The following is a 283,640-nucleotide window of genomic DNA, read 5'->3' on the forward strand; positions in this document are numbered from 1 at the left end:
GGTAAACACTAGCACTACAAAAATTTAAATATTTTTGTAGTGCCGGAAATGGCGTGCGCTGAGGGTGGCAACTACCGCTGGGCTGTGGCACTACTTCTGGTTTAGCAAGCAGTAAGCCCATGTTGGGCTTACCACCACTTAAGTAAAAGAACCCCTGGCTTCTGAATTTCCAATAATTTGGAAAGTTTGAGTGATATACATACATTCTATAAGACTGAAAATGCTATAAATGATAGAATTTAAATTGAAAAATTCTATTAGTAAAGGGACCCCTTAAATCCTGAATAGTTGCTGACTTGCTTTTTTCTGGATTTGTGGATTGTTGCAATTCTATACTACCCATTTTTTTGCTACTATAGAATGTAACATTTCCAGAGAGGGACAAAACAGTGCAGCACGACCTCTGAATCTGTCTACTTCACAGAAGACACCAGGCACCCAAAACATCCACTAACAAAATTTTATTGAATTTTTTTAACCATTTGTTTTAAAACTTATTACATGGGAATCGGATTTACGTTCAAGATAAACAAGCAAGACAACATTTAATGGAGTGATCCCTTTGCATTTTTATCCACCTGCAGTTTGATGAAGCCAATGGGGGTAGGAGGGTATGCAGTGTAAGAGCCAAAATAGGCAACGCATGAAGTCCCCCTCCTGCTGTCTGAACCTTAGCTGGTAGAGGGAGGAAGTGGTAAGGTGGTTTGGCACAGCACAGCCCCACAGATGATACCATGCAAGGACACAAGCTGATTATATTTACCACAGTAATCAAGTCAGGTAATTGTTACTTTATTATTCATGCCACTAGGTCACCAGCAACCTGATGAATTCCAGCTCCCTGACAGCTTCTTCTGTCACTCAATTTTCACTTTCTACAGAATTGCCAAGAATGCTCCTTCCTTCCTCCCTGTACCATCTCATGTGTCGAGTGGCCTATATTCCCCCAAAGGCTTCTAGCACACAGAACACCTGGACATTAAGTTTAATTTATCCTACTGCTTTAGGATTTGACACATATTAATCAGAAAGTTATTTTGTTCTCTTTTTAAAATGCCTTTTTCTTAAAAAAGAAAAAAGGCAGTTAGAGAAGTTAAACAAACAGCTCAGCATGCTGCACTGTAGAAAGGACTCAAAGCATTCCTGTGTAAGCCACGCAGCTCTGGTTGACCATCCACAGCAGCCTGAAAGGAAAAGGCCAAACTGCTTCATTGCCATTATCTGTTTTAAAGAGGTTTCTTAGGATGAAGAGGAGGTCAGGCTATCCTCCCACTGACAATGGTGCCATGGGTTTGTCTATGGGTACAAATGGGCAAGGAATCCTAGGGTTTCCTGGTCTGAGCAGCACCGAAACATAGGGGCTGGAAAGGGGCCTATCATTTACTGAAGAGATGGCCATGCTTACAACGAAAGTGCTTGGAACTCTGCACTTCCTGTGGGCATCGATACATATCCTCACAATGAACAACCCCCTCCCCCCATTTTGCAATTGATAGCAGCACAGCATTTCAGCTCCCCCTCATTTATTATGACAAGACCCCTTACCCAGTCCCAGACTGAAGTGTATCCCATTCTTGAGCCTTGTATTACCTGTTCCCCTCATCTGTCTCTCTGTAGTTACCACCATTGCATGTGATCACAATCCTGTTGATCTCCCATATTTCTATTAATACAGTCCCAGACATAACACTAGCATAACCAGTCCATCACTGTCCTACCCCTCATGCCTCCAGCATATGCCTCAAAGGCTTACTTAATTAGGTTTTCCCTTATGTGTTCCTGCCTTTTGAATCAACAGGCTGCAGAAAAGCAAACAGAGCTGGGGCTGTTAACACCATATTCAAGACAATACTGAACACTATCAAATGTATAGGAAAAGAAAATTCAGCTGAAGAGATTAATGTGACTATTTATACACGTGTGTGTATCGATGGCTGGTAATGGGGGTGGGTTGGGAGGTTACACATCTACTACATGTGCAGTCAGTGCACTCATTACCAGGTAAGACACTATCAAGTTCCACGGATGTGTATCCTAGATTATGCAGGGTCTGCATCCAACTGATGTGTTTCTGGCACGCTCAACACAGCAGATACTTAAAAGTGGGTTGATGGTCGGGGGAAAAGCCCTATTTAAGAGTACAAATCCCCTAGAATATTTTTTTATCACAAGCCTTTGTCTTTATACTCTTCATTGGGGGAAAAAAAAAACCCAAAAACCTCTTTTACAAAATTAAGATCTGCCTCTCCACAACCCTGATTACTAGGGGCACTTAAAACATTTTTTCTCTGTGATACTTCATTTGGGGTGCATCAGTGTTTCCAGCAGTTTGGAGTCTTGGTCTCCTTCCACATCATGACGTCAGGTTTTCCTCTTAGCCAGTTACTACCAGTGCAACTACTATATCTTCAAAATGATATTAAAAAAAAACAAACAAACCCAAACATCTTCTTAATATTCATTGACATGCCCTAAATAAACTATTAGGTAAAGGGGTAGAGAGGAGATTCCAACCATCAGAGCTAGGGTCATGTACAAGGGAGCAGGAGGGAGCCTAATTGGGGATACTGCCAGCCACGGAGACAGCAAGATGACTCAAATTTGTTCAGACCCTTTGAACTTATTTGTCAGAAAACAGCAGCCATGTTATTAATGCAGCACACTGGGTTTTCAGGGATTCTGCACATCTGCCTCTTCCAAACCAATAAGGGGAACAGAAAAAGCAGCTGGGAACAATGGGTCTCTTATGAAGAGCTGCTACAAGCAGTTCATGTGTGTGTTTCTACACAAGCATGTGATTAAAAACAACCTTCTGCAACAATACTGCCATATTTTAAGAGCATGCCCCGTGTTAGTACCTGTGGCACTCTACAAGTGCTTGATCGCACAGAACAGTTGTCTGCCCACTCCACAGTGGGCCACTTTCCAAGTAGGCTCCACTTTTCATAAAGAAGAACCTTATGAGAAGAGTTTTACTCATGTGTGTCCAAAATACCAGTCTGACAGCAGATATCTGGTGTGGAGTAAAAGGCATACCATCCCATTGCATTTATAAATTTAGAATTAATTTTATAGTTGCGGAACAGGTTGTTAAAATATCCTGAAACAAGACAAAAATTCCTTGTAGCAGTTCACCACCCTGGTGCATTTTCCATACAGGGAAGGTAACAGGATGTTATGACATGTTCATTATAGCATCGTGTTGCTGTGTCCTTTTAACATGGTTACTGTCCTACTGAATGCCCTTCAGCACCAGAGGTGCCCAGCTTCCACACCTTTCCCTAGAGTACAGTGGCTCGCTCTGCTACTTCCATTTTTATCCCATATGATGATGTTCCCTAAGATGGCACAGTCACCTCTTTATGTTCTCCTTGCTTACAAGATGTCAGAGAATGGCCAGACCCTCTGCATAAGCAAGGAGAAAACAGCCGAAGCTTCAGTCGTGCTGTTGAGCAGCATGAGATCAAGCAAAGAAGCAATGCTGAGTGGGCGATTCAGATAGAACCTAACCAGTGTAAATTTGGGGTGCACACAGAAGTCAAAGTCCCCACTTTCATACAGTGACTTTGATATAAAGAAACACATGTAAACAAAAAAACCCCATCTCTCCCCTCCCCCTAGTGAGACCAGCACTACACTACAGCCAGGACTCTCTCCATCCTTTGTACATCAGCAGTGACCCTAAAACATCCCATGACACACTGATGTGTAACTAAATTCCCGAACTGTGATACAGGAAAACCTTTATTTATTGTTTATATAAAAAAAATAGTTCAAGGTAAAAATGATAAGTATGTATGATAATAACTGAAAATATTTATATACATAATCTGTTTAATTCCTCCTGGTCACTGGTTTGGTGGCACTTCAGAAGAGGTACTTAGGGTCCCCTGGCTCTTCAGTACACAGAGCTGTTCCTGATGCCACAGCACAGCACCATGCTCAAAATCATCTCAAAGATCTGCAACAAGAGGAAGTCCAGGTCACAATACTATTCGTTCTAGAGCACTATCCAGACGCAGAATTGTGCAAGCCCATTCATATTGTCACAATACTATTAGTTCTAGAGCACTATCCAGTCAGAGCACTGTGTAAGCCCATTCATGTGGTTACAAACTCTATAGCACTATACAGATAAAAGCCCATTTATGTGGTTACAATAACTATTATTTTAAAACACTTTGCTATGAGCAGCTGAGTGAACAAATTAGAGGAAAGTACATCCTTACTGGAAGATAACCTGACAAGTTTGGGGATTCTAGACTGATTGGGCAAAAATCATCCAATGAAATTGATAGAGACATTTCCACCAAAGCTACTTGTAATTTAGTTTCTGAAGGAAAGTGATACTGGAAGTATAGCATCCTTCTCACAATTCTAGCAATATAAACTACCCATGACCAATGACGATTCATATCTTGAGATGCCCTTAAATTACTGGTTCCCCCCCCCCCCCAAAAAAAAAAAAAAGAAAATGTAAACAGTACAGGGAAACATACTGAGGAAGGAATATTTAGAACTGCGATAACAGAAAATAAGTCATAACAAGAAATGAAAAAAAAAGTACTGGTAATGTGAGAGCAACTAAATCTGATGGGCGAAAGTCACTGTGAACAATAAGATGAAAACATTTTAGAATGTTGAACAACTAGATCATACAGATTATGTCTGAGAAAACAAAATAAGAGCAATTCATACATTCATGTGGAAATCTTATATCCCCCAAACTCCAGTGTGCCTTAAGATTGGGAAAAGCACCTACAATGGGGATTGGGGGGGGGGGGGGGGGGGGGGGGTTCACTGAACATATGTGGACAGTGCCATCTGGTGCCACAGATGTAGATAGCAATATCAGAGCTCAGAAAGATCTATACAAGGTTTGTTGAGCAAGCATATATCTCACACAACCTCTTTGTGTTTTATCCTCACTCTATTACTTTAGCTTGAACAGGCGCTATTGGTTGTTCATATTACTACTTGTTATAAAGATATATTAAAAAGAAAAATGAAGGACGATAAAGACCATATTGCCTCTTGCTCACACCTTTTTCAGTAGTAGCTTAAGGTGAGTTACACTCAGGTAACACTGGAATTTCCCTGTTCCTGGAGGGCTCACAATCTAAGTACGTACCAGAGGCAATGGAGGTTAGGTGACTTGCCCCAGATCACAAGAGGCAGCAGTGGCATTTGAACCAGGATGTTAAGACCAGTGCTCTAACCACTAGGCCACTCCTGCTGGCTTACTCATTTTAGCTGGTCTGGCATTCCTGCGCAGATCCCTCTGTTTCTCTCTTCACTGCAGCTGTGGTAGGCAACTGCAAACAAAAGGCAGACGCAGAGATTTTCCCTTCTGCATGCTGCTGCTGGCTCTGCAGGATCCAGAAACAGGAAGTTATATCATGCGTAACTTCCTGTTTCTGGGTCTGGCAGAGCCAATGGCAGCACGCAGAGGGTAATGCCCTTGCGCCTACCTTTTGCTTGCTGCCACTACAGCCATGGTGAAGAAGAGAAGCAGGGGGATCGGCGCAGGAACACAGACCATCTAAAATGAGTAAGCCAGCGAGAGGGGGAGAGGACAGGGAGACAAGACGAGGTAACGCGAGACAGGGCAGTGCAGACTATTGGGGGGGTGAAGAGAGAAAGGACAGTGCTCACTATAAGGGGGTGAGGAGATGCAGAGCAGTACAGACTATGGAGGGAGGGTGGGTGAGGAGAGAGAGCAGTGCAGACTATGGGGAAGGGAAAAGATGGGACAATACAAGATATATGGGGAGAGAAAGCAAACGCATGGAAGGCGCAGTGACAAAACAACTCACTAACCACCTAAACAAACACTCAATTCTGTATGAATCTCAATCAGGATTTAGAACAAACCACAGTACCGAAACAGTACTAGTAACACTAATGAATAAATTTAAACAAACAATTGCAACTGGCAGCAACATACTCCTCTTGCAATTTGACGTGTCCAGTGCCTTCGACATGGTTAACCATGGAATACTGCTACACATCTTGGAATATTTTGGAGTCGGAGGAAACGTGCTTAACTGGTTTAAAGGATTCCTGACCACAAGATCGTACCAAGTAACAACTAATGCAACGACATCAGCCCCATGGACACCTGAATGTGGAGTTCCCCAAGGATCCCTCCTATCGCCAACCCTCTTTAACCTAATGATACCTCTAGCCAAGCTCCTTGACAATCAAAACCTTAATCCATACATATATGCAGACGACGTCACGATCTACATCCCGTTCAAATGCGATCTCAAGGAAATCACCAACAAAATTAACCAAAGCTTCCAAACCATGCACTCCTGGGCGGATGCATTTCAGCTGAAACTCAATGCAGAAAAAACACAATGTCTTATACTTACTTCACAACACAATACAAAGAAATTCCCCACCTTCCCCACCATCACCACCACAAACTTTTCCCTCCCCGTCTCTGACTCCCTGAAAATTCTCGGAGTCACCATAGATCGAAACCTCACACTTGAGAACCACATGAAGAATACAACTAAGAAAATGTTCCACTCCATGTGGAACCTTCAACGAGTAAAACTTTGCTTCCCAAGGGCCATCTTTCGACATCTGGTACAATCAATGGTTCTAAGTCATCTGGACTACTGTAATGCACTCTACGCTGGCTGCAAAGAGCAGATTATCAAGAAACTTCAAACTGTCCACATTTCTGCACAGAGCGCGGCAGGTAGTGGCAGCTATTTGTTTAGTCCATCAGCCGCTGAGCCCAGAGCCTGTCCTCTGCTGTGACCCACTCCTCTTATGTCACTTTCCAGTGTTGCTAGTTCATTCTATTTGTCAGTAGAGAATATGCATGACAGTTAGTTTTGCATATACTGCTTCCATTGTCTGCAAATCTTCTCATATATAGTCACTCTGGATATCCTGAAAATCCAACTGGCTGGGTGTGTCCCAAGAACTCAGCTGAGTACAACTGTGAGAAACTGTGTTGTAAAGTTTGTGAATGTCCTCCTAGAGGAGTTAAGATTATATTTAGTAACAGAAATTTATAGTAGAAAAAACAATTCTTGCGTTCAATAAGAATATATGAATACCAAGTATAATGTTAATGTTTAGGAATCATAAAGCTGTTGTTGGCACAGAAAGACAATACACAGGCATCATAAAGCTGTAAAAGCCACGGCGCTTAAGAGGGGCACTGGCCACAGAACTGAAGAAGACTTTGCAAGGGGGATTCTTTTGTATATAGACATCCAAGGGTGAAACTCCGAAAGGGCCTGAATGTGGATCTTCTGACACTAGCTCGGAGGTGAAGAGGAGACAGTTCTCAACCTTCCTGGGAACTTTGGCCCAACTTACCCAAAAAGGAAGAAAGCAGGAACCAGAGCCAGGCACCAAAGTGGGTATGACTACCATATTTAGCCCCATCCAGGAAGAAATAAGGCCCCACTTACCATAATAACAGCTACAATAATGGCTGCAATGCCAATCAGGTATAGTTTCCCAGAGAACAGCTCCTCAATCTTCTTGTAACAGTCCTGAGAAGAGAGAAAACATGATGAACCCTCATGCGTTATGAGCAGGTGTTTTCTCAGCCAAAACTTCTTTGGCATGTATGGTTTTATTGCGTTAATAACCACCTCAGAGCTGTCACTATCCCACTAAAGTATACAACAGTGGTTCCCAAACCTGGTCTTGGAGGCATCCCAGCCAGTCAGGTTTTCACAATATCCACAATGAATATTCATTAGAGAAATTTGTATGCGGTGGAGGCGGTGCATGTAAATCTCTCATAAATATTGTGAATACTATGAAAATCTGACTGGCTGGGGTGCTTCCAGGACCAGGTCCAGGTTTGGGAACATCATGAACTTATGGGCGAATGCATTTCAACTAAAACTCAACGCAGAAAAAACACTGTCTCATTCTCTCATCCCAATACAACACGAACAAACCCACTAACATAAGCACCCCAGACTACACCCTTCCTGTTTCAGACAGCCTGAAAATTCTCAGAGTCACAATAGACTGAAAACTCACGCTAGAAAGCCAAGTGAAAATCTGTAACAAAGAAAATGTTCTACTCGAAGTGGAAACTCAAACGTATAAAATCTTTCTTCCCAAGGGAAATATTTCGCAACTTGGTACAATCAATGGTACTGAGCCACCTAGACTACTGTAATGGAATCTATGCGGGATGCAAAGAAATAATCATTAAGAAACTCCAAACTGCTCAAAACACCGCAGCCAGGCTTATATTTGGTAAAACGAGATTCAAAAGCGCCAAACCCCTACGAGAAAAAAATGCATTGGCTCCCAATCAAAGAACGTATTGCATTCAAAATCTGCACTCTGGTTCATAAAATCATCTACGGCGAAGCCCCGGGATACATGTTTTATTTATTTGTTGCATTTGTATCCCACATTTTCCCACCTATTTGCAGACTCAATGTGGCTTACATAGTACCGTACAGGCGATCGCCAATACCGGTATGAGCAAATACAGAGTGATGTTGTAGCACAGTACAGTTCATGTGTTATAGACACGTTTGGGAATCGTAAGGGGAAGAGTTAAGTTATGTCCAGTACAAGATTTGGTTTCGTTGTGTTGCAGGGTTAAGGCATTTAAATGAACAGGTTGGTCTATGTAAAACCTCATAGACCAACTGGAAACACAACAAGATCAACACGCTCATACCTAAACCTTCATCACCCAAGCTGCAAAGGACTCAAATACAAATCAACCTATGCATCTAGCTTCTCCTATATAAGCAGGCAACTTTGGAATCCACTACCAAATGCCGCAAAAACAACGTATGACCTATGAAACTTCTGGAAGTCACTAAAGACTATCTTGTTCAAAAAGGCATACCCTAATGATCCAACTTAAATGCCTGAATCCTGCAACACAATGATACTAATACTTGAACTGGACATAACGCTTCCTCCTTTCTATTCCCTTATGTGTCTGTCACACATGCACCTTATTATACCATAATATCACTCTGTATTTGTCATACTGGAAAGGCGATCACCTCACGGTACTATGTAAGCCACACTGAGCCTGCAAATAGGTGGGAAAATGTGGGATACAAATGCAACAAATAAATAAATAAACCACTGGTGTACAATCTGGAATCAATGTTTGCAACATGGCAGACCTGAGCTCCATTTGTGAGGCACTGCTTGGAAGGTCTTAGTTTAAAGAACTATAGTGAGAACACACACCTTCTCCGACTCTAGTGAGGACATGCACCTTCTCCCAACTAAGAAAACTACAGAAATTACAGTAGCATTAAAATAAACCCTGCTACTCATGCAGGGCCAGCCCAATGGTGTCCGACATTAAGTGAACTTTTAGCCATGAGCCCTTCCTGCAGTATCTCCCCTAACCTCCTCCCATCAGTGACCAGTATTTCCTCTTCCCTTTTCGACCCCAACTGCCCCCCCACTTGTAGCCAATATCTCCCTTCTCCATCTCAACTGGTGGTCAGCATTGCATTTCCCCTTCCCTATCCCCAACCCATGTCTAAACCAACACCCCCTCCTACCTCCTCCTGGGCCACCCTGAAGCATTAAAAAAAAAAAAAAAAAAAAAAAGAATAAATGCTGCGCAGGCCCTGTAAAAATACAGGCCCAAGCTCACACACTGACACAGGAAGCCTGCCTCTGAGGGGGGGGGGGGGGGGGGGGGGAAGACAAGTCAGCTCTTGAGTGCAGGGCTCATGCAGCGCTCAGTCTTCTTTAAGCTTTGAACCAACCAAGGAGCTAGAGGATGGGGCACAGTGACAGGGGACGGGAAATTATTTGGAGTGGTTAATACTTTAGATCTGTTGGTAGAACAGAATGCATCTCCACCTGAAGATGAGTTGGCAGAACTTTTATTTTTATATTTTTAAAGAGAAAACGTAAAAAATATTTGTGTACAAATACTGAACAGTTCAAAGGTGAGATTACATGAGGTACTGGATGTAGCAGATCAAGATATTCAAGTGAACACATTATGGGATAACTTTCTAATAGTACAACATTCTGCTATCTCCCTTTCGATGAGTAAGTTTCTCATCTCATTGCCTTTTCGATGTTTGTCTCACTCATCTGTCACATTCTGTATCTTCTAAATTAGAGCACAGCTCAGATCTTTTCTGAGCTGCAGGGAGAACACACTGGGGCTCATTTTCAAAGCACTTAGACTTTGTAGTCTAAATGCTTTGAAAATACCTCTCATCTCATTGCACTGCTGTGCTTTTTACACCTGTTAACAACTGGAGAATTTGCACTGATGGTAAGTATATTAAGTATATTTATGTCTAGGATGGCTGTTTTAGTGATTTGATGTTTTATATGTTACTATGTACAATTGTTCCACACTAAGAATGTTAAATTACGCTGGTTATACATTTTTAAATAAAGATATTTGGTTAAGAGACACAGGCTTCTGGAATTTCCCCTAGATTTATTTATTTAACACATTTATATCCCACATTTTCCCACTTAGTTGCAGGCTCAATGTGGCTTACACAATACCATAAAGATTACTTGGTAACATCATTTTGACACCTATCTCAAAGAATGTAACCTTATTTATAAGTTCATTACCAAACTGTAGACCTGTTGCCTCTATTCTTTTTTTTTTGTGAAGGTTATGGAGGTTTGGGTAGCAATGTTACTGTCTGAATTATTTGGACAAGCACAACTGCAGTCAGGATTTAGAAGAGACTACAGCTATGTAGACAGTCCTGGGTACATTGGTGTCAGATATTAGGTCCTTTATGAGAAGTACTCAAATGGTTTTCATGCAGTTGAACTTGTTGGCTGTATTTGACTTAGTTCACCATCCTTTGTACCTTGAATTAAGTGACATTGGGTTAACAGGCAGAGTATTATCTTGGTCTGAAGGTTTCTTGAAGACGAGAACTTACAATGTCAAAATGAAAGGAATTTTTCCTCTGGTAAGTGGACAATGCAGTGTAGTGTTCCTCAATGCTCCCTGTCACCAATTTTATTTAATACTTTCAGAAGTTTCTTAGGTAAAGAGCTTACCCAACAGGGAATTACAGCTTTTATGTACTCAAATGATATTACATTGCTAGTGCCTCTTCTTTAGTCCCTACCCGATAATGAAAGAAAACTTTCTGATTATTTGTCAATAGAAGAACACTGGCTGACCGATATTTAGCCAAGGGCAAACACTGACCGTCATCGGCTACATTAACCCCCGATATTCAGTGCCGGGCCACGTCAGGGCATCAGCAGTGAAATATCCAGGGCTAACTGAAAGGGCCTTTGCCACCAGAGCTTATGCGGGTCCCGGCCAATATTGAGCCAGGTACACCAAAGGACAACTATGCAGGTCCCAGCTGAATATTAGCCAGAACCCGCATAATTCTTTTGTCTTTTAAGCCCCTCATATCCCCCAATACAGCTCCCCCCCCCATCCCTCACAGCCTATGAGTCACAACCCCCCTTACCTGACATCCCTGGTAGTCCAAGTGGGGGCAATGGACAGAAGCAAAGCAAACTCACTCCTGCCCCTTGTGACTATCTTCAGACAATGACTGCCACAGCCTCTCGCAGCAGACTGTGGTACTTGTTTAGCATCGTAAGGCTGCTGCGAGGGGTCGCAACAGCAAGTGGGTTTGCTCTTGCCCCCATCGCTCGCACTTAGACCACCAGGGATATCAGAGAAGCCCGGGGGGGGGGGGGGGGGGGAGCATTCCTGGGGGATCAGGGAAGGGCTTAAAAATGTGGGTCCCAGCAGATATTCAGTGCCAGGATTTGCATAACTACCCTGGCCAGGTTAGGACAGCTTTTGAGCTGTCCTAACTTGGTCAGGTTAGCTTATGCAGTCCTGGCACTAAATATTGCCAGCACCTGTATAACCGCTAGCTCCTCCCCAGTGCTGACCCTTGTAGTGCCCCCGACCTATGGTCAGTCAGACAATATTCAGCGGCACTGCCCAGTTTAGTACTACTGAATATTGGTGGTTGGGCAGCTTAAAGCGATTTAAGCGAGCCGGAGGTTCTCATGCCCATTTAAATCGCTCTATTTGGATTATACGGAATAAAAGTTTATAAATAATGTATTTGTTTCATAGGCTTTAATTAAGCAATGATAAGTTGGTTTAATTTCATTTAACATTTTATATGTATTTTATTGTTACGGTCAATGTAATTTCTAGTATGTCTAGTTCCTCTTTTTGTGATCCGCATTGAACTACAAATGTATCTGCAGAATATAAGAGACATAGTTGTATTGTATTGTAAAGAAAGAAATGAACTCATGTGCTAGAGCTGCACTGCTACCTCCCACCCACAAATTTGCTACCCTAGGCAGACACCTAGTCTGCCTAGTGGCAAGGCCAACCCTGTACCATGTTGGACATAAAGATCATTTGGTCGACCTACCTGGCCTGCAACTGCCGCACTATCCTTTGGACAGATGTCATCAAGAAATACATCCCTAAGATTGGCGAAAACACCAGTGCCACAACAATGCAACTGTGAGGGGGGGGGGGGGGGGGGAGGAGAGAGAGAAAAAAAAGATCATGAGAACAGATTCTTGCAAGGCAGAACATACAGAAAAAGAATGCACACCTTTTCCCAAATGCTTTATGTAAGCAGACATAACACTGGCTTGTTCAAACCCATATTAACTCTATAGGAGAAAGATTCCACGAAGTAGGTTTTAGGCTGTCACTAACGCATGTGTGCTACCCCTACCACCCACCTGGGGTTAACCCTGTGCCCACCTGGCAGGTCCTACCCAGCACTGCCTGCACCTGAACATGTAAGCTTATACTGGCATACCCTCCACCTGCCTGCTGGGTCCCGTTTGCCTCTGGGCGAGTCTCCCATCTGCAAATTATTTCCCTGGTGGTTTCTAGGAAGACTGGGGCCACAATCCCAGGAGTCCCACTACAGCTCCCACAAAACCACTCACAGATTGTCAGTATTCTTAGTCAGTCCACGACAGAGCTAAGAAACTAATAGGTTTAATATCAAAAAAATTGTACAACAGTGAATGGTAGAAGTGGTAAACAGCAAACAGGTAAAATAACAAGGATTTAATGTTAAACCTAACTGAACTCTTTTCACTACCTAAGTAGTACCTGGCCAGGGTTACCATATGGCTCCAGAAAAAGGAGGACAGATTAAGCCAGTCCGGGTTTTTACTTCCATTGCTTTCAATGAAAGTAAAATCCAGACTGGCTCAATCTGTCCTCTTTTTTTCTGGAGCCATATGGTAAGCCAGGGAGGTCAGGAAAAGAAACTGCTCACAGGAACTGAACAGGGTCTCTGTGCAGGGGGGTCTGCTCTGCTCCCTTCACAGTCCCAACTGAGACTGAGTTCTAGCAGGGTTGCCAGGTAGAATTTTTTTTTCCAGCCCAATCCGGGCCAGAAACCAGCCCAAAACCCGCCCAAACACAAACCCCGCCCCTGACACCCCCATCCCCGCGTCACCGGCCCCACCCCCGCCATCACCGGCCCCGCCTCCCACGTCATCGGGCCCGCCTCCCCGTCATCAGCCCCGCCTCCCACGTCATCGGGCCCGCCTCCCCGTCATCGGCCCCGCCTCCCACGTCATCGGCCCCGCCTCCCACGTCATCGGCCCCGCCTCCCACGTCATCGGCCCCGCCCAAAACGTCACTAACCCCGCCCAAAAACGTCACTAACCCCGCCCCCCGCGGCCGAAAAAAATCAAAAAGCCGCCCAAAAAGCCGCCCGGAAGCTTAAAAAACCGCCCAAAAAACCGCAACCCGCCGCGGGCAAAAATTTCCCGCGGCGGGTCGCGGAAAACCGCCCAATTGGGCGGTAAAACCGCCCACCTGGCAACACTGAGTTCTAGCACATTCGGCTAGGTGGGCTTCAGGGCCAATCAGAGCACAGAGCATTAGCACTAAGGGTGTTTGGCCAATGGCTCTGCAGGTTACGTTTTCCCTCAGGGGTTTTCCCAAGGAGGCTGTCTGAGAACAGGAGAAGGCATAACGTCAAAAAGTTGAAGCCACTTAGGTCAGTCTATGTTTCCCCTTCCCCGCACAGCCATCATTCTGCGTACACTCAAAAGAAAGCAAACAAACCTATGAGCTGCTGCATGCACGCTATTCTTTATTGTTGGTAGCATTTTTATTTCATCTCACTTATATTTTCAAACATGCCAGCTTGTGCAGCATAGGATATACACAGAGAAGTTTAACAGAATAACTTTTCATAGGTAGAGTAGTAATTTGTTGTAAATTGTAATCAGTGTGTCATTTGGAGGGGACACCATAGCATGTGTTATATTCGTGCAGAGATGTTTTTTTCTCTTGGTAAAGGGCCACTAAAATAGATATCATGTTATGAGAATCAGGTGCTCAACATTCAAAGTTTCTATTTATTTATATACTTATTTATGGCAGTTATATCCCACATTAAACATGAATTAGGTTGAAACCTGGGAGCATTTAAAATCTTTTTTTTTCCTGTGCCTAGATCAAAAGAGAAAGATGGTTTGTGGGTACTTTCTCCTTTTGTTTTGTGGAATGCAGTGGTATATTATAAAAATTCACTCTTAATATTGTTTATTACTACTATTTAAAAGAAGTATATTAAACAATGAGGGCAGAGCTACCTTCATACAACAGGGGCATAGCCAGACCTTACGATGGGAGGGGGCCAGAGCCCAAGGTTGGGGGCATATTTTGAGTGCCGCCCCACCGTCCCCCTCCCACACCTCGTTTCACCTCCTCCCCCCACCAACAAATACCTTTGCTGGCGGGGGTCCCCAAACCCCCGCCAGACGACTGTCAGGTTCTCAGGTTCAGAGCCCGCGGGTAGCTGTGATGAAATCTCCCAATGGGTTTCACAACATAAATCTGGGCGGCTGGGCAGGACGTGACAAGTACATCTGGAACTAGGAAACCAGAATGGCTTTGGCCGCCACGAGGCTCTTTAGAACGGCTGCTAGGCAGGATCAGAGTCTTGGATGCAACAAGTGGAGTTCTATTCAACAGGAACCATCTCCTGAAGGAGTCCACAACTTCCTTGACTTCCTGGCACTCCACTGTAGCAGCCAGAACTGGGCTAAAGCCCACACCCATCCTGGAATCTGAAGCCAGACAGGAACTTGAACTGGACTTCAGACTAGACCTTGCCCCTTGGCTGGAGCTGGAACTCAGAAGGAGTTCAACATCTTGGCTGAAATGGGAACTCGGAGTAGACTCAGCATCTTGCCTGAGACTGCAACCTGGTCCGGCCTCAGCATCTTGGCCGGAACTGCCACTCAACTCGGACTCAGCATCTTGGCTGGACTTGGTACTCAGCATAGACTCAGCATCTCGGCTGGCACTGGAACTCGCTCCGGACTCAGCATCTTGGCCGGAACTGCAACTTGACCAGGACTCAGCCTCTTGACCGGGACTGCAACTTGACCCAGACTCAGCATCTTGCCTGGGACTGGAACTCCAACTTGACCCGGACTCAGCATCTTGCCTGGGACTGGAACTCCAACTTGACCCAGACTCAGCATCTTGCCTGGGACTGGAAATCCAACTTGACCCGGACTCAGCATCTTGGCTGGGACTGCAACTCTCACCGGACTCAGCATCTTGGCCGGGACGGTAACTTGACCTGGACTCTGCATCTTGCCTGGAACTGGAACTCCAACTCTCACCGGACTCAACATCTTGGCCGGGACTGCAACTTGACCCAGACTCAGCATCTTGCCTGGGACTGGAACTCCAGCTTGACCCGGACTCAGCATCTTGCCTGGGACTGTAACTCAATTCTGATCCGGCATCTCGGCTGAACTCTGCACTCGGTGCAGACTCAGCACTCATCGTGGACTCGTCATCTTGGCTGGGCTCTGCACTCGATGTAGACTCAGCACTCATCGTGGACTCAGTATCTCGGCTGGCCTCTGCACTCAGTGCAGACTCAGCACTCATCATGGACTCATCACTCGGTGTAGACTCAGCATCCCGGCTGGGACTGCAACTCGATCCAGACTCAGCATCTTGACTGGAACTACAACTCGATCCAGCCTCAGCATCTTGACTGGAACTACAACTCGATCCAGCCTCAGCATCTTGACTGGAACTACAACTCGATCCAGACTCAGCATCTTGACTGCCAATGCTGCAACTCACTCCAGACTCAGCATCTTGACTGGAACTCCAACTCGATCCAGACTCAGCATCTTGACTGCCAATGCTGCAACTCACTCCAGACTCAGCATCTTGACTGGAACTACAACTCGATCCAGACTCAGCATTCATCATGGACTCATCACTCAGTGTAGACTCAGCATCCTGGCTGGGACTGCAACTCGATCCATACTCAGCTTCTTGACTGGAACTACAACTCGATCCAGACTCAGCATCTTGACTGGAACTGCAACTCGATCCAGACTCAGCATCTTGACTGGAACCGCAACTCAATCCAGACTCAGCATCTTGACTGCCAATGCTGCAACTCGATCCAGACTCAGCATCTTGGCTGCCACTGCTGCAACTTGCTCCGGACTCAGCATCTTGGCTGCTACTGCTGCAACTCGCTCTGGACTCAGCATCTTGGCTGTCACTGCTGCAACTCGCTCCGGACTCAGCATCTGGGCTGGAACTCAAAACAGACTCAGGCACTGGGCTGGAACTCAGTGTGGACTCAGAAGCTTGGCAGACAAAGCCCTTCAGGCTGGACTCAGAAGTTTGTCGGGAAAAATCAGGAAGCCACCTTCTTTCAGCTTGGGCTTCAGGAGTATCCCGTAGGGTTGGCTCCGAGAGGAGTTGGAAGCGGTAAAAGAACAGCTTGGTAGAGGGATCAATAGCAGAAACTGGGTTTTCTTTGAACCCAAGCCAGGAGACACGCCTTCTTTCCACTGCAGCTTCAGGAGTATTCTTCAGGGCTGGATCAGACAAAAGTGCAACCCGGTAATCCTGGAGTGTCAGAAACGGATCCAGATCAAAAATGGGGTTGGAACTGGGATCCAAACTGGTACTAGGAGGCTTGGTTTGAAGCGCCACTTGAACTGGGATCGGCGACTCGGTAAGGAGCATCCCTTGGACTGGCCTCTGAAGCTTGGCTGGACGTGCTGCTCGGACTGGATTCAGAGGCTTGTCTGGGCGCGCTGCTTGAACGGGACTGGACCCCTGCTGGGCCCAGAGCGTGGAATTCCCAAGACGTCTCCTCTCAGCGACAGCTTCAGGAGTATCCCACAAAGCTGGATTCAAGACCAGGCTGCGGCGATATTCAGCGAGCGTGATAAAAGGGTCCATATCTGAAACTGGGTTTTCAGCGATTCCAAGCCACCGGACACGTTTTCTCTCAGCTGCCGCTTCAGGGGTCTTCTTCAAAACAGGATTAGACAAAAGTTTCCCACGATACTGACGAAGAGTCATAGAAGGATCAAGAACAACGATGGAGCTGGACCCCAGCTGGGTCAGCTGGGCGGGGGTTCTTGCCGGGCTCATGGCCTTTGCAATCTGTCAGGTTCAGAGCCCGCGGGGCCGGGCTCTGGAGCAAACGTGAGCCCTTGGGCTGCTGACGAGGAGCGACCGCAGCAGGCAAAACCCACCAACCAACACTGGGTAAACACACCGGCAGGGACTGCAGGCACTGCCCAGCGAACCGGAACACATGGACTGGAATCCCCCGGACTGGAGGACACAGGACTGGAACACACACCGGACCGGAACACACTGGACTGGAGCACACCAGACTGGAACACCCTGGACTGGTCCCCCGGACTGGAGGACACAGGACCGGAACACGGGACTGGAGCACACTGGACTGGTCCAACAGCTTCACCTGTACTTAGCTACTAAGCCCCCCAAGAGTTGAGCTCCTGGGTTCGAGTAGCCGACAGGACTTACTGGATACCGGATGACATAGGGACCAGGACTGGAAACAGAAGTGCTCCTAACCCTAAACTGATCTACGTGCTCCCAAGCCCTAAACCAGCAGGAGTGTTCCTAACCGTAAACTGACAAAAGGACTTCCTAAGCCCTATACTAAACAGGAGCTCCTAATCCCTGCTCAAGAAAGGGACTTCCTCAGCCCTAGACTAACAGAGCAGGGAACTAAACACAAAGCTAACACAGGTGCTACTAAGCACCAAGCTACAAGCAGAGCTTTACACTAATAAGCTAAACACCGAACTAACCAGCTACCTAAGCACTGCTCTAGCAAGCTAGATACAACTAACAAGGTGCATCCTAAGCACTACTCTGGCAAGCAACCAGAAGAGCTCCTAGCACTAAAAGGGAAGACAGGGGAGCCACAAGGAAAAAGCAGTGAAGCTAACACATAAGCCAAAAGTGATTCTAAGTCACCAAACACCAACAGCAAAGACTGCAATGCTCCCAATAGCACAAACACCAGAAGTACTTCTAACAGCAAACTCTGCAGTGTTCCTAACAACACCAAACCCAGGAGTACTTCTAATAGCAACAGAGCTTCCAATGCCCTACACATAGCAATGCTTCCAAAACCAAGAGGGAAAAGCAGGGGAACCAAAGGGAAAAGCAGGAAAGCTAAACACATAGACACCAGTGCACACTGCACTAACACTAACCTGGACCTTAGCAAAAGCAAGCAGGGACCCTAGACACAATGTCATAAGTGCACACTGCACCACCCTACCTAAAGCAAACACAACTGTTGCAAAGGCCCTGAAGGAAACAAGACCACTTCCTTATCAAGGCCCTCCCTGATGATGTCACACTCCCTAGACCTAGGCAAAAGCACACTGACCCAGAGAGGCCCAACCCACACCAATGCAAAACCGTGAAACACTTGAAGCCAGTACACCCAAAGAGAGGTAGAGCAACTCAGGCAACACACAGCTGTAGTAAAGTAAAACAATTAACCCCATGCTGCTGGAAGCTGCCAGCACAGAGAGACAGAGCCAGCTCAGAAAGGAAAGAGAAAAGAAACAGAAGCCAGCTAAGAAGCTGACCCCCAGGAAAGAGGTAAGTTTGAGAGGGGTTCAGACCCCAATCATAACAACGACGCCTTCTTCAGCGCCGGTCTCTGGCTCAGCCGCGTTCCTGCCCTGTTCTTTCTTCCTGCTTCTCCTGTCCTGTGCACGCTGACGCTCCTTCTCAGTTTCGTGTAAAGGAGCGTCAGCGTGCACAGGACAGGAGGAGCAAGAAGAAGAGCAGGGCAGGAGACCGGCGCTGAAGGCCACCAGCCAAACCAGGGGTCCGGACGAAATCTGCGGGGGCCCATGCCCGCAGAGCTATGCCCTTTTCATACAGAAGTCCAGAGTCAGTCTAAATTAAAAACCCAATCAAGGAAACTGGAACGCGCATGGAAAAAAATAAAAGACGAACACACACTTAACGCATGGAAACAAATACAAAGGAAATACAAATATGCAATAAGAGAGACCAAAAGGTCACACTACAAAACTAAAATTGGGCCGGACTACAATAACACGAAGAAATTATACCATCTCGTGAACAAATTACTAGACACAACGCCGGTCATCACAAACAACACTGACATCCCATCTGCAGATAACCTGGCTAAATATTTCAACGACAAAATTATAAACCTACGCAAACTATACCTCTGGATAACACAGACATAGAAAACTTCATTAATGGGCTAGACCCAACCTCTGGTGAATACCCGGCAGACCGATTATGGTCAAACTTCGCTCTCCTCAGCGCCGACACAGTTACCCAGGCGATTAAAAGATACTCCAGCAGCCACTGTCAACTGACATCTGCCCCAGCTACTTAATACAATCTGCCCCTCAACATAGTAACATAGTAGATGACGGCAGAAAAAGACCTGCACGGTCCATCCAGTCTGCCCAACAAGACAAACTCATATGTATATACCTTACCTTGATTTGTACCTGCCTTATTCAGGGCACAGACCGTACAAGTCTGCCCAGCAGTACTTCCCACCTCCCAACCACCAGTCCCGCCTCCCATCACTGGCTCTGGACAGACCGTATAAGTCTGCCCTCCGCCATCCTCGCCTCCCAATCACCAACCCCTCTTTCACCCACCTGCTAGGCCACCCAATTTCGGCTAAGCTTCGGAGGATCCATTCCTTCTGCACAGGATTCCTTTATGCATATCCCACGCATGTTTGAATTTCGTTACCGTTTTCATCTCCACCACCTCCTGCGGGAGGGCATTCCAAGTATCCACCACCCTCTCTGTGAAAAAATACTTCCTGACATCTTTCCCGAGTCTGACCCCCTTCAACCTCATTTCATGTCCTCTGGTTCTACCGCCTTCCCATCTCCGGAAAAGATTTGTTTGTGGATTAATACCTTTCAAATATTTGAACGTCTGTATCATATCACCCCTATTCCTCCTTTCCTCCAGGGTATACATGTTCAGGTCAGCAAGTCTCTCTTCATACGTCTTGGAACGCAAATCCCATACCATTCTCGTAGCTTTTCTTTGCACCGCTTCCATTTTTTTAACATCCTTCGCAAGATACGGCCTCCAAAACTGAACACAATACTCCAGGTGGGGCCTCACCAATGACTTATACAGGGGCATCAACACTTCCTTTCTTCTGCTGGTCACACCTCTCTCTATACAGCCTAGCAACCTTCTCGCTACGGCCACCACCTTGTCACACTGTTTCGTCGCCTTCAGATCCTAAGATACTATCACCCCAAGATCCCTCTCCCCCTCAGTACCTATCAGACTCTCCCCGCCTAACACATAAGTCTGTCTTGGGTTTCTACTCCCTAAGTGCATCACTTTGCATTTCTTCACATTGAATTTTAATTGCCAAACCTTAGACCATTCTTCTAGCTTCCTCAGATCCTTTTTCATGCTTTCCACTCCCTCCCGGGTGTCCACTCTGTTGCAAATCTTAGTATCATCCGCAAATAAGCAAACTTTACCTTCTAACCCTTCGGCAATGTCACTCACAAATATATTGAACAGAATCGGCCCCAGCACCGATCCCTGAGGCACTTCACTACTCACCTTTCCCTCCTCCGAGCAAACTCCATTTACCACCACACTCTGTCGTCTGTCCGTCAACCAGTTCCTAATCCAGTTCACCACTTCGGGACCTATCTTCAGTCCATCGAGTTTATTTAAGAGCCTCCTGTGGGGAACCGTGTCAAAAGCTTTGCTGAAATCTAAGTAGATTACGTCTATAGCACGTCGATGATTCAGTTCTCCAGTTACCCAATCAAAGAATTCAATGAGATTCGTTTGGCACGATTTCCCTCTGGTAAAACCGTGTTGTCTCGGATCTTGCAACTTATTGGCTTCCAGGAAATTCACTATCCTTTCCTTCAGCATCGCTTCCATTACTTTTCCAATAACCAAAGTGAGGCTTACCGGCCTGTAGTTTCCAGCTTCTTCCCTATCACCACTTTTGTGAAGAGGGACCACATCCGCCGTTCTCCAATCCCTCGGAACGTCTCCAGTCTCCAAGGATTTATTAAACAAATCTTTAAGAGGACCCGCCAGAACCTCTCTGAGCTCCCTCAATATTCTGGGGTGGATCCTGTCCGGTCCCATGGCTTTGTCCACTTTTAGCTTTCCAAGTTGTTGATACACACTCTCTTCCGTGAACGGTGCTTTATCCACTCCATTCTCAGGTGTACTTTTGCCAGTCCCTCGCGGTCCTTCTTCAGTGAAAACAGAACAAAAATATCTATTTAGCAAATTGGCTTTTTCTTTGACTACATAAACAAATTTACTGTACTACATGAGTCATAATCAGGATTTTGAACTCAATACAGCACCGAAACAGTACTAATCACTCTCCTAACTAAATTCAAGCGGGAGATAGCAATAGGCAAAAGCATTCTCCTCCTCCAATTTGACATGTCCAGTGCGTTCGACATGGTTAACCATAACATATTGCTAAGACTCCTAGATTACTTCGGAATCGGTGGAAACACTCTTAATTGAATCAAGGGTTTTCTAACCACCAGAACATACCAATTGAAATCAAGCAGAAACATATTGCCACCCTGGAAACCAGATTGCGGAGTACCGCAAGGATCAACACTATCACCGATCCTTTTCAACCTCATGATGGTCCCACTAGCCAAGGCCTTATCCACCCAAGGCCTTAACCCATTTATCTACGCTGATGACGTTACATTATACATCCCCTACAAACATGATCTGGCAGAAATCACCAACAAAATCAAGCTCAGCTTAAGCATCATGAACTCATGGGCAAATGCATTCCAACTAAAACTCAATACAGAAAAAACACACTGCCTTATCACATCCCAATACAATACATACAAACCCACAAATATTAAAACCCCAGGATATACCCTCCCTATCTCAGACAACCTGAAAATTCTCGAGTAACAATCAACCGAAACCTCTCACTAGAGACCCAAGCGAAACCATCATAAAGAAAATGTTTCTCTCAATGTGGAAACTCAAACACATGAAACCATTCTTTCAGAGAGAAATATTTCGTAACCTGGTACAGTCAATGGTACTAAGCCACGCAGATTACTGTAATGGCATCTATGCAGGATGCAGAGAACAAATTATAAAGGAACTTCAGACTGCCCAAAACACAGCAGCAAGACTTATATATGGAAAAACATGCTTTGACAGCGCCAAACCACTCCGAGAAAAACTGCACTGGCTTCCAATTAAGGAACGTATCACTTTCAAAATCTGCATGACAGTTCACAAAATTATTTACGGCGAGGCACCGGGATATATGATAGACCTCATCGACCTGCCAATCAGAAATACTATAAAATCAGCACCATCATACCTAAACCTCCACTACCCAAGTAACAGGGAACTATATAAATCCACATATGCATCCAGCTTCTCCTACTTGAGCGCACAACTGTGGAACTCACTACCAAAAGTAGTAAAAACTACGCTCGACTACCTGAATTTTCGGAAAGCACTAAAAACATATCTGTTCAGAAGGGCATACCCCACTGACCCAACATAAAAAATCTGGCACCTGCGATACAACGTAACAAGACTAATGGACATATCCTAACTCTCCCTCTCCCTCATTAAGTCCCCCAAATTGTATTTACCATACATGTACTTCATTCTACCATAATATTACCTGTAACTGTTCATACCTTGTATCTGTTCATATCGGAATCGGCTAACGCCGTTTACGATACTATGTAAGCTACATTGAGCCTGCAAAGAGGTGGGAAAATGTGGGATACAAATGCAACAAATAATAATAATAAAAATATGCCAACATTTTCCAGTTCTGTGATATACATTTCTTCTTCAAGTCAGTTTTCAACAGTATTTTCTCAGTTATTACCCAAATGCAAACACAATTATAATGTTAATTAATAAGTTTTGAATGTTACTGAATTCTATTATTCTGTCTCACATTTCCAGTTTTAGCACAGTATAAGTCATCACAAGGACAAAATATAAGAAAACCAATGGACTGCATTAGGGGCTTATAGCCCATTTAGTTAAACAAATGAGAGATCTGCATGAAAGAAAATATTTATTTTTATTAGTTTTGACTTATGAAAACCACTTGTCCCTGAAACAAGCTCAAAAGAGAATAATCTATTTGTACAAAAGAGATGAGTTGAAGATGTGATTCCATGTGCCCCAAAGAAAGGAGAGTTTAATTTTACTGCCAATCTTTATAACACCAGGCTTCCCAAGGCAGATTACAACAACAGCTAAAATGAAACCATCAGTAAACAGGATATCCTTACCGAAATTTGGCCATATTACTGTATTGTATAGAACTGTGTAAAAAAATGAGCACAAAATACAGCCTTTATTTGTGCTATTTCCACCAGCTACAATAAATTTTGAAGCTGGTTTAGTGCTATTCAGTTTTGATGTCATGATATTTATATCTACACTAGTGGAACCAAGCCAGTTTCGTCAAAAATGAAACGGGCCCTAGGAAGGCTCTCGTCTAAGCGATTTTTCCTCACTCCCCTGCCCTCCTCTCCATGTTAAGCGATTCTTCCCTCCCCTCCCCTCCCCTCCGTGTCCCGCGATTCTGACCTCCCCTCCATGTGCAGCGATTCTCCTCTGCACTGCCCTCCCCTTGGTGTCCCCTCCATGTCCAGCGATTCTCCTCTGCACTGTCCTCCCCTCCGTGTCCCATGATTCTGGCCTCCCCTCCATGTCCAGTGATTCTCCTCTGCACTGCCCTCCCCTTGGTGTCCCACGATTCTGGCCTCCCCGCCATGTCCAGCTATTCTCTTCTGCACTGCCCTCCCCCTTTGGTGATCCGCGATTCTGGCGTTCCCTCCATGTCCAGCGATTCTCCTCTGCCCTGCCCTCCGTGTCCCGCGATTCTCTCCTTTCCTCCATGTCTTCTCTTCTGCCCTGTCCTCTCCTCCCCTCAATGTCCCTCGATTCTGTCCTCCCCTCCATGTCCATCCAGCGATTCTCCTCTGCCCTGCCCTCCCATCCGTGTCCCGCGATTCTCTCCTCTCCTCCCATGTCGATTCTCCTCTGCCCTGTCCTCTCATCACCTCGATTCTGTCCTCCCCTCCATGTCCAGCCTTCCGTTGCTGCCTTCAGTTGGGTTCGTCAAATCCTGACGTCAGCTCGCCTCCAGCGTTCCCTTCCCTCTCATTATTCCGCCCTCTGATGTCATTTCGTCTTTACGTGAGGGCGAGACTGTGAGAGGGAAGGGAATGCTGGAGGCTTGCTGACGTCAGGATGTTACGAACCTAGCCAGTCAGAGAACGTTAGAGGTACAAATTATTATATTAGATATGGGACACTTTCAAATCAATTAAAAAGCTGTCAAATAAGTAAAATTAAAAAAAAATCTTTTGTCCTCCACCTTTTAAGGCACTGCCTATCCAACTGGAAGAGGATTTTGACTTTTTACAAATGGGCCACGCATAGGAAGTCCATTATTTCTAATAATCTTTTACTATTGCTTTCAATAGCGTTTGCTATAATTTTAGGTGTACTTGTAACTCCGCCTACTGGCTTCAATGGGCTAGATAGCCTCGTACCATACTGTCTTCTGTTTTCAATCTAACCTCCTTGGGTTTTCCTCTTTTCTTTGGGGAAGGTAAGCTACAAAGACAGACCTCTACTACAGCTATAATGTAGAGGTCAGACACCACCTGCTGACTAATCAAAGGAAATGCACTGAAGTGAAGAAAGGTGTCTCAGGCCAACATTACAAATCACAAGCATGGAAATTTCCTGTTTCGCCACACAGGCTTTATACAGCTGCCATTATTTTAATCCCAGGAATCCTTCCAGGAAAGGACAGTTAGACCATGTGGAGTAGTGAAAGTCTGAAAAGTACAGTGTTTGGTTATGCAAATTCCAGAGTGTTTTTAAGTATTCAAAGCCCACTTACCACTCAAATGCAATTCATTTTATTACTTAATGAGTTCATAGGCTCTGCCTTTATTGGAATAACTTGGACCAGATATTTTTTAAGGAAGAGAGACACTGTAGTTGGCTAGGTTAATTCAGAGGGGTATTCCACATGCAGAGCCCAGGCTCAGTTTTCTAGTCTGGATTGGTTATTTTTGGATTCTGGTGGTTCATAAACTTTACCGTTTCATGGAACACCTTTAGTACCGCTTTGGCCTTATCCCGTCTCTTTTCTGGATCTGAACGGTATCGTTGGTATGCCTCATAGTAGAAATCCTTCACATCCTTTGCAATCTATAGAAACAGTAGAAAGTCTTGAAAAACTGAAAAAGTAGAAAGTCTTGAAAACAGCTCAACTTCAACTTTTAGGAGTGTGTGTTCAAACAGGTGGGTAAGGGATAAGGAAAAACACTGCACAATGAAAAGTGGAAAACAGCTGGCTGAAAACAATGTTATCCAGCTCCCTTTGTCCATAAATTAGAGCAGCAGCCACTCCTTACTGCCAGTAATCAAAACTCTCACCTGTAACATGATAGGAAGATGCTCATCTAATGAAACCAGGGCAGGAAACGTGGGGGGGGGGGGGGGGGGGGGAGGCCTGGTGAAACGATAACCTCCATTCCTCTCCTTAGAGTACATACAGAGATCAGGTACAAAGTATAGGAAAATGAGGGAAGGATGTGCAGGAGCTAGTGCTGCTTTATGTATTCAGATTTACATACTCATTTTCAACTGAGTGAATTGGCTGGGCTAGTTGGTCTTTCTTTATTGTCATCTACTGTGTTAATTATATACTCAGGCACACCTGGTCCTCACCCATTCCTTCTATGAGGTCAAATAATCCACTGCTTGTGATGTCACAGGCAGCTGTCACAAATAGAGGACTGGATGACATCGTTAAGAAATGTAACAGAAGAAAATGAGACCAATTACAGGCAGATAAGGGTTTGGCTATGAAGAAAATATCTTCTAATTTTGCATGATAAAAATATTGCAGACAAATATCAAAGGCTACCAGGAAGGGTTTGTGAGAACACATCAAAATATATGACAGGTAGTGAAGCTCAAGACCTAGACATATCTATGCACTTGTAAAAGGATGTAAATAAACACACACACACACACATTAGACAAATGCACCACACAAAAGGAAAGGGAATTTGAAATACTGCCTTTCTGTGGTCAATGGAGGGATAAGTGACTTGCCCAGGGTCACAAGGAGCTGCAGTGGGAATCGATCCTGGTTCTCCAAGTTCTCAGGCCACTGCACTAACCACTAGGTGGCTACTCCACATACACTTAAGTCTGCTAGATGCTCCAGCTGCCAGAGGAGGCTGTCTACATTTCTATAAGTGACACCTCTGTTATGTTCAGCAGCTGCTGTCGACTGGGCTCTATCCTTAGGTCACAAGCTTCTCTTGCACACCTATATTCAATTGAGCCACAGGCAAGGGAAACATTGCCACTGACCAGATCTAGTGGACAACTTGATACATATTCATATTTTCTGGCCATATTTTATATATATTTTTTACCTTGTCTTTATTAACGAACCCCCAGATTCCAGCAGCGACTTCACAGGCAAAGAGAATGACCAAACACGTGAAGAACTGTGAAGGGAAAAAGCTGGTTACAGGGGGACAGCACAAAAGTCATCACAGCCCAGCAGAAGTTCTGCAGGTATCTAAGGCAATACAGTTACAGGTCAGGACCAATTCCATGATAATCTAGAATTAGGGAAACTCACAATATATCAGGAATACAGTAACACAAATTCTCAGGCTTCAAACAGCTGTCGAGTTTCAGGCATTCTGCAGCACTATTAATAATGGTCAACAGTATCCCCAGGACACCCTTCTCATCAGGACATGTGTATGCTGCATATGATAAAATGTACATAAAGCAGCTGCCTTCTCTTGCCATTCCTGACACAATAAGTAGGCATTTTATCATAGCACAAAGGGAATTGATGCAAACTGTCAATGTAGCTCTCTGGCATGGCAACCGCAGCTCTCGGACACCAGCTGCTGAGAAGTAGAGCAACTTCAGGGTAATCTATACAGGGCTCCCCGTCTGTTCACAACCTGCAAAACCACTGCAGTGTTTTGCATAAAGATGAAGCCATAGGGCCTTCTTCCACTAAGCTAGTTCTCCATAATGCATAACCCCATAAGTCACAATGAAAATCTTTACATTTGTTTGCGCTTTGGAATGACGCAAAGGATGTCTACCAAGAATATTATCCACCAGGATACTTGGAACACCCAGTCATTTCACAGGCCACTCCAGAGAAGGCTACTCCTTTATTTAATCTTAAACTAGAACCATACCTTAGCTCTTTTTGCTTCATCTGTTTCTTTCTTTTTTTATTTTATTCTCTTTTATTTTTAAGAACTTATGTATGGCTTCCTAGATTAACTGAAATATGGATGGAATATTTACTGTAAACACTTTTGAAAAGTTTACAGTAAATATTTCATCTATATAAAAAAATCTAAATTAAAAAGAACCAAAACGCATTTAAAAACACAAAAAATAAGAATTTTTTTTAAAATTAGGAATACTCAATATACTACCTGCAAACAGGTCACAGTGGGTTACAATCAATAAAATTTGTTAATGAAAGGAATGCCAGAGTCAGGACAGTATCAAGCATTCATACAAAACCTAATCGAGTCATATAGAAAACTAGTAAAAAAGGCCCATTTCTGACACAAATGAAACGGGCGCTAGCAAGGTTTTCCTCGGAGTGTGTATGTTTGAGAGAGTGTATGTGAGAGTGACTGTGTGTGAGAGAGAGAGTGAATGTGCGAGTGTGTGCGAGTGTGTGTGAGAGAGAGAGAGAGCGAGTGAGTCTGGGTGTGCGTGTGTGTGAGAATGAGAGTGTGTGCAAGTGCGTATGTGAGACACAGTGTGAGCGAGAGAGAGAGAGAGAGTGTGTGTGAGACACAGACTCTGTGAGGCTGAGTGTATGAGACCAAGAGAGTGTGTGAGTGACTGTGTGACACATAGAGAGTGAATGTGATACACTGTGAGACATAGTGTGTGTGAGAGACAGTGTGTGAGAGTGAGAAAGACTGACTGTGAGAGAGAGAGTGTGTGTGTGACAGAGATACCTCCCCCACCCTCAATGGTGTCAGGCCCCCCTCCCTCCCTCTCTCTGGTGTCAGGCCCTCCCTCTCTCTCTCTGGTGTCTGAGCGTTACTGTGCAGGACGCTGAGCTCTGGCTGTGCTTCAAGGAACTAACCAATCCTATTTAATAGAATGCACCTCCAACATTCTGAAGCCGAGAAACCTCGTGTGGTTGGTCACTTCTGCTTGTGACGAACCCGGAAGTACGTGATGTCAATTCAGGAGATGGATACAGAGAGCAGGAATGCCTCAGCCATGCAGTCAGCTTCAGAATGCTGGAGGTGTGTTTTATTATATGCTCACTAGTAACAAGTGTTTTCCGTAGACAGCAGAATTAATAAGGCACCCAAGTGGAAGAAGTAATCCAACAGCACCAAAATGGTACGAACTCAGGATTTAGTGTAAAGTTCTGAGCATAAGGCCCTTCCCACATACAGCGGTCTCTTCAGCTCCTTAGTTTCAAAGCTCAAAAGAGTCAGACAACCTTTGGGGAGGTAAGAGAGGCTGTGTGTGTCTCATTAATCCTGCTGTCTACAGAAAACATCTGTTAGAAGTGAGCAACATTGCTTTTTTCCTTCAACAAGCAGGACTGAGTCAGGAACACACAAGCGGGTGACACCCAAACTTAGGGCTGCCCAGTCTTAAACACTTAGACGTATATGTTTTTTTTATCTATTTATTTATTGTTTGCATTTGTATCCCACATTTTCCCACCTCTTTGCGGGCTCAGTGTGGCTTACAATAAGATATGAATAATGAGAATACAGTTGTTACAAATTGGTTATGGGTTACATTGTACAAGTTATGCGAGATAATCGAATTATCATTAAAAAAAGGAGCATAACTTCTAGGAGCTCAGATAAGATATCCTCCTAAATATGTGCCCTATTCTAAGACATACTTAGAAGCGTAAGTTTTCAGCTAAAAACTCATCTCTCTATATAAAACGCACCTCCAACATTCTAACGAAGCCTCCACAAGTCCCAACGTTCTAAATCCGTGGTGGTGTAGATCAAATTTTGCCCATGAGTGTTTGCCCCGCCCTCACGTCCAACATGATGACGTCGAGGGCGGAGCACTGACAATCAACGAATCACATCACTGGCAGCCATGTGGGGAGTTGCTGCGCAAGTGGGAGAGGGGAGGAGAGACAGGCACTGGAGGGCTGCAGGGCCGTCGGCGAAGAGGGCGTCAGCTGTTCGGCGGAAAGGGGGTTGGCGACTCTGTTGAGGGGCCCAGCGAGACCGGAGCAGTGATTTCAGCAGCCACGTTGGGGGGGACGGTTCGGAGGAGAGGGCTGCAGGGCTGTCGGGGAAGAGGGCGTCAGCTGTTCGGCGGAAAGGGGGTTGGCGACGCTGTTGCGGGGCCCAGCGAGACTGGAGCGGCGATTTCAGCAGCCGTGTTGGGGAGGCGGTTTGGAAGGAGAGGGATGCAGGGCTGGTGAGGAAGAGGGAGTCAGCTGTTAGGAGGGGGTTGGCTATGCTGTTGCGGGGCCCAGCGAGACCAGAGTGGCGATTTCAGCAGCCGCATTGGGGAGTCAGTTTGGAGGAAAGGGCTGCAGGGTCGTCGGGGAAGAAGGAGTCAGCTGTTCGGCGGAAAGGAGGAAAGCAACCTGAAAGAGGGAGGGACGGAGTGAGCAAGCCAGAACGTGGGCGGCAGGCACGCAGGCAGCCTGAACGTCGGAGGGAGGGAGCCAGCCTGCCAGCCTGAACGTGGGAGGGAGGGAGCCAGCTGGAACGTGGCAGTGGGAGGGGGGGCCACGACCCTGAAAGGCGGAGGGAGGGGGGGCCACGACCCTGAAGCTGGGAGGGTAAGGGGGGAGGGGGAAGGAGGGGGCGCCCCTGCCGCACACTCTCATTCTCTCTCACACACACACACTCGCACATTCACTTGCTCAAACATATGATGAAAACCTTGCTAGCGCCCGTTTCATTGGTCTCAGAAACGGGCCTTTTTTACTAGTCTTTATATAAGTACATAAGCATTGCCATACTGGGATAGACTGAAGGTTCATCTAGCCCAGCATCCTGTCTCCAACAGTGGCCAATCCAGGTCACAAGTACCTGGCAAGATCCCAGAACAGTAAAACAGATTTTATGCTGCTTATCCTAGAAATAAGCAGTGGATTTTCCCAAGTCCATCTTAATAATGGTTTACATATGTTAGTGATAGGAGGAAGTGCAAAAGCGACATAGTGAGACTCAAAGGTGAAGGGGAGGAATATGTAGAAGCTGATAAAGATAAGGCGGAATTGCTTAACAATATTTCTGTTCACAGCTGAAGGGCCAGGATGTGGCTAAAAGTGACCTCCTCATGAGAAGTTATAAGTTATCCTAAGAATGGCAATTCATCTGGGCAAACAGATTATTTTTAAAGTGTCCTCTTTACATTTCTGCCTAAGTGGCTGGATACAAGATTTTGCTGCTAGAACTTTTTTTTTTTTTTTAATCTAAAATTTTTCTTTTTGCATAAAGTTCTATTTTCAGAACATTTTATTTTCTTATCAACTATGGATGTAAACTCACATTGAGCTTCTACTGGAAAGCCATGATCTAAATCCTTTTTTAATCTAAAATTTTTCTTTTTGCATAAAGTTCTATTTTCAGAACATTTTATTTTCTTATCAACTATGGATGTAAACTCACATTGAGCTTCTACTGGAAAGCCATGATCTAAATCCAAATAAAATTAAAAATTTAACAGGAGTGTGTCTGTGTGTACCTTGCTCAAAGACTACAGACAGAGAGAAGGAAGATGAAGGAGAGTAAGAGACCGAAAAAGGGAGGAGCATGAAAGTGGAAAGAGGGAGAAGGAGGGGTAAAAAGCGAAATGAGAAACAAGGAGAAAAGTATGTTGGGGGCTGAGTGAAAGACAGGATACCACATGCATCCATGTGCCTTCCCCATTCCCCCAGGGGGCAGATGCTTGTGGGGGGGGGGGGGGGGGGGGACTGGGGATAAAGCTTTTGTGCCTCTACCTTGGGAACTCTGCCCCATTCCTCCCTCTTTCCCCAGCACTGAAATCATTGCAATGCTGAACATGGTTTCTTCCTCTACCACTCAGCAAACTCTTCTCTCAGAGACTTCCAACCTGTCCAGCTCTCTTCTTGATTTAAAATATCCTTTCTGGGGGGGGGGGGGGGGGGGGGGAGGGATTTTTTTTTTTTTTTTTGGGGGGGGGGGGGAAAGGATGAGGGTAATTTTCTTATTTTGTTGATGATACCTATATAGTCATTTAGAGGCAGATGCACTAAAGCTAAATGAGCCTTTAATGACCCTCCAACGAGGAAAATTTGATCTGTTGCATGCATCAAAGGGCTTTTACCGAGGAAGCCAGCAGCTAACGAAAACGGAATGGAGATGAGCAATTAGTGTGAAAACCCCATTGAAACGACATGCACTAACCTTTTCCGATTGCCTTTACGCAGGAAAAAGGCAGGAAATCTAACGAGAGGTCTGGACCTCTCGTTAGGACAGCTCTGTGCCAGGAAAAATCATTAAGTGAAAAAATAAACAAACTTTGAGCCAATCCCAGCGCATTAGCAGAGCTAAAAGCGCTGTGATTGGTCCAAAGAACGTCAGAAAACACATCAAATAAAAAAAATAAAAAAAGGATCGGGAGGGGGCAAGGGCGCTCATCAGGAGCGTCCTGTATGGATGGCCTTGCCCCCCCCCCCGCTGCTCCCCACTTTCCGCCGCTCCCCCCCCCCCCCCCGAAAAAGCAAAATGCTAGCTGGCTGCCCCGGTCCCCCTCCCTTCCTGTTCCTGTGTTCTGCAGAGCTAACTCCGCCTCCCGTCATTCTTTCGCCCCGTGCCCCGCCCCCGCTGCCCCCCCTGAGGTCGACTACGCCGCTCCCCCCTCCACCGAGACCCCCCTCCCTATTAACGACCCGAGCAGCGCCTCTCACCTCTTTCAGAAGCGCTGCACGGGCAGGAAGATCTATTGTGTTGGTTGTAGAGTCTCCATGACGTCTCTTCTTCCCTGGCCCAGGCCTCGCCTCCTTCTGACGTAGGTTACTTACGTCAGAAGGAGGCGGGGCCTAGGCCAGGGAAGAAGAGACGTCATGGAGACTCTACAACCAACACAATAGATCTTCCTGCCCGTGCAGCGCTTCTGAAAGAGGTGAGAGGCGCTGCTCGGGTCGTTAATAGGGAGGGGGGTCTCGGTGGAGGGGGGGAGCGGCATAGTCGACCTCAGGGGGGGCAGCGGGGGCGGGGCACGGGGCGAAAGAATGACGGGAGGCGGAGTTAGCTCTGCAGAACACAGGAACAGGAAGGGAGGGGGACCGGGGCAGCCAGCTAGCATTTTGCTTTTTTGGGGGGGGGGGGGGGGGGGAGCAGCGGAAAGTGGGGAGCAGCGGGGGGGGGGGGGGGGGGGGCAAGGCCGTCCATACAGGACGCTCCTGATGAGCGCCTTTGCCCCCTCCCGATCCTTTGTTTTTGGATTTTGCTGACCGGGTAGCCACGTGTATGTGTTGTGGCTTTTTTTTTTTGTTTGTTTTTACGTTTGCAGCATGCGCAGAGCAGCCAGCAAAACGCTTGGCTGCTCTGCGCATGATTTAGGGGCCGATTACCGATGTGTATTGTGATTCTTTGATACATTGTACGTTTGAATACCGATCTGAGCATGTGTGACTTTTTTTTTGGGTGCATTCTTCGTTTTTTAAAAATCGTTAGGGACTTTAACGATTTTGATTTTTTTACGTTTGGTTGCTGCATCTGCCCCTTAGTGTCTAGGGTTGTTATCACCAACAGAGATGCTTTTAAACTGGAATAGTGGGTAGGGAGGGGGGATAAAACTAAAATGCGTAATGACGGTTGGTAAGATATTCTTCTTTTTCTTTATGTATGTTCCGTGATTGGATTCTTTGTAGACTCATTGTTGGACTTGTCATTAATAAAAAAATTGTTAAATATAAAATATTCTCAGACCCTTCATGCGAAATGTTTGGGGAACCATGCTCTAAATAAATGAACATGTCCTCACAATCACTCTGAGCTTTCCTTCAACTTATGCATTTAACTTGGAACATGTCCCCATCATCTTGTACTCTGACTAGTTATCTGAATGCTTCTACATATCACTTTTTCCCCTTCTTTCCTACATTCTGAGTTTTCTGAGCTCCTCTATGTAATTATTTCCTAACTGCTTCCATCCTCTTGAAATCCTTAATATGATATGGCCTCTAGAAAGAACATATCAGCAAGGGACCAAAGGCAATGTTACCTGCTCCCTCTTTTTATACATCTAGGCATTCTGCTCCCTTTCACAGCTTTAAGTTAGCAGACGCCAAGATTCTTCTCCAGTTTGGTAATTTCTCCCAGTACTTTTCTCCTAAACTAACAGCAAGCTGGCATTCAAGTTTGCTTATCTTCTCCAAAGAGTCACCTATATTCTGAGCTAAGGTTAGGAGCTTATATTCCTAAAAGGAGGAACATGGGAAAATTAGAGCCAGGAAAGTGTTCTAACCTTAACTTTAGATGCCCGAAGTTAGGCATCCATATATTCCCCTGCCCTGGCAGCGCCTTTGGCTACTCCCCTTAAGGCACCTTGATTTAAGCATCAATGTGCTTAAATTCAAGAGTTTAAAGTGCCTTACTCTGAAAGTTAGGTGCCTAGAGCTTTTGAAAATCAGCCTCTAGACAGTAATTACTAGTTTATAGTGAATCTAATGCTGATGAAAGGTGATTTTTAATGAGTTAGAGCTTTGTTTCTGTGTTTGAACACTTTTGGAGGGGACATCGCTTCTAGAATGAAAGGGAAAATATACTATTTCAATACATGAAAACTATTGAGACTGCAAATTTTGGGAACAAATTCCTACTTTTGTACTGTATAATATCCAAACATGGAACTCTATGTGCATGACTGTCTTTGGGTAACCCAAGGAAATGCACCAGAACATGCAGAAATCCAGCTTTCTCCAGGACCAGTACAGCTACTAAAACAATGCACTTTTTACGAACAGAAAAGAACATCAGATTTGCCCTACTGGGTCAGACCAAGGGTCCATCTAGCCCAGCATCCTGTTTCCAAGTGGCCAGTCCGGGTAGCATCTCAAAAAGTAGCAAGATTCCATGCTACTTAACCTTGGAAATATAAGCTGGCTTTCCCTGGATCTACCTTACCAGTTTATGGGCTCTTCTTCCAGGAATACGTCCAAACCTTTTTATAAATCCAGCTACATTAATTGCTTTTACCACTTGTTCCAGTAATGAGTTCCAGAGCTTAACTAGCATAGCAACATAGTAGATGACAGCAAATAAGACCTGTACGGTCCATCCAGTCTGCCCAACAAGATGCTGCAACTACCGAAACATTTTTTTCTCTTCTTTCTTTTAAATATTCTATTATATAACTTCATGGAATGTCCCTTAGCCTTTGTACATTCTGAAATTGTAAACAAATCAATCTGCATTTACTGATTTAGAAAAGGGAAAGTACCAACGTGACAAGTACTTCAAAAACTGGAAGACATATGTTATATGGAATGAATTGCTGCCCACCAGACTATCACACTCCAAGCTTTTCAGACCTTCTGGGATCCATTCCTTAAATGGTGACAAGCACATCCAGGGTACAGATGAGTAAGGACAGAGATTTCATGTTTTGGACAATATATTATATAATGGCTAGAGTGCTGACTAATGGAAAATGGGGGGAGGCTTTGTGGGATGGGATGAAGAGGAATGTATGGGGGAGGGGGAGTTGGATTTGCTATGGTTTGTTGTGATACTTGTTCTCTTGTAGCTCTTTAAAAAGCAATAAAAATATAAAACAAAACTCAAGGTGCAGTCTCAACAAGGAGCAATACCGAGGCATTATGACAGAGTTATTAGGAAAAGATTACAGCATAAAACAAAGACCAACATTCTGTTTGCTTTCTTGGCCTTTGCTCCTCAAGTCAAAAGTCAATCTACTCATCTGGCAACAGTCTCCAGCAGAAGACTCTCTAACCTTCAAAAAAAAAAAGAGAGCTCAAACACCAACTCTTTATGCTCACCTACTGCAGGATATGTATTTGGGTACCCCTTTTCAATTATGGTGAGAGTCCAGGATCCCCCAGCAATCAAGTGCCTTCTGGTCCTTTACAGTACTGGGATAAACAGATATCCCCCCCCCCCCCGCCCCTTTCAGGGCCTAGCACTAATCCTGCATTAATCTGTTAGCGTATAGTAATGTAGATGCACCAACATTAGCCCCCCCCCCCCCCCCCGATAAAAATTAAAACGTTTTAGCACATGGTTTGTGCACGCAGATCCAAAACTTACCGCAGAACACCTGAGCACATCCCGCAGTAAGCCATTTTAAGCTGTGGTAAGTGCACACTATCATTTAATGCAGCTTACTAAAAGGTCCCCTTAATAACAATCTCAGTTTTGGATTATGGAATGTTAAGCTAAGTAACAGTTTCCACGGCATCAACAGCCTTTTCGTATCATACTCTGGGACGAATTATAAAAAAAAAAAAAAAAAAGAGAGAGAGAGAGAGAGAAAAAAGTTCTTTGGCTTGTCTTCTCTTGGCTAGAGACCACCGGTGAGTCATTCTCAAAATAAAACTGCTCCTTTCAAGATAGAATATGCTTTAAAAATAGAATGCTGCTGCAGTTCCCAAACACAACACAAGGGAGCAGAAGACACTTTCATGGCATATTCCTAGGATGTGGTTCCTTTCCTTAGGCTCACAATTTTCGCAGGTTTAGAATTCCATTCCAGCCTCTCTAGTCTCCTCAAAGTTTATCACCTCTCCCCTCTTTCTTTCACTTCCATTTACAGCATCTCACCTACAAAAACACGACAGGCTATGACAAGAAAAAAAAAGCAAGCAAGCAGCTAAGTAGCAATGGATGTGGATGCCAAGAAAATCCTAAAATTGTAGCCAGGAAAAAAAGATGGCTAGAATCAAAATTATTTAGCACAGACCATCATCCCTACAGGCAGTCATTCTGAGTCAAAAATAAACTATTTTACATGTGTTAGGATTACTCTTTCGACTAACATTTTTAACCTGAAGCCCTGCATATACACATATCTGCCTATATGTGTACTTTGAACCTGGCCAGCAAGTGTCACACCACTGTGGAAGAGCCAAGACTCCTTGTCAGGCTTGTGTTGCCATACTGGGACAGACCGAAGGTCCATCAATCCCAGCATCCTGTTTCCAACAGTGGCCAATCCAGGTTACATATACCTGGCAAGATCCCAAAATAGTGATTACATTTTATCCTGCTTATCCTAGAAATAAGTAGTGGCTTTTCCCCAAGTCCATCTTAATAATGGCTTATGGACTTTTTTTTAGGAAGCTATTCAAACCTTTTAAAACCCTGCTATACTAACTGCTTTTACCACATTCTCTGACAACAAATTCCAGAGTTTAATTACATGTTGAGTGAAGAAATAATTTCTCTGATTTGTTTTAAATTTACTACTTTGTAGCTTCATTATGTGCCCCCTAGTCCTAGTATTTTTGGAAAGAGTAAACAATCCACTCATTATTCTGTGATCTTGGAGGTAGGTGGAGGGAGATCCTTCCTGTTCCTCAAGTACTGTGGCCCATTTCCTTTAAGAACCTTGAAGATCATGCATAGAGTTTTACATTTAATGAAGGTTTCACAGAAATAGTGTGGTGTGATTAGGGTTACCATATTTGCGGAGACAAAAAAGAAAAAAAAAAAAAAGAGGACAAAACATAAAATGCCCCAGCAACCCTTGGCCCCACTCCATTTGAATAGTTGTGATTCCAACATACATTTCACAGTTCAGGGAGGGGAGATTCTGTACACCATTTTGCATTTTAAGAGTCATCATCCGCATAAACTAAAAACGTATACCAGTGGGTCATTTTTGTCGTATTAAGAAATTGTGCACCTCAGAGAGTGAATATAGAGTACAAGCAAGAGAAATGTATGAGAGATTTAGTCAGCGTGGTTACCCTAGCAAAGTTCTTAGGAAAGCTTATAAAAGGGTGGGTAACGTTCATAGAAACTGGCTTTTGCAAAAATCATGCAGGGATCAGGATTCTCAGTTGACTCGTGTGCTACCTTACTATGCACAATCACCACAGATTCAGAGGATCAACCAGAAACATTGGTCTATATTGTCTTTACATCCAGGATTAGATAAAAGACCCAGATTCTCTGGTAGGAACCTGGGGGGAATGTCTATTGAACAAGAGAGGAAATGTGAGCAGTAGTAACAAACATAGCTTAGGGCATTTTCCATGTACTCAATGTGTTTATTGTAAGTTTGCTATTTGAGTAGAAAAATTGTGGCTAGCCAATATACAGAAGCAATTTGTACTACGCTTCTAAACTGATTGCGAGTCTTGCCCGGTGATTTATGGTATAAAATGTCCATGCCAATTGTGGTACATAGGAGAAACTAAGAGAAAAATAAAACACAATCGCTCAGCATTTGAGCAACCTTAGATTGCGGTGGAGGGATACACCCCTTGTGGAACACTGGATGAGACAACAACATAGTCTACAGGAGTTGCAATTTATTGTATTCATACAGGTTTTAATGCCACGGGGGTGGGGGGGGGGGGGGGATGTTAGTAAGATACTGCTGTCTAAGACTAATTTTCATGTGGAATACATTGGAACCACATGGTTTAAACAAAGAGGTAGATTGGGCTTTGTTAATGATTTTAATGGTAGAGGCGGCAGTCTTACATATAAACTGCGCATATGTGAGTGTTTCAGTAGTGGAAATGCCCAGCATGAGCAGTATGAGGTGTTTCAACAGATTCTTGAAGCATTTCATGAAGTATTATAAGGTATTGTTTTCTGTGTTTTGGTATATAATAGTTTCTTCCGTATCACAGAATATGATGTATATATTTCTATTTGTAAAGGTCTCCTGAGGAAGATATCGAAACAAAGCTCACATTCAGCAACAACCAGATAACGGTCTAACACTGACCCCCAATTATATTAGGAACAAATAGCAAACCAAGAATATGACCGATTTGGTGGGTGGCAGAGAAACATTTTGTAGATATGGGACATGGTGGACATGAACCCAAACAACAGGACTACTATGGTAGCCTGACAGTTATGAGTAAAGCTAGGCCTCACAGCCAGGCCTCACAGTACAGGTCAAGAGGGCAAGTCACTGAGAAGCTAGTTAACAAGCGTGACACAGAAGAATCTCATGTCCTTTTCTGCTTATGAAAGAGCAAAATTAGCTGACATAGAGAAATAATAGAAATATGCTTTGCAAGAGAAAGCGAAAGATACATACCTGTAGCAGGTGTTCTCCGAAGACAGCAGGCTGATTGTTCTCACGACTGGGTTGACGTCCACGGCAGCCCCCACCAACCGGAAAAAAACTTTGCGGGCGGTCCCGCACGCAGGGCACGCCCACCGCGCATGCGCGGCCGTCTTCCCGCCCGTGCGCGACCGTTCCTGCTCAGTTGAATGACAAGCAAAAATGATGAAAACGCAACTCCAAAGGGGAGGAGGGAGGGTAGGTGAGAACAATCAGCCTGCTGTCCTCGGAGAACACCTGCTACAGGTATGTATCATTCGCTTTCTCCGAGGACAAACAGGCTGCTTGTTCTCACGACTGGGGTATCTCTAGCTCTCAGGCTCACTCAAAACAAGAACCCGGGTCAATTGAACCTCGCAACGGCGAGGGCATAACAGAAATTGACCTACGAAGAACAACTAACTGAGAGTGCAGCCTGACCAGAATAAATTCGGGTCCTGGAGGGTGGAGTTGGATTTACACCCCAAACAGATTCTGCAGCACCGACTGCCCGAACCGACTGTCGCGTCGGGTATCCTGCTGGAGGCAGTAATGTGATGTGAATGTATGGACAGATGACCACGTCGCAGCCTTGCAAATCTCTTCAATAGTGGCTGACTTCAGGTGAGCCACCGACGCTGCCATGGCTCTGACACTATGAGCCGTGACATGACCCTCAAGAGTCAGCCCAGCCTGGGCGTAAGTGAAGGAAATGCAATCTGCTAGCCAATTGGAGATGGTGCGTTTCCCGACAGCGACCCCTTTCCTATTGGGGTCGAAAGAAACAAACAATTGGGCGGACTGTCTGTGGGGCTGTGTCCGCTCCAAATAGAAGGCCAACGCTCGCTTGCAGTCCATTGTGTGCAACTGACGTTCAGCAGGGCTACCAGGTACTTCTTAGCCAGGATCAGGTGACCCTCAGGGGGAGGAATGCTGGCTTCGGCCTAACCCCTGGTAAGCCTTTTCTTGGTTGAGAGGTGCCCAGCTCTCCCACCGGTTGCCTTCTCAGGTGCCGTGGAGGACTTGCAGCTCATCTGCATATCCTCGGAGCCTTCGCCAGAGTGACTCCCAGGTCCGTTCCGATCCACTCGGGGCCTCTGCTCAAGGTGCCGCTTTCCTTCTAATAAGTTCTGGGAGAAGAGGATATTTCTCTGGTAAGTGAACAAATTTTGCTTGTGCTTTCGGAACTTGAAGATTGGGGTTTAAAGGAGGAACTGTAAGTTAGTGATAGGCTGATATCCTTAATACTTTAGCAAGTTTTAAATTACGGAAAAACTCAAAAAAACACTAAGATGGAGTCAGCAGTCCAGCAGCGAGAGGGGTGCTATCCAGTCTTTTGCATTGAGTGTCACATGTATGATTATCTCCCAATTGGTGAGGTGTCATATGTGTGTGCCCGATGCAAAGAGCTCCTAGCTCTCAGAGAACGTGTCCGTTCCCTTGAGGCTAGAGTAGCAGACTTGGTGGAGCTGAGGGAGACAGAGAGGTACATAGAGGAGACCTACAGGGATGTTGTAGAGAAGTCCCACCTCCAGTCAGGTAGCCCCTGTGCTACCTTGGAGGAGGGAGGTCTCCTAGAAGGAGAGCATCACCCTGGTGAAGTAGGAAGTACTCCTGTAGCCAGGACCTGCCCACCAGGGGATGTATTATCCTTTCGCACCGAGGATATATCTCCAAATGTTGCCCGGGAGGGAAAGGTTAGGACAGCTGTTGTACTTGGTGATTCGATCATTAGGCATATAGATAGCTGGGTGGCTGGTGGACGTGAGGATCGCCTGGTGACTTGCCTGCCTGGTGCGAAGGTGGCGGACCTCACGTGTCACCTAGATAGGATTCTAGATAGTGCTGGGGAGGAGTCCGCTGTCTTGGTACATGTGGGTACCAATGACATAGGAAAATGTGGGAGAGAGGTTCTGGAAGCAAAATTTAGGCTCTTAGGTAGAAAGCTGAAATCCAGATCCTCCAGGGTAGCATTTTCTGAAATGCTACCTGTGCCACGCGCAGGGCCCAAGAGACAGGCAGAGCTCCAGAGTCTCAATGCGTGGATGAGACGATGGTGCAGGGAGGAGGGCTTTAGATTTGTTAGGAACTGGGCAACATTCTGGGGAAGGGGGAGCCTATTCCGAAAGGATGGGCTCCATCTTAACCAGAGTGGGACCAGGCTGCTGGCATCGGCGTTTAAGAAGGAGATAGAGCAGCTTTTAAACTAGAAATGGGGGGAAGGCCGACAGTCGCTCAAAAGAGCATGGTTCGGGATAAGGTATCTTTCAAAGATATCACCATAACAGGGAAGATAGAGTATCCTGATAGTGAGGTTGCAAAAGAGATTGTAGTAGATCGGGTATCTTTAAATAACAATAAAAATCAGACAAAAGATTGCCAATTAATACTGTCAAGTACTAAGCATGATGTACTTAGGAACAACAAACATAGTTTGAAATGTCTATATGCGAATGCCAGGAGCCTAAGAAATAAGATGGGGGAGTTAGAATATATTGCACTAAATGAAAAATTAGATATAATAGGCATCTCTGAGACCTGGTGGAAGGAGGATAACCAGTGGGACACTGTCATACCGGGGTACAAATTATATCGTAGTGATAGGGTGAATCGGATTGGTGGAGGGGTAGCATTGTATATTAACGAGAGCCTTGAATCAAATAGATTGAAAATTCTGCAGGAAGCAAAACACTCCTTGGAATCACTGTGGATTGAAATTCCATGTGCAAAGGGGAAAAGGATAGTGATAGGAGTGTACTACCGTCCGCCTGGCCAGGACGAACAGACGGATGCGGAAATGTTAAAGGAAATCAGGGACGCAAACAAACTGGGCAACACAATAATAATGGGGGATTTCAATTACCCGCATATAGACTGGGGTAATGTAACATCTGTACACGCAAGGGACATAAGATTTCTTGATGAAATCAAGGACAGCTTCATGGAACAGCTAGTTCAGGAGCCGACAAGAGAAGGAAAAATACTAGACTTAGTCCTTAGTGGTGCTCATGATCTAGTGCAGGGGGTAACGATACGAGGGCCGCTTGATAACAGTGATCATAATATGATCGGTTTTGATATTGGCATTGAAGGAAGTGAAACTAGGAAATCAAGTACGCTAGCGTTTAACTATAGAAAAGGTGATTACGACAAAATGAGAAAAATGGTGAAAAAAAGACTGAAAGGAGCAGCTCGCAGAGTAAAAAACTTGCATTAGGCGTGGATGCTGTTTAAAAACACCATCCTGGAGGTTCAGGACAAATATATTCCACGTATTAGAAAAAAGGGAAAAAAGACTAAACGTCAGCCGGCGTGGCTAAACAGTAAGATAAAGGAAATCATTAGAGCCAAAAAACAATCCTTCAGAAAGTGGAGAAGAGAACCAACTGAAAGTAACAGGATAGATCATAAGGAATGCCAAGCCAAATGCAAAGCGGAGATAAGGAGGGCAAAAAAGGACTTTGAGAAGAAATTAGCGTTGGAAGCAAAAATACATAGTAAAAACTTTTTTAGATACATTAAAAGCAGGAAACCGGCCAAAGAGTCGGTTGGGCCGCTGGACGAAAATGGTGTTAAAGGGGCGATCAAGGAGGACAAAGCCGTAGCGGAGAAATTAAATGAATTCTTTGCTTCGGTCTTCACCGAGGAGGATTTGGGGGGGACACCGGTGCCGGAAAGAATATTTGAAGCGGGGGAGTCGGAGAAACTAAACAAATTCTCTGTAACCTTGGAGGATGTAATGGGTCAGTTCAGCAAGCTGAAGAGTAGTAAATCACCGGGACCTGATGGTATTCATCCCAGAGTATTAATAGAACTAAAAAATGAACTTGCGGAGCTACTGTTAGAAATATGCAATCTGTCCCTAAAATCGAGTGTAGTACCGGAAGACTGGAGGGTAGCCAATGTTACTCCGATTTTTAAGAAAGGTTCCAGAGGAGATCCGGGAAATTATAGACCGGTGAGTCTGACGTCGGTGCCGGGCAAGATGGTGGAGGCTATTATTAAGAATAAAATTGCAGAGCATATACAAAAACATGGACTGATGAGACAAAGTCAGCACGGATTTAGTGAAGGGAAGTCTTGCCTCACCAATCTAATGCATTTTTTTGAGGGGGTAAGCAAACATGTGGACAATGGGGAGCCGGTTGATATTGTATATCTGGATTTTCAGAAGGCGTTTGACAAAGTGCCGCACGAAAGACTCCTGAAGAAATTGCAGAGTCATGGAATCGGAGGTAGGGTATTATTATGGATTAAGAACTGGTTGAAAGATAGGAAGCAGAGAGTAGGATTGCGTGGCCAGTATTCTCAGTGGAGGAGGGTAGTTAGTGGGGTCCCGCAGGGGTCTGTGCTGGGTCCGTTGCTTTTTAATGTATTTATAAATGACCTAGAGATGGGAATAACTAGTGAGGTAATTAAATTCGCCGATGACACAAAATTATTCAGGGTCGTCAAGTCGCAGGAGGAATGTGAACGATTACAGGAGGACCTTGCGAGACTGGGAGAATGGGCGTGCAAGTGGCAGATGAAGTTCAATGTTGACAAGTGCAAAGTGATGCATGTGGGTAAGAGGAACCCGAATTATAGCTACGTCTTGCAAGGTTCCGCGTTAGGAGTTACGGATCAAGAAAGGGATCTGGGTGTCGTCGTCGATGATATGCTGAAACCTTCTGCTCAGTGTGCTGCTGCGGCTAGGAAAGCGAATAGAATGTTGGGTGTTATTAAGAAGGGTATGGAGTCCAGGTGTGCGGATGTTATAATGCCGTTGTATCGCTCCATGGTGCGACCGCACCTGGAGTATTGTGTTCAGTACTGGTCTCCGTATCTCAAAAAAGATATAGTAGAATTGGAAAAGGTACAGCGAAGGGCGACGAAAATGATAGTGGGGATGGGACGACTTTCCTATGAAGAGAGGCTGAGAAGGCTAGGGCTTTTCAGCTTGGAGAAGAGACGGCTGAGGGGAGATATGATAGAAGTGTATAAAATAATGAGTGGAATGGATCGGGTGGATGTGAAGCGACTGTTCACGCTATCCAAAAATACTAGGACTAGAGGGCATGAGTTGAAGCTACAGTGTGGTAAATTTAAAACGAATCGGAGAAAATTTTTCTTCACCCAACGTGTAATTAGACTCTGGAATTCATTGCCGGAGAACGTGGTACGGGCGGTTAGCTTGACGGAGTTTAAAAAGGGGTTAGATAGATTCCTAAAGGACAAGTCCATAGACCGCTATTAAATGGACTGGAAAAATTCCTCATTTTTAGGTATAACTTGTCTGGAATGTTTTTACGTTTGAGGAGCGTGCCAGGTGCCCTTGACCTGGATTGGCCACTGTCGGTGACAGGATGCTGGGCTAGATGGACCTTTGGTCTTTCCCAGTATGGCACTACTTATGTACTTATGTACTTATGTGGTCTGGGAAAGAATGTTGCCAAGACAATTGATTGGTTCAGATGGAACTCCGACACCACCTTTGGCAGGAACTTAGGGTGAGTGCGGAGCACTACTCTGTTATGATGAAATTTAGTATACGGAGCATGAGCTACCAGGGCTTGAAGCTCACTGACCCTACGAGCTGAAGTAACTGCCACCAAGAAAATGACCTTCCAGGTCAAGTACTTCAGATGGCATGAATTCAGTGGCTCAAAAGGAGGTTTCATCAGCTGGGTGAGGACGACGTTGAGATCCCATGACACTGCAGGAGGCTTGACAGGGGGCTTTGTCAAAAGCAAACCTCTCATGAATCGAACGACTAAAGGCTCTCCAGAGATGGCTTTACCCTCTATACGAAGATGGTAAGCACTAATCGCACTAAGGTGATTCCTTACTGAGTTGGTCTTGAAGCCAGACTCTGATAAGTGCAGAAGGTATTAAGCAGGTTCTGTGCAGGACAAGAACGAGGTTCTAGGGCCTTGCTCTCACACCAAACGACAAACCTCCTCCACTTGAAAAAGTAACTCTTTTTAGTGGAATCCTTCCTAGAGGCAAGCAAGACACGGGAGACACCCTCAGACAGACCCAACGAAGCGAAGTCTATGCCCTCAACATCCAGGCCGTGAGAGCCAGAGACTGAAGGTTGGGATGCAGAAGCGCTCCGTCGTTCTGCGAAATGAGGGTCGGAAAACACTCCATTCTCCACGGTTCTTCGGAGGACAACTCCAGAAGTAGAGGGAACCAGATCTGACGGGGCCAAAAAGGCGCTATCAGAATCATAGTGCCTTGGTCTTGCTTGAGCTTCAGCAAGGTCTTCCCCACCAAAGGTATGGGAGGATAAGCATACAGGAGGCCGGTCCCCCAATGGAGGAGAAAGGCATCCGACGCTAGTCTGCCGTGTGCCTGGAGTCTGGAACAGAACAGAGGCAGCTTGTGGTTGGTCTGAGAGGCGAAAAGGTCCACCGAGGGAGTGCCCCACTCTCGGAAGATCTTGCGTACCACTCTGGAATGGAGCGACCACTCGTGCGGTTGCATGACTCTGCTCAGTCTGTCGGCCAGACTGTTGTTTACACCTGCCAGGTATGTGGCTTGGAGAAGCATGCCGAACTGGCAAGCCCAACGCCATATCCCAACGGCTTCCTGACACAGGGGGCGAGATCCGGTGCCCCCCTGCTTGTTGATGTAATACATTGCAACCTGATTGTCTGTCCGAATTTGGATAATTTGACAGGATAGCCGATCTCTGAAAGCCTTCAGTGCGTTCCAGACCGCTCAGAGCTCCAGGAGGTTGATCTGAAGATCTTTTTCCTGGAGGGACCACAGTCCCTGGGTGTGAAGCCCATCGACATGAGCTCCCCACCCCAGGCGAGATGCATCCGTCGTTAGCACTTTCGTGGGCTGTGGAATTTGGAATGGGCGTCCCAGGGTCAAATTGGTCCGAATGGTCCACCAGTGCAGTGAAGTGCGGCAACTGGTGGAGAGGCGGATGACATCTTCTAGATTCCCGGTGGCCTGGCACCACTGGGAAGCTAGGGTCCATTGAGCAGATCTCATGTGAAGACGAGCCATGGGAGTCACATGAACTGTGGAGGCCATATGACCTAGGAGTCTCAACATCTGCCGAGCTGTGACCTGCTGAGACGCTCTGGTCTGGGAAGCGAGGGACAGGAGGTTGTGGGCCCTCGCTTCGGGAAGAAAGGCCTGAGCCGTCTGAGAATTCAGCAGAGCTCCTATGAAGAATTCCAGAGATTGGACTGGCTGGAGATGGGACTTTGGGTAATTTATCACAAACCCCAGCAGCTCCAGGAGGTGAATAGTGCACTGCATGGACCGGAAAGCTCCCGCCTTCGAGGTGTTCTTGACCAGCCAATCGTCGAGATATGGGAACACGTGCACTCCCAGCTTGCGTAGATACGCCACGACCACCACGAGGCACTTCGTGAACACCCGTGGGTCAGAGGCGAGCCCAAAGGGTAGCACACAATACTGAAAGTGCCGTGTGCCCAGGCGGAATCTGAGATACTGTCTGTGAGCTGCCAGTATCGGGATGTGAGTGTATGCGTCCTTTAAATCCAGGGAACATAGCCAATCGTTTTTCTGAATCATTGGTAGAAGGGTGCCCAAGGAAAGCATCCTGAACTTCTCTTTGACCAGGTATTTGTTCAGGCCTCTCAGGTCTAGGATGGGGCGCATCCCCCCTGTTTTCTTTTCCACAAGGAAGTACCTGGAATAGAATCCCTGCCCTTCCTGCCCGGGTGGCACGGGCTCGACTGCATTGGCGCTGAGAAGGGCGGAGAGTTCCTCTGCAAGTACCTGCTTGTGATGGGAGCTGAAGGATTGGGCTCCCGGAGGACAATTTGGTGGAGGAGAGGCCAAATTCAGGGCGTATCCGCACCGCACTATTTGGAGAACCCACTGGTCGGAGGTTATTAGAGGCCACCTTTGGTGAAAAAGTTTTAACCTCCCCCCGACTGGCAGATCGTCCGGCACGGACACTTTGATGGCGGCTATGTTCCCATGGATCCAGTCAAAAACCCGTCCCCGGTTTTTGCTAGAGTAGGAGGCGCCAGGGGCTGCTTAGGCGCACGCTGTTGACGGGAACGAGCGCGCTGGGACTGTCCCTGTGCCTGAGGAGGCCTTCGGGCCGGCTGGGTGTACCTACGCTTGTTGTAGGCGTAGGGCGCAGCCTGCCTGGCCCGGGAAAAACTTCCACCTGCTGAGGTGGATGCTGAAGGCGCACGGTGGGAGAGTTTGTCGAGGGCGGTTTCCCGCTGATGTAGTTGGTCCACCAACTGCTCGACCTTCTCACCAAAAATATTATCCCCCCAGCAAGGGACATCAGCCAGCCGCTGCTGGGTGCGGTTGTCCAGGTCAGAGGCACGCAGCCATGAGAGCCTGCGCATCACTATACCTTAGGCCGCAGCACGAGATGCCACATCACAGGTGTCATATATACCCCTGGACAGGAACTTTCTGCACGCCTTCAGTTGCCTGACCACCTCCTGAAAAGGCCTGGACTGCTCCGGGGGGAGCTTGTCAACCAGGTCCGCCAGTTGCTTCACATTATTTGCATGTGTATGCTCGTGTAGAGCTGGTAGGACTGGATGCGGGTCACGAGCATTGAAGATTGGTAGGCCTTCCTCCCAAACGAGTCCAGAGTGCGAGACTCCCGCCCCGGGGGCGCCGAGGCGGTATCCCTCGAACTCCGTGCCCTCTTGAGAGCAGAGTCCACGACCGCCGAGTCATGAGGCAATTGAGGCCGCATTAACTCTGGGTCTGAGTGGATCCTGTATTGGGACTCCGCTTTCTTGGGGATGGTGGGATTAGATAAAGGTCTCAACCAGTTCCGAAGCAGTGTCTCTTTGAGGACATTGTGCAACGGTACCGTGGAGGACTCTCTAGGTGGTGATGGATAGTCGAGGACCTCGAGCATCTCAGCCCTCGGCTCATCTACATAGACCACGGGGAAGGGAATGCAGATCGACATATCCCTGACGAAGGAGGCAAAGGAGAGGCTCTCAGGTGGCGAGAGCTTTCTCTCTGGTGAAGGAGTGGGGTCGGAGGGAAGGCCCACAGACTCCTCTGAGGAGAAATATCTGGGGTCCTCCTCCTCCCCCCACGAGGCCTCTTCCTCGGTGTCGGACATGAGCTCCTGTAGCTCAGACCTCAACCGGGCCCGGCTCGACTTTGAGGCACCGAGTCCTCGGTGGCGTCGTCGAGCGGTGGACTCCCACGCCGGCGGGGATGAAGCTCCCTCCATCGACGGGGACTCCACCTGCGTGGTGATCGAGACCGGCGCCGCATGCGGCGTCGGCGTCGAAGGCCTCGGCACCGGGCTACAGCACGCCGGCGCCTCCATCAACGGCGCCGAGGGCGCAAGCACCCCCGGCGCCGGCACAGTCTGGCGCATTAGCCCTTCCAGGATCCCCGGAAGGATGGCTCGGAGGCACTCGTCCAGGCCCGCTGTCGGGAAAGGCGAGGGGGCCGGTAGAGGTGTCGGTGCCGGAAGCTGTTCGGGTCCAGGAGACGGCACCGAAGTGCTGGCACCCTGACGTGACGATACCTCTACTACAGAGGGGGACCGCTCCTCTCGGCGCTGCCGCTTCCTCGGCGTCGAGTCGTCTCTGGAGCCGGGAGCCATAAGCGCCGTGGGCGACCGATGATGGTGCTTTTTTGTCTTTTTCTGGTGCCCGTCATCGGCGCTCAGCGGTACCGAAGAGGAGGAGGTAGATCCCCCTCGGCCTCGAGTCCGACAGGGTTCGGTCCCGAGGGCCCTGGGTAGAGGGGTGACCGGGGCCGATTGCCCACGTGGCCGCTCACCCCTGCCTTCTCCGGAAGACCGGCGGGCCGACGGGACCTGTACTCCTGGGGTCGTTGCCGTCGGTGCCAATTTCGTGGACATCGGTACCGGTACCAAAGATCCGGCCGTCGACGTCGAGGGGCCGGCGCAAGTTCCAAATAGACGGTCCAGTAGAACTTGCCTCGCCACCTGTGTCCGTTTCCGTAAACCGAGACACAAGGTGCACGTCTTGGTATCGTGCTCCGGCCCGAGGCACCGGAGGCACCAAGCGTGAGTGTCGGTCTGCGAGATATGCCGGCCGCACCGACCACACTTCTTAAATCCACTCGGGACCTTCGAGGACATCGACGGAAAAATCGCGTCGGCGAAGTCAAAGTCGTCGATGGTGGCGGTAAATTTCACACCTCGAAAAATAAATCGACCGCGCGGCCACAAGGCCGCAACGATACGCCCCTGCTAAAAGACGAGGGAAAAAGCGAATGCTACATACCTGTAGAAGGTATTCTCCGAGGACAGCAGGCTGATTGTTCTCACTGATGGGTAATGTCCACGGCAGCCCCTCCAATCGGAATCTTCACTAGCAAAGTCCTTTGCTAGTCCTCGCGCACCGCGCATGCGTCTTCCCGTCCGAAACCGGCTCGAGCCGGCCAGTCCAGTATGTAGCAAGACAATACAAGGGAAGACTCAACTCCAAAGGGGAGGCGGGCGGGTTTGTGAGAACAATCAGCCTGCTGTCCTCGGAGAATACCTTCTACAGGTATGTAGCATTCGCTTTCTCCGAGGACAAGCAGGCTGCTTGTTCTCACTGATGGGGTATCCCTAGCCCCCAGGCTCACTCAAAACAACAACCATGGTCAATTGGGCCTCGCAATGGCGAGGACATAACTGAGATTGACCTAAAAAATTTACCAACTAACTGAGAGTGCAGCCTGGAACAGAACAAACAGGGCCCTCGGGGGGTGGAGTTGGATCCTAAAGCCCAAACAGGTTCTGAAGAACTGACTGCCCGAACCGACTGTCGCGTCGGGTATCCTGCTGCAGGCAGTAATGAGATGTGAATGTGTGGACAGATGACCACGTCGCAGCTTTGCAAATCTCTTCAATAGTGGCTGACTTCAAATGGGCTACCGACGCTGCCATGGCTCTAACATTATGAGCCGTGACATGACCCTCAAGAGCCAGCCCAGCCTGGGCGTAAGTGAAGGAGATGCAATCTGCTAGCCAATTGGATATGGTGCGTTTCCCCACAGCCACTCCCCTCCTATTGGGATCAAAAGAAACAAACAATTGGGCGGACTGTCTGTTGGGCTGTGTCCGCTCCAGATAGAAGGCCAATGCTCTCTTGCAGTCCAATGTGTGCAGCTGACGTTCAGCAGGGCAGGAATGAGGACGGGGAAAAAACGTTGGCAAGACAATTGACTGGTTCAGATGGAACTCCGACACAACCTTCGGCAGAAACTTAGGGTGAGTGCGGAGGACTACTCTGTTATGATGAAATTTGGTGTAAGGAGCCTGGGCTACCAGGGCCTGAAGCTCACTGACTCTACGAGCTGAAGTAACTGCCACCAAGAAAATGACCTTCCAGGTCAAGTACTTCAGATGGCAGGAGTTCAGTGGCTCAAAAGGAGGTTTCATCAGCTGGGTGAGAACGACATTGAGATCCCATGACACTGTAGGAGGCTTGACAGGGGGCTTTGACAAAAGCAAACCTCTCATGAAGCGAACCACTAAAGGCTGTCCCGAGATCGGCTTACCCTCCACACGGTAATGGTATGCACTGATTGCACTAAGGTGAACCCTTACAGAGTTGGTCTTGAGACCAGACTCAGACAAGTGCAGAAGGTATTCAAGCAGGGTCTGTGTAGGACAAGAGCGAGGATCTAGGGCCTTGCTGTCACACCAGACGGCAAACCTCCTCCATAGAAAGAAGTAACTCCTCTTAGTGGAATCTTTCCTGGAAGCAAGCAAGACGCGGGAGACACCCTCTGACAGACCCAAAGAGGCAAAGTCTACGCTCTCAACATCCAGGCCGTGAGAGCCAGGGACCGGAGGTTGGGATGCAGAAGCGCCCCTTCGTCCTGTGTGATGAGGGTCGGAAAACACTCCAATCTCCACGGTTCTTCGGAGGACAACTCCAGAAGAAGAGGGAACCAGATCTGACGCGGCCAAAAAGGAGCAATCAGAATCATGGTGCCTTGGTCTTGCTTGAGTTTCAACAAAGTCTTCCCCACCAGAGGTATGGGAGGATAAGCATACAGCAGGCCCTCCCCCCAATCCAAGAGGAAGGCATCCGATGCCAGTCTGCCGTGGGCCTGAAGCCTGGAACAGAACTGAGGGACTTTGTGGTTGGCTCGAGATGCGAAGAGATCCACCAAGGGGGTGCCCCACACCTGGAAGATCTGCCGCACTACACGAGAATTGAGCGACCACTCGTGAGGTTGCATAATCCTGCTCAGCCTGTTGGCCAGACTGTTGTTTACGCCTGCCAGATATGTGGCTTGGAGCACCATGCCGTGATGGCGAGCCCAGAGCCACATGCTGACGGCTTCCTGACACAGGGGGCGAGATCCGGTGCCCCCCTGCTTGTTGACATAGTACATGGCAACCTGGTTGTCTGTCTGAATTTGGATAATTTTGTGGGACAGCCGATCTCTGAAAGCCTTCAGAGCGTTCCAGATCGCTCGCAACTCCAGAAGATTGATCTGCAGATCGCGTTCCTGGAGGGACCAGCTTCCTTGGGTGTGAAGCCCATCGACATGAGCTCCCCATCCCAGGAGAGACGCATCCGTGGTCAGCACTTTTTGTGGCTGAGGAATTTGGAAAGGACGTCCCAGAGTCAAATTGGACCACATTGTCCACCAATGCAGGGATTTGAGAAAACTCGTGGACAGGTGGATCACGTCTTCTAGACCCCCAGCAGCCTGATACCACTGAGAGGCCAGGGTCCATTGAGCGGATCTCATGTGCAGACGGGCCATGGGAGTCACATGAACTGTGGAGGCCATGTGGCCTAGCAATCTCAACATCTGCCGAGCTGTGATCTGCTGGGACGCTCGCACCCGCGAGACGAGGGACAACAAGTTGTTGGCTCTCGTCTCTGGGAGATAGGCGCGAGCCGTCCGAGAATCCAGCAGAGCTCCTATGAATTCGAGTTTCTGCACTGGGAGAAGGTGGGACTTTGGATAATTTATCACAAACCCTAGTAGCTCCAGGAGGCGAATAGTCATCTGCATGGACTGCAGGGCTCCTGCCTCGGATGTGTTCTTCACCAGCCAATCGTCGAGGTATGGGAACACGTGCACCCCCAGCCTGCGAAGTGCCGCTGCTACCACAGCCAAGCACTTTGTGAACACCCTGGGCGCAGAGGCGAGCCCAAAGGGTAGCACACAGTACTGGAAGTGACGTGTGCCCAGCTGAAATCTCAGATACTGTCTGTGAGCTGGCAGTATCGGGATGTGCGTATAGGCATCCTTCAAGTCCAGAGAGCATAGCCAATCTTTTTCCTGAATCATGGGAAGAAGGGTGCCCAGGGAAAGCATCCTGAACTTTTCTTTTACGAGATATTTGTTCAGGGCCCTTAGGTCTAGGATGGGACGCATCCCCCCTGTTTTCTTTTCCACAAGGAAGTACCTGGAATAGAATCCCAGCCCTTCTTGCCCGGATGGCACGGGCTCAACCGCATTGGCGCTGAGAAGGGCGGAGAGTTCCTCTGCAAGTACCTGCTTGTGCTGGAAGCTGTAAGACTGAGCTCCCGGTGGACAATTTGGAGGTTTTGAGGCCAAATTGAGGGTGTATCCTTGCCGGACTATTTGGAGAACCCACTGATCGGAGGTTATGAGAGGCCACCTTTGGTGAAAAGCTTTCAACCTCCCTCCGACTGGCAGGTCGCCCGGCACTGACACTTGGACTTCGGCTATGCTCTGCTGGAGCCAGTCAAAAGCTCGCCCCTTGCTTTTGCTGGGGAGCCGAGGGTCCTTGCTGAGGCGCACGCTGCTGACGAGAGCGAGCGCGCTGGGGCTTAGCCTGGGCCGCAGGCTGTCGAGAAGGAGGATTGTACCTACGCTTGCCAGAAGAGTAGGGAACAGTCTTCCTTCCCCCGAAAAATCTTCTACCTGTAGAGGTAGATGCTGAAGGCTGCCGGCGGGAGAACTTGTCGAATGCGGTGTCCCGCTGGTGGAGATGCTCTACCACCTGTTCGACTTTCTCTCCAAAAATGTTGTCCGCACGGCAAGGCGAGTCCGCAATCCACTGCTGGAGTCTATTCTCCAGGTCGGCGGCACGCAGCCATGAGAGCCTGCGCATCACCACACCTTGAGCAGCGGCCCTGGACGCAACATCAAAGGTGTCATACACCCCTCTGGCCAGGAATTTTCTGCACGCCTTCAGCTGCCTGACCACCTCCTGAAAAGGCTTAGCTTGCTCAGGGGGAAGAGCATCAACCAAGCCCGCCAACTGCCGCACATTGTTCCGCATGTGTATGCTCGTGTAGAGCTGGTAAGACTGGATTTTGGCCACGAGCATAGAAGAATGGTAGGCCTTCCTCCCAAAGGAGTCTAAGGTCCTAGGGTCTTTGCCCGGGGGCGCCGAAGCATGCTCCCTAGAACTCTTAGCCTTCTTTAGGGCCAAATCCACAACTCCAGAGTCGTGAGGCAACTGAGTGCGCATCAGCTCTGGGTCCCCATGGATTCGGTACTGGGACTCAATTTTCTTGGGGATGTGGGGATTAGTTAAGGGTTTTGTCCAGTTCGCAAGCAATGTCTTTTTTAGGACATGGTGCAAGGGAACAGTGGACTATCCTTCCTTAGGTGGAGAAGGATAGTCCAGGAGCTCAAACATTTCAGCCCTGGGCTCGTCCTCCACTACCACCGGGAAGGGGATGGCCGTAGACATCTCCCGGACAAAGGAAGCGAAAGACAGACTCTCAGGAGGAGAAAGCTGTCTTTCAGGAGAGGGAGTGGGATCAGAAGGAAGACCCTCAGACTCCTCGTCAGAGAAATATCTGGGGTCTTCCTCTTCCTCCCACGAGGCCTCACCCTCGGTGTCAGACACAAGTTCACGAACCTGTGTCTGCAACCTCGCCCGGCTCGACTCCGTGGAGCCACGTCCACGATGGGGGCGCCGAGAGGTAGACTCCCTCGCCCGCATCGGCGAAGCTCCCTCCGCCGACGTAGTCGGGGAGCCCTCCTGGGAGGTGGCCGCAGTCGGCACCGCACGCGGTACCGACGTCGGGGACCTCACCCCGGGCGATGGGCCAGCCGGCGCCTCGCTCGACGGTACCGGAGGCGCAAGCACCGCCGGTACCGGAGGGGTAGGGCGCAACAGCTCTCCCAGAATCTCTGGGAGAACGGCCCGGAGGCTCTCGTTCAGAGCGGCTGCAGAGAAAGGCAGAGAGGTCGATGCAGGCGTCGACGTCAGAACCTGTTCCGGGCGAGGAGGCTGTTCCGGGCTGTCCAGAGTGGAGCGCATCGACACCTCCTGAACAGAGGGTGAGCGGTCCTCTCGGTGCCGATGCCTGCTGGGTGCCGACTCCCTCGGCGACCCAGAGCTCTCGGTGCCGACACGGGGAGGAGACCGGTGTCGATGCTTCTTCGACTTCTTCCGAAGCATGTCACCGGAGCTCCCCGGCACCGACGAGGAGGACATAGAATCCAGCCGTCGCTTCCTCGGGGCCGAGGCCGAAGGAGGTCGGTCTCGGGGGGGGCTGTACCGCAGGAGCCCTCAGGGTAGGAGGAGACCCACCCGAAGGCTCACCGCCACCAGCAGGGGAATGGACAGCCCTCACCTGCACTCCCGACGATGCACCACCGTCCGACGACATCAGCAGACGGGGTCCCGGTACCACCGACGTCGATGCAGCTATCCGATGTCCCGGCGCCGATGCAGAGGGCCGATGCCTCGATGCACTCGATGCACTGGCGGCCGAGGATGAAGCTCTGGACGCTGACGACGTCGATGCACTCGATACCCTCGGTGCCGATGCCGACGAAGAGCCCGAGAACAAAACGTTCCACTGGGCCAATCTCGCTACCTGAGTCCGCTTTTGCAAAAAGGAACACAGACTACAGGCCTGAGGGCGGTGCTCGGCCCCCAGACACCGAAGACACGACGCGTGTCTGTCAGTGAGCGAGATGATCCGGGCGCACTGGGTGCACTTCTTGAAGCCGCTGGAAGGCTTCGATGTCATGGGCGGAAAAATCACGCCGGCGAAATCAAAATCCGAAATGACGAATTTGAGCACCAAAAGTTTTAGGGAGAAAATCTCGACCGAGGCCGAAAAGAGGCCTACCCCGACGACGAAAGAAAATTTACCGGGGCAAAGACTGAAAAATACGGGAAGGGGCAAACGAAGCCTGGGGGGCTTCCGGAGTACTTCCCGATAGTTTTTAAGGATTTTCCGAAGAAAAAAATAACACGCCAAAGAAAAGGACGCACGAGGTCGACTTTCCGGGGCTCGACACGGCGAAAACACGACCGTACCGAGTGCGGACAAAAGAAGACTGGCCGGCTCGAGCTGGTTTCGGGCGGGAAGACGGCCGCGCATGCGCGGTGCGCGCGAGGACTAGCAAAGGACTTTGCTAGTGAAGATTCCGATTGGAGGGGCTGCCGTGGACGTCACCCATCAGTGAGAACAAGCAGCCTGCTTGTCCTCGGAGAACGAGTACTTCTCTTTTTTTTTGTTTGTTTTTTTTTAAATAAAACAAAGAAACGAAGAAAAAAAGCACAACGAAGAAATCTCGCGGCGAAAGCGCGATCCGGTTTCTGGGGCTGACAGAGAGAGAGACGAACGCGGCTCTCTCCAGCAAGGAAAAGAAAAGACTGAGCGGGGAACGGTCGCGCACGAGCGGGAAGACGGCTGCGCATGCGCAGTGGGCGTGCCCTGTGTGCGGGACCGCCCGTAAAGTTTTGTTCCGGTTGGTGGGGGCTGCCGTGGACGTCAACCTAGTCGTGAGAACAAGCAGCCTGCTTGTCCTCGGAGAACTGACGGGGCCAAAAAGGCGCTATCAGAATCATGGTGCCATGGTCTTGCTTGAGCTTCAGCAAGGTCTTCCCCACCAAAGGTATGGGAGGATAAGCATACAGGAGGCCGGTCCCCCAATGGAGGAGAAAGGCATCCGACGCCAGTCTGCCGTGTGCCTGTAGTCTGGAACAGAACAGAGGCAGCTTGTGGCTGGTCTGAGAGGCAAAAAGGTCCACCGAGGGGGTGCCCCACTCTCGGAAGATCTTGCGTACCACTCTGGAATGGAGCGACCACTCGTGCGGTTGCATGACTCTGCTCAGCCTGTTGGCCAAACTGTTGTTTACGCCTGCCAGGTATGTGGCTTGGAGAAGCATGCCGAACTGGCAAGCCCAATGCCACATCCCGACGGCTTCCTGACACAGGGGGCGAGATCCGGTGCCCCCCCCCTGCCTGTTGATATAATACATTCCAACCTGATTGTCTGTCCGAATTTGGATAATTTGGTAGGACAGCCGATCTCTGAAGGCCTTCAGTGCGTTCCAGACCGCTCGGAGCTCCAGGAGGTTGATCTGAAGATCTTGTTCCTGGAGGGACCACAGTCCCTGGGTGTGAAGCCCATCGACATGAGCTCCCCACCCCAGGCGAGATACAACCGTCGTTAGCACTTTCGTGGGCTGTGGAATTTGGAATGGGCGTCCCAGGGTCAAATTGGTCCGAATGGTCCACCAGTGCTGTGAAGTGCGGCAACTGGTGGAGAGGCGGATGACATCTTCTAGATTCCCGGTAGCTTGGCACCACTGGGAAACTAGGGTCCATTGAGCAGATCTCATGTGAAGGCGAGCCATGGGAGTCACATGAACCGTGGAGGCCATATGACCTAGGAGTCTCAACATCTGCCGAGCTGTGACCTGCTGAGACGCTCTGGTCTGGGAAGCGAGGGACAGGAGGTTCTGCGCCCTTGCTTCGGGAAGGAAGGCCTGAGCCGTCTGAGAATTCAGCAGAGCTCCTATGAATTCCAGAGATTGGACTGGCTGGAGATGGGACTTCGGGTAATTTATCACAAACCCCAGCAGCTCCAGAAGGTGAATAGTGCACTGCATGGACCGAAGAGCTCCTGCCTCTGAGGTGCTCTTGACCAGCCAATCGTCGAGATACAGGAACACGTGCACCCCCAGCTTGCGTAGATACGCCGCAACCACCACGAGACACTTCGTGAACACCCGTGGTGCAGAGGCGAGCCCAAAGGGCAGCACACAATACTGAAAGTGCTGTGTCCCCAGACGGAATCTGAGATACTGTCTGTGAGCTGGCAGTATCGGGATGTGAGTGTAAGCATCCTTTAAATCCAGGGAACATAGCCAATCGTCTTTCTGAATCAGTGGTAGAAGGGTGCCCAAGGAAAGCATCCTGAACTTCTCTTTGACCAGATATTTGTTCAGGCCTCTCAGGTCTAGGATGGGGCGCATCCCCCCTGTTTTCTTTTCCACAAGGAAGTACCTGGAATAGAATCCCTGCCCTTCCCACCCGGGTTGCACGGGCTCGACCGCATTGGCGCTAAGAAGGGCGGAGAGTTCCTCTGCAAGTAACCTGCTTGTGATGGGAGCTGAAGGATTGGGCTCCCGGTGGGCAATTTGATGGAGTAGAGACCAAATTCAGGGTGTATCCGCACGGCACTATTTGGAGAACCCACTGGTCGGAGGTTATAAGAGGCCACCTTTGGTGAAAAGCTTTCAACCTCCCCCCGACCGGCAGGTCGTCCGGCATTGACACTTTGATGGCGGCTATGTTCCCATGGATCCAGTCAAAAGCCCGTCCCCTGCTTTTGCTGTGGAGGCGCAGGGGGCTGCTTAGGCACACGCTGTTGACGGGAACGAGTGCGCTGGGACTGTCCCTGTGCCTGAGGAGGCCTTCGGACCGGCTGGGTGTACCTACGCTTACTGTAGGCATAGGGTGCAGCCTGCCAAGCCTGGGAAAAACGTCCACCTGCAGAGGTGGATGCCGAAGGCGCCCGGTGGGAGAGCTTGTCGAGAGCGGTTTCCCGCTGGTGTAGTTGGTCCACCAACTGCTCAACCTTCTCGCCGAAAATGTTATCCCCCCGGCAAGGGACATCCGCCAGTCGCTGCTGAGTGCGGTTGTCCAAGTCAGAGGCACGCAGCCATGAGAGTCTGCGCATCACTATACCTTGGGCCACAGCTCGAGATGCCACATCACAGGTGTCATAGATACCCCTGGACAGGAACTTTCTGCACGACTTCAGCTGCCTGACCACCTCCTGAAAAGGCCTGGACTGCTCCGGGGGGGGGGGGGGGGGGGGGGGGGGGGAAGCTTGTCGACCAGGTCCGCCAGTTGCCTCACATTGTTCCACATGTGAATGCTCGTGTAGAGCTGGTATGACTGGATGCGGGTCACGAGCATGGACGATTGGTAGGCCTTCCTCCCAAACGAGTCCAGAGTGCGAGACTCCCGCCCCAGGGGCTCCGAGGCGGTATCCCTCGAACTCCGTGCTCTCTTGAGAGCAGAGTCCACGACCGCCAAGTCATGAGGCAATTGAGGCCGCATCAACTCTGGGTCAGAGTGGATCCTGTATTGGGACTCCGCTTTCTTGGGGATGGTGGGATTAGATAGTGGCTTCAGCCAGTTCCGAAGCAGTGTCTCCTTAAGGACATTGTGCAACAGCACCGTGGAAGACTCTCTAGGTGGTGATGGATAGTCGAGGACTTCGAGCATCTCCGCCCTCGGCTCATCCACAGTGACCACGGGAAAGGAAATGCAAATAGACATATCCCTGACAAAGGAGGCAAAGGAGAGGCTCTCAGGGGGCGAGAGCTTCCTCTCCGGTGAAGGAGTGGGGTCGGAGGGAAGGCCCACAGACTCCTCTGAGGAGAAATATCTGGGGTCCTCCTCCTCCCCCCACGAGGCCTCCTCTTCCTCAGTGTCGGACATGAGCTCTTTCAGCTCAGACCTCAACCGGGCCCGTCTAGACTGCGAGGAACCACGTCCTCGAAGATGGCGTCAAGCGGTGGACTCCCGCGCCGGCGGGGACGAAGCTCCCTCCATCGACGTCAACGGGGACTCCACCTGCGTGGCGGTTGACACCGGTGCCGCAAGCGGCGTCGGAGGCCTCGGCATCGGGCTAGAGCACACCAGCGCCTCCATCAACGGCGCCGGGGGCGCAAGCACCCCCTTGTGCCGGCAGAGTCTGGCGCATCAGCCCTTCCAGAATCCCCGGAAGGATGGCTCGGAGGCACTCGTCAAGGCCCGCTGGCGGGAAAGGCAGGGGGGCCGGTGTGGGTGTCGGAAGCTGCTCGGGTCCAGGAGACGGTACCGAAGTACCCACGGACTGACGCAGCGACACCTCTTCAACCGAGGGGGAACGCTCCTCTCGGCACTGCCGCTTCCTGGGCGTCAAGTCCTCCCTCGAGGTACCGGAGCTGGCAGTCCCGTGCGCCGTGGGCGACCGATGACGGTGTTTCTTTGCTTTCTTTCGATGCCCGTCATCGGTGCCCGAGGCACCAAGAGTGAGTATCGGTCTGCGAGATCTGCCGGCCGCACAGACCACACTTTTTTAATCCGCTCGGGACCTTCGAGGACATCGACAGAAAAATCGCGTCGGCGAAGTCAAAGTCGTCGACGGTGGCAGTGAAAAGCACACCCGAAAAAGAAAACGACCGCACAGCCACAAGGCCGCAACGAAGAACCCTCGCAGCTAAGAACGACGAGGACACACTTTTCTTTTTTTTTTTAATTCGATAGAAAAAATACGCAAACGCGTACGTGAAACAGAAAAAAGCCGCGGCTAGGCCGCAATCCGGTTTCCGGGGCTGACAAAGAGAGAGAGACAATAACACGTCTCTCTCCAGCGCGGAATAGAAAAAAACTGAGCGGGAACAGTCGCGCACGGGCGGGAAGACGGCCGCGCATGCGCGGTGGGTGTGCCCTGCGTGCGGGACCGCCCGCGAAGTTTTTTTCCGGTTGGTGGGGGCTGCTGTGATCGTCAACCCAGTCGTGAGAACAAGCAGCCTGCTTGTCCTTGGAGAATATGGTTTATAACTTTGCTAATCTAAGGGGAATTTTTTCTGTTAACCTGTTAACCACAGAAGCAGGTGGGTGGAGAAACAGAAATATGGTTACTGGGAAGATGATTTCGCAAACCAGAATGACTTTGCTGATGTTAAGTAAAAATGCTATAATAATTTAAAAACTGAAATCCTCTAGAACACAGGGGACATCAACTTGGGGAAATGGACTCTATAATAAAACCCATTAACACTTGAAAGGCGAAGAGCAAAAAGAAGCCCTATAAATTAGAGAAAAGCCCTCAATCCTCTTAATTCCTCCACCCCTCAAAACTGCTCTACTACCCCCAAATCGAACCCCTGCAACTGCGCTATCACCCCACAAACTTCCACCACCTACAAAAACTACATGCTGCAACTGCCCATCACACACTCAATGCATAAACAGAGGGGTTGGAAATCATTCCATGAACCATACTCTGCATGTTGTCACCACTTACATAGTTCTAAACTTCCATTGGGTTGAAAAGAATAAGAAGGGTAGACAGGATCTTTTGCTTGGACATGGTGTCCATTTACACATGTTGTAATTAGGCAAAACTCGTATTTGACTAATCACAGGACAGAAACACAGTAAAAGGCTGAGCATCTAAGAAAGCCCTTTTATGCATGTGGAATCTGGAACACTTCCCTCTGCCTCTCAGTTAGTATCTCACCGTTCCCAGCAGGCACTGCGATTCCTGAATTGCTCCATAGCAGCCCAGAAAGCCCACAAACATCATCACTGCGCCAACAGCAATCAAGATGTAGATCCCTGAAAGAGGAGAAAGGAAAGGCAAATCAACATCCCAACACAGCATGCGTGCAATCTTCATTCATGTACTAGAGGGTGGGGCCTTGGCAGGGTTTTGTGATCCTCTGGAATAGGAAAACTTCTAGGCCCAATTTTTTTTTTTGAGTCTCACCTGTTCTCTACACAGGGAAAATCACCTGTTCTCTACACAGGGAAAATAATCCTTTAAGTCCAGCTCTGAATCTGGAGGGGGGGGGGGGGGGATTTTCCTTATTGAAACACTGGCTGAATGTTTGGAGAGGACTGATTAAGAGCGATGACCCACTCATTTTAAAAATGAAAGGAAGGAAAAAGGGAAGTTCACATTAAAACACAAGCCTGGCCCAGCTTACAAGCTATGAAGTCCAAGGCATAACCCATCACTGTTTATCCACAGACCAGTAAAGTCTAATCCTGCTAAAGCTCCACCACAGCCCTCCATAGTAGCCAGAAGAAAGCGAGGGTTTTGGTACGCTAGATTTACTGGGCAAATCAACCTGAGCTGTATGCCCAAAAACACAAAATTCTGCTACTGCAGTTTTGTGGCCTTCAGCTAACATTTAGGGCTAGATGCTATATATGGGGCAGAAAAAGGCATTATTCTATAAGCCGCGCTTAGAGTTGTGTGTGGTTTATAGAATTGTGCTTATGCCCAAGCGCTAATGGCCAAGGATTGCATCTAAATTTAAGTGCGGCCATTTGCACTAACTGAAACGTGGTGCAAACGTATGCGCCTACATTAGAAGTAAAAAGACAGTAGAAAGTGGGCTGATGACTCAAGAGACCAGGACAACAGTCTGTGATCTTTAATAGTTTTATTATTAAGGACTCAACATATTTTGCGCTATGTCACATGATCTGAGATACACTATTTCAGCGTTTATGCTGAAACTTGACAAGGATCTTTTTAAAGACCAACCCTTTGCTCCAGTACCCAAAGAATACCTTTCATTGAATAATTACTTATTTGTTCAAGCTAAGAAGACTCCTGAGGCAGGCCTGTGGCTGAAACACAGATCTGTGTTGAGTCCTTAGTAATAAATCTATTAAAGATCACAGACTGCTGTACTGGTCTCGAGTCATCAGCCCACTTGCCACTGTCTTTTTACTGCTGTTCTCTCCGTGGGATTTTGGCATTCTTCCACCCCTGGTGGATTTTCACTGGATCTGCAACTATGTTAGAAGTGTAGCCCCATTATTCTACAACGCATGTTAATTTTAAGAATGCCCCCGTTCCACCCATGCCCATCCCCATTTCTGCACTCCCTTTTTCAAATCGTGTGTAAAATTAAGGGGCGGATCCGGCACCTAAATTTATACACAAACTTCAATTTAATTAGTGCCAATAATTGTTCGTTACAAAGCCAATCATTGGCGCTAATTTATTATTTATTTATTCATGGCTTGATATATTGCTTTAACTGACAGATCAAAGCGGTTTACAAATAAGATCAATAGCATAGAAAAGAACTACAATAATTAGACAGGAAAGTAAAACATACATACAAGAGAACTACACTATTAACAAATAGTGTCCAACAAAACTGGTAGTCATACACATTCCTTTCCAGATACCGACACCCAAGAGAGCTCACTCACTGGAATATGCCTGCCGGGATAACCATGCCTTCAAAAGTACCTTAAATTTCTTGAGATTGGTTTCACTGCATATGAGTAATAGCATGGAGTTCCACAGATACAGGGCCGCACTTCCTTTCCATTTGTGCTAAATGGGGTCTTGGTAAAACGATGCAATAGTCATTAATGGAACGCAATACACATATGAAATGGTCAGCGATGAGAGGTATAAAGGTGTGCCCTAGTGAAAGGATTTGAAGGCCAAAAGCAAGGTTTTGAAATGAATCCATTATAAGACTGGTAGCCAATGATGATCTTTCAAGAAAGGAGTAACATGATCATATTTCTGTAAATGACAGAGTAAGCGGATGGCTGTGTTTTATAATGTCTAATCTTTTGAGTACTGAGTTAGAAATAGTTAAGTAAATAATATTGCAATAGTCCAAGTGTGTCATGAAAACTGAAAGAAGTAGAGAATGAAAAGTATCAAGATCAAAGAAAGGCCGCACTGATTTTAACTGACATAGAAGAAAGAACTGAGATTTACGTAAGGCAGAAACTTGAGGCTCAAAAAGCAGAATCGAGAATTACTCCTAAAATAGCGAAAGCTAATTACAGGAGAGATCCAGGTATCGAATAGAAAAAATGGAACAGTAGGGATTGAAAGATGACCAGTCAGCCAACAGGCCATCGTCTTGTCAGGATTCAGCACAAGGCGGTAGTCAGCGAGCCACCGGGCAACTGCACGTAGGCAGAGTAAAAGGGGTTGTAAATCAAGATTGGAGGCACTAACCTTGTAAAGCAGTAAAATATTGTCCACATAAATGTGAAAAGAAATACAAAACTAGAGTGGCCAAAGGACTTAAGTAAATATTAAACAAAAGGGGGGAAGAATAGAACCCTGTGGAACCCCACATACCAGTGATTTATCAGAGGGAGTGGTGGAACGTTAACATGAAATGAATGATCCATAAGAAATAAACTGAACCAAAGCAAAACACAGCCAGAAATCCCCAGAGATTCTAACTGTGAAAGTAACAAACAGTGATCTACTAAGTGGAATGCTGCTGAAAGATCTAATGAGATAGCTAAAGTAAGATCGTGACCGTCTAGGTTAACCTAAGAAAAGAAGCCAAAATAGTTTCAGTACTACAGGCTGCCCTGAAACCAGATTGTCTGGCATATAACTACCGTATTTTTCGGACTATAAGACGCACTTTTTTTCCCCCAAAATTTGGGAGGAAAATGGGGGGTGCGTCTTATAGTCCGAAGGTAGATTTGGCTGGCTGGCTGGCCGCCCACCCTCCGAGTTCGGGATCGCCCTCCCCCCGGCCCTGTCACCACTTCTCCCTACTCACGTCACGCGATCTTCCCTGGTGGTCTAGTGACGTTGGGGCAGGAAAGAGCTCCCTCTTTCCTGCCCAGCGCGCTGCTCTCCATCCTCCTGTATGCAGCCTGACGGTCTCGGCGAGATTCAAAATGGCCGCCGAGACTTCAATTCTCGGCGGCCATTTTGAATCTCGCCGAGACAGTCAGGCTGCTTACAGGAGGATGGAGAGCAGCGCGCTGGGCAGGAAAGAGGGGGCTCTTTCCTGCCTCAACGTCACTAGACCACCAGGGAAGATCGCGTGACGTGAGTAGGGAGAAGTGGTGACAGGGCCGGGGGGAGGGCGATCCCAAACTCTGAGGGAGGGATTCGGACAAGACGCACTGGAGCACCTAGGTTTTAGAGGAGGGAAAAAGGAAAAAAATGGTCCGGTGCGTCATAGTCCGAAAAATACGGTACTTTTGTTCTACAAATTTACTAAGCTGTAGAAAAACCACTTTTTCAACTATCTTTGATATAAAACAGATTAGAAACAGGCCTGTAGTGCACAGGAATAGATGGATGGCTTAACGGAGGCCACCTTCCACTCTAAGGGAACACAACCAAGTGTCAAACTAGAATTCACTAATGTCATTAAATAAGGAGATAAACGCGAGTTGGGTAATTTGATCCAGGATGATAGTAGTGGGTCTACTGAACAAAAAGTGACTCTCGTAGAACTGTAAAACTTACCCAAAGAAACCAGAGTCTTTGGATTGAACGAATCTCACTTCAAAGACGGAAAAATGGATAAATTCAACTGGAAAGAACAATCCATCCCATTTAAGCAAGGCGATGATGTTATAGGAAAGAAAATGGGCAGAGAACAATGTAACTTTTGTACTTTCACAAAGAAATCAGCTAGTGAAGTTGAAGGATTTCTAAATTCAAACCGGCAGAGTCATTGCAAATAAGGGAACTGAATATAGAATGAAGTTCTCTTGCTTGGTTGCTAGATTTAATAACTAGTCGTAAAATAAGTTTGCTTTGCTTTCTGGAGATTGTAAAACTCAAGACACCTAGCACGACAAAGATCAAGATCAGATGGTGATTAGATTTCCTCCACCAACGTTTAGCCTGCCAAAACGGACACTTAAGTAGTCCAAGGTCACTGTGATACCAAGGTTGCCTACAAAATTTCACCTTGGCTATAGTAGCCCGATGGGCAAATTCATCACAAGCTGTAGATAGAATCAAATGCCACAGTGAAACCTGATCAGAAAATGGTAAACTCTGACGGAAAATGAGAATCCAAAGGGGGAAGGATCGACAGGTCTTTTGGAACAGAACATTTAGTTAAATGTAAAGGTACTGAAAGGACATGATGAAGAATGGGCACATGTACAGTGAAGCTCATCATAAAATGATCAAACCATGAAACTAAATTGTAGGGAAAGTATTGGGTTAATCATTTTTTACATATACAGTTTCTGGACAGGAAGCACTGTAGTTTGTTCTTGGACATGCTTTTGGCTAGCTTACAACACATGTTTATCCAAGCTTAGAAGGTATGATACAGCTGCATGTAAATAAAAGTACAAGAATGTACTAATTGTATGGGTCATGAAGTTCATCTAAAAGGAGGTTACTGGGAAAATGAAAAGTAATGATGCAAGTGCAGGATGAGGTAAAACATGGAGAAATGTAGATGGGGAAACTGGGCAGAAAGACCATATAAGGGAATAGATAATTGGACAAACAGGATAGGAACTGATCTAATGGTGAAAGAAGGTGTGTGTGTGTGTGTGTGTGTGTATGTATATATATATATATATATATATATATATATATATATATATATATATATAAAATCAGGGGAATTCGTATAGAATTAGACAACAACCTCCTGCTTGTGTGTTGGATTTATCTCTTGTGTGCTGGATTAATCTCCCGGATGTTGTCTCCTTGCAAGTAATAAAGCTGCCTTAACTGCTTTAAGCCTGACTTAGCCTTGTGGTGTTCGTGAGTATTGGTCAAATTCTTTTAACATAAATGACTAGCAAGAGCATGAAGGTCAAAAGTGGAAGATTGAGAAGTTAATTAAGTCACTTAACCCTCCATTGCCTCATGTAAGCCGCATTGAGCCTGCCATGAGTGGGATAGCGCGGGGTACAAATGTAAAAAAAAAAAAAAAAAAGTGTGCCCTGCACTGACATAAGCCTAAATCTGTAAGGAGAGACTGAAGTGATGCACACAGTAATTATATCATCTACATGGATATTGAAATCACCAACTATAAGCAAGTCTGTATAACTAGTTGCCAAATCCACCATCGTTTGGAGACAATGATCCCCAGTTGGAAGCTGATTAAAGATGGAGGACAATAGAACAGGGAAAGATAAAATGGAGTGTGAGCTTTAATTTTAATAGTCAAACTTCAGGGTAAGGTAGTGTTTGATAGTTCTGTAATTTGCATAGTATCATCATAGAGGAGCGCCAGACCGCCCCCTCTCCTTGATGACCGGGACACCGCTAAGGCTCATGGTCTTAAGTAGTGGGTCATCTCGAGTCCTGAGAAACGGAGACAGGCAGCTGAGCGGACCGGGAATAGTGAGTGATAGCAGAATCAATTAGGTACCAGCACCAATCACACAATATTTCTTATATCTATTGGCTACTTCTAACTTTCTGTTGTATTTTAATACAATTTTGGAGACAGATTTCACAGCCAACACATTCTACAGATATTTGGTTGTCTAATGTTTAGAGTCTGGAGTGGTACAGGACACAGCTGTGTACAGCTAAAGAAACAGAATGAGGGTGGGTGCCATATCCAACACAGAATGTCCCCCCTCAGCACTACCAATTTCCCAGGCTTCCTTGCGGCTTATTTAGTATACACTTATAACCCACCAATCTGAAGAACCCCCATCCTCGGTGGCAAACACCACAAATGATCATAAAAAGACACACACAAAAAATGAAATACACATTATAACACACTCAGCAAGCATCACCCACTCCCCAAATACCTCCAGAAACAAGCCTTAGAACAAATCAGAGGATAATCTGACATAGCAAGTTCTATAATAAATATACATAACTGAAGTGTGCAAATTATACCTGGCGTGAGCCAGAGATGCAACCTCATTTAGCCAAGTTACAGTGGGATCATTTTCACTGCAGTGTGTGGCAGCTCAAGTAACCTAATGGTTAAAGCAGTGGACAAGCCTGGCTCAAATCCCACTGCAGCCCTTTGTTATCTTTGGCAGTCTCTTAACCAGCCATTGCCTCGGGTGCAAAATTAGATTTTACATCCTGCAGAGGCCAGAAAATATCTACTATTGCCGGAATGTAACTGAACTTGAGCTACTATTGAAAAGGTGAGCTAAATGCAAAATCCCTTTCCTTTCCATGTAGCTATCTGTCCCTGCTGCTGTGGTGCCCCTGCCATGGTGAACCGATTTGCCAGCAAATCCAGGTCTGTGAATTGGTACACCAAACCTTCAACTCCGACTCATTTGTTTACTGTCCGACTGATATTAGGCTTTAAATATTTTGTTCTAGATCTAAAGTGCTGGTAAATATAACTTTAGATCCAGGCCAAAGATATGTATATGTAAGTATAAAATGATAAATTTACCATATTACAATGTTTTCTATTTTGAAGCAGAGTCGGAGTTAGTATGTTTTTACCGACTCCACCCAAAAGTTCTTAACTACATAAGTATATTAAATAATGCCATACTGGGACAGACCGAAGGTCCATCAAGCCCAGCATCCTGTTTCCAACAGTGGCCAATCCAGTTACAAGTACCTGGCAAGATCCCAAAACAGTACAATACATTTTATGCTGCTTATCCTAGAAATATGCAGTGGATTTTCCCCCAAGTCCGTTTTAATAATGGCTTATAGACTTTTCTTTTAGGAAGCTATCCAAACCTTTTTTAAACCCTAAGCTAACTGCTTTTACTACATTCTCTGGCAACGAATTCCAGAGTTTAATTACAAGTTCAGTGAAGAAATATTTTCTCTGATTCATTTTAAATTTACTACTTTGTAGCTTCATTGTGTGCATAAGTACATAAGTAATACCATACTGGGAAAAGACCAAGGGTCCATCGAGCCCAGCATCTTGCCCACGACAGCGGCCAATCCAGGCCAAGGGCACCTGGCAAGCTTCCCAAATGTACAAACATTCTATACATGTTATTCCTGGAATTTTGGATTTTTCCAAGTCCGTTTAGTAGCGGTTTATGGACTTGTCCTTTAGGAAACCGTCCAACCCCTTTTTAAACTCTGCTAAGCTAACCGCCTTCACCACATTCTCCGGCAATGAATTCCAGAGTTTAATTACACGTTGGGTGAAGAAAAATTTTCTCCGATTTGTTTTAAATTTACTACACTGTAGTTTCATCGCATGCCCCCTAGTCCTAGTATTTTTGGAAAGCGTAAACAGACACTTCACATCCACCTGTTCCACTCCACTCATTATTTTATATACCTCTATCATGTCTCCCCTCAGCCGTCTCTTCTCCAAGCTGAATAGCCCTAGCCTCCTTAGTCTTTCTTCATAGGGAAGTCGTCCATCCCCGCTATCATTTTAGTCGCCCTTCGCTGCACCTTTTCCAATTCTACTATATCTTTCTTGAGATGTGGCGACCACAATTGAACACAATACTCAAGGTGCGGTCGCACCATGGAGCGATACAACGGCATTATAACATCCTCACACCTGTTTTCCATACCTTTCCTAATAATATCCAACATTCTATTCGCTTTCCTAGCCGCAGCAGCACACTGAGCAGAAGGTTTCAGTGTGTTATCGACGACGACACCCAGATCCCTTTCTTGGTCCGTAACTCCTAACGTGGAACCTTGCATGACATAGCTATAATTCGGGTTCTTTTTTCCCACATGCATCACCTTGCACTTGCTCACATTAAACGTCATCTGCCAATTAGCCGCCCAGTCTCCCAGTCTCGTAAGGTCCTCTTGTAATTTTTCAGAATCCTGTCGCGAGTTAACGACTTTGAATAACTTTGTGTCATCAGCAAATTTAATTACCTCGCTAGTTACTCCCATCTCTAGTCCTAGTATTTTTGGAAAGCTTAAACAAGTGATTCACGTCTATTCGTTCTATTCCACTCATTTTATAGACCTCTATCACATTTCTCCTCAGCTGTCTCTTCTCCAAGCTGAAGAGCCCTAGCCACTTTAGCCTTTCCTCATAGGGAAGTCATCCCATCCCCTATATCATTATCATCATCCTTCTCTGTACCTTTTCTAATTCCACCATATCTTTTTTGAGATGCGGTGAGCAGAACTGCTCAGAATATTCGAGGTGTGGTCGCACCATGGACCGATACAAAGGCATTATAACAGCCTCATTTTTGTTTTCCATTCCTTTCCTAATAATACCTAATATGCTACTTGCTTTCTTAGCCACCGCCGCACGATGACCAGAGGGTTTCAACATATCAACGATGGCATCTAGATCCCTTTCCTGGTCGGTGACTCCTAATGTGGAACCTTGCATTACGTAGCTATAGTTTGGGTTCCTCTTTCCCACATGCATCACTTTGCACTTGCTCACATTAAATGTTATCTGCCATTCACAGCCCTGGCTAACCTCACAGGGGTACATGCCCCTAAAACCATTCATTTACCGTTGGACTTGATGAAAAAACACCTATATGAGGAGTCGAAGAAGCCTATTTAAAAAGGCAACATAAGCGCCTATGTGCCTTTATAAAATAGACCCTCCACACACACGAATGCTGATGTACACATGCACATCTAATTTGAAAAAGATGTGAAATTTGTACATCTACTCTGTACTAAAGGATGAACATCCACTGTAACTCAACCTGTTGTACCCAAACCACATCCCTAGAAATGTCTACACAAGAGAGTGCATAAAAAGTACACAAATACACCCCTACCTTTTATGTGTGTATGTGGTTGCATAATTTTATAAAAGCATTATACAAATTACCCCTTAAAAGCCGAGAGACAGCAAATGTGTTTATTATAAATACAATATGACAGAGCCCATACTCTGGACAAGCAGTACTTAGTAAGACTAGCCTTCCATTTGCTAAAACTGATTTCTTCGGGGAGGAAGTGACGTCACGAGATTAGATGGCTGCCTAAAACTCTTGCTCCTGCACTTCCCCGCTGAATAGAGCTGTTTTCTGTGGTGCCCCATCACAAATCAAGTGCCAAATCGGGTGGACAAGGTTGGAATAACCCGCTCCACATAATGAGCAAAATCGCGACTTCGCAGACGCGGGAGGGAGAGCGCCACTCGACAAGACAGACGGCGAAAGGCCTGTCGCGCCATGCTTCTCCGGAGCAGCGGCAATCATCAGACTCTGACACTGCGTCTTCCCACGTGGACCGGCGAAGTTCGGCGCTTAAAAAGAAAAGTTACCCTAAAGATCTAGCGAAATGCCTTGAAGCAATACGCGAAGAAATTAAGGCATCCAGGGTGGAAATTCTGGAACACGTGGACTCCATTAGCATGGATCTACGGGAGCTGGGAGGCCGAGTGGTGACACTAGAAGAGAGAGCCGACGAGCAAGCAGAGGCTAACGCGGCCATGGACGCACGCATCGGTCAACTGGCTGACCAGGCTGAGGAGCTACAATATAAGCTGGATGATTTAGAAAATAGAGGGCGCAGACACAATTTGAGATTTCGGGGAGTACCTGAAAATGGCGGCGGCGAAGATATCCCAACTGTCGTGCGAACTCTCTGCGAGCACATCATGGGAGAGAGCTACACTCCTGGAGAGTTGGAGATAGATCGTGCACACAGGGCACTGGGTAAAACAATGGCAAACAGGCCTAGAGATATAATTGTGCGCTTTACATCATTCACATTTAAGGAACGGGTCTGGCAGCGGGCTCGCCAACTGACCACGCTAGAATATAAAGAAGCGCGGATTACAGTGTTTCAAGACCTTTCATTATACACGCTGGCTCAAAGGAGGGCAATGAAACCAGTCCTGGAGATCCTAAATAAAGAAAAAATTGCATATCGCTGGAGCTTTCCCTTTGCTGTATGTTTTGAATTAAAAGGCAAACAGCTCCGGCTTCGCCGGGTCTCTGAAGCATGGCAGATCTTACACGAAGCAGGCCTGACCCCGACACCTGCGCTGCCAACAGAGATAGCGCCTTCCACGAAAGCTCGCTTGCAGAAATGGAAGCGTGTGGGTCAGAAGAATCAGAAATAAAGGAACTGAATTGGTTTGTACACTGGTAAACTCTGTTATAAGTACTGATGTCTGCATAATGGGACTTATCAAAATACCTGGAAGTGGGAAAGTTTTCAAGTGATATATGCTCCTATAAGGGGTGGGTGTGCCACGGATGAATAGCATCATGAGTAATAAATCTAAAGAGAGGGGGAGCTGTGTTTTGTAGGGGAGGGGGAAGGGTAGCCAATCTGATCGGAGAGGTTTCTTTCTCTGATAACCCATTCGGTGCCTAAGGCACTGTCTGGTGGGGGGATGGAATCAGGTAGACCTGGTGGGAATGGGGGAACGAGGAGGGAATTTAAAGGTTGGGAACAAAAAGGGAGGGTAGGGAAGGGGGGAGAACAGTGGGAGGAGGGAGGGAAGCGATTACGAAAGGGATCTTGGGGCAAGGTTAAAGAAGGGGGGGATGGGGTGACTGAAAGGAACTTATGTATAGACTGTACTATCTGCTGGGAGACTGAAATGTTCTTACGCTTATATTGTGGTACAAACTGGACTGTAAAGCTGCTGTTAATATCAAAGTTGCATACTATCTACACCTTGAACAATGAGTACTGAATTAAAAATAGTATCCTATAATGTCAAAGGTTTGAATATGCCCCAAAAGAGGCAGAAGCTCTATAAAGAGCTACAACAATTGAAACCACATGTGGCTCTCCTGCAGGAGACGCACCTCCGAAGCAAGCATGAAAAACTTCTCTCCTGCTCGGGATACCCTGGGGTCTATTGTGCTTCATCTGAGGCCTCCAAAAAAAGAGGGGTGGCTGTAATGTTCCACTCAGCAGTAGCGGTAAAGGTGCTACGAATAAAAAAAGACCCGGGAGGGCGGTTTATATTCCTACATGTCCAAATAGACCAGGTTGACTTAACAATAGCATCTGTATATGCCCCCAACAGTGGGCAGGCAGAGTTCTTTACTAGAGTGAAGAATTTGCTAGCCTTATTTGTGCAGGGCCCTTTAATAATGGGGGGAGACTTTAACGCAGTCCTTAACCCAGAATTGGATAGAACGGGACCTACCAATACGGAGGGGAGAAGAGAGGCTTTAGCACTGGCGTCACTGGCACACTCCCTGGGTACACTAGATCTATGGAGACTGACACATGTGGCGGACAAAGACTATACATATCACTCCCCAGTGCACAATTCTTATTCTCGTATTGACCATATTTTTGTTGATGTTTCGCTGGTAGAGCAAGGTCCAACGGCTGGAATAGGTAACATAACGATCTCCGACCATGCACCTGTATGGGTCACCTTGCCGAATATAAAATTGGAAATAAAGGATAGGAGATGGACACTGAACACGAGCTTGTTGCTAGAACAGGAGGTGGAAGACGGCTATAGAAAGCTGTTGAAGGAATACTTAGAGTTCAACCTTAATTCAGGCCCATCCTTAGCTACTGTGTGGGATGCAATGAAGGCAGTCTCAAGGGGTTATTTTTTAAAACTAGCAAGCACGCGCTCGCGGGCACGTAAACTCCAAATAGCGGGATGTATGGACCGGATACAGGTGCTGGAGGACCAACACAAAGCTAATAAATCACCTCACATATTGACCCAACTGCGTGGAGAACGGATGAAGCTGGACTCCATTTACACGGAGCAGCTTAACATGGGCCGAGAGAGGTTAAGGGCTGGAGTATACGAATTTGCCAATAAGGCCGGCCGGCTCCTGGCTATTAAATTAAAGAGACAAAAAGTTGATCGTACAGTAAAGCAGGTACGTGATGGCACAGGATCCATAATATATAAATCAGACCTTATTCGTAAACGCTTTAGGGAATTCTATCAAACATTGTATACACAGGAGATCACACCCACCTCGGAATCCATCGATACCTACCTGGCTGAAAGTGAGATTTCAAGCCTAACACTTCAACACCGAGAGTTGTTAGATAAACCCGTTACTCCACTTGAGGTACAGAAGGCAATGCGCGGCATGCCCTCCTGTAAGTCGCCTGGATTGGATGGCCTTCCGAATGAATTTTATAAGAAATTTGCAAAAGAACTGGCCCCACTTCTCGCGGACCTGTACAATCAGGTGGGAAGGGGGGGGAAGTTGCCTACCTCAATGCTGGAGGCATGGATTGCAGTATTACCTAAGCCAGATAAAGATCCGGTTGAATGTGGTTCTTATAGACCTATCTCAATCTTGAACTCAGATGTTAAAATACTGGCTAAAGTACTGACAAACAGACTGGCACCATTGATGCCGACACTCATACATCCCGACCAGGTTGGGTTTGTGTCGCATCGTAAAGCTACAGATAACATTAGGCGTACCCTGGACCTTATATACCTAGCAAAAAATACTAAACGGCCTCTGTGTCTACTTAGCTTGGACGCAGAAAAAGCTTTCGATAGGGTCCATTGGCCCTTCATGTATAAAGTTCTGGAGGCCATGGGATTTGGAGCCCAATTCAGGAAATGGATACAGGCACTATATGATTCTCCCCAAGCGTGTGTTCGGGTCAATGGGAGTAATTCAGATCTGTTTGGACTTCAAAGGGGAACTAGGCAGGGATGCCCTTTGTCCCCCCTTTTATTTGCAATGGTTATGGAGCCATTTGCTTCAAAACTAAGGTCAGATCCGGGAGTGTATGGGGCCCGTGTAGCGGACAGAGTACATAAGGCAGCTCTTTTCGCGGATGATATTTTATTATATATTACTCGTCCTGAGCCCACCTTCTCTAACCTTCTGTGTCTTATAGAGGAATATTCAGCAGTTTCTGGCTTCAAGGTCAATATGACAAAGTCGGAGGCTTTGAATGTTTCACTTCCAGAGGAAATAGTAGAGACACTGAAGGCACAACACCAGTTCCGGTGGGCTACAAAACACATCAAATATCTGGGGGTTAATATCACTTCCAATCTATCTGAACTAACCGAGGCCAATTATAAGGGGCTGACCCGCACCATCAAGCTAGACCTAGAGCGTTGGGGAGATCAGGAGGTTTCGTGGTTCGGAAGGATAGCCATTGTTAAGATGAACGTGCTACCCCGTCTGTTATATCTATTTCAAGCGCTACCTGTAATGCTGCCCAGGCGAGTCCTTGCATCCATGCAAGATTCTATTATGCGATTCGTCTGGGCGGGTAAACGTCCGCGTTTAGCGCGCCAGTTGCTCTACCAAGTTAGGAGAAAGGGAGGATTGGGTGTCCCAAATCTTCTATGGTACTACAGGGCCGCTCAGGGGAAAGCTGCGATTGAATGGCATCAGAATTACCCTGATAGACAATGGGTGCATATTGAACAACATTCCTTGGGGACGAGGCCTTTGGGATCGCTTGTGTGGCTTCCTAAGCCTTTCAGAGTGCTGAGGGAGGGTATGTGTCCGTCCATATGTGTCACTCTCCACTATTGGGATAGCATGTTTCCAAAAGGGCGTTGTATACTAACACGTATGGCCCCTATAGCATTTAATCCCATGTTTTTACCCGGGAACGAAACGGGGGTTTTTCAGCGGTGGCATATGGAGGGCCTGAGCAATTGGGGTCGGATGTTTGAGGAGGATTCTCTGATCCCGTTTGAAACCCTGAAGATCAAATACTCCATAGAGGATGGGGATGAATTTGCCTATTGTCAATTAGCACATTTCCTTAAAACTGAGGCTGTACGTAAGGTCATAAAAAGGGAACGGTTATGCCTAGAAGACATATGTGAGAAATTTGCCTTCTCACGGGGATTGATCAGTCGATTATATCACAGTATCGCTGCACAAGTACCTAGCTATACTCTACATAGGAAGAGTTGGGAAAAAGAGACTGGAATGGCCCTGGGGGAGACTGAGTGGGAGAGAATAGAGCGACATGTGGCCGGAGTGTATAGCCATGTCCCATTTAAAGAAAATGCAATGAAAGTATTATACAGATGGTACCTCACTCCGGACCGCCTTCAGCGCATATTTCCGGATTCTTCCGGGCTGTGCTGGAGGGGATGCGGACAAAGAGGGAATATGGGTCATGTGTGGTGGAGATGTGTAAAAGTTCGGGCATTTTGGAAGTCAGTACATGCTCGGTTACAGCAGTGGGTGGGATGTTCAATTCCGTGGACTCCTGAGCTCTTTCTCTTTTCAGTAAAGCCACCAGGACTAAAGAAGCCCCAACAAATCTTGGTGCAACAGGCACTGGGGGCTGCCAGAGTCACCATAGCTTCCCATTGGAAACAGACAGGGGTCCCGCCAATCAAAAAATGGCATAACAAATTGAGCTATGTGTGTGAGATGGAGAGGTTGATAGCAGTTAGAAAACGCCAGATGAATAAATGGCAATCGATATGGAAACATTTCTCTGATCGCTATGCAAACTCTGTAGTGTGATGTTATCATGACAGCAGCCTGTACGGTTACATCGCTAAGTTAAATGGGAGGGAGGGAAGGGGGGGAAAATGGGAAGGGGGGGGGGGGCGGGTAGGACACAGGGGGGATAATTAGCGAATATTGAAAAGTTTAAGAAAAATAACTTGAAGTCTACTAAGGTTTGTATTTGAATGTTACAGTTATATACGAAAAGTGTATTGGTTTTACCTATGTTTATGTAAGATTTGTGGACAGGTGCATCACTTTTATTGTATCGCAGCAAATCTGTATTTTTGAATTGCACAATAAAGACTTCTTATAAATAAAAAAAAAAAAAAAAAAAAAAAAACTGATTTCTTCGATGGGGAAACCTGTGGTTGATAAGGACCATCACTTAAAAAGCAACTGGAACCACCAAGATGTTCCCAAGGAGCCACTTAACCATTACCACACAGCCATTATTACATTTCAAGATTGTACAAGCACAGATCAGCACCTCTGCCAGAATTATGATTAATATTCAGCTGCTTGATACTTAAAAATAGAAGATCCAGGGTGCCATAAAGAAAGACAGGAAATATCAGGTCAAACAGATAATAGCAACACAAAATCATTGCTACTTAGCTATCACACAAAAACAATACTAAAACCATCATCCCTATAGACACTTCTTGGAGGGATGGAGTTCTCTGCTGAAAGACGTGGACTACCATTTTCTTTAGAATCTGGGTACACTGAGCAGGCTCCCACAAAGAGGAGGAACAGGGACCAGGAGAGCTGGCTCTTAGAGGGCACTACACTTATGAAAAATCCCTTCCATAAATCAGGATCTTCAAATGTTCCCTCAGGGGTTGTCGTGGAGGGACAAATCACCACCGCTCTTTTCCTCATTTGCATTTTGTAGACTTCATATGGTTGGAGACAGCAACTTCTTACACTCACTCTAGGCAGCATCGAACCAGACAAAATGGGGACTCCCTCCCCCTTATCTCCCAATGAATGCAACTAAACCACAACTAAACCTGATATAGATGGAGACAAAGGAGTGCCTGTAGTGAGCCAGCAGCATTTTGAAAGATGGCACCAGCATGGCAGGATCATGTGGAGATCACTCCAGCCACCATGGCAAGAGTCACTGTTTTCTAAGGGGTTGAACAAAGAGCAAGATTTTAGCACTACTAAATTTCCATTTAAGTTTATAAGTTGAACATTCACCCTTAGACCACTAGAGGTTTTACTCAAGAGGGAGTGAAGGCCCTAACAAGGCCTTGCAGCCCCTTTTAAAAGATAGCAGCCCAAGGATGGGGTTCATGCTGTTCTTGTCCATGATGGCATGAGTAAAGTTCCAGTGGTACTTAGGTACTGCAATTAATAACAAAAAGCAGAAGACCCCCCCCCCCCCCCCCCCCCCCAATGCAGCAACAAGGACAAAAACGGAACACAAAATAAGGGGGTAGACCAATGAGGTTCCAAGACAAGGATATTTATTAGAATAAAATCAACTGAAAACAAGAACATGAAAGTGACTCGACGCAGTCCTCTGTTTGGGCTCTACACGCGCCTGCCTCGGGAGTCTAGACACTTTAATCTGAGTTGATACCAAAGAATGGCCAGCATACAATCCAAGGTCATTTACAAATAGGACACAATCGATAACTGAGATGCAGATGAATAATATTGCTAACAAATCTTGCAATTTAATCAATCCCACAGAAATTTACTTGTGAAGTAGCATAATGGTAAAGAGCAGTGAGCAAAGAACCAGAGGAACTGGGTTTGATTCCCACTGCAACTCCTTGGGCAAATCTGACCTTTCACTGACCCAGGTACAAAAACAGATTTGTGAGCCCAGTAGGGACAGCGAAAGTACCTGCATAGAATATGTAAACTGCTTTGGTTGTAGCACAGAAAGGCGGTATATCAAGTCCATGACCCATGGTAGAACAGTGTGGTAATGCAGTACTTCTCAACGTCCTGGGGTACATCCAAACAGTTGGGTTTTCAGGATATCCACAATGAATATGCATGAGTTAGATCTGCAAACCAAGGAGGCAGTGTGTGCAAATCTCTCACACGCATATTCATTTTAAACATCCTGAAAACCAGATTGGCTGTGTGCTCTCAGTGGACTGGGTTGAAAGCTAATGAGCCATTACACCACAGCCTAGTAAATACATCCTTAAGCAAGAACTGGTGATCTGAGGTAAACACTGTTGGCAGCACGAAGTGAAAAACAGGAACAGAAGAATATCTGGATGCATTCCATATATGTGTGTTCCACTATGGTTTCCTCTCTTCTGTATGAGCTTAAAATATAAATAAAATAAAGTGGCATTTTACAAAGAATATATAAATTGGAATTAAAGATGTCCCGGGGTCAGGACGTGTCAAGTTCCACTAGTATTGTAGAACAGGATCTACCAACAAAGCCTGTCCTGATATAACATCCAGAAAAGGATGTGTAAATGACAGATGAGTGGAACATCATTCCACATACGTCAACATCCAAAATTTCGGAGTGCAAACGTTAAAGTACATACGTCAGCACCTCATCCTGCATCTGTATTGGATTTGATAGGTACAAAAAGCATTTTAAAAGGGTGTCTAACCCAATCACTTCAGTAGAGCACTGCACAAAAATAACTTCCCTAACTTAGGCATCCTTGAGTGCAGGTGGAAATCCTGTCTGATGTATTCCCCTTTTGAAATGGGGAATGCATGTGTACCTCTTCACCCTGCTCTAGTCCCACCCAAACATGCCCAGGCCACACCTTCTTGTCACATGCACCTCAAATACTGTGTGCAATTCTACTCACCGTGTCTCAAAAAAGATATAGCAGAATTGGAAAAAGTAGAGAAAAAGGAGACAAAAATGATAAAGGGGATGGGCTGACTTTCCAATATGGAAAGGTTAAAGCTGCTAGGGCTCTTCAGCTGGGAGAAAAGACAGCTGAGGGGAGATATGATATACGCAGGAACTGAAAGAAATCTTGGCAAACCTGGAAGACGTACTGAGCCCAAATTGACAAATTAAAGCCCACCTTTTTGATGCTGCTTTTAACTCCTAACTCTTGTTCACTTGTTCAGAACCCTTATTTTATCATCCTGACTTTTAATATTCCCTTATCTCTTGTTTGTCCTGTTTGTCTGTCCTAATTATATTGTAAGCTCTGTCGAGCAGGGACTGTCTCTTCATGTTCAAGTGTACAGCGCTGTGTACGTCTAGTAGCGCTATAGAAATGATAAGTAGTAGTAGTAGTAGTAAATCACCTGGACCAGATGACATGCATCCAAGGGTACTGAAAGAACTCAAAACGTGAAATTGCTGATCTTCTATTAGTAATCTGTAACCTGGCCATTAAAATTGTCTGTAGTACCTGAAGACTAAAGGGTGGCCAATGCAATGTCAATTAAAAAAAAAAAAAAGAGCTCTAGGGGTGATCTGAGAAATTACAGATGGGTAAACCTAACTTCAGTACTGGCAAAATAGTGGAAACTATTATAAAGAATAACATTACAGAACATATAAAGAAACATGGTTTAATGGGACAGAGTCAGCACAGATTCAGCCAAGGGAAGTCTTGCCTCATCAATTTGATTCATTTCTTTGAAGGTGTGAATAAGCATATCGATAAAGGTGAGCCAGCTGATGTAGTGTACCTAGATTTTTCAGAAAGCCTTTGACAAAGTTCCTCATGAGAGACTCCTGAGAAAATTAAAGTGTCATGGGATAGGAGGCAATGTTCTAGTGTGGATTACTGGACAGAAAAGAGGGTAGGGTTAATTGGTCATTTCTCCCAATGGAGGGTGAATAGTGGAGTGCCGCAGGGATCTGTACTAGGACTGGTGCTATTTAACATATTTATAAATCACCTGGAAATCAGATTGACAAGTGAGGCCATTACATTTGCATATGACACAAAACCATTCAACATTGATAAAACACATGCAGACTGTGAAAAATTGTAGAAAGACCATAGGAAATTAGAAGACTGGGAATCTAAATGGCAGATGAAATTTAATATAAACAAATGCAAAGTGATACACATTGGGAAGAATAATCTGAATCATAGTTACCTGATGCTAGGATCCACCTTGGGGGTCAGCACCCAAGAAAAAGATCTAGGTGTCATAGACAAGACACTGAAATCTTTTGTTTTGTGTGCGGCGGCAGTCAAAAAAGAAAACAGGATTCTAGGAATCGTTAGGAAAGGGATGGTAAATACGACCAAATACACTGTAAGGTCTCTATCACTCCATGGTGCAACCTCACCTGAGTATTGTGTTCAGTTCTGATCGCTATATCTCAAAAGAGATATAGTGGAATTAGAAAAAGTTCAAAGAAGAGCGACCAAAATGATAAAGAGGACGTGACTCCTCTCATATGAGCAAAGGCTAAAGAGGTTAGGTTTCTTCAGCTTGGAAAAAAGATGGATGAGGGGAGACATGATTATGGTCTGTAAAATCTGGAGTGGTGTAGAACGAGTAGAAGTGAATCAATTTTTTTACTCTTTCAAAAAGTACAAAAGAGTAGGGGACATTCAATGATGTTACATGGAAATACTTTTAAAACAAATAAGAGGAAATATTTTTTCACTCAACTTACAGTTAAGCTCTAAAACTCACTGCTAGAGGATGTGGTAGCAGTTAGCGTATCTGAGTTTTAAAAAGTTTAGATAATATCCTGGAGGAAAAGTCCATAGTCTGCTATTGAGAAAGACATGGGGAAGCCACTGCTTGCCCACGGACCGGTAGCATGGAATGTTGTTACTATTTGGGTTTCTGTCAGGTACTTGTGAGCTGGCTTGAGCACTGTTGGAAGCAGGATACTGGGCTAGATGGTTTTATGGCATACAGTTCATTCCAGATGCAAAGGACCTGGCCAGCAGGTAGAAGCAGGCAAACAAAGTGACTATATTCCCACAGCCAAGGCTAACTTTGCCTCATTGGAAGAGTCACTGCATCTTCAGGTGATATCAACAGGTGCCAATGAGTATACTCACAGCACTGGTACCAGAGCCCTGAGGGAGGTACAGCAGCCAATATGACTTACCAAGTGGCTCTAGTAAGTGCTGCTTCAATACAATGGTGGGAAGAAATCCAAGCTCACTGTAAAATCTATCCAAAGCAATAACACAAACAATACAGCAAAAAATGAAGTGAAAACACAAAATCACACGTTATTCTACAGTTAGCTTTTGAAAATACTACACACACTTCACAATTTTTAGAGAGGAAGTTTACATATTGCCCACCTAAAGTAAGAGTACTTTTTGCACTGCAAAACATTAACTACACAAAGACTCCAGTATTTTTTCTCTATCACAAAAACATTTTATTGCAATGCCCGCTAACCTCACTAGCACTGCTACCTACTATTAAAACCTCACACATTCACTCCTCCGCTCACCTTGCACACCTGTATTTAATTTAAATACAAAACTGTTGATTTTACATCTTAAACTACATACTTATACTGTTTCGTATTGTGCATATGTTTTGCCATGCTTATACATTATATCATACTCAAATAATCAAAACTCAGTCCTGCCAGCAAAATAGTCCTTTTCCTACAAACGCACGCCTTCCGCATGGACGCAGTAAAAATGTTTCCACATAAATGCTGGATGACTGTTCTTCATGGACAAACTCTGTATGTCCGTTAAACCTCCATTGGCTGTTCAAATACCCCACCTCCAGTCATTAGTATGCATCACAATACATGTGCTGTGTGCTCGGTGACTAACTCAACAGTCCACCATGTCTGTTTCATGTTATGCCGGCTCCTCAATGCAGGACCGCATTTCACAAATCTTCCTCAGGAGGAACCACCATCAAATTTGTTCTACACCTCCAGTGGCTGCATGCTGGATTGAAACTCCCTTAGGGCTGAGCCACAGACGACGCACTGCAATATAATAAAATGTTTTTGTGATAAAGAAAAAATACTGGAGTCTTTATGTAGTTGATATTAAAAGTGACTCTGGAATTAAAAGAGTTATCCCCTGATTAGTAATTTTGGTATCAACTGCAAAACATTGACAGAAAGTATGTACATACTTTCACTTTGAAAGCTGCTAAAGGAAAAGTTAGCTGCAGACCCCCTGCCCCTTCATTTTCCATGGGTATTTTCACCACTGACTAAAACATGCGGTCCTAGGGCCGGCTCTTTTTAACGTCCTTGTGAGCAATATTGCGGAAGGGCTGTCTGGTAAGGTTTGTCTCTTTGCAGATGATACTAAACTCTGCAACAGGGTGGACACCCTGGAGGGTGTGAATGACATGAGGAATGGACTGATATTTGGCAACTAAGATTTAACCCCAAAAAATGCAGGGTCATGCACTTGGGTCGCAAAAATCCGAGGGAACGGTACAGTATAGGGGATGTAGTGCTTTAGTGTGCGAAGGAAGAGCAGGACTTGGGGGTGATTGTGTCCGACGACCTTAAAGCTTTCAAAAAGGTAGAAAAAGCGATGGCCAAAGCCAGAAGGATGCTTGGGTGCATAAAGTGAGGCATGACCAGCAGGAAAAAGGAGGTGATAGTGCCGTTGTATAAGTCTCTGGTGAGGCCTCATTTGGAGTACTGCTTGCAGTTCTGGAGACCGCACCTAAGAAAAGATATAAACAGGATGGAGTCGGTCCAGAGGGTGACTACAAAATTAGTAAGCGGTCTTGAATGCAAAAATTATAGGGACAGGCTTATGAACCTCAACATGTTTATGCTGGAAGAGAGGAGGGAGAGAGGAGACATGATAGAAACGTTTAAATCTCTCAAGGGCATTTATGTACAGGAAGAGAGCCTTTTTCAAATGAAGGAGAGCTCTGGAATGAGGGGGCATACGACAAAGTTAAGAGGGAATAGGCTTAGGAGTAACCTAAGGAAGTATTATTTTACAGAAAGGGTGGTGGAGGCATGGAATAGCCTCCCGGTGGAGGTGGTGGAGTCGAGGACTGTTCCTGAATTTAAAAAGGCGGGGTTACAGAGGATGGGCAGACTGGATGGGTCATATGGCCTTTATCTGCCATCATGTTTCTATGCTACTTTTCAAAACAAAGTACAATCTCCACCCTAATCCCGCTCCCAGGAATGTCTCCCATAAATAGGGGCAGACAAGAAACATGTTGTGAAATATATATATCTCTCTATATAAAACGCACCTCCAACGTTCTAATGAAGCCTCCAAAAGTCCCAACGTTCTAAATCCATGGTGATGTAGATCGAAGTTTGCCCATGAGTGTTTGCCCCACCCTCACGTCAAACGTGATGACGTCGAGGGCGGAGCAATAACACTCAACGAATCGCATCGCTACCAGCAGATGACAATTAAGGGATCGCCGAACCGCTGCTACACAACGAAACCTGACGTCAAACGCTTCGCGAAACAGAACAAGCACGAACAACTGCATGGGGGCAAGGGAGGAAAATGAGCAGCACAAGCCGTCACTTTCTGAACAGCACGAAGACGACGAACATCGCTGGAAGGAGATTACAATTGTCAGGACCATGCTTCAGCTCCCGGTATCAGCAGCATCCTTACAAAACGCCCTACAAGAAAAAACTACCCACAATCCCGACGTCTCCGGCACCTCAAACAAGTCACTTACCACTTCAACCCCCCCCTAACAAAACCAAAATGCAGCCTTCCACACAAACGGGGGGAGAGGTGGACTGGCAAGGCAAGAGGACGGATGGGAAGAAGTGGCAGGGAGAGCCAGGAACTCAGATGGGAAGAAGTGGGAGGGGTTTCTGGAACTCAGACAGAGGTGGAAAGGGGAAGGGAAGAGTAGGAGGGGGGGAAGGGAGAAGGGGGGAAACCACACTCTCTCTCTGTCCAACACACTGTATCTGTGTGAATACTCTCTCTCACTGTGTCCAACATACGCACTCGCATACAGTCATTCTGAAACACACACACTCACTCACAGATACACAAGCACCCAGTCTCAATCTCTCTCTGACACACAATCGCACAGTCACTCTCTCTCTCTCTCACACAGTCACTCTCACACACACACACTCTCTCTCTCTCTCTCTCTCAAACATACACACTACGAGGAAAACCTGGCTAGCGCCCGTTTCATTTATTTCAGAAACGGACCTTTTATACTAGTATATATAAAATATTTATTTTTTTATTTTCATAGGATGGGCAATTTTCAGACAGTTATGTCTGCACATAATACACTGCTTTACTAATGGGAACTGTTTTGACAATTATTCTCCGTACGACATGCAAATCTTTCCCCAAGTAAATGAAAAACAACACAACCCACATGAGTTTTGCTCTCACCCACATGATCATAACAGGTAAGTGACAAGGAAGTGTGGCCTCGGCCTGTTTTGGATGGGGAACAGGGCAAAGAGGAACACATGAATTTGCAATTTCAAAAAAGGAATACATCAAAGACGAGATTTCCACTTGCACTCAAGGATGCCTAGGTTAGGGGAAACTTATTTTTGTGCAGCGCTCTACTGAAGTGATTGGGGTAGGCACCTTTTTAATCTCCCAATGTTTTTTGTACCTACCAAAACCAATACAGGCACAGGATGAGGCACCGACATGTGTACATTTGTGAAATGACGGTCCCACTGCATGTAACTGTCAATATAACACATCCTTTGCTGGATGTTATTTCAGAACAGACTTTATATCGGCAGATCCTGTTCTAAAATACTAGTGGAACTTGACACGTCCTGACCTGGACATCTTTAATTCAAGTTTATACATTATCTCTCAAATGCTGCTTTATTTATTTTATTTATATTGTAAACTGTGTCCCAAGTTCATACCGAAAAGAGGAAACCGCATAGAACGCACACTTGAAATGCATCCAAATATTATTCTGTTTCAGTTTTTCACTTAAGTCTTTTTGCTGTACACTGACAGTGCTCTATTTTTGTCTTCCGATTTCTCCACTGTAAACATAACTTTAACACATGTCTGGTAGTGGAAGAACAGGCATCCTAAATCTAAAACAGTAATTACTGCCAAATTGCCAACCTGACTAGCAAGGGGTACTTCAGGACTGGACTTTGGGCAACACTACCGTAGGGCAGCCTTGGAAGGTTCGTGGTGTGGAGAGCATGGCATGGCACTAACTCTTTTCTGTTTTTCATAGGAGAGAAGTGGTAGAATTCACCTATTTGGTAGAACTCTATGGAGCTTCTGTGGATGGAGTTGGCATCAATTAGCTTGCATCAGCCATAGGACTAAGACAGATATTTGTGGAGAAATCCATAATTGAAAATGTTTGATCTATGCATTTCCCACTGGTGCAGCCAGCACAGGTATGCATTAGCAGGCAATAACACGAGTAAATGAACAACAATGAGCATGGGTTGTCTATGAGTTTACAACAAACAATTACTGAACTAATTCTTATGGCAGTCTGTGAGGGGGTTTATAGAACACTGCCCCTCAAGAAAAGTCCCTCTGATAGCTTGGGCCACCTTAAGAGCACTGATCCAACCTCAGGAGGAAGTGAACCAGGAGGGGCGGAGTCAATACCTGAGAGATTAAAAGACAAGGCCAGGCTGAGGTTAAGGAAACCCAGGGAAGGAAGAACTGAAGCCCAAGTCTATGCCTTCACTAAATACATTTAACTGCTGTGTGCTGGCTGAGGTAAGCTAACTTTGTTTCTTGTTAAGGCTTGCAAGACTTGCTGAGATCTAACTGGGGCCAGACCGGGGTGTCAGAAGACCTGAGAACTTACAGGCTGTGTTTGGGGCAGAGCAGCCCCACCAGCCACAGACTGCCTGGCCTCCTTGCCAGAGGCCTACTCAACACTGTTACTAAATATGAGAAACTGTTGCATCTAATGTTCCTGCCCTGTGAGGCAACAGGTCCCAGGGATCAGGTGAATAAAAACATTTACTTTCACATTTATATACCTTATCTGGCTGAGTTATTCCAGGGCCACCCCATAACCCTCGCTCGTGGTCTCACACAATCCAATTAAAAAAAAAAAAAAAAAAAAACACCATACCACTCCCAATCCTCATGGATCACCTGGCAAGTTGGGTCTTCAGGATATCCACAGTGAATATGCATGAGAGATTTGCATACTAAAGCAGCAGTGTATGCAAATTTATCTCATGCATATTCATTGTAGATGGCCCAAAAACCCGACTGGCTAGGTGGTCCCTGAGGACTGGGTTGAAAACTATTATAAAGAATATAGTTTACCAAGAAAACAGTCAGTCTCAACGTTTAACTTCCAACTTCAAAGCATTCTGATACAATGGAGACCCCATATAACATGGCTTAATATAATGAAGGACTGTTCACAACACTATCAAATATTTGGGACCCCAATATTCATAGAACTGAACTGAATTATATGTTTATAATCTTCTCTATTTTCTTACGAAACCCAAGTACTCTCAACCTAGATGGCAGAAAATTAAATCTAGACTGCCGTAAGACAAATTGCTGTTGCACGGGGAACAGCAATTTCGCCCATCCCTAACGGAATTTTGTTTTTTTTAACAAACTTTTATTGCAAACACAACATAACTATAACTCACAATAAACCCAAGATACACATGGTTTCCGCAGTGCATCTAGCTAATACACACATAAAACCTGACTAGCCATCCCAAACCCCCCTCCTTGCCACCCCACCTTTTCTAAGAACAATAATCCCTTAAGTAAGAAGACTATCCAGCTTACTAAGACCACCAGTTTCTTGCCAAGCTCTATACAACCTCCATCGCCGGTCAAAAGAATCCTGAAGCAGTGGAGAACTGTCAATCAATGCATAACATACGAACCACTCACTCAAAACTGGGAGCCTGAGGCATCTTCCATGTACCTGCTATCACCACCCTCGTCTAAGTCTAGTCTCTGTTGGAATGTAATTGTATTTTACATGCATTGCCTGTCACCTATTATTTCTCTGTGATTACTCTGTGACCTCTGATGTGAATTACTTAGAGAGGTCACACAGCTATGCAACTTCCTGTGGGGGATAGATGCAGCAGATGCAGCACATGGAGCACATGGAGCTCATGATCTCTCCTAACCTGAGAGGATCTATGGTGGTGTGAGCATCCATTACCATCTAAGCACATGGAAGGAGCTGATAATACAAATGTATAGTAATATGTATATATAAGCCTGTCTGATTATAATCAAACTGCAAACTGTGAGTAAACAGATGTTTTGTTACTTCAACTTTAAAGTGACTCAGCAGTGAATTATTCAGGGGTGAATGAGAGAGAGATGAAGAAAGAAATTAACATTTCTAAAGCTGAAGCTGTGTGTACTAAAATCTGCTAATTATTTACTACAAATAATCCAACAAAAGGGTTATGGGCCCAGGGCCAGGAATTGAAAAAGAAGAGAAATATTACCAGGCAGAAAAAAAGGCCACATTTTTCTCTTAAGTTTTAAAGGAAAGATTCAGTCTGTCTCTCTCTCCCCCCACACAGCAGACAGAAGGCTAAGAAAATGGCTGAGGGAAGAAATTCACCATTGTTCTATTCTCTCAAGGTGCCTAGATTAACTGAGTTTAATTATCAGCAGTGGGAACTAAGATTTATATGTCTCCTTCGAGCAAAAGGATTAAATATATGCTTAGACCAAGACAGAACAGCTGAAAATATGGCTGAATGGGACAATGCAAACTATTATGTGAAGTGCATGCTTTTGGAAGCTCTCTCAGAGAAACAAGCCATATTAGTGGAGGGAAAAGATACACCAAAGGACATTTTATATAAACTGAGAACTATGTATGCAACTACATATGCAAAGCAGCAACCAATTTGGCTGGCAGAGTTGAATGAAACCAAATTAAGGGATAAAAGTAAATGTAATGATCACATTATGTATCTTATGTCTTCATTTCAAAAGTTAGAACTTTCTGGAATTCCCATGTGTGATGCATTGAAAAGAGCATTTCTTTTTACCTCACTATCAAAGAAGTTTGATGTTTTTAGGTCTGTAAATGAGGCCATTGAAGGGCAATCTTTTGAACAGGCAACATCAAAACTAAGGCAGGAATGCATAATAAATGATTCTGAGGAGATGTGTTCTCAAAGCAAGTCAGAGAGAAATGAAACAAATTTCTTGGCAAAGAACAGAGGAAGGCGGAGCTATGGGAAAACTCCACCCAAGGGCAAGCTGATTTGCTACTCATGTGGAAAGGAGGGACATGTATCTAAATGGTGTAAGGAAACACAAAACACTCCCTCTAGCTCACCTAAGCCAATGGAACTAAAGAATTTTCAAACCAGGAAATGTGTGAAGGACAAAGATAAACACAAGGGCTTTCTAATGGCAGAAAAATCTTTGACTATGGTAAATAATAATTCAAATGAAAGTACTTGGATTTTGGATTCAGGGAGCACATGCCATTTAACCAATTCTAAGGATTTCTTTCAGGAAATGTGTCCAGAGGAAGGTATTCTTAAAACTGCAAACGCAGGGACTGCTAAGATCCAAGCAAAAGGTATTGGATTCTTAAAATGCAAAGTGTCTAATGAAGTTAAAGAAATTCCTGTAAGTGATGTCTTGTATATTCCCCAAGCAGTTTGCAATATGCTTAGTGTATCTACATTAGATAAGAAGGGATTTGTGATTCATTTTGAAAACAGTAAGTGCACAATCTCTAAAAATGATGAAGTGTATGCTGAAGCTTTTATGCATAATGATGTTTATAAGCTGAACATTTCAGGTGAAGCCTCACATATGGCGCAAGTAAGGAAGAATGATGGTAAATATAGTCCGGAAATCTGGCACCGCCGCCTGGGACATCGTGATTCTAAGGTGATCCAGGATCTTCGCAGTGGGCAACTAGCCACTGGCATTCAGATAAGTGCAGATGCTGGTAAAATGGAGAAATGCATAGACTGTGTTACTCAAAAGGGTGTGAGACCCTCATTTCCTGCATACACAGGAAATAGGAGTAATAAAGTGCTGGACTTAATACACAGTGACTTATGTGGACCGTTTAATATCCCATCATTGGGAAATAACAGATTTGTGCTGATATTCTTGGATGATTTCTCTAGATATTGTGTGGCCTATTTGCTGAAAGAAAAAAGTCAAGTCACAGACATGCTGAAGAAATACGTAGCCATGGTGAGCAATAAATTTGAAAGAAAACCAAAGGTTCTTCAGACCGACAATGGTGGTGAGTTCACTTCACAAAGCATGCGCACATGTCTAGAACAAGAAGGCATTCAGCATATCACAACAGTAGCTTATACACCAGAGCAAAATTCTGTTGCAGAGAGAAAATTTAGGTCACTTGTGGAAATGACCAGATGTATGCTGTCAGATAGCAATCTCCCTAAAAGACTATGGGGGGAAGCCATTCTCACAGCAGTGTACCTACAAAACAGAATGCCAACTAAAGGCGCTGAGCGCACACCACATGAGACATGGCATGGTAGGAAGCCAAACCTGTCACACATAAGAACATTTGGAAGTACAGCATATGCTCATGTACCAAAGCAAAGAAGGCATAAGCTGGATTCCACAACAGAAAGGGGCATTTTAGTTGGCTATGCTCCAGGACACAAAGGATATAGAATTTTGAATCTGAAAACTGGCATTGTTGGCATAAGACATGTTACATATTTTGATGAAAACAAAAGGGTTGATAAAGGCTGGATTATCCCAGATGAGCCTTATCATCCAGAATATGAAACTAGAACCATAATAGACATGCCAGTGTATATAAATGCCATACCAAGGCAGATGTCTGAAAGCAACTCATCTGTATCTAACGAGGAACAGGCAGAGGAAACAGACACAGAAAGGATCATTGAAGAAGACAGTACAGTTGGAGAAGGGGAATCAATTGGAGAAGAACTCTCAGATTTAGAGGATGCGGAAAGGTCAGACCAACCTGTTGTCAGACGCTCATCCAGGGAAAACAAAGGTGTTCCACCCCCAAGACTGTCTTACCTAACAAAGTCAGCAGAAGCTCAAGAGCCCTTAACATGGGATGAGATTGAGAAAATGCCAGCAGAAGAAGCTGCTGAATGGCATAAAGCTGCACAAGAAGAAATTGATGCATTGGATAAAAATAATACTTGGATTCTTACAAAATTACCTCCTGGCAAGAAAGCTATAGGATGCAAATGGGTATTCAAGTTAAAAAGGAATGCACAAGGAAAAGTGGAAAGGTATAAAGCCAGATTAGTGGCAAAGGGATATCTTCAAAAATATGGAGAAGATTTTGATGAAGTGTTTGCACCTGTAGTGAAACACACGACAATTAGAACACTTCTGAGCATTGCAGTCTCAAAAGGCATGCAAGTCAAACACATTGATGTGAAAACAGCGTTTCTTCACGGAGATATAACTGAAGACTTGTATATGGAACAGCCAACAGGTTTCATAAATACAAAACAAAGACAGCTAGTGTGTAAATTAAACAAAGGTCTTTATGGATTAAAGCAAAGTGAAAAATGTTGGAATGACAAATTGCATGAAATATTGACAAATTTAGGATTTAAGCAAGGTGAAGCAGATAAATGCTTGTACACTAGGTGCACAAATGGACAATATGCATACATTTTAGCTTTTGTTGATGATCTGCTCATTGCAAGCAAAAGTGAGCAAGAGTACAAGGACATTGTAAAATGTTTAAACCTCAATGTTGAGATAAAAGAACTTGGTAATGTGTCATACTATCTTGGTATAGAAATTAAGAAACAAAATGATGGTTCTTATCTTCTAAGCCAGAAGCAGAAAATAAATGAGCTTATTGAAAGTTTAGGTATGCAAGATGCCCAAGTTGTAAGCACTCCCATGATCACTGATTTTCTGAAGGATGAAACAGTAAGAGAACCTTTACCAGATAACATCCAATATAGATCAGCCATAGGTAAGCTTTTATATCTAGCTACCACATACAGGGCTGATATAGCAAATGCAGTAGGAATTTTGAGCAGAAGGGTCAGCTCACCTACCAAATCAGATTGGACTGCAGTTAAAAGAATGGTAAGGTATTTAAAGGGTACCATTGATTGTAAATTAAAGATTTCAGCCAATAGTAATCCAAAACTAATATGTTACTGTGATTCAGATTGGGCAGGGGATCATTCTAATTATAAATCCACAAGTGGATATGTGTTTATGTATGGAAATGTACAAATTTCATGGGCCAGTCATAAACAAAGTATTGTGAGTTTGTCTTCTACAGAAGCTGAATACGTGGCCGTATCGGAAGCGTGCAGAGAACTGATGTGGATTGAAAAACTTTTGCTGGATTTCGGAATAGCTGAAAAGAGACCAATCCAGATAATGGAAGATAATCAGAGCTGCATCCGACTGTCACAGAATGACAAGGTTCAGTCACGCACCAAGCACATCGCAACGAAATACCACAACGTGCGAGAGTTGGCGAAAGAAGGGGTCATCAGTCTACACTATTGTCACACCAGTGAGATGACAGCTGACATCATGACCAAACCATTACCCAGAGAACATTTTGTGAATCTGCGTATAAAGCTTGGACTTTGTATGAATAAATAATTGCATGACAGTTATGCATGAGAAGGGGTTTGTTGGAATGTAATTGTATTTTACATGCATTGCCTGTCACCTATTATTTCTCTGTGATTACTCTGTGACCTCTGATGTGAATTACTTAGAGAGGTCACACAGCTATGCAACTTCCTGTGGGGGATAGATGCAGCAGATGCAGCACATGGAGCACATGGAGCTCATGATCTCTCCTAACCTGAGAGGATCTATGGTGGTGTGAGCATCCATTACCATCTAAGCACATGGAAGGAGCTGATAATACAAATGTATAGTAATATGTATATATAAGCCTGTCTGATTATAATCAAACTGCAAACTGTGAGTAAACAGATGTTTTGTTACTTCAACTTTAAAGTGACTCAGCAGTGAATTATTCAGGGGTGAATGAGAGAGAGATGAAGAAAGAAATTAACATTTCTAAAGCTGAAGCTGTGTGTACTAAAATCTGCTAATTATTTACTACAAATAATCCAACAGTCTCAACAGCACATCCTCACTCAGACAGTTGAGGAAGCAGCATATTTAAGGGCAAGTTCCATGCTAGGGTCCAAATGCACACAGAGAATCTGAGAGAACATGCAAAACACGTACTACCAAAAAGGCTGCACTAGGGGACAGCTCCACCACATATGGCCAAACATCCCCTGACTCCTACAGCCCCTCCAGTAGTCAACACTCAGGCTCACCCCCATCGCCACCAACCGCACCCCCGTCGCCACCAACCGCACCCCCGTCGCCACCAACCGCACTGGGGTATAGTACCAGCGCAGCAAAACCTTGTAGCCATTTTCCACAATTATAGTGGAAATCCCCAACTTGGACATATGCTCCCATAAAGCCTCCCACCCTTCCTCTCCCAGTTCCCGCCCTAAATCAAGCTCCCATTGCCCCATGCACTTATGTTTAACTACTCCTCTACGATTCAAACAACGACAGATCTGGGAAAGGGCCCCTTTCTGTACCACTGGTCCCAACAACCCCTCAAAGGAGGCCTTGCTCTGCCACAAATCCACTAGCACTTGGGGTCAAGAAAGGTAATGCTTAACTTGTAGATAGGGGAATAAATCTCTAGGTAGCAACCCATTTTGTAATTTTAATTCGACAAATGGTCATGTCCCCTGTAGCCAAATCAAAATACTGCCTCATACATACTAAGCCCTTCTTTTCCCATCTCCTAAATAAGGCTTGACCTCTCCCTGGGGAGAATTCCTCATTATATAACAGTGGTATGTACCAGGAATAACACTTACCCTCCATAAGACTCCCCCGAACACCACACCAAATTTTCATGGTAAAGGCACGATAAGGGCACCCATTACCCACTCCCAGACTACTAGAAGGCAGCCAGGGTAGATGCGATAACTGTACAACATCCTCTCCCTCCTGCTCCAACTTCACCCATTGCTTAGCGTCCATCACTTGCCATACTAAGAGAGCTTGCAACTGCGCTGCATAGTACTACCTACATACGTTTGGAACTGCTAACCACCCATCTTGCCTCCCCACCTATAAAACCTGTCTAGCAACCCTAGGGTGCTGACTTGCTCAAATAAATTTGAGAGAAGTGGTGCTGAATACCGTCTAGCTTATGGGGAAGAATCCTGACTGGCAGAATCCTAAATAGGTAAAGGAGTCTGGGCAACATCATCATCTTTAACACTTCAATCCTACCTATCCAAGACACTTAGACCATCTATTCAGATCCCATCCAATATGGCTCAACAAAGGCTTATAATTTAATTCATACAAGTTCTCACCCGTGCGCCCCACCCACGACCACCCCCAGGTAGTGTATGGAAGTATGCACCCAGCGGAAGGGAAATTGGGACCACAGGGCCGTCTCTTGCTCCTTCCAGATACTAAGATTAAGAATCTCAGATTTCCCCATATTAACCGAAAACCCGAAACTAACCCATATGTCTCCAACTCAATCATAACCGTCCACAGGGAGACCCCAGGACTCATCAGGGTCAGCAAGACATCTGCAAAAAGATTTATTTTGTGTTGTATCCCATTTGCACAGACCCACGATATCAAGCTTGAATTCTCTATGCCAAGGGCTCAACAACCAAGGCAAATAACAGTGGGGATAGGGAATACCCCTGATGTGTGCCCCTCCCCAGACCAAAGGTCTCCGAATACCCACCATTAACTTTCACACAGGCCACTGGGTTATTGTATACCATTTCCGAGCAGCCACAATACTCGAAACATGAAGGCCCTCGAAACCCGATTGAAAGTCTTCTCCACACCGAGTGATAATCCACCTCACCCTATCCATCACACTGAGCATCCTGCGTATGTTATCTCTCATCTGTCTATTACATACAGACCCCGCCTGATCCTGATGGATAACTCCAGGGGCCCACCGGGCCAAACTATCTGCTAGCACCCAAGTCAAAATCTTAGTATCTACACCCAATAAAGAGATGGGGTGATATGAACTACATTGTGTCAGGTCTTTACCCTCTTTCGGAATCACCATAATACCTGCCAGGCACATAAAATACGGAAGCTGTGTACCATCACCTAAGGAGTTAAAAAACCAAACCAAAGGCTCCACTAAAAAAATGATGGAAATGCTTATAGAAAGCTACTGTGAAAACATCCAACCCCGGAGATTTACCCAGTTTCATAGACCGGATCACACCCTGTACCTCAATATCAGTAATCAGACGCTCCAGCAACCCAATCTCCTCTCCGGCAGACTCTGCAGGCCATGATTCTCAAAATGAGCATCTAATTCTGCTTCTGACTGTTCACATTCGGGTGTATATAGTTCCCTGAAGAATTCTACAACAAGCTACCGAATGAGGCCATCCCTCCGCACAGGTTCCCTAAGCTTACTTTTAACAGAAAGATTTATTATTCCTAGCATGCTGCCGTTTCAAACGATGAGCTTGCAACTTACTGGCTTTGTTATTGTCAAGCCTCTTAAGACTTGTTAACTGTAAAGTCTCAATACTTTGGGCACACCAGAACACACTTGAAGTCTCTTTCTTTTCTGAAGTTTCCTTTATTGAATAAATACAGTTAATTTACTCACAGTCAGATGTTCAGAAGTGTTGGCCCAGGGCACAGAGACTCCATAATTCTGAGAGCTGTATCAGTGGTTGGAGGTAGAAATCTGAGGAGAGGCAGCTTTATTGCAGAGGTGAGAGAATAGTTGAACAGGCAGAAGTAGCTCAGAGCTGGGTGACTGGAGAGTGCAATATCTCATTAGGAAGATATATTCAAGGTAAAAAACCAAGTTCGTTCTAAAGAATGAAGCAGGACAAGTGCTGTCTGAAGCAAGATGGAGAATGCCTCATGGCGAGGGGGAGGGACAGGCTAAGAAGGGCTCACACAGGCCCAGGGAGGAGAGGGTAAATAGACCATTGGGGACAGAGCCTGCCATCGGGTAGCAAGGGGTGGTCCTAGAGGACAGCCCTCAATTGGAGGCAAAGGTCATACCTGGCTGATCTCTCAGGACAGAGATAGTAAGAATGACCAGGAAATGATAGCAGATAGACAATGGAGCCAAGCTTGGCTGAGAAAGAGAGGAGGTCTGGGCAGCAGCACAAACCAATGATAACAGTTCTTATACTGACAAGCAAGTGTGGCTGCATTGCCTGTGAACTACATTACATACAATGCATTGCTCACGTATCTTTGCAGTGAGAACTGCAGCAATGAAAGTCCTTAGAAGTGAGAATAACAGTAAAAGCATTAAACACATTTTAAGATCACATAAACTAGTGTGAGGCTGTCAGAGGTCAGAACAGTTATTAAATTCAAAATATCTCTATTTTGCAGGTGGTATTTAAGATCTTCCATCTCCCAATCCCTCAATCTCTGTTACACGTCTCCCAACTGGCACAGTACGTCCCTATCTGTGGGATGTGCCCGATGGCAATGAGCCAAAGCAGATAAGCGTTGTCTCAATTCCATCAATTCTTCCATCCTCTTTCTCCTCTATACAGCAAGAGCAACCAGATGTCCCCTCAAAGTGGCTTTCAACCCCTCCCAGAGGGCCTCTGAAGACACCCCCTCCTGATCATTCGGTTGTAAATAGTCATCCAACCATGACTCCACTCGCTGTGCCAGTAAAGGCTCGTCAACGATACTGTCAAAGTCTCCAATACTACAAACTAGTCAAATCTAAACCAAAACCAGATCCAGCCACTCGGGGGCATGGTCCGACCATACAATCTGCCCAATACCAGCATGTCTCTGGGTGGAAAACAACACCTTAGTCACAAATATGTAACCAACCCCAGAATAGCTCTGGACAGAGGAGAAGAAAGTGTAGTTCCTGTCTAGACTATGCGTCTCCCTCCATCCATCTATGAGGTCTAGTGTGGCCAAAAAAAGGTTAAAGGTAAGGTTAAAATCCCCTCCGCCTCTTGGAATCCTAGAATCTCTGAAAGACGGTGATCAAAAAATTGTCCCTGACCCACATTCGGGGCATAAATATTTGCAAACGTGTACATCCGCCCCTCTACTGCATACACAACCAGCAAAAAAATGACCCCAGGCATTCCATTTAATCTCCACTTGTAAGTCTTTAGAAAACAGAATCCCCACTCCCCCCCTTCCTAGATTCCTTCACATTAGCAGCCCAGAACCTAAGTGGGTAGTGACGCGAGACCACCAACTTCTCATGTACCTATAGGAGATGAGTCTCCTGTAGAAAACAAACATCCCCTTTAGCCTATCCAACTCTTGAAACAGTAGACTCCGCTTTCCAGGCGTTAAGACCTTTCACATTATACAAAATTCCCAACTCAGATTTCCTCGGCATCCTATACCCTCCCCACCCACCCACCCACCCCACACCTCCCCACCTCCTGATCCTTGTCAGGATTACATCCATTTACAACTACACCATCCAAGAAAGTGAATTCCCCAGGTCAGTGTTTCATCACGCTATTACCTCCAGAAAAATCATCAGTTCTCTCCCCAACACACACAACTCTCCACAAACATACTACACTCTCCCAGCACTCTCACCACATACATCCCTATGTCTCCCTCCCCCGAGCTTACAATTAACTCTCCAATCAACACCCACTACTCACCCCCTTAGCCCCACCCCAGTCCATAGTTCTATCAGTCGCTTCCAGAACAATCCCCACCCCACTTGTCAGAAAGGGACATACAGTACACCAGCCAGCATCTCTGCTCAGAGTCTCAAGATTGCCCCTCCGCAGCCCCTGGTTGTTGTTGATTGCCATTTTGATGGGGCCTATGCTGGTGTCCGCCCACTCCTTGCCAGCGGAACCCTGCCAAGCATTTCCGAAACTCCTCCTGGTGGCGATCTATAGCAGATTTCTAGAAACCAACCACTGTAGTGCTTCCCAGGCCGCAGCCAACAAAGTAAATTTTGTAGAAACACCATTGATAGCCACCATCAGACCAAATGGGAAAGTCCATCAACGGCGTATCTGGGCCTTTGTCAAAGCCTAGGTCGCTTCCCAAAAGGACTGACATTTGGCCAACGTAGCTGTGGCTAAATACTGAAACTCCACCTCCAGTCCATTTCTTTGTAATCTTTCCCATTACCGTGCTTTGCAGAGCATGGCATCTTTATCTGGAAGTAACAGGAAGCAGACCACAATGTCCCAGGGTTTACCATCCACTCGAGGGCCCAATGCCCTATGCCCTCTCTCGATCAGGGGTGCCTCCACCATGCTGTCAAGATTCCAGTGCCATCAACCACACATATAACTACTGCACAATACTACTGAGGTCCTTATATTCTGTAGTTTCCGGTATGCCCCACACTCTCACATTTTGTTATGCCTTGTGCGGTTCTCAAGATCTTCTATTTTATATAACAAGTCCCGCTGTTCCTCCTGAAGCTTCAACACTGACTTCTGCATCTCCTGTGCACCTAATTCGCAGTGGTCAAGACATTCTTCCACCTGATTCAGGCGGGTACCAATGGTCACTAAGTCGGATTTAATCTGTTGTATTGCCTCCTTAATCTGGGTTTTAAGTGAGGCAATGTCTTGCTTTCAGATTTCCGAACCATGCCTGGAAATCTGTTGCTATGACTCCTGAGGCAGCCTCCATCCCAGTGTCTATAATTTTTAGCTATAATGTTCTACTTCAGGTATGCTGCACTATTTCCCATCCCCCATCTCTCTTTTCCTATCAGTCAAATGAAGGAATTTCTGGCTGATCACAAATTCTGATGGGGCCTCCCACTGCTAGGGCAACTCAGCTACCTGGTATAGCTTGTTATAAATGTAACTTATTGAGAAAAGGTGTGGCAAGGACACCAATTGCAAGCCTCCAGCACATATGAAAGACCCAATTACAAGTCTCTAGCACATATGCAGCACCTATGACTGGTCCAGGGTAGAGGAGAAGTGAATTCTCACCACAGTCTATAAAACCACGCTGCAGACAAAAACTCTGAAAAACTAGCCATGCTGGAAAGAGTTTTCCACGAAGGGGGTACTCTTCCCCCCACCTTCGTAAAAACTAATTCTTTATAGCTAAGAATCTTTCATTCATTCTTTCTTCCTTTCTTTCTCTCTGTTCTATGACCTTTCTAAGTTTGTATGACAGTGAGGAATAAACTTTCCTTCCTATTGTTAGACTCTGTTCTGTAATACTACTAATGCCAAGAGCCAATATTTGTGCTGTTGCTAGTGAGAAACAAAGATTCCTTTTCTTCTTCTAACGTAATATGAGTTTTTTTTATAATAGCAGCAACCAAACGCGCAGCCTAGTACACCAGCAATCTGCATTGCCTAGCTGCCAGCATTATCTCCATCGGCGAGGTGGGAGTGGGTTCACGCTGGTCTGCGAGACCACGTGGCAATCACGCACCACTCCTCCGCCAGTGTGCGGCCCTCTCCGCCTCAATTCTTCAGTGCCATATTAAAGATAAGCATCAAAATTGGCTGGAAAAGTCAAATGAGGGCTATTTAGCTGAAAATGGGGGAGGGGGGGACAGCTTTGACCCGATCAGCACTCCAAATTCAGGCTGCCATCGCTCCCGATGACATCACTTCCTCTCCCCCAGTGGAATCTTTAACTCATTCCCACCCGTACCCACTAAGATCCATTCCATCACCACAATTAATCTCCATCCTCACCTCACCCGTACCCACAGGAGTCAATTCTATTTACTTGTTCGCAGCCCTGTTTTCTTCAGAACACCAACAACCTTGCTGTGGTTTTTTAAAGATGGTATTCACTATTTAACCAGTGAGTGTTCCAAGCCTTAGACTGGTGTTCTGGCTGCCTCCATGGACATTCCAAGCCTCATTCTGGCACTCCAACTGCCTCTCAGAGTGCATTCCAAGCCTCATTCTGGAGTCACCAGAGATTTGGACTACACCCCCACAGGAATCTCATGGCAACTTCCTCCATTCCTGTAGGAATCCCACAATCCCCATTCCCATGCAGCTTTCGCTGTGGCTACACCTACACTGGCCTTCACCCCACAGTGAATCCACACAATATTAACACTGGCTATTCAGAGGCCAATATTCAAAAGATTTATCTAGTAACTTCCACACAAGCCTTTGGCTTTTACTAAAGTCTCTACCCCTCCCCCCCACCCCAGCAGATAAATTTTGCCTGTCCATCAAGTAGGCTAATCAAAGTTGATCTGGTTGAAGAGTTGCCATTTTGGGTGTTCCAGGGGCATAGCTTCAGTTTAGCCAAACAGTGCCAATTAGAATAATGCAGCCAAACTTATCTAGTTAAGTTAGGTTGCTGCAAATAAAGCAGAGGACTTCTTTATTCAGTTAATTTTAATCAAGCGCGTTCGACAGCACTTTAACCACATAAATTACGTACTGTACCCAAATGTACATCACTTCTATTGCTTTCAGGCTTGTAGGTGATATATAGTAAGTGCTACTGAATATACAGGGTAAAATTAAAATCAGATAAAGATATCCTGTTAGCTATATACAGCTAACGTGCTACTCAGTATCAGCTCCTTTGTATTTCAAGCATCTCTCACAAAACAATGAAGTTTAGGTGTAGCAAATATAGGAGAGATGGCCATAATCTGAGGGTGAAAACAGGAGCAACCTTAGGATGTATTTCTTCAAAGAAAGGGTGGTGGGCGCTTTCCAGGAGCAGTGAGAAAAACAAACAGTAAGAGAAATAGAAAACAGTGCTGGAAATAAGCAGAGATAATCCTTAGAAGTGTGAGCTACAGACCAGTCACACTAGCCAGCAGTAATCTGGCCATTGCATTATGTGCTTCTGTGTTAAGGTAGGCAGCTTCATTCAGCAATTTAAAACACTATCTTTGGCTATGTAACGTCTGAAGAAAATTCCTGTGGTAACTGGAAACCAGTGTCTATACTGGGATTGTCTTTAGTTGCTTGCTATTATAGCACTTGGATTCTGTGGATTGAATTTAATGTTTTTTGCACGTCAATCCTCCAAGGACTCTTCTTCTTGGGACTGCTAATTGTAAATTTTACTTTGCACAAGTGTCAATAGAGCTTTAGTGTTTTATGTATCCAGCCTTGTCTGTTCCAGGACATTTCCTCAGGGCTTCCCATTGCATACGGGACAGAAATTTCACCCATCCCCAATAGAATCTAACCCATACCCACCTGTAACGCTATTTACTTGCTCACAGCTCTCTGTTTCCTCCCAATCCCAACAGCCTCCTGTGCCTTTCTGAATGATATTTACTATTGAACCAATGAAAGTTCCAAGCCTCGTTCTGGTGCTCCAATTACTGTCCCCCTCAGTGCATTCCACTTCATTCTGGAGTAAGAGATTTTGACTACACTCCTGCAGGTATCCTGTGGCAGCTTCTTCCATTCCTGCAGGAAACCCACTGTCCCCATTCTTGTGCAGCTCTCTATTCCCCATAATTAGCCTGTTTTTTTTAGGATAGACACAACAAATATGCTTGAGGTAAATCTGCATACACTAGAATAGCATGTGCAAATTTTAGTCCTGCATGTCAGCATTGTGAATATCCTGAAATCTTGACTGGCTGTAGAGGTGTTTAGAAAGAAATTGTTCTCCACACTTAATGACAGCAAAAATTGTTTTCTGTTCTGTGCTATTTGCAAATGTGATGGGGGTAATTCTATAAACTGGTGCTAAATATTACACTGTGAAGCAACAGGTTTTGGTATAGTCGAATACAGCAAAATAATATGTTTACTTTTTTACCTTGTCTGGCTGTTTCTGTGAGGCCCTGCAGGTGGCCTTCACGGTCACCCACACTACCACACTCCTAGTATCAGTCCCATCTGAAAGGGTAAATACCCATTCCCTATTTAGAAGTACCACCCCACGCGTGATTTTATAGATCTCTATCAGCATCTCCCTCTTAGCTGTCTCTTTGCTAAGTCTTGCCCTCATTAGAGAGAAAAGATTTTGAATGTTTCCAATGCAGAGAACAAGACAAGACCATTATATAAACATGCTGTGGTCACACCGTTCCTGAAGAAGCCTTCGCTTGACCCTACCTGTCCTTGCAACTATCGACCCATCTCCCTCCTCCCCTTCCAAGTTACTTGAACGCGCCGCCATTCACCGCCGCTGTCTTGACTTTCTCTCATCTCATGCTGTTCTTGACCCACTCCAATCTGGCTTTCGCCCTCTTCATTCAACTGAAACTGCACTTGCAAAAGTTTCCAACGACCTGTTCCTAGCCAAATCCAAAGGTCTCTATTCTATCCTCATCCTTCTCGATCTGTCCACCGCTTTTGACACTGTTGATCACTGCCTACTTCTTGATACGCTGTCTTCATTTGGATTCCAGGGCTCTGTTCTTTCCTGGTTCTCCTCCTACCTCTCACTTCGCACCTTTAATGTACACTCTGGCGGATCCTCTTCCACTTCTATCCCTCTACCAATCGGTGTACATAGTAACATAGTAGATGACGGCAGAAAAAGACCTGCACGGTTCATCCAGTCTGCCCATCAAGATAACTCATATTTGCTGCTTTTTGTGTATACCCTGCTTTGATTTGTACCTGTACTCTTCAGGGCACAGACCGTATAAGTCTGCCCCTCACTATCCCCGCCTCCCAACCACCGGCTCTGGCACAGGCACAGACCGTATAAGTCTGCCCAGCACTATCCTCACCTCCCCACCACCAGCCCTGCCTCCCAACCACCGGCTCTGGCACAGACCGTACAAGTCTGTCCAGCACTATCCCCGCCTCCCAACCACCAGTCCCGCTTCCCACCACCGGCTCTGGCACAAACCGTATAAGTCTGCCCAGCCCTATCCCCGCCTCCCAACCACCAGCCCCGCCTCCCGATCTTGACTAAGCTCCTGAGGATCCATTCCTTCGGCACAGGATTCCTTTATGCTTATCCCACGCATGTTTGAATTCTGTTACCGTTTTCATTTCCACCACCTCCCACGGGAGGGCATTCCAAGCATCCACTACTCTCTCCGTGAAAAAATACTTCCTGACATTTTTCTTGAGTCTGCCCCCCTTCAATCTCATTTCATGTCCTCTCGTTCTGAAGGGGTGGAACGCCGGATACTACTCGAATACTATGAATACTACTGACCACTAGAACAACCTCATGTTTTGTGCCTACTGATGGACTTATACTTATGGACTCTAACTCTGCTTTTGGCCTCTTAGCCATACTTTATTAATGCACTGGACCTTTTGTGCCTTACATATAATGAGCCTAGACTAAGACCAAAACCTGTGCAGTTTAGACTTTTACTAGTAGTATGTATTTGTTAACCAGCAGCTAGATAACAAATTGTAGTAGTCAGCAATTTAGGGCAGCTGGCTCTGCCAGCCCAGTCTCGTGATCCATGCATAGAGGCTGTATTGTGTAAATGTGCTGGAACACTGAAATAAGTTACTGTTTTGCTGCAGTTTATACTATTTTGCTGTAAAGGACAATTTATTGTGCTTAGCTAAAAGAAGCTGTAACCAGATAGCAGAACCAGCTGGAACTTGTGCTGCTTATCAGTATATTGCCTTATATGGTATATGCAATGCCAAATAACTGTGAATAGACTAGAGACCAGTGTTGGAAATAGAGGGTTGTGTGCAAAGCCAAAGATAAGTTTCGTTTCCTGGGTTTTGTGTAAGATCCTCTGTCTGTAACTGCGCATGACTACTGATAAGAGTGTATAAGAACGAGTGTCAGGTGACGCTCAGTGAGCAGTATCCTGAGATTACTCAGTACTGTTCAATTGCTAGCAATAAAAGCTGTCCTGCCTTTGGAACCAAAATTGTCTTTTGTTTTCTGATTTTCGGACCCGTTTCATTGGCAACCCAGATGGGACAACAAAAGGGAAATGGATTATATTCTTTCCCCTCCCCACTGCAGCCGGGTCGGCTCATCGACCCCCTCCCGAGAAGGTGATAAGTGGCCACCGCTGATTTCAGCGTTCACCTCCCGGCGGAGGGCCAATTGATTCCGGCTGACTGGAAGTGGGGCTGTGAGGTTCCGGCAAGACACCTTTTTCTATTTCAGAGAGAAGCGTACGACGGCGCGGCCTGCGACCCCGGCGGACAGGCGAGTATACTCTACGTAGTGACCGGCCCAGTAAGGACCGAAGAAGAGGCGTGATCACCCTCTTTTAGCCAGTGACTAATACGGACTATTGGTATAAGACTAGGTCCCGAAACTCACTAGGCTCCGACGACGAAACCGAGCAGCGAACGGGAGGGTTTCTTGTGGCGTATGAAAATGTAGACTCAGGCTTCTCTGAACTGCAGATTCCATGACCTTGTGTACACGAGCTGCATGAGCTGTAGAATGGAATGTGTTTAGATAACGTGCTTGAGAACCAGATGAACTGTTCAGCAGCTGAGGAGTGCAGGTTTTTTGTTGTCTTAGGCTGCTATAGAGTAAAAGCAGTCCGGGGTTTGGGACCCACTCATAAGACCACAGCCGGTGGTGGGAGTGGGCTCGAGGAAATAATTACTCCGGGTGCATGTTAACAGAGTGATATGAGCCTTTGAACTTAACTGTTGCATCATGTTAGAAGTTATTATAAGATACTAGGAAAAAAAAAAAATGCCCGTTTCTGAGTGCAATGAAACGGACGCTAGCAAGGGGCCCCCTCCCTCCGTCCCTCGGAGCTACTTGCGTTACTTGTTCGGGGTTCGCGTTTGCCTCGCATTTCGGCCCTCGAGTGTTATAGCTCCGCCCTCGACGTCATGACGTTTTGACGTGTTGTTTTTTCATAGAGAGATAAGATTTTGTTTCTCTGAAACAGGAGAACTATGTATTCTATAGCAGACGGTGCAAGCTTTGTATATGCAGCACCAGGATTTCGTTGCTGGGGATAATGTTGTTTATCTTTCTTGAATCTGGTTGTTAAAAAGGGTATGACAATTCATGCTTTTCTTTAAGTCTTATGGGTATAGTATTACGGAGGTTAAATATAAAGCCTCCCTTCAGGAATGCAGCCTTGATGTTCCTCCAGCTGTTTTTGTCACGCTATGTTAACTTTCAACTTTGTGATTTACTGAAAGGTGCATGATGGCATTTTCAGCTCCATGCTGCACTTGGGTTCAAAGCACGGTGCATCTGTTGTAATTTACTGTGAGATTTATGGTATCGTGTTCATTTACTGACCATAGTCCCTAAAGAATGTAAAGAAAACCACAGAAGGTATCCCACACCCCAAAAGCTAAAACATTGGATTTTAAAACTCAGATTTGTAGCTTATGTCAAAGTTACCGAGAGAGCTTGTTGCAGCTTGTTTCCTCCCCACTTGTGCACAGATACATTCAGTTTAAACAAACCCTGCATTCGGGAAAAAAAAAAAAAAAAAAAAGGGTCCAGTTTGTGCTTTTCTTCAGGGACATATCAGCTGCCTGTAGCCATGAGCAGTTGCCTTTTATGCAAACCTTATGAGTCTCGTAGGCAGTGCAAATCACAGCTGCTTAATTGTATTGCACTAAATTTGTTTTCCTCCACTGCAGAGGAGGGATGCAAATCCCTAAGTTATTCATGAGACTTGCAGACTATTTCTTGCCTATTCTCTGTACCTACATCAGTAGGATTTGTACAATAAATGTTTGTCTGGTGAAATATCCCACGTGTATGTTCTGTACCCCAGGTAATTGAGATTTCAGAGAGATAAGTTTTAGGTTTCATGTGGATTTCCAGTGTTCGTTGTTCGTTGTTTCAGTGTTCAGTTGTTTGCTTATGACGTCACTCTTCTTTCTTTTATTGATGACTTGCTCCCTCTGCTGATCTTTGTGTGTATTACATGCCCAAGTTGCTTTGGGAAAGAAAGAAAAAAAGAAAAAAAAAAAAAAAAAAAAAAGGAAGACAGTCCCTGCCCAGAGGAGCTTGCGGTCTAGACTAGGGCAGACAGATAAGACTCACAATTACAGACTTTTGTTTTAATAATGTGATTTAGGCAAGGAACCGTTTGTCTACTAACCTACTTAATGTGTTTAATTCATCATGCTTGTGATAAATATATCTGTGTTACTTTACCTTGGGCAATTGTGACTCCAGAGATCTTGCCCCCTCCAGGGTAAAGGAATTTAGCTGAATGTTCAGATTAAGAAGTTGTTAATGTACCTTGAATGAGAATGCTTTGTGCTGCTATAGAACATTTCTAGGCACCTGCCTATGTGCTGACATCATCCTTGTTCTAACTTTTCTCCATAAATCATATGTCTCATGATTTTAGCTGGACGCTTAAACCAGGTTGTCCAGAGAGGTGAGGTGTACCATGAATCACATTGTGAAGAAGATGGAAGCAAGTTCCCAGTCATTGAAAGGTTACTGAGATGTTTGAAGCTTGTAAAAGATATACTGCCAATGTGCAAGTTGTGTGAATAACCACATGGCAGGAGTACATGATTATGTGCTATGAAAGTACACTTGTAAGTTCGATAGAAGGGTTGTGGAAGTGGATATATGTGGAAGTGTTTCAACAGGACTATACTGTTTGGGGATAGGCCACAGAATAGCAATTCATTTTATTCTGTATTACCTATCAAAAGAAGCATGAAATTTGAGTATAGAAGTAAGCTAATGGCATTTTGTTAAGGGTTTGACCAGATATTGAGTGAATTATTATCATTTATGCCCTGAGGCCTACATAGAGGCCCTGTATCGTTTGGAGTCCTCTTTCTTGTTTTTCAGGTTCATCAAATTGTCCTCTCACCTTAGTTGGCAGGCAGGACGTGACATCATTTGACTGTGATCACTGATGGCACCAGTCTGTGTTAAGGCCTGCTGTCCACCATTCCTGAAACAGACTTGGCCACCGCATTCTCCTCTGTTCTCAGGGTTGTTGCCTATTACTGCAATGAACTTTCTAGAATTGTAACCTTTATATCCCAAAACAACTCTGTTAATGTTGCACCAATGCTGGAAGGGGATTTTGGTTGAACTCATTTTGTTAGATAGACTGCTAAACTCTAGGCCAGCATTTAAACTGGTGGTCCATATAGGAATATTGCTATACATTCTCAATTGTAATGATTTCTTTTTGCTTACTTGGTATAGGCATCATCAGTAACGCCTCTGAAGCCACTGATTGTTTCCTGTATGATATTGTTTCAAGATCGCATGTATTGTCTCATGTTGCAAACACAAGATCCTAAAGTTCATCCAGTCCCGTTTCAGTTCTACCACCTTCCCATCTCCGGAAAAGGTTCGTTTGCGGATTAATACCTTTCAAAAATTTGAACGTCTGTATCATATCACCCCTGTTTCTCCTTTCCTCCAGAGTATACATGTTTAGTTCAGCAAGTCTCTCCTCATACGTCTTGTAACGCAAATCCCATACCATTCTCATAGCTTTTCTTTGCACCGCTTCAATTCTTTTTACATCCTTAACAAGATACGGCCTCCAAAACTGAACACAATACTCCAAGTGGGGCCTCACCAACGACTTATACAGGGGCATCAACACCCCCTTTCTTCTGCTGGTCACACCTCTCTCTATACAGCCTAACAACCTTCTAGCTACGGCCACCGCCTTGTCACACTGTTTCGTCACCTTCAAATCCTCAGATACTATCACCCCAAGATCCCTCTCTCCGCCCGTACCTATCAGACTCTACGGGCGGAGAGAGGGAACCTCAGGGTTCTGTTCTCACTCCTCTCCTGTTCTCCATCTACACTTCTTCCCTTGGCTCTCTGATATTATCTCATGGCTTTCAATACCATCTCTATGCTGATGACTCCCAAATTTACCTCTCTACCCCTGAAATCTCAACCAGCATCCAGACCAAGGTTTCAGCCTGCCTATCTGATATCGCTGCCTGGATGTCCCAACATCATCTAAAACTTAACATGGCCAAAACCTAATACTACTACTATTTAGCATTTTTATAGCACTACAAGGCGTATGCAGCGCTGCACAAACATAGAAGAAAGACAGTCCCTGCTCAAAGAGCTTACAATCTAATAGACAAAAAATAAAGTAAGCAAATTAAATCAATTAATGTGTACAGGAAGGAGGAGAGGAGGGTAGGTGGAGGCAAGTGGTTACGAGTCAAAAGCAATGTTAAAGAGGTGGGCTTTCAGTCTAGATTTAAAGGTGGCCAAAGATGGGGCAAGACATAGGGGCTCAGGAAGCTTATTCCAGGCGTAGGGTGCAGCGAGACAGAAGGCGCGAAGTCTGGAGTTGGCAGTAGTGGAGAAGGGAACAGATAAGAAGGATTTATCCATGGAGCGGAGTGCACGGGAAGGGGTGTAGGGAAGGACGAGTGTGGAGAGATACTGGGGAGCAGCAGAGTGAGTACATTTATAGGTTAGTAGAAGAAGTTTGAACAGGATGCGAAAACGGATAGGGAGCCAGGGAAGCGACTTGAGGAGAGGGATAGTATGAGTAAAGCGACCCTGGCGGAAGACGAGCCGGGCAGCAGAGTTTTGAACCGATTGGAGAGGGGAGAGGTGACTAAGTGGGAGGCCAGCAAGAAGCAGATTGCAGTAGTCTAAACGAGAAGTGACAAGGGTGTGGATGAGGGTTTTGGTAGAGTGCTCGGAAAGAAAGGGGCAGATTTTACGGATGTTGTAAAGAAAGAAACGACAGGTCTTGGCGATCTGCTGGATATGAGCAGAGAAGGAAAGAGAAGAGTCAAAGATGACCCCAAGGTTTCGAGCTGAGGAGACAGGGAGAATGAGAGAGCCATCAACAGAAATAGAAAACGGGGGGAGCGGGGAGGTGGGTTTGGGGGGGAAAATGAGAAGCTCGGTTTTGGTCATATTTAATTTCAGGTGGCGTTGAGACATCCAGACAGCCATGTCAGACAAGCACGCTGAAACTTTAGTTTGGATGCAAGGTGAGATATCAGGGGTCGAAAGGTAGATTTGGGAGTCATCAGCATAGAGATGGTAGGAAAAGCCATGGGATGAGATTAATGAACCAAGGGAAGAAGTGTAGATAGAGAAGAGGAGGGGACCAAGAACAGAACCCTGAGGTACGCCGACAGGCAGAGGGATAGAAGTAGAAGAGGATCCACCAGAGTGAACACTAAAGGTGCAGAGGGAGAGGTAGGAAGAGAACCAGGAAAGGACAGAGCCCTGGAATCCAAGTGAGGACAGGGTATCGAGAAGCATGCTATGATCGACAGTGTCAAAAGCAGCGGAAAGATCAAGAAGAATGAGGATGGAATATTGACCTCTGGATTTAGCAAGTAATAGGTCATTGGAGACTTTAGTAAGCGCAGTTTCGGTTGAGTGGAGAGGGCGAAAACCAGATTGTAGTGGGTCAAGAATAGCATGTGAGGAGAGAAAATCAAGGCAGCGGTGGTGAACAGCACGCTCAAGTAATTTGGAGAGAAAAGGGAGGAGGGAGATGGGTCGGTAATTAGAGGGACAAGAAGGGTCAAGTGAAGGCTTTTTAAGGAGTGGTGTGACCACAGCATGTTTAAAGGCAGTAGGGACAGTTGCAGTGGAAAGTGAGAGGTTGAGAATGTGACAGATAAAAGGAATAAGAGCAGGTGAGATGGCATTAAGAAGGTGGGTGGGAATGGGATCAGAGGAACAAGTGGTACATTTTGAGGAAGAAAGGAGAAGTGTAGTTTCCTCTATAGTAACTTCAGGAAAGGAGGAAAAGAGTAACCGAGCTTCTCATCTTCCCCCTAAACCTACCTCTCCTCTCCCCCCTTTCTCTATTTCTGTGGATGGCACTCTCATTCTCCCTGTCTCATCGGCTCATAACCTTGGGGTCATCTTTGACTCCTCTCTCTCCTTCTCTGCTCATATTCAACAGATTGCCAAAACCTGTTGTTTCTTTCTCTATAACGTTAGCAAAATCCGTCCCTTCATCTCTGAGCACTCTACCAGAACCCTTATCCACACTCTTATCTCTCGTCTTGATTATTGTAACCTGCTTCTCACCGGCCTCCCTCTTAGCCATCTCTCTCCTCTTCAATCAGTCCAAAACTCTGCTGCACGACTCATTTTCCACCAAAGTCGCTGTGCTCACATTAGCCCCCTCCTTAAATCACTTCATTGGCTCTCTATCTGTTTCCGTATTCAGTTCAAGCTTCTCTTATTGACCTATAAGTGTATTCACTCCGCCACTTCCCAGTACCTCTCCACTCTTGTCTCTCCCTACGCCCCCCCCCTTGGGTACTCCGCTCTGTAGATAAATCTCTCTTATCCGTCCCCGTCCCCTTCTCCTCTACTGCTAATTCTAGACTCCGTTCCTTTTGTCTTGCAGCACCTCACGCCTGGAATAGACTTCCCGAGCCTGTGCATCTAGCCCCACCTTTGGCTGTTTTCAAGTCCAAACTTAAAGCCCACCTCTTTACCACTGCTTTTGACTCCTAACCACTCCTCACTTGCCCTGTCCTTTAACCTCACCTTTTATTCCCTTACCCTTAATTGTTCTGTTTACCTGTCTTATCTAGATTGTAAGCTCTTTGAGCAGGGACTGTCTTTTTGTGTATGGTGTACAGCGCTGTGTATGCCTTGTAGCGCTATAGAAATGATAAATACTAGTAGTAGTATATCACTTCTTCCTTGAAGCATTACATTCTGAGGCTGAACAGGTGGTGATTAGATGACTTGCTCAAGGTTGTACAGTGGAGAGGTCAATAGAATAAGGTCGCTGGGCTCACAATGTTACACAGGAAGCCTTAATACAGAAGGCTCATTTCACCAGATCCTGGTCCTGGTTTCTACTGATCTGGATGTATGAGAGCAGGTGATGGTCAGAAAGATTGGCAAAAAAAAAGTTTCTATGGACTCAGATGTATCTAAAAGCACAGCTGCCAGTTGCAAAGCTGGGGTTGCCTAGTAACTAGCAGGAGAAACCATAGAGGCCTAGCAGTGTACAGAGAGCAGTATGTTCCTGGCACCCAAAGGAGGACAATTGAGGAAAAAAGACTGGGAGAGGGGAAAAGCGGAAGATGGGGCACCAACACAAGAAGCAATGGGGATTTCCAGCAGTTGGCATAAGCAAAGAAAAAAATGTGCTTCTTGAGGGATTCTAACAGCAAATCCCTTGACACAGAAAAGAATGGATGAGTCAGCAGCTGCTGGCAAAAACAACTCCAAGACTCACAGCAACAGGTGTGAGACCTGGCTTGGCGCCAGCACAGTCTAGCAGCTTCAGGACAAACTAAATTTCCCTTACCCTCCTCCCTTAGACAACAATGGTCCATCGAGCCCAGTGTAACCTCTCAGTGTGGCTCGATTGCTTAAACTGAGGAGGATGGAGCAACCCAAGGTCAGACTGGTGTAGGTTGCCAATTCTCCCTCTCCCCTACCCAGATTGGAATTTAATAGAGTGGGAGAGACACTGGAGACACTTTCACTCCTCACCCACTCACACTCTCTCACAAACACACACGTTCATGTGTTATAGTCCCTCTGGGGTGGGTGTCTCTTGCAGTTACCGCTGGGGGCAGGAGGAATGCTAGGGTGGGCTAGATATGTTGGGGGAAGAGTACGTTACAAACATGTGCAGGAATGGTGCGAAGATGTGGGTATGTGTATCCCACTCCTCATTCCGTTCACTTATGTTCTGGCCCTCCTATCCCCTTCCCTACCACCACTTAGCCTTTTCACCCCTCTGTTCCCATATTCCCTCCCCACTTACCATTCCCTACTTACCCTCTTAGTCCCAACTTCAGCAGCCAGCTCTGCCCCTTTCCCATATGCTGAACATCTTCCAAAAACCAAAAATACTAATAAATTTATTCATATGATGAGATGGTCCTGCTGGTTAAGAGGCTGTTGAGTAGCATTAGTGAGATTTAATTACCCTTCTAATCAGCTGTTTGCGGGGGCATGGTGAGCAAACAACAAATATTGCACCAATCAACTTGTTTAGTGAGGGATGCTGGGCTATGGCCATGGCAACAGAACCACTGATCATGAATCTGGTGGGCAGCCTTGCCAGATTGAAAAATAATTTCCCACACAAAACCCCGCCCCCGCTGTCATCACCCCGCCCCCGCTGTCACCAACCCCGCCCCCGCCATCACCAACCCCGCCCATGTAACTAACCCCGCCCCCGATGTCACTAACCACGCCCACCACAACCAGCAAAAATTTCCCGCAGCGGGTCGCGGAAAGCCGCAACCTTGGCAACATTGCTGGTGGGCAGTGTTTGATTACTTTATCAGCTCTATTCCTCTAGCTCTGTTTTATTGATTCCTTCCTAGATCTGCAGATAGAGCAAGCAAATTTTTAAATAAAAAATAAAATATACCCAGCAGAGTGTTCAATATTTCCACAATGAATATACAAGCAATCTACTTGAATATAATGGAGGGAAATAGTACATGCAAATCAAATCTCATGCATATTCATTGTGGAAATCTTGAACACCCAACTGGGTTGTGGCCCTCAAGGATCATGGTTCCCCACCCCTGTGGTGGCTTAAGCTCCTCTGCCAGTTCTTGCCTCTTGGAGGAGCACTGCCTCCACAACACACAGGCTGTGTCATTAATGAAGATTGGAAACATTTGCAGTAACTTGGACCCGCTGATGCTGTTAACTCCATGCATTACCTGGCATCATCATCAATGAAGGCTCAAAATGTCCATCACAAATAAGGTACTGACTCGCATGTCAAAGGTAGGCATTTTGGGTCTTTGATGATACCATCTCCAAGTCTCCACAGATCTAAGGCTGGGGTTTCTCAATCCCGTTTTCAAAACAAATATGGCCAGTCTGGTTTTCAGGATATCCACAATGAATACGCTTGTGCTATTTGCATATTTGTTCCTTTGTCTGGACCACTAGAGGACTTACTTCTTTCCTTCTGGAGGGAATCTTCCCCCTCCCCTCAACTACTCAACTGAAGAGCTTGGCCAGTGGTTCACAAACCTGGTCCTGGAGGCACCCCAGCCAGGTTTTCAGGATATCTACAATGAATATTCATGAGAGAGACTCGCATGCAGTGGAGGGCCGGCCTAGCATCATTGTGAATGCCTGGAGGTCGCCAAAGAGTGCCTTTTTTGGCAGCCTGATTTCTTGTCGCCACGAAAGGCTGATGAGATGAGAAGTTTGCTCTCTGCCTGAACTGCAACCTTCCAGGCCTTACTTCTGACCCTCCTGGAACTTTGGACGTGCCAACCTCAGAGCACGGGTCCCTGGTCAAGGCTTGTCTTCCAGCAACCTCTGTGGTTTCACTTCTTCGAGCTCCTTAACCAAATTGCTGAGGTACTCACCAAACAAGCCATTTGCCTCAAAAAGGCAACAACCAGGCACACCTTCGAGGTCACATCTGCCGCCCAGTTCCACAGCAACAGCTGATGGGCAGCCACCAACAACATGCCCTTAGCAAACACCCTCGCCATGTCATAGACTCCATCTGCCAAATAAGCCAACCCTGCTTCCAGGTGGGTGTACAGTACCAACCTATCTGCACCTGTCTGGTGGGTGTCAAAATATTTGATCATTCTGACTTCAAAGGTCTTACATTCCTATACTGTTTTAAAGTTCCCTTTTAGGATTCTTACCATGAAATCACTGGTACAGTGTGGTTTTGTAAAGTGCTGCCCCACAGGCATGACATCTTTATTGGTACTAGCATTTCTCTTCTTTAGCATATGACTTGTTTCTCCAATGTAGCAGCCTTCGTTGCATTTTTTACACTGAATGATACTTTTCCTTTGTGAATGACCGTGGACAGGACTTAAAGATCTGGGTTTTCTAGCCCATTATAAAGCATAAAATTGTACTGACATCACCAGCCAGACCAAATGAGGATGACGCACAACTCTGTGCAACAAGCGACCAATGAGAGGCCATGGAGGAAGAGTTTGGGGGGAGGGGGTGTCTACTACCAGTCAAGGCTGTACCAGGGAATCTATCTTGTGACAGGTTGGGTCCCTTCCGGCAACTGAAAAGCGCTCCACCTTCACGCTGGCTCTGGACGCCCATCAAGTCGAACTGAGGAGGCCACCAGTGGTTCACAAGGAGCTTGAAGGCCTGAAGCCCTAGCTCCCAGTCTCCCAGATCCAGAGAGCGACTGAGAAAGTCCACCTGCACACGGACTTTGCCTGCAAAATGGACTGCTGAGAGAGCCTGCGGATGCATGTCTGCCCACCCACAGACACCCCACCTCTATAGCCAGTGCCAGACTCCTGGTTCTGCCCTGCTTGTTGATATACTTCACTGCCACAACATTATCCAACAGCACTCTTGACTGCTTTCCCTTCCAAAAGCAGCTGAAACTTCTACAGAGCTAGGCTTCATGGATCAGGATGCTTTCTGGCTTGACCAAATGCCCTGTGCCACACACTCAAGACTGTAAGCTCCACAGTCGAAAAGTCTCACATCCATGGTGACCAGCTGAGGAGGATCCAGGGTGACCCCTCTCGAAAGGTTCACAGGACTGTCCCACCAGGCTTGAAGACCTCTCCCAGGAGATCATGCAACTGGTGGAACTGAGCCCAAAGCATCTTTGCCCGCTCCTCCGGAAGAAAAACCATCCTTCCTTCTGGCCGTGTTGAAGCAAACCCTGAGATACAAGGGCTGAGAGAGGGCCAGATGGCTCTTGGGCCAGTTGACCTATGAAGCTGCCAATCTGGCCTCCGAAGCCAAGTCAGCCCAAACAGCCAGTCGTCCAGTCAGGGATGAAGTCAAATATCAAGAATTACCTTGGAAGGGTGCCTTAGCCCAGCAAAACATCAAGGCCCAAAACTAAAAGTGCCGCCCCAACACAGCAGTAAAGATATCTCTTGGGATGATCCACAATGTGGAATTGGAGGTAGGTCTCCAGGAGAAGGGAAGTCAAGAACACCCCTGGCCACACCGAGGCAACGACAAAGATGCATTTCCATCCATAAGCTCTAGAGTTGCAGACAAGCATCCACCCCCTTGAGGTCCAAGACAGGGGGAAAGGAACCATCCCTTATTCAGGACCACGAAATAGATGGGAGTACCTGTCCCAGGCCACATGCCGCCAGTGGAACTAGTTCCACTGCTCCATTATCACAGAGCTGCTGAAGGGTAACAGCATGGCACTTTAGAGCCAAGCAGCAGGGAGATAGATGGTCATGAAGGGATCCGGAACCAGATGGTTGAATTCCATGGAGTACCCCCTCTCAACTACATCAAGAACACCCTGATCCAAGGCGATGCGGACCCACTCTCTGTAGAAGAGACAGCCTGCACCAGAAACAAGGGGCACACTCAATGGGTAGGCTGAGCAGCTGCAGTCCCACCTCAAGGCCCGGCTAGCTTGGAGCCTCAAAAGGACACCCTGCAGGATAGACCTACTCTGTCCTCCACCTGGGCTGAAGGGCACCAAGTGGACCCGAAACAGCCTGCCTCCCTTGAGGCCAAGGATCACTGCACACCTTTGTCAGCTCCGTAACCAGGGTGTCTACTCTTAGAAACAACCAAACTTCTCAAACTCCTGAGTGAAGGCATAGAGATGAGTAAGAGCCCAGCGGTATCGAAGGGACCACACCCAGGAACTCCCATTCCACCTTCATCAAGCGGATGAGGGCCTCAGAGTAGAAAACGCTTTGAGGCCCCTTGGGGCCCGCTGGGAGATGTTTATGCATAGCCAAGGCCCCAGTGACCTCATCTAATAGATGAGACAGCAATTCATGACAAAGGAGCTGGAACCCATGGGAGTGCTCCTGCTAGACCTCCCAACAGGGAAAGTCTTCAGAACTGGAGTCCATGGGGGACTGGGAGCTCAGGGGGAACCTGCGAGTCCTCTTCCACTTCCTTCAAAAGAGCACAGACCCTCTGGAATGACCAGACCCATTCCACAGTGCTGAGACTTCAAAACAGAGGCTCCTGCCGATTCCCTTGGGGCCTTCCACCAAGAGGATGAGGATTAGGGCTAGGATTAGGTCTTAAGAGAGGACCTGTGCAGGGCCTGCTTAACCAACTGGGTCAAGCTCTGGAGTCAAAAACCACTGGGACACCCTCCTGTCAAGGGATTTGGGGTGGACAGGAATGAAAAAGCCGATCACATGACCATGGAACTTTTCTCTCCGATGCTCCCCATGCTGTTCCAAACAGCGCTCTAAAAATAGTGCTGGAACAGCACGAGGCTTTACCGCCCCCAAGATTAGAGAAATTTATACGGGCTATTATCTGATCATGGGGTAAAGTGTGGGAGGATTGTGCCCGAGCATGCGCTTAGGCACAATCCTCCCGCACTTGTTTGAGATGTCTGGGCTGTCAAAAGCTCAGACCTGTCAAACACAGGGACTGGAGGTCCGTGGGACCACCAGACCCCAAACAGCATGACCCTGGAGGCCTAGTGCCCCCACCGAACCCCCACCCGAAGCCGACAACACAGGGGCTGGAGGTCCAGCAGAACTCCAGTCCCTTTGACAAGTTCAGGGAGGGGCTGGAGATCCGGTGGGTCTCCAGTTCCCCCCCCAACCATCCCCACCAAAAAAGCCCTGGTGGTCCAGTGGACCGCGAATCAAACCCTCCCCCGACCTGGTGGTCTAGCGACCCTCTTCCCTGCTCCCCCGTACCTTTGATGGAGGAGGGAGGTACACTCCCTCCTCTTCCAGTAGTGCCACCTTGAAAATGGCAACGCCCTGCCCAGCGCATCCTGGGATGTGCAGGGTAGGGCTTCACACCATGTAAGTTTATATGGTGTGAAAGAAACCCCGCCCAGCGCATACCAGGATGCACTGGGCAGGGCGTTGCCATTTTTGAAGCATCACTGCTGGAAGAGGATGGGGTCTATTTCCTTCCTTCAACGAACGTATGGGGGTAGGGGCGGGGAAGAAGGCCGCTATACCACCAGGTTGGAGGGGGCTTGATTCGTGGCCCACTGGGCCACCAGAGCTTTTCTTGGGGGGGGGGGGGGGGGGGGATCTCCAGCTCCTCCCCTCTGAACGTGTCTTGGGGGGACCTCCGGCCCCCGTATCGCTGGTTTGGGGTGGGGGGGTCAGAGTTCCTGCTCCTGCGGGGGGAGGGGGCTGCATTGGGGGGAATGGGGGGCTTGCTAGCATGCAAATGCATGCTGGACAGGGCTCACCAATCTTCCCCAATGGTCTGCAAACCACAATGCCAGTTCCAAGCTGGCATAGGGTTTGCTGTGGGAGCGCCTATGTTTGGTGCGCTTCTCGCTGATCATTGGAAAGGAATATGTTTAGCATGCATTTGCATGCTATTTGCGGTAAGAGCCTTGTTTTGCACGCATTTGCATGCTAGTTGCATTCAGAGCCCGTGGGTGCATTGTTTCACGTGCTCGGATGCTCTATCATGGGGCGGGGTAAACACAGGTGCTAGTATGGCGCTAATAGCTTGTAGTGCCTGTGTTTGCTTCTGATCATCGGCCCACAAGTGAATTGAGAGTGAAAAGAAGATTCTAATTGCCAAGTTGCCTTGGCAGGAACAGTGTGGGAGAGCAATGTATCCATTTTAGCTGAAGGTGGGGGGAATGGAACACCACATGAAAAATACTCACTGAAAAAGGCAGAGACTGAATGAGCCACGTTCACACATTATAAAAATAATCCATTACCCCTGCACAGCTACATGCCTAACCCCATGAAAGACATGCTAGCTTGCCTGACTGCCCCAGCATCTCTCGGCCCGGTGCTCTAGAACCTCTGCTGACTCCAGCTCTCTGGGTGCACCCTGAGAGAAATTACCTACTTAGAACTTTACAATAGAATTAGCCCCTGACAAAGGGCATGAAGCTAGCTGAAGTGAGCACTTTTGGAAAGCCTGGGAGCCGCAGAGGAAGCCTGTGGGGAATACACCCAAACAGGTGAACAGGCAAGAGGTCTGGGGGGGGATGGGGAGCAACACCCCTCAGGACCAAGCCAAAGCCTCACACAGTGGCATTGAGTGCCACTGGGGGCTGTGGAGTCACGCTCTGAACTCAACAGGTGCGGTCCTGGGACTGTGACCTGGAAGCTGCTGGTAGGCTTCACCATGCTGTGCGGCCATGGCCAGTAGACCAGGGAGCTTGGCCAGAACAGGAACGCCATCAGCACAACCTACCATATGCTGAAGGTACAGAAAAATACTGGATTGTTCTAGAAAGCTGGTGGTGTCACCGGCAAAATTCAGTTCTCTCTACCTCCACCTGCGGGTAAGGAAGGGATAACACCCACTGGCTCAGAACAGTGCAGCTGACGCTAAGTCAGTCCCCAGAAAGTGAATGATACATACCTGTAGCAGGTGTTCTCAGAGGACAGCAGGCTGATTGTTCTCACGACTGGGTGACGTCCGCGGCAGCCCCCACCAACCGGAAGAAGCTTCGCGGGTGGTCCGCACGCGGGGCACGCCCACCGCGCATGCGCGGCCATCTTCCCGCTCGTGCGTGACCGTTCCCGCCAGTTGAATGACAAGCAAGAAACAACATGAAAACGCAACTCCAAAGGGGAGGAGGGAGGGTAGGTGAGAACAATCAGCCTGCTGTCCTCGGAGAACACCTGCTACAGGTATGTATCATTCACTTTCTCCGAGGACAAGCAGGCTGCTTGTTCTCACGACTGGGGTATCCCTAGCTCTCAGGCTCACTCAAAACAAGAACCCAGGTCAATTGAACCTCGCAACGGCGAGGGCATAACAGAAATTGACCTACGAAGAACAACTAACTGAGAGTGCAGCCTGACCAGAATAAATTCGGGTCCTGGAGGGTGGAGTTGGATTTACACCCCAAACAGATTCTGCAGCACCGACTGCCCGAACCGACTGTCGCGTCGGGTATCCTGCTGGAGGCAGTAATGTGATGTGAATGTGTGGACAGATGACCACGTCGCAGCTTTGCAAATTTCTTCAATAGTGGCTGACTTCAAGTGGGCCACTGACGCTGCCATGGCTCTAACACTATGAGCCGTGACATGACCCTCAAGAGCCAGCCCAGCCTGGGCGTAAGTGAAGGAAATGCAATCTGCTAGCCAATTGGAGATGGTGCGTTTCCCGACAGCGACCCCTAGCCTGTTAGGGTCGAAAGAAACAAACAATTGGGCGGACTGTCTGTGGGGCTGTGTCCGCTCCAAGTAGAAGGCCAATGCTCTCTTGCAGTCCAATGTGTGCAACTGACGTTCAGCAGGGCGGGTATGCGGCCTGGGGAAGAATGTTGGCAAGACAATTGACTGGTTAAGATGGAACTCCGACACCACCTTCGGCAGGAACTTTGGGTGGGTGCGGAGCACTACTCTGTTGTGATGAAATTTGGTATATGGAGCATGAGCTACTAGGGCTTGAAGCTCACTGACCCTACGAGCTGAAGTAACTGCCACCAAGAAAATGACCTTCCAGGTCAAGTACTTCAGATGGCAGGTATTCAGTGGCTCAAAAGGAGGTTTCATCAGCTGGGTGAGGACGACGTTGAGATCCCATGACACTGCAGGAGGCTTGATAGGGGGCTTTGACAAAAGCAAGCCTCTCATGAATCGAACGACTAAAGGCTCTCCAGAGATGGCTTTACTTTCCACACGATAATGGTAAGCACTAATCGCACTAAGGTGATTCCTTACTGAGTTGGTCTTGAGGCCAGACTCCGATAAGTGCAGAAGGTATTCAAGCAGGTTCTGTGCAGGGCAAGAACGAGGTTCTAGGGCCTTGCTCTCACACCAAACGTCAAACCTCCTCCACTTGAAAAAGTAACTCTTTTTAGTGGAATCAGACAGACCCAACGCAGTGAAGTCTACGCCCTCAACATCCAGGCCGTGAGAGCCAGGGACTGAAGGTTGGGGTGCAGCAACGCTCCGTCGTTCTGCGAGATGAGAGTCGGAAAACACTCCAATCTCCACGGTTCTTCTGAGGACAACTCCAGAAGAAGAGGGAACCAGATCCGACGGGGCCAAAAGGGCGCTATCAGAATCATGGTGCCGTGGTCTTGCTTGAGCTTCAGTAAGGTCTTCCCCACCAAAGGTATGGGAGGATAAGCATACAGGAGGCCGGTCCCCCAATGGAGGAGAAAGGCATCCAACGCCAGTCTGCCGTGGGCCTGTAGTCTGGAACAGAACAGAGGCAGCTTGTGGTTCGTCTGAGAGGCGAAAAGGTCCACCGAGGGGGTGCCCCACTCTCGGAAGATCTTGCGTACCACTCTGGAATGAAGCGACCACTCGTGCGGTTGCATGACTCTGCTCAGTCTGTCGGCCAGACTGTTGTTTACACCTGCCAGGTATGTGGCTTGGAGGAGCATGCCGGACTGGCAAGCCCACCGCCACATGCCGACGGCTTCCTGACACAAGGGGCGAGATCCGGTGCCCCCCTGCTTGTTGGTGTAATACATTGCAACCTGATTGTCTGTCCGAATTTGAATAATTTGGTAGGACAGCCGGTCTCTGAAAGCCTTCAGTGCGTTCCAGATCGCTCGGAGCTCCAGGAGGTTGATCTGCAGATCCTTTTCCTGGAGGGACCACAGACCCTGGGTGTGAAGCCCATCGACATGAGCTCCCCACCCCAGGCGAGATGCATCCGTCGTCAGCACTTTCGTGGGCTGCGGAATTTGGAATGGACGTCCCAGGGTCAAATTGGTCCGGATGGTCCACCAGAGCAGTGAAGTGCGGCAACTGGTGGAGAGGCGGATGACATCTTCTAGACTCCCGGTGGCTTGAACCCACTGGGAAGCTAGGGTCCATTGAGCAGATCTCATGTGAAGACGAGCCATGGGAGTCACATGGACTGTGGAGGCCATATGACCCAGAAGTCTCAACATCTGCCGACCTGTGACCTGCTGAGACGCTCTGGTCTGCGAAGCCAGGGACAAGAAGTTGTTGGCCCTCGCTTCGGGAAGGAAGGCCTGAGCCGTCTGGGTATTCAGCAGAGCTCCTATGAATTCCAGAGACTGGGTTGGCTGGAGATGGGACTTTGGGTAATTTATCACAAACCCCAGCAGCTCCAGGAGTTGAGTAGTGCACTGCATGGACCGGAGGGCTCCTGCCTCCGAGGTGTTCTTGACCAGCCAATCGTCGAGATATGGGAACACGTGCACTCCCAGTTTGCGTAGATACGCCGCCAACACCACGAGGCACTTTGTAAACACTCGTGGGGCAGAGGCAAGCCCAAAGGGCAGCACACAATACTGAAAGTGCCGTGCGCCCAGGCGGAATCTGAGATACTGTCTGTGAGCTGGCAGTATCGGGATGTGAGTGTATGCGTCCTTTAAATCCAGGGAACATAGCCAATCGTTTTTCTGAATCATTGGCAGAAGGGTGCCCAAGGAAAGCATCCTGAACTTTTCTTTGACCAGGAATTTGTTCAGGCCTCTCAGGTCTAGGATGGGACGCATCCCCCCTGTTTTCTTTTCCACAAGGAAGTACCTGGAATAGAATCCCTGCCCTACCTGCCCGGGTGGTACGGGCTCGACCGCATTGGCGCTGAGAAGGGCGGAGAGTTCCTCTGCAAGTACCTGCTTGTGATGGGAGCTGAAGGATTGAGCTCCCGGAGGACAATTTGGTGGAGGAGAGGCCAAATTCAGGGCGTATCCGCACCGCACTATTTGGAGAACCCACTGGTCGGAGGTTATGAGAGGCCACCTTTGGTGAAAAAATTTTAACCTCCCTCCGACCGGCAGATCGTCCGGTACGGACACTTTGAGGGCGGCTATGTTCCCGTGGATCCAGTCAAAAGCCCGTCCCCGGCTTTTGCTGTGGAGGCGCAGGGGGCTGCTTAGGCGCACGCTGTTGACGAGAACGAGCGCGCTGGGGCTGTCCCTGTGCCTGGCGAGGCCTTCGGGCCGGCTGGGTGTACCTACGCCTTGCAAAGGAATAGGGCGCAGCCTGCCGGGCCCGGGAAAAACGTCCACCTGCTGAGGCGGATGCTGAAGGCGCACGGTGGGAGAGCTTGTCGAGGGCGGTTTCCCGCTGATGCAGTTGGTCCACCAGCTGCTCGACCTTCTCACCAAAAATGTTATCCCCCCGGCAAGGGACGTCGGCCAGTCTCTGCTGGGTGCGGTTGTCCAGGTCAGAGGCACGCAGCCATGAGAGCCTGCGCATCACTATACCTTGGGCCGCAGCACGAGATGCCACGTCACAGGTGTCATAGATACCCCTGGACAGGAACTTTCTGCACGCCTTCAGCTGCCTGACCACCTCCTGATAAGGCCTGGACTGCTCCGGCGGGAGCTTGTCGACCAGGTCCGCCAGTTGCTTCACATTGTTCCACATGTGGATGCTCGTATAGAGCTGGTATGACTGGATGCGGGTCACGAGCATGGAGGATTGGTAGGCCTTCCTCCCAAACGAGTCCAGAGTGCGAGACTCCCGCCCCGGGGGCGCCGAGGCGGTATCCCTCGAACTCCGTGCCCTCTTGAGAGCAGAATCCACGACCGCCGAGTCATGGGGCAATTGTGGCCGCATTAACTCTGGGTCCGAGTGGATCCTGTACTGGGACTCTGCTTTCTTGGGGATGGTGGGATTAGTTAATGGTCGCATCCAGTTCCGAAGCAGTGTCTCCTTCAGGACATTGTGCAGCGGTACCGTGGTGGACTCTCTAGTTGGTGATGGATAGTCGAGGACCTCGAGCATCTCAGCCCTCGGCTCATCCACAGAGACCACGGGAAAGGGAATGCAAATAGACATATCCCGCACAAAGGAGGCAAAAGAGAGACTCTCAGGGGGCGAGAGCTTTCTCTCTGGTGAAGGCGTGGGGTCCGAGGGGAGACCCGCAGACTCCTCTGAGGAGAAATATCTGGGGTCCTCCTCTTCCCCCCACGAGGCCTCTTCCTCGGTATCGGACATGAGCTCATGTAGCTGAGTCCGGAACCGGGCCCGGCTCGACGTCGAGGCACCAGGGCCTCGGTGTCGTCGAGCGGTGGACTCCCCCGCTGGCGGGGACGAAGCTCCCTCCATCGACGTCGACGGGGATTCCACCTGCGTGGCGGTCGAGACCGGCGCCGCAAGCGGCGGCGGCGTCGACGGCCTCGGCACCGGGCTAGAGCTTTCCGGCGCCACAGTCATCGGCGCCAAGAGCGCAAGCACCCCCGGCGCCGGCACAGCCTGGCGCATCAGCCCTTCCAGGATCCCCGGAAGGATGGCTCGGAGGCACTCGTCCAGGCCCGCTGTCGGGAAAGACGTGGGGGCCGGTAGAGGCATCGGTGCCGGAAGCTGCTCGGTTTCAGGAGACTGCACCGAAGTGCTAGGACCCTGACGTGGCGGTACCTCCACCACCGAGGGGGACCTCTCCTCTCGACACGGACGCTTCGAGGGCGACCGGTGACGGTGCTTCTTTGCCTTTTTACGGTGCCCGTCACCGGTGCCGGGTGGTATGGAGGAGGAGGAGGTCGATCCCCCTCGGTCCCGAGGAACCGGGTCAGACAGGGTTCGGTCCCGAGGGCCACGGGCTGAAGGAGTGACCGGGGCCGACTGCCCACGCGGTCTCTCACCTCTACCCTCACCGGAGGACCGGCGGGCCGACGGGACCTTTTCTCCTGGGGTCGATGCCATCGATGCCGATTTTTCGGGCATCGATACCGGTACTGAAGGACCGGGCGTCGATACCGATGCCGTCGAAGTCGACGTCGAGGGGCCGGCGCAAGTTCCAAAAAGACGGTCCCGCAGAACTTGCCTCGCAACCTGAGTCCATTTCCGGAGACCGAGACACAGGGAACACGACTTGATATTGTGCTCCGGCCTGAGGCACTGGAGGCACCAAGCGTGGGTGTCGGTCTGCGAGATCGGCCGGCCGCACCGACCACACTTCTTAAATCCACTCGGGACCTTCGAGGACATCGACGGAAAAATCGCGTCGGCGAAGTTAAAGTCGTCGATGGTGGCGGAAATCACACCTCGAAAAAATAAATCGATCGCGCGGCCACAAGGCCGCAACGCGACGCCCTCGCTAGAAACGAGGGAAAAATGAGCGCGTGCTCTCTTTTTTTTTTTTTAAGAAAAGAAACTGGGGCACGCGGTAACCAAAAAACTAAACAAAACTAAACAAAATCGCGTAAACGCGACGGTCTTTCCGGGGCTGCGAAGGAAGAGCGGCGACGGCACGACTCTCCTCAGGCGCGGAAAAGAAAAGACTGGCGGGAACGGTCACGCACGAGCGGGAAGACGGCCGCGCATGCGCGGTGGGCGTGCCCCGCGTGCGGACCGCCCGCGAAGCTTCTTCCGGTTGGTGGGGGCTGCCGCGGACGTCACCCAGTCGTGAGAACAAGCAGCCTGCTTGTCCTTGGAGAAATAATGTCACAAGGCTGTTTGGAGCCAGGAGTCAAAAGACATTGCGGTTTTGCAAGCCATAACATAAAAGGAGACAACAAATTACCTCCTGTGAAGTTTTCAGATCCTCGGAGCCATCAGATGGACCTTTCACATTAGCCTCTCTAGACTCTCTACAGCTTTTCATCTCACCTGTTTATCTATGTTGGAACATACCGAGTTTGTTCCAACTAATCTCCGAGTTTCCTTTTCCAAAGAACTTTAATTCTACCCTATTTCTTTTCTGTCAGTATTTCATTCTTGTAAATAGTTATTTGCTATTAGTACAATCATGTAAATAAAGAACACAGAAATATAATGAAATAATTTATCTTTTAATTCAGTGGTTCCCAAACCTGGTCCTGGAGGCACCCCAGCCAGTCAGATTTTCAGAATATCCAAAATTAATATTCATGAATAGATGTGGAGGCAGTGCATGCAAATCTCTTTCATGAATATTCATTGTGGGTATCCTGAAAACCTGACTGGCTGGGGTGCCTCCAGAACCAGGTTTGGGAACCACTGTTCTAATCAGTACATATACCGAGGGTGAGAAACTCAAAGCCATGTGGACATAGTGTTTATTATTTGCAGAGTACATAAAACACTGCATTCATTTCATTCACATCCTATCCTACTACACCTGTGGTGAATATTTTGTCACCTCCACATTGGTCCCCAGCGGTTTCTTTAAGCCTTGTGGCTATATGAGGCTCAAAGGCACCATCAGGCCTGGGACAGCAGAGAAGCAGGAAGCAGCATGATGTGCAGCTCCTTCTCTTGCTGCACTGGTGTGGCGAGAGTGAAGGGAAGGAGGAAAGAAGGGAGTAGAGGGAGGGTGTCTGGAAAACTTGTAGATAGAGTGGAGGGGGGGGGGGGGGAGGCTGGAAAAAAGATGGATAGTCTGTGCACAGGGAAGGGTGCACCGGAAAATAACATGGGTGGGGGGGGGGGGGGGCTAGAAAAAGGTAGATGAGATGTGTGCGTATGCCATGGGAATAGGGTGTAGGTCTGCAAGAAGGTGCTTGGGAAACTGCTGTGGTGGGTATTTCATGTATGGGGTGGGGGGAGATGCTAGCCCTTATAATGAGAGAATTTTGCATTAAAAAAAAAAAAAAAAGATTACAAATTTCCCCAGGAGTAAAACTAAAAAATTATCATACACCACTTAGAGAACCAATATGTAAAAACTTCAAATACACTTCATTGATGAATTACTCAAAAATTAGATCTTTGCTCAGGAATCTCTCTTTATAACAAAAGCTGCCCAGGTAAATGTGCTGATTTCCCAGCAACAGCGGGTTCTGCTGTATATGAGAACATCAAGCACCTTTTTATTAATTCAGACAGAAAGGTCATAGAAGCCTCAGTTATCAGAAACTGGGATTCACAGAAGCCTTTACGATGCTTGCATATCCCAGGAGGGCTTGGCACAGAGAAAATAAATCCGGAAATAGCATGAGATGTACAGAAAGCTGTGCAAGTTGAGAAAAGTAGCCCTGACAGACCACAGCGAGACATCTGTGACTGGTGCTACTTACCAATAAAAAAGGTGCTGGGAGCTGCTTTATCCTCCATCTCCAGGTACAGAATGCCAGTGGTCTGAGGATCGTGTCGAAGCCATAGGGCCACGCCAAGAATCACTCCTCCAGCCAGCTAGGGAGATAAAGAAGAGTTACAAATGTTGCTCACCTTCAGGCACATGGGCTGGATAATTTAGCTTAAGGATCATTCAAAAATCTGTATATCTCACTCAAGACCGCCCAACAGAAAAAAAGCATAAGCATATACCATGGTTAACTTACACTGAGGGTTTGTGAAACTTCCAAACGATCACATCTACACATCACAAATTTAAAGAGGCCTCAGGTCTTAAGACATGTTATGGTCAAGGCACCAGAAAAACCCTATAATTATATATATATATATTTTTTTTTTTTTTACATAAATGAATACACACTGTAATCACATGACTCAGGCCTAGATGCATCAAACATACGTTAAAAAAATCAAAAACGTAAAAGTCCTTACCGAAGTTGAAAAAACAAAGAATGCACTAAAAACAGAAGTCCCACATGTTCGGTTCGGTATTTGAAAGTCGAATGCATTACAGAAGTGTAATCCTCGTCGTTAATCTGCCCATAAAGCATGCGCAGAGCAGCCAAGCGTTATGCTGGCTGCTCTGCGCATGCCACAAACGTCAACCCCCCCCCCCCCCCAAAAAAACACGTTGAAAATAAAAGGGGCAAAGGTGCTCATCAGGAGCGTCCTGTATGGACACCCTTGCCCCCCGCTTCCGTATGTATTAAATAAAAAATAAAAACAAAAAAAACAAAGTTTAGCAGCCCCGGTCCCCCTCCCTTCCTCTCTGTTTTTCTCCTTCTCCCACAGCTGCGCCTCCCGCCATGCTCCGCCCCCGTGCCCCGCCCCCTGAGCTTGTCGCCACCGCTCCCCCCCTCTTCCGGACCCCCCCTCTGCTTTACCAGCCCGCACAGCGCCTCTCACCTCTGTGTGAAGGCGCTGCATGGGCAAGAACAGCTGATCGGCGATCGGTGCTGCCTTCTCCGACGTCCCTCTGTTCTTCCTGGGCCCGCCCTCCTCTGACCAGAGACCTTAGGCACGGCCCTGTTCATTGTTATTTAATCTGTTCATGCTTCCTTTCTGTAAGGTGTTGGCTGATATGAGGGTCAGTTATCAGCTTTATGCCGATTTGCAATTTTATTTTTCTGTACCTTCTGTTACGGAAGATGGTGTAAAATTGGTGGAGACTTTATTTTAAGACAATACAGGCATGGCTGGGAGCTAATGGGTTGGCTTTAAATGAGGTAAAAAAATGCAGGTTTTGTGGTTGACTCGGTTTGGAGAGCAGTGCCCTTATGCTGGGTTTTAGCTTGATTGTTTTTGTTTCTGTTCTACCCTCTATTCATAGTTTGGGGGCCAGTCTGGATACTACGGGAAAATTAGGTTCTTACCGTGATAATTTTCTTTCCTTTAGTCATAGCAGATGCAGCCATTACAGATGGATTGTGTCCATCAACCAGCAGAGGGAGATAGAGAGCACACTTTTTTCAGTGCCTCATACCAGCTTGCTCCACTGCCTCTCTTCAGTATTTGAAGCTTCCAAAGCAGTATGGCAAACCGCAATGGGAATAACATAAGCTTTCCTCACAGCGAACGATGGCCCTACAACAAAGGGCATTAACTCAGAATGGAGGGAATGAAACATCCTCCCGGAGGGCATAAACTCATCCTCCACTGAGACATAACTGGAGGGAATAAACTCATCCTCCCGGAGGGAATAAACTCATCCTCCAAAACATGAAACTAGAGGGAATTAAGTCATCCTCCTTTAATTGAACAAGAATCCTGAAGACTGTTTTCCGACTTTCTCCCAAGGACGGAATCTCCAGGAAACACGAACAGAACCTGAAATAGATTTACAGCAGATGGCATCAGACAGGGAGGGATCATGGCTGCATCTGCTATGACTAAAGGAAAGAAAATTATCACGGTAAGAACCTAATTTTCCCTTCCTTGTCATCAAGCAGATGCAGCCATTACAGATGGGATGTATCAAAGCAATCCCTAGATAGGGTGGGAACAAGCACACCACTCGTCAGCACTTGCGCTCCAAAGTGTGCGTCCCTCCTGGCAGCCACATCCAGCCTGTAATGTCGGGCAAAAGAGAGCTTAGAAGCCCATGTTGCTGCACTACAAATCTCTTGAAGAGAGAGTGCTTCAGTTTCAGCCCAAGAAGAGAAAATTCCTCTAGTGGAATGCGCCTTAAAGGCATCAGGCAGAGGCCGGCCGGCAAGCAAATAAGCTGAAAAGATAGATTCTTTAAGCCAGCGGGCAATAGTGGCTTTAGACGCTGGAGACCCTCTGCGAGGACCTGATAGCAAAACAAACAGATGATCAGAGGTCCTGAAAGAGTTAGTAACTTGCAAAGACTGCAGCAGAGTCCTGCGCACATCCAACAGGTGAAATTGCCCAAAAGATTCTGGAAACTCCTCCTCGACAAAGGAGGGCAAGAAAATAGGTTGGTTTAGGTGAAACACTGAAACCACCTTAGGCAAGAAGGAAGGCACGGTCCGAATCGTGACCCCGGACTCTGAAAACTGCAGAAAAGGGTCTCTACAGGACAGCGCCTGGAGCTCTGACACCCGTCTCGCCGAAGTAATGGCCACTAACAAGACGGCCTTCAGTGTCAAATCTTTCTCTGAAGCACGCCGAAGCGGTTCAAAGGGAGCACCCTGAAGGGCCTTCAGCACTAGCCCCAGGTTCCAAGCTGGACAAGGTGCCCGCACGGGAGAATGGAGCCGAAGCACCCCTCTAAGAAACCGTGCCACATCCGGATGAGCAGCTAAAGACACGCCTTCAACCTTGCCACGCAGGGAGGCCAATGCTGCCACTTGCACCTACAGGGAATTATAGGCCAAGCCTTTTTGTACACCATCCTGCAAAAAGTCCAGAATCGGCGAGACAGGAGCCCGCAGGGGTGTGATCTCTCTGGAAGCACACCAGACTTCAAACTGACACCAAATCCTGGCATTAGCCACAGAAGTGGAACGCATGCGGGCTTGCAGGAGAGTGGTAATTACTTTATTGGAATAGCCTCTGCCTCTCAATTGCGCCCTCTCAATCGCCAGGCCATAAGACCAAATCGGCCGGCGTCCTCCATGGTCACCGGACCCTGTGACAACAGGTTGGGAACCAAAGGTAACTGTGTTGGATTATTTGTAGTAAATAATTAGCAGATTTTAGTACACACAGCTTCAGCTTTAGAAATGTTAATTTCTTTCTTCATCTCTCTCTCATTCACCCCTGAATAATTCACTGCTGAGTCACTTTAAAGTTGAAGTAACAAAACATCTGTTTACTCACAGTTTGTAGTTAGATTATAATCAGACAGGCTTATATATACATATTACTATACATTTGTATTATCAGCTCCTTCCATGTGCTTAGATGGTAATGGATGCTCACACCACCATAGATTCTCTCAGGTTAGGAGAGATCATGAGCTCCATGTGCTCCATGTGCTGCATCTAACCCCCACAGGAAGTTGCATAGCAGTGTGACCTCTCTAAGTAATTCACATCAGAGGTCACAGAGTAATCACAGAGAAATAATAGGTGACAGGCAATGCATGTAAAATACAATTACATTCCAACAAACCCCTTCTCATGCATAACTGTCATGCAATTATTTATTCATACAAAGTCCAAGCTTTATACGAAGATTCACAAAATGTTCTCTGGGTAACGGTTTGGTCATGATGTCAGCTGTCATCTCACTGGTGTGACAATAGTGTAGACTGATGACCCCTTCTTTTGCCAACTCTCGCACGTTGTGGTATTTCGTTGCGATGTGCTTGGTGCGTGACTGAACCTTGTCATTCTGTGACAGTCGGATGCAGCTCTGATTATCTTCCATTATCTGGATTGGTCTCTTTTCAGCTATTCCGAAATCCAGCAAAAGTTTTTCAATCCACATCAGTTCTCTGCACGCTTCCGATACGGCCACGTATTCAGCTTCTGTAGAAGACAAACTCACAATACTTTGTTTATGACTGGCCCATGAAATTTGTACATTTCCATACATAAACACATATCCACTTGTGGATTTATAATTAGAATGATCCCCTGCCCAATCTGAATCACAGTAACATATTAGTTTTGGATTACTATTGGCTGAAATCTTTAATTTACAATCAATGGTACCCTTTAAATACCTTACCATCCTTTTAACTGCAGTCCAATCTGATTTGGTAGGTGAGCTGACCCTTCTGCTCAAAATTCCTACTGCATTTGCTATATCAGCCCTGTATGTGGTAGCTAGATATAAAAGCTTACCTATGGCTGATCTATATTGGATGTTATCTGGTAAAGGTTCTCTTACTGTTTCATCCTTCAGAAAATCAGTGATCATGGGAGTGCTTACAACTTGGGCATCTTGCATACCTAAACCTTCAATAAGCTCATTTATTTTCTGCTTCTGGCTTAGAAGATAAGAACCATCATTTTGTTTCTCAATTTCTATACCAAGATAGTATGACACATTACCAAGTTCTTTTATCTCAACATTGTGGTTTAAACATTTTACAATGTCCTTGTACTCTTGCTCACTTTTGCTTGCAATGAGCAGATCATCAACAAAAGCTAAAATGTATGCATATTGTCCATTTGTGCACCTAGTGTACAAGCATTTATCTGCTTCACCTTGCTTAAATCCTAAATTTGTCAATATTTCATGCAATTTATCATCCCAACATTCTGCACTTTGCTTTAATCCACAAAGACCTTTGTTTAATTTACACACTAGCTGTCTTTGTTTTGTATTTATGAAACCTGTTGGTTGTTCCATGTACAAGTCTTCAGTTATTTCTCCGTGAAGAAACGCTGTTTTCACATCAATGTGGTTGACTTGCATGCCTTTTGAGACTGCAATGCTCAGAAGTGTTCTGATTGTCGTGTGTTTCACTACAGGTGCAAACACTTCATCAAAATCTTCTCCATATTTTTGAAGATATCCCTTTGCGACTAATCTGGCTTTATACCTTTCCACTTTTCCTTGTGCATTCCTTTTTAACTTGAATACCCATTTGCATCCTATAGCTTTCTTGCCAGGAGGTAATTTTGTAAGAATCCAAGTATTATTTTTATCCAATGCATCAATTTCTTCTTGTGCAGCTTTATGCCATTCAGCAGCTTCTTCTGCTGGCATTTTCTCAATCTCATCCCATGTTAAGGGCTCTTGAGCTTCTGCTGACTTTGTTAGGTAAGACAGTCTTGGGGGTGGAACACCTTTGTTTCCCTGGATGAGCGTCTGACAACAGGTTGGTCCGACCTTTCCGCATCCTCTAAATCTGAGAGTCCTTCTCCAATTGATTCCCCTTCTCCAACTGTACTGTCTTCTTCAATGATCCTTTTTGTGTCTGCTTCCTCTGCCTGTTCCTCGTTAGATACAGATGAGTTGCTTTCAGACATCTGCCTTGGTATGGCATTTATATACACTGGCATGTCTATTATGGTTCTAGTTTCATATTCTGGATGATAAGGCTCATCTGGGATAATCCAGCCTTTATCAACCCTTTTGTTTTCATCAAAATATGTAACATGTCTTATGCCAACAATGCCAGTTTTCAGATTCAAAATTCTATATCCTTTGTGTCCTGGAGCATAGCCAACTAAAATGCCCCTTTCTGTTGTGGAATCCAGCTTATGCCTTCTTTGCTTTGGTATATGAGCATATGCTGTACTTCCAAATGTTCTTATGTGTGACAGGTTTGGCTTCCTACCATGCCATGTCTCATGTGGTGTGCGCTCAGCGCCTTTAGTTGGCATTCTGTTTTGTAGGTACACTGCTGTGAGAATGGCTTCCCCCCATAGTCTTTTAGGGAGATTGCTATCTGACAGCATACATCTGGTCATTTCCACAAGTGACCTAAATTTTCTCTCTGCAACAGAATTTTGCTCTGGTGTATAAGCTACTGTTGTGATATGCTGAATGCCTCCTTGTTCTAGAAATGTGCACATGCTTTGTGAAGTGAACTCACCACCATTGTCGGTCTGAAGAACCTTTGGTTTTCTTTCAAATTTATTGCTCACCATGGCTACGTATTTCTTCAGCATGTCTGTGACTTGACTTTTCTCTTTCAGCAAATAGGCCACACAATATCTAGAGAAATCATCCAAGAATATTAGCACAAATCTGTTATTTCCCAATGATGGGATATTAAACGGTCCACATAAGTCACTGTGTATTAAGTCCAGCACTTTATTACTCCTATTTCCTGTGTATGCAGGAAATGAGGGTCTCACACCTTTTTGAGTAACACAGTCTATGCATTTCTCAATTTTACCAGCATCTGCACTTATCTGAATGCCAGTGGCTAGTTGCTTACTGTAAAGATCCTGGATCACCTTAGAATCACGATGTCCCAGGCGGCGGTGCCAGATTTCCAGACTACATTTACCATCATTCTTCCTTACTTGCGCCATATGTGAGGCTTCACCTGAAATGTTCAGCTTATAAACATCATTATGCATAAAAGCTTCAGCATACACTTCATCATTTTTAGAGATTGTGCACTTACTGTTTTCAAAATGAATCACAAATCCCTTCTTATCTAATGTAGATACACTAAGCATATTGCAAACTGCTTGGGGAATATACAAGACATCACTTACAGGAATTTCTTTAACTTCATTAGACACTTTGCATTTTAAGAATCCAATACCTTTTGCTTGGATCTTAGCAGTCCCTGCGTTTGCAGTTTTAAGAATACCTTCCTCTGGACACATTTCCTGAAAGAAATTCTTACAATTGGTTAAATGGCATGTGCTCCCTGAATCCAAAATCCAAGTACTTTCATTTGAATTATTATTTACCATAGTCAAAGATTTTTCTGCCATTAGAAAGCCCTTGTGTTTATCTTTGTCCTTCATACATTTCCTGGTTTGAAAATTCTTTAGTTCCATTGGCTTAGGTGAGCTAGAGGGAGTGTTTTGTGTTTCCTTACACCATTTAGATACATGTCCCTCCTTTCCACATGAGTAGCAAATCAGCTTGCCCTTGGGTGGAGTTTTCCCATAGCTCCGCCTTCCTCTGTTCTTTGCCAAGAAATTTGTTTCATTTCTCTCTGACTGACTTTGAGAACACATCTCCTCAGAATCATTTATTATGCATTCCTGCCTTAGTTTTGATGTTGTCTGTTCAAAAGATTGCCCTTCAATGGCCTCATTTACAGACCTAAAAACATCAAACTTCTTTGATAGTGAGGTAAAAAGAAATGCTTTTTTCAATGCATCACACATGGGAATTCCAGAAAGTTCTAACTTTTGAAATGAAGACATAAGATACATAATGTGATCATTACATTTACTTTTATCCCTTAATTTGGTTTCATTCAACTCTGCTAACCAAATTGGTTGCTGCTTTGCATATGTAGTTGCATACATAGTTCTCAGTTTATATAAAATGTCCTTTGGTGTATCTTTTCCCTCCACTAATATGGCTTGTTTCTCTGAGAGAGCTTCCAAAAGCATGCACTTCACATAATAGTTTGCATTGTCCCATTCAGCCATATTTTCAGCTGTTCTGTCTTGGTCTAAGCATATATTTAATCCTTTTGCTCGAAGGAGACATATGAATCTTAGTTCCCACTGCCGATAATTAAACTCAGTTAATTTAGGCACCTTGAGAGAATAGAAAAATGGTGAATTTCTTCCCTCAGCCATTTTCTTAGCCTTCTGTCTGCTGTGTGGGGGGAGAGAGAGACAGACTGAATCTTTCCTTTAAAACTTAAGAGAAAAATGTGGCCTTTTTTTTTTTCTGCCTGGTAATATTTCTCTTCTTTTTCAATTCTTGGCCCTGGGCCCATAACCCTTTTGTTGGATTATTTGTAGTAAATAATTAGCAGATTTTAGTACACACAGCTTCAGCTTTAGAAATGTTAATTTCTTTCTTCATCTCTCTCTCATTCACCCCTGAATAATTCACTGCTGAGTCACTTTAAAGTTGAAGTAACAAAACATCTGTTTACTCACAGTTTGTAGTTAGATTATAATCAGACAGGCTTATATATACATATTACTATACATTTGTATTATCAGCTCCTTCCATGTGCTTAGATGGTAATGGATGCTCACACCACCATAGATTCTCTCAGGTTAGGAGAGATCATGAGCTCCATGTGCTCCATGTGCTGCATCTAACCCCCACAGGAAGTTGCATAGCAGTGTGACCTCTCTAAGTAATTCACATCAGAGGTCACAGAGTAATCACAGAGAAATAATAGGTGACAGGCAATGCATGTAAAATACAATTACATTCCAACAAACTGAAGGGGATCCTCCACGAGCATCTGTCGGAGGTCCACATACCAAGGCCTCCTGGGCCGATCCGGGGCGACAAGAACCACTTCTCCTGGATGCAGCCGAATTCGCAGGAGCACTCACCCTATCAAGGGCCACGGAGGGAACACATACAGTAGGCCCGGAAGCCAGGGTTGAGCCAAGGCATCCAACCCCGCCGCGTGAGGATCTCTCCATCTGCTGAAGAAGCACGGGACTTTGGCATTGGAGCTTGTCGCCATTAGATCCATCACAGGCTTGCCCCACTTGGCACATATCTGCAGGAACACTTCGTCTGCAAGTTCCCACTCCGCTGGATTGATCTGATGCCTGCTTAGATAATCGGCTTGCACGTTGCTCTGACCTGCAATGTGAGCTGCCGACAGAAACTGTACATGCAGCTCGGCCCAGTGGCAAATTTGTTCGGCCTGCGCGGCTAGAACTCTGCACTGAGTGCCACCTTGTCGATTTATGTAGGCCACTGCTGTCGTGTTGTCCGACATCACTCTGACAGCCAATCCTTCCAGGGTCACTTGAAAGGCCAGAAGCGCCTGAAACACCGCTTTCAACTCTAGGCGGTTGATGGACCACTCCAACTCCTCGGGTGTCCATAGACCCTGGGCATGCTTCCCCTTGCAATGTGCGCCCCAGCCTTTCAGACTGGCATCTGTCAGCACTAGGCACCAATCGGGGAGCGCCAGCGGCATTCCTCGCTGCAGCATGCTGTCTGAGAGCCACCACTCCATGCTGAGTCGGGCCGCAGGGAGCCAACAGAGTCTGCATTGGTAATCCTGAGATACTGGAGACCATCTTTGGAGTATAGCATACTGTAGAGGTCTCAGGTGCGCTCTCGCCCAAGGCACCAGTTCCATGGTGGCCGTCATCGATCCAAGCAGCTGGACAATGTCCCAAGCTCGCGGGCGGGGCATCCTCAGGAGCAGACAGACCTGATTCTGAAGCTTGCACCGCCTTTGCTCGGGTAGGTACACATACCCCGAGGCTGTGTCGAACCTGGCCCCCAAATATTCTAGAGACTGCGAGGGGGTCAGGTGACTTTTGGCCAAATTGATGACCCAGCCCAGAGATTGAAGAACTGAGACCACTCTGGCTGTTACATGCTGACTCTCTGCAGCAGAGTTTGCTCGAATGAGCCAGTCGTCCAGGTACGGGTGAACCCGAATACCCTCTCGTCTTAGAAAGGCAGCTACTACCACCATAACCTTCGAAAAGGTGCGGGGAGTTGGAGTTGGGGCGAGGCCAAAAAGCAAGGCCCGGAACTGGAAATGCTTTCCCATCACCGCAAACCTCAGAAACTTCTGGTGCAGGGGCCAAATTAGAATGTGCAAGTAAGCTTCTTTCAGGTCCAGAGACGCGAGAAACTCTTCCTTGCTGTACCGCCGCAATGACGGAGCGCAGGGTTTCCATGTGAAAACGCCGCACTCTCAGGGACTTGTTTAATTCTTTTAAGTCCAGAATAGGGTGAAAAGACCCTCCTTTTCGCGGCACCACAAAGAAGATGGAGTAGCGGCCGCAGCCATGTTCGGTGGGAGGTACCGGCGACACGGCCCCTATCTGAATCAGACCTTGTAGTCTCCTCTACCGCCGCCCGTTTGGCGGCAGAACCGCATCGGGACTCCACAAACACGTCTCTTACAGGGGCATCGAATTCTATTCTGTAACCATCTCTGATCAGGTCCAAGACCCACTGATCTGAGGAAATGTTGGCCCACTCCTCGGCAAAGAGGGAAAGACGTCCTCCGATGACAGGACTCGAGGAGAGGGCCGGCGCACCATCATTGAGAGGGTCGCCCCTGAACTCCAGGCCTTGAGCCAGTGGCTGTGGAACGTTTGTCCGAGCGAAAGGAGTTCCTCTGCTGAAAACGGGCACGAGAAGTGAACCCAGCAGAACGCCCCGGGCGGTACCTTCGAGCTTCACGGAAGCGAGGTCTGTAAGAGGAGTGGACCGCCGCACCCTTAGAGGAAGGCCGAGGCCTATCTTCAGGCAAGCGCTGGGGTTTAGCCTCACCCAGGCCCTTCACAATTTTCTCCAACTCCTCAAAAAACAGGAGAAGGCCTTGAAAGGGCAATTTCACCAACCTTTGCTTAGAGGCCATGTCCGCCGCCCAATGCTGTAGCCAAAGAAGACGGTGAGCCGCCACTGCTACTGCCATGTGTTTAGCTGAAGCTCTGACAATATCATAAAGGGCGTCAGCAAGAAAGGACATGGCTGACTCCATCCGCGGAGCCACATCTGAAAAGGGCTCCGCTCCATCACCGGGCTGTTCCACTGCCTGTTGCAACCAAGCCAGGCAGGCTCTAGCAGCATAACAACTGCATGCAGACGCCCGAATAGTGAGACCTGCAATTTCAAATGACCGTTTAAGGATAAATTAGGCCTTACCTGCTCATTTGCTTTCCTTTACTCCCTCCGGACCGGCTCAGAATGTGACTGATGGGTTGTGCACGCCTTCTAGCAGGTGGAGACTGAGAAAAAAGTGTGACTCCAGACAGAGAAAGATCCAGTAATAGAGTACCAAAGCAGAAGAAAGAAAAACCTAAAATCTGTGCATCCAAAAACCTGAGCAGCCGCCGGCACCTTGCCAACCAAGGGTGAGTGCCTGAAACAAACAGCCAAAGTTTGGACAGTATTGTTTCTACAACTTTATGTGCCTTCTTATTTAGCATTCATTTATTCATATTAGAGAGCTACAACTAGCAACACAGCTCCAAACAACCAAACATCGAACCAACAAACCCTTGAACAAAACAAATCCGATATCTGAAGGGAGGGATCTGAGCCGGTCCGGAGGGAGTAAAGGAAAGCAAATTAGCAGGTAAGGCCTAATTTATCCTTTCTTAGTCTCCCTCCGGACCGGCCCAGAATGTGACTGTTGGGAAGTAACAAAGCAGTACACTTATGGGAGGGACCCCAGCAGCCCCGCCGACAACACGCGCTCTCCAAAAGCCACCCGTCGACAACTGAGATCGTCCAAACGGTAGTGCTTAGAAAAGGAATGCAAGGACGATCAGGTCGCCGCTCTACAAATGTCCTCCGGAGGCACCAGATAGCGCTCCGCCCACGAAGCTGCCTGACCTCTCGTCGACTGAGCCTTGACGTGCTCTGGAACGGATTTCCCAGAAAGCAGATAGGCTGAAGCAATCATTTCCTTGAGCCAGCGAGAAATAGTAGGCTTAGATGCCATCAGCCCCTTACGCGCACCTCCAATCAGAAGAAACAAATGAGCCAATCTGCGAAATTCCTCTGTAGATGTAATATAGTGCTTCAAGACTCGCATGACATCCAAACACTTCAATCTCCGCTGTTCCTCCGCACCGGAGAAGGAACCCAAGACAGGCAAGACAACCGGCTGAGAAACATGAAACCGAGATACCACCTTGGGAAGAAAAGATGGAACCGGTCTCAAAACTACGCGATCGGGACAGAACTCCAAAAATGGAGACCTAAACGACAATGCCTGCAGCTCAGAAACTCGCCTAGCTGAAGCATCGGCCACCAAAAACACGGTCTTCAGAGTCAAATCTTTTAAGGTACAGGATGCCAAAGGCTCAAAAGGGGGCTTGGTAAGAACCGAAAGCACCACATTCAGATCCCACTGAGGAAACGAACACCGAGTGGGAGGACGAAGAAGATTAACTCCCTTGAGAAAACGCACGACATCCGGATGACTGGCCAACGACTTCCCTTTGATACGACCACGAAAACATGTCAAAGCCGCAATCTGTACCTTAAGAGAAGCCAAGGCCAACCCCTTGTCAAATCCTTGCTGCAAAAAATCCAACATCTGCGGCACCGAAGCCCGAAAAGGCGACAGACTATGCTTCGTACACCAGCTCTCAAAAATCCTCCAAGTACGCACATAACTCAGAGAAGTGGAACGCCGCCAAGACCGCAGCATTGTAGCAATGACCAGAGCAGAGAGACCTCTTTTAGTCAACCTAGCCCTCTCAAGAGCCATGCCGTAAGACAGAATCGACCCGGATCCGGATGAACGACCGGACCCTGCGACAAGAGGTCTTGCGTGACCGGAAGCTTGAAGGGAAGATCGACCAGAAGACGTTGAAGGTCGGCATACAACGGCCTACGGGGCCAATCCAGCGCCACCAGAATTAGGCGACCCTTGTGACTCTCTACCTTCTGAAGCAGACACCCGATCAAAGGCCAAGGCGGAAACGCATACATCAGGCCGTCCGGCCAGACTTGAAGAAGAGCGTCCACTGCAAGCGCTTTGGGATCTCTGCGAAGACTGTAGAACAGCGGCAACTTTGCATTGGTCGCGGACGCCAACAGATCCATTTTGGGGACTCCACAGCGATCTACCAACAGCCGAAACGCCACGTCGCTGAGCGCCCACTCTCCGGGATCGAGCAAATGACGACTGAGAAAGTCCGCCTGAACGTTTAGCACCCCTACTACATGAGCCGCGGAGAGAGCCACCAGATTGACCTCTACCCAATGAAAGAGCAGTGACACCTCCCGCTCCAACGGGAGACTCCGCGTCCCTCCTTGGCAATTGATGTACGACACCGCTGTGGCATTGTCCGTCATGACTCTCACCGCCCGTCCGGTGAGTAGTGGAAGAAAACTCCGAAGTGCCAGACGGATAGCCCGGGCCTCCAACAAGGTGATCGAACACTTGGACTCCGGAAGGGACCAAAGACCTTGAGCCACTTGTCCCTGACAATGAGCCCCCCAGCCGTGAAGGCTGGCATCCGTCGTTACCACTACCCAGTCGGGCTGATCCAAAGGCATGTCTTTGGACAAGTTGGCCTCCCGAAGCCACCAACGTAAACTGGCTCTCACCGACAACGACAGTGGCAACCTGTGAAGAAGCGACCCGGTCTGGGAAGACCACCTGGATAGGAGGGACCTCTGCAGGGGCCTCATGTGAGCCCTGGCCCAGGGCACCGTCTCTATCGTCGCCGCCATCAGACCCAGCACCTGAAGGTAATCCCTTGCCACCAGGCTGGACCTCTGCAAGAAAAGCCGAACCTGAGACTGCAATTTCAGTACACGGGCCGACGGAAGAAACACACGGCCCCGCTGCGTATCGAAGAGGACTCCCAGATACTCTAAGGACTGAGAAGGCTGAAGACGACACTTTTGCGTATTGACTACCCAACCTAGATGCTGCAACAATTCGACTACCCGAACCATCGCCTGAACGCTCTCTTGGGCCGATTTTGCCCGAATCAACCAGTCGTCTAAATAAGGATGGACCAAGATACCTTCTGCTCGGAGAGCTGCCGCCACAACAACCATGACCTTGGTAAACATGCAGGCAGCGGTCGCTAGCCCGAAGGGAAGAGCCCGAAATTGAAAATGATGCCCCAGAATAGCAAACCTTAGGAACTGCTGATGAGCCAGGCGAATGGGAATATGAAAATAGGCTTCTGTAAGATCTAGGGAAGTCAGAAACTCCACGGCCCGCACCGCAACAATGACAGACCGAAGAGTCTCCATCCGAAACGAGGGCACTCTGAGAGCTCGATTGACCGCCTTGAGATCTAAAATCGGACGAAAGGAGTCGTCCTTTTTGGGCACCAGAAAATAAATGGAATACAGGCCCTGGCCCCTCTCCACCGCCGGTACCACAGAAATCGCTCGAAGATCCAGCAGCCTGCGAAGAGTAAGCCGGACCGCGGCGGCCTTGACGCGAGACCGACAAGGGGATTGCAGAAAAGCATCTGACAAGGGACGAGCAAACTCTAATGCGTACCCGTCGCGAATAACCTCTTAAGACCCACTGGTCCGAAGTAATTTGGACCCACCTCTCTTGAAATTGCGCTAACCGAGCGCCGATCTGAAGGAGAGGCTGGGCCTGCACACCTTCATTGCTGAGGCTTGGAGGCGGAGGAGAAAGAACCCCCAGCCTCCCAACCTCCTCGACGACCTCCCCGAAAGGACTGAGTTCTTTGTAAGAATCTAGACCGAGGAGCTTGAAAACCTCTGACAGAATGAAAACGACGAAAATCACAACCTCTGCTACGAGCTGAGAACTGCCCGCGCCCCGAACCTCTGGGGCGATCCTCCAGCAACCGCGGAACTTTAGCTTCTCCCAGACTACTTACCAATTTATCCAACTCCGGACCAAACAAAAAGGAACCCTTAAAGGGAAACTAGTAGTTTAGACTTTGAGGCCGCATCCGCTGACCAACCATGTAGCCACAGAACACGGCGAGCAGCCACCGAGAAAGCCATAGACTTTGAAGAGGCCCTCAGCAAATCATACATAGCATCCGCCAAGAAAGCTGAAGCCATCTCCAGCTTAGCCACGTTATGATCAATAGCAGCAAGATAATCCGAAGAACGGTCTAAAATCCTCTCGGACCACCGAAAACTCGCCCTTGCGACCAGAGAACCACAAATAGCGGCCTGAACCGCCAGAGCTGAAACATCAAAAGCATTCTTCAGGAAGGTCTCAATCTGGCGCTCCTGAGGGTCCCGCAGAGCTGTGCCACCATCTACTGGCACCGTGTTCCGCTTAGTCACCGCGGAGACAACTGTGTCCACTACAGGGGAACCCAAAAGCTCTTTATCGGAATCCGGAACCGGGTAAAGCCTGCTCATGGCCCTTTCAAGCCGAAAACCAGAGTCCGGACGCTCCCACTGAGCCTGGACAACATCCCTAATGTCTTGATGCATGGGAAACGATCTACCAGACCTGCGGACTCCTTTGATCAACAAGTCCACCTTCCTAGGCTCCGCCACCGCACTATCATCATCCTCAAAACGGAGAGTAGAAGAAACCTGGGAAATAAGCTCCTGAAGGTCATCCCTATGAAAGATTCTAACCACCGAGGGATCCTCCCCCACAGGAAGGGATTCCTCTATTATCACCTGTATTAGAAAACTCCTCAGACCAATCCTCCTCAGGTAACCAAGAATCCTCTGCCAGGGCAGGGAACTCCTGCTCAGGCTCAAAGAAATCATCCTGCTCTGCCTGCCCAGAAGGCTTGAAGCGTTTTACAGGTACAGAAGGAGCCTCCACAGAACTCCTTACTGTAGGTGCAGCAGGAGCAGACTGCTGCAGTAAAAAAGCCTGATACATTTGAACTACAAACGCAGGAGGGAAACCAGCTGTCCCCTGAGACAGTACTGCAGCTGGAGCAGCTGGCAGCGAGACCAGGGGATCTCGAGACAGATCAGAGCGGGCTACATCCAAAATGGCGGACGTTCCCGCCAAAACCGGCAACGAGGGAGCAGGGGAGGCAACCGCCTTACCGCTACTCGAATCGGACCCCCCCCCCTCCTGGACAGCGGAGCTACTGGCGCCGACGAAACAGACGGTCCTGCACCCTAATCCTGCAAAATGTCCACCGCCGTGCAAAATTTACAGACACCACTGGATGCGAGGCCCCGGCGCTGACAAACTGAACACCGCCGCAACTTTTCCAACATCGCGAACAGCTGATCAGGTAAATAAAACTCCGGCGCGAAAACGAAAGTAAAACCGCTACTTCGCTAAAACAAACACCGGAGCTGCTCTGCTTGCTTAAGCTCAAGGAGAAAAACAGCAGGCTGTCAGAAATCACAGGATCAAAGCCTAGGTTGCTGAAGCTCCGTTTTATATTGTTCTTTTACAAGCGGCTGCCTCTCCCTGCCTCCACAGTTCTTAACATTAAGAGCTGGAGGGAATTCACCTCAGTCAGACTGCTCCTGTCAACAGTCTGCTATATAACAGCAGCAGAAATAGGCACCAACTGCTGATTCTTCAGGGAGGATTTGGGGGGAGGGACTCGGATACTCGAGTGTGGCACCCCCGGGGTAAGCAGAGGCCCCCACGGACCTCAGCCCCTAACAAGCAGGTTTGTTTTTTTTTGTAATTAAAATGCACAGTAATAATCTGAACCTTTCAGCAGAAATTAGAAAATACTACGACTCACTAAGAACAAATAGACCAGAAAAAAGGAATGACACTGAAGGACTCACCACCTTCCACCTGCTGGAGACTACTGGATCTTTCCCTGTCTGGCAAGGGCTCTTATTGGCTCTCTGGAGTCACACTTTTTTCTCAGTCTCCACCTGCTGGAAGGCGTGCACAACCCCTCAGTCACATTCTGGGCCGGTCAGGAGGGAGGCTAAGGAAGTGCTGATTCCAGTCTACGGTCTTGAATATCCTTCAGGGCAACACCTCCTTCAACCGGGAGGGTAGTTCTCTTCGTCACAGCTGTGACTAGGGCATCCACTTTAGGCATAGCAAAGCGAGCCATATGCTCCTCACTCAGAGGGTATAATTGCCCCATAGCCCTGGAAACTTTCAAAGGTCCCTCGGGGTCAGCCCACTGAGCCGAAATAAGCTCTTGGATGGAGTCATGCAAAGGAAAGGCTCGAGCAGGCTTTTTGGTACTAGCCTAACCCTTACCCGTTCAGTGAATCCAGACTGCCCCAATTTGACTGCCCCTATCGGACCGACCGTTCACTTGTCTATTAGATTGTAAGCTCTTTGAGCAGGGACTGTCTCTCTTTGTTAAATTGTACAGCGCTGCGTAACCCTAGTAGCGCTCTAGAAATGTTAAGTAGTAGTAGTAGTAGCCATCCTAGGATTCACAGAGGAGGCTGTGCCACTGGCAGGGTCCTCAATAGAGAGAGCCTGCAGGGCATCAGAAATAAGCACTGGCAGCTTATCACAGTGGAAAATCCTCACCGCAGAGGGATCGTCCAGATCCTGAGTCACTTCTGCACCAGACTCTGGCTCCTCAGACCATGAAGGCCTGCCAGAGTCCTCCGAATCCTCGCAGCCCGACCACGGGGGGGGGGGGGGGGGGGGGGGGGGGGGGGGGGAGAGAAATGGAGACGCAGCACTCTCTGAAGGGGAAACAGCCCTTCTGTGCTTCATATTCTGCCAATTATCAGGGAATAACGCCTAAGAGGGCATACCCAGGCTAGAATCCACCGGGGGGGGGGGGGGGGGGGGCATTAGAATAGGCCCGTGCCGGGCTTTGTGGGAAAGCTCTTTTAAGCATGTATGCTTTATGCATTAATAAGACAAAATCAGGGGAGAAAAACTCACCCTGGGCACCCAGATCTCTGCCGGGGCTAGTAGCTCCCATATCAGCCTCACTCCGAGGGCTCAGGACTCTCCGTCTCAGCGGAGGTCGCGCCATGTGGTAAATTCAAAATGGCGCCCACTGCCAGCTCAGAGCGCGAAGAATCGTCGCTCGCCATGCTCGGGCCAGCTCTAACGTCTGTACAGCACGATTTACAGAGCCCCGCTGCTGATCTGCGCTTGCCACACTTGGAACAGCGTTTTACTGTCTCCGCAGCCATTGCTGAAAACGGCGGTAAAATTCAAAATGGCAGCTCGAGCCAAAATCGCCCCGATCGCGGGCCCACCCTGGAGGAGTCAGAAAACAGTCTTACCTCACTGGACCGAGTATCACAGCCCTGGTCCCACAGAAAAAGGCAAGGAAAAAACCTCTGTTAAGCGCCAAAGCGCGACGCGACTTTTTTTTTTTTTTTTTTTTTTAACGCTGTGAGGAAAGCAGAGGTAAATAGAACTCCAGAGGCTCAGGTGAGTGGGAAAGGCAGGGAAAGGGCAAACCTATGTGCCTGCATCCACTGTTGGTGGGGAAGGACAGGGAAAGCTAAGCAATGTGTCCACATTAGAGAGTTGCACGGGGACAGAAATCTTACCCATCCCCGCCCGTCCCTGCTGGAATCTTACCCATCCCCACCCGTCCCCGCTGGAATCTTACCCATCCCCGCAAAATTTTAACCCATCACAACCCGTCCCCGCAAGAATTTAACCCATCCCCACCCGTCCCCGTAAGAATTTTAATGGTACATAAAAGAAAATTCCAGTTAGCTCCCTCAGTCTCTCTCTGGATTTGAGCCACAGCACTGTAGGCAAGGAAGGAACGGAAGTTGGAACACTCTGGTGCGCACATGTAAGACTTGTCTCCAATTCACTTGCACTGTGTGCTGAGAGGTCGCCACATGCACGCGCCAGTAGGTCAGGTGACATCTGATTCTCATGCCTGTGTCAGAACTGAGGTCTGTGCACCAGCCTGGTAGCAAAGAGGATTAATAGTAACATAGTAAGTGACAGCAAATAGACCTGAATGGTCCATCCACTCTGCCAATAGTCACACTCATGATCAAGTCATCATTAAATCGAGTGTGATATTATATACTTGATTATGGTCTTTCCTTCGTGTTTCTGGAACAAAGACCATAGAAGTCTATCTGGCCCTATCCTTATGTTCCAACTACTGGGGTTGCTGTTGAAGCCCACTCCAGTCTAGTCGTCTTCTCATTTGTGGGACACAGACCGTAAAAGTCTGTCCAGCACTGTCCTTATATTCCAGCCACTGAAGTTGCTGTCTAAGCCCTTTCCAGCCCATCCTACACCAGATTGCCATGTATGAGACACAGACCATACAAGTCTGCCAGGTATCAGCCCTAGTTCATCACAGACAGAGTCGCCATTTAAGCGTCACTTGACACATCCACACACATGCAGCCATTTAAGGTTAGGTTTTATATAACGTCCATTTTCTAATTAGAGATCCTCTGTGTTCATCCCACGCCTTTTTGAATTCCGTCATCATTTGTGACTCTACCACCTCCTTAATGGAAGACTTTCCACATTTGTGCTGTTAAAGCACAGAAGACGAGGAGGAGGAGAAGACAGCACTCAAAGAAATTGGTATTTGGTAGATGAGAGGCTGGTGCAGGTGCAGCTTACACTTCTACGAGAAGACCGCAGAACTGCTTCCATCCCCGCGGGAACCCCGCAGGAACTGCCTCCGTCCCCGCGGGAATCCCGTGAACCCCGTTCCCGTGCAACTCTCTAGTCCACATCCACGGAGGTATGGGTAAGGCAGGGAAAGGGCGAACCTATGTGCCTTTAAAGTGAAGCTGCTATAGCCTCCAACACCCCTGCTAACAACTGGCAAAAGCAAAGGAGCAACCTCCAGGCAGATTTTAGATGGAGCTCGAAGAAGCTGCAGCCACTCTGCTAGGGGAGATAGAGAATACTGAAGAGAGGCAGTGGAGCAAGCTGGTATGAGGCACTGAAAAAAGTGTGCTCTCTATCTCCCTCTGCTGGTTGATGGACACAACCCATCTGTAATGGCTGCATCTGCTTGATGACAAGGAATTTGAATTTGCAACAGCAGGTGGCTGTGGTGGTTAAGGCTGTGTTTTTTTAAAGCTGCGGTTGGGATCTAGGCTCAGGAACTTTCTCTCTTGTGAAAATTTCCATATCGTGCTGCAGCATTTTGATTACTGTAATGCCCTTTGTTGTGGTCTTCCACTTACAACTTTGTGAGCATTACAGGCTTGCTTACAGGTGTTAATAAGGTAGAACACATTACACTTCGGTTGTAAAGTTTGCATTGGTTGCCCATCATGTAGTGCACTCAGTTTAAAATCCTTATGTTGGTTTTTAAGGTGCTGCAAGATGCTCCCCTGGCCTTAGCACAGGGTTTGCAAGCTTGTTGTCCTGGGCGTGCTTTGAGATCCTAGAGACAAGATCTGTTGGTTGTTCCTTCATTTCAACAGGTTTGGCTTGAGGAGATTCGTTTGTGTGTGTTCCTTGCAGGGCCTAGGCTCTGGAATGCTCTTCCCCTTGCCTTGTACCAAGCACTGTCACTATCTGTGTTTAAAAAATAGTTGAAGACCTTGTTCTTCTGTAAGGCTTTTTCTTGAAGAATTTGATTGGGATAGCAGTTGGAGTAATGTGGGGTGTGTTATATTGTCCGTGATAACGATTTTATGTATGTTTTTATTATTGTATTCCGCCCAGATGTTTGGCTGGGCAGATTATAAATTTATTTCCGACAAATTAAATCTGAATAGTAAAAAGGTGATTCTTCACTACTACCCACTCTTAGCTTGGAGCTTAAATTATTTACAAAAGAGATAAATTGCTGCTTCGCACTTCTGAAATCAAACTATCACAGACCATATTGACAGATCAGAAGACTTTGGTCTACCTAGTATTAGAGGTTACCCATAATTCATTCAAGTATTTATACACCACTTTAGACCTAAGTGGTTTACAGTTTCATTTTACAGGTACTGGGTCTGTCCCTAGGGGGCTCACAATCATACAAACATTAAAATATGGGAATAGTAGCTTAGATTGTCCCCCTCTGACTTTTGTTGTTAGTTTGGATTTTTTTTTTTTTTTTAAGGAGTTTACATTTTCACAACCTTTATTTAATTATAACAGTTTATAGACCACTCTATCCAAAATTCTAGGTGGTTTACAGAAATAATATTCATATTCAAAATCTTTAGGAAAAAAAAATTCACAGGGTGTCAACAATAAAAGGTCTAAACAGGCCCTTGCCCAAAGGCCTTGGAGAAAATATAGGCTAAGCGCCAGTGGTTTCCAAACTGTGTGCTGCAGCACCCAAGGGTGCAACCCTGAACTCACAGTGATGCCACAGCATATTTTCTTCACCTCCCTCCCACAGACCTATCAAGTCTCCCACATCCAGCGGGTCATCTCTCGTACTCCCGCCAAAGCATAAAACTCCCAAGCTGAGGCACACTGCCATCACCACACCTGCTTCTCCTGACAAGCAGCAGCAGCAAAACAGAAAGCAAGCATGGAGCCGCAACCTTCAGGCATATGCTGTCAGCTTCTGGTCCTCTGCCCTTGCTGACCCCAACTTCCCATTCTGGAGCAGAGACTCAGGAGGACCAGCTCAAAGGTTGCGGCTCCATGCTTGCTGTTTTGCCGCCGCTCATTGGGAGAAGTAGCAGTGGCCAAGAGACAAAAGATACTGGGTTGAAGGGGAAAGAGGGCAGGAAAAATGATGTGGAGACGCTGAATAGAAGTGTAGAGACAAAAAAAACAGGAAATATGCTCGATGGATGGGCAGGAAGAGAGAGGGCACAGATGGAAGGTTAGGAAGAGAAAGAGGGGAGAGAGAAGGTGGACAGAAGCTGTATGGAAGGGAGAACGAAGGTGGAGCTGAAGCTGGATGGAAGAAGGAGAGAAGATTGGCAGAATTTAGATGGAAGGTAGGAGTCAATACCATCGGTGGCATGGTGACAGGGGGTGGGGGGAAAGACTTGAGAGGAAGTGTGTAGACTAGGGATGCTGTGATATGAGAAAGTTTGGGAACCACTGCTTTAAGCAGTTTCCTAAACTGAAGGTAACTCTTAACCTTCTGTAATGCCACAGGAAGACTGTTCCACAAACGTGAACAAATGTTCAACCATTCACAAGTAGAAGATTTTTCTGCCACTTTAAATACTCTGTACAGCAGGGTTGTTCAACCTCGTTCCGCGAAGTCCACAATCCAGTCGGGTTTTCAGGATTTCCCCAATGAATATGCACAAGACCTATCTGCATGCACTGTCTCCATTGTATACAAATAGATCTCATATTCATTGCAAAAATCCTGAAAACCAGACCTAGACAGAGAAGAGGTTGGATACCCCTTAGTGTAGAGGATTCACCTCCTATAAACTCAATATGAATTCATTCACAGGGATCTGAATGTGTCAGATAAGGCAAAAACCTAAAATTAAAATAAATGCAACAGTTAAAATAAAATAAAAAAAAGAACATTGGGCTGAACCATATAGCTTTATTAATGATTCCTATGTACACTGACACCTAGTGAACAAACCAAGTAGCTTGCTACTGGTTGCTATATGCACTGCCTCCTAGTGGTGGGAAAGCACAGCATTACCTGGTGCCTTAGGACAGTGACACCTGTAGCTAAATTATTATTTTTTTAAATCCTTTGAATTCTGTTGTCAGTGACCTCTAATTGTTAGATGTAGTTTCACATTTTATTATTCTTTTCAAAGCAATGGAATATTTAGACACCATTCAAAACATCCAACACCTCTCCACTCCAGGTGAGAAACACTGAGGCAACAGAGATATACATATGGGCAACAAAAATACCCTCCCCCCCCCACCCCCCATACTGAGGGATTAGAAATGAATGGAATGAGCATTGGTCTGAATGCTTTTCTCATTTGTTACACAGAATTCCCACTCTTGTGAGAAGAGCATCCGACTCTAAAGGTTAAGGTTTACTATTTTCTACAGCCAAAGAGGTCCAAAATAATATAAAACCTGAGACGGCCTGCATTATCTGCCTACATGAAATTATTCTCAATTGCAGGAGTACTTAAAGGCCTTGTTCTAAAACCCGTATCTGTTCCATGTATACACATCAGTTGCAGCGTTCTTTATGTGACAGGGTCCCAAAAACTTCCCTTCCAAACTGGGGTGGGTGAATTTTTGAATCCCTGCTCTGCTTTACTGAGTATAGTAACATAAGACACAATCAGGCTCATTTTTGAAAGAGATGAACGTCCAAAAAGTAACATAAATCGGCACTTGGACGTCCATCTCACAGAGACGTTCAAATCGGTATAATCAAAACCCGATTCTTGACATCTTTCTGAAAAGTCCGTCGCAAGGACATCTAAATCTCAAGGGGGCGTATCGGAGGCATGGTCAAGATGGGACTTGGGCATCCCTAAGACTTGGACGTCTTTGAGCCATAATGGAAAAAAGCAAAGACGTCCAGGACTAAAACTTGGACGTTTTTACCCAGACCTGTTTTTATTACGAATAAGGCACAAAAAAGTGGCCCAAAATGACCTGATGACCACTGGAGGGAATGGGGGATGACCTCCAATTACTCCCCCAGTGGTCACTAACCCCCTCCCACCCTCAAAAAACATGATTAAAAATATTACTTGCCAGCCTCAGGTCCATGACAGCACATGCAGGTCCCTGGCGTAGTTTAGTAGTAGGTGCAGTGCACTTCAGACAGGTGGACCCAGGCCCCCTACCTGTTACATTTGTGGAGGAAACAGCGAGCCCTCCAAAACCCACCAGAAACCCTCTGTACCCACATATAGGTGCCCCCCCCCCCCCCTTCATCTGTAAGGGCTATGGTAGTGCTGTACAGTTGGGGGTAGTGGGTTTTGGGAGGTTCAACACACAAGGTAAGGGAGTTGTGTACCTGGGAGCATTTTATGAAGTCCACTGCAGTACCCCCCTAGGGTGCCCGATTGCTGTCCTGGCATGTCATGGGGACCAGTGTACTAAAAATGCTGGCTCCTCCCAAGTCCAAATGGCTTGAATTTGGACGTTTTAGACTTGGACATCTTTGGTTTTGAAAATGGCTGAAAATCAAAGACGTCCAAATCCAAGGACGTCCAAGGTATTTTCGAACACAAAGATGGATGTCCATCTTTTTTTGAAAATGACCTTTCTCCCGCCTCCAAATTTGGACATTCTACAAAGACGTCCAAATTCCAACTTGGATTTCTTTCAAAAATGCCACTCAATGTGATATGGCCAAGAAGTGAGTGCTTTCATTGGGACTGTCATAGGGAAACATACAAATCTGAGAGGGCCCAGACATGGGGCCTGATGCAGAGAATGAGACAATGACCAAGGGACTCCAGGGAACTACAGGATATGAGTTTCTATCTAAGGCCAACTAGCGCTCAGACGGAAGAGGTACCATAAAGCCAGAAGCCTAAAGCTGAAAAGGAGCAGGCGAGTAGCAAGGGTTCACAGAGGGAGTACCAGGAGCAGCAAGAGAAGAATTGCAGTCCTTGTTGGTTGGAAATGGAATCAAAAATAACGCATGCAGATTGCATTTTCAGATCCGTGCAAATTATTTTAATTCACATTTTTCCCTGCATATATAGCAGGCAGAAATATTGCAGCTACTCTGCATGTACAGCAATAACCGAAACAAAACTATGCATGCCATTTTCCTTTGGATTACTGGTGCAAAGCCTGTAGAAAAAATATAATCATGATATTTGCAGAAGCCTATTGGCCTATTTTCACCTGACTTATTCTGGGGCTTTATTGAAAATTTGACTAAAAAGTAATACTAAATCAGAAATATGTCCAAAAGTTATGAAAATAAAGGGAATGTGGCCTGTGCAAATCTGTTAGACAAGAACACTGTCATTTAGAACTGAAGAAAAAAAAATGTTGTGTTTAACTCTTTCAAACAATACTATTGTAGCTACTACTATTTATATTAATGAACAGGAGGAGGAAAAGCCTCAAAATATACCAGCGCTAAAAGCACTTTATGTATAAATATCTATCATGGGTATAAAAACCTCCTTCATATTTTTATATTTTGTGCAAAATTTGTTAAACGGATGAAAAAGAAAATAAATAAAATCAAGCCTGATTCAGTGCCAGGCAAAATAGTGGAAACTATTATAAAGAATAAAATTACGGAACACATAGACAAATATGGTTTAATGGGCCAGAGTGAGTTCAGCCAAGGGAAGTTTTGCCTCACCAATTTGCTTCATTTCTTTGAAGGCATGAATAGAAATGTAGATAAAGGTGAGCCGGCTGATGTAGTTTATCTAGATTTTCAGAAAGATTTTGACGAAGTTCCTCATGAGAAACTCCTGAGAAAATTACAAAGTCATGGGATAGGAGGCAATGTCCATCTGCGAATTAGGAATTGGTTATTGGATAGAAAACAAAAGGTAAGGTTAAATGGCCATTTTTCTCATTGGATGACTAGTGGAGTGGCACTGGGACCAGTGCTATTTAACATATTTATAAATCGGAACAATGTCTGAGGTGATTAAATTTGCAGATGACACAAAACTAGGCATCCAAATGGCAGATGAAATTTAATGTGGGCAAATGCAAAGTGATGCACATTATCTATATTCTATATATCTCTATATATAAAAGGCACCACCAACGTTCTAATGAAGCCTCCAGCCGGAAGTGTGAAGCGCCAGAGATATCCGGTTTCCCCATGAGTGAAGGAAAACAGCACAGCACGAAATCCCTCTCTCTGTAACAGTGAAGGACTCGGAAGGGGGAGGGGAGAGAGAAGCCCTCACTCTCTCTGTAACACAAACACAGCACAGCAGGAAACTTAACAGTGAAGGACTGGACTTGGAGGGGGGAGGGGGAGGGGACAGACAGCACAGGGGAAGGGAGAGAGGGCAGAGGGCAGGGACACACACACTCCCACATGCACACTCTGAAGAAAACCTTGCTAGCCCCCGTTTCATTTGCATCAGAAACGGGCCTTTTTTACTAGTATACATATAAAAGGCACCACTGAAGCCTCCAGCCGGAAGTGTGAAGCGCCAGAGATATCCGGTTTCCCCATGAGTGAAGGAAAACAGCACAGCAGGAAATCCCACGAAACAGTGAAGGACTCAGAGGGGGGAGGGGAGAGAGATGCCCTCACTCTCTCTGTAACAAAAACACAGAACAGCAGGAAACAACACTGAAGGACTGCACTCGGAGGGGGGAGGGGGAGGGGGAAGGAGAGAGGGCAGAGGGCAGGGACACACCCACCCCCACATGCACACTCTGAAGAAAACCTTGCTAGCCCCCGTTTCATTTGCATCAGAAACGGGGGGTTTTTTTTACTAGTGAAGAATAATCCGAATCACAGTTACCCGATGCTTAGGAGTCAGCACTCATGAAAAAGATCTACATGTCATTGTAGACAATACGCTGAAATCTTCTGCCTAGTGTGTTGTGGCAGCCAAAACAGCAAACAGAATGCTAGAAATTATTAGGAAAGGGATGCAAAATAAGACCAAGAATATTATAATGCCTCTGTATTGCTCCATGGTGCAACTTTACCTTGAGTATTGCTTTCAATTCTGGCCGCTGTACCGCAAAAATGATGTAGCGGAATTAGATAAGGTTCTAAGAGCAACCAAAAGATAAAAGGGATGAAACTCCTCCTATATGAAGAAAGGCTACAGAGGTTAGGGCTTTTCAGCTTGGAAAAGACAGTTGAGGATGGATATGATTGAGATCTGTAAAAAAAATTCCTGACTGGTGTAGAACAGGTAAAAGTGAATCGATTTTTCACTCTTTCAAAAAGTACAAAGACCAGGGTACACTCAATGAAATTACATGGAAATACTAAAATGTTTGGACAAGTTCCTGCAGGAGACATTCATAGTTATTGAGATGGACATGAGGGAAGCCGCTCCTTGCCCCAGTATTGGTAGCATGGAATGTTGCTACTATTTGGGTTTCTGCCAGGTACTTGTGACCTGGATGGACACTGTTGGAAGCAGGATATTGGGCTTGATGGGCCATTGGTCTGACCCAGTATAACTATTCTTGTTATGTTCTTGTAACAAACTGTATTTCCATCATTCATAATGTATTGTAAGCCACACTGAGCCCGCAAAAAGGTGGGAAAATGTGGGATACAAATGCAATAAATAAATAAATAAATAAAAATGTTATCTTTATGCAGTGTCATTTAAGCAGTTCAGTGCTAATTGCATAAGAGATAACTGGGCGCATAAACTCAGATTTTCAATTCTGGCTCCTGAACATGGATCAACACTGAATATCAGGGCATAAGACAGCTGCGGCTAAAAAAAAAAAAAAAAAAAACCTGCTCACTGCCACCTGTTGAATATTTACCCCTATGGTTTCAACCACTGAAATAATGTTGCTCAATGGAACTGCAACCATATCCTCTTATCATACAGGTACACAGCCAAATTCTTGAATGGTATTTTCCACTGTGTAGCAGGCGGGCAGCCCCAATGCTCCCTAGAGCTCTCCTTGGGTGCTAATTGGGGAAATCCCTCACTCCCAGTTGAAAGGGGCTTCCCCAATTAAAGCTCTGAGTTTTAGGTTGTTTTTTTTTTTTTTTTTTAAACAGAGCTCTTAAAGCTGCAGTAGCAACAAAAACAGCTCTATTCCCCATACAGGGAAGAGCTCAGACTCCCCCCCCCCCCCCCCAACCCACAAATTAAAAAAAAGCATCGGGTAACCAGCTCAAAGGAGTCCAGTCAAGTCCACCTCACAGAGGTGCTGGGTAAGGTCCCAGTGAATTGAGCCCAAAGCCGCAGCCAGTAGCACTATCAAGTGCAAACTGGGGGATGCGGAGCCAAACTCCGCGCTCGACTAGGCACGGAAAAAAAATCTGTAAGCCTTGGAGCGGCCCTTAGGCGCAACTATGCTGTGCAGCCATGACTACAAAAGTGGGGAGCTTAGCCAGGGACTCAGGAGCACCAAACAGCAACCTACTGCATGCTAAAGAAAGAGAAAAATACTGGAATCTTCCAGGGGCACCACAACATATTACTGGTGATGTCACTGGTAGATTCCAGTATTTTCTCTACCTCCACCTGTTGGTAGGAAAGGATAACCACCCATTCTTGCATTACGGTTGTGCTGACAGAAAAAAGTATTTGGTTGTCCTGCACACACCTTGAATCTTTTGGTCAAGTCCAGAGTAGTGAATCGAGAACAATCAGGGTCTTTTTCCTGACCCTATAGGCCAATACTGGCTACCTGCACACTTGCAGCTGCCATTTAAGCTCCAGGGTTAGTTCTCTTGCATCCTGGCATGATCATCCCTTGTGTAATAAAAGTAGGGATTCTTTTCCCCAGGCCAGGAAAAGCAGTAGGGACACCCCAGAATCAGTCCATTTTTGTTGTACTCGTCAGTAGTTTCCAAACCTTGTCTTGGAGGCATCCCTGCCAGTCAGGTTTTCACAATATCCACAATCAATATGCAGGAGAGATATCTGCATGCAGTGGAGGCAGTGCATTCAAAACTCTCTCAAGAATATTCACTGTGAATATCCTAAAAACCTGACTGGCTGGGGTGCCTCCAGGACCAGGTTTGGAAACCACTGTCCTATGTGCCATCTGTCACCCACCCCTTTCATGCTACAGCTCAGTAACTATTTTAACAAGATCAGAAAGGAGGGGAAAGAAAAGAGGTGCTGGCCCCAATGGTAGAAGGTTCAGAAGTGCCCTGCTAGGGTAGTGTTTCTCCAAGTCCAGTCTTGCAGTACCCCTTGTCAGCCAGGTTTTCAGGATATCCACAACGAATATGCATGAACTTGATCTGAAAACATTGCCTCCATTATATACAAATCTCATTCATGCATATTCATTGTGGATATCCTGAAAACTTGACTGGCAAGGGGTACTCCAGGACTGGACTTGAGAAACATTGGGCTAGGGAGCAAAGAGGAAGGGGGAGTAGGTCGAGACATATATAGATCTGAAGATCCTTGAGAAGAAGGGACAGGAAGGAGAGAGTGTTGCGGTGGGAAAAGAGCAGAGACTTAGATTTAGGGGCAACTAGATGAAAGTAAAAACCCAGTTAAATGGGTGGGTATGAGTGGAGATGTGTCATTACCTGGGAGGCAAGAGTGAGAAGTAAGGAGGACATAAACTGTGAAGGATGACTCAAGAGGTTGTGTCAGTGAATTGGAAGACGCAAGAGAGGTCAAGGGGCAGTTAAAATGGATGGAGGTCCTGTTGAGGGCAAGAGAAGGGAGGAATGGGGCTGAGGTAGTGAAAGAGGGGTAATAAGGTTTGATAGGGGTTATGGGATAACTGAAGGCAGGGTAGAGGATAAACAACTGGAGAGGAGCTACCAATGGTGACTGAAGCATAGTAAAGCAGCTTAACACTAGAGATTTTTTTTTTTTTTTTTTTTGGGGGGGGGAGGAAGAGTACAGAGAATTGAAATGGAAGAAAGAAGAGGGAAGGGGGTTAAAATGCAAAGGTAGCAGGTAGGACAGAGATTCATAAGAAGGAAGAGTGAACCTTTAAGGTGAGAAAAGGGAAGACAGGTGAAATCAGAAAACAGGCAAAAAAGTAGAAGAAAATGAAGAAAAAGGGAAAGCTCAACAACAGAGGCAGAAATAAGGAAGGAAATGAAAACAGGAGGCATGAGAAGAATTCTAAAACTAGTTAGAAGAGACACAAAAGGAAAGTGCGAGAGAGACATGGACCAATAAGATTAGAAAAATAAGATGAACAGAAAAGGGTAGGGGAAAACACTTTTTCATTTATCAATTGAAATATGCTAGTTTGAAAACAAAATGCATCTCTCGCATCTCTGTACTTTGCTCAGTATAGAAGGAAATGCATTTCTGTGTTCATTTCTCCAGTGTTTCACTGTATGCACAGCTTCTTGGGATTTCCACTTTGGTTTTTGTCTGCATCTTTGTAAATTCTGGTCCTTTATTTCATATTTGGTGAGGGTTTACCTATGCTCTGCATGTGTGATTGAGGTGATGTAATCTAATACCATAAACTTTGTGCAGTGACCTATAGTGTCTAGATTGTTCAGGTTGTTGTGGGGGGGGGGGGGGGGGGGGAGGGGACCTGAATAGGAGTGGGATTTGTCACCTCAATGTGGTTACGCTATCAGACTGCCAGCAGGCACCCTATTGACACTTGCAACAGCTAACATGAGGGACTGTTCCACACAGTATTGGTGCCAGCTATACCCTGTCGCCACCCATGTCCTGCCCAGATCCCACCCCTGCCCAAGCTAAGTAGCTAGCATGGGATTTTTACCACACTGGTTGGTTTTAGCATGCGGTAACAATTACCATGGATAACAGCTTACACCCACACTAGCTGCTTGGCATTCGTTAGTAAACATTGTCCTTAATGTAGTTTTTAATTGTTAAAGATTCTTAGTTGTATTGTTCTATGTGCTATATTATGATTTTATGATGATGTTTTGTGATCTAAGGATAATGTAGACTATGCATTTTTATAAATCAAAATCTAGCAAACCATCTGTATCGTGAACATAAAATTTTTCTTTTACTTCACTTCCTTCGGGAAGGGAAATAACTTGTGTAACTCAGTGACTCAGCTTGTTCTCAGATTTAGAAAACAAGAGTAAAATTTTAAACCCAAACCCTACATGAACTCTGTACTGCTCTTTATACAATCAAAGAATGTCCCAACAATGATGAAACAGAGGCAGTGACAGACATTTCAAGCACTATCATTTGGAAGACAGCAGGAAATGTGTCTCCTCTCACATGAAGGAAAGAACTAAATATTATCAAGGAGTGGACTAAAGACTCCATTAACAGTAGCTTCTTGGGAAGGGAACTGAAAGTCTTTTGGCTCCATCAATACAAGAGAGGAATAATTAAACAAACGTGCAGTCAAGCTAGTTTTCATTTCTCGGAATCTCTTGCTTGTGGAGAAGCGAGACAAGCATCACTGGTGAAAAGAAGTGCTATAAATTGCTTTGCACATTGGCTCTGTGGTTAAATTATAAAGTGTCAAGATAAGAAGTGGAGCAGAAGAGTAGCCTAGTGGTTAGTGCTGCAGACAGATTCTGGTGAACTGGGTTCAATTCCCACTGCAGCTCCTTGTGACTCTGGGTAAGTCACTTAACCCTCAGCTGCCCCAAGTACAAAAGAGATACCTGCATATAATACGTAAACCACTTTGACTGTAACCACAGAAAAGCAAATCAAGTCCCATTCCCCTTTCCCTTATTTATATAAGCTTACATATGTCTACTTGTCTGCCTGACCTAGGTCACTCATGTTCAGTTCCTTAACTCAAATGAACAAAACCCATCCAGTGCTTTTGTTTAACCCTCAAACCATGATAGTAAAGAGCCTCAATCCTACTCTCTGTAATACTTGCATTGTAGCAAAGAACTTCCTTCTGGAGTTCACAGGATGCAAGATGTATAGGCAACCTAATGAGATGTGCTTGAAAACTGAGTAGCCACCTAATTAATGCATTGCCTGAGAACCTGGGGAACCAGGTTCAATTCACACTGCTGCTCCTTGTGACCCTAATTCACTTAACCCTCCATTGCTTCAGGTACAAAATAAGTACATATATATAATATGTAAACCACTTTGATTATAACCACAGAAAGGCGGTTTATTGAATCCACCCCCTATCAAGCCTGTGCTCCACATATGACAGGAAATATTTCTATACCTGTCATTTTCTTGGTCTCAGACTACATTTCTTGGTACTTGAGGATCTTCTTTCTCTCTCTCTCTCTCTCTCTCTCTCCACATGATTCAGAGTAATAACTTGGGAATGATACTTTTATAACCGATACTGTTCTGGTGTTTTTCTCTTATGTTTGGCTTCCTTGCATCCAGCATTTTATCAGCTGAAATGGGAATGTCCCAGGTGATCATAACGTCTTTCTCCCCCAGTGATAAGATGTGTTTTTCTGTATAGAAGTTTTCTGCCATCAGAACTTCGCAACCAGCTATGAGTGATTGTTTCCAATTTTTTCTTAGTCTATATATGTCTACTGTACCAGTTTTCTCTATGCAATCTGTGAACAATTCTGTACAAGTACATGATTGTTTTATAATACACCAATCAATACATGTATAAAGCAAATCAAAGATATCAATATTCAATGTCATACCATACTAGTGAGAAATTGAGTTATAAGATGACCTTCAGAGCATGGGCGTAGCCAGAAGTCAATTTATTTATTGGTTACATTTGTATCCCACACATTTGTAGGCTCAATGTGGCTTACAAATACAAGGTGTTGTCGTGGTAAGATAAAGATCATGTGGTACAGCCACATTAGAGAATCGTAGAACGGAAGAGTTGTGTTATGTCCATTGCGTGCTTTAGTTTGGTCGTGTTGCTGAGATTGGGCATTTAGGTCGGGTCAGTAGGGTATGCCTTCTTAAACAGGATAGTTTTTAGTGATTTACGGAAGTTTAGGTGGTCGTACGTCATTTTCAAGGCTTTAGGTAATGTGTTCCACAGTTGTCTGCTTATGTAGGAAAAACTAGATGCGTAAGTTGCTTTGTATTTTAAATCCTTTGCAGCTTGGGTAGTGCAGATTTAGATAAGTTCATGTTGATTCGGATGTATTTCTAATTGGTAAGTCGATCAAGTCTGTCATATAACTCGGGGCTTCTCCGTAGATGATTTTGTGGACCATGGTGCAGATTTTGAAGGTGATGTGCTGTTTGATTAGGAGCCAATGTAGTTTTTCACGGAGGGGTTTTGCACTTTCAAATCACGTTCTACCAAATATAAGCCTAGCTGCCGTGTTTTGAGTGGTCTGAAGTTTCTTTAGGGTTTGTTCCTTACATCCCACATAAATTCCATTGCAGTAGTCTGAGTGGCTTAGTACCATTGATTGTATCAGGTTGCGAAATGTTTCCCTCCAGAAGAATTGCTTCACGCGTAAGTTTCCACATTGAGTGGAACATTTTCTTTGTTGTGGATGTCACTTGGCTCTCTAGTGTTAAGTTACGGTCCAATGTAACTCCGAGGATTTTCAGGCTGAGATCGGAAGGGTGATCTGGGGTGTTGATACTCGTGGGGATGTCCATGCTGTGTTGTGATGAGAGGATGAGACAAATGGGGCTCATTTTCAAAGCACTTAGCCTTCCAAAGTTCCATAGGTTTCTATGTAACTTTGGAAGGCTAAGTGCTTTGAAAATATGCCTCTGTGTTTTTTCTTTATTGAGTTTTAGTTGAAATGCATTTGCCCATGAATCCATAATATTCAGGCTGAGCTTGATTTCATTGGTGATTTATGTCAGTTTGGTTTTGTAAGGAATATATATTGTGACATCGTCTGCATATATGAAAGGGTTAAGGCCTTGGTTGGATAAGGACTTTGCAAGTGGGGTCATTAAGTTGAATAGGATCGGTGAAAGTGGTGATCCTTGCAGTACACCACAGTCTGCTTTCCACGGTGATATGTTTGAATTTGATTTTACTTGGTATGTTCTTGTGGTTAGGAAGCCCTTAATCCAGTTAAGTATGTTTCCACCAATCCTGAACTTATCTAGTAATCTTATTAATATATTATGGTTTACCATGTCGAATGCACTAGACATGTCAAATTGGAGGAGAAGGATGTTTTTGTCTGTTGCTATTTCCTGCTTGAATTTGGCTAGAAGAGTAATACTGTTTCCGTACTGTGGAGGCGGCGAAAGCCTGACTGTGATTCGTGTAATATTGAGAATTTATGAAGTCAGTGAGTTGTTTGGTTACCATGCTTTCCATCAGTTTAACCACCAGCGGGATAGATGCTACTGGATGGTAGTTAGTGATTTCGTTTGTATTTTTCTTGGTATCTTTTGGTATTGGGATGAGTAGGATATTGCCATTTTCCTTGGGGAAGAGACCTTGCTGAAGCACGTAATTTAGATGGGAAGTGAGGTCTGCTAAGAAGCGGTCGGGGCGGATTTCATTAGGTAGCTGGGACAGGTAACTAGTTTACAGTGGGTGTTGGAAAACCTGCTAATCGCTGTTTCGACGGTGAGGAGGGCGAAGTTTAACCAGGTCCGATCTGCCAGGTATTCTCCAATGGTTGGGTCCAATTCATTGAGGAAGTTTTCAATGTCGGTGTTATTTTGAGGTAGTGTGTTGCGTAGATTTACAATTTTTTCATTGAAGTACTTTGCAAGTTTATCTGCAGATGGGATGTCTGTATTCGTGGTCGTGACCAGGTTGGTGTCTAGGAGTTTGTTCACAAGTTGGTATAAATTACTTTATGTCTTTGTAATCTGTCCCTATTTTGGTTTTATAGTATGATCTTTTGGCTTGTCTTATTGCGTATTTGTATTTTCTTTGTGTTTGCTTCCATGTGTTCAGTGTATGTTTATCTTTTGTTTTACTCCATGCTCGTTCGAGTTTCCTGGTTTGAGTTTTTAACTTTTTCAGTTCATCGTTGAACCATGGTGTCGAGTTATGCTTGCGTGAGGTTTTTGTTCGTAAGGGTGCAATTTCGTCTAGTATGCTTTTGCATCTTTTGGTGGGGAGGGGGGCAAAGGTGGACTGAGCGGGCCAGGCATTCTACATAAGAACATAACAGCCATATTGGGTCAGACTAATGGTCCATCCAGGCCAACATCCTGTTTCCAACAGTGACCTGGATTGGTCACAAATACCTGGCAGAAACCCAAATAGTAGAAATGTTCCATTCTACCGATCCCAGACAAAGCGGTGGCTTCCCCTGTCCATCTCAATAACAGACTATGGACTTTTCCTCCAGGAACTTGTCCAAACCTTTTTTTAAACGCGGATACACTAACCCCTGTTACCACATCCTCTGGCAACAAGTTCCAGAGCTTAACTATTCACTGAGTGAAAAAATATTTCCATGTAACTTCATTCAGTAGCCTTTGTACTAAAGAATGAAAAATCAATTTACTTTTGCCCATTCTACATCATTAAGGATTTTGTAGACCTCAATCTTATCTCTCAGCTGTCTTTTCCAAGCTGAAGATCCCTAACATCTTTAGCATTTCCTCATGTGAAAGGAGTTCCTTCCTAATCATCATTTTGGTCTCTCTTCTTTGAGCCTTCTCTAACTCCACTATATCTTTTTTGAGATACGGTGACCAGAATTGAACACAGCACTCAAGGTGAGGTCACACCATGGAGCAATACACAGGCATCATAGTATTCTTGGTCTTATTTACCATCCTTTCCTAATAATTCCTAGCATCCTGTTGGCTTTTTTGGCTGCCACCACACACCAGGCAGAAGATTTCAGCATACTATCTACAATGACACCTAGATCTTTTTCTTGGGTTTACCATGATAAATGCAGACCGAAGACTACCTTGAGACAAGCCAGTACCAAAACATGAATTCATGTCGGTTATGACTGTGTCTCCTGAATAACTGCAAATACCTCATAGCGAAGGTTTACGTTGAATCTAAAGTAGTCACCTAGACTACTGTAATGCACTCTATATGCTGGCTGTAAAGAGCATATTATCAAGGAACTTCAAACAGCCCAGAACACTGCAGCCAGACTCATATTTGGAAAAACAAAATACGAAAGTGCAAAACCCCTAAGAGAAAAGCTACACTGGCTTCCACTTAAAGAACGTATCGCGTTCAAGGTCTGCACTCTAGTTCATCAAACCATTCACGGAGATGCCCCGGCCTACATGCTAGACCTTGTTGACTTGCCACCCAGGAATGCTAAAAGATCAGCCCGCACATTCCTTAATCTACACTTCCCCAGCTGTAAAGGACTAAAATATAGACTAACACATGTGTCCAGCTTTTCCTACATGAGCACGCAGTTGTGGAATGCATTGCCACTTAACTTAAAAACAAATTACGAGCTAATCAATTTCCGTAAATCTCTGAAGACCTATCTATTCAACAAGGCATACCACAACGAGCAATAATTTAACTATAACACAACACCACATCAACTATACTCTGAATATTTTCTCGCTGTATCTGTTTGCTTAATTCTATATTGTTATCCATGTACTCCATGTAAAACTAATTGTATCTTTTACTCTGGAATGGCGAATGCCATAACGGAGTATTGTAAGCCACACTGAGCCTGCAAATAGGTGGGAAAATGTGGGATACAAATGCAACAAACAAACAAATAAAATAAGAAGAGGCTAAGCTAAGCATTTGGCTTATTTTATATATGGAAAGAAATGCAAATGAAGGAGAAATTAGGTCTTACCTGATAATTTTCTTTCCATTAGTTCTTCACACTATTCTAGGACAAGTGGGTAGTTATGTCCATCGACCAGCAGGTGGAGATAGAAAATCCAGAACTGAGCACTACTACCTAGCCACGTGCTAGCCGCCCAGTTCCTCTGTAATGTACATAAGCCAGCAGAAAACCAACCTAAATGCATGAACAGAAACCAACAAACAAGGCAAAAAAAAAAAATCAATGACAGGATCCAGAACAGTGAGCAGGGCAGTCAGAAGCAAAATAGACCGAAAACACCGGGAGGGCTCCTCGAATAGTGTGAAGAACTAATGGAAAGAAAATTATCAGGTAAGACCTAATTTCTCCTTCCATTACATTCTACCCACTATTCCAAGACAAGTGGGATGTTCAAAAGCAATCTCTGCGAGGGTGGGACATCGGCCCTGCTGCTCTTAAGACCGCCGCCCCAAAGGACGCATCTGACTGCGCGCAACATCCACCCTATAATGCTTACTGAAAGAATGCAACAACGACCATGTCGCCGCCCTGCAAATGTCTACCTGAGAAGACAAAGACGTCTCTGCCCACGATGTCGCCATACGCTTAGTCGAGTAGGCCTTCAAACCCTAAGGTGAAGCCTTCCCCGCCAGGAGGTAGGCGGACGACACTGCCTCCTTCAACCAGCGAGCAATGGACGCTTTGGAGGCCATTAGGCCCAACTTCTGTTTACCGAACAAAACAATCTATCCAAGCGACGAAACTCGTTAGTCGCCTCCAAATACTGGATAAGAACTCTTTGAACATCCAGAAGCCGCAAGGACGCATACCGGCTCCCCACGTCCTGCTAACGAAAGGAAGTCAGCTCTACCGACTGATTAAGATGAAATTACGAGACAACCTTGGGCAGAAAAGATGGCACTGTTCATAGAGACACCCCCCCCCCTCCGAAAAATGGAGAAAGGGGTTCCTGCAAGAGAGCGCCTGGAGCTCAGAAACGCAACGGACCGAAGCGATAGCCACCAAAAATACCGCCTTCAGAGTAAGATCCTTCAGGGAAGCCTGATGAAGAGACTCAAAGGGAGGACGCTGAAGCGTTCCAAGCACCAGACTGAGATCCCAGTCAGGGCAGACCCATTCCTTTCAGAAAATGGACCACATTCAGGTGAGCCACCAGTGAAGCATTGCGCAAGCGCCCTCGGAAGCAGGCCAAGGCCGACACCTGGACCTTCAAGGACCCCAGCGCTAAGCCCTTGTGCACCCCCTGCTGCAGAAAATCAAGGATGCTGCCCACCGAAGCGCTAAAGGGATCCAAACCCCTTTCCGCAAACCAATCTTCAAATAAGCCAGATGCAGGCATAGGCCAAAGTAGACCGCTTGCGAGCCTGAAGCAAGATAGTAATATCCGAATCCAAATAGCCCTTCTTCCTCAAACGAGACCTCTCAAGGGCCAGGCCATAAGACCAAAGTGGGAGGGGATCTTCCATGGTTACCGGTCCCTGCCGGAGATCCCTCTCCTGCGGAAGCCGCAGTGGCTGGCCGTCCAGAAGACTGATGAGGTCGGCATACCAAGGACGCCTGGGCCAGTCCGGAACCACCAAAATCACTCTATTGCGATGATTCGCTACTCTTCTCAGCAGGCGGCCCAACATCGGCCAAGGAGGAAAGACATACAGTATTCCCTCTACAGGCCATGGTTGAAGTATGGCATCCAGACCTAACGAATCCTGCTCCCTGCTACGACTGAAGAACTATGGAACCTTGGCATTGTCCTTCGTGGCCATCAGGTCCATGCAAGGAAGGCCCCAACGCCGCACCACTAGTTGGAACACCACGACACATAGCTCCCACTCGCCGGGATCCAAAACATGACGACTGAGAAAGTCGGCTTCTACATTGAGGACTCCGGCAATGTGGGCAGCTGAGAGGTAAGACAGGTGCTGCTCCACCCAGACCATCAAAAGGCCGGATTCCCTGGCCAGACGGCTGCTGCGGGTCCCCCCCCCTGCCTGTTGATACAAGCTACAGTCGTCGCATTGTCGGAGAAGACTCGGACCGCCGTCCCCTTCAGGAACAGGAGAAACGACTTCAGAGCTAGCCACACCGCCTGAAGCTCCAGAAAATTGATGGACCAGCGGGACTCCTGTGGTGACCACGTAACCTGAGCTAAATGGCCCCTGAAATGGTATCCGTTGTCACTATCTCCCACAGCAGAATGGGAAAGGACATTCCCCGAGCCAGAGACTTGGGGGCAGAGCCACCACCTCATGGTCCCGTCTGGCCTCCAAGGCAGTCTGACTTGGTAAGCCTCCGACACCAGAGACCAGCGGGAGAGCAGAGACCTCTGAAGCGGACGCATGTGAGCTTGCGCACAAGGGACTACCTCCATGGCCACTGTCATGGACCCTAGAAGCTGGACATAGTCCCAAACCCGTGGCCTGGTGGCCAACAGAAGGGAACATACCTGCCTCACCAGCTTCACCTGCCGCGGGTCGATCAGAAAGACTCGAGCCCGCTGGGTATCGAATAGAACACCTAAGTATTCCAGGCACTGAGAGGGGATCAGGCAGCTCCTCTCAAAACTGATCACCCATCCCAAGGACTGAAGCAGCCTGACAACCGTGGAAGTCGCTTCCAAGCTGTCCTGGTAGGATGACGGGCGAATTAGCCAGTCATCCAGGTATGGGTGCACTCTAACACCCTGCTTCCGGAGGAAGGTTGCCACCACTACCATCACTTTGGAGAAGGTCCGTGGGCCAAATGGGAGCGCCCGAAACTGGAAGTGCTGACCCAGTACCGTAAAACGAAGGAACTGCTGATGGAGACCCCAAACTGGAATATTAAGGTACGCGTCTTTGAGATTGAGAGAGGTAAGAAACTCGCCCTCCCGCACGGAGGATCCCTCCCTAGTTCAGCCGACGTTTTTTTCATTTTCCTCGCAGTGTGGCTATTTTTTCCTTCTGGGTTCTCTTCTACAGAGTTCAGACAGATATGGGAACACGGAAAGGATTCTGATTTCTGGATCAAGTTGCAGTTATTTCGAAGTTCTTATTTGGTTCTCTGTTTTTCATAGTGAGGATGGTTTCTGGTTGTTATTGGTTTCATATTTTTGGCCTTGGCAAATGCTTACAAATGACATACTAACTAAGGAAGGAGCTGGCCGTCTGGCATCACTGCGTTTAGTTTGTTTATCTTTATCTCCACCTGCTGGTAGGCGGACTTAACCCACTAGCTCCTGGATTCATCTGCTGCAAGTGACAAGGAAATACCTATTTTTCCAGACGTTTCTCACTGAACTCGGACACAGAGTTTTTTAAAAATACTGTTCCAAAGTTGTGGCATTGAAAGCAACTTTTCAGTTTATGTTTTCTTTGAGCCCTCTCAATTACAGTTCTTTCTTGAAGGGAAAGAGGCGGTAGCCACTTCATTTGCAGTACACATCTTTGAGCAGGATTTTTCAGTTTCTGTGCATATCTCACACCCTTTCGTTTCACTTACTGTATATTAAAAATCTCTTGGGCTTCCCCTTTATGTGGTCTTTAATTTAAACAATATTTTATACTGTGTTTAAAAAAAATCTTTTGTCTGTGTGATATCATTTGTATTCTTTACAAAGTGTTTCTTTGTTAAAAAAATGTTTAAACTCCATAAAAGATACCTCAGGAAGAGTAGATAGCCATACATAATACCTGTTTTGAGGAAAGACTAATTGTGTGCGTGTATGTTCTGCAAAGGACAGGTATACAAGTTATTTTATAGAGCCCATTCAAACCCAGGATCCTCTGTTTCTGCCAAAACCAAACTTGCGACCGAAAATGGCCACTGTTTTGGCAGAAAACAAAACTGCCCCCCCACACCTTACCAAAAAGCTCCCAAATAAGCCCACCCCCACCCCCAGTGGCGGCCCCCTTCACTCTCCGCTTCCTTATCCCACCCAACCACCTGGAGGCCCTCCCCGGGGCTGTGCTGGTTCCAGTTGCAAAATAGCTGCTGGGACCTCCTGCAGCAGTCTCAGGAGCCATTGTGACAGAGCAGCAGCAAGGGGCAGGAACGAGAGGGATTTTGTTCCTGCCCCCGAAGAAGCCACTAGACCACCAAGGTTTCCTAAGGTAGGCCCAGGGCAGGCCTACAGGTGGTTGGGTGGGATTGGGGGGAGGGGAGAGGAGGAGAGAGTGTTTCGGTTTCATCTGAAAAATGCACAAGCATTTTCAGCCAAAACCCAAACCCGGATTTCAGTCCAGTTAAAGTATCGAACTAGACCACCTAGGTTTCCTAAGGTAGGCCCAGGGAGGACCTACAGGTGGTCAGGCAGGATGGGGGGGAGGGGAGGGAAGAGGGAGAAGGAGACAGAGTTTTGATTTCATCCGAAAAATGCACAGGCATATTCAGACAAAACTCAAACCCGGATTTCAGTCCAGTTTCAGTACCGAACGCGAAACCAAAATTCAGTCAACCTCTATTATTTTATAAAGTAACAAAACACAGACACGTCTCATGCAAGCATTGGCGTTATGAGAGTAATTTTATTAAGTCAGTCCTACGTGATAATACTGGCAAAGAAGTACGTGCTTTGCCATCAAGGTACACACTTTGTCGGCAGGGAATGCAGAGGGATGGAGTTAGCAAATACAAAATACTTGAATTGATACGTGTACACACAAAATATACATATTCACTTGCACCCACTCAAAATAAGTGTTAAGTGCTTGCACCTCCATTCCAGGTGCTCTCTCGGCCACATGCACTAGGATTTGAGAGAGACAAGTAGGTGCCAACTTGTCTTTATAAAGATGGCACGTACCCATAGCACCCGTCTATGGAATTATCCTCTATGCCTGTGCACCTACTCTGTACACATGTATAGCCATGGGCAATTTTATAAGAGAATGAGCACATAAAACATTGTCCCTCACAAAATTATCCACTAGAGCATGTGGGTAAGACAGGAACAGGCCATGACTGACTCCCCCCATGAACATTCCAGCAGGTAACAGACTATTTTGAACCTAGCTTGACAGCTATTTGCTTTTATGAACACAGTTTCAGTCAGTTAGAAGTTGTCTGCCTTTGACCTGAATGTAACTAGATTTTTTTTTTTAGGGGGGGGGGGGGTTAAGTGGCAGCTTGGTCCCATTGTGTCAAACATCTCTCTACTGGAAGTCAGGCTTGTACAGGAAAACAAGTTATCCTAGCACTGAAAAGTGTAAGACTTCCTTCCCCCAACCCAAAAGAGCAATGCTTCCTCCCCCCCCCCCCCCCCCATTACATTTCCTGCTCTCTCCCGCACCAGGTCAGCCTGGATATCTTACTTAGACTAACAAGAATTTAGCTATAGGTGTTACTGTACACTATATTTTGGGGACACAGCTCCTTTTTTTGAAGGCTGGTCAGGATACCTCTGGCCTAAAAATTCACTCTCAGATTCCTCAGTATAAAACCTCTTGGTACCAGTATCAGGCATAAAACATACAAGTTATAGTAAAAGAAAAAGCAAGCATCAGTCACGGGGGTGTTGTCAAATAACGGTACAGTATAGGACTGCCCTATGTACAGTGATAAATGCAGTACACATCACCCACATAACCACAAAAAGCAGACGAGAGAGAGGCTTTTGACCTGTATCCGCTGACAAACAGCAGAGGCAAGAATCAATAGAGAATTCTGTGCAGCCACGCCAAAATTAATTAACAGGCTCACCACAGGAAACTGGAGTCAACAATTTTACACCACACCACCTCATCCTTTCAAGATAAACAGTTTTTGGAAAGCATACAGCACTTTTAAAATACAGTAGATATTTGTAGCTCACCCTGCCTTTATGCAACTGTTTTGCAGAAAAAACAAACAGGGAAAAAAACCACTCCCCTAGTTTCCCGGTCTGGTCAGGTCACTGGTTCCAGACTCATCAATGAAATCTCAAAAATCATTCTTAACGATGTTTGGTAAACCTAGTCCCACTCATTGATTAGTACTCTCAGTTCCAAACACAGCTACAGTTGTTAATTTGTGCTGTACAACAAGCCATATTATCTGATGAGATATGAGATTTCTTAATATTGAAGATACAAGAAGAAATGCAAAGAGATGTGATGAAAAAGAGACCTCTCGTTCTGCATGATGAGGGTTGGAAAACACTCCAATCTCCATGGTTCCTCAGAGGATAATTCCAGAAGAGGGAACCAGATCTCTCGAGATCAGTAAGAAGTAATCAGTATCAAGGTTCCATGGTCTTGCCTGAGTTTCAACAAAGTCTTCCCCACAAGAGGTATGGGAGGATATGCATACAGAAGACCTGTCCCCAAACGAAGGAGGAAGGCATCCGATGCTAGTCTGTCGTGGGCCTGGAACAGAACTGAGGGACTTGTGATTGATGTGAGTGGCAAATGCTAAGAATTGTGTCACCAATATATGGAAAACACTTGGATATATGTCTGTCCAAAAGCAAGGAGGCTGCTCAAATTCTTGGTCTTCACTTCCAGTCCAAGATATCCAGGATGCTCCTAATGAAGATGCATGAAAGATTTCCATACAATGGAGGTAGCAGGCATGCAACTCTCTAGTATAGGAGGTATCCTTAAAATACAACTTGTTGGTGGCCCTCAAGGACTGGGAGTGAAGGGCAGAAGTTCCAGTCAAGGGCCCCCAAGTAATAAGACTACACAATACTTTCCAGTGTGGGGGAAAACAATTCCGATCCGGGGCCAGCTGCAAACTGATTCTCTTCTTTCTTCCACCTACTTGGGTGGAAATTTATGCCACTGTGACCAATGCAATAATCTGATTTAAAAACATGCTGGAAACAGGGTTCTGAAGATTCACTCAGAGCTGTAACAATGGACGATAGGAAAACCAATATGAACGCCAAGGATGTGGCTGGGGAAAATTTTTTAAAAATGGGATTAGCATTCAAAACACAAGTAAAAAAGACCTCAAACAGAACACAAAGAACAGTTATCTGTTAAAGCTGAAGAGACAAGAAAAGTAATCAGTAAGGCATAATCCTAAATGTAGGGGGGGAAAACTGCAAAAAATATAAAAGCAAAGCAACATGGCATTCCAGGTACATTGGGGAAAGGGGAAGATCAGAGGTAGAATTTTTTTTTTTTTTTTTTTTTTTTTTAAGACTGAAGATACCGAAACACAGTGTGTGGAAGGTGATGAGGAAGAGGTGGAAATCCTAATGGAAAATTACTTGTGGGTTATGTCCGTCTACTATCAAGTGGAGATAGAGAGAACGCCAGAGCTCTGCCATGTAGGACCCCGACAGCAGCTTCACTTTGTCAATATCCAAGCAATGAAGAACACGAACTACAAAAGAAGAATCTCCTGCCTCTATGACAAACAAACTCAACAGTAAACAAATGCCTTGGCCTGCTGAGGCCCAAACATGGCAGTAGCCTGTGACAGAATATCCTCAATGAATATTTATCTTACCAAGGTAACATAGTAGATGACAGCAGATAAAGACCTGCATGGTCCATCTAGTCTGCCCATGACAAACTCATATGTGTATACCTTACCTTGAATTTGTACCTGTCCTTTTCAGGGCACAGACCATATAAGTCTGCCCAGCAGTATTTCCCGCCTCCCAACCACCAGTCCCGCCTCCCATCACCGGCTTTGGTACAGACCGTATAAGTCTGCTCTCCCCTATCCTCGCCTCCCAACCACCACCCCCTCTTCCCCCCAACTGCTCCGCCACCCAATTTCAGCTAAGCTTCTGAGGATCCATTCCTTCTGCACAGGATTCCTCTATGCATATCCCACGCATGTTTGAACTCCGTTACCGTTTTCATCTCCACCACCTCCCGCGGGAGGGCATTCCAAGCGTCCACCACCCTCTCCGTGAAAAAATACTTCCTGACATCTTTCCTGAGTCTGCCCCCCTTCAATCTCATTTCATGTCCTCTCGTTCTACCGCCTTCCCATCTCCGGAAAAGGTGCGTTTGCGGATTAATACCTTTCAAATATTTGAAGGTCTGTATCATATCACACCTGTTCCTCCTTTCCTCCAGGGTGTACATGTTCAGGTCAGCAAGCCTTTCTTTATACGTCTTGGAACGTAAATCCCATACCATCCTCGTAGCTTTTCTTTGCACCGCTTCCATTTTTTTTAACATCCTTCGCAAGATACGGCCTCCAAAACTGAACACAATACTCCAGGTGGGGCCTCACCAACGTCTTATACAGGGGCATTAAAACCTCCTTTCTTCTGCTGGTCACTCCTCTCTCTATACAGCCTAGCAATCTTCTAGCTGCTGCCACCGCCTTGTCGCACTGTTTCGTCGCCTTCAGGTCCTCAGATACTATCACCCCAAGATCCCTCTCCCCGTCCGTGCCTATCAGACTCTCCCCGCCTAACACATACGTCTCCCTTGGATTTCTACTCCCCAAGTGCATCACTTTGCATTTCTTCGCATTGAATTTTAATTGCCAAACGTTAGACCATTCTTCTAGCTTCTTCAGATCTTTTTTCATGTTTTCCACACCCTCCGGGGTGTCCACTCTGTTGGAAATCTTGGTGTCATCCGCAAAAAGGCAAACCTTACCTTGTAACCCCTCGGCAATGTCACTCACAAATATATTGAACAGAATCGGCCCCAGCACCGATCCCTGAGGCACTCCACTACTCACCTTTCCCTCCTCCGAGCGAACTCCCTCTGGCGTCTGTCCGTCAACCAGTTCCTAATCCAGTTCACCACTTCGGGTCCTATCTTCAGGCCGTCTAGTTTCTAGGTAATCACTTTTAATGTTTTATTATATCAATTTACTTTATTAAGCCTTTAATATTCAGATAACACTTCCAATCGGAAAAAACCTCTTAAATCCTGACTTCATTCATTCACTCATACATTATTATTCATACTAGGTAACTGCACAGTAAGTACACATGCGGTATTACTTAAAGCTGGTAAATGTGCTTCTTATACAACAACTTTCTGATGCTCTTCACTCCATTATATAAAGTTCTTCAATTGTCCGTGATAACAGTCCAATCTTTTATTTAACCTTGACTCTGTGGATCTTCTTTCTTTATTGATATTTTTCACCTTGTGCCAATATCCATGAATACTTTCAAACTATCTTGTTGTATATCCCAATGTGTTCTTAAATTGTGCCTCACTGTTCTCAAGTAGTAAAAAAGATCAATGCCAAACCAATTCTGGTCTGTTCTTCTTATGTCTTTCAATCTCTCTTGTCGAGCCTCCTCTCTCTTACTTTGCTCTGTCCTCCAACTGGAGGTAAGAGACAAACCTCCCGCCACACCCTACACAATCGTGTTTCACTAAAATGTGTCTTCAGGAGATGTGACTAAAATATTAACAAAACCAAGATATTTTTACTATTTTCTATCCTGTAATCTGTCTCTTAACTTACACGTTATAATCTTTCTCTTACCTTAACGCTATACACTTGAGTTACCTCATTATACTCGGGCAGACCCCGGAGGATTCCCCACTGAGATTCGGAGAGAAAATGGCATCCCGGCGTTTAATGTCATCATGTCCTCTTACACCTAAGACTTACGTATTTGAACCCTAGTGGAACAACATCACGGCAACAACCCCACCCATTCCACCTCTTTATTCAATTCGTTCGGGGTCACCGTGCCCCACTCAAATATTAATCTCTGTTCAAGCCTCAACATTTTTTGTAACACATTACCCAACTGATTTGTTTCAAATTCTGCCAATACTACAAATTTCAGATCTTGCATGGAATGATTTTGTTTCATCCAATGGTCTACTAAAGGTGTATCTATTTTATTTAATTTTATATTACTCAAGTGTTGAGCCAATCAATGCTTTATTGTTTTGATTGTTTGCCCAATGTAAAATAAATTACATGGGCATTTAATGGCATAAATTACTGCTGAGGAGTTGCAATCGAGGTTTTTTTCTGGTTGGGAATTTCTATCCACTGTGTTTCAATTGCATGTATACAATACCTACAACCACTACATCGGATGTGTCCAGGTGTTTGCATACATCGTGTCTGTATTTGATTGACAAGGCTTTCACCTAAATTGCGACCACGGCAATACGCAAACCGTGGGTTTTCTATCAACTTTGAATGTAAACTTAATATCGGCCAATGTTTAAGAATAATTTGTCGTATCATCTCTGTATGCGGGACATACTGCAAAACTCAGGTTATTTTTGAATCTTTTGTTTTCCCTGTTTTAGGTAACAGCCAGGGTCTATATACATTAAATGCTCGTTTCTGAGCTCTATGTATCACTCTGCCTGGGTAACCTCATTGCTTAAATCTCTTGTTTTAATATTTGAGCCTGATTTACATAATCTTGTTTTTCAGAACAGATCCGTCTAATTCGAAGGAATTGTCCCATAGGGATTCCTTTCTTTAAAGGTATAGGGTGACGGATATAAAAGTGCAGTAAGGTGTTTCTGTCTGTATCTTTTCTGTATACATTTGTGTACAATCTTCCTTCCCTATACTGAATAGTGGTATCCAGGAACTCAACCTTGTGGCCTCCTCTGTGCACCGTAAATCTAATATTTTCATCACATGTATTCAGATACGAGATAAATTCTGTCAAGGCTATGTCACTGCCTCCCCATATCAACAGTACATCATCTATATACCTCCTCCATTCTAAAATGGATGAGGTATATTTACTACAATATATAAATTTGTTTTCATATCTTGCCATGTAGAAGCAGGCCACCGTGGGGGCTACAGTTGCCACCATGGCTACCCCCTTCACTTGTCCAAAGAATTCATCTCAAAATCTGAAATAATTTTTGGTGATCACCACACTAGCTATGTGTTTCAAAAACTCCACCTTCGAACCAGAGAGATCCAGGTTTGCTCATCTATCATGCCGCGTTCTGGGGAATGTTCGTATATAAGGCGGCCACGTCCAATGTGACAAGCTGGATCTGTTGATCACCCTCACAATACAAAGAATCTATGTTAAGTAAATGAGTGGTGTCTTGTATGTACGATTTTTATTTTAGGAACCTCCCCACTCAAGTGGAAGTCCAGATATTGTCATAGAGGTTCTAAAAGTGAACCTCTACCGTTAGGGCGTCCTGGCGGAGTAGTGGTATTCTTAAGAATTTTTGGCACAAAATATATCTTTGGAATAGCAGGATCAGTTCTCAATAAATATTTAAATTCTTTACTTGAAATAAGACCATCTTGATTTGCTTTAATTAGCAATTCTGTTACCGTAATCAAAATCTCCGAAGTAGGATCATGCTGCAAAATTTTATAAAATTTTGTGTCTTTCAATTGACTTTCAGCTTTCATGATATAATCTACTTTATTCTGCACCACCACCGCTCTGCCCTTGTCAGCCCTAGACACCACAATAGTGTCATCTTTTTGTAATTCTTTCATTGCTTCTTGCAACTGTTTTGTGAGATTACTGTGGGACCTGGTTTCTTTCCCTTCCATAATTTCAACATCCCTCATCACCAGTTGCTGAAATGTGTCCAGTATATCATCCAGGGGTCCCACCGGAACCCATGTCGAAGGTAAATGATATTTTTCCGAAAAACTCTTAACTGCATGGTCTTTAATCTCTTCCATTCTCAAGGTCATAGAAAAATATTTTTAATCGAAGCTGTCTAAAAAAATCTATATAAAAGTTGACGCATCCTAAACGGATCGTATATTTGTGCGGAACAAAAGATAAACCTTTCATCAGTAGTTCAATTTGTTGCTCGGCAAGATCTTTGGATGATATATTGAACACATTTAAATCTACTTCCGAGCTTGTCTTTTTCATCGTGCCCCCAGATGTTGTGTTGTGTCTTGCCGGGGGCACGATTTTTTAGACACCTTCGATTAAAAATATTTTTCTCTGACCATGAGAATGGAATGGAAAAGATTAAAGACCATGCAGTTAAAAGTTTTTTGGAAAAATATCATTTACCTTCGACAAGGGTTCCGGTGGGACCCGTGGATAATATACTGGACACATTTCAGCAACTGGTGATGATGGATGTTGAAATTATGGAAGGGAAAGAAACCAGGTCCCACAGTAATCTCCCAAAACAGTTGCAAGAAGCAGTGAAAGAATTACAAAGATGGGAAAATTAGGTTCTTACCTTGGTAATTTTCTTTCCTTTAGTCATAGCAGATGAATCCATTATGAATGGGTTGTGTCCACCTACCAGCAGGGGGAGATAGAGAGCACTGAAAACCATAGTGCCTCTTGGCCAGCTAGCTCCATCTGCCTCTCAGTATTTGAAGCTTCCAAAGCAGTGTTACACCGCGAAGTAGAACAGGAGCAGTAATTCAAAGGAGGGACAAACTCAACCTCCTGTAACAGAACAGAAATCCTGAACACTGTTTTCCAACTTCTCCCAATGAGGGAACATATCTACATGAAAAACTAAACCCAAAACAGCATTAATCAATCAGGGCGGGCTCACGGATTCATCTGCTATGACTAAAGGAAAGAAAATTACCAAGCTAAGAACCTAATTGAACCTTCCTTGTCATCAAGCAGATGAATTCATTACGAATGAGATGTATCAAAGCAATCCCTAGATAGGGTGGGAACAGGCCACACCACACGCCAGCACTTGTGCTCCAAAATGCGCATCCCTCCTGGCAGCCACATCCAGCCTGTAATGTCGGGCAAATGAGAGCTTAAAAGCCCAAGTAGCTGCATTACATATCTCTTGAAGAGAGAGTGCTCCAGTTTCAGCCCAAGAACAGGAAATCGCTCTTGTGGAATGTGCCTTAAAGGCTTCAGGCGGAGGCCGGCCAGACAGCAGATATGCTGAAAAAATAGCTTTAGATGCTGGAGACCCTCTGCGAGGACCTGTCCACAAAACAAAAAGGTGATCAGAGGTCCTGAAAGCATTTGACATGCGCAGATACTGCAACAGAGCCCTTCGCACATCTAGAAGGTGCAATTGCAGAAATGGGTCTCAACAGCACAGAGCCTGGAGCTCAGACACCCGTCTCGCCGATGTAATGGCCACCAAAAAGACCGTCTTTAGGGTCACATCCTTCTCCGAAGCTCGCCTAAGCAGCTCGAAGGGCGAACACTGAAGAGCCTTTAAAACTAACCCCAGGTGCTAGGCCAGACACGGAGCCCGCACGGGAGGATGGAGCTGAAGCACCCCTCTAAGAAACTGTGCCACCTCCGGATAAGCAGCCAGAGAGAGGCCAGCCACCTTCCCCCGAAAAAGTGCTAAGGCTGCAACTTGAACACGCAGGGAATTATAGGCCAAGCCTTTTTGTAAACCATCCTGCAAAAAGTCAAGTATCGGCGAGACCGAAGCCTGCATGGGTGTAATCGCTTTAGCAGCACACCAAGCCTCAAACTGGCGCCAAATCCAAGCATAGGCAACGGAACTGGAACGCTTGCGGGCCTGAAGGAGAGTGGAGATGACCTTGTTGGAATAGCTCTTGTCTCTCAATTGCGCCCTCTCAATAGCCAAGCCGTAAAGACCAAAGCGGCAGGCGTCCTCCATGATGGTTACTGGCCCCTGTGACAACAGGTTCGCTACCAGAGGAAAAGGAAGGGGAGCCTCCACCAGCATCCGCCGGAGGTCCACATACCACGGCCGCCTGGGCCAATCTGGGGCAATGAGAACCACCTCTCCTTGATGTAGCCGAATCCGCAGGAGTACTCACCCTATCAAAGGCCCAGGAGAAAACACATACAAGAGGCCCTGAGGCCAGGGTTGAGCCAAGGCATCCAACTCCGCCGAGCGAGGATCTCTCTGTCTGCTATAAAGCATGGGACTTTGGCATTTGTGCTTGATGCCATAAGATCCGCTACGGGCGTCCCCCATTTGGCACAGATCTGAAGGAATACTTCGGCTGCCAGTTCCCACTCCGCTGGGTCGATTTGATGCCTGCTTAGATAATCGGCTTGCACGTTGCTCTGACCTGCAATGTGAGCTGCTAACAGAAACTGCAGATGTAGCTCGGCCCAGTGGCAAATCTGCACGGCCTGCGCAGCCAGTGCCCTGCACTGAGTGCCACCTTGTCGATTTATGTAGGCCACTGCTGTCGTATTGTCCGACAGAACTCTGACAGCCAGTCCCTCCAGGGTAGTGTGAAAGGCCAGAAGCACCTGGAATATCACTTTCAACTCCAAGCGATTGATGGACCACTCAGACTCCTCGGGTGTCCAGAGACCCTGGGCATGCCCTTCCCCGGCAATGTGCCCCCAAGCCCTGCAGGCTGGCATCTGTTACCACCAGGCACCAATCGGGAAGCGCTAGCGGCATTCCTCGCCGCAGCATGTGTGAGAGCCACCACTCCATACTGAGCCGGGCCGCAGGGAGCCACGTGAGTCTGCGCTGGTAATCCTGAGATATTGGAGACCATCATTGAAGCAGGGAACACTGCAGAGGTCTCAGGTGCACTCTCACCCATGGCACCACTTCCAAGGTGGCCGTCATTGACCCCAACAGCTGGACTATGTCCCAAGCTCGCGGGCGAGACATCCTCAGGAACAAACGGACCTGGTTCTGAAGCTTGCACCGCCTTTGCTCAGGTAGAAAGACAAACCCCGACACTGTGTCGAACCAGACCCCCAAATATTCTAGAAATTGAGGGGGGGTCAGGTGACATTTGGGTATATTGATGACCCAGCCCAGAGATTGAAGAACTGAGACCACTCTGGCTGTTACATGTTGGCTCTCTTCTGCAGAGTCCGCTCTGATGAGCCAGTTGTTGAGGTACGGGAGAACCCGGATACCCTCTCGCCTGAGAAAGGCAGCTACTACCACCATTACCTTGGAAAAGGTTCAGGGAGCTGTGGCGAGGCCAAAAGGCAAGGCCCAAAACTGGAAATATTTTCCCAACGTCACAAACCGGAGAAACCGGTGGTGCGGGGGCCAAATAGGAATGTGCAAGTAAGCTTCTTTCAGGTCCAGAGACGTGAGAAGCTCTCCTGGCTGTACCGCCGCAATGACGGAGCACAGGGTTTCCAAGCAAAAATGACACACTCTTAGTGACTTGTTGACTTCCTTTAAGTTGAGTATGGGCCTAAAAGACCCTCCTTTTCGTGGCACCATAAAGTAAATGGAGTAACGACCGTAGCCGATCTTGGCGGGAGGCACAGGGACCACTGTCCCGAGGTGCAACAAGCTTTGCAAGGTCTCCTCTACCGCTGCCCGTTTGACGGCAGAGCAGCATCGGGACTCCACAAACACGTCTCTCACCGGGTCATTGAATTCTAATCTGTAGCCATCTCTGATCAGGTTCAAAGCCCACTGATCTGAGGTAATCTTGACCCATTCCTCGAGAAAGAGAGAAAGACGTCCTCCAACTGCAGGAATAGAGGAGTGGGCCAGCGCACCATCATTGAGAGGGTCGCCCATGAACTCCAGGCCTTGAGCCTGCCGCTGCGGAACGTTTGTCCGAGCAAAAGGAGTTCCTCTGCTGAAAGCGGGCACGTGAAGTAAACCCAGCAGAATGCCCCGGGTGGTACCTTCTAGCTTCACGGAAGCGAGGTCTGTAAGAGGAGGGAACCGCCTGACCCTTGGAAGAAGGCCGCGCCCTATCCTCGGGTAAGCGCTGGGGTATAGTTTCCCCCAGGCCTTTAACAATTTTCTCCAACTCCTCAGCAAATAGGAGAAGGCCCTGGAAGGGCAACTTCACCAACCTTTGCTTAGAGCCCATGTCAGCTGCCCAATGCCGTAGCCATAGAAGTCGGCGAGCGGCCACCGCCACAGCCATCTGTTTAGCCGAAGCTCTGACCAGATCATAGAGGGCATCAGACAAAAATGACAAGGCCGACTCCATCTGCGGTGCCACCTCCGCAAGAGGCTCCGCTCCATCCCCGGGCTGTTCCACTGCCTGTTGCAACCAAGCGAGGCAGGCTTGAGCAGCATAACAACTGCACACAGATGCCCGTGCTAGGCCTGAAATCTCAAAGGACCGTGTCAATGCTGATTCCAGACGTCGGTCCTGCATGTCCTTCAGGGCGACCCCTCCCTCTACTGGGAGGGTAGTCTTTTTCGTCACAGCCGTGACTAGGGCATCCATTTTAGGCACGGCCAAGCGTGCCAAGTGCTCCTCACTGAGAGGGTATAAGTGCCCCATTGCCCTGGCAACTTTCTAAGGCCCCTCAGGGTCAGCCCAGTGAGCCAAAATAAGCTCTTGGATGGAGTCATGCAAAGAAAAGGCTCAAGCAGGCTTCTTAGTACTTGCCATCCTTGGATAACCGGAGGAGGCATCACCCATCACAGGATCTTCAACAGAGAGAGCCTGTAAGGCATCAGAAATAAGCACTGGCAGCTCCTCGCGGTGGAAAATCCTAACCGCAGTGGGATCATCCGGATTCAGTGGCAATCCTACACCTTCCTCTGGCTCTTCGGACCACGAAGGCCTGCCAGACCCCTCAGAATCCCCACAGCTCGACTACCGGGGGGGGGGGGGGGCGCCACTCTCCGAAGGGGAATTTACCCTTCTGCGCTTGTCTTGCAGCCAGGTGTCTGGGGAAAAAAAAAAGCCTGACAGCAATCCCGGACCAGTCTCCACCGGAGGGGAACCAGGTAGCAACGCAGAGTCAGACATCTGCGGCAGAGCTCTTTTAACATGAACGCTTTATGTAAAAGCAACACAAACTCAGGGGAGAAAGGCTCACCCTGGCCTCCTGGTTCCAATCCGAGGTAAGCAGCTCCTCTGGTAGCCTCCATCCAAGGCTCCCCTCCGGCCTCAGACCCCTCCACTCCTGCGGGGGTCGAGCCCTGCAGCGCATCCAAGATGGCGCCCGCTGCCAGCTCCAACGAGCGGGAAGAAACCTCGCTCGCCATGCTCGGGACGGCCCTGACGTCTGAAGAGCTCCATTTACAGAGCCCCGCTGCGGATCTGCGCTTGCCACAACATGAACAGCGCTTAACAACCTCCGCAGCCATCGCCGAAAATGGCGGAAAATTTCAAAATGGCGGATTTGCACCAAAAACGTCCCGATCGAGGGCCCTCCCCGGAGGAGCTACAAGACTCTCTTACCTCACCAGACCGAGTCACAGAGCTCCGGTCACACTGCACAGACAGAAGGAAGCCTCAGAATCGCAGCGCTAACAAGTGCATCGCAGGTTTTTTTTTGTTTTTTTTCACGCTGTGAGGAAAGTTAGAGACAACAGCTACAGAGGCACTCCAGAGGTCCAGGAGAGTGGGAAAGGCAGGGAAAGGACATACCAATGTGCCTGCATCCACATAGAAGAGTGTGGGAAAGGCAGGGACAGGGCAAACCTATATGCCTGCATCCACATAGGGGGAAAGGTAAGGCAGGAAAAGGGCGAACCTATGTGCCTTTAACGTGAAGCTGCAATAGCCACAACACCCCTGCAACAACTGGCAAAAGCCCAGGAGCCACCCCAGGCAGATTTTTGAAGGAGCTGAATAAGCTGCGTCCAACCCTGCTGGGGAGATAGAGAATACTGAGAGGCAGATGGAGCTAGCTTGCCAAGAGGCACTATGGTTTTCAGTGCTATCTCCCCCTGCTGGTAGGTGGACACAACCCATTCGTAATGGATTCATATGCTTGATGACAAGGAAACTAGTGCTTCTGGCAGGTGCCCTCACCCTAACACTAGCTCTGAGCTGGCGTAGGGTTTTCAGCAAGAAAAGTGCCCTTGCTTGGCACGCTGCCCACTGAGCATTGGGATGGAATACGGAAAGACCTCTTTAGCATGCATCTGCATGCTCATTATGCTCAGAGCTGGTGAGCTCTTTGGTTCACACGCTAATCAGCTCTGAACATTCAGCGATAGCAAACGCGAGCGCTAGTCCGGCACTAATGACCTCTGGCACCCACATTTGCTTCTGAGCATCGGGCCAGAGAACAGCACCATACAACCTACAAAGACAGACTAATGGTTTTGGTCTTTTATCAGCTGTCTTGCACTATGACCCTTCTTTCTACATATTCACGTGGGCTAACCCAGCAACCACGATTCTTTGACCAAAAATGTTGCAAAATTTTCTAAGCTTTGCTTCAGAATCTACTTGAGCTGCTGAAAAGTCAGGATATCACAATTCTTGATGGGAATCTATACTATAAGAGAGCAAAAAAAGGAGTACCATTCTAGTTACCACCTGAAAATGCGTAATTTTGTGCACAATAAAACTGAATTACTTGCATGCAAGGACTAGACACCACAGAAGTTCCATGATAAGAGCAGAGTAAGGCTTCCCAAATCTGTACTGGATACCCCACAGCTAGCCAGGTTTTCAGGACACACACAGTGGATATTCATGAGATAAGTCTACATATGCTCAAAAACCTCTACATATGCAAACATTTCCCTCATGCATATTTATTGTAGATATGCTGAAAACCCAATTGACTGTGGGGCTTCTATGCCAGATTCTGGAGGCCCTGGTGTATAAAGTAGACAGAATATAGTAAAACACAGGAAACAAACTGTGCAGCTGGGTACTGCAATACACGAGGTGACTGGCTTGGGCTGACAGCCAGTCAGCCTGCTTCTGCATGTACTGAAGTCAGCAGCAGGAGAGACAAGCAGCACGTGAAGGGTTGCAGCTGAGCCTGCCTATAGAGAGATGAGGGAAAGCAGCTGTCCTGCACTGGGACATGTGCTCAGCAATTCTTTACTGGACCTTTCCTCCTGGGCTCTCCTCACTCTAGTGGTAGGGACCCAAGCAAAGGAGCTGCGGGCCTGCATCAGGAGGTCTGACAGGAAGGTCAAGAGAAAGGAAATACTAAAGGGATCCGTGTGTGGGGAGGACTAAGACCCCCCCCCCCCCTTTGATATGGGGCAGGTGGTTTTGGTGGGAAGGGAAAATCTAAGGAGTAAAAAGAGACCGAGGTTGCAGGCTCTGATGGGAAAGAGGCGCATGAACAGGGAAGTGGGGTAAGATGTACTTGATGGGAGAGAGAAAAATACTCCTGAAGGAAAAAGGGGAGGAAGGAGCACTGATGGGTATGGAGAGGCCTGAAGGGGGCAAGGAGGTGTGCCTTACTGGAAGAGGAGGACAGAAGGTTCCCTACCACGGTCACACATATGGCACACCTCACCCCTGCAGCAGCAAACGTACATGCATCTACACTTCACTCCTGCGGCAACATATCGTGCTGTGTGCTTAGGGATGCCAGCTGGCTCTAGAATTGCACAACAGGCTTTACCCAACTGCATGCAGGGACTTGTCCTGATTTTCCAATTTGCATTCCTTAAGAAAACCAAGACCATGCAATGGGGTAAACCCAGGTACAAGATCAACCTCTTCATGTAATCTAGGGCCAGCTGGCAACCATCTGTGCATCCTGTACATAGTGCGTTTATCACTACAACAGCAAATATACACACACTGCATGCCCCTTTGCCTGGCACAATACGCATACATACTTGTCTATACAACAGCACATCACACTAAATCCTCCAAGGATAAGGGGCACAACTCATTTACTGTATCAAAACCTGGATAAAGTTCCCATTTTCACTATTGCTGCATCAGAAGAAGAACTGATCTTTCACCTTTCAAGACATCAAGTGATCCAGCTCTCTTATAACTCAGAGCCCAAAGCTTTACCAATAGGTATGAACAAGGAACAGAGTACCGAGGTCTTCTCCTCTATTTATTAGGCCTGGTTATTTGGCAAATTTAGGGTTCTGTTGTATTTCAGAAGTTGTCGCACATTAGTATTTTCTTGTTAAATTGTGCATATACCATGACAAGAACAAATCCAACCTCTATCCTAAAGAACGATCCGTCATGCATGGAAAACGTTGAACCCTTTTGGTTCCATGGCTGCTGACCAACACACAACTTCACCACTGTTTGCAGGTCAGCAGGACCCATCTAGACTTAAGACTAAACCTATCCTGAGTTTCTAACCTGGATTCTCCATCTTGGTGAATGGTTAATTTTATTGGATAATGTCATCAGGTTTTAGCACCTTCTTTTCAAGAATATTTATCTTAAATATGTTAAACCAGGTATGAGAAATTTCTGACTGCCCAAGATTTGGATATAACCAAAAACCAGAAAATGGGGCGAGACACCCAGGAACAAAATACCCAAGAAATACCCTAAATTTAGCCCTTATTGCCATGCTGGGCCCAAAAGAGTGGTTGATAATTTGCTACAGTACAGCCAACAAAACGTATTTTAGATGGTCAACTTGATGTATCAATTACGCTGGTTTTATTTATTTTATTGCATTTGTATCCCACATTTTCCCACCTATTTGCGTCTCAGTGTGGCTTACAATACATTGTGAATGATGGAAATACAGTGTGTTACAGTACGATTATGGGTTACATTGTGAGGAGTTATGGGAAGACGAAGTCAAGTCAAAAATCGTTAGGGCGTAGAAACCATGGGATGTTACAATGGGGAAAAGATAAGGCGAGAGAACAATATCAAGAGAACATAGGTTATAACATTTTATCTGTGGGTGGAGTTTGAAGTGAGGTAAAAATACAGGGTAAGAGAAATTCAGAAGGGAGTGTATTGATGCATTTCTATTAGTGTGTATGGACTTCATTTGTTTTGATCCTTGCAATAAATTTTCTCAAAGAGATGAGTCTTCAATTGTTTGCGGAAGTCGGTCAATTCGTAGATCATTTTCAGGTTGCATGGTAGTGTATTCCAGAATTGCGTGCTCATATAGGAGAAGGTTGATGCATGCAGTACTTTGTATTTTATGCCTTTGCAATTAGGGAAGTGGAGATTGAGGAAAGTTCCCCTAGGTATTTGTTCTAGGTTATCATTGTTTCGTATATTGCATATATTTTAGACTAAGCCCATCCTGGGAACAGTTGCGAAGGGGTGTAGGGGTATTTACCTGAGATCTCACCTGAGCTGGTCTTGGCTCAATTCTCGGCGGCCATTTTGAATCTCGCCGAGACCGTCAGGCAGCATACAGGAGGACGGAGAGCAGAGCGCTGGGCAGGAAAGAGGGGGCTCTTTCCTGCCCCGACGTCACTAGACCACCAGGGAAGATCGCGTGAGTAGGGAGAAATGGTGACAGGGCCGGGGGGAGGGCGATCCCAGACAAGACGCACCGGAGCACCCAGGTTTTAGAGGAGGGAAAAAGGAAAATTTTTTTTTTCCTATTTCCCTCCTCTAAAACCTAGGTGCGTCTTATGGTCCGGTGCGTCTTATAGTCCGAAAAATACGGTATATTTTGTACTGTCCTTGCGGCACAGCTATTCTATATCTGTATATTCTCCTTATCTATATAATAAATATAATATATTCCAGCTGGCTTTAGTTTCGTTTCTCTAAAGGCAAGTCTGGCTAGGTGCCAGAAGCAAGGTCCTTGTATTTTCCCCTAGACAGAGTCCAGAATATTTGCTTGGGCAGAGTTCTGTATCATAGGGCCTTGGCTAAATAATCTGTTGGGAGTTGTTTTCCTATAAGAATTATTTAGATTACTATACCTACAGGGGGAGGGGCTAAATGTCAACGTAAAGAGGACAGGCTGGAGGTGAAGGAAAAGGGAGATAAAGATAAGGAAACAAAGAAAAAAACAAGAGACAAAACATTGTTTCCTTATAAAACTACAGCCTCAACCTTCCCGCCCCAAGAGATTGTCTGGTGCCAGAATCTTTTAAATATTTTTCAACCCTATTATAAAACAAATTACATTACATACAGTTCTACAAACACACAGAGTTAGTATGGGATGCAAGGCTCGTTTATTCAATGTGGTTTTTTTTTGGTTTTTTTTTACATTTGTACCCCGCGCCTTTTCCCACTCATGGCAGGCTCAATGTGGCAGGCAATGGAGGGTTAAGTGACTTGCCCAGAGTCACAAGGAGCTGCCTGTGCCGGGAATCGAACTCAGTTCCTCAGTTCCCCAGGACCAAAGTCCACCACCCTAACCACTAGGCCACTCCTCCACTGTTTGCAGCATGATCAACTACACTTGATCTCTAGCTCATAGGTCGGTACGTGTAGTGGCCTGTAGTAGTAACCTGGCACTGTACAGTCCTCCTTGGGTTTGGGCCATGTGGTGCCTATACTCCTGTATTTTAACGCTATTAGATTTAGATAACCTTTTTTATTTTTAATTTGGGTATACTAAACTTTCCTTGTCCTAAGGAGAGCTTACAACTCAAGGCAGTTTGAAAAAAAAAATGACAGCAAATTAAGTCATGATATAGGTTGTAATATTCTTAATTTCACAGTTCTGCTCCAAGTTACTAGACCTGCTTTTTTTTTTTCACAATTCTGATTCTCGTGTGACCTTGATCATGCTATTTAAACTCCCTGCTCATTTATATTTGTGAGCTGTTTGGGGCAGCGATGGTGCTGCTAAATAAACATTACATAGTAACAGTAAATTACGGCAGATAAAGACCTGTACGGTCTATCCAGTCTGCCCAAGATGGGAAAATTAGGTTCTTACCTTGGTAATTTTCTTTCCTTTAGTCATAGCAGATGAAGCCATTACGTATGGGTTGTGTCTATCAACCAGCAGGGGGAGATAGAGAGCACTCAACTTTTCACAGTGCCTCATGGCCAGCCAGCTCCACTGCCTCTTCAGTATTTGAAGTTTCCAAAGCAGTATGGCAAACCGCAATGGGAATAACATGAACTTTCCTCACAGCGAACAATGGCCCCTTAACAAGGGCATGAACTCAAAAGGAGGGAATGAACACATCCTTCTGGAGGGAATAAACTTGTCCTCCTTATTGTATAACTGGAGGGGATACAGGCAACCTCCTGGAGGGAATAAACTCATCCTCCAAAACATAAACTGGAGGGAATGGACTCATCCTCCTATAAGTGAACATGAATCCTGAAGACTGTTTTCCAACTTTCTCCCAAGGAAGGAACTTCAGGAAACAAGAACAGAACCTGAAACAGATTCACAGCATACAGACAATCATACAGGGAGGGCTCATGGCTTCATCTGCTATGAATAAATGAAAGAAAATTACCAAGGTAAGAACCTAATTTTCCCTTCCTTGTCATCAAGCAAATGAAGCCATTACGTATGGGATGTAAAAAAGCAATCCCTAGATAGGGTGGGAACAGGTCACACCACGCGCTAGTACTTGTGCTCCAAAACGTGCATCCCTCCTAGCAGCCACATCCAGCCTGTAATGTCGGGCAAAAGAGAGCTTCGAAGCCCATGTTGCTGCACTGCATATCTCTTGACGAGAGTGCGCTCCAGTTTCAGCCCAAGAGGAAGAAATCGCTCTGGTAGAATGCGCCTTAAAGGCTACAGGCAGAGACCGGCCGGCAAGCCGATAAGCTGAAAAGATAGTTTCTTTGAGCCAGCAGGCAATAGTGGCTTTAGATGCTGGAGACCCTCTGCGAGGACCTGATATCAAAACAAACAGATGATCATAGATCCTGAAAGAGATAGTAACTCGCAGATACTGCAGCAGAGTCCTGCGCACATCCAACAGGTGCAACTGCCCAAAAGATTCTGGAAACTCCTCCTTAAAGGAGGGCAAGAAAATAGGCTGGTTTAGGTGAAACGCTGAAACCACCTTAGGCATGAAGGAAGGCATGGTCCGAACCGTGACCCCGGACTCAGAATTGCAGAAATGGGTCTCTACAGGACAGCGCCTGGAGCTCTGACACCCGTCTCGCCGAAGTAATGGCCACAAGAAAAACGGCCTTTAGTGTCAAATCTTTCTCCGATGCTCGCCGAAGCGGCTCAAAAGGAGAAGCCTACAGGGCCTTCAAAACTAGCCCCAGGTTCCAAGCTGGACAGGGTGCTCGCACGGAAGGCCGGAGCCGAAGCACCCCACTAAGAAACCGTGCCACATCTGGATGAGCAGCTAAAGACACGCCTTCAACCTTACCACGAAGGGAGGCCAACGCTAACACTTGCACCCGCAGGGAATTATAGGCAAAGCCTATTTCTCCGCCATCCTGCAAAAAGTCCAGAATCGGCGAGACAGGAGCCCGCATGGGTGTGATCGCTTTTGAAGCACTCCAAGACTCAAACTGGCGCCAAATCCTGGCATAAGCCATGGAAGTGGAATGCTTGCGGGCCTGCAGGAGAGTGGAAATGACTGTTTGAATAGCCTTTGTCCCTCAATTGCGCCGTCTCAATCGCCATGCCATAAGACCAAAGCGGCAGGCATCCTCCATGGCTACCGGGCCCTGTGACAACAGGTTCGGTACCAGAGGTAAAGGAAGGGGAGCCTCCACTAGCATGTGTTGGAGGTCCGCATACCAAGGCCTCCTGGGCCAATCCGGGGCGATGAGGACCACTTCTCCTGGGTGCAGCCGAATCCACAGGAGCACGCGCCCTATCAAGGGCCACGGAGAGAACACATATAGTAGGCCCGGAGGCCAGGGCTGAGTCAAGGCATCCAACCCTGCCGAGCGAGGATCTCTCCGTCTGCTGAAGAAGCACGGGACTTTGGCATTTGAACTTGTCGCCATAAGATCCATCACGGGCTTGCCCCAGGAATACTTCGTCTGCTAGTTCCCATTCTGCTGGATCGATCTGATGCCTGCTTAGATAATCAGCTTGCACGTTGCTCTGACCTGCAATGTGAGCTGCCGACAGAAACTGACGATGCAGCTCGCCCAGTGGCAAATCTGTTCGGCCTGCGCAGCCAGTGCTCTGCACTGAGTGCCGCCTTGTCAATTTATGTAGGCCACTGCTGTCGTGTTGTCCGACATCACTCTGACAGCCAATCCTTCCAGGATCACTTGAAAGGCCAGAAGCGCCTGAAACACTGCTTTCAACTCCAGGCGGTTGATGGACCACTCCAACTCCTCGGGTGTCCATAGACCCTGGGCATGCTTCCCCTTGCAATGTGCACCCCAGTCTTTCAGGCTGGCATTTGTCACTACTAGACATCAATCAGGGAGCGCCAGCGGCATTCCTCGCCGCAGCATGCTGTCTGTGAGCCACCACTCCATGCTGAGTCGGGCCGCAGGGAGCCAAGAAAGTCTGCATTGATAATCCTGAGAAACTGGAGACCATCTTTGAAGTAGGGAATACTGTAGAGGTCTCAGGTGCACTCTCGTCCAGGGCACCACTTCCAATGTGGCTGTCATCGATCCCAGCAGCTGGACAATGTCCAAAGCCCGCGGGCGGGGCATCCTCAGGAGCAGACGGACCTGATTCTGAAGCTTGCACCACCTTAGCTCGGGTAGGTATACATAGCCCGAGTCTGTGTCGAACCTGGCCCCCAAAAACTCTAGAGATTGCGAGGGGGTCAGGTGACTTTTGGCCATATTGACGACCCAGCCTAGAGATTGAAGTACTGAGACCACTCTGGCTGTAGCTTGATAGCTGTCTGTTACAGAGTCTGCTCTGATGAGCCAGTCGTCTAGGTACGGGTGAACCCCGATACCTTCTCACCTGAGCAAAGCAGCTACTACCACCATTACCTTCGAAAAGGTTCGGGGAGCTGTGGCTAGGCCAAAAGGCAAGGCTCGGAACTGGAAATGTTTTCCCAACACCGCAAACCTCAGAAACCTCTGGTGCGGGGGCCAAATTGGTATGTGCAAGTAAGCTTCTTTCAGGTCTAGAGACCTGAGAAACTCTCCTGGCTGTACCGCAGCAATGACGGAGCACAGGGTTTCCATGTGGAAATGCCGCACTCTCAGGGACTTGTTTAATTCTTTTAAGTCCAGAATAGGGCGAAAAGACCCACCTTTTCACGGCACCACAAAGTAGATGGAGTATCGGCCGTAGCCGTGTTCAGCGGGAGGTACCGGGGACACGGCTCCTAACTGAATCAAACCTTGCAAAGTCTCCTCTACCGCCGCCCGTTTGGTGGCAGAACCGCATCGGGACTCCACAAACACTTCTCTTACTGGGGCATTGAATTCTATTCTGTAGCCATCTCTGATCAGGTCCAGAACCCACTGATCTGAGGAAATATTGGCCCACTCCTCAGCAAAGAGGGAAAGACGTCCTCCGATAACAGGAAGCGAGGAGGGGGCCGGCGCACCATCATTGAGAGGGTCGCCCCTGAACTCCAGGCCTAGAGCCGGTGGCTGCGGAACGCTTGTCCGAGCGAAAGGAGTTCCTCTGCTGAAAAACGGGCATGAGAAGTGAACCCAGCAGAACGCCCCGGGCGGTACCTTCTAGCTTCATGGAAGCGAGGTCTATAAGAGGAGTGGACCGCCTGGCCCTTGGAGGAATGCCTCGGCCTATCTTCGGGCAAGCGCTGGGGTTTAGGATCTCCCAGGCCTTTAACAATTTTTTTTTCCAACTCCTCACCAAATAGGAGAAGGCCTTGAAAGGGCAACTTCACCAACCTTTGCTTAGAGGCCATGTCCGCTGCCCAATGTCGTAGCCAAATAAGACGGCGAGCCGCCACTGCTACTGCCATTTGTTTAGTCGAAGCTCTGACAATATCATAAAGGGCATCAGCCAAAAAGGACAAGGCCGACTCCAGCCGCGGAGCCACATCCGAGAAGGGCTCCGCTCCATCTCCGGGCTGTTCCACTGCCTGTTGCAACCACGCCAGGCAGGCTCTAGCAGCATAACAACTGCATGCAGACGCCCGAACAGTAAGACCTGCAATTTCAAAGGACTGTTTAAGTGCTGATTCCAGCCTACGGTCTTGTATATCCTTCAGGGCAACTCCTCCTTCCACAGGGAGGGTAGTTCTCTGTCACCGCAGTGACTAGGGCATCTACTTTAGGCATTGCAAAGCGAGCCAAATGCTCCTCAAGCAGATGGTATAATTGCCCCATAGCCCTGGAAACTTTCAAAGGTCCCTCGGGGTCAGCCCACTGAGCGGAAATAAGCTCTTGGATGGAGTCATGCAAAGGAAAGGCTCGAGCAGGCGTTTTGGTACTAGCCATCCTAGGATTCACAGAGGAGGCCGTGCCACTGTCAGGCTCTTCAATAGAAAGGACCTGTAGGGCATCTGAAATAAGCGCTGGCAGCTCATCACGGTGGAAAATCCTCACCGCGGAGGGATCATCCAGATCCTGTGGTAATTCTGCACCTGACTCTGGCTCCTCAGACCACGAAGGCCTGCCAGAACTCTCCGAATCCTCACAGCCCGACCACGGGGGGGGGGGGGGGGGGGGGGGGGGGGGGGGGGGGGGGAGGTGCTGCACAATCTGAAGGGGAATTAGCCCTTCTACGCTTTTCTTTATGCCAATTATCAGGGAAAATAGCCTCAGCGGGCAGTCCCAGGCCAGAATCCACCGGGGAGACAATAGAAGGGGCCTCAAACGACCCTTGAGGGACAGCTCTTTTCAGCATGCATGCTTTATGCAATAACAACACAAAATCAGGGGAGAAAAAACTCGCCCTGGGCACCCAGATCCCGTCCGGGGCTAGCCGCTCCCTGAATAGCCTCAATTCGAGGCCCCCCCCCCCCCCGGGCTCAGGGCTCTCCGTCTCTACGGAGGCCGCGCCATGCGGAGAATTCAAAATGGCGTCCGCTGCCAGCTCTGAGCGGGAAGAATCATCGCTCGCCATGCTCGGACCGGCTCTTACACCTGAACAGCATGATTTACAGAGCCCCGCTGCTGATTTGCGCTTGCCACACCGGGAACAGCACTTTACATTCTCTGCAGCCATCGCCGAAAACGGCGGGAAAATTCAAAATGGCGGATTCGCGCCAAAAACGCCCCGATCGCGGGCCCACCCCGGAGGAGTTAGAAAACACTCTTACCTCACCGGACCGAGTATCACAGCTCCAGTCCCATAGAAGAATCAAAGAAAAACCTCTGTTCCATTTTTTTTTTTTTTTTTTTTTTTTTTTTATAAACGCTGTGAGGAAAGCAGAGGTAATAAGAACTCCGGAGGCTCAGATGAGTGGGAAAGGCAGGGAAAGGCGAACCAATGTGCCTACATCCACTGAGTGGGAAAGGACAGGGAAAAGCAAGCTAATATGTCCACATCCACGGGGGCATGGGTAAGGCAGGGAAAGGGCTAACCTATGTGCCTTCAAAGTGAAACTGCTATAGCCTCTAACATCCCGGCTAACAACTGGGAAGCCAGGAGCCACCCCCAGGCAGATTTTTGATGGAGCTCGAAGAAGCTGCAGCCACCCTGCTTGGGGAGATAGAGAATACTGAAGAGGCAGTGGAGCTGGCTGGCCATGAGGCACTGTGAAAAGTTCAGTGCTGTCTATCTCCCCCTGCTGGTTGATGGACAAAACCCATACGTAATGGCTTCATCTGCTTGATGACAAGGAAGCGTAAGTTGTTTTGTATTTAAGTCCTTTGCAATTTGGGTAATGTAGGTTTAGATATGATCATGATGATTCTGTTCTGTTTCTGGTTGGTAAATCTATGAGGTCTGTCATGTATCCTGAGACTATGTCGTAGATAATTTTGTGGATCAAAGTGCAGATTTTGAAGATGATTTTCTCTTTGATTGGGAGCCAATGCAGCTTTTCTCTGAGGGGTTTAGCACTTTTGAATCGTGTTTTACCAAATATCAGCCTGGCTGCTGTGTTCTGGGCGGTCTGGAGTTTTTTTGTGAGTTGTTCTTTGTATCCTGCGTAGATTCCATTGCAGAAATCGGCATGGCTACTACTACTACTACTACTACTATTTAGTATTTCTATAGCGCTACAAGGCGTACGCAGCGCTGCACAAACATAGAAGAAAGACAGTCCCTGCTCAAAGAGCTTACAATCTAATAGACAAAAAATAAATAAAGTAAGCAAATCAAATCAATTAATGTGAACGGGAAGGAAGAGAGGAGGGTAGGTGGAGGCGAGTGGTTACGAGTCAAAAGCAATGGCTGACCATTGATTGTATTAGGTTTCGAAAAATATCTCTCGGGATAATCGTTTACGTTTCCACATTGAGTAGAACATTTTCTTTATTACCGAGTTTACTTGGCTCTCGAGGGTAAGGTTGCAGTCGATTGTGACTCCGAGTATTTTTAGGCTGTCTGAGACCTGGGGTGTTTATGGTTGTGGGTTTGTACTTATGTTGAGATGACAGAATGAGGCAGTGTGTTTTTTTAGTGTTCAGTTTCAGTTGGAATGAGTTTGCCCAAGAGTCCATGATGTTCAGGCCGCCACTGATTTCATTGGTTATTTCTGTTAGGTCTTGTCTGAAGGGAATGTAGATTGTAACGTCATCTGCATAGATGAACGGGTTAAGGCCTCAATTGGATAGGGACTTTGCTAGTGGGATCATCATTATATTGAAGAGTATGAGATAATGGTGATCCTTGAGGTACTCCACAGGCTGCTTTCCACGGTGGTGGTATGTTTGAGTTTGATTTTACTTGGTATGTTCTGGTGGTTAGAAAACCCTTGATCCAATTAAGTACATTTCCATCAATCCCAAAGTGGCCAAGGAGTCTTAGTAGTATATTGTGGTTTACCATGTCGAACATGCTTGACATGTCGAATTGAAGAAGTATACTTTTACCTGTGGCTATTTCCTGCTTGAATTTCGCTAGGAGAGTGACTAGGACAGTTTTAGTACTTAATAAAAGAATCTCAAAGTGAAAACCACACTCCTCATGTGCAACTTGCAAAGCTGAAGTCCAGAAGAGGAAGAAAATAGTAAAATATTTGGGCATGAATTTCCTTTATATTTCAGAGAGTGAATTTCCCTTGTAAAATACACTACTAAGATCATGATAACCAAAAGAGTAGCTCTCAGAAACAAAAATATGTTTTATATTTTATTTGCTCGGCTCCTCCCTCCACATATCTCTCCTTCAACACACTATCAAAATATTTGTTTAAACCTCCAAAATTTTCATCCTGTAGAATTTTCCCTGCTACTAATCCTCAGATGAGGACATGGCATCATTTCAAGTCAAGCACTGACAAATAAAAGTTCTTTCTAAACTAAACTAGATCCAGATGGTGCGGCAGCTTTCAATATGGAAAACACTTAAGACTCCTCTAATGCAAGCTCAAATTCCTCCAAACCATGGAGACACTTTCTGAAAGCTCTTGAAAAGAGGAAAAAACAATTCTCCACAATTTCCTAAATGTAATACCACTATTTTTATAGAAAAAAAAATTTCACTAGGAAAGTAGGTTATTTGCTCAATATTTATCCTGTCCAAACATAAGTCAGGGGAGGGGGGGAGGAGGAGCATTACCAAAAGATTCAAAAATCATACAAAGCAATTACCCATTGCATTCCAAATGAAAAACATTATATATACATTAAGGAAAAACTATGTCTTGCCTGATAATTTTCTTTTCTTTAGTCTGTGGCACTATTCTAAACCAATGGGTGTTATCCCTTCCTACCTCCCCTGAAGCAACCCAGTATGCATCTGCCCAATCAGCAGAAAGTCCCTTTGTAACACACCCATGCCCCATCAAGCACTGCAGCTGCAATAATAATCAAGCAAGCAAAACACCAGAGTGGCACTCGCTACCCTGCATATACCAGGATATAGCCATATCACAGAAGCCTGTATGGTTGCCAATCATAAAATGATTTTTTTAAGCCCTAAAAGGGAGTACAGAGCACACCCAGAACCCTGGGCCGGGCTCTTCCAAGGGCAAAACTTCAGAACAGTGTCACCGATTAAAGAAAATAAAATTAGCAGGTAAGAATTTCTCCTTTCATAGCATCAGTTCCGCTGTTCTGAATCAATGGGACATATCAAAGGAGGAGATCTATTGGGTGGGGGAAGATGAGGCTCTCCAAATGACAGCTCAAGTCCGAGCAGGCTCTGGCTTGCACATCAAATCTGTAGCGCTTAGCAAACGAATGAAGTAATGACTGTCATCACCCTCCAGATCTCCTCCGCCCAGGAAGCAGCCCGAGTACTAGTAGAGTGGACTTCGAGACCCCGAGGCACTGGATGATAGATGTAAGCAGACTCAATAGCCACTTTAATTCACCTCGAAAGAGACCTTCAAGGCCACTTGACCCTTCCAAGGGCCATGGAAAAGCACAAAGAGATGGTCTGAGATATGAAACTCATTCGTCTACTTGAGGTACCTGAATGGCATCCTCCAGACGGCCAGCTTGTGAGCCTCCAATCCTCCGGTGACAAACCCTGCGCCACAAAGGAGGGCAAACAAACCTGATTCACATGGAACAGAGACACTACCTTCTTATCTGATTATTCCTTATACTCCATCTCTAGTACTTCGTTCTTCCATCTCCTGGATTAGAATGTTTTGACAGTACTAGATCCTCAGCTTTATTTTAGTCTCATCTTAAAGCATATTTTTTTAATTAGCATATGGTCTCCTTAAAACATGATTATGACCTTTCAATTTTCTTGCATTATTGAGCCTATGAGATAGGGAATGCCTTACCTAGTTTTGCCTGTTCCTTGATTTACCCGAGCCTTCCTCTCTTTTAGAGTATGTGTGCAAATTCTTTCAATATTCTTGCATTATTGAGCCTGTGAGATAGGGAATGGCCTTACCTAGTTTTGCCTGTTCCTTGATTTACCCGAGCCTTCCTCTCTTTTTCCTTTTAGGGTATGTGTGCAAATTCTTTACTGTCATGTTTATTATTGTAAACTGCTTTGATCAGATTTTGCTTAGCCGTATATCAAATTCATGAATAAACAACAAACTAACCTTCAGAAGAAAGAATGGTACCCTGCACAAAGACACAGAATCCTCCAAGAAAGAGAGATACACGACAGGGTTTGCAATTCTGAAACCCTCCTAGCAGAGGTGATGGCCACCAAAAATACTGTCGAGGGTAGGATTCTTGATGCAAAGTGCAGGGGGCTTGAACAGAGCCCGGAGGATCAGACTGAGGTCTCAAGAAGGAAAGGAAGGATAAGAGGGGCACAGATGCACCACCCTCTTCAGAAACCAAGCTACCTTTCTATGCAAAGAGATGCCCTTCACCTGAAAGCTGGACAGCCACCTGGACCCTCAGGGAACTCAAGGTCAGTCCCTGTTCCAGGTCCTGCTGCAGAAAACCAAGAACATCAGGAACAAACACATACCAGATCCCGACATAAGCCAGGGACTTAGAAGACTTTCTGGGACGAAGCAAGATAGAAGTCACTACAGGAAAAAAAAACATGTTTCTGTTACCTCTCAATGGCCATACCATAAGCCAAAAAGAATCCAGATCTTCCATCTCTACCGGCCCTTGCCAGAGCAGACCCCGACTATTGAGCAGCGGAAGTGGGTCCTCCACCAACAGACATCAGAGATCAGCATACCAAATGTCTGCAAGGCCAATTTGACACCACCAGCAAGACCAGATGAAGATGACACTCAATTCTGAGCAACAAGCAACCAAAGAGAGGCCATGGAGGGAAAATATAGAGAGGTCAAGGCTGTAACAGGGCATTTACCCCAGAGAGGCCGGGTTCCTTCTCACAGGTTCTGGATACCATCAATTTGAAACGAATCATCCCCCAATGGTCAACAATGAGCTGGAAGGCCTGAAGCCCCAGCTCCCATTCTCCCAGATCCAGGAGAGAGTAACTGAGAATGTGCTTGCACATTATCATTGCCGCAATATGGACCACTGAGAGAGTCTGCAGATGCATCTCCACTCACTGTGAAACTCCTGGTTCCACCTTGCTTGTTGATATACGCCACTGCCATGGTGTTCATCATTTGGATTGCTTTCCCTGCCAAGAGCGGCTAAAACTCCTGCAGAGCCAGACAGACCGCCTGGTTCCCCAGGAGGTTCATGGACCAGGATGCCCCCTAGCTTGACCTGGTGCCCTGTGCCACATGCCCAAGACAAATATCTCCTTGATTGATGAGGTCCCAGTCGGGTCACATTGATCTTCGCCCTCAAAAGCTTCTTGGAAGCTGCATCCGCACCCAGTGGCGATGCCACAACCAGTAGAGACCCACTGAGCGGAAAGCCACATGGACGAGATCGTATAGGTGGTCTGCCCAAAACGGCTGACCCGGATTGAAGGTGAGAAGTCTCCGGGAACTGTGGCACCAACCAACATATAGTTCTGTAACTGCCACAAATAGCAGCCTGAATGCTAGCGCTCCCACTGAAAAGGCCAGGCAGAGCTGCTGCTCCACATACTTTTCATGGAGCTCCCTAAGGGCCAAGCCTCCTTGGACAGGTACAATGGTCACCTTTGTGAATGCAATAACTATGGCGCTCACCTTCAGGAAGGCCCAATACCTCTTCACGTCCTCAGTGAAGGAAAAGACTAGCAAGAACCACAGCGACCCTGAGAAGGATCACCCAAGGGACTCCCACTCTACCATCATCAAGCAAAGGAGGGCCATATGGAGCGAAAAATGCTTCAGGCCCTCAAGAATCTGCTGTGAGAGGCTTAACCATATTCACAGCCATGGCCCCTGCGACCTCATCTAAGACATGAAACAGCTCTTCATGACAAAATGGCCAGAACCCATGGAATTGCTCCTCAATAGCCTCCCAACAGGAAGCGTCATCGGAACTGGAGTCCAAGAGAGACTGGAAGCCTAAGAGGACCACCGAGTCCTCCTCTGCTCCCTCCAAAAAACTCGGACGCCCCAGAACAACCCAGTTCTGTTCTACAGTGCTGAGACCACAAAACGGGTCCTCCACCAATCCCCTTGGGGACCCCCACCAAGAGGACAATGGTTAGGGTAAGAACTAGAATTAGTCCCAAGAGGGGACCTGTGCAGGGCATATTTAACCATCTGGGTCAAGCTCTGGAGCTAAAAACCACCAGTACCCCCCTGCAGAGGGACCCCAGGTGCAAAGGAATGAAAAAAGACATCACATGACCAGGGATTTAGCCTCCCAGTCTGAATGAATTGAGAGAGACGAGGATTCTAACTGCCAACATACTTTGGAAGGCATATTGTGAGAGAGAGAATTGTATCCATTTGAGATAAACAGGGGAAGGGAACAGAATGTAAAATGCTCACAGAGAGGAGACAGACCAAGTCCACATTTACACACTACAAAAATAATCCATTACTCCTGCTCAGATGCTGGTTCTGAAGGCCGTGCAGCATGCTTTACCACGTGGCAGACACACACAGGCATATCTGATTGCCTTGGCCTACTGCAGCCCAGGGCTCTGGCATCTCTGCTGTCACCGGCTCTCTGGCTGTGCCTAGAGGGAAATTCCCTTAGTTCTTTACCAATAACATTGGCCCCTGACAAAGGGCATAAAGCTAACTAGCCCCAACTGTTTTATTTTAGTTTTTTGGTATATGTGCTGCCTCAGCGAGCACTTTTGAAAACCCTAGGAGCTGCAGGGGGAGCACACCCAAACAGGGTGAACGGGCACCTGCACACCCCCCCCCCCCCCCCCCCCCCCCCCCCCCCCCCCCCCCCCCCCCAAAGATGTGTCTTATAAACTGTTACCTCTGTTCATGGAAATAATTTCATGATCTCACCTTAGAAAGCCACGTAGACATATGTCTCACTAAAACCTGTCTCATGGACTCAGATACTTCTTACTTCGATCAAGCTGCCCCACCCCCCCAAGGCTATAACTATCTCTATCACAATCATTCTACTCAACACAGTGGTGGGTTGGAAGTTATTTTCTCATCAAAATTACGTCTCTCTCTACAGAATCTCGACCCCATACCGCCTATTGAAACTCAGTTACATCTTAGCAATTTCCTTGTCTCTGGTTCTTTAGACTTTGTATTCATTTAAAATCCACCCCCACCATCTGCGGCTTTTATTATTTCATTATGCACTGTCTTGGCAGTGCTCATCCTGTAATTTTAGATTTCAACATTCATATCAATAGTGCTATTTCCTTACACTCCTCCAACCTCTCGACTCTTTCTAGATCTTAATCAGACTCAGCATGCGATAAGCTCTACACACCATTACGGCCATATACCTGATTTACTTTTATCGCTAGCCTCTGAAGAATCCTCCTTGCAACTCACCACTCTTTGTCCTGTACCATGGCCCGATCATTCTTCAACCCTTTTCAGATTAACTACACCACTCAATGCCAGCCCCTACAGTTAGAACTAATTAGAGATCTTACTAAAATTACTGCTGCATCATTACCTCAGAATCTGCCCTTAGGTATCTTCCTTCTCCACTTTTTCGTTAGCCAATCAAAGTGTTCAACGGAATTCCAACTTGAAGGCTGCTTACAATTTAGTAGCACCCTTGTCTTCCCATTCTGTTACTTCTTCTAGACGACAATCCAAGCCATGGTTTACTCCTGTATTACAGTTTCATAAGCATGAATTATATCAGGCTGAAAGGAAATAGTTATGGTTACCCTCTAGGTTCCTCATTATCCAATTATAAAATTACTGACCACCTCTATTCCCTTGGCCCAAATCATTGACCACTCAACTTTCTAGCTAAAATACTGTCACCAAACGCCTAGCCACCCGCCTGGGGTTACCCTGCGGCCACTTAGAGTCTATCCCCAAAACAGCTCAAATCCACCTGCCGCTTGTGCTCTACACTAGCACCCTCCTCCCACTGACTAGGTCACAACTGCCTCTCTAGGCGAGTCTCCCGCTCCCAAATTATCCCACCGATTTCTAGGTTACTGGGCCACACTCCCAGTAGTCCCACAGTTCCCAGAAAGCACTCACAGACCCAAATACACTAACCACCAGGATTCTTTATCAGTCTAGACAGGAGGAGTCAACAACTGAAAATTGTCTTAAAAATTGAAGAGTGAAACAAAAAGTGCAATCAGCAAACAACAACAGGTTACTGAACTATATCTAAAACATTTCTAAAGGGTACCTGGGGACATCAGAAAATAAGCTGCTCACAGATAAATCAAATATAACTGAACCTAGGGCCTCAGCAAAGATCTGTATCTCTCTTCTCCCGGGCTAAGACTGGGGGGAAAAAACCCAGTAAAATCCAAATGAAAATGGGTTCCTGGGCCAATCAGAGACCAAAACAACAATCTTATACTGCAGACTGTCTTTCCAAAAAGTTTAACAAAGAATACAGTCTCGATTCTGCAGCAGTTTCAAAAACAAACATGCACCACCTGCTGGTCAAACTAGAGAAATAAACTTCAGGAAATGACCAATACATTTTGCAGGCTTAAAACACACTGTTCTGTCACACATACTTTATGCAGTCATACTACCGATCCCTCAGTCATCTCTGTTATTATCTCTATTTCATCCCCAAATCAAACTTCTATGTTTGTCAGTACTTTATCTGCATTTCTTGTCCCCTCATCTATAGAACTTAGCAGAATTCTTACCCAGATACAACTTACTACTACAGCTCTAGATCCCTTGTCTTCTTTCTTAGTGAAAAATGTCAGTACTTCTTCCATTAATTCAATCCATGATTACTTTGACCTTTGCATCTGGGTTGGTTCCTCAGGAATGGATTACCCAAAGATTCAAGATCCTAAACTTTCCACTAGTAATTCATCTAATTACCAACCCTATTGCTAATCTATCCTCTCTCATCAAGATCATAGAATCCATACTTCATTTACAGCTTACTTCTTTTGTTTCTAAAACCAATGTATTACACCCCAATCAAACTGGTTTCCGCTATCATAGCGCAGTTTCATTACTACTACTACTATTTAACATTTCTAAAGCACTACCAGGGTTGCACAGCGCTGTACAATTAACAAAGGACAGTCCCTGCTCAAAGGAGCTTACAATCTAAAGGACAAAAAGTGCAGTCAATCAAGATTGAGGCAGTCTAGATTTCCTGGATAGAGGTACAATGGTTAGGTGCCAAAAGCGACATTTAAGAGGTGGGCTTTGAGCAAGGATTTGAAGATGGGCAGGGAGGGGGCTTTGCGTATGGGCTCAGGGAGTTTATTCCAAGCATAGGGTGAGGCAAAGCAGAAAGGGCGGAGTCTGGAGTTGGTGGTGGTGGAGAAGGGATTTGCCCTGTGAGTGGAGGTTACGGGTAGGAACGTAAGTGGAGATGAGGGTAGAGAGGTAGTGAGGGGCTGCAGATTGAGTGCATTTGTAGGTTTGTAGGAGAAGCTTGAACTGTATGCGGTACCTGATCGGAAGCCTGATCATTATTAGGCCTCACCAATATTATCCGTTACTTACTAGATAAATCTCGTTAAGTGCTTCTACTATCTTTAGATCTCTCTGCCGTTTTCAGTTTAATGGCTCGCCCCTCTCTCCTCACTCATCTGCATTCAAGAGGTAAAACTGTGGTTTTCTTCTTATTTAGAAATATATTATCCATCCTGTTCCACCTTCCTGTAGGTGTCCAAAAATCAATACTTTCCCCTTTCCGCTAATATTTTTTTTGTCTCGCCTACTTATTTTGGCCCAATCTGTAGACTTAATGATGTTTGTATATGCAGATGACATTCAACTGATTTATCCAACAGATGATTTCTAAACTCAATATTATAACTACTTGGCTTTCTGATAATAAATTTGTACCTAATCCAGAGAAATCTAAAGGTTTACTATAGATTTTTCATCTCTTGTTCTTCTGAATAGTTTCCCAGTTCCCCGGGTATATTCAACATGTATTCTTGGATTTATTTTTGACTCAAATTTCACTTTTCAAAATCAGATTAGCAAAGAGATACAGCAGCTCTTTTATAAGCTATGTCTCATCAGATCCATCCAACTTCTACTGCATCTCCCCAGCCCTCAATATCCCAATACATTCTTTGGTAATCTCTCAATTAGACTATTGCAACTCTATCAAGGGATTCGAATTAAGGAGCATCATCGCCTACAGCTAATCCAAAATACCGCTATCTAGATTATACATAGTTTGAAAAAAAATATGATAATGTCATCCCTCATCTAAAAGCATCTCACTGGCTTCCCATTTCTTACAGAATCGCTTATAAGATCCTACTGCTGGTTTTTAAGACACTTGCTGATCAGAACTTTCTTACCTTCTACTACCAAACTAGAATTCTGAGATCTGCCCAACTAAATCTTCTTAATGTTCCTTCCCCTCGAGAAACCACTCGTGAGCATAGCCTGAACACCATGTTCTCAGTCCAGGGCTGAAACTCTGGAACGACCTGGCCTTCTCATCTCAGACAGATTACTTATTTCTTTAAAACAGAGCTTAAAACCTTCCTTTTTAGTGATGCTTATTCCTAAGACTTGCAGTCTCTGGTGGTAGCTACCTGACAGACAGTTCCCTTATTCCTAATGTTCTTCCCAGCTTTCCTATATATAAAATTGTACTTCTGCCCTCTTTCCAGCTGTGTCCTATCAATGTGGATTTTGTCATTTCAACTTTTTTCCTATTTCTTTTACAGTTGTACTGTTGGGCAGGACTGAAAGTTTTTAATAAACTTGAAGCATAATCCCAGGCAGCCCTGGGTTCTGACTGACAAAGAAGCCTCCGAATCTGGTGCACCAACTTCAGGAGCAAAAAGGGAGCAGCGGCGCCAAATTCTAAACCTTTTACCACTATCTAAGGGAAAATTAGGTTCTTACCGTGATAATTTTCTTTCCTTTAGTCATAGCAGATGCAGCCATTACAGATGGGTTGTGTCCATCAACCAGCAGAGGGAGACAGAGAGCACACTTTTTTCAGTGCCTCATACCAGCTTGCTCCACTGCCTCTCTTCAGTACTTGAAGCTTCCAAAGCAGCATGGCAAACTGCAATGGGAATAACATGAGCTTTCCTCACAGCGAACGATGGCCCTACAACAAAGGGCATTAACTCAGAATGGAGGGAATGAAACATCCTCCCGGAGGGCATAAACTCTTCCTCCACTGAGACATAACTGGAGGGAATAAACTCATCCTCCAAAACATGAAACTGGAGGGAATTAAGTCATCCTCCTTTAATTGAACAAGAATCCTGAAGACTGTTTTCCGACTTTCTCCCAAGGGCGGAATCTCCAGGAAACACGAACAGAACCTGAAATAGATTTACAGCAGATAGCATCAGACAGGGAGGGATCATGGCTGCATCTGCTATGACTAAAGGAAAGAAAATTATCACGGTAAGAACCTAATTTTCCCTTCCTTGTCATCAAGCAGATGCAGCCATTACAGATGGGATCTATGAAAGCAATCCCTAGATAGGGTGGGAACAAGCCACACCATGTGCCAGCACTTGCGCTCCAAAATGTGCGTCCCTCCTGGCAGGCACATCCAGCCTGTAATGTCGGGCAAAAGAGAGCTTAGAAGCCCATGTTGTTGCACTACAAATCTCTTGAAGAGAGAGTGCTCCAGTTTCAGCCCAAGAAGAGGAAATTCCTCTAGTGGAGTGCGCCTTAAAGGCATCAGGCAGAGGCCGGCCGGCAAGCAAATATGCTGAAAAGATAGACTCTTTAAGCCAGCGGGCAATAGTGGCTTTAGACGCTGGAGACCCTCTGCGAGGACCTGATAGCAAAACAAACAGATGATCAGAGGTCCTGAAAGAGTTAGTAACTCGCAGATACTGCAGCAGAGTCCTGCGCACGTCCAACAGGTGAAATTGCCCAAAAGATTCTGGAAACTCCTCCTCGACAAAGGAGGGCAAGAAAATAGGTTGGTTTAGGTGAAACGCTGAAACCACCTTAGGCAAGAAGGAAGGCACGGTCCGAACCGTGACCCCAGACTCTGAAAACTGCAGAAAAGGGTCTCTACAGGACAGCGCCTGGAGCTCTGACACCAGTCTCGCCGAAGCAATGGCCACTAACAAGACGGCCTTCAGTATCAAATCTTTCTCTGAAGCACGCCGAAGCGGTTCAAAGGGAGCACCCTGAAGGGCCTTCAGCACTAGCCCCAGGTTCCAAGCTGGACAAGGTGCATGCACGGGAGGACGGAACTGAAGCACCCCTCTAAGAAACTGTGCCACATCCGGATGAGCAGCTAAAGACACGCTTTCAACCTTGCCACGCAGGGAGGCCAACGCTGCCACTTGCACCCGCAGGGAATTATAGGCCAAGCCTTTTTGTACACCATCCTGCAAAAAGTTCAGAATCGGCGAGACAGGAGCCCGCAGGAGTGTGATCTCTCTGGAAGCACACCAGACTTCAAACTGGCGCCAAATCCTAGCATAAGCCATGGAAGTGGAATGCTTGCGGGCTTGCAGGAGAGTGGTAATTACTTTATTGGAATAGCCTCTGCCTCTTAATTGCGCCCTCTCAATCGCCAGGCCATAAGACCAAATCGGCCAGCGTCCTCCATGGTCACCGGACCCTGTGACAACAGGTTGGGAACCAGAGGTAACTGAAGGGGATCCTCTACGAGCATCTGTCGGAGGTCCGCATACCAATGCCTCCTGGGCCAATCCGGGGCGACGAGAACTTCTCCTGGATGCAGCCGAATCCGCAGGAGCACTCGCCCTATCAAGGGCCACGGAGGGAACACCTACAGTAGGCCCGGAGGCAAGGGTTGAGCCAAGGCATCCAACCCCGCCGCGCGAGGATCTCTCCGTCTGCTGAAGAAGCACGGGACTTTGGCATTGGTGCTTGTCGCCATTAGATCCATCACGGGCTTGCCCCATTTGGCACAGATCTGCAGGAATACTTCGTCTGCCAGATTCCATTCTGCTGGATCGATCTGATGCCTGCTTAGATAATCGGCTTGCATGTTGCTCTGACCTGCAATGTGAGCTGCCGAAACTGTAGATGCAGCTCGGCCCAGTGGCAAATTTGTTCGGCCTGCGCGGCTAGAACTCTGCACTGAGTGTCGCCTTATCGATTTATGTAGGCCACTGCTGTCGTGTTGTCTGACATCACTCTGACAGCCAATCCTTCCAGGGTCACTTGAAAGGCCAGAAGCGCCTGAAACACCGCTTTCAACTCTAGGCGGTTGATGGACCACTCCGACTCCTCGGGTGTCCACAGACCCTGGGCATGCTTCCCCTTGCAATGTGCGCCCCAGCCTTTCAGACTGGCATCTGTCACCACTAGGCATCAATCGGGGAGCGCCAGCGGCATTCCTCGCCGCAGCATGCTGTCTGAGAGCCACCACTCCATGCTGAGTCGGGCCGCAGGGAGCCAACAGAGTCTGCATTGGTAATCCTGAGATACTGGAGACCATCTTTGGAGTAGAGCATACTGTAGAGGTCTCAGGTGCGCTCTCGCCCAGGGCACCAGTTCCATGGTGGCCGTCATCGATCCAAGCAGCTGGACAATGTCCCAAACTCGCGGGTGGGGCATCCTCAGGAGCAGACGGACCTGATTCTGAAGCTTGCACCACCTTTGCTCGGGTAGGTACACATACCCCGAGGCTGTGTCGAACCTGGCCCCCAAATATTCTAGAGACTGCGAGGGGGTCAGGTGACATTTGGCCAAATTGACGACCCAGCCCAGAGATTGAAGTACTGAGACCACTCTGGCTGTTACATGCTGACTCTCTGCAGCAGAGTTTGCTCGAATGAGCCAGTCGTCCAGGTACAGGTGAACCCGAATACCCTCTCGCCTTAGAAAGGCAGCTACTACCACCATAACCTTCGAAAAGGTGCGGGGAGCTGTGGCGAGGCCAAATGGCAAGGCCCGGAACTGGAAATGCTTTCCCATCACCGCAAATCTCAGACACCTCTGGTGCGGGGGCCAAATTGGAATGTGCAAGTAAGCTTCTTTCAGGTCTAGAGACCTGAGAAACTCTCCTGGCTGTACCGCCGCAATGACAGAGCGCAGGGTTTCCATGTGAAAATGCCGCACTCTCAGGGACTTGTTTAATTCTTTTAAGTCCAGAATAGGGCGAAAAGACCCTCCTTTTCGTGGCACCACAAAGTAGATGGAGTAGCGGCCGCAGCTGTGTTCGGCGGGAGGTACCGGGGACACAGCCCCTATCTGAATCAGACCTTGTAAAGTCTCCTCTACCGCCGCCCGTTTGGCGGCAGAACCGCATCGGGACTCCACAAACACGTCTCTTACAGGGGCGTCGAATTCTATTCTGTAACCGTCTCTGATCAGGTCCAAGACCCACTGATCTGAGGAAATGTTGGCCCACTCCTCGGCAAAGAGGGAAAGACGTCCTCCGATGACAGGACTCGAGGAGAGGGCCGGCGCACCATCATTGAGAGGGTCGCCCCTGAACTCCAGGCCTTGAGCCAGTGGCTGTGGAACGTTTGTCCGAGCGAAAGGAGTTCCTCTGCTGAACGAGAAGTGAACCCAGCAGAACGCCCCGGGCGGTACCTTCGAGCTTCACGGAAGCGAGGTCTGTAAGAGGAGTGGACCGCCGCACCCTTAGAGGAAGGCCGAGGCCTATCTTCAGGCAAGCGCTGGGGTTTAGCCTCACCCAGGCCCTTCACAATTTTCTCCAACTCCTCATCAAACAGGAGAAGGCCTTGAAAGGGCAACTTCACCAACCTCACTGTTCTTCCACATACTTCGAGCTCCGAGACACAGCAGGTATTGTTACACAGACACCATTTTGGATCTCACTCTAATTTTTATTGCACCATTATACAGGAGTTTGGGGTGAGGGTTTATCGTTATACAGATGATATTCTAATATTGGCTAAAACTAACCAGTTAGATTTAGATCTGACTGGTCTGCAAAACTGTTTAGTTTCAACATCACATTGGGATCATTTGATTAGTCCTGAATATTGACAACTCTGTTACACGTTGGATCACTACTACTACTTAACATTTCTAGAGCGCTACTAGGGTTACGCAGCGCTGTACAATTTAACAAAGAGAGACAATCCCTGCTCAAAGAGCTTACAATCTAATAGACAAGCGAACGGTCGGTCCGATAGGGGCAGTCAAATTGGGGCAGTCTGGATTCACTGAACGGTAAGGGTTAGGTGCCGAACGCACAGAGTCCTCAACCTACTTGCATTCCAACACTGTTAGGTACGTCTATTCTGTCAGTAAAGTTAAATTATGTGGGGGTGTTGGTCGACTTCCAACTGACTTTTGAAGACCAAAATTCAGAAGTCATGAGGAAGGCTCTCTAATATCCTGATATTGTTACTTTCTATAAAGCATTATTTTGCTGAAAAGAACATTACATGCATTATTTCATGCATTATTTGTATCTAGAATTGATTATGCTAATGCAGTATATGCTGGAATATCAAGTTTGTACCTTAAACGGTGCAGAATGCTGCTCTTAGATTGTTGGGTAATGGAAGAAAATATGAGCATATCACCCCATACTTTTAAGATATCACTGGCTGCTTATACTATATATAATACAATTAAAGGTTCTGACTAGTCCATAAGGCATACGATGAGCAGGGGCCAAGTTACTTGAATGCTGAGACCCTCTCCTACACCACAAAGAGTACTTAGATCACTGCAAGACAATAGAATGATTATGCCTCAATTAACAAGAGCTAGATGGGCCTTAACAGATCTAGGGCTTTATGTGGCACCTTATATGTGGAATAAATTTACCATGTCATTTGTGCAGAAACAAATTTTAATTCTTTATTTATATTTTCAATATATCATTTACAAGGATAACCTTGCAAACATAAAACAGGCAAGTAATATTAATATTCTCATCCTGCATTATTCAAAACTCACAAAAGAGAATAAGAAAAAAAATGGAAAAGAAGAAATATCTTATACAGGAAAAGAAGATTAGAATTAAACTAATCAATTAAGAAACACAATTAACCTTTCTTAGACCTCAAAGCACGAGGGGGGAGTGATAGAATTAGAGAAGTAATCAAAACAAATAACATTTACAGAAGTAAAAGCTGCCATTTCTCCAAATTATTTCCTACATATTACTTCAGTTGTTTCATTTCTAGAAACGATTTCAGTTGTTCCGGTGAAAAGAAATTATATTTAGTTTGACCTAATTTGACTACACATTTAGCCGGATATGCCAAAAAGAAAGATCCCCCAATATCCATTGTCTTTTGTTTCAAAGCAAGAAACGCCTTTCTTTTCTGTTGTATTTGTTTTGTCACGTCTGGATACATCCAGACTTTAGATCCACAAAATTGAGCTTTGGAGTTCCAGAAGTAAAGTCTTAAGATATTGTTGTAGTCTTGCTCAAAAACCAAAGAAATTATTAATGTAGCTCTATCCAATACTATTTCCATAGATTGTTCCAATATTTCAGAGATATTTTGTAAGTCAGGCATATTCTGTTCAATACCTTGTAATTCCCCCTTTGGTTTAGGAATAAAATAAATCTTATTTATTGGAGGAATAGAGTCTAGGGGAATTTTTAATATCTCAGTCAAATATCTACGTAATGTGTCAATCGGGGTTACCCCTGTTAACTTGGGAAAATTCAGAAGACGGAGATTAAGCCTTCTATTATAGTTCTCTAACTGTTCAATTTTCCTCCTCATTTCCATATTATCTTTAAGAGCCACATCTTTAAAGTCCTTAAGCGAGTCCACTTCTTTCCTCAAAGTTGTCACTTGCTTTGTTAAATCTTCTTTTACGGAATCAACAGTTGATTTTAAACCCTCAAACTTGGCATTTAAATTTATAACGTCACCTGAGGTTTTCTGCAGTGTAGTATTCATCCGGTCCAACATCACACAAAGCGTTTCCAGTGTCACCTCCGGGCTTTTTGCTGAGGGAAACCGAGTTCCATCAGCTTTCAGAGCCGTTTGTTGCGGTCTTGGATCCTCGCTGGTTGCCCCCTCCAATACACTTCCGGAATCAGTGGGGTTTCCCTCCAGGGCCGCAATCGACGCTGGACACGGAGGGATCGTCGAAGTGGGTGGTGGCGAAAGGGAGGCTTCCTCTCCCGGCGGGGAACTCGCTTCTCCGAGAACCCCTGCTATGGGATCTACTTCCCTCTGAGACTTGGAGAAGCCGGGAAAGTATCATTCCAGAGACGCTTGGGCCGGGGAAGACGTCAAGGTAGGCTGAGGAACATTCCTTAACGCTCCCTTCCTTTTAGAATGAGGCATTATCGCACAAAGGTAAAATAAATTTCCCCAAAACGCTCGGAGCTCTCTACCAACCTATCGGTCTGGCAGCCATCTTGACACGCCCCCTCTCAGAAACAAATTTTAATAGATTTAAGGTCCTGTGAAAAACCTTTTTTACCAAACAAGAAAAACTCCAATGTTCAAAAAAAACAAAATCTACACTCTACAACAGTAGTTCCTAAACCTGTCCTGGGGCTCCCCAGCCAATCAGAGTTTCAGAATATCCAAAGTGAATATTAATGTGAAATTAGCATGTAGGGAAACCTTTTTTAAGCAGACTTTTGAGGTTTAACTGGATAGTAGTAGGCTATAAGACTAGGTCTGCAGACCATAAGCATTATAATAAAAAAAATATCAAGAATTCACTCATTACCACATTCATATGAATGCTTGAGGCTTTTCTATTTTATTATTGGGTTCTTTTACATTTGTGTTTTATCTTTTTTTAATATATATTTCTGTAAACCACTTTGTTTTGTAACAGTTAAGCGGTATATTGTTTTAATAAACAAACATTAAAATATGACTTCCCTACAACCCCCCCCCCCCCTTCAAAGTAACCAGACAATACATCAATGGCAAGCTTCCAGTCCGTCTACAGATTTGTCTACACACGTTAAGGGCATGGATTTGCAAGAATTATCAGCTACACCCAGTGGTTCCTAAACCTGTGCTGAAGGCTCCACAGCCAATCAGGTTTTCAGGATATCCATAATGAATATTCATAGGAGATTTGCATGTAGAGAAAACACTGTATGCCAATCTGTCTCAAATATTCGCCCACAGGATAGGTTTGGGAACCACTGAACTACACAATAAAGCCCAAATCAGAAGTCTCTCATATCTTCAAGTATCAAGAAAATTGGCAGCATTTCTGTATCTTTCCCTCCTATCATTGTAGGTGTCACAAGTAAAAACCTAAAAAGTCACCAGACATGCACCAGATCCTCCTAGTGGAAAGTACAGGTTCTAACTCCCTTTTCTTCTTTCTGATGAGCATGAAGGAAATCAGATCCCCCAGATCCTATGTTTTCCATATTAAAAGCCATCAGGGGACTAGGGCACAACTTGGATAAACTACTGGCAAAAAAGAAAAGAGCCAAATCCTCCAGATCCCACTCAGATCCAGAGCAACTTCACCGGCTTAACCAAGATTCAGAAAGAAAAGGGAGATGGATCCCATAGATCATGTACTTTCGCATTGGGAGGATCCTGCAAGTCTCTGGCAGCTTTAGGGTGGAATGTGCAGGATCTGGAGAACCTGTCTTTCACCCAGGCTTGATTTTAAAAAATTTCCAAACATGTGTTGCCTATACATTACATCCAGAGGAAAGCTCTCTTTCACACCAAGTGTCAGCAGTAAATCTGCGAGAATGAGATCATATCCTACACATCCTGATTTAGGATTGCTCTGTCCCAACTAAGCCCTCTTCCTTAAGTACTGCCTCAATTTACACAAATATTATAAAGTCGCTTAAACATATAAGTACCAATCAATTAAGCCTTGTTATTGTTTGTAAGTCTACACATATTCTGCACAGACATGACGGTTATGTTTATTACTTATCTATGTACATCTTGTTTTGTTAAATATTTCTAACTTAAATCAAGTTTTAAAAACAAGCATCCTATCTCAATGACAAAAATAATAATCATCATCATCACAGGGTCAAATCTCCTGCTATGACTTCGATAGCAAAACCGAATTTCGTTAGGATTTTTTTTTTCTAACAGAAAATCCTCAAAAGTTCAGCTTACAAAAGCCACAGGAAGAGGGCAAAAGGCTTATATGTGGGGTGTGGTCCCTGCAAAATACCGAAAAGGAGGGGGCGCTACTAAGGCTGGGAAATCTTAAACACACACTGCAATTTGCAAGGTCTTCAAGCTTTTCCCAATAATAGCTTCTCTCTAAAACATATGTGCACCGTACAGCCCGTCACAAGCTTCTACCACGGTCTCCACAAAACTGTTAAACTTTATTTCCCCCCCCCCCCCCCAAAAAAAAATATAAAGTTTCGGAATAGCAATATGGGGGGGGGAGGGAAAAAAAACCTGTAGCACGTATATCAAAATCAAAGAAAACCAACCCTGCTCTTGAATCACACCAAAAGCTCCCCATGCACCTAGTATTACATAACTGCAAATGTTTGTCTTTTGTTTTCAGGATTGTCAAGTATCTGAACTGTTCTTCTAATGAACATCTCATCTTCTAGATCTGTGCTCAAACAGCAGCATCTGGAGAGCACAGAAAAAAAAAAAGAATTTTGCTTACAGGTGGTTGCCTAACTTTAAGAAATGCCCCTTCCTCGTTTAGCCAAAAGCAAAAAGACCTATGTCTGCAACCTGCCTACCAGCCGGGACTCCCCCAAGAAAGCTGGGGGGGGGGGGGGAGACAACAACAGCTAAGAGCCCTGTTCTTCTATGCAACCATTTTCTTTTCAGATAGCCCCCATGGAAGATCACAGCTCGCTCGGCCCTTCCTTCCCTATAGGAACCTTGAAAATCAAGATTTTGTTTTTTCCCTCGGTTCTTCAGCCACAACAATCAGCAGCCTCTGCTCTGCTGCCTTTTTGTTCAGAAAAACAACCTGGGGTGGGGGGGGGCATCGCCATATCTGTTTCTCTCCCACAGCTCACCCATAAATCAGAAAACGCAAATGCTCCGCGCCCCCCCAACCAAGCAAATCCCACTCCCCTATAAAACGCGACACTCACCCAGAATATGAAGTTAAACACAAAGAGCATGTATTTGATACACTTGGTACAGCCTTCCACTCCCATGATTGCTGATACTAAAGCCGATCCGTTAATCAGAGCTTAAACAAAATCCCAGATGCTAACGCAGACAAGACTAAATTCTTCTGTGAAACGGAAGGAAACAACCCAGCAGCTCAATCCTGCTCCCCCTCTCCTCCCTCTGCCCCCGCCCACACAGTCTCTTAAAGAAGACATTACCTCCTCAGGCTCACAGAAAGCAACTAAAATTAAGAGGTGCAGCACACTGCAGTTACGTAACTGCAAATGACTATGCAGTCACAGAGAAGCCAAGTGGCCTAATTCCAGGCGGGAGACTTTTTGGTCTGTCCTGAGTTTGAATTTACATTCCAAAGCAGTGTGGGATTTGTAGTGCCTGATCATGCCTCTTGAAATCAGTGCTACGAATTCCATAATGCACCAGCATGGGGGTAATCAGAAATCCAGGCCTGTTCCACAATCTCCAGCCTCGAATTGGGTAACTTGGAATCTCTGTAGTCAACAACTAAAGAGGTATTAAGGTTCCCAAACTGTGGTTTCGAGACTACACATGAGGTCACAAAAACCTACATTTGGGGTTACAACCTGGGTGAATCCTCTATAGGTGCATTATTATTCTGCTCCCCTCACTGGGAAGGTCACACAATATTATTTGGCCAAGATCATGGAATCACAGCTCCAAAAAGATTGACAAGCACCATAGATTTGTAAAACAATTACATAGATTGGCATTGAAAAGATGGTAAACCAGAGTTACCAAGTTGCCTATTTTTTTTTTTTTGTTACATTTGTACCCCGCGCTTTCCCACTCATGGCAGGCTCAATGCGGCTTACATGGGGCAATGGAGACTTCTTTGGCCAGTCCTGGATTACTGCCAACTTCATCTGGTGCATTATGGAACCTGCAGCACTGATTTCAATGGATAAAATCATGGACTACAAATATGACACTGCTTTGGGATGTAAGTTTAAAACCAGGACCTGCAAAAAAGTCTACGGTTTGGAATTTGCATCCCAAAGAAGTGCCCAGGGCTTCCAGGTGCCTTTTGGCTAAGATCAGGTGATCCTCAGGGGAAGGAATGCTGGCTTCAGCCTAACCCCTGGTAAGCCTTTTCGTGGCTGGGAGGCAGTGGCGTACCTAGGGTAGTTGACACCCGGGGCTGGTCATTTTTTAACACCCCCCTCCAAAATGCAGTACTAGGCATACCGAAAAGACAAAACACTCAGGACCTATAGAGCAATTCTACCATACCATAAGCAGTAATTTCTATGAGTCACACAAGGGAAAGGAAAGCATCTTAAACACTACAGTGAGCACTAGAACATCAATTCACCTATTGTAAAACAAAACCAGACAGAATAATACAGATCGTCGATCCTGCACAGTCAATGCCAACTGAAAGCCATGTCTTTTTCACAAACACAGATACACCCTAATCCACTACAGAATAAGTAATCATAAACTGTCTATTTAGACAAAAATTAAACTGAACCCCCAAGATGCCAGACTCTGCATACAATGCAATACCACAGAAACAGAAAATGTCCCCTAGTGCTATGCAAAATATAAAGACAGCAGATATAAATTTGAAAAAAACTAACAAATACCAATCACCACTTTACAAATTAACAAATAGAAATAAAACAAATAATATCATTTTATTGGACTAATAAAAGATCGAAGCAAGGAATTCATTCAATCTCTCTTTGCTACGTCTTTGTCTTCCTTGCTTGCCCAGCGGCCCAACCGATTCTTTTGCTGGCTTCCTGCTTTTAATATAGCGGAAAAAAATTTTACTATGTTTTTTTGCCTCTAATGCTATCTTTTTTTCGTAATCCCTCTTGGCCTTCTTTATCTGCGCCTTGCATTTGCTTTGACACTCCTTATGCTTCTTCTTGTTATTTTCAGATGGTTCCTTCTTCCATTTTCTGAAGGCGTTTCTTTTAGCCCTAATAGCTTCCTTCACCTCACTTTTCAACCACGCCAGCTGTCTTTTGGACTTCCGTCTTTCTTTTCTAATTCGCGGAATATGTTTGGCCTGGGCCTCCAGGATGGTATTTTTGAACAGTGTCCATGCCCGTTGTACAGTTTTTACCCTCTCAGTTGCCCCTTTGTATACACCGGAGCCTGCAACTGCTCTCTGGCACTATGTAAGCCACATTGAACCTGCAAAGAGGTGGGAAAATGTGGGGTGCAAATGTAACAAATAAATAAATAAATAACAAAGGTGAGATGTACTCGGATAGAATGGAGATGGTTGAATGGAAGGAAATGCTGAAGGTTGAAAGCTGAGAAGGGAGAAGACAAAAGAGATGGTGAGATGATGAAAGCAGAAGATGGGCAATGTGTTCTTGCAGTATGTAGTGGTTTCAGATGGAGAATGAGATTGGGAAGGGACAGTACTAAGAAGAGAAAGTGTACTGGAGCCATAAGAAGTAACTGTGAGAAAATATAAAGTGTATAGACAAAATGCTTCGGTGCATGGCACCTGGAGCAAAGGCCCTGGGAGGACTGGGGTGGACCTGGGAGTCACCCCAGAGAAGGCTGTGAGGATATGCAGATGGACTGCAAGTCCTCCACAGCACTTGGAATGCAGCTGGTGGGAGCGCTGGGCATCTTCATCATGCACCTCCCAGCAGTGGCATACCAAGGGCAGGGCGGTGGGGGCGGTCCGCCCCGGGTGTCAGCAGCTGGGGGGGTGCTCCGCTGGTGCCCCAGTCCCCACCTGCCTACCAGCTCCGTCGCCAGACGACCTTCTTTCCTGCCACCTGGCACCTGACCCAGCCTTTTAAAAAAATCTATGAAGCAGCGGCGCAGCACCTCGCGTCTGCTCTGTGTGTAAAGGAAGAAAAATCGCCTTGTCGGACGGCCTTCCCTCACTGTGTCCCGCCCTCTGATGTAACTTCCTATTTCCACGAGGGCGGGACACAGTGAGGGAAGGCCAGCCGATGAGGCGATTTTTCTTCCTTTACACGCAGAGCAGACGTGAGGTGCCGCGCCGCCGCTTCATAGATTTTTTTAAAAGGCTGGGTCAGGTGCCGGGCGACAGGAGAAGAGGGTAATCTGGCGACAGAGCTGGTAGGCAGGTGGGGAGGAGGGTTCAGATTGGAGAAGGGGAGGGCTCAGATGGGAGAAGGGGACTGGGTCAGGGAGGGGGACTCAGATGGGAGGGGGCAGGAAGGAGAATGGGGCTATGCCTGGGACAGGTGGAAGAATGGTTCTGGGGCTGAAAAGGGGGGCCGTAATGCAAAGCATGTGGATGAAGGGGACTGGAACTGGGGCTTGAAAAGGAGGGTAGGTGGGATAAGGGGGTCAGTACTGGAACTGAGGGCTGAAAAGGGGCAGGGGCTGAAACTGTGGGGACTGGGGGCTGAAAAGGGGACAGGGAAAAGTGGCTGGGGCTGAAGCTCGGCACTGGTGGGAGAAAAGGGCTGGGGCTAAAACTGGGGACTGGTGTGGGGACTGGGGGCTAAAAAGGGGGGACAGGGAGAAGTGGCTGGGGCAGAAGCTCGGGACTGGTGGGAGAAAAGGGCTGGGGCTGAAACTGGGGACTGATGGGATAGTGGGGCTGAAAAGGGGGGTAGGTGGGAGATGTGGGCTGAGGCTGGAACTAGGGGCAGGTGGGATAATGGATCTAGAACTGGGGACAGAGAGAGAGAGAGAGAGGGGACAGATCCTGGATGGAAGGGGGGCGAGAGGGAGGGCAGACCCTGGATGGAAGGGGGAACAAGAGGGAGGGCAGACCCTGGATGGATGGAAGAGGGAGGACAAATGGTAGATTGAAGGGGGAGAGAGAAAGGGCAGACAGGGGACGGAAGGGATAGAAAGGAAAGATTTGGGTGGGATACCGGTGTCGGAAATGGTATTTCAAGCGGACGAGTTGGAGAAACTTACTGACTTCACGGTAAACCTGGAGGACGTAATGGGGCAGTTCAGCAAACTGAAGAGTAGCAAATCTCCTGGACCGGATGGCATTCATCCTAGAGTACTGATAGAATTGAAAAATTAGCTTGCGGAGCTACTGTTAGTGATATGCAATTTATCCTTAAAATCGAGCATGGTATCGGAAGATTGGAGGGTGGCCAATGTAACGCCAATTTTCAAAAAAGGTTCCAGGGGAGATCCGGGAAATTATAGACCGGTGAGTCTGACGTCGGTGCCGGGGAAAATGGTACAGGCTATTATTAAAAACAAAATTACAGAGCACATCCAAGGACATGAATTAGTGAGACCAAGTCAGCACGGCTTTAGTGTGGGGAAATCTTGCCTGACCAATTTACTTCAGTTCTTTGAAGGAGTAAACAAACATGTGGACAAAGTGGAGCCGGTTGATATTGTGTATCTGGATTTTCAAAAGGCATTTGACAAGGTACCTCATGAAAGGCTGCAGAGGAAATTGGAGGGTCATGGGATAGGAGGAAATGTCCTATTGTGGATTAAAAACTGGCTGAAAGATAGGAAACAGAGAGTGGGATTAAATGGGCAGTATTCACAATGGAGAAGGGTAGCTAGTGTGGTTCCTCAGGGGTCTAGGACCGCTGCTTTTTAATATATTTATAAATGATTTAGAGATGGGAGTAACTAGCGAGGTAATTAAATTTGCTGATGACACAAAATTATTCAAAGTCGTTAACTCGCGACAGGATTGTGAAAAATTACAGAAAGACCTTACGAGACTGGGAGACTGGGCGGCTAAATGGCAGATGACGTTTAATGTGAGCAAGTGCAAGGTGATACATGGGGGAAAAAAGAACCCAAATTATAGGTACGTCATGCAAGGTTCCACATTAGGAGTTACGGACCAAGAAAGGGATCTGGGTGTTGTCGTCGATAATACACTGAAACCTTCAGCTCAGTGTGCTGCTGCAGCTAGGAAAGCTAATAGAATGTTGGGTATTATTAGGAAAGGTATGGAAAACAGGTGTGAGGATGTTATAATGCCGTTGTATCGCTCCATGGTGCGACCGCACCTTGAGTCTTGTGTTCAATTTTGGTCGCCGCATCTCAAGAAAGATATAGTAGAATTGGAAAAGGTGCAGCGAAGGGCGACTAAAATGATAGCGAGGATGGGACGACTTACTACTACTACTACTACTATTTAGCATTTCTATAGCGCTACAAGGTGTACGCAGCGCTGCACAAACATAGAAGAAAGACAGTCCCTGCTCAAAGAGCTTACAATCTAATAGACAAAAAATAAATAAAGTAAGCAAATCAAATCAATTAATGTGTACAGGAAGGAGGAGAGAAGGGTAGATGGAGGCGAGTGGTTACAAGTGGTTACGAGTCAAAAGCAATGTTAAAGAGGTGGGCTTTCAGTCTAGATTTAAAGGTGGCCAAGGATGGGGCAAGACGTAGGGGCTCAGGAAATTTATTCCAGGCGTAGGGTGCAGCGAGACAGAAGGCGCGAAGTCTGGAGTTGGCAGTAGTGGAGAAGGGAACAGATAAGAAGGATTTATCCATGGAGCGGAGTGCACGGGAAGGGGTGTAGGGAAGGACGAGTGTGGAGAGATACTGGGGAGCAGCAGAGTGAGTACATTTATAGGTTAGTAGAAGAAGTTTGAACAGGATGCGAAAACGGATAGGGAGCCAGTGAAGTGACTTGAGGAGAGGGGTAGTATGAGTAAAGCGACCCTGGCAGAAGACGAGACAGGCAGCAGAGTTTTGAACCAATTGGAGAGGGGAGAGGTGACTAAGTGGGAGGCCAGCAAGAAGCAGATTGCAGTAGTCTAAACGAGAGGTGACAAGGGTGTGGATGAGGGTTTTGGTAGAGTGCTCGGAAAGAAAGGGGCGGATTTTACGGATGTTGTAAAGAAAGAAACAACAGGTCTTGGCGATCTGCTGGATATGAGCAGAGAAGGACAGAGAAGAGTCAAAGATGACCCCAAGGTTTCGAGCTGAGGAGACAGGGAGAATGAGAGAACCATCAACAGAAATAGAAAACGGGGGGAGTGGGGAGGTGGGTTTGGGGGGGAAAATGAGAAGCTTGGTTTTGGTCATGTTTAATTTCAGGTGGCGTTGAGACATCCAGACAGCAATGTCAGAGAAGCACGCTGAAACTTTGGTTTGGATGCAAGGTGAGATATCAGGGGTAGAAAGGTAGATTTGGGAGTCATCAGCATAGAGATGGTAGGAAAAGCCATGGGATGAGATTAATGAACCAAGGGAAGAAGTGTAGATAGAAAAGAGGAGGGGACCAAGAACAGAACCCTGAGGTACGCCGACAGGAAGAGGGATAGAAGTAGAAGAGGATCCATCAGAGTGAACACTGAAGGTGCGGAGGGAGAGGTAGGAAGAGAACCAGGAAAGGACAGAGCCCTGGAATCCAAGTGAGGACAGGGTATCGAGGAGTATGCTGTGATCGACAGTGTCAAAAGCAGTGGAAAGATCAAGAAGAATGAGGATGGAATAGAGACCTCTGGATTTAGCCAGTAATAGGTCATTGGAGACTTTAGTAAGCGCAGTTTCGGTTGAGTGGAGAGGGCGAAAACCAGATTGTAGTGGGTCAAGAATAGCATGTGAGGAAAGAAAATCAAGGCAGCGGTGGTGAACAGCACGCTCAAGTAATTTGGAGAGAAAAGGGAGGAGGGAGATGGGTCGGTAATTAGAGGGACAAGTAGGATCGAGTGAAGGCTTCTTAAGGAGATGTGTGACCACAGCATGTTTAAAGGCAGTAGGGACAGTTGCAGTGGAAAGTGAGAGGTTGAGAATGTGACAGATAAAAGGAATAAGAGCAGGTGAGATGGCATTAAGAAGGTGGGTGGGAATGGGATCAGAGGAACAGGTGGTACATTTTGAGGAAGAAAGGAGAAGTGTAGTTTCCTCTATAGTAACTTCAGGAAAGGAGGAAAAGGAATGAGGGGAAGGAGAGAGAGGGGAACGGACTAGTGGAGGGAGAGGTGGCGAGGTAGAGAATTCAAGGTTTATCTTTTGAACCTTGTCATGAAAGAATTCAGCAAGGGTCTGAGGAGATAATGAAGGGGGAGTTGGGGGAGGGGGCACCTTGAGGAGAGAGTTCAATGTGGTGAAGAGAAGTCGAGGGTTAGAGCCAAGAGAGTTGGTCAGTTGGATATAATAATTCTGTTTGGCGCGTAAAAGAGCAGATTGGAAGGAGGTCAACATGAACTTAAAGTGTAAGAAATCAGCAAGGGCCCGAGATTTCCGCCAGAGGCGTTCGGCGGAGCGGGTACAGGAACGTAGGTAGCAGATATTAGAAGTCAGCCAAGGTTGGGGTTTTGTACGCCTTATAGGGCGGGTCATCAAAGGTGCAAGAGTGTCTAAGGCAGAGGATAGAGTATTGTTGTAAGAAGAAACAGCCTCGTTGACAGACGTGGATGGTGCCACATTAGAGAGGAGGTTTGAAACATGGGAGGATAGAGATGAAGGGTCAATATCGTGAAGATTCCTAGATAAATTAGATAAGATAGGACGGGACTGGGAGGGAGGAGATTTAAGTGTGAAAGTTATAAGATGGTGATTAGAGAGGGGAAGATCAGAGGCAAGGAAACTAGAGGGTGAACAGTTGGAGGAGAAGATGAGATCAAGACAGTGACCATTTTGATGAGTGGGGGAGGTGGAGCATAGTTGGAGATTAAAGGAGGATGTTAAAGCGAGTAACTTGGAAATATAAGAGTTGGAAGGATCATTAGCAGGAATATTAAAGTCACCAAGGATGAGCGAGGGGGAGGAAGGATCATGGAAGAAGGCAAGCCAGGCATCAAAGTCACTGAGAAAGGATGAAAGGGACTTATCAGGGGGACAATAAATGACCGCTATTCGAAGAGGCAGAGGAGAGAAAAGGCGGATAGAGTGGACTTCAAAGGAGGAAAAACAGTGAGATTGAGGTGGAAGAAGGGGTTGAAATCTGGAGGAGGGAGAGAGAAGTAGTCCAACACTGCCCCCGTGACCAGCAGGGTGAGGAGTATGTGAAAAAAGATAACCGCCATGGCAGAGGGCTGCGACTGAAGCAGAGTCATCAGGGCAGAGCCAGGTTTCTGTTATGGCGAGCAGATGGAGGTGACACGAGATAAAGAGGTCCTGGATATAGGGGAGTTTGTTACAGATAGAGCGGGCATTCCATAGGGCGCAAGAGAAGGGCAGAGAAGAAGAGGGGAGTAGAGGAATAGAGATGAGGTTAGAGAGGTCGCGGTGAGATCTGTAGAGTTGGGATAATAGTTGGTGAGGAGGACCAGGATTGGGATTGGCGGTGCAGGCTGCACTGGTTTGGCTCAACCAGGGGGCAGGATCTCCTAGGTACGCACATGCACCAGGAGCACACTGTTGTAGTCTGCCTGGGAGAATGCACTTCAGAGCTCTCAGAGCTGATGGTAGCCCTAGGGTCCTATGTAAGGTAGCGGCATGGTCTTTCCCGCTGCCTTCGCAACAAGATCGCCTTGCCTTAATTGTCTCATCTCTGGCTCCTGTCTTACCTGCCTTGTCTCCAGCTTCAGCCCTCCCTTGTCTCCAGTTCCAGCCCTGCCTTGTCTCCAGCTCTAGCCCTGCCTCGTCTCCAGCTCCAGTCTTGCCTGTCTCTAACCAGGCTTGCCTGTCTTGTCTCCAGCCAGCCAGCCTTGCCTGTCTCCAGTCTAAGCCTGCCTTGCCTGTCTCCAGTCTGTGCCTGCCTTGCCTGTCTCCAGTCAGCCTTGCCTGTCACCAGTCCGAGCCTACCTTGCCTGTTTCCAGTCCAAGCTTGCCTTGCCTAGTTCTTTGCCTAGTGCTGTGCCTAGCCCGAGTGACTCGCCTGCCGCTAGCCAGTACCCGGCAGCAGCCCAAGGGCTCACCTTGCCTGAATTTATGACACATATGAACAAGCATGGGGGCTCAGGATATCTTTATATCTGTCATGAAGCAGCCAGAATGTAGGACTTTGCAAGAGTCAACTCCTTCCAAATATATGCTACTTACATACCCTGCTCACAGACTCAGTTAGCTGACAAACTCAGCATGTGCTTTGACATCATGAATGATTCCTCACTCAAGATATTCTGATGCCCATACTTCAAGACTGAGGAATACTTCAAATCAATGTATTTATAAATGAAGATAACCCAAAGCTTCCTCTTTACTGCTTAATTCTTCCTTTTGCTCTATATTTTGTAGAAGATGCTCCTAACTCCATGGACTTTGTCATTTCTTTATTTCTAATCTCCTTTTATAACATGAGCAGTGCACAAGTCCCAGCAAATCCACTGCACAATGATTCCCATAGAGCCCCACTGTCCATCACAACATTGCAGTTCTATCTTCCCGCAAGATTCTCTAGTTGTCATCAATGATCACACAGCAAAAGGACTGACTTCTTCACCTATATCTTAAGTCTATCCCTCATGGCCTGGAAATTGAATTATGTCCACTGTTGGCATTCCACACCTGAAGCCTTTCACTAGAAGAATGTACGCTATCAGGTGGAGGTTTTCAGTTTGTTGCTCTACTAACAGCCATGACCCTGCCATCTGTCCTCCTCTAACAATTCTGGAGAATTTATATCATTTATGCCATTTAGGCTTCAACCATTCACCAACAGATAACTTTCCAGTTTCAAAGTCACGGCTGGTTTCATGCTTCTTAAGAGTCTTGCTTCAGGTAAAACCTTCATTACAAAATCTCCCTGTGCCTTGGGATCCGAATCTCACCTTTGCTTGACTCATGGAGCCTCCTTTCGAACCTGTACAAGCAACATCTCTCATGTTCTTAGCTTGGAAAGTACTTTTTCTCTGAGCTATTATGTTAGCTAGGAGAATATGCATAGTACCATCCCTGTGGCTAAAATTTAGGTGTGGCCAACTAAAACCTGATATAAATGCCCACGCCTAACTTAGGTGTGCATCAGGCATATTCTATAACAGTGTGCATAATTTTTAGGAATGCCCATGATCTGCCCATGCCCCTCCCATGGCCATGCCCCCTTTGAGATCCATGTGATAGAATTTACGCGCACCACTTTATAGAATATGCTTAGCAAGTTGTGTGTGTAAATTCTAATTAATGCCAATTAGTGCCAATAATTGCTTGTTAGTGGTCAATTATCGGCGTCGATTGGCTTGTTAAGCAATGAAATTGCACACGCAATTTTGGTCGCCATACATAGAATTCTCCTCATTGTACTTTGTAGTAAGAAGTCTTCTGTTAAGAAAGTTTTGCTATTTTATGTAGGAGTTGTTGGTTGGCTGGGTAGTAAAAATGTTGGGTATCAAGTCCCCCCTCCCCCCATGGGACAATAGAACAGCCTTTAATGTGAACCTAAGAACCAGGGCCGTAGCCAGACTTTGGCGGGAGGGGGGTCCAGAGTCCGAAGTGAGGGGGCACATTTTAGCCCCCTGCCACTTTTGACCCCCCCCCCCCCCCCCCCCGGTGCCGGCGCCCCTCCCCGTCCCTTTCGATCCCCCCTCCCGCCACTGCCAACCCTTCCCCGCCACCACCAGGTACCTTTGCTGGCGGGGATCCCCAACCCCCACCAGCCGAAGTCCCCTTCAGTGCTGGTCTCCGAGTCCGGTGCGTTCGCTGATCTGGGTTTCTGTGAGTCCTGACATCCTGCACGTGTGCAGGATCCCAAAAAACAACAAGGCAAACGATCTGCAAAATCCAATATGGGAAAGAAAGCCAGCAGATCAATATCACAACAAAAAGATTTTATTGAAGATACCGTGTATGACCAAATCGCCGGTGCGTTCGCTGATCTGGATTCTGTTTCTGTGATTCCTGACATCCTGCACGTAGGAATGTGCAGGATGTCAGGACTCACAGAAACAGAATCCAGATTAGCAACGTGCTGGAGACCAGCACTGAAGAGGACTTCGGCTGGCGGGAGTTGGGGCCCCCCACCAGCAAAGGTACCTGACGGCGGCGGCAGGGGAGGATTGGTGGCGGCGGGAGGTGGGTCGAATGTGGCTGGGGAGGGCCGGAGGCAGGGGGTGAAAGCAGGGGGGCTAGGGCTAAATCTGCGGGGGCCCATGCCCCCATGGCCCCACCTAGCTATGCCCCTGCTAAGAACATAAGAAAAAAACTTACGGATAAGAACATAAGAAAAGGAGGAAAACTATTAATTTACTCATTGACCCCAGAACTCCACCTACTTGACTCTGCACCTTTTACATATATCACTCCCATAGTTATACAGATACACCATCCTCAACCAGCACCACAGAAATGGATACTCTGAAATCCTTCAAATAACATACTTAACCCACCAATGCCCTAGGTACAAAATAAGTACCTGTATATAATATGCAAACAGCTTTGACTGTAACCACAGAAAGGCGGTATATCAAATCCCATCCCCCCTTTCCCCTTGATAATGTATTCCTGTGTGTTGCATGCCCTTCATCATCTCTTTGCAATATCCTATTGATTGGTTTTTCAGAGATCCCTGAATTATTTCCATTGCTCTGTGTGCATTTATCAAATAATAATGTTCTTTTCCCATTTGCTCTGTGTTTCTTTTTCTAGGTAGGTTTCCATTTCTCAGGTCTCTAGATATAAGGAACCTTATTACTGTACTAATAGGTGTATACCGAGTTTTACAGTACTATCTTGAAAACTGTTCCAAAGCGAGGTCACTTCTCTTTATGATACAGACTGAATGAGCCTAGTTTTTAAGTGCCACATTTTTTGAGAAATGGGAAAGTTTCCTCTCTTATGTTTTCTTCTAAGAGGATAGTTTGACCCTCTGCACAGTCCATTGGAAATCAAGGATCCTTATTGTGAGCTAGAAATCCACAGGAGTGAGATGTAGCTTTGGATTTTGTTAAGAGAATCAGAACAAGCTCTGTGGATGCAGCCTTGGAAGTCATCCATCTCAGGGAAAAGAGAAGGGATCCCTTAAAGAAGGACTGCAACAGATGCATGTTCTGGGAGGGTCTTGGATGCAAAGTAGGCCAGAAGGGCTACCTAGGATTTATTCCACTGCTCTGATTTTGTATTTTTGCTTGCTTATACTGTAAACTATGTATTTGGCAAAACCTCAAAGTCTGCAGGTGGGGGGGGGGGGGGGGGGGGGGTTCTAGTTTTTCTGCAACTCTATAGTTTCTGAGTACACTGTTCAGTTTTGGAACATCAGTTCCAGTGGGAAAACTGTTTTTTTTTTTTATAATGTGTGTGACCTGCTTGGGCTTTGCAGTTCACTGGAAGAGACCAGATCCAAAACTGAATCCAGTTTTTCCTATTTTGCACTGATAGAAGGGAGACATTTTTCCCAAACTACAGTGCTCTAGGAAAGAGAGCTTGCTTACACATTTTAGGAAACAACTTTCAGGTCAAAAGTCCCTTTTTTAGTTTCTCTGAAAAGAGTGAAGGTAGGGATTTCTATATTCGAAAGGTGACCCATTTCCACATGAGTAAATAAGCTGTGAAAAATCTAGAAATAGTGGGCAAGTAGACTGTTTTTTTTTTCTGTCTCATTTAAATACCATTTTATTTATAAATGTATTAAGTCCTGCTGATTGGGACACTTTTGAGTTTTACTGTAATTGTCACAGTGTCTGCTTTTTTCAGCCAATGACTTTGTGACACTGCTCATATCCAATCGATCATCCTCCTATTAGTGGTATTGAGATCCCAGAGAAGGATTTGAAGTAGCACAGCCACCATAAAATGATTACGCTTTTTTTTTTTTTTTTTTTGCATCCTGCTCCTTTAGGCTTCCAACTCAATTGGAACCAGTCTCTGGTGGGTTTCAGTGTTGTGAGCATTCACTCACAACTACCTGGATTTTCCCTCTTCTTTCATATCCATCTACAGCTTAGTTCAGCCACCTCACTTGCAGTTCTTGCACAGGGTTTGAAAATCATGACTTCCTTGAGAACCTGGCTACTGTGGACACCAATTCCAGGAATGTCCATTCATTGGAAGCAACATGTCTCCTGTTGTCTTATGTCACTGGCAAATGAAAACAAGCAGAAAAAATATGAAATTTCATAGGGTTTTTTGGCGTCAATAGAGTGCACTCTTCTTAGAGCACGCACTATTGATAACATAGCTCCCATAATGAAAAATGCCCCTCAAAAAACTCTAAACAAAATGATAACATGGGAAATGACCTGAAATGGACATTTTTGGCTGCACACCTACTCAACTCTGGCCGCTAGCTGTTGTCATTTAACGATGAATGAGACTCCCTTGTCTCATTTGGAACAAAGACCAATGCCGGACAGACCTATATGGTCTGTGTCCCAAAGATAGCAAAAGATAGATGTTCAGGTCTGCCTATTATATATCACTTTATTATCATATGCTATGAGTGAGGATGTTGTGCATCTCAAGGGGGAGGGGAAGTCATCTTAATGTTGAAATTAGCAAGTTAAATACGGTTAGCAATACTTTTGGTTTTAACATATACTGTTCCAAAACTGTGTCATATTTAACTGTTTTTTATGTGGTTGGCAGGATGTCAAATTGACAACCACTGTTTATTCATGAATGACTGTAACATGTAGAGAGTGGCAGGAGCAGTGTCCTCAGTATTGGCCATCCTGGCCTACTAAGTCAATCTGGTCTTTCCTATGGCAGTGTATAGCACTTATCACTAGGTAGGCTCTGACAAACCAGCAAAACAAAGATTTGTCTGTTTCATTCGGATTTACATTGAATTTCTGAGAAGTGTTGTCAGTACTTTCAAAGATGACTCTCTAATTTGTATGGACTATAGTAAAAATGTGCTGGCACAGTTACTCTGTGTTACGTAGTACGGGGCCATTTTATTCCAGTAGGCTTTACAGTGATAATGTGTGTAAATGCTATTAGCACATAACTCTGCTATTTTCAGAAAGAGGAGTCTAACAGTTCGTGCAATGGGCTGGGAACCAGGGGAACTGGGTTTAATTCCCACCGCAGCTCCTCGTGACTTTGGGTAAATCAGATAGATAGATATATATTAGCAGGAGACGTTAATCCTCCTGTTTAGACCATGGTTGTTACATCATCATATCTTCGATGGGTGACAAGATGTTAACTTTTCCCCCAGCCCTCCACTATTGTACAGGTTTTCAGTCTCTGCCAAAAGGCCAAGAAAGCACTATACTTATATCCTGCAGTTGGATTTAATTAAAAGCTCATGAAATTGCACTGACTTTAGCTACTGGAGGTACTGCTTCTTAAAAGCAAGTTGGCAAAATGTGAATGAAATTTACCACCCCTCCCATTTAGAGGGCTGTTGTAATGCCAGTAGTTAGCCGTGCTTTGCAATGCTGGTGGATAAAAACTGCACCTTGTGATTGACTGATGATGATGCTCTCTGGTATCCCATGGTGCAATGACCAGATAAGACTCTGGTACAATGCCACAAGTCAAGTCATATGCAATCCAGAAGGCTACTTTACGGATTCCTGTTATGGTAGTACAAAACATTTCAGGCATTATCACTGCACTAAGGAAGGCGCTAATGACCAGCTAAAGTATTTCCTGTCATGCCTTAATGCAAGAGTTTTCTTCTGGCTCCTAGACTAAATTAATAATCTTATTTTGGCTCTGCTAAATCTAGGTATTAGAGCTGCAGATCATTAGGGATGCTTGGAGACTGTCTGGTGTGTTTCAGCTCATAATTCTGAGCAATCTGGGATGGCAGATTGGCTTTTGCCAATGCAAAATGCAGAACTAAAAGTCCAAGAATGCTTGAAGATTAAAGCTAAAAAAAAAAAAAATCAGAAGCCAAATGGTTATAATTTTGGATTCCAAAACACAAACCCCCATCCCCACCCTAGAAAAGTGTTGGCTGTGGATCCAAGGGCAAATCTGTTTGAGTGGTGCCACTCTGACGATTGAGGAGGAAAGGAGTGGCAGAATGGGTTATCTATCTTTCCTCTTGGAAGCTGAAGAGTGGGCTGTCTGTCACCTGCTCCCAGAGGCTGGAGTGAAGAAGTTGTCCACCCCTCTGGATGTTGAACAAGGTTAGGAACTGAATCATCTGTCTACCCTCAAAAATTAAGAAACAGGGGCGGGACAACCTTTACAATAGTGGTCTCTGCTTAGATACCATCCTAATAAGGGATCTAGATACTTTGGCAGTCCCATGGCTGAATCTCTAGCTAGAACTAGTCCAAATGATTAGGTCTTTATTGCTTCCAAATTACTGTGAGCCAATTGTTGAAAAGCTTGGCATGGCTGTGTTTCAGCTGGTGTGCCTTCGTCAGGAGCCTTATTAACCACAAAAACAGTTATGTTAACAATGAAGGCTGGTACAATGTAATACACATTGAACTAAGATATATCGTGTTGCACCACCACTCAGCATGTCGTACAAGATACCTTAGTGCTTAGTTCATTGAGTGTTGCATTGTACCAGTCTTCATTGTTACATAACTGTTTCTATGGTCAAAAAGGCTCTTGACAAAGGCATGGCAGCCGAAACACAGCAATGTCAAGCCTTTCGACAATTGGCTAACAGTAATTTGGAAGCAATAAAGACCTAATCATTTGGACTATCTTTGGCTTCCTCTTCTTTTGTTCCCTCACCCTTGGCTGTTGGCTTCATACGCATTCGTGAGGTTTGGAGTTTCTCCTTCTTTTGTTTCTGCATCTCTAGCTAATCCATGTTTTAGTTATCTATTTTTACATTTTTCTTTGAGGGTGGAGAATGGAGTGGTGTCCCTTTAAGAACCAGAAACTGTGTGGTGTCCCTTTAAGAACCAGAAACTGTAGGAGAGCAAGACACTACTGGCACCAAAGTTTATTACAAGCTAGAAGTTACAGAGAACTGGCAGGAGGTACAGGGTGCTCCTTATCATAGGGCCAACACCGTTGTTGAATGGAAGAAGAAGAACAAGGTGACAACAATTGACTGGCCTGCTCAGTCCCCAGAGATCTCAATTCCATCAAGAATCTGTGGCACAAGATGTCAGTGGAATTATCCAAATGACAGCCAATGACAAAGTGTGAGTTGAAGGAGTCACTGATTGCAGCCTGGAACAGGGTTATCACATGTAACCACCTTATGAAGCTTGTCCACTCCATACCAGAGTGATACCATCCACAAGAATAAAGGCTGGCTAATCAAGAACTGAATACTCTAAATAAAGCAGTAACACAATAAATGAAGGCAGATAAAGACTTGCACAGTCCATCCAGTTTGCCCAACAAAGTGGACAGAGCCGCACCCGCCACTCCTTGCATGTTATAATAATTCATGATTAAATAGTGGTTGGCAATTTGCCATCATGCCAACCACATATAAACAGTTAAATATGACACAGTTTTGGAACAGCATATGTTAAAACCAAAAGTATTGCTAACAGTATTTAACTTGGTAATTTCAACATTAAGATGACTTCCTCTCTCCCTTGAGATGCACACCATCCTCACTCATAGCATATGATAATAAATTGATATACAATAGGCAGACCTGATCTTCATCTATCTTTTGCCATTTTGGGGACACAGACCGTATAAGTCTGTCCAGCACTGGTCTTCGTTTCAAATACTGGGGTAGCAAAATCTACATCTCTTTTTTTTGCCATTTGCGGGACACAGACTATAGAAGTCTGTCCAGCATTAGCTTTTGTTCCCAACTGCTCTTGTGCAATATAACACCTCTCAATAGCCATGTTTAGCTTCCCATTGTGTTTCTATTTAGGCATCCCCTATGTTTAGGATTGCCAACTGGATCCAGTTTTGCCTGTCAGGGTTGAACCAGTCCTGGGCTTACCCCATTGCATGCAGGGACTTGTGGTTCTGATTTACCCATTGGATTTCCCAAGAAAAGCAAGTCTAAAAATCCTTGCATACATTGGGATAAGCCCAGGACTGGATCAATCCTGTTGGGCAACTCTAGATCCAGTTGGCAACCCTACTTATGTTTATTCTTCACATTTTTGAATTCCCTCACTGTTTTTTTACTCCATCACCTCTTCTAGAAGGGCATTTAAGGCATCCATTACCCTCTCTGTGAAAAAAGTATATCCTGACATTACTCCTAAGTCTAATGCCCTTCAACTTCAATTCATGTTTTCTAGTTCTACTGTTTCCTCATCTCTGCAGTTTGATATTTCAGCTGCATTTGATGCAGTGGATCAAGGACAGTTGTTAGTCAGGTTGATTGAATATGGAATAAATGGGACGCTTCTGAACTAGTTTGGAGAGTTCTTGCAAAAGAGATCATATAGGGTCAGGAAGGGTTCAAATCTGTCTTTAGAATGGAGAGCAAATTGCAGGGTGCCACAAAGGTGCCCGCTTTCACCGTCCTTGTTTAACCTTTATTTGAGCTGAATGGGTTGTATATTATTGATGCTTGGTGTTATGGTTTTTTTCATATGCGGATTATTATTTTTTTTTTGCTATGCACTGCTTTAGAAAAATTTGAAGATACAATAGGTTTTTTGAAGGAGGTAATTATTAGGACAGAGAATTTTTTTTAAAGTTGAATAGGTTGAAGACTGAAGTAATTTGGTTTGGTGCTTATGAGTCATTACCAATGGAACATCTAATGCTGGATTCAAATGACCAATTGAGGATCACTCTAAAATTCTCAGGTAATAATAGAATAAAATCTGTCTTTTTAACTACATTTAAAAACCTTGATAAATAAAGTTTTCTTTCGACTCAGACAACTGAGGGCAATACATTCCATGCTACATCCTTGTAGTTTTAGAAGTGTGGGGCAGGCTATACTGTTACTAAATTTGGACTATTGCAACTCACTATATACTCTAGTGTACCAAGGGCGGGGTGGTGGTGGTGGGCCGCCCCGGGTGCACAGAGCAGTCGTGCGGCTATCAGCTTTGCCAGTTCCCTGCCCCCTCTGACGTTACTTCCTGTTCTGGGGCAGGGGACTGGCAGAGCTGACAGCCGCACAACTGCTCCGTCCACCCCCAGGTGGTGAAGATGATGTGCTTTGGGGGGGGGGGGGTAATGCCCCGAGAAGGGGGAGTCGTGATGCGCCGGGGGGGGGGCATAGCGGTGACCCACTCCCGGTTACAGCCAACCTAGGTACACCACTAACTATATAAGAACATAAGAACAGCCATACTGGGTTAGACCAATGGTCCATCTAGCCCAGTATCCTACTTCCAACAGTGGCCAAGCAGGTCACAAGTACCAGGCAGAAAACCAAATAGTAACAACATTCCATGCTACCAATCCTAGGGCAAGCAGTGGCTTTCCCCATGTCTGTCTCAATAGCAGATTATGGACTTTTCCTCCAAAACTTGTCCAAACCTTTTTTAAACCCAGCTACGCTAACCACTGTTACTACAATCTCTGGCAAAGAGTTCCAGAGCTTAACTCTTCAACGAGTGAAAAAATATTTCCTCCTATTTGTTTTAAATGTATTTCCATGTAACTTCATTGAGTATCCCCTAGTCTTTGTACTTTTTGAAAGAGTAAACATTTATTCACTTCTACTCATTCTACACCACTCAGGATATGGAGGCCTTTCAGGTAAATTGGTAAAGAGATTGCAATTTTTACAGAACACTGTGGCGAGATTGATTTTTGAATTAGGTATATACAAAAGGGCTACTCTGTTGTTATACAACCTACATTGGCTTAAAGTTAGCTCTAGGATACAGTATAAGTTAGCTTGTCTAATTTTTATGTCACTATTCCCTGGATTCTATATAGTGTGCCTAGCGTTCTGTGTTGAAATCCAAGCGTATTTTATAACAACGCATATAACTTAATTGGTTTTACAAGCTAATCAGCATTAACAGCACCTAACAGGCAATAATTAGAATTTACGCACACAACTCACTAAGCATATTCTGTAATGAACTGCACCTACATTCTAATGTGCATGCTTCAAAGTGGGCATGGCTACAAGCATGGAAATGGGCATTTTGTGGGCATTCCAAAATGTATGTGCGTAGTTATAGAATATGGCCCAATGTGAGTAAACTTACATGTGAGGATTTACTCCATGTTTTCACTGGCGTAAATGGAGGCACGTAGTTTTAGGCGCTGGGATATCAACTAAGCGTATTCTATATACTGCACCTAAATCTAAGCACCACTTATAGAATACATTTATGTGGAAATGTTTACTGCGCAAATTTTTTAGGCACCTTATATAGAATCTGGCCCTATATCGAGATAATTCTAAATGATTAGTTTGCTACCTTTAATTCTCATCATCTTTATGTACAGCTCGCACAGAATGATATTTAAAGCTTAATTACCTGTCGGTTAGAAAAATGCAAAGGAAATCTTATTTAGAATCCTCCTTTTTATATCAGGGAATAAAAATCTGGAATAGTCTACCTTTGTGGATTAGAAAAATCCGGACATATGACCTGTTCCAAAAACCTTTAAAATCTCATTTTTTTAATTGATGGCTGGAAACAAATATTAGTGTAATTTTTGAAGTTAAAATTGATATAATTCTCCTGGAATGCAGGTTTTCCTTTTTCTTATTGTAATCAGCTTTGAATCTAAATGGAATTTTAGTGAACTATATAGCATTAGTATTTGTCAGTTTACCAAGGTCCTATTCCAGGATTTTCTTCTGTGAAGGCAGAAGTATTTATTAAGCTTTTTTCCTCATCTTCAGGCTTTAACCTGAAGACTCTGCTTCAGCCGCGGCCCTATGCCATGGAGGTTATCTTTTCTCCCATACTCCTCGCCCGGTTGGCCGCGGAGGTGGTGTCGAGCTACTACTTTCACCCTCTTGTACATTTCGACCTCTTCTTCCACCTCAGTCTCACTGTTTTTCTTCCTTCGAAGTCCACTCCATCTGTCTATTTGCTCCTCTGCCTCTCTGAGTAGCAGTCATTTATTGACCCCCTGATAAGTCCCTTTCTTCCTTTCTCACTGACTTTGATGCCTGGCTTTCCTTCTTTCTTGAACCTTCATCTCCTTCCCTCATTCTTGGGGATTTTAACATTCATGCTAATGATCCCTCTGACTCATGCTTCTCAGTTTCTTGCTTTAACATCCTCTTTCAATCTTCAACTGTGCTCCACTGCCCCCACTCACCAGAATGGCCACTGTTTTGATCTTATCTTCTTCTCAAACTGCTCACTTTCCAGTTTCTGTGCCTCAACTCTTCCCCTCTCTGATCATCATTCTAATAACTTTCACACTTAAACACCCTCCTCCCCAGTCCCGTCCAATCTTAACCAATACATTTAGGAATCTTCAGGCTACTGACCCTTCTACTCTGTCCTCCAGTGTTTCAAATCTCTTCTCTACCACTATGTTATCCAAGTCTGTCAATGAGGCTCTCTCTTCCTATAATACTATTTTCTCCTCTGTTCTGGATACTCTCGCTCCTCCCATTCCCCATCCTGTAAAACGTACCAAACCCCAGCCTTGGCTGACCTCTAGAATCCGCTACCTACATTCCTGTGCCCGCTCTGCCAAACGGCTTTGACTGAAATCCCATGCCTATGCTGACTTCATACATTTCAAATTCTTGCTGACCTCCTTCCAGTCTGCTCTTTTACTTGCCAAACAGGACTATTACATCCAGTTGACAAATTCTCTTGGCTCAAACCCTCGACGTCTCTTTGCCACACTGAACTCTCTCCTCAAAGTGCCTTCACCTCCAACCCCCCTTCGCTTTCCCCCCAGACTCTGGCTGAGTACTTTCATGATAAGGTTCACAAGATTAAACTTGAATTCTCAACCAGGTCACCTCCACCTCTCCTTCCCTTAGTCCATTCTCTCAACTCTCCAACCCCTGCCTCCTTTTCTTCCTTTTTTTAAATCACTGAAGAGGAAACTACACATCTTTCCTCCTCGAAACTAACTACCTGTTCCTCTGATCCTATTCCCACCCATCTACTTAACACTATCTCTCCTACTGTCATCCCTTTTATCTGTCATATCCTCAATCTTTCACTGTCCACTGCGACTGTTCCTGATGCCTTCAAACATGCCGTAGTCACACCACTCCTTAAAAAACCTTCATTGGACCCTACCTGTCCTTCCAACTATCGCCCCATCTCCCTCCTCCCTTTCCTATCCAAGATACTTGAACGTGCTGTTCACCGTCGTTGCCTTGACTTTCTTTCATTTCAAGCTATTCTTTATACACTTCAATCTGGCTTTCACCCCCTTCATTCAACTGAAACAGTGCTTGCTAAAGTCTCCAATGATCTGTTCCTGGCCAGATCCAAAGGTCTCTATTCTATGCTCATCCTTCTTGATCTATCTGCTGCTTTTGACACTGTTGATCACAGCCTACTTCTTGATACGCTGTCCTCTCTTGGATTTCAGGGCTCTGTTCTTTCCTGGTTTTCTTCTTATCTCTCCCAGTGTACCTTTAGTGTATACTCTAGTGGATCCCCCTCTACTTCTATCCCACTGTCAGTTGATGTACCTCAGGGATCTGTCCTGGGACCTCTTCTTTACTCCATCTATACTTCTTCACTTGGTACTCTGATCTCATCCCATTATTTTCAGTATCATCTTTACGCTGATGACTCCCAGATCTACCTCTCCACACCAGAAATCTCAGCCGAAATCCAGGCCAAAGTATCAACCTGCCTATCTGACATTGCTGCCTGGATGTCTCAGTGCCATCTGAAACTAAATATGACCAAGACTGAGCTTCTTATCTTTCCCCCTAAACCAACCTCTCCTCCTCCCCCATTCTCTATTTCTGTGGATAACAGTCTCATCCTTCCTGTCTCATCAGCTTGTAACATTGGGGTCATCTTCGACACCTCCATCTCCTTCTCTGCACATATTCAGCAGACTGCTAAAACCTGTTGTTTCTTTCTCTATAATATCACCAAAATTCGCCCTTCACTACCAGAACCCTCATCCACACTCTTATCACCTCTTGCTTAGACTATTGCAACATGATTCTTACAGGTCTCCCTCTTAGCCATCTCTCTCCTTTTCAATCTGTTCAAAATTCTGCTGCACGACTAATATTCTGCCAGTGTCGTTATGCTCATATTAGCCCTCTCCTCAAGTCACTTCACTGGCTTCCTATCCGTTTCCGCATACAGTTCAAACTCCTCTTATTGACCTATAAGTGCATTCACTCTGCAGCTCCTCAGTACCTCTCCACTCTCATCTCTCCCTACATTCCTCCCCGGGAACTCTGTTCACTGGGTAAATCTCTCTTATCTGCACCTTCTTCTCCACTGCTAATTCCAGACTCCGTTCCTTTTATCTTGCTGCACCATATGCCTGGAATAGACTTCCTGAGCCACTACGGCAAGCTCCATCTCTGGCCGTCTTCAAATCTAAGCTAAAAGCCCACCTTTTTGATGCTGCTTTTAACTCCTAACCCTTATTCACTTGTTCAGAACCCTTATTTTATCATCCTCACTTTAATATTCCCTTATCTCTTGTTTGTCCTGTTTGTCTGTCCTAATTAGATTGTAAGCTCTCTCGAGCAGAGACTGTCTCTTCAAGTTCAAGTGTACAGCGCTGCGTACGTCTAGTAGCGCTATAGAAATGATAAGTAATAGTAGTAGTAGTCATCACTCTCCACATAGCAGTTCACAGTATCTTTCAGTCTTACAATTCCATTTCTAGTCTTCCTCCATTCACTACTATACCTGAAAAATTTTTTGTCACCATTCATTATGTCCTTAGCCATTTGTTTTTCCACTTGAGCCTTTGCCAGCCATATTTCTCTCTTTGCTTCTTTCAGCTTTATCTGGTAATCCTTTCTGTGTTCCTCCTCTTCAGTGGCGTAGCTAGGTGGGGCGCCAGGGGAGCAACCGCTCCCCAAATGGAGTTCTGCCAGCGCCGGCGCCTATTTTTTTCTCATCATGTTGCATTGAAAATGTGCACCGGCGCTGGAAGAAGTCCGCTCTCATGCCGCTTTCGCTCCCCCCACGCCGTCAACCTGGCTCCGCTTCTGCTCCTCTTGTGTCCTTTTTGGTCTTTATTTTGTCAGCTACTAGTCTGGAGAACCATATCAGTTTCCTGTTTCTCTTAGGGGGTTGTTTACTAAAGCTTAGGAGTTATCTGCAGAGGGCCCATAGGAATAAAATGAGCCCTGCTGAAGATAACGAGCTAAGCTTTAGTAAACACGGGGGGGGGGGGGGGGGGGTAAATCTTGTTTACTTTCCTTACATAAAGATCCATTGCTGATTTTAAAGCTCTTTTTAGTTTGGGCCACAGATTCTCCTCTTATGTACTTCCATCTCATCAGCTCTTTCATTAGGTACTCACCCATTTTACCAAAGGTAGCATGTTTGAAATCCAGGACCTTGAGTTTTGTGTGCGCTCCACTTTAACTCTTACATCAAATCATACAGTTTGATGATCCCTATTGCCCAGGTTAGCACCCACCCAGACCTCCTCTCATATCTGAGAAGTGCACTTTGAAAAATATCCACGATCTCTATACTTCTTTCTGATTCTGCAGATGGGACTTTCACATCCTCATCAGAAGTGGGGGAGGGGTAGGAGAAAAACTAATGAATGCAAACCTGAAGGGAGAGTGAAAAGTTAACCCTATTCTCCCCCCACCCCCACTGGCCATGAATCTAAGCTCTCCTACCCCTTGTCCAGACCTTCCAAGTCTCTTGCTTTCACTGGGATACTCCTGTTTTTGCAGATCATCTCCTGCACTCCTGCAAGGAACTGAGATCTCCTGCTGAGCGGTCTCCCCTTCCAGCAGCAGCAGCAGGAGAGGCCTTCCTAAAACATCATCTCCTGCTACTACTGGTGCTGCTATGATCAGGGCTGGGTGGGACTGGGTGGAGTTGTAGGCTGGGTAGGGCGAATCCTAAATCTCCCGCATAGGAGGTTGGCCCCCTTGGCAGCTTTGCCCTTGTCCCCCCAACCAAGCAGCCATTCTATGTACATATTTTCACTTATATTTGTAATAACTAGTTGGAAATTAAGAGAATGATTCTTCTTTTGGATGTTGAACTGGTTTAGCTAACTGTTGAATGCAGCATTCAAATAAGGTGGTGTGAGAACAGTACAGCCAGAAATGGATGGATGATCACATGATTAATTGTTCTTGATTGTGTGTCCCATTGTGAAAATGCTTCATATACCATCTCTCAGCTAACTAGCTCAAAGTTCTGTCCATGCAGATTGTGTACTAGTTCTTGTACAGTGATAGGCTCAGTTGCTTCTGAAAGTTCCTGTCTTTTATCTGTCTCTTGTTTTGAAGATGGAATTCTTGGACTTCTGTAGGACAGGAAGTCCCTTGATTTAACCCTGTGACTCAGGCAGCAAAGCTGCACCCTATGTTGTGAGGAAGCTGAGTTTGTCTCCCTGTTTGTTTCAGAGTTAGTTGAAGCTGCAGAGGGGTTGTGCTCAGGCCAACAGAGGAAAGGAAAGAAGACAATTGCTGTGATTGTGTCATCCTCTGCCAGCCAAGAAGCAGCAACAAGGATGTATCTTAAAAAAAAGTGTCCCTCCAGCCCTCAGGCAAGCGAGGGTTCCTGAACCACCCACACACGCAGTGGTTGGGGTACAAAGACCACTGAGGAAGAAAATGGGAAAAGTTAAAAATGTGTTTAATTCTTTTTATCTAAGCTATAAATTGTATTTTCTGCTCAGTCAGAATAACATAGCTGCTTTTATTTCTCTACACAGAGAAAGAAAAACACACACATACACCCTTCCACCCACCAGAGGTGGATTATTCATCTGGGTGTATTTGTGTGTGTGATAAAGTCAGATGAAGACACTAACGTGAGTGCTGGAAAGCCCCTAAAGTCAAGGACTGCCTCATAATACTGGCTTACTGCTGGGGAATTCTTTTACTACATTTTGCTGTGAAGCAGGGTCTTAATGATTCTGTACTTATAAAGATGCTGCTAACCTTTTTTGTTACACTGAGCCCCACTATCTTTGTGTCTTCTGTGTCTCTATCCTTTCTTTCTTCTTCTTTAACTCTTAGTCTGGCTGCCTGCCCTACCTGTCAATCTCTCAGTTCTTTTCAATTTGTTTTATTGGCATGATCTGAGTACAAGAATTGCCAATAGCCAGGACAGACTATGAATATGTAAGATCTCTCCATACCTCTATGCATGATAATGTACAGTCAGATTCTTGGGCCACATTTCAAGCCTATAGCATCTCCCTCCCACTGTCTGCCTGGTTTTTTTGTTTGTTTTTCCCCCAGTCTCACCTTGTTCTCCTCTCTGCTTTTCTGCTCTTCTTCTCTTTCTCCCTTCTGTCTTTCTGTTTTTTTCCTCAATTAGTTCAAAGTGCTTTATTGGCCTGACATATTCTGCAAGTGTTGCCAAAGTGGTGCATCAAATATTTAAAACCAGTCATAACAGTGTCAGTGATGATGGAGGCTCTGTTTAATGTACATAGCGGTCCCAGAGAAAAACTGTCCTGCCACACCTTGGGTTGGTTCTCTCTGTCTCTTTTTTTGTTGTTGTTGCAGAAGATAAAGGTGGTGCATATTTTCCCTTTTCATGATTTTGTGCACAACGTTTATCTTCTGTCCCTCCTCTTTCTCCAAGTTCTCCCATTGCTTTTCTGTGTTCTTCTTCAGTCTTGTTTTGCCTGGTCCTTCCATATATGTATGTCTCCCAGAACTACCAAGTTATCCAGTTCCAGGAGGGAGCCTGTTAGCCAGTCCTGGTTTTGAACTTACATCACAAAGCAATGTAAGATTTGTAGTCCCTAATTCTGCCCATTCACATCAGTGCTGCAGTTCCCAAAGTGCACCAGGATTTCAGGACTGGGCTAAACTGGCAGCTCTGTTCTGCCTCCTGTAAGAAGTTAGGCTTTGAGGTTAAATGCAATGTTTCAGCCTGAAAAAGTGTTTTTATTATTTACTAGTAAAAAAGGTCCGTTTCTGTCAGAAATGAAACGGGCGCTAGCAAGGTTTTCCTCGGAGCAGTGGCTTAGGAAGGGGGAGGGCAGGAGGGGCGGTCCGCCCCGGGTGCACGCGCTCGGGGGGTGCCGGCCCCGCTGGTTCCCTGCTCCCTCTGCCCCGGAACAGGTTACTTCCTGTTCCGGGGCAGAGAGAGCAGGGAACCAGCAGGGCCAACGCAGCTCCGAGTGACATGCACTCGGGGCGGATCGGCCCTCCTGCAGGTAAGAATGCGGTCCGGGGGGGGGGGGGGGGGGGGTTCGTGGTCCGGAGGGGGGGTACTCCGCATTTTGGTTTCCATGGTGCTGATGTATTCGAATTAGATATCACTTTGTATGTTCTTGCAGTTAGGAAGCCCTTGACCCAGCTGAGAACGTTTCCTCCAATCCTGAAGTATTCCAAGATGTTTAATAGTATTTTATGGCTAACCATGTCGAACGTGCTGGACATGTCAAATTGTAGGAGAAGTACATTGTTGCCAGTTGCAATTACTTGTTTGAATTTGATTAGTAGAGTGATTAGCACTGTTTCGGTGCTGTGGTTAGATTGAAATCCTGATTGAGATTTGTGTAGTATTGAGAATTTGTTTAAGTAGTCGGTAAGTTGTTTAGTTACCATGCTTTCTATCAGCTCGGTTGCCAGAGGAATAGATGCTACCGGACGGTAGTTGGTTATGTTGCTTGTTTTTTTCTTTGAATCCTTGGGTTTTGGGGTAAGTAGAATATTTCCTTTATCCTTTGTGAAGAGTCCGTGTTGTAGCATATAGTTCAGGTACATCGTAAGGTCTGTTATGAATCGCTGAGGGGCAGATTTTATTAGGTTATTGGGGCATATGTCCAGTTTGCAGTGGGACTTGGTGAACCTGTTGATCGCTTGGGAAATGGTATCGTCAGTAAGTATGGCGAAATTTGTCCAGAATCGGTCTGCTGGATATTCATCGGGGTTTGGGTCCAGACGATCATTGAATTGTTCGTGATCGGTGGTATTGAGTGGTAACGTGAGTCGTAACTTAATAATTTTCTCATTGAAGTATTTAGCAAGGTTGGCTGCTGATGTGGTGTCTGTGTTGGTTGTAGTTACTGGTGTGGTATCTAGTAATCTGTTCACAAGTTGGAAAAGTTTATGCGTGTCTTTGTAGTCTGGTCCTATTTTAGTTTTGTAATATGATCTTTTGGTTTGTCTAATTGCATATTTGTATTTTCTTTGTGTTAATTTCCATGTGTTGAGTGCAGGTTCATCTTTTTTTTTTAATTCCATGCCCGTTCGAGCCTCCTAACTTGTGTTTTTAGATTTTTCAGTTCTTCGTTGAACCATAGTATTGAGTTGTGTCTTTGTGAGGTTCTAGTTTGTAGTGGTGCTATGCTGTCTAGTGTACTTCTACATCTGTTGTCCATTCTAGGGGACAGTGTTTTGAGTTTGTTTGTGCTGACCATTCGTTCTTATAGATTTGTTGGCAAAATGTTGCAGGGTCAATTTGGCCTCTCGTGGTGAAGGTTGAGTATTCTTGATTTTGGTGTGAGGCTTTTTTTCGCCATTGTAGGGATTGGTTTAATTTGTAGTGGTCTGGCCATGGTATGTCTGTCCATTTTGTATCTGTTAGTACGAGGTTTAAGTCTGAGGATAGTTTGTATGTGATAGGGTCAAGTGTGTGTCCTTTGACATGAGTTGTTTGCATATTTGGCCAATTAAGGTCCCATAGTTGGAGGAAATTCTTGCATTCATGTGCGTTAGTTGAGTTAGGGTCTTCTAAGTGTAGGTTTATGTCACCTATTATTAGTAGATTGGAGTTAGATACACATGTTTGACATGAAATCCATGAAGTGTGGTTGGCATTCATGCCAGTTACCTGGTGGTCTGTAGAACAGGACAACGTTTAGGTGATCGAGCAAGTTTGTGTGGTTGATTCTTACTGAGGCGATTTCTAGTTGGGGGGTTGTGGATTCGGCTGTTGTTGTTACAGTGCAGTGTGATCTGTGGATTAAAGCTATGCCTCCTCCTCTTTTTTCTTTTCTTGTCCAGTGAATGATTTTGTATCCAGGGGGACATAGATCTAAAATTATGGGGTCCTTAAGATTGTGTATCCACTAGGTTTCAGTAATGAATAGAAGGTCGAGATGGTCTGTCGTAATCCAGTCAGTTATTGTTGTTTTGTTAACTACTGATCTGGCGTTTATGTAACCCACTTGTATTGTTTGGTATGGGTCTGTTAGGTTTGAAGTTGTGTTATTTTTTATTAGTTGTCTATTCTCTTGCAATCTGGGTTTGTTGTTTCCTTTCTTTCCATTGTGTTGATTTTGTCCTATTGTGGTAAGTCTTTCGTTGCCTTGGTTGTTGTTCTTTTGGTGAAGAGTATTATGTCTGGGTAATCTGCAGGGTATGTATATTGTGGGTGTATTGTTGATATCTGTGAGAGGGGTGATTAATGTGTAGTGAATTAGGGATAGGGAATAGATTATTAGAAGCAGTTTGGCGGTGTTCATATTGGCGTTAAATTGTGGTGTTGGTCTTTGAGAGAATGCCAGCTGATGCCAATGTCCCTTTGGGGCCGCCTCGTAGGACGGAACTAGGTGTCGTTGTAGAAGTCAGTTCGCTGGATTGATGCGGAGACTATCGGATGGGTAGGATTGCTGTCCTGGATGCAGGGCAGTGTGGTTTTATACACCTTATTGTACAGTTCCTCCCAAGTTTGGAGATAGTAGCATACGGTGCACAGTACCTATTTGGTTATCTAATTTGTAGTTATCATTATGGGCTTCGTATTGTAACTCCTTCCAGGGTTAGAGGTAGCAGCATACAGTGCGCAGAACCGGTTTGGGTAAGCCAGTTCTTAAATGTGGATTTGGGGCACTGTTTTGTAAAAGTCTTTCCAAAGTTAGTGATAGCAGCAGTTCAGTAGGCAGTGCCTATTTAGGTAAGTTGATTTTTTTTTTTTACTTTATTCACTCCTTGTGCTTTGGTTTAGGTTGGGCTATATTTGAAGTTGCCTTGTGGTGTGTTAGCAATGTCTGCATGCTATGGGCCATTAGAGTGAGATATGCTACAATTAGGATTCTTAATTATAGGAGGCAAGTGTTGGATGCGTCTTATTTCGATTGGAGCGTTGCTCCTGCTCACCTGAACATTGCCTCCAGCGTGGTCTAGTTGGATTGGGGCAGCGTGCCGGCTGGCTCGCCAGTTGGTGGTTGTAAGGTAGGTCGTCGGTCGGGTCACACGTTTTCTGGGGCTTTTCTCCTGCTCATCTGAGCGTTACCTCCAGCGTGGTCTGGTTGGGTTGGGGCTGCATCTGCCAGCTGGTTCTCCGCTTGGCGGTCGGGGGGTGGGTCGGCTCTTGTCCTCTGTCGGTCGGGCCATGTGGTCACAGACCGATCAGTCCGTTGGTCCGATTGATCTCTCTGTATGCGGCAAGCAGATTACAGTGTGTAAGCACACGGCTCAGAACTCCTCTGTTTGGGAGTCCCACATCACTTACTGTCTGAGTGTCGCCTCCGGATCGGATCTTTCCGATGCCTTGTGCCCTGCTCCACCCGGTTGCTCCCCCTCGGTCTCTGGCCACAATAGACTGGGCGGTATGGGTCAAGTGTGCGGTCAATCAGTGCATGGGGCTCGGGCGGGTAACCCGTGGGAGAGGTTCAACTGCTTTTTCCTGCTCCGGGGCAGTTGTGGAATCTCTCGTTTCCGCCAGGGATGTTTCGGGCGGCTCAGCCCGGCTTGGACGCTGTTTGTTGGTCATTGCCTAAGCTCAGGCGGGCGGGTAGAGCTGGGTTTGCGGTTCTCTCTGGTTCCGCAGTTTATTCCTTGGGGAGGCTTTAACTGGTCATCGCTTGGTGTTGGTCACCCAGGCTCCAGTCGGCGTGCAGAGCTGGATTCAAGGCAGGCCTTGTGCGGTACCTTGTGGGGGGAGGTTCACTTGCCTCTCCCTTCTTCGTGTTTTCATCAGCCTGCCTCCGGTCTCTTAAGATCTTTGTCCGTTCGGATGCTATTTGTGTTCGGGCTCCGTCCACTACCACAGTGCTGGCTTTGTTATGCTTTTTTAGCCTAGTGGTAATTCTCTTGGATCAGAGCTCTCTTAGGTGCATCTTACCCCGGCGCCATCTTCGTAATAATTATATCACAATGACAGAGTGGATCAAGTTGGGGGGGGGGGGGGTTGCATTATATGTTAAAGAGGAAATTAAATCAATAAACATTCTACATGAAACAGAAAGCAGCGTGGAATCCTTACAGTGCCTTGTTGAGTCCTTTTCATTAAATAAATTTGTGCTTGTTATATCCTCATCTCCCACGTTTTTTTCTGGAAGTGTCCTGTTGACTACACTACTCCTTCTGTCCTGATTTTAATTACCCCAATATTGACTGGATAAATGTTACATCAGGGAGCACCAGGTAGGTAAAATTCTTAGATGTAATAAATGATTGCTTCTTGGAACCACTGGCAAAGGAACTGACAAAAGGAGGAGCTATTTTAGATCTAGTCCTTAGTCAAATGCAGGGCGTAGTATGAGAAGTAACCGTGTTGGTCTCCTAGGAACAGTGATCAAAATGTGATCAAATTTGAGCTAATATCTGGAGTGAAGTCAAAAAGGATATCTACTGTAAGAGCATTTAATTTTCAAAAGGACAACTATGATAAATTGAGGAAAATGGTTAAAGAGAAGCTAAAACATAGTAACATAGAGGGGCATAATCGAACATCACCAGTGTTCTATTTTGGCGGCGGCGCTACAGCTGGCCGGAACCGTATTATCGAAAAAGATGGCCGGCCATCCTTTTTTTTCGATAATACGATTTAGCCCGGCCAAATGCCAGAGTTCGCCGGGTTTGAGATGGCCGGTTTTGTTTTTCAGCGATAATGGAAAGAAATGCCGGCGATCTCCAACCCGGTGACATCCAAGGCATTTGGTTGTGGGAGAAGCCAGCATTTGTAGTGCACTGGTCCCCCTGACATGCCAGGACACCAACCGGGCACCCTAGGGGGCACTTCTAAAAATTAAAAGAAAATATATACAAATACCTCCCAGGTGCATAGCTCCCTTCCCTTGGGTGCTGAGTCCCCCAAATCCCCCCCCAAAATCCACTCCCCACAACTGTACATCACTACCATAGTCCTTATGGGTGAAGGGGGGCACCTACATGTGGGTAGAGTGGGTTTTGGGGGGGAGGGGTTTGGAGGGCTCAACACTTACCACCACAAGTGTAACAGGTAGGGGGGATGGGCCTGGGTCCGCCTACCTGAAGTCCACTGCAACCAACAAAAACTGTTCCAGGGACCTGCATACCGCTGTCAGGGAGCTGGGTATGACATTTGAGGCTGGCATACAGGCTGGCAAAAAAGGTTTTTATTGTTTTAGTGTGGGAGTGGGTTGGTGACCACTGGGGAAGTATGGAGAGGTCATCCCCCATTCCCTCTGGTGGTCATCTGGTGAGTTGGGGCACCTTTTTGAGGCTTGGTTGTGAAAATAAAAGGACCATGTAAAAGCAGCGAAATACTGATTAAAGCCGCTTTTTTTTCCATTATCCGCAAAAGCCGGCCATCTGGTAGCCACACCCGCCCATGTCCCGCCTTTGCTTCGCCGCCGACACGCTCCCTTGAACTTTCGCCGGCTTGGCAACGGGAAAGCGGTGATGGTGTCAAAAAAGCAGCTTTCGATTATACCGATTTCGCCACTTTTGCGAGATCGCCAGCCATCTCCCGATTTATGTCGGAAGATCGCCGGCGATCACTTTCGAAAATAAGCCTGATAGTAACATAGTAGATGTTGGCAGATCAAGACCTGTACAGTCCATCCAGTCTGCCCAGTATGATAAACTCATTACATATGATATGTATGCCTGTTCTTGATTTGTCCTTGCCATTTTTAGGGCATAGACCATGAGCTTTGGTCCCTGGTGCTGGGCTGGCTGCAATGGTAAGCGGTGGTTTCATGGTAGAAACAGCTCTTGGTAGGGAGGAGGAATGCAAGCTCTTCCTCTCCCCCCTGGCTGCTCACTTGTAAATGCTATGGGCCCAACAGCAGAGTACACTCGCACAACCTTAACAAATTAGTGGGAACAATCAGCATGGTATACTTGTGAAAAGAAAGCTCCGGAAGAAATGCTAGTTTTATTTTGGTGCTGTTGGTAATGTCATCCCATTGTGTGAGAGTGAACTGCTCATCTTTAAGGAATCTCTTCTCCTTACCGATCATTACAGGTAGTGATAAATCAAAAGGACTTCTTTATATCCTATCCTGCACCCCAGTACCACATGATGTAACTGCAAGTAAATACACAGGAGACAGCTTCTCTTGCAAAGTACTTGTAATGCACATCTGAAAGGATCTGATCTGTAGATCCCTGGGGGACTAGAAGGGAGAAGTATCTGACAGATGTATGTTTTCTTTTGACCCCATTACAGTAACTGAGTAATATCATTTGGGGTTACTGATCAGCTGGGTAGCATATGTTGAGGATGATTTTACACTTCATTCACACTGTGGCAGCAAACTTTACTGCTGTGACAAATTATACTTGGTAGTGTGGAATGGGAACTTTCAAACTGGGGGAAAAATATAGGGAGAAGAAAGGTTGGGGGGTACAGGGGGAACATAAATACAGAAAGTAATAGTTAACTGATGTCTGACAGTTAAAGGTTTGCTATTGTCATGCCAGAATAGTCAAATTTTTATTATTATGGGGTCGATATTCAAAAGTGAATTAACCGGGCAGGAGAGGCTTCTTCTCGGTTAAATCTCCCGTGCGGGGTTCTTTGCTGATATTTAGTGGCACTTAGCGGATAGTACTGCTGAATACAGGGCCACCGAGAGACTAAATCAGGCCTGAGGCAGGGCCCCCGCCGATGAGCCCGGGGCACGGCCCCCCGCCACATTCATCGTCTGCTGCTGCCGCTCCCCCCCGATCACTGCTGCTGCCTAAATACCTGGCTGGCGGGTATCCCAAGGCTCCACCAGCAGAAGATGTCTTCTTCCAGCGCTGATTGCCTGCCCCTGCAGCTGCTTTTCCTCTCAGCCGCTCAGCAATGGGCAGAAGAGCAGTGCTGGAGAAAGCTCCAGGTCTTCCCCAGCCTACAAGGGGGGCCCGACGCCGGAGTTTTCTCTCTCCTGCTCCTGTTGGGATGTGATCACTCAGGTCCAGTCAGGAGCAGGAGAGAGAGGGAGAGAGACCCCGGTGCTGGGCCCCCCTTGGAGGCCTGGGCCCAAGGAATTCCCCCCCCCCCCCCTGCACTTCCCTCTCGGCAGCCCTGGCTGAATATTCCTCTAACCACCTAAGCCATAACCAGCTATGTTGTGAGTAGTCAGGGGGCAGAGTTCCATCCCCTTTATCATTTTGGTTGTTCTTCTTTGAGGGGTCCTTTTACAAAGGTGCGCTAGAGTTTTTAGCAGGCACTAAAAATAAGAACGTACTAAATGCTAGAGATGCCCATATATTGCTATGGGCGTTGCTAGCATTTAGCAATGCGATGCACACTAATAATGCTACCGTGCCTTTGTAAAAGCCCCCCTGAATGCTGAACAAAAAATTGCATTTTACTTTATTTACATCTACCTTTCCCGCTCCTACCATCCTACCCCACCCCACCTCCCCTCCACAAACTCCCCCTCTCCATTATGCTGTGTTATGAACAACATCATTTGGAAAGAATTCAGACCCCAGATTGGTGGGGTTCCTTACATCAATCTTGTTCTAACCAATCTGGGTAAACATCATCAGGTACAGTCTGATGTTATTATGATCTTGCATTCAGGACCTAACTATGAGCCCGATGTGGCACAGCTGACCATATGGGCTTCCAGATATCTTGATGACATTTCTACCTTGTGAGTTGGTTATGCCCCTTTCTGTAATGCTCCATCACCATAACAGCGTATAGAAAATTATGCCACAGTGTAAGGTTGGGAGAGTCAGGCATGTTCCAATTAATTAAAATAGTTTTGGATGCTTAAACAAATATAAAATAGAGAAGTTGTCTTTCTTTCTTAACTGTAGAAGGCATGACTGCCGAAAAATCAGCAAATAGAAAAAGCTGGGGCTCTGTAGGTAGATTTAACTGTAATACTTGAGTACACAGGCCCAGCATAAATGCCCCAGGGATGCCTCTTTTCCCTGCCACATTTCAAACACCTGCTATCAGCTGCTATCCACATTTAAAGCCTGAAAGGGTGAAATGTAAGCTCTAAAGAGCATTTTGCATTTTTGCTCTTGCAGGCCAGTGTTGTTCAACTTAATGGGGGGGGGGGGGGGGGGCTACAAGCATTTTGTATAAACAATCTGCACTTACATACACCCCTAAATCCTTGGTTCACCCTTCTATTCACTTACTCATTTAATACTGTCAGGTCCACTACAAAAGCTTTATATAGAAGAGAGACTCGGAGCTCCCACTCAGACTTGAAGAAATGCTTCCACCGCATCTTCAGAAGACTGCTGTGGTAGATTGCATATAGTGCAGTGGTTCCCAAACCTGGTCCTGGCGGCACCCCAGCCAATCAGGTTTTCAGGATATCCACAATGAATATTTATGAGCAAGATTTGCATGTGGTGGAGGTAGTGCATGCAGATCTCTCTCATGAATATTCATTGTGGATATCCTGAAAACCTGGCCGGCTAGGGTGTCTCCAGGACCAGATTTGGAATAGTGGACGGTCAAATATTTTTAAACATTGCCTTGTTTCTATTAAAATAAATCTAATTACAAAAATATAGGGACCGCAGTTTTTGAAACTGTGTCACTTCACAATTTAATTATTTCAAATGTAGATATGCAGCCACCACTGGGATGGATGGCCTGACAGGATTCAAATGGGAAGAAGGAGGAGGAGCAAACCTCTGCTCTCAACTGATATTTCTTTCTCTTATGCAAACATCTTGGTGAAAGCTTTTGAATTTCTCCAGCTTGTACCCTCTCACACAGTCTGCTCAGTTCTTACACGCTAGAGGTCTTAAGTTAACAATCCATATACAGTAGAGTCTCAATTATCTGACGTAAACGGGACCCGGCCTGTTGTTGGGTAAGTGAAAAGTCAGATAATATGGAAAACAATGTTAACTTTAAAAATGTTTACTAATGTAACCCTGTAGGTTAGAATATGTTTTTAAATAGAAATACCTGGTCAACAGGATTGGTCTGGATCAGGAGGCAGAACCGGCATTGACATTGCTGCGACTGAAAGTAGCAAGAAAGTCTGGTGGTCCTTCTTGCTATTGTGGCAACTTTCACCAATCCTGTTGACCAGGTATTTTTATTTAAAAACATATTCTAACCTACAAGGTTGCACTAACATTAATCAGCGAGGAAATAAAAAAGACAAAAAATTGCAGAGCAGGCAATTTGAGCACAAATACAGAGCTGTGACGTCACCGGGGGGGGGGGGGGGGGGGGGGGGGGCTGTGTCTGTCAGATATGCGGGATGGTCAGTATACTGAAGGTCAGATGATCGAGACTGTACTGTACTCACACACTGAAGGAGGGAAATCCTTCATAAATATACCATATAGTTTTATTTGATATCAAGCTGGAGGGGACCAGCTTCTACACAAGGATGCAGGGTCCTAAAATCAGCTCCTCTCTCATTTCCCTTTGGCATTAAGAGTAGGATTGCTTGCAGCTTTTATAGCTGCCAGTGCAGGAACAGGTCAGAGGTGTTTATGGGTGCAACATGTAAAAGAAACCGTTTTCTTATGAGAACAGAATAAAAACAAACTTTCAAAATCTTCCTGTTCTTAATCAATGGATTGATTTTACTTAGCTTTCCAGGATATCTCTCTTCTTCCTACCCATGCTTTTGAGGGGCACCCAATACAGCTGGAACGAATTAGCAGGGAAGGTGAAACAGTACCGATTTAATTATAGCAATCATTGATCACTAATTTATAAAGAATATTTTTGTGGTTCTGTTAATATAGCAAACAGATCTAAAAAGTAATTTTTAGTAAATGCCATTTAATATCACCCCGGTAGCTTTTGCATGTCTGTAGCCTAGAGCCATCACCCTGAATTGATTGCAGTGGATGAGCTGCCTGAGAAGGGTACTGCTGGTCCCTGTAATCTAACCTTCAGGCAACATCTAGGACAGGGGTGGGCAACCTCGGTCCTTGAGTGCCGCAATCCAGTTTGGTTTTCAGGATTTCCCCAATGAATATGCACGAGATCTATTTGCATGCACTGCCTCCCTTGTATAAGAATAGATCTCAGTCATGCATATTGATTGTGGAAATTCTGAAAACTCGGTTGGGTTGTGGCACTCAAAGACTGAGATTGTCCACCCCTGATCCAGGAGATGATTCATTGATTGATTCCAGACATGATTCATGATTTCTCCAGGAGATATGGCTCATGGCATGGCGACGATGACACTGTGCTACCAGACCACTGAATGAGGGTGTGTTAAGTGCTGTCTGCCTCACTGGTTGCATAGGCTGAGGGGATAATAGGGTATCCCTCACAGAAGTCTGCCCTTAGAAGGGCTTTTCAAGATTTCCACCTTGCTCCTGTCTAATTGTGTCCCAGATTGGTCATAAGCTGCTTGGATGCTGAAATGCCATTTAGTCTTTTCCCAAGCATGTGGCTCTCTCTGATCTCTTCTGCAATGTTACTGAAATCAGAGAAGAATTTCCCAGTCTTTGTCTTCCATTCTTACCATATCCAAGCTGTCTGAAGTTTCTGCTTCTAATAAACCAGTGAATGGCTTCAATCTGTGCAGCAGCTAATCTCTTTTCTTCTGCCCCTGCTGCCATATTTTTTTCCCCGGCCCATGGGAACTGACAGAATGCTGTAATGTGGCTGGAAGGAGGCATACAATGAAATGCAACCCAGAAGTTACAGGCTTTGTTTGAGCAAACTTCAGAACAATTTGTTGAAAGTCTACTTTGTAAGTATTTCCATGTCATAGAGTTAATGTAACTCTCTCCCCCAGAAGAATTAGTTTGATTTTTCAACATATCAGTGCAATTGTTGTTGCTCTAATTCTTCTTCTCTTTGATCTTATTCCTGGCTTTCCTTAATTATTTTAAAGAACTATAGAGAGGATACCTATTTATTCCTCTCCATGGATTTCAGGTAGATCCCTTGCACCTAAACCAATTGTGGCAGATGTGCGTCTAACCTGCTGGGGGATGGGAGGGGGTCAGTGACCTCTGGGGGGGGGGGGAATTGGGGGATCATCCTTGATTATCTTCAGTGGTCATCTGGTCATTTAGGGCTCCTTTTTGTGCCTTATTCATTTTTAAAACAGGGCTAGCTCAAAACGTCTTAGTTTTAATTTTGTTTTGTTCCATTATGGCTGAAAAATGTCTAAGTATTAGGAATGTCCAAATCCCACTCTTAACGTGCCCCTGACATGCCCCCTTGAGATTTTGATGCACTGCAGATGAACAGCATAGAAAAACGTCTCAACAATAGGTTTCTAAAATACTGATTTGGATGTTTTCAAACATTTTTTTTGAATGGGAAGGATCTAAAAAAGTGAATTTGTTTCTTTGATCCCTTATAATGCATTTACATGGGAACTTCAAACAAAACAAGCTTTAGTGGCAGAAACCTGCTATCTCATCTGGAGAAAAAGTATCCTTCTAAGTTGTATAGATCACGCCATGTATGGGAACACTCTCACTTTTTTGCCATAGAAAGAAACATGTTTATATTTAAAATAAGGCTTAAGCACCAAGTCCTTCTCCATTTCAGAGATAAAAGATAACCTACGGTGTGGCCTGGCCTGAGTTGAAAGGCCTCCAAGAAGGCCAACAAAACCAGACCGTCAATAAATGTGTTGGTGCCTAAAGCACATTCCACCACATTGTTCTCAGCTCTCACAAATGGTATATAATAAATCTTGCAAACCTGAATAACTGTCTCATTAGAAATTCTTAACACATCTAGCTGATAGTTTATAAATAACTTATGATGAGGTAATAGCCTGGTTCTGGGAAAATTTAGCACATGCAAGTTCCCAGCTGGAGCCATATTCACAATGATTCAAGGATGTTATATAATATCAGGCTATCATTGATGCAGGCCCTCCAGAAACTTGTACAGCAGAAACCTTGTCCCATGTTAGTTTATAGGCCATCTATTTTCCCCAGTTTCTTATCATGGTCTCCTAACTTGGTTGTTGCCAGTTTGGAAAATGTCTAGAACTGTGTAATTGATTCAAGGAAAATGTTCTTGGTCTAACATGTTCCATATATCTCCCAGTGTAAAACTCTTTGGGGCAGATGCTGGAACTTCAATTTGCTCACAGGGGTGGGGGTGGGGGGGGGGGGGAGTAATGGTTTTATAGCTACCAGCATTGGAGCACTCTTTCAAAATGAGGACATCGCACTGATGATCCAAACGTCTCATACTGTCTCCTTGTTGACTCCCATTGCCAGTCATGTAGATTTCACACAGACCAGCTGACTAATTTGAGTCAGACAGCACAGGTCCATCTGGACTTAATCTTGTTCCTGACAGCCCTAGGTTGATGCCCCCTGTGTATCCAATTCCATAATAGCACTCAATTTCTCCAACACACCAGTACCCTCTGCTGCACATCGCCAAGCAGGAAAATTACCATCAGCTCCCACATCTGGGTCCTCCATTGATGATGCCTCTGCTGCATTCTGAACAATCAGCAGGAGCAGGGAGGGTTCATCCACCATGATTTAGAGAAGAATCTGAAATGGGAGATGAGCCTCTTCTACCATCTACACAAATAATATACATCAGAATGTAGGATCTGACATACTGGGTTCGACCAAAGGTTCATAAAATCTAGTAGACTGTTTCCAATAACAATCAGTCCAGGCCACAGGAATGTGGCAAGATGCCTACCCCCAGGGACAAACAGTTCTTCAAAGAACTTTTCCAAGCCCAGTAGGCTAACTTCTTTTACCACATCCTCTGGCAATGAATTCCAGAAATTAATTATGTGTTGTGTGAAAAAAAACTTTTCCTCAATTTGTTTAAATGTATTACTTAATAACATCATGGAGTATCTCCTAGTTGATGTACTTTTTTTGAAAGAGAGGCAACTGATTTGCTGTTACCTGTTCCAATCCACTCATGGATGTAAAACATAACGGGGTTCAAAAGAGGTTTGGACAAGTTCCTCAAGGAAAAATCCCTTAAAAGAGCCATTGCTTATTCCTGGAACTGACATGAGAAACAATTCTACTTTTTGGGGTCTACCTGGTATTTGCTAGCTGGACAGGTCATTGTTGGAGATAGTATGCTATGCTATGCCTAGGATGAAGTTGAAGGGGAGTAGACTCAAAAGTAAATCTAAGGAAATACTTCTTTACATAAAGGGTGGTGGAAGCATGAAGCGACTTTCTGTGGAGGTAGTGGAGATGAGTGTTAGAATATGTTTTGTATTTTTCATGCATTATCTGTCCAGCAATTTCTCTATGATTACCCTGTGACCTCTAATGTCACTTGCCTGGTGAGGTCACAACCATGTATTTCCTGTGGGTGTGGTTAAGGACTGTATAATGCCCTTTTGGCCACACATGAGCTCTCTCTTGTTGTTTTTCCTTTAACCTGAGAGGACATGCTTAATAGAATCCATTGTCATCTGAGCACATGTAAAAAGTGGATAAACTAAATATACTGTTATATGTTTTTCTAAGCCTGCCTGCATATACATGCAAGATGTATTTTTTCGTTCTAACCACAAACTGTAAGTAAAGAGATGTTTTTACTTCATCTTTAAAAGAGACTGAACTGTGGTTATTCTGGGGTGTGTAAGAGAGAGAGAGACGAAGATAAGAAGTTAATATTAATTGCTATTACCATAAAAAGGAACTTATACTTATTTTTCTAACGCTGAAGCTGTGTGTGTGTAAATCTGCAAATACTCTGATAAATATTTACCATAATAATCCAACAAAGGGTTATGGGCCCAGGAATTGCAAAAGGAAGAAGAGAAATATTATCAGGCAGTGATGAAGCCAGTTTTCTCTTTCTCTTTCAGTCTGTCTCTCTCTCCCCCAACACCAAACAGAAGGCAAGGCCAAGCAATGGCTGAGGGAGGAAATTCACCATTTTTCTACTCTCTCAAGGTGCCCCAATTAACTGAATATAATTATCGGCAATGGGAGCTAAGATTCAGATGCCTGCTTCAAGCAAAGAAATTAAATATATGTTTAGACCAAAACAGAACGGCTGATAATATGGCTGAATGGGACAATGCAAATTATTATGTGAAGAGCATGTTTTTGGAAGCCCTCTCAGAGAAGCAAGCCATATTGGTGGAAGCAAAAGATACAGCAAAGGAAATTTTAGATAAACTAAGAACAATGTATGCAACTACATATGCAAAACAGCAACCGATTTGGTTAGCAGAGTTAAATGAGACCAAATTAAGGGATAAAAGTAAATGTAATGATCACATTATGCATCTTGTGTCTTCATTTCAAAAGTTAGAACTTTCTGGAATTCCCATATGTGATGCATTAAAAAGAGCGTTTCTTTTTACCTCACTATCAAAGAATTTTGATGTTTTTAGGTCTGTAAATGAAGCCATTGAAGGGCAATCTTTTGAACAGGCAGCATCAAAACTGAGGCAGGAATGCATAATTAATGATTCTGAAGAGAAGATGTGTTCTCAAAGGCAGTCAGAGAGAAATGAAACAAATTTCTTGGCAAATAATAGAGGAAGGCGGAGCTATGGGAAAACTCCACCCAAGGGCAAGCTGATTTGCTATTCTTGTGGAAAGGAGGGGCATGTATCTAAATGGTGTAGGGAAACAAAAAACAACCCCTTTAGCTCACCTAAACCAATGGAACAAAAGAATTTTCCAAGCAGGAAACTTATAAAGGACAATGGTAACCATAAAAGCTTTCTAATGGTAGAAAAATCTTTTACTATGATGGATAATAATTCAAATGAAAGTACTTGGATTTTGGATTCGGGGAGCACATGCCATTTAACCAATTGTAAGGATTTCTTTCAGAAAATGAGTCCAGAAGAAGGTGTTCTTCAAACTGCGAACGCAGGGACTACTCAGATCCAAGCAAAAGGCATTGGATTCTTAAAATGCAAAGTGTCAAATGAAGTTAAGGAAACTCCTGTAAGTGATGTCTTGTATATTCCCCAGGGGCGTATCTGCGTGGGGCCACAGGGGCCTGGCCCCCCGCAGATTTCGCCCTGGCCCCCCTCCCCGCCGTCAACCCTCCCCCGCTGCTTACTTTTGCTGGCGGGGGGCCCCAACCCCCGCCAGCCGAGGTCCGACCCGCAATCTCCATATTTCGTCTTCCTCCGTGGCCATGTGCTTCAAGGAAGTAACGCTGCAGTGCTGATTCGTTGAATCCAGTTCGGCGTCTGGATTCAACGAATCAGCACTGCAGCGTTACTTCCTTGAAGCACATGGCCACGGAGGAAGACGAAATATGGAGATTGCGGGTCGGACCTCGGCTGGCGGGGGTTGGGGCCCCCCGCCAGCAAAAGTAAGCAACGGGGGAGGGTTGACGGCGGGGAGGGGGTGGAGAGAGGCGGCGGCGGCGGCGGCGGGGGGGGGGGGAGGGAGGCAAAAATGTGCCCCCCCCTCTCTGGCTCTGGCCCCCCCTACCGCCGGATTCCAGATACGCCCCTGATATTCCCCAAGCAGTTTGCAATATGCTTAGTGTATCTACATTAGATAAGAAGGGATTTGCAATTCACTTTTAAAGCAGTAAGTGCACAATTTCTAAAAATGAAGTGTATGCTGAAGCTTTTATGCATAATGATGTTTATAAACTGAACATTTCAGGTGAAGCCTCATATCTGGTGTAAGTAAGGAAGAATGATGGTAAATGTAGTCTGGAAATCTGGCACCTCTGCATGGGACACCGTGATCCTAAGGTGATCCAGGATCTACACATTAAGCAACTTGCCACAGGCATTCAAATAAGTGCAGATACTGGTAAAATGGAGAAATGCATAGACTGTGTTACTCAAAAAGGTGTGAGACCCTCATTTCCTTCATACACAGGAAATCGGAGTAATAAAGTACTGGACTTAATACACAGTGACTTATGTGGACCGTTTAATATCCCATCACTGGGAAATAACAGATTTGTGCTAATATTCTTGGATGATTTCTCTAGATACTGTGTGGCTTATCTGCTGAAAGAAAAAAAATCAAGTCACAGACATGCTGAAGAAATACGTAGCCATGGTGAGCAATAAATTTGAAAGGAAACCAAAGGTTCTTCAGACCGACAATGGTGGTGAGTTCACTTCACAAAGCATGCGCACATTTCTAGAACAAGAAGGCATTCAGCATATCACAACAGTAGCTTATACACCAGAGCAAAATTCTGTTGCAGAGAGAAAATTTAGGTCACTTGTGGAGATGACAAGATGTATGCTGTCAGATAGCAACCTCCCTAAAAGACTATGGGGGGGGGGGGGGGGGGGAAGCCATTCTCACAGCTGTGTACCTACAAAACAGAATGCCAACTAAAGGTGCTGAGCGCACACCACATGAGATATAGCATGGTAGGAAGCCAAACCTGTCACACATAAGAACATTTGGAAGTGCAGCATATGCTCATGTACCAAAGCAAAGAAAGCGTAAGCTGGATGCCACAACAGAAGGGGGCATTTTAGTTGGCTATGCTCCAGGACACAAAGGGTATAGGATTTTGAATCTGAAAACTGGCACTGTTGGCATAAGGCATGTTACATATTTTGATGAAAACAAAAGGGTTGATAAAGGCTGGATTATCCCAGATGAGCCTTATCATCCAGAATATGAAACTAGACCCATAATAGACATGCCAGTGTATATAAATGCCATACCAAGGCAGATGTCTGAAAGCAACTCACCTGTATCTAATGAGGAACAGGCAGAGGAAGCAGACACAGAAAGAATCATTACAGGAGACAGTACAGTTGGAGAAGGGGAATCAATAGGAGAAGGACTCTCAGATTTAGAAGATGGGGAAAGGTCAGACCAATCGGTTGTCAGACGCTCATCCAGGGAAAACAGAGGTGTTCCACCCCCAAGACTGTCTTACCTAACAAAGTTGGCAGAAGCTCAAGAGCCCTTAACATGGGAAGAGATTGGGGAAAATGCCAGCAGAAGAGGCTGCTGAATGGCGTAAAGCTGCACAAGAAAAAATTGATGCATTGCATCAAAATAAAACTTGGATTCTTACAAAATTACCCCCTGGCAAGAAAGCCATAGGATGCAAATGGGTATTCAAGATAAAAAAAATGCACAAGGGAAAGTGGAAAGGTATAAGGCCAGATTAGTCGCAAAGGGTTATCTTCAAAAATATGGGGAAGATTTTGATGACGTGTTTGCACCTGTAGTGAAACACAAGACAATTAGAACCCTTCTGAGCATTGCAGCCTCAAAAGGTATGCAAGTCAACCACATTGATGTGAAAACAGCATTTCTTCATGGAGATATAACTGAAGACTTGTACATGGAACAGCCAACAGGTTTCATAAATCCAAAACAAAGACAGCTAGTGTGTAAATTAAACAAAGGTCTTTATGGATTAAGGCAAAGTGCAAAATGTTGGAACAACAAATTGCATGAAATATTGACAAATTTAGGCTTTAAGCAAGGTGAAGCAGATAAATGCTTGTACACTAGGTGCAGAAATGGTCATTACGCATACATTTTAGCTTTTGTTGATGATCTGCTCATTGCAAGTGAAAGTGAGCAAGAATACAAGGACATTGTAAAATATTTAAACCAGAATGTTGAGATAAAAGAACTTGGTAATGTGTCATACTATCTTGGTATGGAAATTGAGAAACAAAATGGTGGTTCTTATCTCCTAAGCCAGAAGCAGAAAATAAATGAGCTCATTGAAAGTTTAGGTATGCTAGATGCCCATGTTGTAGGCACTCCCATGATCACTGATTTTCTGAAGGATGGAACAGTAAGAGAACCTTTACCAGATAACATCCAATACAGATCAGCCATAGGTAAGCTTTTATATCTGACTACCACATACAGGGCTGATATAGCAAATGCGGTAGGGATTTTGAGCAGAAGAGTCAGCTCACCTACCAAATCAGATTGGACTGCTGTAAAGAGGGTGGTAAGGTATTTAAAGGGTACCATTGATTGTAAATTAAAAATTCTATCAAATAGTAACCCAAAGCTAGTGTGTTACTCTGATTCAGATTGGGCTGGGGATCATTCTGATTATAAATCCACAAGTGGATATGTGATTATGTATGGGAATGTACAAATATCTTGGGCTAGTCATAAACAAAGCATTGTGAGCCTGTCTTCTACAGAAGCTGAATATGTGGCTGTATCAGAAGCATGCAGAGAACTGATGTGGATTGAGAAACTTTTGCTGGATTTTGGGATAGCTGAACAGAGACCAATCCAGATAATGGAAGATAATCAGAGCTGCATCAGACTGTCACAGAATGACAGGGTTCAGCCACGCACCAAGCACATCGCAACGAAATACCACTACGTGCGAGAGCTGGCGAAAGATGGGGTCATCAGTCTAGACTATTGTCATACTAGTGAGATTACAGCTGATATCCTGACCAAGCCATTACCCAGAGAACGTTTTGAGAATCTGCGAATCAAGCTTGGACTTTGCATGAATTAATAATTGCAAGACAGTTATGCATGAGAAGGGGTTTGTTAGAATATGTTTTGTATTTTTCATGCATTATCTGTCCAGCAATTTCTCTATGATTACCCTGTGACCTCTAATGTCACTTGCCTGGTGAGGTCAAAACCATGTATTTCCTGTGGGTGTGGTTAAGGACTGTATAATGCCCTTTTGGCCACACATGAGCTCTCTCTTGTTGTTTTTCCTTTAACCTGAGAGGACATGCTTAATAGAATCCATTGTAATCTGAGCACATGTAAAAAGTGGATAAACTAAATATACTGTTATATGTTTTTCTAAGCCTGCCTGCATATACATGCAAGATGTATTTTTTCGTTCTAACCACAAACTGTAAGTAAAGAGATGTTTTTACTTCATCTTTAAAAGAGACTGGGCTGTGGTTATTCTGGGGTGTGTAAGAGAGAGAGAAACGAAGATAAGAAGTTAATATTAATTGCTATTACCATAAAAGGAACTTATACTTATTTTTCTAACGTTGAAGTTGTGTGTGTGTAAATCTGCAAATACTCTGATAAGTATTTACCATAATAATCCAACAATGAGGACCATATCTGAGTTCAAGAAAGCATGGGACAGGCATGTGGGATCTCTTAGGGGGAGGAAGCGATAGCGAATGATATGGATGGGCAGACTGGATAGGCCATCAGGCTCATTTTCAAAGCACTTAGCCTCCCAAAGTTCCATAGAAACCTATGGAACTTAGCCTCCCAAAGTGCTTTGAAAATATGCCTCAGTATGACCTTTCTGTTGTCATTTTCTATTTTTCTATGTTTCTTAGACCTTAGTATGACTCAGCATGGCTTTTCTTATTTTTATGTTCTTTATCATATCTCTCCTTAACCATCACTTTTCCAAACTCAAGAGTCCCCTCTTTAGCTTTTCATCATAGGGTAGTCATTCTATCCCATTTATCATTTTGTCCACTGTCCTCTGTACGTTTTCTTGTTCCACTATATACAGAATTGGACACAGTACTCCAGATGTGGTTGCACCATGGAATTCTAAATATAAATAAAACAACTGCTTGTTGGATCATAGGCCATTTACACCGACCCAAATTGATTCCCTCCCTTTTTGGCATTCTTATTCCAGTGGTGGACAGTTTCAAGTATTTGGGTATAATTATCTTAGATTATAAGTTAATGTTTAACAATCAAATTTCCTCTCTAATTAGACAGGTGTTGCTACATCGAGATAAATTCCTTCAATAAAATATCTATTAGATGAAAAGCTTTTACATACACTAATACATGCCCTATTTACCGTATTTTTCGGACTATAAGATGCACTTTTTTCCCCCAAATTTGGGAGGAAAATGGGGGGTGCGTCTTATAGTCCGAAGGTAGAGATTTCCCTCCCTCCCTCCCTCCGAGTTCGGGATCGCCCTCCCTCCCTCCCTCCCTCCCTCCGAGTTCGGGATCGCCCTCCCCCCCGGCCCTGTCACCACTTCTCCCTACTCACGCGATCTTCCCTGGTGGTCTAGTGACGTCAGGGCAGGAAAGAGCCCCCTCTTTCCTGCCCAGCGCGCTGCTCTCCATCCTCCTGTATGCAGCCTGACGGTCTCGGCGACATTCAAAATGGCCGCCAAGAATTCAATTCTCGGCGGCCATTTTGAATCTCGCCGAGACCGTCAGGCAGCAATGCATACAGGAGGATGGAGAGCAGCGCACTGGGCAGGAAAGAGGGGGCTCTTTCCTGCCCCGACGTCACTAGACCACCAGGGAAGATCGCGTGAGTAGGGAGAAGTGGTGACAGGGCCGGGGGGAGGGCGATCCTGAACTCGGAGGAAGGGATTCAGACAAGACGCACCGGAGCACCTAGGTTTTAGAGGAGGGAAAAAGGAAAATTTTTTTTTCCTATTTCCCTCCTCTAAAACCTAGGTGCGTCTTATGGTCCGGTGTGTCTTATAGTCCGAAAAATACAGTATATCTCGCTTAGATTATGGCAATGCATTATATGCAGGAATGTCAACCAGTAACTGAAAGCACTTACAAGCATTACAATATACAGCTCTTATATTATTGGAATGGGGATCTACTAGAAATTCAGCTTTTTTCTTTTTAGCTCCCTCTCTCTGGAATTGCCTTCCTAAAACTATTAGATTAGAAGAATCGTATATTAAGTTTCGCAAACTTCTAAAAACACATCTATTTCAGAATACATTTGAAAGTAATCTGGGATGAAAAAGGAGAACATGGGCAGAATGAATATGCAGTAACAAATCATATGTTTGCTATATAAACTTGTTATGAATGGATTGTCCACTGATGTTTTTATTTTTTAGAATGGATGTTTTAGAATTAATTTTAAGATTTTAAGGAGCCCTTTTGCAAAGGTGCACCAAAAAGTGGGCTGCAGTAGTGTGGGTGCATGTATTGGGTGTGTGCTGGAACATTTCTCCAGTGCATCTGGAAAAAAGGTTTTTTTGGGGGCCAGTAGAGAGGTGTGGTAGCCGTGTTAGTCCACTCTTAAAGGTTATCAATAGAAATCAAACAAAATAAAACATGGAAAAGAAAATAAGATGATACCTTTTTTATTGGACATAACTTAATACATTTCTTGATTAGCTTTCGAAGGTTGCCCTTCTTCCTCAGATCGGAAATAAGCAAATGTGGTAGCAGATAGTATATATGAGAGAAACATCAAAGTATTACTTTGACAGTCTGACAGAGTGGGAGGGTGGGGTTATGCATGGGGACATCAAAGCATTTCATTGATATTCTAACAGAATGGGTGTTGGTAGGTGAGAGGAGAGAAATAAACAGAGAAATACAGCTTTATGTTTTATAATGAGTTAGAAAATCCAGATTCTTATTAAGTCCTGTTTGTTGGGTGTCAAAATATTCAATCATTCTTATTTCAAAGGTCTTACGTTCCTGTATTGTTTTAAAATTACCTTTCAGTATTCTTACTGTGAAATCACTGGTGCAGTGTTCTGGTCTTGTGAAGTGTTGGCCCACAGGGGTGGGGGCCTGACTGGCACTGGCTATTTTCATGTGATGTCTGTGCAGATTGAATCTTGTCTTAAGCATCTGGCCTGTTTCTCCAATATAGCATCCTTCGTTACATTTTTTACACTGAATGATATATACGATGAGCATGTAAAATAGTCCTTTATGTTGAATATTTTTCCTTTGTGAATGACTGTGGGGTCTTGTGAAATGTTTTGGCATAGTTTGCAGCTGGCTGTGTTACACGGAAACGTGCCCTTTTCTTTTTCCGTCTGTGTTGGAAGTTTACTTCTGATCAGCTTGTGTTTTAAATTTGGTGGCTGTCGGAAGGCCAGCACTGGTGGGGATGGGACTATCTCTTTCAGTAAGTCATCTTCCTGAAGTAGTGGCTGTAGGTCTCTTATGATTTTCCTCAGTTTCTCCAGCTCTGGGTTGTATGTCACTACAAGGGGAATTCTGTCTGTGGCTTTTTTTTCTTTGTACTGTAGCAGATTTTCCCTGGGTGTTTTGAGGGAGGAGGCAATATTCTTGGAGAATATTTTGGGGTTGTAGGCTTTCTGTTTGAAGGATACAGTCAGGGTTTCAAGGTGTCTGTCTCTATCCTCTGGGTCCGAGCAGATACGGTGGTATCTTGTGGCTTGGCTGTAAATAATGGATCTTTTTGTATGTGAAGGGTGGAAGCTGGAGTTGTGGAGGTAGCTGCATCTGTCTGTGGGTTTCTTGTATATAGAGGTTTGTATACAGCCATCACTGATTGAGACTGTGGTGTCCAAAAAATTGACTTTTTCTGGGGAGTAGTCAATTTTGAATCTGATTGTAGGATGGTATGTATTGAAGGAATAGTAAAATTGTTTCAAAGTTTCTTCCCCCTCCGTCCAAATCATAAAAATGTCATCGATGTACCGGTAGTATTTTAGAGGTTTGGTCTGGTATGTATTCAGAAATGTCTCTTCCAGCTCAGCCATAAAAGGTTGGCATATTGGGGTGCTGTCCTGGTGCCCATTGCAGTGCCCATTATTTGTAGATAGATATCATTGTTAAAGTGGAAGTAGTTGTGAGTTAAAATGAATGAAAAAGCCTCCAGTGATCTGCATCAGTTGGATCATCAAATAACATTAGGATTCAGGAACTGCATAATGATGAAACCATAACTGCAATTCCAGGAGATAAAGGTCATATCTTTAACCTATATTATCTCTGAATTTCTGATACCCTGCTGAAGGTCCCCCTCAATTAAACTTCCAAATAATCTCACAGAAGTGAAATACAGTCTTTAAAATTGATGTCTCTAGTGAATAGAAGTGCCTGCTAGATATCAGATAATGGATTTTAAAACTATTTTACCTTGTTTCAGGATATAAAAGTACAAAATATAAATAGAATAAGCAGTTCTACTGAATGACTTCTTATCAGAGAATTTCAACTTTCCTACTTCAAAGAGACTCAGACCCTCATTGAGCACTGTCTGTGAAATTAACACCCTCCTGTTAATTGCTGCGAAAAACAAACTGGCTTTTTGTTATACTGAATAGATAGAAAGTTCTGAAATCTCTCTTTAATACAGAATCTGCTCTGGCCAAATAAATCACAGATCTTCAAACACCCTAGTAATCCGGGGAAGAAGATACAACAGCTTCAAGAAAAACAGTGTTTCTGACTTAAATAAGACTGTTTAAGTGCATTTACAAGAACAGCTAAACAATAAAGTGAAGCGACACTCTGAGATGAATAAAGATATGTAAATATATCTATCAAGATTTAAATTTTGTGGAGATTTAAAACAAGCACTGTGGTAGCTTTTTCTCATAGATGCATTCCAATCTTAAGGCCAATTACTTTCTTTTGTCTTATAAATACCTATCCTGTTCAGCTCGCCTCCCCCTCCCCTCTCCATTGCTTGAAGTAATTCCAAGCCAGCCACTCAAAAAACAGAACTGTCTGCATTTGTAACCTTCCTTCAAACAGCATTGTCAAATCCATGAACATGAGAGCTACACTGTGGCCTGAAGCCCGCTCTAAACTCTCTCTTCACAGCTGCACGTCTGACTATGGAAGAATGGCAGCCTGGAAGGAAATCCCTTTCTAATGACAGGGTAGGAAATATACTTTTTTCATGGTCTCTGTGTCCAGCTCCAGTTGACTGTGGAGCCCCCTAGATACAATAGATTGGATTCCTGTCACAAGTTTTTTTTTTGCCTGTTCTGTCTCAGTCTTTATAATATACAATTTGCACCATTGTGTATCAGGGAAAAACTGTGGAATAAAGTCAAGTTTACTAAGCGACTTGGTTAGACCACTAGTGGCTCCAGCAATTAACCCCTAATTATCACCACTCTACCACAAGTCCCACAACATATCCCATTATGGCCAATATTAGATCATGGTTTTTCTACTGCATGAAAATACTATGGATAACGGGGTTACAAGCCACCTCAATCAACGAATGGGACAAAATCCCCATACTTATTACAGCAAGACGATGCTCCCCTCACCAACTGGAAAGACCAAATTATAAAAGCCAAAACAAACCAGAGATCAACACCCTAACCAGTACCAAAATAATAAGCACAAATAACAATTGCAATGGCCACAATATTAAAAAAAAAAAAAAAATAGTGTAAAGGGGGGGGGGGGGGGGGGTCCACTTCCTCCTCTTGGGTGGAGCCAGCAAGCCTGAGGGGCTCCCAGGTTTCCAGGACAGAATGCTGCTGATACTGGGACTCAGGGCCAAAGTATTTTATTATCAAGGCAATTTCATACCAAAAATCATAATATAGTCTTCAAAAGAAAAAGGTACAGTCTTCATAAGATAATCTTCAAAAGAAAAAAAGGTACAGTCCAGGTCCCCAAATCCCTCAGCAAACACTCAGCTCCTCAAGACCTCAGGTCTTCTATTAGGGCATTAGCTTTCCCTTCCCCCTCCTTCAGAAGGGTTTAGTAAGAGTTCAGCACACTTCCAATATAGCACAACAGTTCAGAACAAATCTTCATGGACAGTATTTGCACATCAAACCAATACCACAAATCACCTGCCTTTTCACAGCACAGAGGGAACCCTGTAAGGAGCAGGGTTGGCAGTTTCTCCCACCACTCAGCACCACACCTGGTGTGGCCTCCTCCACTGCCTTCAAGTGCTGGGCAGGACAACCTTTGAATTCTCCCACTCCATGGTAGCTGGCTCCTCTCCCTTAGGCAGCTCTAGTGGCAGGCTACTTCCTTCCTCCACATACTCCATGGAATCTCTCTCTCCATTCATCTGTCCTGGTTACTGAGAGCCTCCAGGAAATCTGCTCTCCCCTTCTCACAGCTGGGGGGAATTATATACTGATGGCGAAGCCAGGGGAACTGAGCTTCATCCTTCCCTCTCCCTCTAGTGGGGAAGGGAGTAACAGGCTCAACCTGCCTCGAGCCATTGCTCCCCCTGCTGGGGCTGGGAATCCATTTCAATTTTTTAGGTACTCTCTTCTCTCATTCTTGCAATGACTTCTGGGATCCATAGTTCTGGGCTCAACTGCTTCACTGGGGAATCTCTGGGGCTTGCCTTGTCACAATAGAACATAGTAACATAGTAACATAGTAGATGACGACAGAAAAAGACCTGCACGGTCCATCCAGTCTGCCCAAGAAGATAAATTCATATGTGCTACTTTTTTATTTGTACTGTCCTTTTCAGTGCACAGACCGTATAAGTCTGGCCAGCCCTATCCCTGCCTCCCAACCACCAACCCCGCCTCCCAACCACCAGCTCTGGCACAGACCCTATAAGTCTGCCCAGCACTATCCCTGCCTCTCACCACCGGCTCTGGCACAGACCGTATAAGTCTGCCCAGCACTATCCCCGCCGCCCAACCACCAGCCCCGGCACAGACCGTATAAGTCTGCCCAGCACTAGTCCCGCCTCCCACTACCAGCTCTGGCACAGACCGTATAAGTCTGCCCAGCACTATCCCTGCCTCCCACCACCGGCTCTGGCACAGACCGTATAAGTCTGCCCAGCACTATCCCCGCCGCCCAACCACCAGCCCCGGCACAGACTGTATATGTCTGCCCAGCACTAGCCCCGCCTCCCAACCACCAGCTCTGCCACCCATTCTAGGCTAAGCTCCTGAGGATCCCTTCCTTCTGCACAGGATTCCTTTATGTTTATCCCATGCATGTTTGAATTCCGTTACCGTTTTCATCTCCACCACCTCCCGCGGGAGGGCATTCCAAGCATCCACCACCTTCTCCGTGAAAAAATACTTCCTGACATTCTTCTTGAGTCTGCCCCCCTTCAATCTCATTTCATGCCCTCTCGTTCTACCATCTTCCCATCTCCGGAAAAGGTTTGTTTGCGGATTAATACCTTTCAAATATTTAAACGTCTGTATCATATCACCCCGTTCCTCCTTTCCTCCAGGGTATACATGTTCAGGTCCGCAAGTCTCTCCTCATACGTCTTGTAACGCAAATCCCATACCATCCTCGTAGCTTTTCTTTGCACCGCTTCAATTCTTTTTACATCCTTAGCAAGATACGGCCTCCAAAACTGAACACAATACTCCAGGTGGGGCCTCACCAACGACTTGTACAGGGGCATCAACACCTCTTTTCTTCTGCTGGTCACACCTCTCTCTATACAGCCTAGTAACCTTCTAGCTACAGCCACCGCCTTGTCACACTGTTTCATCGCCTTCAGATCCTCAGATACTATCACCCCAAGATCCCTCTCCCCATCCGTACCTAGCAGTCTCCCCATCCGTACCTAGCAGCACTGACATTTACAGAATGTTAAGTACACCAACATCAACACTGATACTTATATACCCATTTCTATAGGTTACATAAATGCGAGATCAGCAGTTAACAAGTCAACCATAATTAGAGACTGGGTAGAAACTGAGCAATTAGGTATACTATTCATAACGAAAACATGGCTGCAAATGCGAGACGACACAGTACTGTTTGACTTATGCCCGCCAGGATATAAAATAATACACATCAACAGAACTAAAAAGGTAGGAGGTGGGGTTGCCTTAATATACAAATCCTTCTTTACAGTAGAAACCATACTGAACATATATCCCCTGTGATTGAAATTGTGGCATGCAAAATCACAGACTCAACATTAACTGATCACTTGTGCAGTATACTTTTCTACTGCCCGCCTGGAAGATGATCCAATGTCCAAGATGACTTAATGGACTTCATATCAAACATATGCACAAACATCTTGAATGCCCTTCTACTAGGTGATATCAATCTACACCTAGACAAGCAACATGATGCCAACACCAGGCTTCTAACAAACTTCCTGAACCAATGGAACTTCAAAACAGCACCAGCCAACTCATCTCATGTAAAAGGTCACCAATTAGACATACTAGTTTACAGACTCTTAGCCAATAACAACCATATAATAAAGAATCATAACTGGGCAGAGATACCATGGGGAGACCATAACAAACCCACCTTCACACTTCAATGGAAAGAGAACGGCAAAAACAGAGAACCGAGGACACCACACACTGCCCTAACCAGAGGAAAAGTGGACAACAATAGCTTCTGGTCAACACTGATGAATGACCAAACAAACATAATACCCACTAACATTCACTTCATGAGAAACTGGGTCAAATTAAGTGCAAACATACTAAATGAAATAGCACCACACAAATTGAAAACTAAGAGGAAACGATAACCATGCCCCTGGTTCAACGAGGAACTATTAGAAATAAAAAAAACTGTGAAGGAAACTGGACAGAAAATGGTCCAAAACCAAATCAGACATGAACAAAACCACATGGAGGAAAGCCCTAAACAAGTACAAATACACCATAAAAACAGCCAAAGCGGAATACTATAGCACATGCGCTCGGAAGAGATAAAACACATAGAAATTATATGAACTAATGAAAAACATACTGAACACACAAGATCTGCTAACATTAAATGAAAAATCACCAACAGCAGACAAACTCATAAAATATTTCGAATAAAAAAATAATAAAAATAAGATCAAATCTAGCCGCAGCACAAACAACACTCATAGATTTCCTACAAGAATGTGAAATCAACGAGGACCACATCAAGGCAGACAAAATCTGGTTCTCCTTTAAGATACCAACTCAATTAAAGCACTACTGACAAAATATGTACATGTCAATTGCCTACTAGAGAGCTGCCCTAACTACATGATGGAAAACCCACCAGATTAGTTCATCAAACGCGCAACTGAACACATAGAATACATATTCTCGAAAGGCCATTTCTCTTCTGACAAGGGCAACATCATACTCACTCCAATCCCTAAAGACACCACCAGAAAGATCAGTGAATTCACTAATTAAGGCCAGCTAATATTACCACTACAATTTGATATGTCGAGCACTTTCGACCTAGTAAATCACACTATACTATTACCCTGCCCGACAACATAGGAATAACTGGAGCAGTAGCAGCCTGGTTCAACAGTTTTCTAAGAACTAGATTCTACCTTGTCAAGATGTTCAATGAATTTTCAGCCTCCTGGATCCCTTAATGCGGGGTCCCTCAGGGTTCCCCCAATATCACCAATATTATTCAATGCCCTGATGGCTCCACTTAGCAAGAAACTGGGAAAAATGAGGTTAAACCCATTCATATATGCAGACAATGTCACCATCTACATACCTTTCAACAACAGCCTTTCACAGAGATACTGGATATGGCCAAAAAAGAACTCGACCTCATGGAAAATTGGGCCCCAACTGCCAAACTTAAACTGAACTGAGACAAAATCAGACTCCTGGTTTTATCCAGCCAGCACAATCCCACTACTTACCAAAACCTCATAATAGATCACATAATCAAAACACAAATAAAAATACCAGGAATCATTCTCAACAAACATCTGACCCTTGAAGACCAAGTTGCTGCAATCACATCATCAAAAAGCTTCAAAACACTATGGAAACTGAGAAGAATCAGTGATTATTCCCCAGTCAGTCATTCCATCTTATAGTACAGACACTGATGTTGTCCCAACTAGACTACTGTAATGCAGCATATGTAGGCTGCAAAGAAAACCTACTACGATCGTTGCAGACCATTCAAAACACAGCAGTGATATTCAAAAATTTGAACTATGATAAAGCAACCCCACTACTCATAATGCTGCATTGGCTCCCAATCAAGGCCAGACTATTTTTCAAAACCAGTACAATCATCTTCAAAATACTGTTTGGCATGTCACTGGACTATGTGCTAGACATGATCAAACTATCATCAAGAAATGCAAACCCAGGAACCAGAGGTTACCTACTACTTCACCTGCCCAACTGCAAAAACATACTATACAAAGTCCACCTACATGACTGGATTTAGCTACCTGGGCCCAAAATGGTGGAACTCAATTCCTATAGTCATAAGAAGTTCAGAAAAGATCTAAAGATCTACTTCTTCAGGAAATTCTATGGGTAAAATATGCACTAATCATTCTAGAACAACAATACACAACACAACCTCTTACTGTAACTCATCTTTTCATTTAAGAAATGAACTAAGACATATCTTCTCAGGAAACCCAATGACTATTCCATATGCATTAATAATTATCTTGCCAATCACTGTAAAACATAGCATCTTACAACCTTGAAATGTAATTGAATCAATATAATCTCTAACAAATGTTATATGTAAGCCACATTGAACTGAAACTGTGTTTTGGATAATTGTGGGATACAAGTATGAATAAATAAATAAATAAATAAATAAATAAATAAATAAATAAATATACACTGGATAATGAAGGAAAGGTTTATTAGGATTCGGGTAATAGCAATCCAGCATATTTATGTGGTTTTCTTTTGGTCTGGTCTGTTTGGTCTTGATTTGTATTTATTAGGTCTTTCCAATATTTTTTATGGAGTTCCTTTTTATTTTGTTTTTATGTTTCCTTAGATTATTGTGAACTGCTTAGATCCTATTACTGGCTTGGTGATATATTAAATTTGAATAAACATAAACATATTCTCCATTTTATTCCTCATTCCTTTCCTACATGAGTGCTTTTAACATGCAAATGAGATTTTATGTTTAAATCTCTTTATTGGTACATCTAAAAGGTCAATACAAATTACATCCACCCAAAACAAATGCACAATCATGTGAATATGACAATAGCATTACACCAGTCTAATGACGAACCATGAATTGTAAAATCTAACTCTATGGCTGGATGTTAGGAACAGCATTTAACCTGTACATGTAGGATCTAACCCATTTCCACTTCCCTCCCTGACCTTCTCTCCCTCCCTTTGCCCAGCAACAACCCCTCCTACCAATGAGAGGGCCTACAGATGAAAAAAGGGGGGGGGGGGGGGAGAAGGCAGGAGCAGAATGAAGATAAATAACTTCCACTAACTAAGTATTTGCTTCTTCTAAATAGTGATTACTTTCCATTTAATGGTGCAACAATCTGCTGCGTGCGTGATGGAATAATGTCAACCAGAAGGGTTTCTATGTGGCTATAAATCAGGAGTTCCAAGTCTGTCCATCCTCAATTGTTCTAACATATACAATTTCCAATGCTGCAAGTTGGGAGGAGAAGACTGAAGCTATACACACAATATAGTCTTAATTCCAAATGTCATAGTATATCTGAAAAATGATTGGAAGCCCTTTGGGGTAGATGGCACTCCATCCAGGTGGTTAAACAAAAACAAAGGTTTTGCACTGATCGATCCCACCATCCTGAGATCATTTTCATTAAGGATTCCCAGAAGGATCCTTAATTTGCAGTGCCAGAACATGTGCCCCAAATGCGCCCTTTCAGATCCACACTTAGGGCATTTTCCATCTCCTGAGATCCCAGCCTGCCGTGCGTGATGTGGAGAAATAAATAGTTTCATTATAAACTTGTACAGTGTCTCCTTGTGTTGAATTGAGGTCACATTTCTGTGTATATAAACAATAAAGTCTTGTAATAAAGTATGGGTGACCTCCGTTGTTAAATCTCAGGGCCATGCAGATGCCAGGTCTTTGTATGAAATGTATGGGGTGTTATCCTGCAGATATGATAATGGCACCCCTTGTGTTCCCCCAAGTATGAGTGCTTCAGACAGCACCTCCTGTACATCTTCGGTTAGGTCAGTCCATTGAAGGGAATCAACATATGTTATAATTGCATATAAGCAAAAAAATGAGTGTGAGGTAGATCATGAGACTTTTGCAGTTCTTGAAAAGATCTCAGTCTTCCTTCTTCAGTTACAACATTGAATAAATATCTTAAACTTTTCCTTACCCAAAACCAAAACATTCCCCCACTCTGCGCTTGTGGAAATGCTGGGCTCCCTGGTAGGGCCGGTCTTAGGCCGAGGCGACTGAGGCAGTCGCATAGGGCCTCCACTTAAGGGGGCCCCACGTGGCGTGCCTCAACTCTGCCTCCAGGCCTACCCATCCAAGCCTGTCGCTGCCTTTTCTCCCACGGCTCCGGGTACGGCCATCCAGGAGGCAGCGATCAGCGTTGCCTGCCAGTGCCTGCCCTGAAATTGTGCTTCTTCCCAGGCTCTACCCCGCTCTTTTTTTCACTTGTCGCGCAGCACTGCCATTCACACAGGCAGCTCCGCTCACCTCCCCTCTGCCACGTCCATCCAGCCCTACTAAACAGGAAGCGCATCAGAGAGGGCCAGATGGACGCGGCAGAGGGGAGGGGAGTGGAGCTGCCTGTGTGAATGACAGCGCTGCCCGACGAGTGAAAAAAGAGCGGGGCGGAGCCTGGGGAGAAGCACAATTTCATGGCAGGCACTGGCAGGCAAGCTGATTGCTGCCTCCCGGACGGAGAGTAAAAGAGTTAAATGCAAGGGTTGGGGGCAGGAAGGAACAGAGAGGAGGGCTGTCGGGGAGCTGAGGGAGGGCAGGGAGAATCGCTGGACATGGATGGGAGGGGAGGGCAGGGGTACAGAACAGATCGCTGGACATGGAGAGCAGAGGAAAGGAGGGAGGGGAGGGGAGAGGAGGGGAGCTCTGGGAGGGCAGGGGGAGAGAAGAGATCACTGGACAGGAGAGGAGGGGAGGGCAGGGGAGAGAGAAGAATTGCTGTACATGGATGGAGGGGGCAGGGAAGAGAGGAAATTTGCTGGAGATGGATTGAGGACAGGGCAGGGGAGAATGGAGAGTTGCTGTACATGGATGGATGGAGGGGAGGGCAGGGGGGAGAGAGGAGAATTGCTGGACATGGATGGATGGATGAATGGGGGCAGGGGAGAGAGGAAATTTGCTGGATATGGGTGGATGGAGGAGAGGGCAGGGGAGAATGGAGAGTTCCTGGACATGGATGGAGGGGAGGGCAGGGCAGGGGAGAGAGGAGAATTGCTGGACATGGATGGATGGTGGGGGGTAGGGGAGAGAGGAAATTTGCTGGATATGGATGGATGGAGGAGAGGGCAAGGGAGAATGGAGAGTTGTTGGACATGGATGGATGGAGGGGAAGGAAGTCAGGAAGGAGATGCACATGGATAGAGGGCAGGGAAGAGAGGAGAAATGTTGGACAAGGATGAAGGGAAGGAAAGACAAAGGAAGGAGATGCACACAGATGGAGTGAAAGGGAGATAGGAGAAATGCTGGACATGGATGGAGGGGAGGGAAGACAGAGGAAGTAGATGCACATGGATGGAGGGGAGGGGAGTGAGGTGAAATGCTGGATATGGATGGAGGGAAAATTGCTGAATTTAAGGGCTGGATTGGAACAGATGTTGAAACTAGAGAAAGGATAGGGACAGGGCTACAGATGGTAGACAGGACGCATAAGGACACAGGAGGATGGTGGACATGGTGAAAGAAAAAATATCAAATGGAAAGAAGACTGCATAAAACAGAAGACACTGGGACCAAAGCTAATAGAAAAACTAAATGCTCAGACAGCAAAGGTAGAAAACATTTTTTTATTCAGAATTTATTAATTGGAATATGTCAGCTTTTGGAAATGTGCATCTGTGATATTTTGCATGTAAGTTTCAATTTTTCGAGTACTGCTGCATGCTGAGTCTGACTTCTTGAGGTAACTTTCCAGTTCAGTATTTTGCTTTCATATCTGTTGTGTCATGTGTTTTTCATGTGTGATCAAGGTGCAGTATTCTGCTAGTGTGTAGTATTTGCAGCCCTTTTTGTTTTTGTTTTTTCATTAGGTAGTGTATTGGTGTTTTAGAGCCCGGTGTAATTATAGTGCTGCCTTTCCATGCATAAGGTTGTAGCTTGTTCTGTCCTTGGAATTAGTGCTGTTATGGTTTGGTAAGGTTATGAGTGGGTTTTTGCACAAGTTTGTGTATAGTGTTTTGCAGTGGAGAGATTGTGTGTTGGCCTTACTGAAGTTGCACCAAAACATCAGAAAGGGTGTAGAGCCTAAATCATGACACACTACCTCTTGAAGGATCTACATATGGTCGTTAATAAAAGGAGCTCGTTTGTTGCTTGTATCATATATTTTAAAACAATTTTAATACCTTGGGGTGGAGCTAGTGTAGGTGGGGTGGGGTGGAGCTAGGTGGGGCAGGGCTAGGGTAGGTGGAGCTAGGTGGGGCGAGGCTAGGATGGGGCCCCACCAAGTTGGTCTGCACAGGGCCCCGCACTTGCTAAGACCGGCCCTGCTTCCTGGAAGGGAAAGAAATGGGGTCACCGATGCTGAAAATCCAAAGTGGTGGTACAACCACCTCTATGTGCTGCATAGAATATTGGGAAAGTCTTTAAAATTCCAGTAAGCCATCCAAATTTGCAGTTGTTTGGCAGTATCTGCCAACAAAGGTTGGATATTCGCATGGTACAGCCTGGACAGATCCTTAGGAAGTGAATTCCCAAATATTTGAGGCTTGTGCCCATCCACTGCAGCGGAAATTCCCCTCTCCACCCCTCTCTCACCTCCACTGCACTAGGAAGGGCTTTAGATTGCTCCAGATTTAAAGTAAAGCCAGAAAACTTCCCGAATTCTTGTATCACAGTGAGCAATCATGGTAAAGAAATTTTAGGATCTGCCAAAGTTAAAAACAGATCATCTGCAAATGCCAATAGTTTTATTTCCTGACCCGCCATCCTCACTCCCTTAATTAAACCACCCAGGCTGATCTGACAAATCAGGGGTTCTATGCAGAGAACAAAAAGTAGTGGAGAGAGAGGGCACTCCTGACGCGTACCCCTCTATATGGGAAAGGCCGATGTTCGCTCCCCATTTACCAAAATTTGGGCCTTGGGCTGTTGATATAGAGGGGCATAATCGAAAGGGGCGCCCAAGTTTTTCTGAGGACGTCATCGCAGGACGTCCCCGTGAAGGGGCAGGGAAACCCGTATTATCAAAACAAGATGGACGTCCATCTTTTGTTTTGATAATACAGTCGGGGACGCTCAAATCTGGAAATTTAGGTCGACCTTAGAGATGGTCGTCATAAGTACATAAGTATTGCCATACTGGGAAAGACCAAAGGTCCATCGAGCCCAGCATCCTGTTTCCAACAGTGGCCAATCCAGGTCACAAATACCTGGCAAGATCCCAAAAATGTACAAAACATTTTATACTGCTTATCCCAGAAATAGTGGATTTTCTCCAAGTCCAATTTAATAATGGTCTATGGACTTTTCCTTTAGGAAGCCATCCAAACCTTTTTTAAAACTCTGCTATGCTAACCGCCTTTACCACATTCTCTGGCAACAAATTCCAGAGTTTAATTACACGTTGAGTGAAGAAAACCTTTCTCCGATTCGTTTTAAATTTACTACTTTGTAGCTTCATCGCATGCCCCTAAGTCCTAGTATTTTTGGAAAGCGTGAACACCAGTTTTAGGAGCTTAGGTGCTTCATTAGATACCATTTGTCTGGAGCATAGCCCCCAAACATCGGTCTGAACTAATATTAGGATACTGTTATTCCAGTGGTAAGTTGGCAGATCACTCCGAGTCCCAATATGCATTGCTGTAGCCTCTTGCCCTTGATAGGCTTCAATTGTTGTAGCATTGTAGAAAAAAATCCTGCAAAATTGAACCAAAGAAATACAGAGAAATTGTTCCAACAGGGTCCCAAACCATTACAGGACCCACCAAAACTATTGGCAGCAGACAAAGTACAATCGTGGATAAGTAGAACAGTGTCTAACCAACTCCCAATAATTTCAGTGTCCACATGGAGGCAGATCTGAATGGCTATGAGCTTCTTCACCGTCACATTTGCCTTTTAGGGTCACTTACAAGCCCTGAGTGCCATGGAGATGTCATACCTGGGCTATTCGTACCCACCACAAACATAGTGAAACGTTGTAAATGATCGATGGTGAGATGCAATTAGGTTCAGATCTAGCTGCCATCATGCTGCAGAGGAACATTCCAAATGAGGAGGCCTCCTCGATCAACTCCCCTCTCTTATGCTCTCCTCAACACTGGCTACAAATTCCTTCACAGCCGCAAAGAGTCAAATGACTGCCAGTGGCCATTCACATGGACCTTCAGAGTCGCCGAGTAGGTCAACAGGAAGCGACTTTTCTTTGCGTGTAGTGTGGCACATAACGGTGTGAAGCGCTGACACTTTTCTTGCAGCAATATGGAGTAATCCTGAAATATTTTTGTGGTTTCCCCATATATTGTAAATAATCTCTTTTTAGTCGATATCCTCTGAGTATCTCCTCCTTGTGGATGTAATTGTGTACTTTTATAAGCACTACTCTGCCATCCTGCCGTCTTCCTACTCGATGAACCCGCTCTAAGCATAAGGGTCCCAGACTGTCCGTAAGAGCAAATTCCTTGGCTAGCCACTTTTCTAGTTCAGAAGAAAGGACTCCGTCCCCAACTGTTTCAGGAAACCCTATGATCCTCAAGTTTTGGCAGTGGGACCAGTGGGTTAGGGTTAGGGTTAGGGTTAGCTTCTCTGTGTGTTCCTTAACATGTTGCTCAAGGGCTGCTACTAAAACAGAATTGTGTGGGGCCTGTTCCTCCAGGGTCGACAGTCTGGACTCTAATTCTCCTGTCCAATGCGTTGTGTCTGCCAAGAGAGTTTCTAAACCGGAAAATCGCTCCAGAACTTGGCCAAACTTTGGTTCTAGTGCCTTCCCAAGTTGCTTTTGTTATCTGCTCCAATTGCACCTCCGTAAACAGAGGCGCTGGCAAGGAAAGGACCTCCATCTTGTTGTCGACCGTTTTCAGCTTCTCTTTCGCTTGCCTTTGCCCTTTGCTCGCCATATCTCCCTGAAGTGCGCTAATATATCTGTCCATGTGTTCTGAGAGAGATTATCAAGGAAATCCAGTGCACTCAGCGAAGGATTAAAATGAATGTTTTAATTTTCAGTGCGGAGGGTTCCTGGAGAGGAAAAACATGTCCTTATCCTCTCATGGCATCATGTGATCTCCAGGAAAAGGTATTTTAAATAAGACCAAAAATACTATAATGCCTCTGTACTACTCCATGGTGCGACCTCACCTTGAGTATTGCATTCAGTTCTGGTGGCTGTATCTCAAAAAAGATATAGCAGAATTAGAAAAAGTTCAAAGAAGAGCAACCAAAATGATAAAGGGGATAGAACACCTCTTATATGAGGAAAGGCTAAAGAGGTTAGGGCTCTTCAGTTTGGAAAGGAGATAGCTGAGGGGGGATATGATTGAGGTCTACGAAATCCTGACTGGTGTAGAATGAGTAGAAGTGAATCGATTTTTTTTTACTTTTTCAAAAGGTACAAAGACTAGGGGACATTCAATGAAATTACATGGAAATACTTTAAAAAGAAATTGGAGGAAAGATTTTTTCACTCAACAAATAGTTAATTGGACAAGTTCCTGGAGGAAAGTCCATAGTCTGCTATTGAGACAGACATGAGGAAGCCGCTGCTTGCTCTGGGTTTGGTAGCATGGAATCTTACTACTATTTTGGTTTCTGCCAGGTACTTGTGACCTGAATTGGTCACTGTTGAAACAGGATACTGGGCTAAATAGACCACTGGTCAGACCCAGTATGGCTATTCTTATATTCTCATGTTCTTTTGTACCTAATGGTTAGAGCACCAGGCTGATGAAATCTCATTCAAATCCTGCTGCTGCCCATTGTTACCTTGGACAAGTCATTTAACCCTCCATTGCCTCAGGTACAAAATTAGGGCTCCTTTTACAAAGCTGCGCTACCAAATAGTGTGCGCTGAATGTGACAAAGCCCATGGGAACTGAATGGGCATCTTTGCATTCAGCATACGCTAATTGTTAGCACTGCTTCATAAAAGAAGATCTTGGACTATAAGCCCTCCAAGGACAGGGAAATACCATGTGCTCTTGAATATAACTCACTTTGAGCAACTATTGAAAAGATGTAAGCAAAATCCAAATTAACAAACAAACACATAAATAAATAAAGACTCATCTGAAGATAAGCTAGGTTAAAACATGCAGGTTAAAAATACTCAAATTACTACTACTACTACTTAACATTTCTAAAGCGCTACTAGGGTTACGCAGCGCTGTACAATTTAACATAGAGGGACGGTCCCTGCTCAAAGAGCTTACAATCTCTAGCTATTTAAACATTTGTTGGTACAGTGGCTTTAAGCCTCTCTTGAATTTCCCCCGATTTTTGCTTTCTGAATAGCGCCTCACTCTCCAGACACTGAAACCGATCCCTGAATGCAACATTTAAACAAGACCAGCTAGGTCAGCCAAGAGTAAGATGAAATGTTATTTCTAGGTGCACAGTGCCATAACTGGGCTATTTACTACAGTCTTTGGAGGTCAGAAAAATGCCTCTGACTTTGCCTAACAGAAATCCCCTTGAGTAAAGGCATCCTGATAAGGCCTGGAAAGGATTCAAGGAGCTACCAGGAAGAGGACTTGCACATCTGTGGCTTCCAAAGACGCTGGAGTGGTAAATAATGCTCTGATACAGACTCCCCTAAACTGAACTGCTACAGAGTAATGACAGTATTCTACTGAGTTCCAAGTGTTATTCTTGGTATGGGAATAAGCTTGCTTTAGCAAGTTTAGAAAATCATAAGAGCATAACTATCCAGGCCCTGACCACACTTTTGTGCTTGTGCTCCCTTTTATTTTTTCCAGATTGTTCCACACAAATTATGTGTAGCAGGCTGCCAAAATCTGCTTTCCTGTGCAGTTGCTCCAGAAAGATGACAATCAAATCTGAATAGGGGGTGGTCTACTCTAGGAAAATAGCCCAACAGAACTGAGATTTTAATTTTTAGAAGGAAGCAAAAAACTGAGTTCAAGGAACTGTGTTGTATTCCTGCCCCCCCCCCCCCCGGGATCACAGCAAGGAAGTGCGTTATCCTCTTGTGGGGTCCATATGAGTTTAGCCTCTACTCTTGGGGCTACAGGGAAAGCCAAAAGCACAGGGGTTGCCAGCCTGGACCACAGTTGTCCCCTGAGGCACAGAGTGCTGAAGAAAAGAGGAGGAATAGATCATCAGGGAGATCTGACCCCAGTTCTCTAAGTGTAGGTGCTGCTGGTTTACAGTCCTTGTTGGTGAAAGGATTTGGACTTTGGGATTAGGTGAGCAGGTGAGTGCTGAGACCCTGAGGATGCGGATGATCAAAAGTAAACACAGGCACTAGAGGCTATTAGCACCATACTAGTGCCTGCACTTAACCAGTGCAGAATGATCAGAGGGGTCTAGCACAGTAACAATAAGCATGCTAGGCCTTAGCGCAGATAGCATGCAAATGTCATCAAGCTCATTTAAATTAGGTCATTTTGTGCCTGAAATGAAGGTGCCTTACTGCTGTAAAAAGTAACGCCAGGTCCAAGCAGGCATTAGGGTGTATGATGATCAGCCCATGAGAGCGGTAAGGCCGAGAGATAGAAAGAGAAAGTATATCCAAGGATGGCCATGAAGCTGAAAACAGCCCACATGAGGTCACACCATCATTCCCTTCCATACACTAATATTATAAGTAGTGCACGGCTATTTACTGCCTGAGCCCTTAGTGCCACCTATTTACATGGTGGTAAGGGTTCACACACTACTTGTGTGGCAATCAGTCAGCGTGCAGCAATGTGGCCGTACTGCCGATTACTGCTGGGAACGCCCCCCCCCCCCCCCCCCCCCCCCCCGTGGTAGAAAATAGAAAATTTTCTACTATGGGAAACAGCATACGCTAACTTCAGAATTACCACCAGCCGCCTGTGCTACCCTGGCAGATTTAGTGTGTGCTATCCGCGCATTAGCCCTACTGAAGCTTAGTAAAAGGGTCCCTAAGTGACATTCCATAAACAGTGTTGAAATTTAGGTGTCATTGATAGAACAGTGCTAAACACTAGGAGCTGTGATTACATTTAGACATGACCATTTACACCAATGAAACCTTAGTGTAAATTTCCGCACCTAAATTGTGAAAAGCAGAAAATTATTACTGCTCGGAGACTCCATTATCAGAGGCATTAACTTAGGAGCACAGTTCAGGGGTTCCAACGTAGTGAAATGTCTTCCAGGATCTTCAGCTACAAGATGTACAGACCAAATACTGAAAGTGATCCGAGAAGAGAGCGAGGCTTCTAACGCTAATGTTGTAATTCACCTGGGGACAAATTACCTGGCCAACAATAGCAAGTTTACAGCACAGAGAGTGTTCCAGAAGTTTGGGAAGGGACTGAAATCTTTGGTTCGGACTGTGGCTTTTTCAGAAGTAATTCCTATGTTGGGGAGGGGAGAGGAAAGACTACGCAAAACAGAGGAATTCAATAAGTGGCTTGAGTCTTGGTGTAAAGAAGAAGGTTTTAGATACATAGGAGAATGGGGTAATACGTGGAAAAATAACAGGCTGTACTGTAATGATGGGCTACATCTTTCTGTGATGGGAAAAAGGATCCTTGGGAAGAAATTCAGACAGTATGTTTCTAGACATTTAAACTATAGGGTGGGGGTGACAAAATGAAACAAGGGATTTCGGAAAGTCACCCCCAGAATAAACATGATGGCAGAGGGAAAGGTCATGTAAATATAAAAAACCACCCAAACTCACTAAGCACATGGAAAGCTATGTGTACAAATGTTCGTAGTCTAAGTAAAAAGGTTCAAGACTTGCAAGCCCTGATGTTTGAAGAAAACTTGGATATTGTTGCTATTACGGAGATGTGGTTCAATGATTCTCATGAATGGGATGTGACCGTACCGGGCTATAATCTTTTAAGGAAGGATAGAGAGGGCCGAAGAGGTGGAGGAGTGGCTCTGTATGTGAGAAAGAATATCAGAGCGGCTGAAATGCGGGGAACCTGGGAAAAAGAAGAAGCTTTATGGATCGTCCTGGAAAGAGAAGACGGAACCTGTATCCACACGGTAGTTATCTACAGACCTCCTGCGCAAACGGAGAAGTTAGACAAGGATCTGATAGAAGATATTCAAAAGATTGGTATGAAAGGGGAGGTGCTACTGTTGGGAGATTTCAATTTGTCTGTTGTGGATTGGAATGTCCCGTCTGCGGAATCGGAAAGAAGTAGGGAGATTGTGGATGCCTGTCAAAGTGCCTTGCCCAGACAAATGGTGACAGAACCCACGAGGGAAGGGTCGATGCTGGATCTAGTGCTCACTAATGGAGGTAGTGTTTCCGATATCCGGGTGGGTGCCCACCTATGTAATAGTGATCATCACACCGTATGGTTGGATATAAGGGCGAAGGCGGAGTACGGATGCACAAAACTCAGTACTTGATTTCAGACATACTGATTTTGATAAAATGGGGGAATACCTGAAGAAGGAGCTGTTGGCATGGGAACGCATAGGAGAAGTGGAAAAACAGTGGTCCAAGTTAAAGGCTGCTGTAAATATGGCGAATGATCTTTTTGTGAGGAAAGTAAACAACAACAAGAGAAGCAGGAAGCCTATATGGTTCTCCAAACAAGTAGCTGAAAAAATAAGAGCAAAAGAGGCTTTGTTCAAGAAATAGAAAAGAACGCAACGAGAGGATCACAGGAAAGATTATCGGATTAAACTGAAAGAAACAAAAAGGGAAATATGGCCAGCGAAAGCGTGAGCGGAAGAAAAAATGGCTAAAGATGTAAAGAGAGGTGACAAGACTTTTTTCAGATATATTGGAGAAAGGAGAAGAGGTAGGAATGGAATTGCGAGACTGAAAGATAATAAGAATGGCTATGTGGAGAGTGATGAAAGGCTTGCATAGGTAGCCGCAACTGAAAGGTCACACTTGTGTCCTAACTTTAATTCCAGGGGAACCAGAGGAATTCAGGTGGAATTAAAGTTAGGACACAAGTGTGACCTTTCAGTTGCGGCTACCTATGCAAGCCTTTCCCATGCTGCTCAACGGACCCACTATACAGCTAAAAAGCTGATGACGGTTGATGCCATTGAATATAATATTTATCTTTGAGATTCATCATTTTGCCACATGTAAAGCCTTGTAACGTCTTTGAAGCGACGGATACATTGAATCAGATTGTTGGGTGTCGTGATCACACAATCTGATTGGATTAATAACAGTGTTGGAGCTGATCATTTGAGGCAATGATGGACTAAAGATATGCGAGAAATATCTTCTTGTATAAGTTAAAGTAGTAACACCATTGTATTCATGTCATACAACGTATATTGTAGAATTATACTTGGATAGAGTGGTTGAAGATGTGAATGGCGTGTGTAAGTGAGTTGCATGGTAGCCTCATATAGGTGGGATGATTTAAATGTGGAACAATAAATAATGTAATTAGAAATTAGCAGTGGAGTACTTGTTTTATTTAAGTATATCACTTACTGTACTCCTATAATAGGGTATATCCCTCTGTTCTTAATTAAATGCTATTAGTGCCAATAATTGCATGTTAAAAAGTCAATTATTGGTGCTAATTAGCTCATTATTCAATTAAATTGTGCACACAAATTTGTCACATCTAAAGTTACAGGCACAATTTTTGGTGACTTTTATAGAATTAGGGGGTTGTCAACATAATACACATTAAAACATCTTAACATACAGCATAGATAAGAAGTTAGTATTAGTTAGAAAATAAGTTTTGTACCTGTCCTCATGGTTCTTCCAAGTTGTTGCCTGATTGACATTGAGGGGCATTTTCAAAAGAAACATCTAAGTTGGAATTTGGACATCTTTGTAAAACTTCCAAATTCGGAGGCGGGGAAAAGGTCATTTTTGAAAAAAGATGGACGTCCATCTTTCATTTCGAAAATACCAAGGATGTCCTTAGATTTGGATGTCTTTGATTTTCAGTGATTTTCGAAACCAAAGACATCCAAGTCTAAAATGTCCAAATGCAAGCCATTTGGACGTGGGAGGAGCCAGCGTTTGTAGTACACAGGTCCCCCGACATGGCAGGACAGCAATCGGGCACCCTAGGGGGCACTGTAGTGGACTTCATAAATTGCTCCCAGGTACATAGCTCCCTTACCTTGTGTGCTGAGCCCCCCCAACCCCCCCAAAACCCACTACCCCCCATCTGTACACCACTACCATAGCCCTTATGGGTGAGGGGGGCACCTATATGTGGGTACAGAGGGTTTCTGGTGGGTTTTGGAGGGCTTGCTGTTTCCTCCACAAATGTAACAGGTAGAGGGGGTATGGGCCTGGGTCCACCCGTCTGAAGTGCACTGCACCCACTAAAACTGCTCCAGGGACCTCCATGCGCTGTCAGGGACCTGAGTTTGACATCTGAGGCTGGCACGTAATATTTTTACAGATGTTTTTTGAGGGTGGGAGGGGGTTAGTGACCACTGGGGGAGTAACGGAAGGTCATCCCCGATTCTCTCCAGTGGTCATTTTGGGCACCTTTTTATGCCTTATTCGTAATAAAAACAGGTCCGGGTAAAAACGTCCACGTTTTAGTCTTGGACGTCTCTACTTTTTTCCATTATGGCTTAAAGACATCCAAGTCTTAGGAACACCCAAGTCCTGCTTTTTCCATGCCTCCGATACGCACCCCCCCCCTCAGGTTTGGATGTCCTTGCGATAGACTTCCACTAGAGACGTCCAAAATCGGGTTTCGATTATACCGATTTGGACGTCTCTGAGAGATGGACGTCCAAATGCTGATTTATGTCAAAAGATGGACGTCTATCTCTTTCAAAAATGAGCCTGTTAGTAAGGTCATGTCTAGGACAATACATTATCAATAACACGTTCAGTTATTACCATGCCAGAATGCAGAGAAAAAAAACTTTATTGTTTGCACAAGCATTTGATGAATAAGCCGTTATTGCTCAGAATGAATTTTACATATGTTTTATGTTCTAATGTGTATTTAACAATGATTTGTTTAATTTGGAATCTGCCTAGTCCATTACTGAATAGCACAAAATATAAATAAATAAAATGACATCCAGAAACTTTATAGACCTGAGGGGCTCTCTCTCTCTGATCTAAATTTTTATCTTGATTGGAGCCTCAACACATATTAGCTATATTTATCTCAGACAGTGGAATCAGATGAACTGAAAAACTTAGAATGACCTGAATTCTAAGAGCAGAATTCATCAGAGCGGAATAGAATGAAGCATGTCTGCTTTTTATTTAACCTTAGGTTGTTACTGCTTTCAATGTCAGGATAAAACAGACCTGGTTTGACAACATGGTGTACTCTAGCTACAGTTTCTGGCACAAGAACTTGGAGAAATGAAACACAGAACCCTTCAAAAGCGTGGTCCAGATAATAACTCATGTCTTGGCACAGAGGCAGTTTGACGTAAGAACATAAGAATAGCCATACTGGATCAGAACAATGGTCCATCTGGCCCAGGATTCTGCTTTCAACAGTGGCCAATCCAGGTCACAAGTACCTGGCAGAAAATCAAATAGTAGCAGCATTCCATGATACCCATCCCGGAGCAAGCAGTGGCTTCCCCCCTGACCTTCTCAATAACAAAATATGGACTTTTCCTCCAGGAACTTGTCCAAACCTTTTTTAAACCCAAATATGTTAACCCATATTACCACATCCTCCAGCAGCGAGTTCCAGAGCTTTACTATTTTTTGAGTAAAAAAATATTTCCTATTTGCTTTTTAAAAAGAGCTGTGGAAGGGCATTTTCGAAAGAGACATCCAAGTTTCAATTTGGACGTCCTTGCAAAATGTCCCAATCCAGGGGCGGGGAAACCCATATTTTCGAAACAAGATGGACGTCAATCTTTCATTTTGAAAATACCATCGGGGACGTCCAAATCCTTAAATTTCTCCGTCCCTAGATTTGGACATCCCTAGACATGGATGTTTCTGATTTTCGGGGATTTTCGAAACCAAAGACGTCCATTTGTAGTGCACTGGTCCCCCTCACATGCCAGGACACCAACCGGGCACCCTAGGGGGCACTGCAGTGGACTTCATAAAATGCTCCCAGGAACATAGCTCCGTTACCTTGTGTGCTGAGCCCCCCAAAACCCACTACCCCCAACTGTACACCACTACCATAGCCCTTACGGGTGAAGGGAGCACCTAGATGTGGGTACAGTGGGTTTGTGGTGGGTTTTGGAGGGCTTGCTGCTTCCTCCACAAACATAACAGGTAGGGGGGATGGTGCTGAGTCCGCCTGTCTGAAGTGCACTAAAAGTAATGCACGTTGTTGTAGAATAATGAAGATACACGTCTAATGTAGGCACATACATCCGCACCATGGTTCAGTTGGTAGAAAAGGCTGCATCTAAAATTAGGTGCGATTCCCGGAAGTAAGCGCTATTCTATAAACCATGCCTAATAATTTATTTATTTATTGCATTTCTATCCCACATTTTCCCACCTCTTTGCAGGCTCAATGTGGCTTACAATACATCATGTGTAGTGGAAATACATTAGCAAATAAACATATAGTATTACAGAAGGATCTTGGGCAATATGATGAAGATAAAGCATAGTAGTAGTAAAACAAGCAGATATTATAAGACAGTTCTGAATATATGTGGAGGAGTTGTGTATAATCATATTGGTTGATCTTTGTGATATGCCTTGTTAAAGAGATGGGTCTTCAGTAGTTTGCGGAAGTTCATTAGTTCATTAATCGTTTTTATGTTGCGCGGCAGTGCGTTCCATAACTGTGTGCTCAAGTAGGTGAAGTTTGACGCGTGCATTAGTTTGTATTTTAGACCTTTGCAGTTAGGGAAGTGTAGATCAAGGAATGTGCGGGATGATCTTTTGGCATTCCTGGATGGTAAGTCTATCAGGTCTGACATGTAGGCTGGTGCATCTCTGTGAATGATTTTGTGAACTAGGGAGCATATTTTGAACGTGATGCGTTCTTTAAGTGGGAGCCAGTGTAATTTTTTTCGTAGGGGCTTAGCACTTTCATATTTTGTTTTGCCGAATATGAGTCTGGCTGCAGTGTTCTGGGCTGTCTGCATAGGCGCCCCGTATAAGAGGCTTGGGGAGGCTAAGCCTCCCCAGCCCAATCTTGATCTTCCCCTGGCTGCTGCCCTCACAAACGTAGGGCTTGCGCAGCCGGCAGGGAGCTCTCCCACCGTCCCTCCTTCCTTCCTGCTCTCCCCGACTGGCAGCCCTCCTTGCCCCCCCTGCATGTAACCCCTGCGCGTTTAACCATTTTACTCTCCCTGGCATCAGCATCTGTGAAGAAAAAAGCAATGCAGGCTTGCCTCTGGCTCCAGCTTCTCCCTTCACTCTTCACACAGTGTCCCGCCTTCGCGGAAACAGGAAATGCGTGTGAAGAGCGAAGGGAGAAGCTGGAGCCGGAGGCGAGCCTGCATTGCTTTTTTCTTCACAGACGCTGATGCCAGGGAGAGTAAAACGGTTAAGGCTTAGCAGTGAGTATGGCGTCCTCTTCTTCTATCTCCTTATCTTCCAGTGGTAGAATGCCATCTCCTCAACCAGTTCGTACTAGGGAGTTATTGGGATCTTCAATGAGTGGTGACCCCAATGCTCTTGCGGGTTTGTCTTCCCCATTAGAACCTACTGCCGTTATGGATGTGGGACCCAAGAATATTTTACCAGTTCTGGCTGGCTGCCATGACAAAGGACAATTTATTGCTGCATTCTGGAATGGAGTCTCTAGAGAATTCTGCTAGGGCTTGTAATCTTAGAATATTGAACTTCCCGGTTACTCATTATTTATCCCAGGGGCGTAGCTACGGGTGGGCCTGGGTGGGCCCAGGCCCACCCAATTTCAGCCCAGGCCCGCCCAGCGCCAGCTCCCATTGCCGGCCACTGCTGCTTTTCCTGATGAGCAGCAGGGCCGGCACTACAAAAAGAAGAAGCGCTCAGCTGACTGAGCTAAGCGCCAACGCGTCGCTAAGGACGAGAAAAAATGTTTAAAAAAAAACGCGGAACTGCAGGCAGCCTTGAAGCATTGGCTGCTGGCTCTGCAGGCTCCTCCCGTCTCTTACATCACTGCCCCTGTAGCGAAGCAGGGGCAGTGACGTAAGAGACGGGAGGAGCCTGCAGAGCCAGCAGCCAATGCTTCGAGGCTGCCTGCGGTGCTGCATTTTTAAAAAAACATTTTTTCTCATTGAGTCTTAGCGTTGGCGCTCAGCTCAGTCAGCTGAGCGCTTCTTCTTTTTGTAGCGCCGGCCCTGCTGCTCATCAGGAAAAGCAGCAGTGGCCGGCAATGGGAGCTGGGGCTGGTGGGCCTGAATCGGGAGAGGGAAAATGGATGGCAGGATGGGGAGAAAGAGGGAAAACAGATGGGAGGATGGCAGAGAAAGAGGGAAAACGGAAGGATGGGGAGAGAAAGAGGGAAAACAGATGGGAGGATGGCAGAGAAAGAGGGGAGATGGATGAAAGGATGCAGAGAAAAAGGGGAGAGACTGGAAGGATGTGGAGAGAGAAGGGACACTGAACAGAAAAGGGTAGAGAGATAGACACTGGTTAGAAGGAGGGAGAGAGACATTAGATGGAAGGATCAGGAGAGAGGGTAGATGGGTGGAAGGATGGGGAGAGAAAGAGGGAAGACGCTGGATGGAAGGGTAGGGAGAAAGAGGTGACACGATGGAAGGACGCAGAAAGAAAGAGGGGAGACTATTGGAAGGATGGGGAGACAGAGGGGAGAGACTGGAAGGATGGGGAGAGAAAGAGGAGAGCTGCTGCATGGAAAGGGGGAGTAGTGAAAGATTGGAGAATAAGAGGAAGGGGCATGGGGAGAACAAGGGTGAGAAAAAGATGAAAAGCCATAAGTAGATGAAGGAAATTAAAGAATGGATAGTAAGAATGAATTAAATCTGGACACAGAGAGAGGCAGAAAAATATTGAAGAAAGCAAAGAAAAAGGAGAGAAAAATGACAAATGGCCAGGAAACCCTGGCAGAAGAGTTAAGTGAAAATGAAGGAAAGCAGAATCTAGAGACTGGGAGCAACACAATGAGAAAAAGTAAATGGCCATACAACAAAGGTAAAGAAAATAATTTTATTTTTAATTTAGGATAAAGTAATATGGTGTTAATAAAGTTTCAGAGACCAATACTTCCTTCCTTAGGTCAGGAGAGGATACCGTAACAGCATTATACTGACCTGAGGCAGGAGGTTTTGGCCTCTGAAAGCTCACTGAAAAGGATTAGGCTATTAAATAAATTGTCTGAAATCTGATGCACTGAAAAGCAGCACTTTACCCTGTGTGACAAATGCATCTGAGTGTGACTACATTTTGCTGGGGGGGGGGGGGGGGGGGGGTAGAGAGAAAATTTTGTGCCCACCCACTTTGGGTTCAGGCCCACCCAAAATTGGCAGTCTGGCTACGCCACTGATTTATCCCCAAGAGAATTGCTAAAGATGTACTTTAAAGAAGTGTTGCGACTTTCTAATATTGATTTCTATGTAATTACCGATTTGTATTATTTGCCTAAAGGAGTGAAGGAAATAAGAAAGGAAGGTGGTATGGATGTACTTAATTATCCAGACAGTTTAGACGTTTCTCATTTTCTTCAATCTTCTCAGGATGTTATTAACAAACGAGCTACACTGCTGGTTATTTTTCAATCTGAAGAGCTCCTTATTTGTGACAAGGTGGTTAGTATATGTTTTGAGCAACCACTTTATTCTTTGACATATGATACATAGCTAATATCTAAATTTAATAAAAGGTATTAATTGTGACTTTTATTTTTATTTTTTTTTCTGTTAGACAATTATGGATTTAAGCCCCACCCCTGGCCCCACCCTAACCCCGCCCCCTTTAGCCTCCCCAAACAGTTGGGCCACCGACTGCCTATGGCTGTCTGAAGTTTCTTGATTATTTGCTCTTTACAGCAGGCGTAGAGTGCGTTACAGTAATCTAGATGGCTGAGCACCATTGATTGTACCAGGTTATGGAAAACAGTTCTTGGGAAAAAAGGTCTTACTCTTTTTAATTTCCACATTGAGTGGAACATCTTCTTGGTTGTGTTTTTTGCGTGGGTCTAGAGTGTTAGATGTCGATCGATGGTAACTCCAATCATTTTTAGGGTGTCCGAAATTGGAAGGTTCAGATTTGGTGTGTTAATGGCGGTGAACTTGTTCTTGTTATGTTGAGAGGTGAGAATAAGGCACTGGGTTTTTTCTGCATTAAGCTTCAGCCTGAATGCATCCGCCCATGAATTCATGATTTGGAGACTTTGGTTAATTTCATTGGAAATTTCCTTTAGATCTTGTTTAAATGGGATGTAGATCTTTTTTTGGTGCCATATATAGAATCTAACCCTCTCTGTGCAGCCCAAAATATATGCATACTTTCTAGCAACTAGAAGTCCAGGTATCAGTATCCAAATATGATTGACTTAGACAAATTAACTCTATTTTTACCTAAGTGAAAGGCTCAAAAGATTTTGAGTATTTATCCTAATATAAGACATCTATTTTTAGTCTATTTTATATAGACAGATAGATGCCTATGGATCTTTATAAAATACTAGCTTAAATCCTGTGTGAAATCATGTCTAGACTGAGAACAGGTATAAGTGAGGACTCTTCCCAAAATCCACCCCGAGTACACTTACTGCACAACTATGCGCTGGCTTGCAGCTTGTACTTTTAGGCATGACCTAATTTCCCCTTCTTTTTCAAAGAATTACCGCACTGACAACCACTAGTGCAACTTTGTAAAGGGGGGGGGGGGGGTATTAGAGGCTTTTTACATACGTAAATCAGCATTTTCCCCTGGATTCTATATAGGTTACCCAAAGTTGGGTGTCCAAATTTGGACATGGTTCCGAGATGTGCATGTAACCTAATTAGTCAATTAGGCAATAAGAATCAATTATTAGAGTTAATTGCTGTTGATTGGCACTTAATTGGCAGTAATTAGGAGTTATGCGTGCATCTGCCCTATGTTGTAACATGTGCACCTAAAATTCATATGGGGCCCTTTCAATAAAGGGTTGGCGCACAGCATCAGGCTTGCCATGTGCTAATCCGGAACTACCACCGTGCTACTGCAGGAGCCTGGCAGTGCGCGACATTTCCACTGCTACAAAAATTTTCTATTTTTGTAGAGATGGTACTTACCCAGCGGTAATCGGGCATTAGCTGCGAACCTTTACCACCACCTGTAAGTGCTCCCCCTCAAAATGGCCAAGTGGCAAGTGGTTCACTTACCGCATGGCCATTTCTTGTCCTCAGAAAAAGGTAGCCTTTTACCCGCTGTGGTAAAGGGGGCGTCAGCACGCATCAAAATATACGCTGATGCTAGCGCAAGTCCCCTTTTACCGCAGCTTAGAAAGAGAACCCCATAGCGCACAATTCAAAGGGGGGCATGGCCATGGGAGGTGCATAGGCACCATGTTACAATATTTGGACTTGTACACCTGTCTTCAATTGGGCACGTGGATTTACTCCAGGTTTCAGCAGTTGTAAGTCCTCTTGTCCAAAATTGCCTAGTGCTAATTGACCTTTATTTATTTGCAAAATTTTATATACTACATAGGCCAAAACATGGCTTCAAAGTGGTTTACAATACAAAACAAAGCAAGCTACTAGAGAAAGAAAAGAGAAAGATATCAATGAGTAGGAGGGTAAGCGAGGGTAAAGAGGTGGATCTTCACAGTTGATTCAAAAGTACAATAGGAATGTTCACAGCGAAGGTCAGAGGGGAGGGAGTTCCAGGGTTTAGGACCACCATAACTAATAGCTGTGGTACGGGTTGAGTTGAGTCTGATTACAGAGGGGCAAGGAAGTCTAAGATGATCAGCAGTAGAAGAGGGAAGGGAATGAGAAGGGGTATAGGGAATGAGGAGACAGGAAAGATAGTCTGGAGCTGATGGAAGTAGTGATTTGAAAACCAGAATCAAAAGTTTAAACTGAATGTGCGTGGAGAGGGGTCTTGATAGAACAGAGGAGCGATATGTTCAAAAGGAATGGCGTGATACAAAAGATGAACTATGGTGGATAGAATGACTTGAAGACGCTTTAACAGATCTTAATGGCACCTAACTTTGGGCGCTATTTACTCAATCCGGCTCTTTATGTGTGAACATGTTTTAACCTCATGAATTCCTTTAGGAGTTCAAAGTAGCCATGATGTACACAGACATTTCCTTGCAGGCCTGAAAAGTCTTCCATCTATTCTGAATTCCCTCTCTACAGCTCTTTTTCCAGTTTCATGTTCAGAATGCTTTTTCTTCCTTGCAAGTCCTCTTTGCTACAGGCTTTTAATGCTTTCTATGCACATTAAAGTGGAAACTGCTACAAAGCCTCAGAGCACTGTGGAAAGTTTAGAAAAATCTTCAGGTTGCTGTGGACAAATTTTAAATGCTTGATGCAAAATTATGAGGTTTATTTTGCTGCATACAGAGCTGTGGAGCTCCATTGTAATCTGGAAACATGCATCCAGTTGCATAATTCTCCCTACTGCGTAAACCCTGATTTTCTGTATTCTACAGTGCAGCAGGAGAACCATATCTAACAAATAGAAACAGTCTAGGAATGGGCTAAGAGGTTCTGTGTGAAACAGAACTTTTGTTCCTGTGGGTGAGAATGATAGCTCTATGATCAGAGTTTGTTACTCAGAGGGAGAGGGTTTCATGGGTGGAGCTCGTCTCTTAAGAACATAAGAAGAAAAGCCATACTGGGTCAGTTCAAGGTCAATCGAGCCAAGCATTCTGTCTCCATATCTGGGTCACAAGTGTCCTCCAGATCTCAAGGTTCACTGGATGAGCAATGGCTCCCTCAAATCTACCCAGTAAATCATTTTTATGGACTTTTCCTCCAGGAACTTGCCCTAATCTCTTTTGAATCCTATAATGTTAGTCACCTTAACCACATCCTCCAGCCACAGATTCCATAGGTTTTGATAATGCACTTTGTGAAATAAAACTTTATAGGATTTGCTTTCTACTTGCTGGTCATTAGTTTCATGGAGTGCTCCCTTGTTTTTGTGTCATTTGATGGATTAAATAACCATTCCCTATTTATACATTTAACTCACTTGCAATGTTAAAACTTCTGTCATATTCCATCTGAGTCATCTTTTGTTGAAGCTGAAGAGTTTTATCCTGTTCAGCTTCTCTATATATACAAGATGTTTCACTTCCTTTGTCATTTCTGTTGTACTTCTCTGAACCTCTTCTAGTTGCATTATATCCTTTTTGAGATGGGGTGACCAGAACTGCTCACATCAAGGTTCTATACAGAGGCATAATAATATTCTTAATGTTGCTGCCTATATGGGAGAGGGAAATGATTATATCACATGAGTTTGCTGTTTCCCTCTTGCCAATATTTTCTAATATATTTCAGTAACAATGATTTTGTATTCTTCCTGGAATGTTTAACCTATTGATTGCACAAGACCCTATGTTTGACTGGCAGGCCTGGGTCCTCTTTTCCCTCCAAACTTATCTTGCATGGGTTGGTATGTGATAATCTCCAGACTGGAGTTAGTAGTTTGAGGATTCATAAGAGTGCAAAAACTGAAAAACAGCCAAACACAATCTCAAAGGGTTGTGTAGAGTGAACATACAGCAATAACAAACAGGTGGGAAATACCCTCAGAAACCAAGGTTTCCACCAAGGTCTGACCACTGGGACACTGATATCTATATAAGATTTTTGTGTCCGTGATCTAGTCTCTTTCATGGGGTAAACTTTCCCACCTACTCTCAATCAAAACTGTTCATAATAGAACCAATGTTTCAAAGCATTACTGAGTACAAAATCTTTCTAAGCTACAGCATAGCATAAATGGACTTAGCTTTCTCATAGCTGGCTTGGTAACCCCACAATCCAACTGTTGATTTTCATTCAACGGGGCCCAAATCGTTTCACCCACTTCAGGGCTTCATCAGGAACCACTCAGTTTAAATATAGTTACAGGGGTATAAATTTACTGCTGACTAGACTAGGAGCCGGCAACAATCTATGCTAACGCCCACGCACTATTCTGTGCTGAAACACTGCCCATGTCTGGTCCATTTCATTAAAGATTGTACCATTGTTCCAGTTTTGGAGGCCTTTTTGTGCTTTTTTGCTGTTTCAGTTTGTGTACTTTTGAACCCTCTCTTTTGCTACATTGGAGGGGCATGGGCATGTTGGGGCATTTCAAAGAGTTACATGCATTGTTACAGAATACTGCCTTAG

At 45.7% G+C, this 283,640-nt stretch overlaps 1 protein-coding gene across 1 annotated transcript; it reads right to left on the reverse strand.

The window, feature by feature from the left end:
- Positions 1-446: 446 nt before the first annotated feature.
- Positions 447-206,143, reverse strand: CD81 (CD81 molecule). The gene is made up of 8 exons (XM_030201213.1): positions 205,972-206,143; positions 123,208-123,322; positions 60,104-60,201; positions 26,833-26,907; positions 25,481-25,591; positions 12,393-12,485; positions 7,440-7,523; positions 447-3,961 (listed from the first exon to the last, which is right to left on the reverse strand). Exons 1-8 carry the CDS (start codon positions 206,035-206,037, stop codon positions 3,899-3,901), a joined length of 705 nt encoding a protein of 234 aa, XP_030057073.1. The 5' UTR covers positions 206,038-206,143; the 3' UTR covers positions 447-3,898.
- Positions 206,144-283,640: the final 77,497 nt, after the last annotated feature.

The sequence above is a fragment of the Microcaecilia unicolor genome, chromosome 4, assembly GCF_901765095.1.
Source record: "Microcaecilia unicolor chromosome 4, aMicUni1.1, whole genome shotgun sequence".
Classification (NCBI taxonomy): Eukaryota; Metazoa; Chordata; class Amphibia; order Gymnophiona; family Siphonopidae; genus Microcaecilia; species Microcaecilia unicolor.

What these genes read in the sequence shown, in the direction of transcription:
- CD81 (XM_030201213.1), bottom strand. Translation starts at nt 206,037, where the DNA reads ATGGGAGTGGAAGGCTGTACCAAGTGTATCAAATACATGCTCTTTGTG. An exon ending in TGTTTAACTTCATATTCTGG is followed by an intron (nt 123,323 to 205,971) that starts GTGAGTGTCGCG and finishes TTATCTCCCTAG; the next exon opens with CTGGCTGGAGGAGTGATTCT. An exon ending in TTATTGTAGCTGTTATTATG is followed by an intron (nt 3,962 to 7,439) that starts GTAAGTGGGGCC and finishes CTCTTGTTGCAG; the next exon opens with ATCTTTGAGATGATTTTGAG.